Raw genomic sequence first — 264,611 nt, 5'->3', positions numbered from 1 at the left:
CTAGGCCTATATTTTTAAAAAGTGACACGCCCCTCCCCCCGGAACCACTGGATGGGTATTAGGTCCTCACCCTTGCACTCACCCCCCCCCCCCAATCCTTTATAGACACATATAATTAAATTATGCATTTATACTACATTTTACATGAAAGAGAACATTCAAAAGTACAGTCTGCTGCAGCAAAAACATCACAACATGCATATTATATTTACATGCACTCCTGTGGTGCCAACCAGAAAACTGCAAGAAACACTTGGAACTCCTATGAAATTAGACTTGCTGTAATGTGTATTGGACGTGCACTTGGCCCTCAGAAATCCAGGAAGAAACAGAATTACCATTACAATATAGAAAACCTCCCATACTAAAACAACCCTAACAACCTTATCTATGATAAGGCAACACTGCACACTTTACAACAGGCCATACAAAGAACAATAAAACTCTTATTAGGAAGCCAGGCTGCTACAGAAATTACAGGCTAGCACAATACCTCACTTTGGTTACATATGCAGGACACAGACAGACCCTCACCAAATATTTAAGTGTTTTATATATTATCATTCCAAAAGAAAATCACAACAGTTTATAGTATTAGCATTCATAGTCATGCTCAGTGATCATAAGTTGTGTGTTAATGTTCACCCTTCTAATTCAACACCACAATGAATACATATTTTAGTTCATAGTTATTCATCTTCACAGATATCATAGTAGTTCTTATCTAATTTAGTTCATATTAATTCTTTCAAGGTCTACATAACAGTGAAAACAAATTCTAATCCTGCTAGTAATACCTTTATATCATTCATTTTATATTGTTTGTTTGACTAGCATTAGCTCAGGTACTGTCAATGCATTTGGCAGTATTATAGTAGTTTTCATTAAACTGTATGCCTTTCTAAAGAGCCATGTTTTCAGTTCACGCTTGAAGTTCGTTCTTTCTGTTAGCTGACGTAATGGCTCTGGAAGTGAATGCCACAGCGTGGGGTCTGCTATTGCAAACATTCGGTCTCTTACTTGCGTTAGGTATGGGATTCCGAGTGGAGGATACCATCAGGAGACCTTTGTTTTGTGATCTTAGATCACTCTGTGGTGTATAGTGATGCAGTGTCCCTCCTAATAGGCATGGATTGATATTGTTCATGATGTTGAAAATTTGGAATAACACTTTATAATGAATTCTGGATTGTACAGGAAGCCAGTGCATGGTTAGCAGTGAGGGTGTGATGACATTACCAATATTACGCCATCAAACAGCGTACGAGAGCATGGAATTCAGATCAACGAGAACTTCACTATGAAAAAGCATATAAGCAAATTAATCAAATCAGGATACTCCAAGCTGAGAATTCTACATCGACTATAACCTGTTAATAATTCAAGACTTCTGCACTGTCTTACAAACACTTATATTTTCAAACAGACTACTGCAACTCCCTTTCCCTAGGCCTCCCCGCCAGTCTACTAAAATCACTACAGTTATTTCAAAATGCATCAGCAAGATTCCTTCTAGGGACAAGGAAATTCAACACATCACACCCTCGCAGGCTTTTGCATTAGTTCACAAAGTACCTGGCAACAGAGAGAATTTGTGTCACAGTTATGAAAGCGACAACATAATCTGAATTTTTTTTCCTATGGTGCATGATAAGAGGAAACATTCCATTTCAGCTTGGCCACCCCTTTCAGAGAGTATCTCCAACTAATGTAGTATGCTATGGTGATAGATAGATATACACACACAAAAAGAAGTTTAATTTTTAAAGTATGAGGTCTAGTTATTTGATTGTTCTGGTAAGAACTGTGGTGGGGACAGATGGTGGCATTTAATCTTACCTGTTAATTTCCTTTGCTTCAGTACTGCCAGCCCAATCCATGAAAGTGGTCTATGGCCTCCTATCAGCAGATGAAGACAGGGGGGAAAAAAAGATCAAAGCTGACTTTACTCCCCCTATAAACATAGAAATGACAACAGAAGAAGACCAAATGGCTCATCCAGTCTGCCCAGCAAGCTTTCACACTTTTTTTTTCTCATACTTATGTGATACGCTTGGCCCTTATTAGTAACTTTTTGGTTCTAGTTACCTTCCACCCCCGCCATTAATGTAGAGAGCAGTGCTGAAGCAGCATCTAAATGAAGTATCTAGCTTAATTGCTTAGGGGTAGTAACTGCTGCAATGAGCAAGCTACTCCCCACGTTTATTTGTTTACCCAGCCTGTGCCATTCAGTCCTTGTTGGTTGTTGTCTGAATATAATTCCTCTTTTCTTTATTCCCCCCTGCCGTTGAAGCAGTGAGTTGCGCTGGATATGTATTCCAAGTGAAGTATCAAGCTTAATTGATTTGGGTAGTAACCACCTTAACAAACAAGCTACACCCATAATTATTTGTTTACCCAGACTATGTAATTCAGTCCTTGTTGGTTGTTGCCTAAATATAAATCCTTTTTTCCTCTTTCCCCCTGCCGTTGAAGCAGAGAGCTGTGCTGGATATGCATTGAAAGTGAAGTATCAGTCTTTCCCCCCTGCTGTTACAGCAGAGAGCTATGCTGGATATGCATTGAAAGTATCAGACTTATTTGGTATCCGCCGCAACAAGCAAGCTACTCCCCGGTTTTTGTGAATGCAAATCCTTTTTATCACATTTCCTCTTGCCGTTGAAGCATAGAGTAATGCTGGAGTCGCATTGACAGTGAGTATGTTTATTGAATAAGGGTATTAATCTCCAGGTAGTAGCTGTCATTCCCACAAGCTATCCCCATGCCTCTTCTCTTCATTCACATCCTCTAGACTTTATGGATCCACAGTATTTATCCCACGCCCCTTTGAAGTCCTTCACAGTCTTGGTCTTCACCACTTCCTCCGGAAGGGCATTCCAGGCATCCACCACCCTCTCCATGAAGAAATACTTCCTGACATTGGTTCTGAGTCTTCCTCCCTGGAGTTTTAAATCGTGACACCTGGTTCTGCTGATTTTTTTTCCAATAGAAAAGGTTTGTCATTAGCTTTAGATCATTAAAACCTTTCATGTATCTGCAAGTCTGTATCATATTACCTCTGCTCCTGCTTTCCTTCAGGGTGTTCATATTTAGATTCTTCAATCTCTCCTCATAAGTCATTCAATGAAGACCATCGACCTTTTTGGTTGCCCTTCTCTGGACTGCCTCCATCCTGTCTCTGTCCCTTCGGAGGTACGGTCTCCAGAACTAAGCACAGTACTCCAGGTGAGGCCTCACCAAGGACCTGTACAAGGGGATAATCACTTCCCTTTCCTTACTCTATATTCCTCTCTCTATGCAGCCCAGCATTCTTCTGGCTTTAGCTATTGCCATGTCACATTGTTTCGCTGACTTCAGATTGTTAGACACTATCATCCCAAGGTCTCTCTCCTGCTCCGTGCACACCAGCCCTTCACCCCCCATCGAATACAGTTCTTTTGGATTTCCACACCCCATATGCTTGACTCTGCACTTCTTGGCATTGAATCTCAGCTGCCATATCTTTGATATGGCAATTCCTATTAAGCTTAAGCCATCAGCACCCAGAGATTTGAAGATGATGGAGGAGTATGGCACGGTATTGGAACACAACGTTTGTAGGGAGTATCCCAATTCTTGCTAATAGGACAAGCAGTTAAAAACGGACTATCTGATGTCAATAAAAATGGACATTGCCTGTTTATCTACAGGCAGTCTAATGCAGCAGTGGAGAAATTACTTACCTGATAATTTTGTTTTCCTTAGTGTAGACAGATGGACTCAGGACCAATGGGCACAGTGCACTCCTGACAGCAAGTGGGAGACGGAGCCAGACCACAATCCAACGCCAGCCCACACACACCCGCGCAGGAAACTCCGCTTTTCAGCATTCCCCTCAAAAAGCAATTGTGGATATATGTGTGTTTTAATAACTTGATTAATTTGGCTAACTTGATTAACTTGGACTAGATGAACTGATTTCCAACTGGAGACCGCCAGTGCACTCAACCGAAAAACGCCGACACCTGGCAACTATGGGTGTCTTAAACTAGGGGTAAAGCCTGGCTTACCCATGTTTGTCTTGCTCTCGGGGATTGTCACCCAAAGTTTCCTGATTTTGGAGCAGCTGTGGGCGGGATGCTGAGTCCATCTGTTTACACTAAGGAAAACGAAATTATCAGGTAAGTAATTTCTAGTCAGGACCAATGGGATGTACAAAAGCTACTCCTGAACCAGGTGGGAGGCTGCCTGTGGTACCCTTACAAATTCTGTGTCCTCCCGGGCCTGACCAGCCAGGCAGTAGAACCTCGAGAAGGTGTGGATGGAGAACCACATCACCACCTGACAGATCTCGGCGGGTGACAGTATCTTGGTTTCTGCCCAGGACACTGCCTGGGTCCTTGTTGAATGGGCCTTGACTTGTAGAGGTGGAGACTTGCCTGCCTGTACGTAGGCCGCCTTGATTACTTCATTGATTGAGCGGGCTATGGTTGCCCACGAGACCGCTTCCCCTTGTTTCTTCCCACTGTGAAGAATGAATAGGTGGTCTGTCTTTTGTATGGATTCCGATCTTTCCAGGTATCGGACTAGGAGTCTGCCGACGTTAAGATGGCGAAGAAGGCGTGAGTCTTCAGAGTCCTTATGCTCGTCTGGAGATGGCAGCGAGATGGTTTGGTTTAGATGGAAATGAGAAACCACCTTTGCAAGGAAGGAGGGGACCGTGTGAAGCTGTATGGATCCCGGTGTGAATCTAAGGAACGGTTCCGGACAAGATAGTGCTTGAAGCTCGGAGATTTGACGGGCTGAACATATTGCCACTAAGAATGCAGTCTTCAAGGTCAGGAGCCGTAGTGACAGACTGCGAGTAGGTCTGAAGGAAACTCCCGCTAAGAAGTCTAGTACTAGATTGAGATTCCATAAAGGTTTAGTGCTGCCTTCAGCTCTTCAGTATCCTATATCAAAGTAAAGACAATTGTTTGTTTTGGTTTCCAGATCGATACCACAAGCAACAGTTGATATAACCAAAATACTTCTCGCTATGATTATTTATTTATTTATTTATTCATTATTTAAAAGGCATTTTTTGCGCACGCCCTCCAAAGTTCAGGGCAGGTTATAAAGGAAACATACATAATAAAATAAATCAAATCATTAAAAACAGACTAGACAGATAGCTAAGTACTGCTCAACCAAGCTCATAATTAGGCAACAGTGTACTCACTGTTAGATGACTATTGTAATTCGATGTACCTTGGGGCTTGCCTCACTATCAGGCCGATACAGTAAAATCCGCGGCAGAGCCAACGCTCCGAGGCAAGCGCCCACTCTCCCAACACGCACCCAGGCCACTCTCCTGGGTGCACAATTTAGTGTTCAAATGAGTGCGTCCCTAGCGCCTCCTTATTGGCAGAAGCAGTGGCTGTCAGCGTGTTTGACAGCAGACACTTATTTTTACCGGCGTCGGTTGTCAAACCCGCTGACAGCCACAGGTTCGGAAAACGGACACTGGCAAAATTGAGCGTCTGTCTTCCAACCCGCAGGCTGATTTATGTTTTTTAACAATTTTTTATTTTTATTAAGTCGGAGGGTGCTTTTCTGCACACTTTCCCAGTGCCGGCAAGTGTTAATTTCTGAGAGTAAAATGTGCGGCTTGGCTGCACATTTTACTTTCTGGATCACGCGGGACTAACTAATAGGCTCATTAACATGCATTTGCATGTTGCGGGCGCTATTAGTTTCGGGGGGGGGGGGGGGTGTTGGCCGCATGTTTTCCACGCGCTATTACCCCTTACTGTATAAGGGGTAAAGAATAGCGCATCAAAAACGCACGGCCCAGTGGGGGGCTAACAGTGCGCTCAGTCAAGCGTATCATACTGCATCGGCCCGTATGTGCTGAAATCCTTGCAGATGATACAAAACTCTGCTGCCAGAATACTAATAGGCACCAGCAGGTTTGAACATAGCCCCGTAGTGTATGGTTTATACACTAGCTTCCCAGTTGAGCAACGTATCAAATTCAAAATTAATTGTATGCTACATAATGCCATGAATAACTGCTCCATATTGCATCAGCACATTACTAAAAAGTACGCCGATCATTCCGGAGCCTTAGCTCTGAGAATCCGTGTTTTTATTAGATGTACTAAGCTATATGATTATTAGACTCTCAGATGTGTGACAAAATTGTTGCTGTAGAAGACCCAACACTATGGAATCTGATCCCTTTGACTTTAAGGAACCAAACATGTGAGTCAGTCTTCAGGAAACAAGTAAAAGCTCATTTGTTTAGACAAGCGTTTTTTTTTAAAGGCAAGATCCTTGCATAATAGTATAGTTCAAATGATATCGGGCACCTGAATTGTCTTCTGTTCTTATGTATTTTGTAGTACATTTTTCTGAGCCTGTGATTTTATCTGTTTTAATTCTTTGTGTGTTATATTATGATTTATATGCAAGTTGCCTAGAACATAGAATTGTGCGGCTTATAAATCTTTTAATAAATAAAATAATTTCTCAACCTGTCAGACAGAGCCCTTGATTGCTGTAGGTTCTGAACTGGTCTAGCAGGACCTAAGGGAAAGGAAATTAACAGGTAAGTTTAAATTTCAGCCTCCTTATCATTCATGCCAGCCAGAGCAGTCCAGAGAGGCAGGACATACAAAAGCTCCACCTAGACCAGGTGAGAAGCAGCTCTCAGGAAATCTGCATCCAAGTCATAGCTTCTCCCAACCTGCCCACCCACACGGAGGTGCTTAGAGAAGGGTTGAAATGATAGCAAGGAGCTGCCCTGCTATTATATCCTATTCTGACTCTACTTACGAGGACTCTTGCGCCTTTGTCGAACAGGATCACTAGCCCTCTTGAGATCTGCAGACTTTTGCTAGAGCAGGACAAAGTACTCCTTTCTTTATTTGCCCTTGAAATTGATGCCTTTAAACCTACTGTGCATTATCAGGACACATTAATACACCAGTGACTTATCTGAGAAGTATTTGATCACCTACAAATGTTTCACAGGTGACCTACAGTGGGCTTGAAGTGAGCATCCCTGTCCCAGCTGACATCTGACTTACCATCATAAGTGAGAAAAGTCCGATTTTAACAGAATTGAAACACACTACTCTCCACAAAAGGAGAATATTGGGGGCAGAGATACCCTTTCCTTTAAAATTACCAAGAAGTCACATGCTGCATTGAAAGGAGCAGGATGTAGGTCTTGTTCACTACCAGGGTTCCCCAGATCCATCTTTCAGCTTTGTGTGTAATCTCTGTGAATATCTAGCTCTGAAACATTCCTCTTGTTCCTGAAAAAGCAAGTTTGCTTACTGTAATGGTGTTTTTCATAGATAGCAGGATGATTTAGCTATGCTGTCTGGGTGACATCATCCGGTATCTCGGGGTGGAACGGTCTCTCTAAGCTCAAAAAGTTCTTTCCTTGTGCGGCTGTGTGGCTCTTCGCACGTGATTTGAGCGGTTCTCCTCAGTTAATTATTAAGCAGATAGATGACTATCCGATGGCTGTCCAGGGAGGTGGGAGGGGACGAAAAACACCAGTTACGGTAAGTAAACTTGCTTTTTTCCCCCATCGGTAAGTAGGCTTATTTAGCCATACGATGTGGGAGTCCCAAGCTGAAAGTTGCTTGTGCTTGTCTATCATGTCTTGTCACCACTAGTAACCTGCCATTTGTGGACAGCCTTTATTGCTGCTGGATGTTATGTAACACTGCTGACCCCAATGCACTGTCCGCTGCTGATTGTTGATCAAGATCATAATGGGATGTGAACTGATGACCTCGTCGGTGCTTTACAAATTTCCTGAATTGGATCATTATGCAAGTGTGCCCTAACTTGATGTACTTTAATTGGATTGTGGAGCACTAGTGAATGCGATGAGTAGCAGAATTAAATATATTGAGTTATCCAATTTGACAGTGTCTGTTTCATCACTGCTTTTCCCCGAGGCATTTGGGTTAAAGAAGACAAAAAGTTGGGAGGTACTTGTGACTGAGTTCCTTTTTTGTAATATGCAAGGGCTGTCTTGCAGTCCTATCTGTGAAATTCCCTCTCCCTTTTATTCGGATGAGGTTTAGGGAAGAAAGTAGGTAATGAAATTATCTGGTTTAAGTGGAAGGCTGAAACCACCTTTTGTAAAAAGAATGGATGTGTACGCAGTAAAACCTTGTTGTGGTGGAACTACAGGTATGGATAATTAATCACTAGGGTTTGGAGTTCACTTACAATCCCGGCCAATGTGACCACTACAACGAAAAGTACCTTCCAAGTGACGTAGTTCAAAGGGGGGGCCCTATTAAGCTTTCTAGGAAAATGTTTAAGTCCCATGGAACCAAAGGTCTATGCACTGGCAGGTGAAGGTTTAGCAAATCCTTCATAAATCTTGATATCAATGGATGAGGAGAGATTGAGGAACTGCCATGTGTGATGTGATAAGCCGCTATAGTGCTAAGGGTGAACCTGTATGGATATCACTGCTAAGCCTGAGGTAGATAGTGACTGTAGGTACATTAGCAAAGTCTTTGGGGAGCAAGTGAAAGGGTTAATGCTCAGTTGGCCGCACCAATAGGATTATCTCTTCCCTTTGAAGGAGTAATTCCTCCTGGTCGATGGTTTTCTTGCTGCTATTAACACATCCATGATATGGGGCAGGAGTTGGAAATGCCCTAGGACTTCCACTCAATCTCAATGCTGTGAGTTGGAGAGATGAGTACATCGGTGAAAGAGTCCCATTCTCTTGTGTTAGCATCTCTGTGCTGTTCCAAGAAACAGTGGCAGATAAATGGAAAGATGTACTAGATAAGCAAACCACAGCTGTTTCAGCCACACCAGAACAATAAATATCATCTCCATTCTGTCCAATATACATTTTTGTATTGTGCAAGATAGTTGCAGAATTGGGGGATAGGCGTATAATAGGCCCTTTGTACAAGGAAGCAAGAACGCATCCTGGGATATTCTGTGTCTGCTGGGAAGAATTGAACAAAAGGTTTCCAGTTTCATGTTGTGTTCTGTTGCAAAAAGATCGATGCATGGATTTCCCCAGCGATTGAATAGATTGTTCACAACCTCCTGAGCTAGAGTCCACTCGTGCAGGTGGAAGAGTCTGCTGAGCCTGTCTGCTTTGGTATTCACCAGTCCCGGCTGATAAGATGCCTGGAGGATTGCATCGTTCTTTTCTGCCCAATCGTAGATCTGTACATCCTCCTTGCAGAGAGTCTTGGAACCTGACCCTCCTTCCTTGTTTATGTAGAACATGACTACCGAATTGTCTTTGTGGATCAACACAGTCTGCTCCTGAAGCAATAGTTGGAACATATGCATTGCATGTTTTATGGCTCTTAGTTCAAAGAGATTTATTTGTAAGCATCTTTCTGCTGGGGACCATAAACCCTGTATCTTCAAATAAAGGAGATGGGTTTCGAACCTGTTATTGATGCATCTGTCATGACTATTACTTGATGGGTAGGATTCCCGAATGGTGCTCCCATTGTTAACACCCAAGGTTCCAGCCACCATTTGATGTCTCTTCTCATTGAGGTCATAATTTGAATCCTTTTTGACATTGGTTGATTTCTTGATTTCATTGAGACTTTAGTCCCCACTGTAAATGTCTCATGTGCAGCCAGCTATGCAGAATGACATGTATTGCTGCTGACTTAACAGAACTAGCACTCTGTGTAGTGTGGTATTTGTCCATTGTTGAAAAAAAATCAGCACTTGGAACATAGGGTCTGAGCCCGGTCTTGGGACAGAAATTCCCTGCATAGTGGGGTGTGGATCCTTGCCCTAATGAACTAAAGAATTTGTGAAGGATGCAGTTGGGATTTTTCATAATTTATGATCCATCCCAGTTCCTCTAAGTATTGAATTGTTTCCTTCAGTTGGTTCTGCAACGCATGTGGACTTGGAGACATATTGAGCCAGTCGTCAAGATATGGGAATATTTTGATTCCCTGCTTCCGTTAAGTGAGCCACAGCTACCACAAGACATTTTGTAAAGACTCTCGGGGCAGATGAGAGTCCAAAAGGGAGAACTTTGTATTGATAATGCTGGCTCCCAATTTGGAAACAAAGGTACCGCCCATAGGCCTGTAGATGGGAATATGTGTGTATGCATTTTTCAGGTCCAGAGACACATCCAATCATTAGGTTGTAGAAAGGGAAGGACTGATTCCAAAGAGGTCATTTTGAATTTTTGTTGCTTGATAAACTTGTTGAGAGAACTTAAGTCCAGGATGGGCTGGAGATCTCCGGACTTTTTGGATAAGAGGAAATATTGGGAATAGTAGCCCTCGCCGACCCAAAAAGGGGAAGAGGATGTGTTGCTTGTTTTAGCAAAGTTTTCACTTTCTAATGAAGTACTAGAATGTGAGATTTTTGTACTCCTGGGGGCTACGAGGTGTGGTAACGGGGGTAGATGAGCGAAATCTAGTGTGTAGCCCTGGGATATTATATCAAGAACCCATTGATCGGTCGTTATCTTGGACCAGGCATGGAAGAAAGATGAAATTCTGCCCCCAACATGCTGTGGGTGTTGTGGCTGGTTCCTTCTCAAAAACGCTGTTGTTTTTGGGATTGCGACTGTTATATCTTCTGGGGTCTTTGACTTCTAGGATGGTTCCTGTGCTGAGCTTGTTGACCCTGCAGTCTTGGTTGTTGATAGGTGGGTGAACTGTACAGTAAAATACATTTTTTTGTGGAAGGTTGAGTGCTGGTGATGCTAAGGATTGTACCACCACACCACATTTTGTTCTTTTATCTGAGAGACTGTTTCTCTCTGTTTTTCACCAAAAAGATTGTCGCCCATACATGGCAAGTTTGCCAACTTCTCGTGGACATCTCGAATCCCACTAAAGCAAAGCCAAGCTTGTCATCTGGCCGGAATAGAAGCTGCTGAGAACTGTGTTGACATATCAAACGCTTTATAGATAGTTCTCAGGAATTGCCGAAAGCCTTCTTGCAAGTCTGCCAATGGATGAGGTATCCATGCATCTCCCTGCTCCATCGAGACAAAGGGTCTCAGATTTTGGATACATTCATACAGATACCAAGTTATATAAAACTGATGTTGGTGAATTCAAGTATTCAACATGGAATTCTGAACTATTTTCCAACCAAATTCATCTAGTAACTTGTCCCTTTCTGGAGGTGTGTTGGAATGTAGCCTCGTCTTCTTTGCCTTTTTCATGGCTGACTCCACCACTACAAAGGCAGGTGGGATTTGAGCCATGCTGTAGTGGGTAGATTTTCGCATTTTGTATTTGAGGTCTAATTTCCTGGATGTTGTCACTATGGTTTGGGGGGATTCCCACATCTTATCCATTACTGAATCCAACAGTGCATGTGAAGGGAGAGCAGTTAGTTCCAACAGTACCTCTAGGATTTTTAACATACTCATAGTCTCAGCTCTAGGGTCAGGAATCTTCCAGCTTTCTATCTTTAAGAGAGTTCCCACTTTTTCTAAGAATTTCAAATAAGGTAGATCCTCAGGAGGTGATGACAGCTGAGCCGGTTCCTTTGGAGGGTCTGAGGAGATACCTGTTGAGCTTCCTGGCGAGGACTGTGGTGAGTTATCAGGGTTGTCAGTATCGGAGAAATCGAAGGACTGGCTGAATCTTGTAAGCAGTGAGGAAAGCGATCTATAAAAGTCATGAGGATTAAACAAAACGAAATAGATGCATGATACATTGAGTGGAGACTTGTCATCCAGCGATGGCTTGAAAGACACGCCCTCATAGTGGATGACGCAATCAATCGTATTTTCCCTCTATGTTATTTAAGTGAATACTTGTGATTCAGTATTGTGTCAAAAGGTGTCTTTAATAAGCACAACTGCAATTTGATACCTCAATTTTTAATGTATACAGCCCCCGAGGCAGCCACTCATAAGGTGGCGAAACTCAGCCAGAGTCAGGCAATTTTAATACGTCTCCATTAAAATATAGCATTTCTAAGGACATTTTATTTATTTAGTTGTTGATTTTTATATACCGACATTCGTCGGAACATCATGCCGGTTTACATTGTAACAAAATAACAAGAGAGAGGAATACAACAAACAGGGAAGGGAAGGGGGGAGCAGTAATGAAAGAGGAGAGAGGACAGCAGTAGGAAGGATAGGGAAAGAGAGAAATTTGATAGGAACATTTGAAGAAAATAAAATTAACAATAGACTATGTACAGGTGGGCTGGTAGGTACCAGACCAGTGATGGCAGTGCAGGGAGAGGTGGGGGGGGGGGGGGGGGGGGGAAGGAATGGTAGGGTAGGCTTAAAGGAGGGTGAGGGGAAACTAATAACAGAATGTAGGCATCATTGCTTAGGGGGGCATCTGGCATCCATGATGTTCTGTTGAATACTGGTATATAAAAACGTTAAATAAATAAATTTGTTTAATCCTAAAGTCTATCTTGGCAGGTTATGAAGGGTGATTGGAGTGAAGGGAAAGATTTCCCTCAGATCAAAGTGAAGAGAGAGTCAACAATTACCTGCTGAAAAGGCAGGTTGGCAAAAAAAGATTGCAAGATAGAGGTTATCTGTGCCATCATTTCTTCTGCTAATGTTCCTGGTGCTTGCGTACAAGTTCTGACAGATGACTTAACTTGCGATCTTTCCCATGAAGATTGCGAGGCAAAGCCGGAGCCTGGAGATAGCTGAGATCTGGATCTCTTCCCTCCTCGGTGAGGGAAGTGCTGCTTTCATGATATTGTCTCCTGGCACTTTAGGTCTGGGCACTGGAGGCTCCGTCAGTGGGAGATTTGGTCTGTCCTGTAGAGAGTCCTGTCAAAAAGAGGAACAGCTATATTGGTTTAGCGAAAGCTCCCCATCAGATTGCCCTGAATCTGGGGAGGAGACCACTTCCACCGGAGAGCCCCTTCCATATCCTGATCAGACAGTTGTAGCAAAGATGTGTGAGAGGGTGGTCTAGCTGCACTTCCAGATTGTGACTGTTCTGGTCAAATAATGAATTTTGAGAGAACTTCCAAGTTCAGCAAGGCATTGTGTTCTCGATGTTTGGTCAAAGGGGAATCACTGGTCTGTTTTGTTGAGATACGAGTTGAATCTCCTAACGCTCTAGTGTGCTTCCACTCGGTTGACTTTGAAAACTGTGTCTGCATTGACTTCGCTGTCGATTTATCAGACATTTGCATCGCTTTCTCTGATGTGTTAATATGCGTCGTCTTTAGAGATGTTTTGGCTTTCATCGATTTCTGTGACGGCTTGCCTCCCTTCAATTTATCCGATGCTTTCTGTGTTGTCTTCTATGTCTTCATATCTGATGCTTTGATATATGTTGCATTCTCTTTTCCAATGCCTTGATGTGCATCATGTCTGCTTGCGTCAATGCAATCAAAGCTTTCTGCTGCGTCGAATTGTGGGCCACACTCCCATGTGTTGATGCAATCTGCATCTACAACGACGCTTTTGGAATTTTGCCAGCCTGTTTTTGCTCCCTTGGGTTTCCCACCGATGAGGCTTGCCTTACTGGATCTGGGTGGTGAGCCTTTGGTCCTAGAAGGATTGCGTGGAAAAAATATGAGACCATGCCACACTGTGTTAAAAACCTTGTAACTTACCCCACCCTGGTTTCCTCCCCAGAGATAGCCAGTGATGAAACAGACTTTCAGTTTCAAAACATAACATTTAAGTAGCTTAGAGATCTTATAAGAGCTAGCAGGATTTGTTTATTTCATGCATACATACAAGGTTAAGACAGCAGAAACGATAAGGAATCAAGAGATTGTGTTTCCTTATGGGAGTCGATGGAGCCAGGTATCACAGAATTGAACTGTTCACCCAGCCATGCCAATCTACTCATCGTTTTAAATTTGCCTTTGTCTTTTAAGCACTGGTAACAAGGCTTGCTCGTCCCTCCCCTTTCTCATCTCTACATTTGCTGGTAATTTTTTTTCATGTGCCCCTCGGATGTTACATATCAGGCTCATTCAGTAGTTCTTTGTTCTTGTAGTTTCTCAGGTACTTTCTTATCTCACATTCATTCTGCAGACTCATTCTTTTCCACACTATTGCACAGCTTCTGCTCTTCTGACTCTGGGCTGGCCATGACCTTGTATTTCAGTTACTAGTCAACATGGGGCAGTTTTCTTAAAGCAGTAATTAACCTAAATCCTCATGGGCCCTGGGAGACATTCTCCCACAATGTCTGCAGGCAGCTTAGTCATGTTCTGGACTGAGGCATAGATGATAATTGTGCCCATTGGTCACAGACATGATTTTTCCATACGGACAATATTTAAAACCAGGGACTTTCAGCATGATAGCACTGAAAAGTGCTTTTTTTTTTTTTTTTTGAGGAGAAAAAAATGAGACCACGCCGCACATCCGAGCAGAGCACGGAAAAAATGAAACTGAATAATGTCAGACAACACAACATCTGTGGCTTACATCAATTGGCAGGGAGGTACCAAGAGCCAAAAAGCATCACCAGAAATAGTTGAACTTATAGAATGGGCAGAAGTGCATCTCCAGATTGTCTCTTCCTGCCTTGTGTAAGGCTGAGATCATGCAAGAGCAGACTTTCTCAGCAGGGAGAGTCTGAACCCAAGTGGGTGTTGTCAAATGAGGGGTTTCAGCTGATTCGAGATCACTGGGGTCTCCCATTCCTGGACCTTTTGGCGACTTTGCGCACTGAGCAAGTTTCACAACTCTTCAGCCACAGAAGAGATCTGAGGTCATTGGGGAACAATGCCCTAGTGCAGGAGTGGCTAGAAAACAAATTGCTGTATGCCTTTCCTCTCTGGCCCATGTTGGGCAGATTGACTTGAAGGATCAAACACCACAGAGGGATGGTGATCTTGTTTGCTCCAGATTAGCCCAGGAGACCTTGGCATGCAGATTTGCAGAGGCTCCTTGGCCTATGTGCGGGTTTGGAGAATGTTTGAGGCCTGGTGTGAGGATCGAGGTACTCTTCCTTCCTTGGTCAAGATTCCGCTCATTTTGGAATTTTTGCAGGATGCCTTGAATAAAGGCTTGGCTCTCAGTTTCACGAAGGCGCAAGTAGTGGCTTGTTGCCTGTTTCAGGAGTCAGGTAAATGGTGGATCTTTGTCGGCTCATCCTGATGTGGCCCTTTCTGAAAAGAGTCAATTTGGTATTGGATTTCTTGGCAGGCCTTTCGTTTAGACCACTGCATACTCTGGCCTTGAGGTTACTGACCTTGAAAACAAGTGTTCCTTGGGGCAATTTGCTCTGTGTGTAGTTTCTGAACACCAAGCCTTGTCTTGTCATGAGTCTTTCCTTCAGGTAACTCCAGGAGAAGTACAGCTGTGTACTGTTCCTTCCTTTTTACCAAAGGTGGTCACTGAAGGCGATTGCTGTGCCATCGCTGCAGAGAGAGAGATTCAGAGGAGTATCGTCTGTTGCGACTCTTGGATGTCAAGAGACATTGTCAGGTTTCTAAGCCTTTCCGGAAGTCAGATCACCTGTTTGTTCTTCACAGCAGTACTAGACAGGGAGAGCCGGTCTCACGGGCTTTGATAGCTCGCAGGATTAAGGAGGTAGTCACGGCTGCATACGTGGATGCAGGGAAGCAGTTACCCAGTCAGATTAGGGCTCAAGCAGTGAAATGGTCAGAAGTTAGTTGTCCCTCCCGATGCAATTTATTGTATGAAAATCTGTCAGGGGACCGTGAAACCCTTTATGAATTTGGAATATCTATTGCTACATCTGGACTATTAAAAATAAAATCTCCTTTGAATCTAAAATTGAAGGACATTTGAGATTTACTATTTGATTATTTTGTGGTGTGTGCAGTCACCTTTGTTTGCTTTATTGTCCTTATAGACGAGTCATAGCTAAGCTAGTGAGGTCAGGATGTTGACAACCGCAGAAGTTACAATGATTTTGACTAGTAAAGAACTGTTGGAACACCATTAACCCATTAGGATTTTTTTCCCCTCTTTCATAAATAATTACTCAATCGACTGAAATTGTAGTTGGCATATGGGGCTCATATCTGTGTGAAAGTCTTGAATGCAATGGGTAGGGCATCATGCACTTTATCCTCTTTCCAGCAGGAAACATTTCTCACCTTTTCAGCTGGCCATGTCATTTCTATGAATCTCATAAGCAACAAGTTTTTACAGCTTATACTATTTGATTTTGCACACAGCTGGAGTTTCATAGTACAGCACTCCAACATAAAAGGAATTTTAACCTTTTTATAAGCTATAACCTTTTCAAACACTGATCCTAGGGCACAAGGGAGTTGACCGATTCTTTACTGGTCAACCCAAGGAGTTTGGGGGAGGGGGTGGGGGGCGGACCCATGTTTCCCAGGTATCTGATAACCCAGCAGACTTCTTGGAAATTGACATGGTGGGAAGGGTGTACCTGTGGTGCATGCCCCTATGTTTGCTGCAGCAGGAGCAGCCCTAGATTTCAGCATCACCTCCTGGACTTCACTGGCAGCAAGAGGAGCTTGTAGAAGTGCTTCCTACTGCTGATTTCAACTTTTGCTTTGTCTTTTCCCCAATGTACAGCAGCTTCAGCTGCATTACAAACCAACTTTTCACTTCTGGGGTCAGCTGCTGAAACTACTGCCCACACTCTACCTTCCCCCAAGCTCTAACAATGACAGGAATCAGTTATTTCTGCTGTCCTTACGCTAACACACATGTGGGAAGGGAAAGCCCTCCTTCACAGGCTGCAGCAGTAAAGAAAAGCAAGGTAAGCTGTAGGTTGGGCAAATCCATTAGTGGCCTGGTGATCAAAATGAATGTGAAATGGGTAGTAACTGGGTCACAGCTTTGCCAAAGTATCAACTGTTTTTCTGCATGAAAAAAAACACCTCAAAATGAATCCTGCTTAGTTTTTCATAGAAACATAGAAATGACGGCAGAAGAAGACCAAACGGCCCATCCAGTCTGCCCAGCAAGCTTCACATTTTTTTCTCATACTTATCTGTTTCTCTTAGCTCTTTGGTTCTATTTCCCTTCCACCCCCACCATTAATGTAGAGAGCAGTGATGGAGCTGCAACCAAGTGAAATATCAAGCTTGATTAGTTATGGGTAGTAGGGGAAGTAACCGCCGCAATAAGCAAGCTACACCCATGCTTATTTGTTTTACCCAGACTGTGTTGTTCAGCCCTTATTGGTTGTTTTTCTTCTCCCCTGCTGTTGAAGCAGGGAGCTATGCTGGATATGCTTGTAGTATCAGTTTTTCTTCTCCCCTGCCGTTGAAGCAGAGAGCTATGCTGGATATGCGTGAAGTATCAGTTTTTCTTCTCCCCTGCCGTTGAAGCAGGATATGCATTGAAAGTGAAGTATCAGGCTTATTTGGTTTGGGGTAGTAACCGCCGTAACAAGCCAGCTACTCCCCGCTTTGTGAGTGCGAATCCTTTTTTCTTCTCCCCTGCCGTTGAAGCAGAGAGCTATGCTGGATATGCGTGAAGTATCAGTTTTTCTTCTCCCCTGCCGTTGAAGCAGAGAGCTATGCTGGATATGCGTGAAGTATCAGTTTTTCTTCTCCCCTGCCGTTGAAGCAGAGAGCTATGCTGGATATGCGTGAAGTATCAGGTTTTCTTCTCCCCTGCCGTTGAAGCAGGGAGCTATGCTGGATATGCGTGAAGTATCAGTTTTTCTTCTCCCCTGCCGTTGAAGCAGAGAGCTATGCTGGATATGCATTGAAAGTGAAGTATCAGGCTTATTTGGTTTGGGGTAGTAACCGCCGTAACAAGCCAGCTACTCCCCACTTTGTGAGTGCAAATCCTTTTTTCCACATTTCCTCTTGCTGTTGTAGCTTAGAGCGATGTTGGAGTCACAGTAACCATGTGTATGTTTATTGAATAAGGGTATTGTCTCCAGGCAGTAGCCGTCATTCTGGCTAGCCACCCACTCTTTATTGACGGCCTCTTGATTTTATGGATCCACAGTGTTTATCCCACGCCCCTTTGAAGTCCTTCACAGTTCTGGTCTTCACCACTTCCTCCGGAAGGGCATTCCAGGCATCCACCACCCTCTCCGTGAAGAAATACTTCCTGACATTGGTTCTGAATCTTCCTCCCTGGAGCTTCAAATTGTGACCCCTGGTTCTGCTGATTTTTTTCCTATGGAAAAGGTTTGTCGTTGTCTTTGGATCATTAAAACCTTTCAAGTATCTGAAAGTCTGTATCATATCACCTCTGCTCCTCCTTTCCTCCAGGGTGTACATATTTAGATTCTTCAATCTCTCCTCATAAGTCATTTGATGAAGACCTTCCACCTTTTTGGTCACCCTTCTCTGGACCGCCTCCATCTTGTCTCTGTCTCTTCGGAGATACGGTCTCCAGAACTGAACACAATACTCCAGGTGAGGTCTCACCAAGGACCTGTACAAGGGGATAATCACTTCCCTTTTCTTACAATTCCTTGGAATTGTTTGAGCGTGCTGGTTTTGTATATGTTACAACTGAAATAGATGAGCTTTTTGCCTTCACAAACTGAAGCTCTAGTTTTCTAAAGAGTTGATAAATTTGAATATTTTGCACATGGTGCTGGGATTGTAGCATTAAAATATGCTAGTTTCAGTTCTTGCTTCCCTTTGTGGTAAAATAGTGTTGTGTTGTGTTTCTGGCCCCTGCATGGCCTCCTTTCCACCAGAAGATGCCAGTGAGCCTGGCTCTGAATTGTACTCTTCTATGCATCCCTGGATTCTTAGCCAGTCCTACAGTCTCCATGCTACCTGGGAACCTTCATGAGGTCACTCCCCTAGCTGGTCAAGTCCCTCTAGCCTGCCTGCACCACACCCAGACCTGTCCTATTTAATCCTGTCCAGCCTCAGCCTCAATGCTTTGGCAGAGTTCTACTCTGCTCCAGCTACCGGTGCCTTGTTGCCTTCAAGCCTTTCACTGTTAGCTTCATGGACTCTGGGCCTTCTGTCTACAGTCTTGCCTTGTGGCTTCTGGACTCTGTTTCCAGACTGCTTTGGGGCCTTGGGCCTTCTGCTTTGGTCTCTGCCCTGTGGCCTCCCAGCCTTCAGCTCTATCCAGGCCTAGCGCTGAGGCTTTACTAAGCCTCTCTGCTTCCTGTATTCTGGCCTAGCCCCCCTCTGTAGCCTTTGGACTTTCCTGTTTCAGTGCTGGCCTTGTGTATCTGTCCGTGCCCTATTCTCCGTCCCAGTGTTCCTTTGTTCCCAGCTTACCTCCATGCATCTTAGGTCTGTTCCTGTGCACCCTTACCTCCACAGAGTTCCAGCCCAGGCTGCATCCCCTTGCTCCAGCCTGTCCTGCACCACCCTGGAGATAGTGTACCCCACCCCACCCTTCCCTATCTCCAAACTCACAGCAGACAGATTCAGCCTACTTTAAAGCAGCAAGAATAGGATGGTGATACAGCCAGTCGCAGAACTAGAATTCCTTTCACTCTGTACTCATTCTCACAGAAGACATGAAAGTGTACGACACAATATACTAAGCTTCTACAACAGCATTAAGAAATGTAGCTTTATTTTCTTATATAAATATTTTAGCATTCCATTTATTGCACTATAGCACATTTGCAATACATTACTACAAGACAAAATAGTCAGGGGACTTTTTGTATTATCCAGAATGGCACTTCTTGTGCAGGGAACAAGAGGTATAAGAGAAAAAAAATGCCAATTTCTTAACTTAAAAAAAAAGGCAAGAAGAGATTGATCCCACTCCCCAAAAAGAGAGACATTAACACTTGGCTTAAAGCATATCCACTGGGCCCACAAAGCTTATTTCATGAGGACAGGCTCCGAGGGATGACCATGGAGCAGTAAAGGTAAATTGGTTCTTACCTGCTAATTTTCATTTCTAGAATACCACAGCTCAGTTCTAGATGCAAGGATTTTGCTCCCCTACCAGCAGACAGAGAAGAAAAGCTTTACAGACACTGCACTACTTATGTTAGCATATCACCTGCAGTCCCTCAGTATTTCTGTGTCGAGCAAATGGTAGAGGTATAAAAGCTGCAGTCTGGAGTTATAAAAAGAAAAAAAAAACTTTTAAAATTGGAATTGACTCCCTGGGGTGTTACATTCAATGAAGGGCCATCCCCCAGCTTGAATGGGTGAGCAGCCCCATTGATGGTTGGGAGAGGTCTGGTTCCCTTCTCTTCCCCACAAAGCTCGCAGTCTGCTCTCCTGTGGTTCTGGACTTCAGCAATTGGAAGTAATTCTCTTTTTTTGGTTATAGTTAGAAGATCAGTTGGAGAGGTGACTAGACGCTACCGTAATGCCAACAGCATGTGCAGGAGCAAGCCCAGGCATGAGGGCAGTTGCTGGGAGCGGGAAACAGAATTGTGCTTGTGACAGGAAGTCCCAGCTAACAGCATCGGGGCTGTACAGCAGATGTAGGGCCAGCAGAGAAGTAAGTTTGAGGGTTCTGCTAGTGATCACTGAAGGGAGGATGTCCTGTTCCACTGGGTCTGTGAAGAGGGCTCTCCCCTGCATGTGAGAACGGCATCCATTTTGGAATCGCTCCACATCACAGGAGGCATCAAGGGAGGACCTGCTTCTATGGCTGCTTTGTAACTGGTTGTGCCCAGTCAAGCTATTTTAAATATAGCTGAAGCAGGAAGCCTGTGAGGGAATTGGTTAGACTGTTAGATGATTGAGGGGTTAAAGGGGCACTTGAATGTAAGGCCAAATCAGAAATACTAAATTAATTCTTTACTTTGGTGTTTACTGAGCAGGATGCTGGGGAGATACCCATTCTAGAGACTGTTTTCAAGGATGACTATTCAGGTGAACTGACCCAAATCACAGTGAACCTGGAAGATGTAATAGGCCTGATTGACAAACTGAAGAGTAACAAATCACCTGGACCCGGATGGTATACATCCCAGGGTTCTGAAAGAATTCAAAAGTGAAATTTCAGACCTATTACAAATAATTTATAACCTATCATTAAAATTATCTGTTGTACCCAGAGATTAGAAGGTGGCCAAAATAACCCCGATATACAAAAAGGGCTCCAGAGGTGATCCAGGAAACTACAAACCTGTGAGCCTGACTTCAGTGCTGGGAAAAATTGTGGAAACTAATATAAAGAATAAAATCACAGAACATATAGCCAGACATAATTTAATGGGACAGAGCCAGCATGAATTTACCCATGGAAAGTCTTGCCTCACAAATCTGCTACATTTTTTTGAAGGGGTGAATAAGCATGTGAATAAAGGTGAACCAGTAGATGTGTCGTAATTTGAATTTTCAGAAGCCGTTGACAAAGTCCATCATGAGAGGCTTCTAAAAACTAAAAAGTTATGGGATAGGAGGCAATGTCCTTTTGTGGCTTGCAAACTGGTTAAAAGGCAGGAAACAGAGTAGGATTAAATGTGTGTTTTCAGTGGAAAAATAAACAGTGGCATGCGTCGGATCTGTGCTTGGACCTGTGAGATTTAATATATTTATAATCTGGAAAGAGGTACAATGAGGTGATCAAAGCTGCAGATGACAATTATTGAGAATAGTTAAATCTCAAGCGGATTGTGATAAATTGCAGGACCACCTTGTAAGACTGGAAGATTGGGTGTTCATAAGGAAGATGAAATATGTAATGTGGACAAGTGCAAGGTGATGCATATAGGGAAAAATAACCTATGGTGTAGCTACACAATGTTAGGTTCCATTTTAGGAATTACCACCAAGGAAAAAGATCTGGGCATCCTAGTTGATATTACATAGAAATTGTTGGCGCAGTGTGCTGTGGCAGTACAAAAAGCAAACGACGTTAGAAATTATTAGGAAGGGAATGGCAAATAAAATGAGTTGCATTATGACACTGTTATACCTCACCTTGTGCAATTCTGGTTGCCGCATCTCAAAAAAGATAGAGTTGCACTGGAGAAAGTACAGAGAAGGGCAACTAAAATGATAAAGGACATGGAACAGCTCTTCTATGAGGAAAGGCTAAAGAGGTTAAGGCTATTCAGTTTGGAGAACAGACAGCTGAGGGAGGATATGATAGAGGTCTACAAAATCATAAAGGACTTGAATGGGAAAATGTGAAATGGTTATTTACTCTTTCGAATAATACAAGGGAGCACTCCATGAAGTTAGTAAAAATGGCACACTTAAAACAAATCAGAGAAAATTCTTTCACTCAATGCACAATTAAGCTCTACAATTCATTGCCAGAGGATGTGGCTAAGGCAGTTAGTGTAGTTGGTTTGAAAAAGGTTTGGATAAGTTCCTGGAGAAGTCTATAAACTATTAATCAATAGGGAATAGCCACTGCTTGTTGCCAGCATTAGTAGCATGGGATCTATTTAATGTTTGGGAATTTGCCAGGTACTTGTGACTTGCATTGACCACTGTTAGGGACAGGATACTGGGCTTGATGAACCCTTGGTTTGACCCATAACGACATACGTTATATGTTGGCTCAGAGGGCTGAGGACTCCCCGGGAGGGGGCTCTGGCCATGAGGAGGCCTTTTTAACAGAGTTTATGCTATTTATGCACAAGGCCTTTCTGGCATGGAACGAGTTGCTGGGAAGTGGCCCCGCTCGCCAAACCCCTTACAGCACATCAAATCGAAAAAGGTGGTTTCCCAGGGGAGGACAAAAGGGGGTCTGTACTACAGTGCAGAAACAGCGGGCCCAGGAAATTGGAAGACTCTAAGGGGGGAAGGGAGTCCATCCTTGGAGCCTCCAGGGGATGATGGCAAGGACAAGGATCCCTCGGGACCAAGGGGGGTCACAGCAGTGGAAGGAGATGACTCCAGAATGGATAGGCTCTTCATGAAGAAGGAATAGTTTCCCCTAATTCTCCAAGTATTGAAAGAGCTGGGGATTAAGGAAACGCAGAACGAGAACAATAAGGAAGGGTTGGACTAAGTCATGGATGGGCTTCGAGGTCCAACAAAGGCTTTTCCCTTCCAACTGTTGATCATGAAGCTTGTTGTCAGGTAGTGGGACACACTGGAGGCTGGTTTGAAGGTCAGCAGAGCTATGGCAAAGCTATACCTGCTGCTGGAGAATGCATTGGAGCTCTGGAAGCTTCCTAAGGTAGATGCTTCTGTTTCAGCAGTGACCAAAAAGACTACCCTTCCGTTGGCAGGGTCAGCTGTCCCAAGGATGCTTAAGACTGAAAATTAGAAATGTATCTCAAAATATTTGATGTCTCAGTGCTGGGCATACGAATGGCTGTGAGCATGGTACTCATATGTTTGGCTGGGTGCAGCAACTTCAGGTGCCAGGTGTGGGACCTTCATTCACCAATAAGCAATCAGAGTGATTGGAGGCTGGAGTGGCCTATATTGCATATGCCCTGTCTTCCTGTTCATGTCTGCCAGGAATACGGTGTCGGCAGGTTCGTGCAGGCAACTCCTCTGGCTGCATAATTGGTTGGCGGATGTCTGGTCCAAGTTACAGCTGGACAATCTTCAAGAAAAAGCTTCTCTTTGGTGAAGATGTGGAGCAACTGGTGGCACACTTGGATGAGTCCAAGGGACATAAGTTGCCCAAGGACAAACCAAAATGGAAAAAATAACTTTTACAAGCAGGCAAAGGTACTGAGAGGAGAAAGGGGGGGGGGGGGGGGGCTGACAGGATGAAGTCCTTTTGGGGGATCATGTAGGCCCACCTGGGAAAACTCTGGTCAAGATTTTAGACAGCGAATTCAATTTAAAGAAAACCATCAAAGCCATAGGGAAAGATGGATTCTACAAATTAAAAAAAATAAATAAATAAAACCCCTACTACATCTCAACGATTTTAGAACAGTCCTTCAGGCCCTTTTACTTTCCAAATTAGATTATTGTAATGCCCTGCTATTAGGCCTCCCCGCATCATTAATTCGCCCTTTACAACTTCTACAAAACTCTGCCGCTCGGCTTTTAACCAGCTGCAACACATGATCATATTACCCCTGTTTTGAAAGACCTCCATTGGCTCCCTATCCATCAAAGAATTCATTTTAAATGTCTGATGTTAATACATAAAACCATATACGGTGAAAAAAATTGAATGGCTAAATGCTGCCCTACATATTCACACCCCACAGTGAAATTTAAGATCCTCTGGTAAGGCATTATCCATTCCATCACCAAAATCTGTTCATTTAAACACTGTCCGAGACAGAGCTCTATCCTTAGCAAGTTCGAAGATATGGAATACATTGCCTTTAGACTTAAGGCTTGAGTCACACCGACACTCATTTAAAAAAAAACAAAAAAAAAAACTCAAGACATGGCTATTTGAACAAGCATTCACACATAGTCAGACTCAGTCCCTGGATTTTATTTTGATTGTATTTTATTTACGTTATCTATTCAATTTTCTTATTTTAATTTAGTTTACTGTACTCATTTATCTTTACTAGATTTATTAACATTTTATGTGCAGTTTGTGTTATAATTAGATTTATTCCTAATATTTTAAATGTCTTAAATGCTTTTATGATTGTATACTAGTTTGACGATGTTATCTTTTATTGTTCATCTTTGATGTACACAGATATGAAGCCTTCACGAATATCGGTATACAAAAAGTGAATAAATAAATAAATGAGGAAAGTCCACACAAAATGAGGCTGGTCCACTGTTCCCCAGGAGTTGTAGGGGGGTCAGCTGGCTCTCCTTTACAAGGAGTGGACCAAGATAACAGACCAGTGGGTCCTAATGGTAATAAGCGAGGGCTACACTTTAGAATTTGCTCGCCCAGTCTAGGAAGTGTACATTGTTTCCCCCTGCGCCTCCAGGGACAAGCAAGTACCAGTTAGGCCAAGCTACAGCGCCTAAAGCAACTGAAGGCAATAGTTCCTGTGCCTCAAGGAGAACGGGAACATGGAAGATATTCCATTTACTTCATGGCTCTGAAGGAGGAGGGTACCTATCAGTCCATACTGGATCACCAGAACATGAATATAACTCTTAAGGGTCCCACTTTTCAGAATGGAGACCTTATGCTCAATGTTTGCAGATGTTTACAAGGAAGTTTCTGGCATCCCTCAATCTCACAGAGGTATACCTGCACATTCCCAGAGACCGGGAACATTAGAAGTTCCTGCGGTTTTCCATGGTAGGGGAGCATTTTCAGTTTTGTGCATGCCCATTTGGGCTTATGACCGTGCCATAGACTTTCAGCAGGGTAATTGTAGAGATGATGACTGCAGCATTTCAGAGGGAAGGCCTTTTCGTGCATCCTTATGTAGACAACTGGCTCATTTGGCTGAAGTTGAGGGACCTCTGTCAACACATCACAAAAAAGCTGCAGTCTCTGGGCTAGGTGGTCAATTTGATAAAGAACCATTTGTATCAGACTCAGGCATTGGAATATCTGGATGCCCATTTTGATACCTCCCTAGCCAAGGGGTTTCTCATGGAGGAGAGAGTGTTGAAGCTGTAGGTTGTTACATCTGATGGTAGCCAGAGCCTGGGTTTATTTATAGGTCCTAGGTTCTGTGGTTTCTATGCTCAATCTAGTTCGCTGAGCACACATCTTTGACCTCTTCAGAGAGCGCTTCTGTCCTGCTGGAACCGTCAATTGGAGGAGTTACAAAAATGGCTATCCCTATGGAAGAAATCCAGATTCAGTCTCATGGTGGCTTTCCAGAGCCAATTTGGAGATGGGAGTGGAACTGGAGATCCCGGATGGGACTGATGCCAGTCTGCAAAGCTGGGAGGGGGGGGGGGGGCGGGGCACATAGGTCAGGGGCAAACAGCTCAAGGTCGTGGTTGGTGGAGGAAGTGTCATGGCCTATCAATTATTTGGAAATGAGAAAGGTTTGAAATGTGTTGCTTTCCTTTCTTCCACGCTTGCGTGGGTGAGCGGTGAGAGTGCTGTCTGACAATGCAACAGCGGTGGCTTATATCAACTGCCAAGGAGAAACCAAGAGTATACAGGTGGTTCAGGAAGTCCAAGAACTATTTGGGTGGCATATCACCTGGCAGCATCTCATATAGCTTGTATGGAGAACATTCAGGCAGACTGTTGCAATGTACTAGATCCCAGAGAACAGAAGCTGATGGATAAGGCTGTGAACCTCATTTGTGTCCTCAGCTGGACTTGATGGCTTCCAAGCAGAATGCCAAAGCACAATGTTTTTTTAGTTGCAGAAGGGAGATCAATGGGAAGGTATTGATGCACTGGTTCTCCTATGGCCAGCCAGCAAGCTATTGTACGTGTTTCCTTCACGGCCCTTGGTAGGAAGGGTGCTACAAAATATCAAAACTCACCAAGTAAAGGAGGTTCTGGGGGCTCTGTAGTGGTTTCACTGACCCTGGTTGGCGGATATGGTAAATCTAGCCATGGACAGACCTCTAAGACTGACATCTTCCTTGAGTACTTCATCAAGGGCCAATTTGTTTGTTTGGATCAGGCTGTTTGCTTGTGTCTCATGGCTTGACTTTTGAAAGGCACCATCTGCAACTGGATAGAGTATTCTGAGGAAGTCATTATGACATTGTGGAGCATTGGCTTCAGATGGCTCAGCTGAAAATGATTTGAAATTTTTGGTTTTACATCAGGAGTATAATAGGCGGGGGGTAATGTCACAAAATAACTTATTTTAAAAGAGCAGAGGTTCATTTTTGAGTGGCAAACTTTTATGCCTAATGGATTAAATAGGGAAACTGTATGGCGGGCATTACTGTAAGTATATTGTTGTGGTTATGGAAGAGGGTGTTTAGGGGGGATAATGTGTTTAGAGTCCTGAGGTTTGTCCTATTTAATAGTTTTGAAATAAAGCCAGTAAAGTAGTTGAATGTGGAGGTAGTTTGTTAAAGGAGAATTTCAGTGGGGACAATGCATTATGGGTATCGAGTCATAATTAGGTTATGGAATTTAAAAATGGGAGTAAAAAGGTGGAGTATGTAGGCGTGGCGTTTGTGAGAGAGGCAGCATTGAAGACAGCGAGGAGGGAAGGTAACAAATATGAAGATTTGTTATTTTCGGTTGGCTTTTTGAATTGAAGGGAAGATGCAATATCTGTAAGATAGTGATGTATATATGTATAATGTCTTTCTGATATGATAGAATGATGTGGAAGGAGTTCCATGCACGTACAAATTTATAGAAGAGTGGGGTACAGAGGTGAATTGAGTAAGGGGACTATGGCGGACTGGGCAATCAGGGGCTAGGGGAGTGAAGCCTACTGCAGTATCAGGCTAGGATGGGGCGGCTGGGCTTAGCACCGGTAGTGTCAATTGGAGGAGGCGGGCTTGGAGATCAGCGTAGGGATGACGTAACAGATCAGACTCATATGGGGGAGGGGCGACGGGTGACGTAGACGGGGGAGGTGCCGTCTTAGAGGCTAAGTTGTCTGGGGCCGGAGGTGTCGTAAGCAGCGAGAAAGGAAGGGAGTCAGGAAGCGGCTTGGGCTCACGAGCGGCACCATCTTCCTTCAGTGGAGGGGCGAAAATGGCAGTAGCGGCATTAGCAATGAACGACTTTGCCAATAGGTAATTGTTACACTTTACGGTAGTTTAGTTGTAAGTTGAAATGTAATGTATATTTTAAAGATGGTAAAGAGAATAACTTGAAAAAAAAATTTAAATATAGAGGAAAGACCGAAGAAGTGTTGAGTATCACTCGATGCACGGTTGGACTCTGGAGTATGTTGCCAGGGGATGTGGTTAGTGCAGTTAGTGTAGCTGGGTTTAAAAAAAGGTTTGGATAAGATCTGAGGAGAAGTCCATTACCTGCTATTAATCAAGTTGACTTAGAAAATAGCCACTGTTATTACTAGCATCAGTAGCATAGGATAGACTTAGTTTTGGGGTTCTTGCCAGGTACTTGTAGCCTGGATTGTCCACTGTTGGAAACAGGATGCTGGGCTTGATGGACCCTTTGTCTGACCCAGTATGGCAATTTCTTATGTTCTTATGTTGTAGGTGAGAAAGCCTTTCCCTTCGTTGGCTTATAGCAGATGATGGAGGGTATTTGAAGAATGGTGTTGTGGGGAGGACATCCCTCCTTTTTAGGCATCAGTTTCTGATATTTTGGCCTATTTGCAAAGCGGGTTAGTGAAGGGGCTCACATTTAATCCTGAGTCCAGGTGGCTGCTTTGAGCCATTTCAGAGGTAAGATGCAGGGATAGACCCTGGCTTTGTTTCCGGATATGGTCTGTTTTCTGAAGGGATTGACGCTTTTGCAGCTGCTGGCAAGGAAGGTATTACCCTTGTGGAACCATAATTTGGTGTTGCAGGTTCTCTGTGATCCTCCACTTGAGCCACTAAAGAAAGCAACAATCTTATGCTGAAGGTGGTCTTTCTGATGGTGATTTGTTTGGACAGAAGAATTTGAGTTTCAGACGTTGTTGTGTAGAGATCCCTTTCTCCAGAGTTTGAAGGATGGTGTGTTCTTAATCATGGTGCCTTTTTTTTGGCCAAAGATGGTAGCTTTCTTCCACCTGAGTCAGAATGTGGTGTGTCCAGTTTTTCAGAATATGGATTCTTCTGCCCCACACACGAGGAAGCTTCACTTGTTAGATTTGAGTCGGGTACTGTTGTGCTATTTGAAAGTTACCAACAATGTTCAAAAATCCAATGTTCATTCTGTTTGGGGTATGTACAAGGAACAAAGTCTCTAAGGCATCTATTATGCAACGGGTAAAGGAGGCCAAGTCAGCCTATATTTGCAAGAGCCACTCCATCCCAGGAGGCTATGAGCACATTCCACTTGGGTGCAGGCAGTGTCCTGGGCTGACTGTTGGCTAGTTTCCCTGCAGGAGATCTGCAAAGCAGTATCCTGGTCTTCCCTACACACTTTTGTAAAGCAAAACCGGCTACGTCAGGGTGTGGAAGAGGCTGACCTTGTAGTGTGTATACTGCGAGCGTGTTTTTCGTGTTTCCGCCCAGTTTAGGGAAGCTTAGGTACGTCCCATGTGTCTGAACTAATCTGGGGTATGAACAGGAAAGGAAAATAGTTTCTTACCTAATAATTCTCATTCCTAGAATATCACAGATCAGACCAGAGCCCCACCTTTGCAAAAGACTGTTCTATGCTTTGTGTATGTAAGTAGTAGTTATATGGTTGGGAGTTTTTCACTTTCCCTTATCGGTTGGAGGGTCTCAAGTTGGATGTCCACCTTTTTCCCCTGCTCAAGTTGGGTGGGGGAGTTGGTTTATTGGTTAATCTTATCTTGGCTTGGGTATAGGTCATACTTAGGGACTGCAGCTGGTAAGCTAACAAATAGTGTAGTGTCAGTAAATCTCTTTGTCTCCATCTGCTGATAGGGGAGCAGAACCCACACATCTGGATTTATCTGGGGTATGAACAGGAAATGGGATTATAAGAGGGGAAGCAGTTAGGGTAGACTACAGCCATCACGTGATCACATCTAATGCATTAGAACAGGGGTGGCCAATTCTAGTCCTCAAGAGCCAAAAACAGGCTGAACATCTCTGCGTTAGAAGGATCAGAGATGTCTCTTGGGCCCCTGAAATATAATTAGAACTAAACCTCTGGCCTGCTCCAGACTGCTGCAAGGCAACAAGTGCCAATCATCTGCTTAATGCATGTGTTTATAAACTGATTTTATCTCTGTATTTAATACCCTTTAGGCAGACAGCTGGACAGCCAAATTGACTCTTATGTGGAAGTGAAAATGTCCACATCCCTTAACTCTGACTAGCTCTCATCTTAAGAGAGACTATATATGAAAACGTCAAACTTTTACACCACCTCACAAACAGTTCCAACTGCCACAATGATCAAGGGAGGTACAACTCCCTTGATCATCTCCTTTGAAAATATCTCAGGAAAGCCTCTAGCTTTGAAAATTACCTTCTTTTTAGTCAGTTCAATCTCAGCAAAATAATTCATCTAAAACTGTGAAAAGTCCCACCAAAATGAAATAGTCTGTGCTGTCCCTATGAGGAATCTAGGTATAGACACATACTCTACCAAGTAGCAAGGACATTTCCTGGAAACGTTTATATTCCCCATTTTAGTGAGCCATAAGTACTTAACCCCATCTAATGGAAAATACTGAACCATTTTTAGAACTGCTTCTCTTAATTTGATAATATAGGGAAATGCTTATATTCCTTAAGCATCAAAAATATTTCTGTGATACAGGAGTGAAATTTAACATTTTTGCCAAATAAACCATGTTCGGGCTAACTGCACATAGAATAAAAGTTAGACAGATGCATACACCTATGAGCAAGTGATAAGAGAGACCCATTCCCCAAGCAAATCAGCTAAATATGAGCAAAACAGAAATTAGTAAAAATAGCCCCAGAACTGAAAGCCCTAATGCTTATTCTAGGCAAAGCTCTAGGGTTATTTCTACCTATTTGTCAAATTTTAATACTACTATTTAAGGATTTGGCCACATTGTTTTCAATAAATTACTTAATTTTCAGCAAAAGAAAAACATTTCAGAGTGATACAATAGCATCAGGCTTCTAAAAAAGCTAGGGTAATCCGCATGGAGGGACCATGGTTACAACCCAAAATTAAGTGAGCATTGGGGGGGGGGGGGGGGCGGGGAGAGGGGCTGGGCTGGGCTCCCCCCCCCACATAACCAGTCTCACTATCCTTGGTGACTGTGGAAGTGACTACAAAACTTGGTAATAAAACTAAGAAGGAGCCTGGTGCTGACAAAGTCTGGTCTTGCAAGAAACAAAGCTGAAGATGGCAAGGCCTAAATGGCTCATTAGCGTAAGTGGTGGTGGCCATTACTGTAAGAGTGTGGATATGCTTGGAACAAATCAGAACGGAGTGGTGAGAAAAGGGTTGAGAGGTTGGGTAGAAGACATGGGGGAAGGGGAGATAGTACTGAGTTGTATATTGGAATTTATAGGTGCATTTTTCCCCAAAGTGGATGAATCTCAATTGAGAAAACTAGGCAACTTTGGTATTTAGCTGCTGTCATTTACCATGGTCCTCATGAGGGTAACATGACCCTTTTACAAAACACTGAACCACACTTAAAATTCATTACTTGTCTGTGACATTCAGATAATTCCAGTATGAGTTAGGTGTCTTCCCTTAACTCAAGGTTCTGTAAAACCCCATCTTTTTAGAGACTCATTCTTTACAACTAGCCACAAAAAGATTTCTAGGAATTGAGTGCAGTATAACTACTGAAATATACTATGAAGTCACCATTTTTAGGAGTCTAGTGCAGGCAAGAATATAAATATTTACCAGCCTGATGCAGGCAGGGTTGATGTATTAAGTCTGTTTCCTCAACAAGTTTATTTTTTTATGGAGAAAATATGGAACATACAAAGTGGGGGGATGCAGGTATGAGACAACTTAATTTGCCGAGTTCCCTTAACACTAGCCCTGTATAAAGTGCAATCTGGAAAGAAGCAGCAGGAAATAATGTAGAACAGTGGATAGAGAAACAATTTGTTATAGGAATTACTTGTTTACAGATATGCCCATAACGATATTTTGTAAAGACTTATATAGGCTTGATGACAAACATTTGTATACAGTAACTGTAGATTTTTACAAGCCAAATGTGATTATGTTGTAAATGATGGCTGATAAAGACCAAAATGGCCCATCCAGTCTGCCCAGCAAGGTGTTTAGGTTTGGACTGCCACTCTGCACTGGTCATCCCCATACAAAATAATTGTTACAGTTTATCCACAGGATAGGCAATGTACAGCTTTCTCTAGCTGCACTAAATCAGTGGCATGCTTGTTTTGTATCCAAGATCCATAAACGAGGGTTAGATATCAAATAGATGTTGAGTTCATTAAGTGCATTGAACCCTGGCAACTATTGGACTTTCTCCAGCAGTTCTGCCATCTGAGCAGCTATCACCGACCACAACCACCCCATTTCCTAAAGAGGTATTGCATAACCAAAGAGGTTTTGTTAACTTAAAATAAATATACTACTAGGCTGCATCCTCTTCAAGAGCAGTAGTAGTGGAAGAAGTTTATAGAGATGGGAATCCATGTAAGTTTTATAAATAAGCTTAGTTCTCTGCCAGTTCATATCTCTAGTTACCCATGATGCTGCATAATAATTTAAAAAGTTTGATTATTCACATTTCACTTAAGCTTTTTGTTGCAGTAACTTATGGTATATGAATACGGTCCAGCAGCACTCCACATAATGCTTCAGAATTGTGTCCTGCTCAGCAAGTCATGGCCAGATCCACTCTGCTTCATAGTTCTCTCAATCATTTGAAGGAAGGTATACTTACTAACCTAATATACATAAGACACTAAATACTGGACTTGGAATGCCCAATCAAGCAAATGCTTAGTAAGGTGTGCACACAATACTACGGGCCCACAGAGAAGAAATTTGTCCAGCACAAAAGGCAATTATAAACTTCAAAACCAGATCCATAGTCAGACCCTCCACCAATTTGCTAAAAACTCCAGTAGTTTTCTCAGTTTTTTCCTGGAATCTCCCTCACTTACAACACCAGAGGAACCATCTAATGTATCTGCGACTGCAGTAGTATTCTAGCATTCCCAACATATCTCCAGCAGTGCTGGAAGTTATCTGAGGCTACCACCTACCCAAGGAAGACAGGACATGAAGCTTTCATATTCTGACCTGCATCTTATTAAAAGGTCCAATTTTAGCTTGTGGAAAAATATTCGTTTTGGATGCATATGTCTGCGTAATTATAAATCTATACACAGCATAAATTTAAATACATACAGTATCTGAACTTTAAATTGGGCAATTCTGAAGATTATTGCTTTGTTAACTAGGCTCTTTATCATGGGTCAAATTGTTTTGCTGTTGCATTTGTCCTTTGGGAAAAACTGGCTACAGTGGAGCTTTGTAATATCTTTCTACTGGACCAAAAAAGGACCTTCTAGAATTGGGGACTGAGTAGCACAAGTGGTCTATCAAGGCACTGAAGCAAACATTTTCTATTCAACAGCCAGATTGCAGTTTTTATCCTTCCCCCTCCCTTCTACACAAAAAAAAAAAAAATCAGAACTCTTGAAAGAAAAATCAAAGTGGACATTCAGTGTAAATGGAAGAATTGTTAACATATATTGGCTCATTAGGTCTCTTTTAGTGAAAGCTAAGATGCAGCAAATCAGCCCTTCCCTCTTATAGTCCACCTTGATGTTATCTGTATTTTCCCACTGCAATTCACTTGAAGTAAGACACCGAAGTAGCAAATAACCTAATGGAGTGAAGTAGCAACCTAGTTATTGAAGCAGCAGCTGAGATCCAGGAAGCCAGTGTTCAAATCCTGTTTCCCCCAAAGATACTCCCCTTCAGTGCCTCAGGTATAACAGACTGTAAGACCTAATGGGCAGAGAAATAACTATAGTATCATCTGTAGCTTTCCTTAAGCTTGGATTCGGAAAAAAACAAGTAATTAAAGCTAAATTGAAGTAGGCATAGGTGTTGGATTAAATGGTGAAATTACTTACCACCTGATAATTTTCTCTCTTTAATTTAGTCAGACCAATCCAGATGAATGGGTTATGCATGCCAACCAAGCAGATGGAAACAGATCAACAGGCTCGTTGATGTTATCCCTTATATATATATATATATCTATCTATCTATCAGTGCTGACACCAACCTGTCATTACTCCTGTAACAAGCTCAATACAATCAATCAACAAACCATATCACTGGTTTTTAGTTTGAGATTTTTTTTTTTAACCAGTGGACTTCCAGAAGAACAAGAAATCAGAAATAAAGGAAGAGTTTCCAAACAGTGAAATAAGAAATCACCCGCCTGCAGTGGAGAAGACAACTACTATCTTTCCCAACTCCACTTACCTGCCAGCAAAGATAATCCTATGCAGGGTGTACACACACACACACCCTCTACTGGTCTGACTATTTAAGGAAAGGAAATTAGCAGGTAAATAGTAAATTCACCTTCCGCTTCATCCAGGCAGACCAGTCCAGATGAACAGAATGTACCCAAGCTATTCCCTAACAAGGTGGGACACTACCCAAGCACCTTGCAAAACTGCCAAAATGCCCAGACCTCAAACCAGTAATCTTAGAAAAGGTATGCAATGGTGACCAAGTCACCTTTTACAGAGGAGGCACCAACTGCAACTCTGCCCATGAGGCTGAGTCCTCATGGAATGAGCCTGAACTTGTTTTGGCAAGGGAGTGCCAGAACCCACAAACTGCTGTAATTACCTCTTTAATCCAGCATGCCATGGTAGCTCTAGAGCAGGGGTGGGCAGTTCCAGTCCTCGAGGGCCACAAACCAGTCTGGTTTTCAGGATATCCCTAATGAATATGCATGAGAGAGATTTGCATGCACTCTGCCTCAGTTGTATGCAAATCTATGTCATGCATATTCATTAGGATATCCTAAAACCTCGACAGGTTTGTGGCCCTCGAGGACTGGAATTGCCCACCCCTGCTCTAGAGGCTGCTTCACCTTCCTGTGTTCCACCATCCAGAACAAAGAGATGATCAGAACACCTGAAAACACTAGTGATCTCGAGATACCTTAAAAAATGTCTTTTCACGTCTAAAGACTGAACAAGCACATAGTCCACAGGATCCATCTGTTAAAAGAAGGCAAGGAAATGGACTGATTTAAATGAAAGAAAAACTATTTTTGGCAGGAAGGATAGAGCTGAACCTTTTGTAATGAATAAGAAAGGTTCCCTACAAGAAAGTACTTGCAACTTTATCATCAGAGCCAAACAAATAGTGGCTAGATGTATGGAAAATCGCCTTAAGTGGAGCAAACTGCACTCCCACCAGGAAAGCTAACACAAAGTTCATATCCCAAGGCGGATCTGGAACCCGAAGTGGAGGTCTAATATACTTCACACCTCTCAAAGACCGAGAAACACCTGGATAAAAAAACCCAAACAAACCACATCTTGAATATGACCTATATAGCAAGCCCTTAGAACCTTCCTGCAAAAAATCCAGAATCGATGAAACCAGCACGTTCTCAGGAACATACTGATGACCACTGCCCCAATTCTCAAACTCTCCAAACCTACACATGAGCCAAGGAAGTGGAAATTTTTCTAGCCTTCATGAATATAGTGAACAGTAGGGGTGTGAATCCGTGTGATCGATCGTCTTAACGATCGATTTTGGCTGGGAGGGGGGGGGGGGGGGGGGGGGGAGGGAAATCTTATCGTTTTTTTTTTGTTTTTTTTTTTTTTTTAAATCGTTAAAAATCGTAAATCGGGGGAGGGCGGGAAAACCGGCACACCAAAAAACCCTAAAACCCACCCCGACCATCGCCCGTATGACAGTGAGGGCAAAGGTAGCACCGGCGCCATTTTGAAGATTGGCAATATGGCCCGCGTGCAGGAGGTCGCTCCCGGCCCCCTGCTGGACTTTTGGCAAGTGTTGTGGGGGTCAGGAGGCCCCCCCAAGCTGGCCAAAGGTCCCTGGGGGTCCAGCTGGGGTCCGGGACGATCTCCTGGACGCGTGACGTCGGGAACCAAAATGGCGCCGGCGCTACCTTTGCCCTGTCACATAAGGGCAAAGGGCCACCGGCACCATTTCTCTCAACGCAGCCGTGGCCAGAGAGAGGGAGATCGCGTCGGGATCCCCCTCCACTGGACCCCAGGTAATTTAAAACATTTTTGGGGGGTTCGGGAGGGTGGGGGATTTTTTTTAAAGGTTCGGGTTGGGTTTTAGGGGTTTTTTGGTGTGCCGGTTTTCCCGTGCCCTATTTAACGATACAATACAAATGCCCCTGACGATAAATCGGGGGCATTTGTATTGTATCGTGCACGCTAACGATTTTGGACGATTTTAAAATTATCTGACGATTAAAATTATCGTCAGATAATTTTAAAATCGTCCAAAATCGTTAGCGTGCACGATACAATACAAATGCCCCCGATTTATCGTCAGGGGCATTTGTATTGTATCGTGCACGCTAACGATTTTGGACGATTTTAAAATTATCTGACGATAATTTTAATCGTTCAAAAATGATTCACATCCCTAGTGAACAGTGCCTGTGAATAATATTTCTTCATTAATTGTGTTCTCTCAAGGGCTAAACTGTAAGACAAAATTGATCCAAATCCTTGTAAAACATCAGATCCTGACAAGTAACTCCTTGTGAGGTGGAAGCCTTAGACAGATACCATACAGCAGACGCTGAAGATCTGCATACCATTGCCGACGAGGTCAGTCTGGAGCCACCAGGATCACCAGCCCTGGATGCCCAGCAATCCTTTAAAGCAGCCTGCCTAACATTGGCCCAGAAGGAAACATATAAAACCCCCTCTTTTGTCCATTCCTGCATCAGGGCATTGACAGCAGACTAAGAAGGGTCTTTCTTTTGGCTGAAAAATCTGTGCACCTTCATATTCTGGCAAATCGCCATCAGATCCAACTCTGGTAGACCCCCATTGGCTACAATCAGATCAAAGGCCCTTTGAATCATTCCCTTAGGTCTATGACATTGCGGTCTATGACATTGCGATTGAGGTAATCTGCCTGAACATGGGCATCAGGAGGAGGGGGCTGTAGGAGTCATGGCCCCCCTCAAAATTCAGGCCAGCGACAACTTACTCACTGCAGGCAAGACGAAAACCTGCGGCAGCACAGGATAATGTGCCCACGGGGTTCCCACCACCCAGACTGGAAAAGGACCCACGGCAGCATGGAATAATGTAAAGAATCTGCTGTAGTGTGAAGTACTGAGGTGATTGCAGGGTTCCCACACCAGGAAGAGGACATGTGGTGACACAGAATAGTGAGGCACCCATGAGCAGGAAGAGGGTCCTGTGATGCCGCAGGTAACCTGCTGCATGGGGTGGGAGGGAAGAGAAGTGAAGGAGTGTGTGTGAGTGTGTGTGGAGAGGGGATAGGATTGGAGGCATTCAACTACTCCTTTGCCTGAGTATTGTCCATCTCAGCTATACGAGATGCTGACAAGGCCTGCAAATTCCTTTCTACCCAAGCAAGAAGCAAGTCTATCTCAATTGACATTTGAGGACTCAAAGAGTTCCCCCTTGATGATTTATGTTCTTTATCACCATGGCATTGTCTATCACCATCCTGACTGCCTGCCACACTAACAAAGGCATGAACTGCAGTCGAGCCAACCAAATCGCTCTGGCTTCCAGGGGGTTGATGGACCAGCTCACTACTGCAGGGGTCCATTGTCCTTGAGCAAACAGCACCTGACAGTGCACCTCACTCCAGCCTGACATCCATCCGATGTCACTATGATCAAGGTCGAGGCCACCAAAACCACTGCATATTTCAAGTGCCTGATGTCCAGCCTCCAGTGCAAGCTCTGTTTGCCTCTGCCAGAGTAGATTAAGTCTCATGGAATAGTCTTGGGAATAGGAATTCTACCTGGAAAGCAAGGCTCTTTGAAGAGGACACATATGCACCTTCACCCATGGTACTAAATCCAAGGATACTGCATGGAGCCTAGAGTCTGGAGGCAGGACCTCACCATCAGAAATTCTGGTCGTCCCCAGTGCTAGAATCTGGCCCTTCAACTTCTAAACTCTTTGTTCTGTTAGCTAAACCCAACTTATCCTTGTATTGAACTGAGCTCCTAGATAAATCCAGAGACTGACATGGCTGAAGATTGCTCATGGAAAATTTGACAATCCATCCCAAATCCTGTAACAATTGGACTTCTCCCTGAGAAGCCGAAATGCTCCACTGTAAGGAACTTTCTCTTTTCAGCCAATTGCCAAGAAAAGTGTGCACCAAAATGCCTTGCTTGTGTAGCATCACTGCCACCACCACCATCATCTTTAATGATGGTGCTGTGGCAGAACCTGAAACTGAATATGACGACCCAGCATCATAAACTGCAGGAAATACTGATGATTCTTTTGGATTGGAATGTGAAGATATGCTTCCCTTAGATCAAGGATGTCAGAGATTCTACTTTCTGAACAGACAATTACCAATCTTATGGTGTCCATCCTGAAGTGGGACACCTTAAAAAAAAGACACTGACCCTCTTCAAATCTAGAATGAGGCAAAAGAATGTTTCCTTCTTTAGGACCACAAAGTAAATGGAGTAGCAATGCTGACCTTCCAGGGGTTTCGGTAGTAGGATTAAAGCCTTTAAATCAAGAAACCTCTGCAGACTACTACCTCTTTTTTCCACAGAGTAACAAGGAGAAACCATAAAAGTGTTAGAAACAGGACATGCAAATTCCAGAGCATAACCATTCTATATGATTTCCAGGGACCCACTTGTCCATTGTATTTTAGGCCCATTTCTAATAAAACATAGACAGATGGCACCTCTTTCTGGTTCCAGAGATAGGACCCCCCCCCCCCCCCCCCCCCATCAAGCATACACTGTGATGCCCTAGAGGAGGTAGAACCTCCATAACCATTCTTTCTTAGAATGAAAAGACTGGAACATGGCCTAGAACTTTGTCCCAAAAAATTTCAAACCTGACTTTAATATTCTCATCTTGATATCGACTGAGGGATGAGTAACTTCTGGATGGGGCTTTCGTTCTATCTTCCGGGATCTTTGGGTCTTTTGAGGCATCTCACGCTTTTGTCATCTTTTCCAGCTCTTCTCCAAATAAGAGCTATTCCTTAAACTGCAGCTTAGTGAAATTAATCTTGGAGATCGAACCTGCTAACCAGTTGCGCACCCAGAGAAACTCTGGCCAATGCACACACCAAATCGTAACCAGTATCTTCCAAATAAATCACTTCTGGTTCTAATGGCAGAAAATCCTCTCTCAGTTCTTCCTGGGCATCCTGCGCCAAACACAGTTCAGATCTCACAACAATACTGTAAAACACAGATCTGAAGAGCCAGGGATCTGAACCCAAGGGTGCATGAAGGGCAGGTGTAGAGGTTGCTAGGATAGCAAAGATAGTCCTTGGAACTGTGCCCTGCTCCTGCAGGCGGCTTGAAAACCTTTCAAGATTTTCTGAGCGATAACTACTCAGGGTACAGAGACCTCCGGAGTCTGAGAAGCAGAAGCCACTGCACCACAAGCAGCAATTCCCCTTGGGTCCACAGCAACTTCAAACCTGTGTTCAGGGCTGAGAGAAAGGGGACCAACCTCCATTTCAGAGCTCTGCAGTTATGACATGGACACCAGACCATGAAGTGAAGAATGTACTGCAGTCTCAACAAGGGCCTTCTCTCCCAAATTGGGCCCTCCCGCCGCCAAATAATCGCAGTTCTGCAGGTCCCCATCGGCCGAAGAGCCCCCCCCCTGCATACCTTTTAAGGTGCGCTAGCCTGCACTTTCCTACCTAAAATGGCAGGCTGTGCAGAATGTGGTCATTCTCCCACACTGCACAGCCAACGCCATCTTAAGTCTGCATGATGCTAAACTTAAGTGAGGCCCTGGCCCAAAGCTTTCCAAGAAACTCGTTACACTTGCCCTAAATCTGATAACTGTTTATTCAAAACACAATGCAGTGCTCCTGAGTTGCCGCAGAACACCCCCTGCTCAGTAGCTGCTCCAATTCCCTCAGCTTTTTTTTTTTAAACCAGCAGAGAGCCCATAAATACCCTTTATTTTTGTTTTTTTTAAATTAGGAAGGCAAAACAAGAGGAAGCCATCAAGAGAAGAAGAGGATTGAGGAAAGGGGAACCCAACACCCAATGCTTTGGAAGCCCCCTGGGTCCTGCACAGATCAACCTAGGTAGTCAGCAAGAGCTGTCACCTGAAGAGCTTCTCATCATTTGGGGGTTTTTTTTTGCTAAGAGTTAGGGGCTGCTCACCTCAGGGGCTCCTAGTAGTTGCCTTTTCAGCTTACCAGGCCTGAGTCCACAGCAGGGGATGCTTGCCTACCATCTGTTGGAGAAAGAGAATACTAGCAGGTTGGTGTTAGCATTGATGTATATGAGGTGAAATTAGCGAGCCTGTTGATCTCTGTCTCCATCTGCTGGCTGGTGTGCATAAAGCCATTTGTCTGGACTTGTCTAATTGGATGGATGAAGAAGAAATAGATCTTATAAAAACCCGAAGAGGAAGACAAGGCAGGGTGGTGGAAACCAGCACTCTGCCATAATTTAAACATGCTTGGGACAGATATGGAAGGTAGTAATAGGAAGTTGGTTGAGAGATCAGGTGGAAGACATGAACATTTTCATCTACACAAAATGGTAGCGAACCAAAGAGGAAGACAGGGCAGTCTGTTCTTTGTTAGTACTAGTCTCCTTAAGGCCTTGAAAGCTTGATGTGGCATTTTCAGTGAAAAACCTTTTCAGGCATTAAGCTTGAGAAAAATTTAGGTTTATGACCGCCAAATAAAATAGCAATTTGTTTTCAATCACATACTTTGTAAGAGGGCAGATATGGTGTTGTGTTAGTTGTGTGCTACATTACTACATACAATTGGTTAAAGGGTACCTTAAATAAACTCATTAGGGAACAGCAGGACAACTGAAGTTTTGAATAAATGTGCGCATTTCAAAAGAAATGTGTATACAAGCTAAAGCAACTGAAGTTGCAAGGTAGACTACTTTCCAAATACAAAAGGATGTTGGGTGCAGGTCCACACAGTGGACTAACCACTGCCTACCAAGGTACATAAGCCTCATTTAGTAAGGATTTTCTCACATTTTGGAGAAAAATATAAAATATTGGCAAATAACCAAATGGAGAACAGTTTTATATATTCTCCCTCACCCCATACTGGTATTCTCTCTATTCTATCAAAGTCACATAGAAAATGACCAAGTTGTTAGGAGATGGGAAACCCATTCTTGAGAAAGCTGTGAAGAAAGCAGGATTTTTTGGTACGTATATCATTTTCAGGCCTTCATGAGTGCAGCGACCACAGCCTTAGCATTAAGGCTGCGCAGGTCACAGTAGGTTTGTCCAGTGCCAACAAACACAATGGGCTGGCCAGTGATGTAAGTCATGGAGATGGCAGCACCAACCTAGCAGGGAGGAAGAGAGAAGGGTAAATAATGACAAAGAGAACAAAATAATAAAAAAAAAAAGTGTAACTTTTTAAAATATACATTTTTCTCTTCAGCCATGCTTGCAAAGCATCATCCAAGATTAACTAATCACTGCTACCTTCTGAATGCAAACACTTGCCCTCTCTCTCTGGCCATGTCCAACAGGAGACCTGCTGCTGCCCAGCCATAGAACTGGCTCAGTATCAAACACCTCTACGGCACCTTTTACCTAAGCAGGATTTACAATGATTTGCCTTAGAACAGAGTTAGCAGATGGTTCCAAGTCACCAGAGATAGACTGAGACAGTCTATGTTTTACACGCACTGTCTCCTTTTACTACTTAGAAATTGAAAACCACCTATCAATACATAGTCTCTATAAATACAGTCTACAGAAAGCCACACCAGATCGCCATTAAAAACCTGTCTGTTTTGGCAGGTGGAGATTGAGTGGGCTTGAAGCACAGGTATGGAGGAAGGTAAGCCAGAAATCAATAACATGCTAAACAAACTGTCCCAAGCCTGCTTGCTGCTGTTTATGATTGAATGGGAACAGGGGTTAGAGAATGAATTTGCCTGTATTTATGACATCCAGGGTCTCCCCTTCATTTTTAGACGCCACCCTCTTCCATTTACTTCAGCCATTTTAATCACAGACCATACTTCCCTTCAGAATCCAATATGAGCATTTGGATGAGGCTCATTGTTTTTAACTTGCTGGGGGGTTTTTTTTTCCTTTTTTTCAATTATAGGTTGATTTATTAATGTTTTCATATATATTTTATTTGTATATGGGTTTTTAAAATCATTTTATGATTGTGATCTTGTAATCCGTGCCGAACTTTGTATGGAGGCAGCAGAATAGAAGAATTAAAAAAAAAAAAAAAAAAAAGAAGTATAACCTGAATCAGGCCAGTAGATATTGTGTGATAGCCAACTCTAGCTGATCTGATGACCAAGAGCTGGATCCAGGATTTTAACCTGGCTCTTTATACCTATTTTACTATCCCATCTACCTAGAATATGTCTGCCTCTTAACCTCCACTCACATGCTTGACTTATCCATTACCTTATCATCGATTGTATCAAACTTGGTGAGCACAATCCCGTCAATGAGGGGCGGTTTCTCTGTCATGGAGTGATCAGCCAGAGCCTTGTTAAACTTGACCTAGTTAGGAACAAAGTAAACAAAATAAGTTATAAATTCAATCCTAAATCAGTAAACCAGGAAATTAATTTGTCATTTTCTTCGTTTCATTTATTTTTCCAAAGCTGAAAGCATTAAATGTAAGTTCCAGTCAGCTTTGACTGCTTGGATTTTCTTAATGGTCTAGACCTGTGAGTTCTTCCATATCCCCTAACTAGTCTAGTTTTTAGGTTATCCTCAATGAGTACGCATGAGAGATAGTTGTGTGCAGTGGAGCAATGCATGTAAATCTCTCTCTCATGCGTATTCATTGTGGATATTCTGAAAACCAGACTAACTAGGAGGCACTCCAGGACTGGCCCAAGAAACACTGATCTAGATTACTATAAAATGATTATATAAACAATAAGTCAACTTTATTTTCACACCTGTTTTGGCCACTACCGATTGCATTTCTTTTGTATGGAGTGGAGGAGTAGCCCAGTGATTAGAGCAGCAGGCTGCAAACCAGGGAAGTCAGGATTTAAATCCTGCTGCCACTCTTTCGGGCCAATACAGTACAGAGCTCTCCGGTGGAGCACCCTGTTAGCCCGGGTTTAGTTGCACGTTTTCGATGCACTAGCTTTACCCCTTAATACAGTAAGGGTTAATAGTACGTCGAAAACGTGCAGCCAACCCGCCAAAACTAATAGCGCCCGCAACATGCAAATGCATGTTGATGTCCCTATTAGTTATTCCAGCGCGATCCAGAAAGTAAAATGTGCAGCGAAGCCGCACATTTTACTTTCAAAAATTAACACCTGCCCAAAGGCTGACATTAATTTCTGCCGGCGCCGGGGAAGTGTACAGAAAAGCAGAAAAAACTGCTAGTGTCCTTAGCACCTCTTTTTACCGTGGGCCCTCAAAATACAGGATTGCGCGCCCAGAAGAGTGGCCTGGGCTTGCGTTGGGAGAGCGGGCGCTTGCCTCGGAGTGCCGGCTCTCCCGCCAATTTTACTGTATCGGCCTGTTTCTGACCTTGGGCAAGTCACTTCAGCCTCTATTGCCTCAGGTACACACTTACGGGCCGATACAGTACAGTGCGCACTGTTAGCCCAGGTTTGGCCGCACGTTTGACGCGCTAGCTTTACCCCTTATACAGTAAGGGGTAATAGCGCGTTGAAAACGTGCGGCCAACCCCCCGAAACCAATAGCGCCCGCAACATGCAAATGCATGTTGATGTCCCTATTAGTTATTCCTGCGCGATCCAGAAAGCAAAATGTGCAGCAAAGCCGCACATTTTACTTTAAGAAATTAGCGCCTACCCAAAGGCTGGCGTTAATTTCTGCCGGCACCGGGGAAGTGCACAGAAAAGCAGAAAAAACTGCTTTTCTGTACACCCTCCAGCTTAATATCATAGCTCAATTATGCCGGTGTCCGTTTTCCGAAACCATAGCTGTTGGGTTCCAGAACCGACATTGGAAAAATTGAGCGCCGGCTGTCAAACTCACTGACAGCCGCCGCTCCTGTCAAAAAGGAGGCACTTGGGACCTAATTTGCATAGGCCACCCTCCTGAATCGCATGCCCAGGAGAGTGGCCTGTGCACATGCCGGGAGAGCAGGAGCTCTCCTGCACGTTTTTCTGTATCGGCCTGTTAGATTGTGAGCCCTTTGGGGACAGAAAATACAGTACCTGAATGTAATTCTGCTTTGAAGTATCTGAAAGGTGGAATATAAATCAAAATAAAAGATTCAAGCAGACACTAACCAATTGGTCGACTGCCTCATTTCCCACCAGTGCTTCTCCAACAAAGAGTACTAAGTCTGGCATGTTTACTGTTATGAGTTTGGCAAGAGCTGTCATCAGGGGAGCATTGTCCTGCATGCGCCCAGCAGTGTCCACCAAAACCACATCAAAGCCCTGGTTTCGTGCTGCCAAGGAGAGAAAAAAGCTCATTATTCTTTATGTACATGTGCATTATATGATGCTTAGTAGCTGTGTGTTCTGAATGGTGGGTTGTCTATTTGACTTGCTACCATCTTGTATTTTGTAATACATTTTATACTTATGAAAGGTACAGAACAGACCCACTGAAATCTTTACAGGGACAGCATGGGTACTCAGTAACATAGTAAATGACAGCAGATAAAGACCAAAAAATTATTTACTTTTATTTCTGGTTTATTAGTTTGTAATTTGTTTTTGTTTGTTTCTTTTTATATTTTTATTGCACATCACTGATTTTTTTTTAAGAAAATGTGATTTATCAAATAAATTAAACTAATCATGCATCTAGTCTTCCCAGCAAGGTTATGCCATACAGAAAAATGACCACAGGTTATTTCAATCTTTTTGCCACTAGGAATCCTGTTTATCCCCTGTTCTTTTGAATTCCATCATTATATTTTGTCTTCACCATCTCTTGTGGAAGTGCATTCCAGGCATCAATCCCCTCTATGAAAAATTATCTCCTGACTCTGTTACTTAATCCCCTGGAGCTTGGTGTTATGACCTGCTTCTTCAGCTTCCTTTTCATTGAAAGGGTGTGCCTTGTCTAATTTTAATACTTGTCTGATTTTTAAATGTCTGTACCATATCCTCCCTGTCCGATAGCACCCTCCAATCTTTTGTGGGCTGTGTGCACAAAAAAAAAAAAAAAAAAGTTATTTACATGCAATGTAGTGTACAAACATGTGCATACATATTTAGATCTTCAAGTCATATCATGTGTCTTTCAGCACACGATCCCACACCATTTTGGTTGCCTCTCTCTGGAGTGCATCCCTCACCCTGCCATGCTATATGCTTTAACCTGGAGAGACCACTTCTAGATAATTCAGTTTCCATGCCAATGCAATCTTGAACTTATCAGTCTTAAGCTAGGAAGGTGACTCAGTGATGTGGATACTTGTTCACTGGTAATCAAATAGACCACCAACTCATCACATTTCATATGGATGACAAAGTTTTCAGTCTGCAATGGTTTCAGGCACTACTGATCTGATCCAGATATTAAAGTAGTGGTCTAGATATGAAATGCTCAGACATCAAATCAACTTCAAGCAGTGCTGAAGGCTTACCGTAAGAAATAGCCTCCATAGCAATACCAGCTGCATCCTTCCCGTATCCCTTTTCATAGAGCTGCACCATGGTGCGGCCACTGTGGTCCTCAGGGGGGTGCAGATAGTTTAGCCGATGAGTGTGAGTGCGCAGCTGTTCCACGGCTCCGGCACGAAATGTATCACAGGCGGCAATCAGGACACTGAAGCCATTCTCTATCAGCCAGAAGGAGATCTGCAAAGAGCCAGCACGCCATGCTCCAGTCACTTCCTTTTGTTTAGTGCTGCCCTATCAGAGTCTCTCCACCCTTTACTTACAGCCTGGTGCAAAATTCTACACCAGTGGGATTCTCTGTGCATTGTAAATCCTTTCAATGGCAACAAAATGATTATCTAAAGATGATATATATGAGCCTTCCAGACACATAGATCCTTTTTTTAAAAAGTTTCTCTTCAAGATATAAGAAGGAATTTATGTGATCTGAAAACTCATTTACATCATCATCTTCGCAGAATGCTTATGTTAGTCCAGTGAAAACTATCACAAACTGCAGAGAATCTAGGCCACATGAATTTGAGCAGTCATGGGCAGAAGTGAGATGTCACCAACCACAGCCTCCAATGCCCTCTTTTGAAACAAGTCTACAATAACCAAAGGAAGGTGCAGCCTAAGGTACAATAATATTTATCATTTCAAAAACTCCCTCATTGCATACAAGTGACTGTAAAATAATTCAATATTAAAATGTCCCCTTCCACAAAGAGCTTAAAATTGTCAGCCTACTCTACAAAGGTCCATAAATTTGAAGATATTCAGCCCAGTGCAGAAAAGATAACTCAGGAGTGGGATGGGGAGAAAGAAAAAAAAGATACAATGGAGAAATTACTTACCTGATAATTTCATTTTCCTTAGTGTAGACACATGGACTCAGGACCAGTGGGTATAGTGTACTCCTGATAGCAGTTGGAGACGGATCAGATTTCAATCTGACGTCAGCCCTAGTACATATACCCCTGCAGGAAAGTGCAGCTCTTCAGTATTCTCCTCGAAAAGCATTGTGGATATATGTAGACTGACTAATCTGAATAACTTAATTAACTTTATAACTTGATTAATTTGAACTGGTTGAATTGGCTATAGCTGGAGACCGCCAGTGCCCTCAACCGAGAAACGTCGACACCCGGTAGGATGGGTGTCCTAGATGAAGGAAAGCATGGCTTACCCTTGAATCACTCACTCCCGGGGATGTCCCCCGAGAATTCCATGAGTAACGGCAGCCGTGGGTGGGATGCTGAGTCCATCTGTCTACACTAAGGAAAACGAAATCATCATGTACGTAATTTCTCCATTTCCTAGCGTGTAGCAGATGGACTCAGGACCAATGGGATGTATAAAAGCTACTCCCGAACCGGGTGGGAGGCTGCCCGTGACCCACTTAGTATTGCCCTTGCAAATGCTGTGTCCTCCCTAGCCTGAACATCCAGGCGATAAAACTTGGAGAAGGTGTGGATGGAGGACCATGTTGCCGCCCTGCAGATCTCGGCGGGTGACAGCATCTTGGTTTCCGCCCAGGACACTGCCTGGGCTCTTGTAGAATGGGCCTTGACTTGTAAAGGCAGTGGCTTGCCTGCTTCACGTAGGCCGCCTTGATGACTTCTTTAATCCAGCGGGCTATGGTTGCTCGCGAGGCCGCTTCCCCCTGCTTCTTCCTGCTGTGAAGGACGAATAGATGGTCCGTCTTTCGTATGGATTCCGACCTTTCCAGGTATCTGACTAGGTGTCTGCCGATGTTGAGATGGCGTAGACTTTGAGCCTCTTCCGAATTCTTATGCTCATCTGGCGATGGTAGCGAGATGGTTTGGTTGAGATGGGAGTGGGACACCACTTTGGGGAGGAACGACAGAACTGTGCGTAACTGGATGGTTCCTGAGGTGAGTCTGAAGAACGGCTCTCGGCAGGACAGTGCTTGTAGCTCGGATATACAACGGGCTGAACAGACTGCCAGCAGGAAGGCTGTCTTCAATGTTAATAGTCGGAGAAACAGGCCGCGGAGAGGTCTGAAGGAGGTTCCTGCTAAGAAATCTAGGACCAGGTTAAGGTTCCAAAGAGGCACCGGCCACTTTAGGGGTGGTCGGATGTGCTTGACTCCTTTCAGGAAGCAGGAGACATCCGGTTGAGAGGCTATGCTACTGCTCTCGCTCTTGGTTCCGTAGCTTGACAAGGCCACCACCTGTACCTTGGTGGAGTTGAGGGACAATCCCTTCTGTAGTCCGTTCTGTAGAAATTCCAAAATCGCAGGAATTTTGACTGAGTATGGTATGATGTCGTGGTCCTTGCACCAGGATTCAAATACTTTCCAAATCCTTATATATGTTAGGGATGTGGAGAACATGCGTGCTCGGAATAGGGTGTCAATTACTGCCCCCGAGTATCCTCTCCTCCTTAGGAGAGTCCTCTCAATGGCCAGACCGTAAGAGAATCGAGCTGGATCCTCGTGGAGAATCGGTCCCTGTTGGAGCAGGTCTCTGTGTGGAGGTAGCGGCAGGGAGTTGCCTGCCAGCAGTCTTCACATGTCTGCGTACCACGGTTTTCTTGGCAAGTCTGGGGCCACTAGAAGTACTGGCCCCCTGTGGTGTTCTATCTTGTGGATGATCGCGCCCAATAGAGGCCATGGCGGGAAGGCGTATAACAGAGTCTCCTGTGGCCAGGCCTGTGGCTGAAGAAACTGGGTACCTGGGCGTTGGACTGGTTTGCCAGGAGGTCCATGGTTTGTTTTCCCCAACGGTTTACTATCAATTGGAATGCTGTGGTTGACAGTTTCCATTTTCCTGGATTTAGACTTCCTCTGCTGAGTTAGTCCACTGCAACATTGTCTTTCCCAGCAATGTGGATGGCCGAGATCTCTTGAAGATTCACTTCTGCCCATGACATTAGGGGGGTCTATCTCCAGAGACACCTGTTGGCTTCTGGTTCCTGACAAAACAGCAAGGAAGGCTGCTTAATAAAGCCGTGAGAGCAGAAATACACAATAAGCAGCCAGATGCATGCTATCATTTTATATGTTCATTTTAAATGTTTGTTTATTAATCATTTGTATTAGTTTTTAATTTACTTTTATATTATTTAATGTCATTTATTGTATGTTTTTAGCCCCTGATGCAGCCCTACTGAAAGAGGGCGAAACTCGGCTGGAGTCGGGCTCATTTGCACATATTTGGCTTCTGGTTCCTCCCTGACGGTTGATGTAGGCCACTGTTGTGGCATTGTCCGACATTACTCTGACTGCTTTGCCTCGGAGTCTGTGACTGAACCTTAGTCAGGCTAGTCCGACTGCCCGGGCTTCTAGGTGATTGATATTCCATCCAAACTCTTCTTTGTTCCATTGCCCTTGGGCGGTTAGCTCCTGGCAGAGTGCTCCCCATCCTTGTAGCCTGGCATCCGTGGTGAGTAGGATCCAGGTTGGGGAGGATAGTCTCATTCCCTGGCTCAGATGGGCTTCTTGTAGCCACCATCGTAGATGGGACCGAACACTGTCTGGGAGCGGAAGCCGTACGGTGTAGTTCTGGAACAGTGGATTCCATCGTGATAGTAGAGAGCGTTGTAGGGGTCTCATGTGAGCCCGTGCCCATGGGACTACTTCCAGAGTAGATGCCATGAGGCCGAGAACTTGTAGGTAATCCTATGCTGTGGGGAGAAGTTCGCTCAACAGGGTTCGTAACTGGGTCATCAATTTTGATCTCCTTGTCAGTGTCAGAATGACCTTGTCTTGTTTGGTGTCGAACCGGACTCCCAAGTATTCTAGAGACTGGGAGGGCTGCAGGCAGCTCTTGTTTGTGTTGACCACCCACCCAGGCTCTCCAGTAGAGTTTTGACTCAGTTGGTAGCCTGGTGGCTTTCCTTCGGGGATTTCACTCTGATCAGCCAATCGTCTAGATAAGGGTGCATGTGGATTCCTTCCTTCCTCAGTGTTGCTGCCTCCACCACCACTATGATCTTGGTGAACGTCCGGGGTGCAGTGGCTAACCCGAAAGGTAGTGCCCGGAACTAGTAGTGACGGTCCGGGATCGAGAAGCGTAGAAAACACTGATGCTCTTGATGGATCGGAATGTGTAGGCAGGCTTCCAACAGATCCAGGGAGGTAAGGAACTCTCCCGGTTGTATCGCCCTTATTACCGAGCATAGGGTTTCCATCCGGAAGTGAGGAATCTTCAGGTGACGGTTGACCGCCTTGAGGTCCAGGATAGGTCTGAACGTTCCTTCCTTCTTGGGAACGATAAAATAGATGGAATAATGGCCAGTATTTATTTGTTGTGGAGGCACCGGTGTTATAGCCTCTAAGGCTAGTAATCTGGTCAGTGTAGCTTCCACTGCCATTCTCTTGGAAGGGTTGTGGCAAGGAGATTCCACAAACTTGCCCGGAGGGAGGTGGTGGAAATCCAGGTAATGTCCCTCTCAAATGATGGATAGGACCCACTTATCTGAGATTATCTCGACCCATCTTTGGTAGAATAGGGCCAGTCTGCCCCCTATGGCTTCTTCCTTTGGATGGGGGTCTGCTGATCTTCATTGTGGGGTGCGGCTGGGGCCTGGGCCCAAGCTGGCTCCCTTTTATTGTGCTTGTTCCGAAAGGACTGGCTCCGGCCTGTGGGGCAGGCTGCTTGATATGAGCTTCTATATGGGTTGAAGCGCTGTGATCCTCTGCCCCTGGAGGTAGGGGTAGAATCGCTGGTTTCTCTTATTCCTGTCCTCCGGGTAGCCGTGGCAGTGGGGACTCGCCCCACTTGTTGGCTAGTTTCTCTAATTCGCTTCCGAACAGGAGTGTTCCCTTGAAAGGCATCCTTGTGAGTCTCGTTTTGGAGGATGTGTCTGCTGACCAGTTTCGGAGCCAGATTTGTCTTCTGGCTGCCACGGCGGATGAGACTCCTCTAGCTGCTGTGCGTACCAGATCCAACGCGGCGTCCGCAAGGAATGATACAGCTGGTTCCAGGGCTTCTCCAGGAGTGTTGTTCCTGGTATGTGCTAAGCAGGTGCGTGTCACCACGACACAGCAGGCCGCGATCTGTAAAGACATAGCGGAGACGTCAAAGGACTGTTTGAAGATAGATTCCAGACGTCTATCTTGAGCATCCTTGAGTGCTGTTCCTCCCTCCACTGGGATAGTAGTGTGCTTCGAGACCGTGCAGAACATGGCATCCACTTTCGGACATGCCAGGAGATCTTTGGCAGCAGGGTCCAGAGGGTACATGGCTGCCAGAGCCCGGCCCCCTTTGAATGTGGTTTCTGGGGCATGCCATTCCAGGTCAATTAGTTGCTGGACGGCTTGTAATAGTGGGAAATGGTGGGAGGTCTGATGAAGTCCCTCCAAAAGTGGGTTCAGCTTAGGTTCCCCCAAGGCACTTGCCCGGGATGGCAAGCTCTTTTAGGCTGTGTGTGACCAGATCTGGAAGTTCGTCCTTGGAGAAGAAGCATCTCATGGTTCGATGGGGTTCTGTCCCTGGAGGGAGTTCCCCTTCCTCCAGGGGTTCTGACTCCTCATCTGAGAAGTCTGTGTCCCCGAAGGTGGGCTTCTGGGCGGTGGGATCACTTCCCGGGCATAGAGGGTCCTGGCATGTTGAGGTCCTCTGGTGGGGCCTATGACCGCATTGTAGGAGGCCCCGGTTGCATGTGGACGAAGGTATGCAGACCTTTGAAGAATTCTACACAGGAGATAGAAGATGGGTCTAGACTAGGGAGCACCGCATCCCTGGGGAGCCCCGTTTGAGGGGGGGGGTCCCGCTGTGTGATGCTAGGTCCGGCATACTGCTCGAGAGGCTGGGGAGGGCCATGAGTTGGGTCCCCTAGGGCCTCTTCGCACTGTATACACAGGGCCGTGGCCTCCTCATGCTGTGCAGTTCTAATGTGGCATGCTGGGCAAAGGCCCTGTGCTTTGAGCTTTTTTTCAGGTGGTGCCATGGTTTGTGCACGTACAATACAGTTGTGCACGCCGGTGTGCGTCTAAGATGCGCGTGCAGAGCGATGTGCACGCAGTTGTGCGCATGGGTCGAAATTATGCGCCCAGCATAGTGAGCGCGTGGCTATATGCTTCGCTTGGGCGCACAAGGGATTTGTGCGCACGGCTCGCCTCTGTGCGCACGGATAGAGACGGCGCTGTGCTAGCGTGTATAGAGTCCCTAACTGCTATGGAGACATATCCCTGCACTTCCTGCAGGGATATATGTACTAGGCTGATGTCAGATTGAAATCTGATCCGTCTCCATCAGGAGTACACTATACCCACTGGCTCTGAGTCCATCTGCTACATGCTAGGAAATATATGATTATATCCTTTGTACTCTCGTGCATGAACTTTTGCACATCTCTGAATTCTGCAGCCTTTGAACACAGGAAGGTTTAAGTGACTTGATACAAACTTACGGGCCGATACAGTACAGTGCGCTCCGACGCGCACTGTACTGGACGCGCGTTTTCCCTTAACCATTATTCAGTAAGGGGCCGAAAACACGCATCCAACCCGCCGAACCTAATAGGGCCCTCAACATGCAAATGCATGTTGAGGGCCCTATTAGGTATTGCCGTGCGATTCAGAAAACAAAATGTGCAGCCAAGCCGCACATTTTGCTTTCAGAAATTTCTTCGGGTACCGGGAACGTGCACAGAAAAGCAGTAAAAACTGCTTTTCTGTGCACCCTCCGACTTAATATCATGGCGATATTAAGTCGGAGGTCCCAAAGGGTAAAAAATTTGAAGTCGGCCCGCGGCTGTCGGGTCGAAAACCGGACGCTCAATTTTGCCAGCGTCCGGTTTCCGAGCCCGTGGCTGTCAGCGGGCTCGAGAACCGACGCCGGCAAAATTGAGCGTCGGCTGTCAAACCCACTGACAGCCACCGCTCCGGGCCAAAAGGAGGCGCTAGGGACGCGCTAGTGTCCCTAGCGCCTCCTTTTGCCTGTTTCTACTGCCGGGCCTCATTTAAATACAGAATCGCGCACACAGGCGAATGGCCTGTGCGTGCGCCGGGAGAGCGGGCATTTGCCCGCTCTCCCGCGGACTTTACTGAATTGGCCCGTTAGATTGTAAACTCTCTGGGGATAGGAAAATACCTACAGTACCTGAAGGTAATCTGCTTTGAAGTGCTGAAAAAAGTACAAAAAGTGGAATATATAAATTGAAATAAAATAATGTAGTAAGTGGTGGGTAGAATACATTAACCAGGCTCTAAGCACTCACCATACGACATTTATCACCTTAGAAAAAGAAAAAAAAAAAAAGGAGTCTCTCAGTGTATGAGTCTGTTGTACCTGCCAAACCTGAATATAACTCACCTTGAGCTACCAATGAAAAAGCCAAGTGAGAAATAAAATATCTCTGGTCGCACTGCTATTTTATATAAAAGAATTTAAGTTAAAAAAAAATAAAATCAGCAAGATCGCTGCCATTTTTTGTGCCTCCAGTCTCAGCCCCCATCTTTATAGAAGAGATGGAAGAAAGATTAAAGGTGTGTATACCAAAAAGCTATCTGTTGCATGAAATTCTAGAGAAGGAATAGGTTAGGACTTCAGAATTATTGAAAAATAAGAAATAACTGAGCTGCATCCTAATTTATAGAGGATACAGGATATTAAACAGAACCTACCTTGGCAAGGTTGGTTGATTTCCCAACACCATTAACCCCGCAAAAAGTGACAACATAAGGCCGGCGGCTCCGTTGTGCCTCCATGATATCACGGAGGATGTCAATGCGACGTTTTGGCTGCAGAATCTGCACTAGGGACTCCTGCAGAGCTTGCTTCACAGCAGAGGTCACAGCTGGCATGAAAGAGAGAAGAGACTGAATACTGGGACTGGACCTGAGGGATGGTCTTGGCCTGCTAAAGGCATTACAGGTCATAATAACTAACTGTCAAGTGATTAGTTATTAAAGGGCACCAGTTTAAAAGGCTCTTACTCTCATAAATCAGAGCATGGTGCTGTATCATCAAAAATATATAATAGATGCTTATGAACCCTGTAGGAAACAGCTTTTTATAAAAAAAAAAAAAAAAGAAAAAACCCAGCATGTTACTTTAAGCAGCAATACTAATCATGTTATTCTAATTAGGGGCTGAGTAATGGGGCAAATAGGGCTGAATCTGGCTTCAAAAGGGTATAATTCTGGCTTTAAACAAAACAGAATTCTAATGGCATATTAAACGATATTCACACTGAGGATACATTTACATGCATATATTGCACTAAGATCTACTACAGTATTTTATAACTTGTGTGTTTCACATGCACATAGATTTAAAATATTTATTTATTTAAAATATTTTCTATACAGTCGTTAAGTTATATACCATCACAACGGTTTACAGAAAGGCACATATAGAATTATGGGGATTGTATATATTAATACTATCTATAAAAGTGCCATTAAAGTCCGGTAATAAAGCTTCAAAGTAAAATATGCACATGTCCATGCCCCAATATATACACGTTAAGTTACATGCAAATAATTGCATTTAAAACACACACTTCTTATCCCATTTTATAATGGTGTGTATATTTTACATGCAAAAAAAAAAAAAACCACCAACAATTTGATTTATTTACATGGAAGTCAGTACATTTTAAAATAGGGGTAAGCAAACTAAAGCCCACAGGCCAAAAACAGCCCATTAACACCTTCCTTCCAATCTCTTAAAAACAGCATAATGTGCAGCCCACTGACATGCTAACCAGCCTGCCAGACATCAACAAATGCCAAAAATGTTGCCTTTGATGATGTACGTAAACGTGTGACAGATTGGGTCAGGCCTTTGATAATTATGTCTGGCACATAGTTGGGTGGGTAGGTCAGCATTGGCATGTGGTCTGGGCTGAAGACATGACTGGCCCCTTTTCCTTCAGCAAGCTAATTAAAGCAGTAGCTACCTCCTCAGGCTGCTTAGCTGCAGCTTCCTTATGCTACCGCAGAAGGTGTGGCCATGGTTTCAGCCTGTCCTACTGCTGAATTCTTCCCTACCACCTCTGAAGGTAAGGAAATCTGTCCATTTCTCACAATGGTGACAAAGCCCTCTAATTGGCTGATGATGTATCATTATGACATGAAGATGGGAGCAGCACTAGAAGTTATGCTTTTATAGGACAGGATGCGCTGCGACTGACAATAAATGTGAGTATAACTAACGTGAAACAGTGTGGACTCTTGGGCCAATGTGAGGAGGGAGTACTATGTGGTTGCTGCAGGCTGTTGGCAGAGCCAGAGTGGTCAGGGTCTGGGCAGGCAAAGACGTGGTCAGTGACCAGCCAAGGGCTGTGGCAGGCAAGGCGTAATCAAAATTCAGGCAAGGGTCATGGCAGGTCTCAGGCAAGGCGCTCTTCAGCAACAGAGAAGCAAAGCCAAGGAGACAAACGCCGGAGTGACAAGGATGAGGCAAGAAGACAGGTAATGGATGGGAAGACTGGCACACAACAAGGCAAGAGGACAGGACCAAGACAGGAACATGAAGCAACTAGCACTGCAGGCAGGAGCATAGCAGGAAATCTGTTGCTAAGGGGCTGATTGCTGAGCTTGCTTTTATACTAGAGCCGAGATGACATCATCAGTCAGAGCCCACAGGAAGTTCTGGCTGCCTGGCCTACAAAAGGGCTTCTGGAAGTCCAGGCGGTTCTAACCCAACCCTAGGATGCAGCATGCTGTGGAAGGCTATACTTGAAGTGACTGGAGATAAGGGGTGTTACAGTACCCCTCCTCCTAAGCATCCCCCAGGATCCTGGGTTTGGGCTTATGGGGAAAGAGGCGATAATCTTCTGGTCAGCTGAGGGGCTTTCACATTACAGGCTGGCTCCCCATGAGTTTTCTTCAGGTCCAAAGCCTTTCCATCAAATAAGATAATGCAGTTTACACCTGATGAGTTTAGTGTCCACTATGTCTCTTGCTTCATAAGGATCCATTGTGGTGGCAGCTGAGGATCAAGGCCTTGAGCAAGGATACTGGGAAGGCACTGTGAATACGCATGGAGGGTGGCAATTGCACGCAATAGGTACAGTGTCTAATTGTTGTAGTACGGAAGATGGACTGAGGAATCTTGGAGCAAATTTCAGGAATGGCATCTTCAAATGGAGGTTCTGGGTACTTAGCCATACTTTATCTCCAGGAACAAATCATGGAGCCGGGCAAAGTTTTAGGTCTGCTTTTCTTTTATAAGCCTTGGAGGCCTTGGTTAAACGGACTTGAGTTCTTTCCCAGATCTCTTGCGGAGTGGTTGAGGTTTGGACTCCTGGGAGGAAAGCTGTACTGGCATCAGAACTTGAGAATGCTATCTGTATACAAAGAAGAATGGGGAGAAACCAGCAGCCTTCCTGGAGTGGTGGTTATAGGCAAATTTGGCATAGAAAAAGGGAGGCCAGATGTGGCGCTCATTTACATATGCTCGGAGAAAAACTTTGACAAGATTTGGTTAAGCCTATCTGTCCATTGGACTAAGGGTGGTTAAGAAGAGGAAAATTCTAGGTTTACTTTCAGATTTTTACACAAGGACCTTCAGAATCAGTAAGTAAACTGGAATTCTCGGTCAGAGACAATATGATCTGGAAGACCATGTAAACAAAGGATGTGTTTAAAGAAGCCATGAGCCAAGGTAGTAGCAGATGGAAGGGATTTCATGGGGACAAAACGTGCCATTTTTGAGAAATGATCAACATTGAACCATATCACTGCATGGCAATTGGAGGGAGGAAGATCTGTGATAAAGTCCATAGATAAGCTGGACAGAGGGAGACAGCTGGACCATTAGATGATCAAGGGGGTAAAAGGGGCACTTCTGGCAGGGTATCAGCCTGCTACTCTAATACCCAGCTCTGCCAGTACTTAAGTAATTAAAACTGGAAGTTCCTCTCACTTGAACAACCTAACCAACTCCGGGATCATCCCCCCTCCTCCAAAGAGGAACCCTCCTGATCAACCTCCATGTCTTCTGCGGACGACAGCCCCCATATTGAAGCATCTGCAAAGTCCACCGATTTAGCATCCCAGTCCGGCTGGGATGGCACAGCTGGAGAAGGAGCAGAGGGAGTTCCTATGGACCCAATCTTGTTCCTGGGGTAGTTTGCCTCAATACGTATGCTTGATACATTAATAAAACTAATTCTGGGGAAAACAGCTCCTCTAGAGAAGAATCCACCTCAGCCCAAGCTGCCATTTCCCCCCCCCCCCCCCCCCCCACAAGAAGATCCAAATAAGAAAGGGCCTGTTCCACCAGGGAAAGAACCAGAGAGCCCTCAAATGCCTCCCCGATCTCTGGAAACATGTCTTGAAAGGCCTGTACAGAGGAACAGTCAAAAGGGCTGCAATGGCTCGTCCCCTGATATCAGAGCCACTGAGCTCATCTTAAAGCACCTCTTTCCAGCACTAGAGTGATTCACCAGAATGACTTTTGCTGCCCCTCCCCCAATACAGTTCCTGCAGAGCCCCGACTGAGAAATGCTGCCCTGATGGACCCCAATACAGTTTTTATGCTCCGAAACAGCCACCATCTGGAGCCAGCCATGTGGCAATGTCCTAAGGCCTCCTAAAATGAATTAAGCTACTCCTGCTTTACTGTGGTACTAAAAGCACCAGCCTGATTTACCTCCCCGCACCAAAGGGCTCCCAGGCCTCCGAAATCCTCCTCCCAATCACCCAGAAGTACCCGATGCACAGAACCAGCACCATTAGTTTCCTGATCCCCTCCAGTTCCAGGGTTCAGCCAGAAGAGAGAGTCACTGACCACCCCCTGCCAGCTGTTTACCTCACTCAGAGGGTGTAGGAACCAAAAAAAATCAACCCAAACACCATCCCTCTGTCTACCAATTTCTCATACTGTAGGTTTGGCACCTCTTCTGTCTGCTGGAGACAGAAACACTGGGAAACTGCAGGTGGCACAGCTCCTTATACGTTTTTCCAGTTCAAATTTCATTCTCTATCTCCATCTGCTGGCAGGGGAGAGAAACCCCATGTATCTAGACTGGTCCGTTAAGGATTATCAGGAAAATAGCAACTTACGCGCACAACTCTTGGATCCTAGACCACATTTTATTTAGTTAAACGTTTTTATATACCGCAAGTTGGGTAGGAACCTGACCGTCTAGGCGGTTTACAATAAAACATACATAATTAAAGTGACAAATACAAGCAAAATCATAAAATACATTACATTTACAGTGCTGACTAAGCAGCAGAGATATTTTCTATTTAAGATTTAACTAACTTTATAAGCAGTATAAAGAGATGGGTTTTTAATGAATTTCTTCGGGAATAGAGTTTCATAGACTTGGACATGCAACAGAGAATGCTCATTTGCGTGTTAGTGCTAAACTTGCTATTTTTTTTTTTATAGATAGTACTTCCAAAATGCATTTGTCCATTGAGCGAAGTTGTCTGGTTAGTTTATATATTCTTAATAGTGAACAGAGCCATACAGAGTTAGTGTTATATAATAAGTTGTGAATTATTGTTAAGATCTTGTATGTGATGCGATATAATATTTGTAACCAGTGGAGATGTTGTAAAATTGGTGTAACATGGGCTCTGAGATAAATTAAACAGTATCCGAGCTGTAGCGTTTTGGATAAGTTGAAGCGGATGAATGGTGGATGTAGGTAAACCTAAGTATAAAGAATTACAATAGTGTAAATTTGTCAATATTAATGCCTGGGTAACTGATCGAAAACCAGACGGAAACAGAGGTTTTAGTTTCTTTAACATTTGCAGTTTAAAGAAGGAAGGATTTCTTTACTAGAGCTGAGATGTTATTAGACTGACAGCCTGGAATCAATGTATGCGCCTAGGTTTTTAGCATAGGATTTTATTGGTATTGCTTGTCCTTCGAACATGAAGATCTTGGGGCCTTGGTGAATTGAGTCCAGTACTGTAGATAAAAAAAATCAATTCTGTCTTTGAGGTATTCAGTTTTAATCTATTGTGAGACAGCCAAGTTTTTATTGTTGATTAGTAAAGTTGAAGAAGTGAAAATGTTTTTTTCCAGGAATCTGAGAATGGAATAATGAATTGGATATCATCCGCGTAGATTTTAAAGCATAGATCAAGACCAGATAAGAGATGACATAAGGGTAAATAAGTAGATATTGAAAAGAAGTGCAGAGAGTGAGGAACCTTGTGGAACTCCAGACTTGGTGGTATACCATTCAGATTTTGAGTTTCCGATGGTAAGTCGTTGAGGCCGTTCTGATATGAAAGAAGTAAACCATTGTAAGGCTGTTCCATTAATACCAATTTGTATGAGATCAAGCAGTAGGATGCCGTGGTTTATAGTATCAAAGGCTGTTGAAATGTCAAGTAGCACCATGATGTAGTCTGTGTTTGAGTCAAAACCTCTGATTATTGTATCGAAGGATGAAATGAGTAGTGATTCTGTACTATGGCCTTTTCTGAATCCATGTTGATTGTTGTGTAGTATGCTGTTATCTTCTATATAATCAGATAGTTGACGAAGTGTGACTGATTATTGATTTTGGCTATTGAAGGGGGAGTAGCGATGGGTCGGTAATTTGATACACCTAAAAGGGTCTTGATTTTTGTTCTTGGGAATTGGCAAAATGGAAGTTTTTTTGAGCGGCGCTGGAAAAATACCTTGTGATAAAGATGCATTTGCTATATTGGCAATTGGTTGGGCAATGTGGTCTGATGTTTCCAAGTAAATAGCCGGGACAAGGGTTGAATGGGCTGTTAGGCTTTGATTTTGTTAATATATTAACTATAGTACATTTGTTAATGGAAGCAAATTCAGAAAAGAAGCAAGCTGCTTGAGGCAATGTGGATTTGGGAATAGGTAATGATGAAAATTCAGTTGATATATTATCTGTTTTCTTTTTGAAATGTTTTGCTATGTTGTTACAGAAGTCTGTTATTGTGAAGGATGAGTTTTCTTGTATTGTTGTCAAACGTCTTAAAATGGTAAATAAAACTCTTGGGTTTCCATTGGCACGTTGAATTTTAAGAGCGTAGAATTTTTTCTTGGTATTTATAATTTCTTTTTTATATCGCTGCAAGCAGGTAAAATAGGCTTGTTTGCTGGCAATGGATTTTCTCGCCATCTACATTCCAAATTACGTAATTTACGTTTAAGTGATTTGAGTGAATCAGAGTACCATGCCAAGGTAACTTTTGGAGATTTCTTGTAAGGTTTTAAAGGTGCCAATGTATCCAAGTTTTTTATTATACTTTTGTCCCAATAGGATAACATTTCTGTTACATCGGTATGTGGGTTCTGGTTTATCATGGGAGTTATAGCTTTGATAAAGGTGTCAGTATTAATTTTTTTGCGTCTTAATATTGTTTTTTCATTGTGTTTTGAATTAGTACTGTTATTTTCTACGATTTATTTTTACCTACAATTTTGATCATGAAGTGGTCAGAGCACGGGACAGGAGTAATTTCAGCAGACAGATCAAAAATTGATTGATTAAAACAGATTTGGTCTAGTGGATTTCCCAATTTATGAGTGGGCTCATTTATTAGGGTTGTCAAATTAAGGCCTGATAATGCATCTGTTAAGTATGCTACTGAAGACTGAGGCAATGAATTATTGAAATGCAAGTTAAAAATTTCTGGCAATTATGGTGTTTGTTAAGTCACAAGGTAGAGTTATGAGTATTTCAAGGAAAGTGGATAACTGGATTGAAAGTATACCAGGGGGACTATATATTAGACAAATATTTAAGATATTAGTGGAAATTAAGAGAAGTTCAATCGAGGTTTCATTATTTGGGATTGTTTTTTTTTTACTGGGGGATAATGATGATTTAATGATGTGTAAATACTTGCATAAAACTGAAAATATGCACATACTTTTGATGTTTCTAAAATAGCATGTCTGCAAGTACAAGTAACTTATGCACATATATTAATTTTACGCATGTAACTCCTTTGAAAATTCACCTCATTGCACTTATGGAGCTTGCAAAGGGGGCGAGACCAACATAAAAACTCCCCTGCCCCCTGTTGTCAGCTTTGTGAGAAGAGTCAGAATTTCATGACTCTCTGTGTTCTAGCTGCTATCCAACTGTATGTAAAACCAATTTTATAAAGATTAAGTGCTTCTCAAACTCTATCTAGTATACAGCACAGATTTCTCACAAATTCACATCAATAAAGGAAACTTGATTACTGAGTTTTCCAAATTGGATCTAGCAAGCTACTGCTCAAATCTCATGCCAGGACTACCATCCATTACTGTTCCCTAGGGGATTAAATATCATTCAATATGTCAATGGCCAATTTAGAATCCTTTTTGTGAACAGCATAAGGAAGAGGGATTTCTGTTGGCTCTGAACATGGATCACTTACTGCTGAAGGTTCCCATCACTTTCCCTTCCAGTCTGTTAGCCACAGAGTCGCACAGCTGAACAGCAATTTCAGCTGCAACATTCTTAGCTGTGAGAAAGGGAAAAATTAACAATAAGTTATAGAAAAGTGCAACCTCCTGATCAGGTACATAAAATGATGTAATGAGACTTCTCTATTGTGCACTGGTCGTCCATTCCAAATTTTTTTCATGGGTTCCTGACAGTCTATCAGATGTTGAAGTGGATCTTCGGGTAACAGCAGGATTTACTCAACTGTATTTCATTTGTGCTATTAGGACAGGAAGGAAACCCCCTTATTCGCGTCCATCTATAATAATAATGGAGGCTGACACTTTGTATCAAATTCCAAACCCCACAGCAATTTAATACTTTCTGGACTAGCCAGCCAACCAAACTACGTACATGGATGAGGTGGTGCTATAACATTACTACTGAACAAGGCAGAAAATCACAGAAGTATCACCAATACTTCTGACCAGAGTCTTGTCCTTCGACAACTAAGTGATTTCATTGAAGATTATAATATACTCGATCCTCATCAACACAGTTTTCAAAAAGGCTACAGCACTGAAACACTACTTCTTTCATCTTATGACACTATTCTCCGTGGCTTTGATCAAACACACAGATTATACTATATCACGGCATTACTTGACATATCTGCAGTAGATTACAATCCATAGGCACCTCTGATGCAGTACTATTATGGCTTACTTCCTATTTAGGAAATTAGGATTGAATCAGTAACTTCAGATTGGTTTAACATTAACTCTGGTGTTCCCCATGAGTCAGCTTTATCTGCCATGCTATTTAATCTGTACATAGCTCCCCTTAGGTCAAATCTTTGCCTGTCCAGATGTCAACTAATATTTATACATGTAACATTCAATTTTTCATACTGTATACTTTTTCTTGGTCTCATACTCAAATTTAATACCCCTGTGTTTAAATTCCATTAAAAGATGGCTAGATCATCAGACTGCAAACAAAAAGGTGGGGGATTATTATTATTTTTTATTTTTTTTACAGAACTTAAGATAGTACCTTAAAAAGTTGAGATTAACTCACCCTATGAAGTGGCAATTTTAAAATCTCATCAATTAAATATAGGACTGTTCTACTGTCCACCAGGTTTACTCCAAAAAGACTGCTCACCATTTATTGAACTATTCACTAAAATCATCTTCCATCTCGAGAAACTACAACTTCAGAGACATCTTGCAATGAACATGCCACTGCAATTATAGACAAAATCAACAAGTCTGGTAGAAATGATGACTGGGACAACTATCATTTCTAGCAAAAGGTTCTTGAGAAAGCAGTGTTATCACAGCTTGTAAATCATCTGGATGATCAAAATATTCTCTACCCAACTAATTTGGATTTAGGAAACACCACTCAACTGAGACATTACTACTCTCATTAACAGACTCCGTATTAAAAGGGCTTGAAACAAATGAATCCTATTACCTTGTGCTAATTGACTTAGCCACATTTGAGACACTGTAGACCATAACCTGCTATGCCATCAGATGAGGCACCGACAGCATGGTTCACTTCATTCCTATCCAACAGAACATTCCAAGTCAAACTGGGCAACCACACATCTGACACCTTCCAGTGTGATACAGGTGTCCCCCTCAAGGCTCAGCCCTTTCAGCAACACTATTCAACATCTACATGCTCCCACTGTGTAAATTACTAATGAATCTAGGAATTACTTTCTTCTTATATGTTGGTGACATACCATTCTCTAGATCTTTTGAATACCCAGCCTCGATACTCTCTACATATATGAAAGCAATGCAACAAGAACCAGTGCAACTTAAACTGACATTAAGCCCTAAAAAGACAAATCTGGCTGAGCAGAAACTCACCGGATAAACCACCTGCCCTAGACCTGGGTAATTTTCAAATTAATCCCTCAAATCACGTATAGGATTTAGGTATTAGGGATGTGCATTCGTTTCATCAGTTTCTTATACAAGCATGTAATATGAAACGTATGAAACATATGAAACGAATGCACATCTAATTGACATGTAATGGGAAATGTATGAAACAAATTAAATGAATGAAACAAATACACATCCCTATTAGGTATACAGTTAGATGAGAACCTCACAATGAAAATGCTTATCAGTAAATTAATCACGACAGATTACGCCAAGTTGTGTATTCTACATCGGTTGAAACCACTATTAACTCTTGCAGACTTCCGTACTGTACTGCAAGCTCTAATCTTCTCAAATCTTGACTACTGCAACTCCCTACTACTAGGTCTTCCAGCAAGCCACTTAAAACCACTACAACTATTGCAAAATGCTGCAGCAAGACTAGTAATAAGAACTAGGAAATATGATCACATTACACATTATACCAGCGCCGATATCACTGCATTGGCTACCAGTATAATCAACATCATTCATGACAATAACTCCGGATTATTAGTAGTGACACTACAACCTTTCAATCCTCAATGAACACTAAGATCTCAAAATAAAGGACTATTGTCTATTCCCACAATATGGTGCACACATCTGACGCAAATAAAAGATAGTGTTTTCCATAGCAGGTTAAAAGCTCTATATTCTCTGCCTGAGGCATTATGTATTTTACCAAACAGAAAGAAATTAAAAACTGAATTAAAAACATGGCTGTTCAGGAACGCATATAAATTTAACCTAGAGCTATTAGAATATACAGAACCACAAAACAAGAAAAACAAAAGATATTACTTGAACCTTGATGTATAAACAAAATGCAAGCTCCTCAAAACAACTCACTAAGATGTGAAAACCATAACTTCATATTTTCATTATCCAAACTCTATGCCTTTTGTACTAGATCAATGAGAATATGTACTAGAAAATTGGATTTGATAGATTTGATAAATGCCTACCTTTATATACCACCTCTGTAACCAATCCATATTTGTCTGTTGATTGTGCTACAATTATGAATGTCACTTTGTAAACTGTTGTGATCTATAAATGGGACGATATATAAAATGTCTAAATAATAAATAAATAAATCTCAAAAACTGAAATACTGTTACTATCAGCAGTTAAGTCTCCATCCAACATAATTCCAACAACATTTACCTTTCTAAATCAGCAAGTGAACATCAGAAAAGTTACAAGACACCTTGGTGAAACACTCAACACTAATCTGTCAATGAAAAAATCACATTTTGTCAGTGGTTAAATCTTCCTTTTATAAATTACATATGTTGAAACATATTAAACCTTTACTGGAACCTCAGGACTTCAGATCCATTTTACAAACTCTTGTATTAAGTCCCATAGATTACTGTAATTCTTTATACCTTGGCCTCCCCACCAGTGTAACTCACCCACTTCAGACTGTTCAGAATTCAGCCACCTGACTCTTTACTGGAACAAAACCATGTGACCACATTTCACCAGTACTTTCAGAACTACATTGGTTACCAGTGGCTTGGATAGTTCAATATAAAATTCTGACAATCATCTCCAACAAAGAAACAACAGCTTGGTTAAGATCTACCCTCTGAATATATAGACCCTCCAGGTAATTGCATTTGGCCACTAAAAATCTACTTGAAATGCCAACGATTAAATAGCCAACTAGACATAACCAGAAACAGAATAATATCTGTCGCAGGCCCTCACCAATAGAACTGTCTACCAGAGCAATTACGGCTAGCGCCCACTTTAAGTTTTTGTTTTTTTTTTTAAGAAAACATTTGTTCACTTCAACTTTCAAAGTTCAGTGAAATAGGCCTATTTAAATTTACTTGTTTTTATGATTATTTCTGTAAATTGTTTTGTATTTTATTGCCTGTTATTTCCTTGACTATGGATGTATATTGTACTCCACCATGAACTATCAAAGTAATGTGCGGAATATTAAAATTTTAATAAATAAAATGAAAACCTGTTATCCTTTTTACTGTCTTTTCTCTTTCAGCCATAAGAGAAGGGTTTTTTTGTTTATTTGTTTCATTTTTTTTAAAGACTTACGCATATCAAAACTCTTATCCAATGGGCATCAAATACATAATCACATTTCTCATGTCATTACTCACACGTCCTGTGGTCTTGGACCTTTTTACCACTATCCAAATCACCTTCCTCTTAGTGCAGCTCTCCCCAGACACTTGAGCTCACTCCTACTCTGCACCTCTTGGGAAGTTCAACACAGCACTCCACACTCAGGCCCCGGGCTTTTCTGTTTCACCAGAGGGAGGAGGAAATCTCTCCTCTCTCTGTGCTGGCTCCCCATTCCTCCACACATCAAAGCAGTCCCTGGGGCATTATACAATTTAATGAACTCACCATATTCCTGCCCTTCTTCTTGCTGTATAGTAGTTCCCCTGGATGGGGGGGGGGGGGGGGAGAGAAAAACCCATTTCGTAGCCACCATCTTGTACTACTCTCCAATCCAAACCTGATGGAGGAGGCAGACTCCTCTCTACTTCTTCTTGGCCTAAGTCCCTCCCCTTGGAGGGTCCTGGGCCTCCCAACCCGCAGTGCTGCTGTGGGGCTCCGATCACATAGCTGGAGGTCCCTAATCCCTACCCTATATGAGCAAGGGCAGGAGAGAAAAGAGCAAACCCCTGCCAAAACATTTCCCCTTTATACTGCCTGCTTTTCTTTCAACAACCAATCAGAGAAACACATTTTTAAAGGAACAAACGATTTTCTATTAACACAAGTTACTGAATGCTCACAAACCTAAAATGCTATCCTGTGATCTTTTAGTAGTATTACAGCAAATGAAACATTTAACATTTTTCCCTAAACTTGCCAACAATGATAGCTTTCCCCGGGTCTCCCCTACCCAGTCTTCTGTATTCCTCCAGGCTCACAAAAGGCCAGAAACAACTGGAGGTCTCCCTACAGAAGGAAGCCCCTTCTCAATATCATACGTTACTTTTCTCCTCCTCGTCTTTCTACCAGCTTGTACCCTCAGTTTCAATCACTCAGGTTCAGGAAAGGTGAGGGAAGGCTAAGCAGAGGCACTATAAGCTTTTGCTTGGCAGCACCTGGGGTTTTAGGCCCTTTAATTTATAACATTTCTCTGGAAATGAGATTTAGTATTGTAACTAGAGACCCACAGACTAGAGTGTCAAATATTTCTCTACATTGGGGTTTGGCTCCCTTCCCTCTGAATAGTGCAAGCACTACTTCTGCAGTCATACACGTGCACTTACCAATCAGGTGATCCTTCATTTTTTCCAACACAGGGTCCATGTCCTCTCGTGACAGGCTCTTAGAACCTACCAAACCTTTCAGCATTCCAAACATACCCCCAAAACTGTTCTTCTTAGTGCTGCAAACATATGACAAGCATTATCAACACAAAGAGCTCCTGGCTGCTTACCCAGCTGCTAGAAATTATTAAATCAAACCTGAATAATGCTTTAAAAAAAAAAGACTGCACAGGAACCCAAAGCAAGTGGCATTATGTTTCCTAGCTAACAGTCCCAAGTAGGTTAATGTATAGCCAAAGTCTCAGCTTGCCACACCGAATAAATAGCAAGGCTGGAGTGGTGGTGAGGAGTCACTTTCTATAAAAAGGATGGGGAGGGACTGGGAAGGAGATATGCTTGGCCATGTGTGTAAACAATGGCCCAAGTATGCATCTCTGTGCTCAGGTACCTATGAGACAGTTGAACTTATAAACTGTTAAGTCCACTACTCTACATACCTGTGGGGAAACATGTCTTATTTTTCATACTTTTTTGACCTGGCAGTTTCCTCCTGTTCCACTGAGCCTCTAGCTCAATTGAAACTATGAACCTTCATTTGCAACTACACAGGGATTTTTCCCTATTTTATAATCCCTCAATGTACCTAATCTGATCATTGTGACAATATTCAATGGAAATTATAGCATTAGGACTTTTTCTGAAACCTTACAATCATGGGCCATGAATTTGGCTACTAAATGGCATCCTTGACAAAATGATTACAAATCCTTCCCCTCCTCCCCCCAGGGCCTGTGAACGCTGTCTTCATAGAACCCCTAGCCCTGCTGATCCAGGAAGCAGAAGATTTGACACAGGGATTGAACTATTTCATACATTTTGATGGAAGCAGACTCATTTGTCACTTTGAACATATTCAGAAATGATCTGGAAAAGGGAACCATGAGTGAGGAGATTAAAATTTGTAGACACAAAATTAGGGAAAGTTGTTGAAACAGCAGTGGATTGCAAGGGATTACAGAAGGACCATGTGAGACTAGGACAATGGGCATCTGAATGGCAGATGAAATGTGGAAAAGTGCAAAGTGATGTGCATAAGGAAAAATAATCCTAACTACAGGTACACAATGCTGGCTTCTATATTGGGAGTCACCAACCAGGAAAAGGACCTTGGAGCCCTTGTGGACAATACAATGATATCCTCAGCTCACTGTGTGGCAGCGGTTAGAAAAGCAACAGAATGTAAGGAATAATTCAAAAAGAAATGCAGAATGAAATGGAAAATATTCTATTGCCTCTGTATCATGTCATAGTGTGACTGCACCTTGTGTATTGTGTAGAGTTGTGGTTGTCCCCATCTTAAAAAAACAAAAAAGTGCAGAAGAGGGAGACAAAATTGATGAATGAATTGAATGGCTCTATAATGAAGGGCTCTTCAGTTTGGCAGAAATGGCCAAGAGTGAAGATAATAGAAATTTACAAACTCATGAGTGGGCTGGAACAGGTAAACCGTAAAACTTTCACATAATACTAAAACGAGGGGACAGGCCACCAGACAGCCAGCAAATTTAAAACAAGTATTTTTGAAAGTACTTTGTCACTCAGTGCACAGTCAAGCTGTGCAATCTTTTGCCAGAGGATGTGATCAAGGTAACAGTGGGGTTTAAAAGAAGTTTGGACAAGTTCCTGCAGAAAAATTCCATAAAACATTATTAGTCAGGTAGACTAAGGACAGCTATTACTATCCCTGGGAGTGAGTATGGGATCTACTGTGTACTTGTGTACAGAGACAGGATGCTGGGCATGATGGCATGTCTTTGTTCTTATATATAAAGGTAACCTGGAAAACCCAGTCTAATTGGACCTGGGCTAGAGTGACAGAGAACTGTGGAGCTAAATCTGCTTGAGATGACTAGATTTGTTACGGAGAACTGTGAATCAGCTGATATAGTATGTTTAAGTTAAAGAATGTGAAAAGAACCTGTTAACATTATATAATGAATAAACTCTACATCGAACCAGAAGATACTGGTGCTTAATATCCTGTGGCTAGCAACCTGAAAGTTATGGTACACGAAGACATTTAGCTGCACTGAGGGAGGACAATTTTCAGAAAGCCTCGTAATATACATAAATCGCTTTGAAATCTGTCCTTCCCATCACCTACAAAAAGAGAGCCGAAAATGAGATTTTGTTTTCACCTAGGAGAGCTCCTATAGTTCCACAGATCAAAGCATTTTAGATAAGCATATAGGAGGCTGAATCCCTCCATCCCTAGTACTAACATCACCATAATTATGCACCCTCAACCCAGGAAATGTACCACCCATCCCCAGCACTGCCATCCCAGTAACCTTAGGGTCATAATTCTTTATCTTGCCCTCAGCACCACCACTACCCTGGCAAACATGGAGGTGAGACACCTCCCTCCTCCTTAGCACTACCACCACAGGAATATCCTCTCTTACCAGCAGCAGGACCATTTAATTGTCAGAGTGCTGTCCTGCACTCACACAGCTAGGCCCTCCCATTGCAACCACCATCTCTCAGTTCCTAAGCCAAGGAAGCTTGAACCGACTATTAACTGGGAATGTGCTGCATCCTACACAGGCCAAGCTAACTAACCAGTAGCGCCTTCTGCTGGTGGGAAATAAAAGTACAGGAACATGTGCGAAAAGTTTAAACTAAAGCCTGGTAGCTCAGGGCAGTGCTTAGGTTCAATTCCTGGATCAGGTCTTCCACATCCCAGATCGTCTAGGACTAGGGCTGCTACAGGAGGCAGCATTCACAGCCCCTGAGGGGGAGGGGGACTCCAGTCACTGTTCAATGAGAACATCCTGTGGCCCATGATTGCAGAGTTCTGGAAAAACATCGGTGAAATAACTGGGAGAAGGCATATAAAATAGGGAAAAATACCTAAATAGTTGTGAATGAAAGTTCATAGTGAAGATCCCAGAGCTGGTTCTGACTGAACTGGAAGACAGAGGAGTTAGGAGAAAACTGCAGTCCCAAAAAACAAAATACTTCTTAAGATGCTCCCCCTTGTCCTCTTCTGAGAAGACATCCACTTAGATAGAGCTGGAAAAATACCCTGAAAACGTAGGCACCAGTGAAAAATTTCCAGGAGCCAGGTCTTCAGCTTCTCTGTGAGGGCTAGTGGTAAGAGCCTACCCTTAGGAAGATGGAGACTTGGGACAAAAAAATAAATAAAAATAATCAGACTGCGGGCACACCCTCGTCCCACCATGGTACAATCATACCTTCTCTCTTTCTCTCCTCCCCCCACAAAGTACAATAAACCTCCAGCTCTCCCCGCCCCCCCCCACACCAAGAGCATCCGCTCTTCTCCCATATCCCCCACAAATCATACATCGCACCATGGCACAATTATCCTCTCCCACTCAGCACAACCACCCCCTCTTAAGACACAACCCAGTTATTTCTCTCCTCCCTCACAGCATCCTCTTCAGCCTTTTCCCAGCACAATCATGGTGGATGCATGGAATGCCCTTCCAGAGGAGGTGGTGAAGACAAAAACGGTCAAAGAATTCAAAGGGGCATGGGATAAACACTGTGGATCTCTAAAGGCTAGAGGACGGAATTTAGATAAGCGTGCAGGGAGGCGTGAGGGAGTATATAAGAAACTCCCTCAGTCTACCTTAAAGGACAGACACAGCTATCCCGCCTGGTCATCTTTAAGGGTGAAACCTGCAGGGAATCCTGGGTGAAGGGAGAGGGATAGTGATGACGCCGCCACCAGAGGTGAGGGAGAGGGGTAGAAGGAAAGGGAAGGTAGTGATGATGTCATCAGGGGTGAGGAGGTGGAGAGAGAAGGTGATGTCAGAGGGTGCAAGAGAGTGGTGGAAAGAAAGGGAAACTGTTGATGATGCAAGGGCGGGAGAAGAGGTGGTGGGAGAGGGAAAGTCATGATGATGCTAGAGGGGTGGAGGATAGGGAAGGGAAGATGATGATGATGATGCCAGGGGAGAGGCATAAGTATGTTGCTGGGGGAAGAGGGAAGGGAGAAGATGATGCCAAGGGATGGGAAGAGAAAACAAAAAAGAGAGAAAGTGATGGGGAAGTGGGTGGTGTGCCACAAAGAAGTGACCACTGAGCTTGTAAATAAAAAAAAACAAACTGATGGAATCTGAGCTGCTAGAGATTGTGCCTCTCAAGCCTGAAGCAGACCTAGGCACCGTATTTTATACACTAGAGTACCTAAGCAACTGGTATTATTCCAGCCTAGTGTTTCGGAATAATTGTCTCTGAGGTTTTGCACTATAGGCCCTCTTCAAGACCATTAGCAAAGTCAATTTGAAATTCATTAGATGTTTACTATCTTCCCATTCCCTTTACAATTCACCCAGCATCTCACTCAGGCTAAACCCTATCAAAAGAAAACTCCAGTAATACCTGGACTTAGAAGAAGTCTGAGTAACTTGAGAAGGGGCTTCTTTCTCCTCCTCCTCTTCTTCACTGCTTTCATGCTCCACAGCTGGCAGATTGCCAATCATCTCCCTACCACGGGATTTCTAAAGAGAGAGCAAAGAATTGTGGTTTCTGTGTTAGTCTATACATGTGGAATTAAAAGTCAAACACGTGGTGATAACTTTTTATTGAATTAAATAAATGTGTGACATGCTTTTGACAGTTATCCTCTCTTCATCAGGTCGGTGAAGGAACAGAACAGTCATGCTGGGGTTCAGTAGCAGACAGTTATCTAGGTCTTAGTTTGCCTGTATATGTCACTACAGCTCAGTAAAGGGAAGGAGAGCTGACAGACGTGATGAGACACTAAAGTCTCTGTATGTGAAAGGGCCTATATTGGATAATGGGCGAAAAAACCCCAATGACAGTTCTTATGTGTTTGCTTCAAAATTATTTTGAATTGTGTCACAGGACCCTACAGCTATCTACATGGGAAAGCCATTCAAAATGAAATTCAAATTGAAAAATCTTTGTAAATTATTGCAAAGAAACTTTACAGTTGAATCCATAGAACAAGGACAAGAGAGAATGAATAGACCAAAAGATAAACTCCAGTCCCTAAGGATCCCCCCCCCAATCCAGTTTCTGATCTGCCCAGCCCATTTGGCAAATCCCTCCCCATAAAGGGGCCAACCTGCAGACCAAAATGAATGCCCAACTGTCCCTCCTCCCAAAATATAGCAAAACAGTAACTAATATTGACCAACACTACTATTCAAAATTAAAATGCATTCATTTTGGTCTGCAGGTTGGCCAAATGGGCTGGGCGGATCAGAAACTGGATTTGGGGGGGGGGGGGGCCCTTAGGGACCGGAGTTTATCTTTTGGTCTATTCATTCTCTCTTGTCCTTGTTCTATGGATTCAACTGTAAAGTTTCTTTGCAATAATTTAAAAACATTTTTCAATTTGAATATTTCATTTTGAATGGCTTTCCCATGTAGAGAGCTGTAGGGTCCTGTGACACAACTCAACTTGTTCTATGGATTCAACTTTGTATTTTATGGATTCAACTTTGTATTTTTGAATGTCGGCTTGCTCAGTTTCCTGCTTTTATTTTTGCCGCAGCGATTCTATTTATGCAACAGTGATGGCTGGCATACTATCACTTAATATTAAGGGTCTTAATTCCCATAAGAAACGTCAGCTACTTTCCTGAGAATTAGTCTCCCAGAAAGTAGCCATTGCCTTTTTACAGGAGAGACACCTCCGAAATGCCCTGTTGACATTTAAAGAGTACCCACATAAATTTTTAGCACCACTCAGGATAGCACAACATTATGCAATAGGAAAGATACTAAATGCAGAGATCTTAGCAGTGAAACAGAGCCTCAGCCCTGATCGCGACTCTTCAGAATGGTGCCGCAAACGTCTTCCTCCTCGTCTTGCTCGTTGCCATCTTGGAAACGTGTCGGTCATCGTCATACTCAGAGCTGTATTTGGAATTGTGAAAGCAACAGACTAGCCTGCTTGTTGAAAGCCTGACTCAGTTTCAGAAAGGGATTGTATCTGATAAGAAATTCCCTTATACAGGAACTGAACAGCAAAAGGAAAAAGCCCATCTGTAACAAATTCCCTCCTGGCACAGCACACCAATTACTTCCCGTAGCTCGTAACGCTTTCAGAGTGTGGTCATTATAGATAGTGATTTCATGGCCTTTCCAGCACCAATCAGCTTTTTTCCGGGCTGTTTCAATGATGTTTTTCTTTTGGAGGAAGCTGTGTAGGCAAAGAATAATATTCCTGGGTCGATTATTGCATTTAGGGCCCAGAGCTCTATGCGCCCGCTCTTTTTTGATATTCTGCTCAGGTTGGGGAGAGTCATCCATGAGGCCTTCCTTACCAGCGAGAATAAAGGCACAGATTGCACCTGCCATAGCTATGCAGTTAGTATACTCCTCTGTCTCAGGTAAATCTCTAAATTTGTATATTGCAATGTCTCAAGCAGTTCTCTAGATCTTCCATTTCATCTGCTAGGAGGGAGAGCTTGTTGACCATAAGTTTTATGCTGAGCACCGAGATTGCTAAGTGCCATGCCGTGGACTCTGAACCCAGGAGTCTAGTTCATCCACTCGGTGCCCCATCCCTGCTAAGTCCTCCCTCACCACCGTTATAGAGGTAAGATCATCAGTTTTATGCTGGCGCATATCTGCCCAGAGCTTATGGAACCACTCCCACAGCTATGATCGGGATGGAAAATCCATAAGTTCTGCTTCATGCTGTGATGTGGATAAAACCTCCAGGTCTTTTCCCATAGAGATCCCCCACCACTTTCATGGCCTGTTCACTGCCTTACTATTTACCTCCAAAGTATGCTTGCTGAAGGAGAAATGCTTTAAATCTGTCATTCTTTTCCTGGTAGCCATCCTGAGGGGTAAATACTAGAAGTGTGGCAAAGGTACAGATTATATCAAATTATAAATATTCTGAAGTGTTGGTTTCAAAAGTGAGAGGAAGGCAGCTCCCAAATTAAGCATCCATCTTGGTTCCTGCTGGTAGAATGCCCAAGGGTCAGGTTTTTAACTGGTTTTCTTCCTATTTGGACTCAAGATATTAGCAAGTATCTTTTGTTGATAGTCTCTCATACTGATAAACGCAGCCTGCAGGAATCCCTCAAGGGTCGATCCTTTTTGCTACCTTGTTTAATCAATATCTAAGACCGCTTTGTTCTTTATTGGATTATCAGGCTGTTAAGTTTTAGCATGTTCAGACAATAATCAAGCTTTTTTTTTTCCTGTTAAAAAAGATCTGCAGGCAGCGTTTCATCAGATTAGTAACATTTTAACTATTATATATGTCTGGATGTGTCAGACTCATCTGATGCTGAATTTTTCTAACATAGAAGCTATATGTTTCTCTCAGATAATTTTTTGGCTAAACAAAATATAGTTTCCCTGCCTGCCCTAGGTGATTTTATTCCTTTTAAGGATGTGGTAAAAAACTTAGGGGTGTTTTTTGATACCAAGTTGTCTTTCACCTGTTGCAACAGGTCCTGCGTACAGGATAAACTGTGCCTCCTACGCCATTTAAATTTTATTCTTGACTCTGGGAATTTCTGCACTGTTTTACAGGCATATATTTTAAACATCAATCGATTATTGCAACTCACTTTATGTTGGGTTGCCAGCCTCAAGTATGAAAGCTATGCAGATCCTTCAAAATTTGGCAGCATGGTAAATTACTAGGGACTGCTGTTATGAACACATCACCCCGTCTTTGTGGAAATTACATTAGCTGCCTATTAAACAGAATGCAAAATTTAAATTCTTGATGTTGGCCTTTAAAGCTTTAAAAGGGCATGGCCCAGAGTATCAAGCATTTATTACAGTGTTATGCCCCTAGTAGATAACTGTGTACCTCTGGGCATATGTTGTTAGCAAGTCCATCTGTTAAGGCAGCTCACTTGTCTGCTACCAGGTGTCGAGCCCTTTCACTGGCAGGCCCTGCAGCTTGAAATATTTTTCCATACGCTTTGAGGAAATTGGATGATATTGTAATATTTAATATTAGGTGTAGCTTGCAGTTTTAGTCATTGGTATTTTAAGTTGAATAAATACAAAATTAAAACACAAATTCAATCTATTGTACTGTTACCTGTATTTAACTTTTATGCATTGTAATTCTCCTGCACTGCATGTCTACTATAGATGGGCAACAGATGAAAAAAAAACTCCTAATGGAGATGGACCCTCACCAGCCAATCATCCGGTATGGGAACACGCAGATCCCCTGCGGAGGAAGCTGTGCCACAACTACTGCAAGGCATTATATGAAAACCCTCAGGTCGCAGAGAGGCCAAAAGGGAGAATCTTGTATTGGTAGCATATGTCCTTCACCATATACCTGCGGAACTTACAATGGGCAGGGGGAATAAGAATGTGCAGTCCTTGAGATGCAGGGTATACATTCAACCTTATGGCTAAATGAAAGGGAGAATTGTCTGGAGAGAGAGTTCATCTTGATCCTCTTCCATACCAATGTGTTCAGTCTCCCCAAGTCCAGTAAAGGTCTTGGGGCTCCCTCCCAATCCCCACCCTCCGGACTTCTTGGGAGATCAGGAAATACCTGGAACAGAATCCCTGGACTGCCCTCGGTTGAAAGAAAGATTCCGCTTCCAGTTGCAAATGGGCTGAATGAGAAATGTTAGAGCCAAAGACCATGTGTCTCTGTGACAGCCACTACATTCAAGTCTGCCTCTTCCATGACCGTCTCTAGATCTGGGACTTTATTTCCCATACTATTAGCTTTAATATACATAGCTTTCAAGATGCTGCCCTTTCCTTCCCTGCAACCCAATTCTGTGTATGTGTTTAATGTTTCACTTACCTGAGGGCTTTTGTTACCCATTACCAAGAGAAAAAAAAAAAAAAAGTCGTCCTCGGGTAATATAAGCCATCTAATTTTGGGATAAAAAAAACAAACCCCAAAACTATCCCAGTTAAGAGGAGACATCTAAAACGGTCATGATCTACGGCAGGCAGCTGGGACAGGAACAGCTAGGCAGCATTGATAACAGATCATAGTAACGCAGTTTTTTAGAAAGCACTACCAAACTCACCAGAATGGCCAAATCATCTTCTGTGGCAGCAGGCATGTTCTCCACGCTCCCATTTGCAAGAGGATCGCTGTAATCCAACGGTTTGTCAAGGGGGACTCCATGCCCCCACATCTGGGGCTGCTTTCCCTTCTTTTTTGGTGGCTCAGGCTTTGGGGATTTGCTGCAAGGTAGAAAAAAAAAAAAAAGAAAAACTTTCACAAATCACTGTCCTACCAATAGAGGAAAGTCCAACAATTAGGATCTTTTGCGATTCAGAATTTAAAACTAGGACTTTTTCTCTGTTTTTTTTTATCCTACCTCTTTCCCCACTTCCCACCCACACCAAGCATATTCTTTGATTTATAGACTTGTTATACCAATTAATAGGGCAAGAGAGAAATTTTTCACAAGAATCAATTAAGGATTTACATAAAACATGAGAATAATCCAACCCTTAGAATTAGAATTAACTGCTGTCCTCTTGCAGTCATTGACAAACTGACAAAATATACCAAGTTCATTTAAGGGACTTTAGATTAAGCATCCTTACATCCTTTGCAACTTGAAATAAACTAGCAATCCAGCAGTAGAAAAGGGAGGTGTTTTGTACTGAGTACTGCATAATATGCGGCGCATATTATATGATTATCTACCAGTTGATGAGGGAGGTTCTTTGAAAGCCAGGAGCTACAAGTCCAATCTCTGGAGGCCAGAATGGCAGACCTGGAAGAGCTAAGGCAAGAGATATATAGAGGAGACCTTCAAGGACATAGCAGAGTAGTCCTACTTTCAGTCTGGCACACCTTGTGCGGCCTTAGAGCAGCAAAGTCTTCTGGATGGAGTGCTTTACTCTGGTGTGGAAGGAAATGTTCCTATAGGCAGGACCTGACCTCCAGGTGATTTAGTATCCTCTCACACAAATGGGTTTCCTGGGGCATATTCCCAGGAAGGAAGGGTTATGACAACCATTGGCATTGGTAGTTCAATCATTAGAAATGTAGATAGTTGTGCGGCTGGTGTGCAGGAGGATTGATAGGTAACTTGCTTGCCGGGTACAAAGGTGGCAGACCTCAAGTGTTACCTAGATATGATTTTAGACAGTACTGGGGAGTAGCCAGCTGTCATGGTAAATGTAGGCACCAATGACATAGGGAGGTGTGGGAAAGGGGTTCTGGAAAACAAAATGTAAAATTTCAGATAGAAACTTGAAATCTAGAACCTCCACAGAAGCATTTTAAGAAGTGTTCCCCATTTACATGCAAGGCCCCAGAGGCAGGCAGAGCTCCAGAGTTTCAATAAATGGAGGATGTGAATGGTGCAAGGAAGAGGGTTTTACATGTGTTAGGAATTGAGCAACATTCTGGGGAAGGGTGAGCCTATTCCAAAATGGATGGGCTTCATCTTAACCAGAGTGGAACCCAGCAGCTAACCCTAATATTTAAAAAGATGTAGAAATGTAGTCTTATCTGATAATTTCTTTTCCTTAAATCCTGCTTCACCAGTCCAGACTGGAGGGTTATCACCCCCTACTAGTAGATGGATACAGAGGACACACTGGTAGTTACCATTGTGCAGCTTCAGCAAAAAGCCAATATTATGTCAAAACCATGAAAGAAAAAACTAACAGGTTCAAAACTCTTAAATTAAATGTACATAATCTGAAACACTTAAAGGAATCTCCAAAGAAAATGATCCTTCCTCTTCATTTATCCAAGGAAAGTTTGGAAGAAAAAAGAAAAGAAAAAGATAAACCTCCAGTTACATCTTAATCTCTGTAAACGGAAGTATATCATTTCAAAGCTAGCACAGGCCCAACTTCCCGGGAGAGTCCTGGACTGGTGGAACAGAATTCAAGGAAAACAAATCATCAAGAAAGACTACATTTCTCCTTCCTCATCTTGTTATATCAGGCCAGACATGTGAAGTATCCAAGCCCAATTAGTCTGAGAAGTAGGAAGATAGGACTGCCTTGAGAACACAGGCTCCAAAGCCACGTCCTCTTTTGCATGAACATCCAGAGAGAAATATTTAGTGAAACAATATAAGGAAGATAAAGTGATCATCTTACAAATATCCTGCATGAAAAGAGTGGAAGTTCCACCCAAGAAGAAATTTGAGCTTTCACTGAGTTTCCATGAGGTTGCGAACCTTTCAATAAATAAGCTTGCGAACCTTTCAATAAATAAGCTTAATCAAATTTTGGGTTTTTTTTTAAACAATCTAGCCAAAGAAGCTGTAGAAGTCGTTGCCCTTACAAAGCCCTGCAATTAAAACAATCTGTCGTATTTTCAAAAAAAGGTCTATGACTGTTAAATATCTAAAAACCTGATGGACATCCAATAACTGAAGTGACCTCTTTTTGTCATGACACTCCCCCCTCTCATGAACACCAGTTAAAGCTAGTGTTTAATTTAAGTGGAACACAAACGTTTAGGTAAAAAAAAAAGACTGGTCTGCAAAACACTGAAAACAATGAAGAACCCAAAAATAATTTATACAAGTCGAGGCTTGTAATTCAGAAATGCCTCTAGCTGAACAAACGGCCACCAGAAAAATCTTCAGTGACAAAACCTACAGAAAAGCTCTGTTAAGAGCTCTATGAACCAAATTAAGGTCCCAATGAGGATTTAAAAGGGAGGTCGAAGACATTATACCTCTCAAAGGAAAATAAGAACTCTGGGCAAAAAACAAAACCCCCTGAACTGTACTCTATAACAGGAAATAGCAGTCATTTCAGGTTTGATCCCAAATTTCTCTGAAAACTTAATGTGATCCTCTCTGAAAGAAAATGCTAGATTCAAACATAAGCAACTGAAATGGTAACATTTATCCAGTTGAAGGCCCATAAGAATTAAGAGAAGAAATATTTTTTACTATGCAAACAACCTTTTAAGAACCAGGCCAAAAGATCAATGGAGCTGGACCCTCCATGAGAATCCATGATTTTGGAGACTTCCATGAGAATCTCCACAATTTAGAACTTATTCCCCTAGGAATCATATTGGAGACTCAACCTGTCTTGCAAGATTTACATTGCAGCAATAAAATAGGTGAAAGCCCAACTCACAATAACCATAGAAAAACAGAGAGGAAGGGCAAAAAAGCTTCTTAGTAGTCCGTAATCTGATTATCATTATTTATCTTTTCAGATGTATCATTAAATATTCCAAATGATAGCAATGATTACACGGTCCCCTGACACAGACCGTATTTCGTAGGAAACTGCATCACAAGAGACCAGTGTCTAAATGAAAACAAAAAATTACATTATATTTTTATAAGGGGGACAACCAAAGCATCACAACCTGCACAAGGATATAAGTAAACAGCAATTTACCAAGAAGATTATGAAGGAGTAAAAGTTAGAGTATTTGAATAAACTTCTAAAATTTGAAAAAATAAAGAATTTAATGTCACAAATCAATTTGAGCAGCATTTAAAGAAATTTGTGTAATGTCGTAGAGATAATCATTGGACCTACCGACAGAGATGACAGTTCTTAGTGTAACAAGATACATCAAATAAAACAGATTAAAGACTAGAATTAAATAAATTCTCAAACGGCACCAAAACAGTCATGTGATTGCCCGCTGTCTATCAAGCTAAAACCGCCCAAAAAAATAAATCTGTGCTAACAGGAAGCTTTAAGTATTGTCAAAGGAAAATGTCCAGCAAAACGTGTTAGAAAGATAACATTAAGATAAGATATGAACCACAAAATAAAAGAAAAGGTTAAAAAAAAACCCCAAAACAAAACTCAGACTGTACTTAGAAATTACACTTAGAACAGTTTGCACTTAAAAAAAATACAGACCAATCGATATTGAGCTTTAAGGAGTAGGGTGACAGTGTCCAAAGTGTGGATCCATTTTTGTTCATGCTGAGTTAAAGAAAAATGGCCACCTCCGGGAGGGGGTGGTTGGGGGGAGAAGGACAGTAACCTGCCTTAGCGATGTCACACAAATTTCTTTAAATGCTGTTCGAATTGATTTGTGACATTTTTTCTAATTTTAGAATTTAAAGAAATTTATTTAGATACTCTATAACTTTGTAGTCTTTCATAATCTTCTTAGTAAGTTGCTGTTTATTCATATCCTTATGTAGATGATACGTGTACCTGCACACGCAATATAAAATTAAGCATATTTTTGCTTGCGTGCCCAATATGCGTGTTTATGGGTGCATGCACTTTCCTTTTAAAATTTACTAGTATGTGATCGCTTAAGTTGTCAAACTGCCTTGTCAGTTTATTTCCTAACAGATTTTTTATTTCCTGGTAAACCGAGTGTTACGGAACCTTGTCTAAATTTTCCTCCCAGGCCAAGCATTAAAGTTTATGACAAATTCTAAACCTTACACCAGATTTGAGGCAATTTATCTACTGTCTCTTCTTTTCTTTTTAATTTATCATTTTCAGAATTTACAATAAAACTTGTTGTGGTAAACAGATATATCCATATATATTTCATCTGCAATACAATTTTTAATAGTTATCTTTTATCTGTGTATTTGAGAAGTTAAGGGGGGGGGGGGGGGTTGAAATTTAGCGGTTTATAGGTAAAGAAAACATTTTATTTTATAAAACCCACAATGTTGAGACCCAAACAAATTTATCCTACCACCAAAACCTGGTCAGTAACCTCTTGGGTATGAGCGTCCAAGAATTTACACAATTGTAATGGTTCAAAGAAAACAATTATTCAAATAATTCACCAAACATTTACAAGGGAATTTTAAGGTAAACTTGCCCCCTGTGGTTACTACCTCAGGTCTCATAATAAGACATTTTTCTTCTTTGTTGCGTGATCCTTGAACAGTCTGGATATATCCAAATTTTTACACCATGAAATTCCTTTAATCTATTTCGCATAAACATTCGAAACACTAAGTCTCAATCCAATGGAAGAGTAAGACACAAATGTCCTTTTTGAAATTTCTGAATCCAACGACATTTCCAGAGCTTGAGTTAAGTTCAAGGTGACTTCTGATAGTTTATCTCCATTCAATTTTTCTTCTCTTGTAGGAAGATAATATATTCTATTAAGCACTGGTAACATTTCAGAAGATAATTTTAAAACATGCACAAGATACTTCTTCAACATATCATAAGGGGGTAGAGATAGGGAACCTGGCAGCAACGGGAGACGAGATGACTAAGAATCAGTTGGAATTTTTACCCCTAATGGTGAAACCAACGGTAATTACCTTAGATTCTTTGTGGAGCACTTTGAAAAGTTTGGAGACAGCAATTTTAAATTTAACTAAGATTACCTTGGAATCTAATTTGCAATTTCAGAACATTGAGAGTACAATTACTTTACAAGATACAAAAATGGAACAATTAGAGGCCAGAATTCATAAAGTCAAGTTGGCGCAGTATGAAATATTAAGGGTAGAGGCTGTGAATATTAAGAAAATTGAGAATATTGAAAACTTTGGAAAATATTCCAGTGGAAACACTGAGAGGAGAGGATCACCTTGCTGGTGGCTGAAAGGAATCAGTAAGTTTTTGCTTGGGACATTGACATTGACTTTTTTAAAAGTATTGGAGCAAAGTTAACTATTTGGGAATATTATTTAGTGTGTTTGTGCCTTTAATAGTCAGTCAGTAAATAAAACAAGTTAGACTGTTTGCATTTTTAAATAGTCAGTCAATAAGGTAGCAGTAGGTAGTGTGTTTATTTTTTAAAAAAAAGTCTGCCTGACTATTAAAGTGTCCTCCAGACTTTTAAAGAGCTAAGTGTCTTATTTAATAAATAACTGAGTGCATTGTATTGAAAAACAAAAAAAACCACAAAAAAAAAAAAAAAAAAAAACCCAACAAAAAAGTAGCCAGAAGCTAGAAATAAGCTAGGAGCAGTATATACCAAAGTAAAAAAGTTGAATATTTCAGCTCAGTTACTCACCTTGGAAAGGTGTTGAGGTAGTGTGATTAGGTTTGAATAGGGAACAACATTTGTTAATCAAGGGAGCTGTGAGTCACTCAGGCTGACTAACTAAAGTTAGACTGTTTGTAATTCCCAACCCTCCCACCCCTCGCCCACCCACCCCAAGCTCATCCCTTAATTTATAGGCAGGTGCCACTTGCACAAAAAAAAACCCAAAAAAAAAACAAAAAAAAAAAACCCCATCAACAAAAACTTTATTGAGAATTCGATCAGACCCCAGTAGGCCACTACCAGACATATAGTGAATTCACTAATACATTTAAAGGAACTTAGACACATTCCTACTCCCATAGCAACCTAAAACTTAACTAGGAACTGATCAAAATTGAGATGAAGGCAGCAGTCCAGCAGCAAGAGGGGGGCTTCCCAGTCTTTTGCATCGAGTGTCACATGTATGATTTTTTACCCACCGGTGAGAAGTTGTACATGTGCACGCGATGCAAAGAGCTCCTGGCTCTCAGAGAACGAGTCCGATCTCTGGAGGCTAGAGTGGCAGACCTGGAGGAGCTGAGGGAGACAGAGAGGTATATAGATGAGACCTTCAGGGACATAGTAGTCCAGTCCCAACTTCAGACTGGCAGCCCTGGTGCTGCCTTGGAGGAAGAAGGTCTCATAATGGGAGAGCACCAACCAGATGTAGCAGGAAAGGATCCTGTAGCAAGGACCTGCTCTCTAGGTGATGCATTGTCCTTTCGCACTGAGGATATCTCCCCAGGCCTACTGCCCAGGAGGGAAGGGTTAGGTCGGCCGTCATAGTTGGTGATTCGATTATTAGGAATGTAGATAGCTGGGTGGCTGGTGGGCGTGAGGATCGCCTGGTAACATGCCTACCTGGTGCGAAGGTGGCGGACCTCACGCGTCACCTAGATAGGATTTTAGACAGTGCTGGGGAGGAGCCGGCTGTCGTGGTACACGTGGGCACCAACGACATAGGAAAATGTGGGAGGGAGGTTCTGGAAGCCAAATTTAGGCTCTTAGGTAGAAAGATTAAATCCAGAACCTCCAGGGTAGCATTCTCTGAAATGCTCCCTGTTCCACGCGCAGGTCACCAGAGGCAGGCAGAGCTCCGGAGTCTCAATGCGTGGATGAGACGATGGTGCAAGGAAGAGGGATTCAGTTTTGTTAGGAACTGGGGAACCTTTTGGGGAAGGGGGAGTCTCTTCCGAAGGGATGGGCTCCACCTTAACCAGGATGGAACCAGACTGCTGGCGCTAACCCTTAAAAAGGAGATAGAGCAGCTTTTAAACTAGAACAAAGGGGAAAGCCGACAGTCGCTCAGCAGCGCATGGTTCGGAGAGATGTATCTTTAAAGGATACTAATGATGCACTAGAATTAGGGCATCCCGACAGTGAGGTTCCAATAATTAGAAAAGTAGTCCAAATGCCTGTAACTAAAAACTCACCTGAGCTAAAAAATTCTAACTTATCCCTATCAATTAAAAAGCAGAATAAAAATACAATCAAAAAACAAACTTTGAAATGTTTGTATGCTAATGCCAGAAGTCTAAGAAGTAAGATGGGAGAATTAGAATGTATAGCAGTAAATGATGACATAGACTTAATTGGCATCTCAGAGACATGGTGGAAAGAGGATAACCAATGGGACAGTGCTATACCGGGGTACAAATTATATCGCAATGACAGAGAGGAGCAGTCGGGAGGAGGTGTGGCGCTTTATGTCCGGGATGGCATAGAGTCCAACAGGATAAACATCCTGCATGAGACTAAATACAAAATTGAATCTTTATGGTTAGAAATCCCTTGTGTATCAGGGAAGACTACAGTGATAGGGGTATACTACCGTCCACCTGGTCAAGATGGTGAGATGGACAGTGTAATGCTAAGAGAAATTAGGGAAGCCAACCAAATTGGTAGTGCAGTAATAATGGGAGACTTCAATTACCCCAATATAGACTGGGTAAATGTATCATCGGGTCACGCTAGAGAGATAACGTTCCTGGATGGAATAAATGATAGCTTTATGGAGCAAATGGTTCAGGAACCGACGAGAGAGGGAGCAATTTTAGATCTAATTCTCAGTGGAGCACAGGACTTGGTGAGAGAGGTAACGGTGGTGGGGCCGCTTGGCAATAGTGATCATAATATGATCAGATTTGATTTAATGACTGGAAAAGGAACAGTGTGCAAATCCAAGGCTCTCGTGCTAAACTTTCAAAAGGGAAACTTTGATAAAATGAGAAAAATTGTTAGAAAAAAACTGAAAGGAGCAGCTACAAAAGTAAAAAATGTCCAAGAGGCGTGGTCATTGTTAAAAAATACCATTCTAGAAGCACAGTCCAGATGTATTCCACACATTAAGAAAGGTGGAAAGAAGGCAAAACGATTACCGGCATGGTTAAAAGGGGAGGTGAAAGAAGCTATTTTAGCCAAAAGATCTTCATTCAAAAATTGGAAGAAGGATCCAACAGAAGAAAATAGGATAAAGCATAAACATTGGCAAGTTAAATGTAAGACATTGATAAGACAGGCTAAGAGAGAATTTGAAAAGAAGTTGGCTGTAGAGGCAAAAACTCACAGTAAAAACTTTTTTAAATATATCCGAAGCAGAAAGCCTGTGAGGGAGTCAGTTGGACCGTTAGATGATCGAGGGGTTAAAGGGGCACTTAGAGAAGATAAGGCCATCGCGGAAAGATTAAATGATTTCTTTGCTTCGGTGTTTACTGAAGAGGATGTTGGGGAGGTACCCGTAATGGAGAAGGTTTTCATGGGTAATGATTCAGATGGACTGAATCAAATCACGGTGAACCTAGAAGATGTGGTAGGCCTGATTGACAAACTGAAGAGTAGTAAATCACCTGGACCGGATGGTATACACCCCAGAGTTCTGAAGGAACTAAAAAATGAAATTTCAGACCTATTAGTAAAAATTTGTAACTTATCATTAAAATCATCCATTGTACCTGAAGACTGGAGGATAGCAAATGTAACCCCAATATTTAAAAAGGGCTCCAGGGGCGATCCGGGAAACTACAGACCGGTTAGCCTGACTTCAGTGCCAGGAAAAATAGTGGAAAGTGTTCTAAACATCAAAATCACAGAACATATAGAAAAACATGGTTTAATGGAACAAAGTCAGCATGGCTTTACCCAGGGCAAGTCTTGCCTCACAAATCTGCTTCACTTTTTGAAGGAGTTAATAAACATGTGGATAAAGGTGAACCGGTAGATATAGTATACTTGGATTTTCAGAAGGCGTTTGACAAAGTTCCTCATGAGAGGCTTCTAGGAAAAGTAAAAAGTCATGGGATAGGTGGCAATGTCCTTTCGTGGATTGCAAACTGGCTAAAAGACAGGAAACAGAGAGTAGGATTAAATGGGCAATTTTCTCAGTGGAAGGGAGTGGACAGTGGAGTGCCTCAGGGATCTGTATTGGGACCCTTACTGTTCAATATATTTATAAATGATCTGGAAAGAAATACGACGAGTGAGATAATCAAATTTGCAGATGACACAAAATTGTGCAGAGTAGTTAAATCACAAGCAGATTGTGATAAATTGCAGGAAGACCTTGTGAGACTGGAAAATTGGGCATCCAAATGGCAGATGAAATTTAATGTGGAAAAGTGCAAGGTGATGCATATAGGGAAAAATAACCCATGCTATAATTACACGATGTTGGGTTCCATATTAGGTGCTACAACCCAAGAAAGAGATCTAGGTGTCATAGTGGATAACACATTGAAATCGTCGGTTCAGTGTGCTGCAGCAGTCAAAAAAGCAAACAGAATGTTGGGAATTATTAGAAAAGGAATGATGAATAAAACGGAAAATGTCATAATGCCTCTGTATCGCTCCATGGTGAGACCGCACCTTGAATACTGTGTACAATTCTGGTCGCCGCATCTCAAAAAAGATATAATTGCGATGGAGAAGGTACAGAGAAGGGCTACCAAAATGATAAGGGGAATGGAACAACTCCCCTATGAGGAAAGACTAAAGAGATTAGGACTTTTCAGCTTGGAGAAGAGACGACTGAGGGGGGATATGATAGAGGTGTTTAAAATCATGAGAGGTCTAGAACGGGTAGATGTGAATCGGTTATTTACTCTTTCAGATAGTAGAAGGACTAGGGGACACTCCATGAAGTTAGCATGGGGCACATTTAAAACTAATCGGAGAAAGTTCTTTTTTACTCAACGCACAATTAAACTCTGGAATTTGTTGCCAGAGAATGTGGTTCGTGCAGGTAGTATAGCTGTGTTTAAAAAAGGATTGGATAAGTTCTTGGAGGAGAAGTCCATTACCTGCTATTAGGTTCACTTAGAGAATAGCCACTGCCATTAGCAATGGTTACATGGAATAGACTTAGTTTTTGGGTACTTGCCAGGTTCTTATGGCCTGGATTGGCCACTGTTGGAAACAGGATGCTGGGCTTGATGGACCCTTGGTCTGACCCAGTATGGCATTTTCTTATGTTCTTATGTCTTATGTTCTTATTCAAATCTTCAAGTTCTTCTGTCTCTTTTCTAAGCTTTCTTTTATGGATAGCTGACCAAACTTCTAATCCCTAGTAATTTCAGCATGTTTATGAATTTGACCCTTTATGACTATGCATTCCTTCTTTTGGGCATTTTCATTAAATTTTTGGGCTTATTAGAACTGGTCTTTTTGTCCTGTGGAGTCCACTTGTCCATCTAGTTCCCTCCATTAGTTCTCTGGTAAGTGTTTTGGTTTTTCTTTCTTGCTTGGCAGCAAGTCTGTTTTATTGCCTCACTGACATGCAGAGTTTTATATATCCCACGTTTATATATCCCACGTTTATATATCCCACGTTCTCCTTACGTTCTCTTACCCCTTTATTCCCTTGTTAACATGTTTTATCTGTTCCATGTAAAGCGCCATGCATGGCGTATATTTGCGTTACACTGTGAACCGATGTGATATCCTGGATGAATGTCGGTATATAAAAATTTTAAATAAATAAATAAATAAATAAATAAATAAATAAATATATTATTGTGATTCAGTTGCGTATAGATACCTGGTATACCCACCTATCTATGTATAGTGATGGGAAAGAAAGAGACCCAGTTCTGGCATGCCTGGGTGCTTTTTGTATTATGAATTAAGGTGCACCTGTTATTTGTACAGCTGTGTGGGTCTGGTGGCAGCCAGACAATTTTGTGTTCATGTAGGATTGGGTTGCATGCCAACAGAGCTGCCGGAGAGGAAGCTCATTTTTCAGCCGCTGCGATGAATGTAATTGATTATTAAAAGTCTGGTCTTGTCCAGACTATGCTGCTGGTTAGCAAACTTGGTTTCTGTTCTTAGAGTAATAATTTTTGTTAGTGTTTGTATTAGGGTAGAGAGGGGGGAGCCACAGGGAGGGTGGATTCTCAGGCAGATTGCCAGTCTGCACTGTTGGAGTATATTGTATGAGCGGACTTTTGGTTTGGAAGTGACACACAAAAGAGTGCAATTGCTGTAATAAATTTTATTTTTACTGTGGGCATGGAAGTTCAATACCCTCCCGAGGATCAGTGCTAACTTTTTTGCTGCCCTGTGAGAACATTTACTGTGCTGCCTCTGTCAGGAGAAGAGTGACAAACTCCTAGCACGGCAGGATATTCTACAGGTCCCCGTTCAGCAGTGGTCCAAAGATACCAAGGGGAAACAGCAGGGGGCGTGGAGACACCCTGTGTGGACTACAGTTCCCAGAATCCCAGAGCGGCAGGGGAAGGCTCCTACCCAGAAGGAGGCTGAGGTGAAGGCCGAGGGTAATCTGGAGGAATTAGAGGCAGCTGAGAGCATGCTGTGGGAAGCAGAGGGTGTGTCCAGGAGTGAGGAAGAAAGCTCAGAGAGCAGTAGCATGGAGAGTGAGGAGGAGATGGACTGGGAGCTGCCTTCCGAGGATTCCTCTGCGTCTGACATGGAGACGGAGTGAGTGTGTCCTGCAGCATTGGTGTTACCTGGTTTCACTACACACTTACAAGGAGGACAAGGTTGATTACCGCAAGAGATAGAGGTGAGACAGGACGGGGAGCACAACTATAGGGGAGAAGGGGTGAGTTGATGCTGGATCCCCACGCTGGGTAGTCAGTGCAAGGTTAGAAGCCTGACTACAGACATTTCGGTTTCAGTGCGGAGGCAATAGTGAATTGCAATTTCTGCACAATCTTAGGAACGAAACAAAAAGACCTGGATTTTTGATAAACTATTATATGTTTGTTTGTGAATCCTTCCTCAGTGGAGGAGGGGGAAGAACTGAGAATTGCATCTCGGTGAGAGCACAGGAAAAATACCTGACTGGAGGAGGGCCAGTCAGAGACAGAATGGGAAACCTCATTCAACAGGTTGACTCCTAAACTGTTTTAAAGAATTGCCAGAACGTCTGAATTTGCAGCAGAGCCCAGCCGTTTCAGCCTTGCAGCGATGCCTAGAGGGATGACAGCCCTGTGAGTGAAGGAACCACATCTCGCTGGTGAGAACTCCAGAGGTGCCCGCGACACCTCCCCCACCCCAAAGAATTCATTCTCTGTCCCAGGCCCATCAAATAAAGCCCAGCTCCTTCCAGCAATCTGTATTTATAAAAACTGGACTGGATTTATCCCTTATTCCTGAAACACCACAGGCCTTCCAGACTACTCACTTCCTTTTTTCTCTGTATTGTCACAAGCAGGATGGCACTGCATCTGGGGTTCTTACTCAGAACCATGGGGGGGGGGGGGGGGGGGGGGGGTGGACGATGATGACCGGTGGCCCATTTTTCTCATCGTCTTGATCCTGTAGTATGAGCCTTGCCTGCTTGTCTGCTGTCGCAGCTGCAGCTAACCTTGTCAAACCCTCACAATCTTTTGTTTTGGGTCATTTTGTCAGACTTTTGTTTCCACTCTCCTGACCCATTTGAAAAGAAAAAGCTCTCTCAAGCTCGCCTCACACATTATACATTCCTCTGACTGTCCAAGACAATTTGACTGTTCATCATTCACCCCTTTGAATCCGGCCTCCCTTTTGCCAGGAGGAGAGCTCCATGACTATGAGGCTGTTATTCATTTTGATGCATGATTTCATTATGACTTGTGGGATATTCAACCCTGATTTTTTTTCATTGATAGCTCATGCTTCCAAGGCCCTACGGGAGTTTTGCAGGCTAGGTATATATGGTGTGCTCCCCCTCTGACATCAAGGAAGCCAGCTCACATCACAGTGGGCCTCAGCCCAGGTGGCAGAGCTGTTGGTCTTAACTTGGGCTTGTCTGCTTGCTGCCTCCCAATCAGTCCCCATTTACACAGATTCACAGTTTGCTTTTGGGCATATTCCACTATTTGGAACTATTCAAAAAAAATTGCTGAAGTCATACAAGCACTGTTAGATTCCTCATTTTCCCTTTTTCAGATTGCAGTAGTGAAGCATGCAACCTATTCCTCTGCAGCTCATGAAAAAACACTTTCACGGATGCTGCTGCTCACTAAGCAGCCCTCCAGGAGATGTTCATACTAGTAAGCTCGAACCCTGTTACACAGTTTCCTTTGCAGATTTTACCACTGACCCAATTTTTCCTTAACAATTTTCCTGTTTTGCAGTGAAGAAACCAGGGATGAAATCCCTCACTGGTGACATCAGCGATGTTACATCTCCCTGCAGGGTTTGTGGTGTGCTCCCAATGGAAAACAAATGACCCCTGCATCTCTCTTGCCTTGCTCATGTGGTGCACCAGGGCTCACACTCAAGCAAGGGGATGGGGGGGTGATGTCAGATCGTATCACATTGGTGGGCACCAGGCTTGGGGCCCATGCACTGGAAGTTACGCAAAGATGTAGTAACTGGTAAAGGCCTTTAGACTGCCAACAGATTACTAAGTTGCAAATGGATTTTATAGTAATGCCACCTGTATTAAAATGGAGATAATTTTGTCTAATGGGTGAACCAATTAATTTCCTGTTGCTAAGAAACTGTTAACTGAAGTCCTATCTCGTTTTGGGATTCCAAAGAGATTGGAAAGTGACAGGGTACACAGTTTATAGGAAAGGTGATGCAAAACCCTAAAACCTGGGAAAGGTTTTAGGGGTAAAATATTTTCTCCAATCTTATTGAATGCTTAAATCAAGTCCTGAAGAATAAGTTGACCAAATTCATCCATCTCACTCTTAAGACTTCCTTGAATTGGCCCTCTGCTCTCCCTTTTGTTCTCATTCGTATAAGAAAACATGCCAAACCAAAAACATGGCTTTATGCCCTACAAGATATTCATGGGCCAACCTATGCCTTCTATGCCCAGTCTCCCAGTGGACATAAATCGGGTTGCTTGTGCTAAGCTCAACATTCCGTTCTAGTGTTACATGAACAGGTCAAGAAGATTCATTAAAAAGCTGTTCAGTGCTCCAGAGTCCTTGTACCCATGTTCTTCCTGACATCTAGCCTGGTGACTTCATTTATTATAAAGGGTTTCAAAGAATTGCTTGCAGCCTAGGGTAAAGGCCCATCCAGGTACTGTTGGTCAATTTCTCAGCATTGAAATTGCAGGGACTTGATCACTGGGTGCATGCCATTGTAAAGAGAGCTACGAATCAAAGCCACAAATCCTAGTAGACCAACCACAGACTGTTTCTAGTCAGCCCACTGAAGTGTCCCCTTTACAGCCCGTGGAGCAACTTAGAACAGTTGTCGGCAGTGAGGCATTCCCGGCCCTGCAGAGATCCAATCAAGAAGATGCATCATCTAGTCCTCACTTGTGCCCTGAAACAGCCAGGAATTCCCTGGAGTCAGGAGCTACCTCAGAGCCTCAGGGAACTGAGGTATCTTCGGAATCAGACTCACTATCCAGAAAGCACTTTGAAATATCTTCCAATTTGTCACCTGACCATGTGGACCTACCAGGTGGTGACCAGATCCTCCGATCTTGTCTGTAGGTGGATCCTTGGGACTGCCCTGCTGTTCCACCTCGCTGTAAGATCCGTAGTCTATGGTCAAGATGAATGTTTCTTGCGATTGCTGAATTTTCTGGACTGCATTCTTACTGTCATAATCAAGCCATCAAATTACTTCACTCCATCAGTGCTGGCTTTGTACCTACATGACTGTTGCAGTAACAGACTTTACCAATATATCCACAGCTCACCCAGTTAATCTCACTCTTGATAACTGGGGAGATTTCTATCAACCACCTGTTATTTGCTAATTGAAGAAGCCAGTCTACCATCCTTCACTTGCTCTCTGATGTCCACGAACCGGCTGACTGGTGTGGCCCAACACCAGCTTCAACTTCCAATACTTCTGATGACTACCTTCTATGTCATAAAACTCATTTTTTGCATAAATCTTTATTGTAAACCTTTTCAACTTCAATGCAGTGGATTGATTGGATTTTCAACCAATCAATCCACTGCATTTTTCATATCATAACGTTCTTTATGCCCATCCTGATGGAAGGGTCACTTTTTCACCTGGATGAAACTTACTATCTGCATGATATGGTATCCTCAGAGTCTTGTCTTTGACCCCTTTGTGAACCTGTCCTCATTAACCACCATGAACATTTATGTAAAGACAGAGCAAAATCCCTCCAATTCAGACCTTCAGAAAATCTTGTTTTTGCAAAATTCCACCACCTTAACCACTAACTGTACTTTGTCAGCGAATGTCTCTTTACAACTCCTCTCCATGCTCCTCAGCCTGTGGATGCAAATGGACAACTCCTATATTCAAATGATCAATGATACTATTGTGAAGAAACAAATAGGGAAGTCTCTACCCCTGGGATTGTAGGACTTATAGAACCTTATGGCAATAACAAGGGCTATATTTTGTCACTGGGAGCAAGGTATTTAAAAGACATTATGCTAACATGACTGCTCACTATGTGGTTCCTCATTTCTCCGTTCATCACCATAATGATGGCCTGGATTCTCTGTACCACCATGACATTCATCCTCATTGTTGAATCAGGAGAGGAATGTACACGCCTCTAAATCAAGATGATTGGAGTAAATTTATTCTCTCTCTCATACGCACTGGTGTCTACGAACTTGGTAAATTTGTCTTTAACCTTTTCAACACCGTTGAAAACATTGCCAACCAAATTGGAACTACCAGTAGTGCCTTGCAATAAGAAGTCTCATTCTTATCTGGGTACTTCTAATCAATCGTATGGCCTTCGACATGTTGCTAGCCACAGAGGGAGGGGTTTTCCAAATTATTAATACTTCCTGCTGTGCCTACATTGATAAGCAATGGGATATTCAAAAAACAATTATCACCTTATATGAATTGGCCAACTGGGCCTATGAATTAAATACAGGAAAAATGAAGGCCAATGAGGATTGGGATATTTTGGGATTTGGTTCTCTATTTGGAGGTGGTTTAGGAAAGAAAAAATTGCTAATTTCTTACTCATTAATGTTGTAGGTTTGATTTAATCTGTTTTCTTATGCAGTTTATTATGTCTTTCTGCAGGAAGAACCTATCCTTGATGTCTACCATCACCCTTATGGTGATATGTAAAACTATTTAATGTCTTCAATACCTTTAGTGTGTCAGGAATTTCAGGAGCTTTCCTCTCTCATGGTTAATCATGGGATTGGGGGATTACCTGAACCAAGGTTACAGTCAATGCAGGGATTAGTAAAGCTGGTGGCAGCTGTGAACATAAAGAGGAATGGATTGTGGGGATTTTGCTTTAATTTCTAGTTACATTCTGTTGGTTATGATACTAATAGCTGCCACCTACAGAGACTGCGCAGTTGAGCTTAAGAACTAGTACACTGCACTGGTTTCCTGTACATCTGTGAATCCAATATAAAAGTTGTCAGATATAAACTTCTACACAAAACATCCAGTGTTTTGCTATGCTCAACCCTACGAATATACCAACACGTCATCTTCGTTCCATAAATAAAAAAAAGTCCCTGCAATTAAAACAGCAAGGCTGGATGTCACCCAAAGGCGTGCTTTTTCAGTTGCTGACCCAGTATTCTGGAACCAGATTCCAGATTCCCTTCGGCTTTTATCTAATCTTAAGGAATTCAGGAAAAAATTACACACACACGTTTGGGTGCATTTGGCAAGTTGTAAGTAGCTTGTCGCCATTCCTTTGTTGTCGTCGTCGTCGTCCCCTCCTTTAATGAGGCTTTTAGTCTATTGATCTTTCATCTATGTTTGAACCTGAATTTTTATTGCTTGTTTGACTTGTTTGTTTTATGTTTAACTATTAATGTTTTATTTTTGTAAACCATTTAGACCCACTACCATTGTTAGGGCAGTCTATAAAAGAAATTAAATAAAGTGACGTGGCTAAGCATTGCTATAGGTGCAAGGAAAAAAACAATGTATTTTAAGAACTGATAACACAAATTGTTTACTGCTCTTAGATTAACCACTATAACATGCAAGTATCATGTTTTGATTTGTTAGAAATATTTTGTATCAATTCTATTGGAAAAGGTGAATAAGATACGAAATGTACTCAAATATACAAGATGTAATTTCTGCTGCGACACAGAACTTTTGCTTCTTATTTTTGGGCTGCCAGCTAGGTCTATTTAGCATGCTATATGATCAAATAAAGGATGCATAAGTTGTCAAACTGCCTTGTCAGCTTCTTTCCTAACAGACATTTTATTATTTCCTGGCAGTATGATTCAAAGCTGAGTATTAAAGGACCTTGTCTAAACTTTCCTCATGGGCCAAGCAGGAAGTTTAAAACACTTTCAAGCTAAGACATTAAGGCATCAACGTTTAGAGAATATGTGCAAAGACAACTAAGTTACCATCTTACAAATCTCCATAGGAGAGATGAATTGCAACTGCAGTCTCGTGGAATGAATCCACACTAGCTTTTGTAAGGGATTCAATAAGTTGCTGAAATCACTCTTTTAGCCCAATGTGGCACCTTAGCACGAGAAGTCTCTTCACCTTCTCATGTTCCTCCATACAGAACAAAGAAATGATGAGAATACCTAACAGTACTAGTGACCTGTGAACTTCAGCTACCTCACTCTCCTTGCAATTAATGGGTGAAGGAATACATAACCTTTACAATCAGCTTACTTGTTACAGGAGGGTAAGGAATGAATTGGTTAGAGTAAAACTCAAATGATCTTCGGAAGGAAGGAGGTAACTGCATGAATCTGAACACTTTCCACTGTAATCATTAAGAAAGGTTCCTACAAGAAGGCTCCTGCAAATATAGTTCCCTCTAAGCTGAGCGCATGAGCGATCACTCATACATTTCAGAGCATGGCTCACAGATTTTACATGGTCGTTCACAAGCATTTCTCTTTATATATTCAGAAATGCAACGCTAATATTGACGCTCAAAAATTGGTTTACAAAAATTGTTGCATATGAAAAACAGAGAACATTGCCTCCAACTTGGACACTCTCCAAGCTGAATAATGATGACAGGAAAGGCAATCTATGTTTCGGTCCCATAGCGAAATCAGCATCCAGAACAGTGGCCTATATGCTTAACCTTTTCAAGAACCAAGAGATATCTGGATGGGAAGAGATCGGACTCCCATTAATCCAACCCCTGTAGCAAGAGAGTGCTGCTACCTATATTTTCAAGATATTAAGAGCAAACTCTAGTGGCCTTCCTGCAAGAACTTTGAATCAATGGTATAGGAGCAGCCCCAGAGGTACCTCTGCACTCAGAGCACCAGTCCTCTACCATTCTTCAGATTTGCAGATAAGTTAGTGGAGAATTTTGTAGATTTCAGCAAAGTAGACATCATAGACAAATTTTATCACTAATCGTGCCCTCGCAAGGGCCAAACTGTAAGACAAAACTGATCCAGATCCTCGTGATACAGCTCACCCTGATAAAGTAGATCCTTGTAAATCAGAAGATACAAAAGACTGCTGCAAAGCAGCCACCGCCAAAGATCAGCATACCATGGCCGGTGAGGTCAGTCCAGAGCAACCAGCAGGACTAAACCTGGTCACAACTCAATTGTGGCACATTGCCCGAGTCATTCAGACCTGCACTCTCTGCATGCAAAGCACAACATGGTCTTTTTCCGGTGCTCACTGACCAACGCCATCTTTAATCCCTTGAGCCACTCCTGCAATTGCAGCACCAGTAACCAAAAAATAAACTCCCTTCCTCACCTGCAAGGAGTTACAATATCCCCCGCAGCTAGTTTCCTAGTCTCTTGCTGTCGTGATACATCGCCGTTGGGCAGAAGAGAGTCTTGCCGTACTTTCTTTATTTAAAACTGAAAACCAAATTTTACAGGAATAGAACCTCATGCCAAAAGAAGAGGGGGAAAGGGAGAGGAAGAAGGCAACCAAATCCCTCTGGAAGCCCCTGGACATACAGTGACTCAGAGGAAGAAAGCTATGGCTATCACCTCTGAAGCTCCCCAAACACCTGTCTGCTGACCATCTTCTGGGAAAGTATATTAGTGTGAGCTGACAGAGGATGTGAAGAGTAAATGTAAGCGATAGGGATCAGATAGGCCTCATGTATGTGTGAAAGTATGATCAGAAGTTAATAAAAGTATGTTCTTAAAATGATGAATGAGGATATGAGAAACAGACATTGTTCTATACAAGGCACATAGCTTGTTAAGGAGTACTGAATATTTTTGCTAGAAAAAATACACAGACATACAGTACTACTTAAAGAAATTACAAGCTTTTGGGATGTAGATAGCCTCCTCCACCCTCCCTTCCCAGTAGTCCACAACTCTTGGCCCTCTTCGCAGCTTCCCCCTCCCTTCCAAAATCTGTAAGCTTCAAGATCACAAGCAGAACAAAATGGACTTAAAAGTATAAGATTATCTCTTACTGTAAGCCAGCTAGCAGATTAAGAGTTAAGCACAGCACAAGTTTTGCAAAGGCTGAAAGCTGAAATTTCTGGCAGCTGCCCAGGATTAGTATAAACTGGACATACATTTTATGGATACACTTAGCTTTTGGGACACTCATTCTTTTGACAGTAGTGATACATATGGTGAATTTTGGGGGCATTTTACAGAATGTGTCAGGTTTATAGAAAGTGCAGAACTGGTGGTCACAATATGGTGATTAGAAGCATTAGACAAAGACAAGAAGTCCATTTTCATATGCAGTAAGATTTTATCATCAGTAGCTTGGCAATATTTCAGGAAAGTTAGACAGAGATCCCTTCTGAGAATGTATAGTCCAAAAGGTATATAACCCCAGCACATGATAGAACCTACAGATTATTGCTAAGAGCTACAGACTAGCATGACAAACTTGGCAGAGACCCAGAATTCCCTGTGTAGTCCAACCTTCCCAAAGAGATCCACTTGGTTACCAATGACTGATACGTTTTGGAGGGCACTTTTTCAGGAAAGTGTTAATTCCTAACTAATAGCAAATAATTATATACAAAAGCTTAGTGGAAGTTAAGATATGTACTCTTGCTTATTGTGCTGATATACTGTATATATTCTATTTTAGCTTATTTGTTCCCAAACATTCTCATAAGTATTTGGTTTTGTGTATATATTATACAGAAAATATAGCTTTCGTTTCATATAAGATATAGTCAGTATTGTTATTTTCTTAGTTTGTCTTGTGTTATCCAGACTATAAGGCAAAAATCCACTATTCCCAGAACCCACTACAGAAGGCAGGGATTCCTGCTCAACTGAGAGAGAGAACACCCATCTTTCACCTCAGGAACACAACACAGAACTTTTTGTACAGCCACAAGGGCCGAGTCCACAGCACGGAATGCTTGTCAACCATCCGCTAAAGACAGAGAATACTGGCAGCATACTGGTGTCGGCATAGAGCTATATAAAGATAACATCAGCAAGCCTATTGATCTCTGCTCCATCTGCTGGCTGGTGTCAGAACCCACTGGGTCTGACCTGGTTTTGACTCGGCAAAGAGGAATTTACATGTATTTGCAAATTAATATTGGTTTGTATTTTATTTTACTTTCTAAAACAGGCTTTTACTGACATCTCTGATTCTAGTTAAATTAAGTGGTACTTTTTTTTTGTTTTTTTTAGAAAAGGGATCAGTTATTGGTGCTGGAGGGGGAAGTGATCTAGAAGTGAGGAGAGGGGATCTCAAAAGAGGGAAATGAAGAAAGGGTCTCAGGCAGGAAGGTTAAAGGGGCAAGGGATGAAGGAGGATAGATACAAAGGGAGTGAGGAGAAAAGGAAAGAGGGATCAAGGAGAAAGAATGGATCTGGGGAGGGATGATTCCCTTCACTCGCTTTACCCCATTTCTCCTCCACCACAGAAAAAAAAAAAGTCACCTAGGGGTTTTTTTTTTCTTTTACAGGTTGAGCTTTCAAGTTGTTCTTTGCAGATCATAAATAAAAGTTATTTAAAAAAGGAAGCCGACTCCATTGGAAGCTCTTGCTTTAAAGGCAGTGATTCTCATCTGGCTAACCCGGGGATAAGGGAAAGGGAGTGTCTACCAAGTACCACAAGGATACCCCCACGCCCCTTTGCAGATTGAGCGTATGGAGGAAAAAAAGCAGCGGCAGCAGTTTGGCCACGCCATCTTCCTCTGCCGCCTGGGCTCGACTGTGGCTTTTAATCACGAGACTGTTTCCTTACAGTTAACAGTACCAGTTGGGCTCAGCTGGCAAAGGAAGAAGACTCAGCCAAACTACTGCCGCTTCTCTCTTCCTCCATGCTGTCTGTCCTGCAGAAGGAAGTGCAGTTCAGGGGCGAGAAGTCTGCTGGTGGAGGGGGAGAGGGGTTAATGACATCACCACTGCTTGTTTTTTTGCTCAATCCCTCTATCTCCCACAGAAATTCCACTGTAACTGGCCAGTTTTACAGGAAGGGGTGGATTTTGCAGCCCTTGCCGCACATGCATGGTAGACTAGGGACCCTGAAAATAGGAAATAGTAGAACGAAATAGTCCTAATAGTGAAGCTCCCTGGGGATCTGTACTGGGACTGGTGCTTTTTAATATATTTATAAATGATCTAAAAAAGGCAATGAGGTGATCAAATTCGCAGATGACAAAATTATTCAAAGTTGTTAGAGCAGATTGTGAGGAATTGCAAAAGGACCTTGTGAGACTGGGAGTACTGGATCCCTAAATGGTAGATGACATTTAATGTGGACAAGTGCAAAGTAATGCATGTAAGGAAGAATAATCCAAACTATAGGTACATGATGCTGTGTTCTGTGTTTACTTGCTGTTATGGGATAATTTTGCTTGAATATAATTATTGATGAACTCTGAGCCACACACAGACAGAACATACATATAGAAAAACTGATTTGGGTCTGGCCAATTCAGAACCTATTAATTTAACTTACATGTGCAGGCACACAGAACTGTTCCAGAGATATCTGATCCTCCACCTAATTACTGCTTGAATATACCCCACTACTTGCATAATTACTTTGTTTGCAAATCCCCCAAATTATTGTTGCAGAGTTTAACAGGCCTATTTGCTAACATCTAGAGCAGAAAGGATACATCTCTTACATATACAGATGCTGATTAGGACTGTGCCTATGAAGAAAGGCACCAGGAAGACCCTGCCTCCTGCTTCAAGCAATTTTCTAAATTTCATTTTATGCATCTGCTAGTAGAGATGTGAATCGGAACTGAAATCCGACCCGATTCTGGTTCCGATTCACATCTCTATCTGCTAGTGTTAGGATTTACCATTTACTATTATTTATAAAATTATTCCTATAAGCTAATAATAAATCCATTATTACTTTTACATGGCATCAAGGTGTTTTAGTATTGTTCAGGTTAGCCAGTCAGATACTGTTACAAAAAGTGAGTGATCAGTCTGGGCATGAAACACTTGTGTTTCAGGTAGGCAATTTTATAACAAGCCATTTTCCTGGTTAAACCCTGTAGGTTTCATCATTGCACTATGGCTATGACTTCTTTCCTTCTGGGGCTGTGAATGCTCTCTCCTCAGTATCCCTAACCATGACCAACCTGGGAGCAGAAAGTCTGAGCCATGAGGAAGGAGATGGAGACAGACAAAAATATCAGACAAAGAAATGAAAAGTTAAAAACAAAATCACAGACGGGTAATGCTCACATGCTATAAAACTCTGTTTACATTCCCTTCCCCCTCTTACTTGGCTTTCTTTCCTCCTTTGTTATGTCTGTTGAATAGCGCCTCCCGATTTCGCTGTATAAGTTCCTCATTGCACATTTCTTCCGGGTCCCCAAGTACTGTGGGAGGGGTCTGCTTCATCACTGCGGCAGCTTTACTAGGGACAACAGCAGCTTTAGGGGCTGAAGATGAACAACAAAACCAATTACAAAAGATCATTCATATTTCATATTAAAAGGGACTAGCTCGCCTGTTTGCATTTAACAACTGTGCAAAACCCAGCATGGCCGATTTATCCAGAGCTGAAATTCAGACTCCTCTCCGAGGAGAGGAGGATGTCACTCCTCACAGCTGGGCGACATCATCCAATGAAGTCCGGCACGGAAAACATATGCCAAAGTTTCTAGAAGTTTGCATGTCAGAGCATTCTGAAAGAGGACCAGTCAATTTACCACTTGTCCACATGTGGTCCCCTCTGTCTAATAACATAGAATTCAAAATAAAATAAAAAGAATAAAACCCACGAGGTGGAAACCCAACTCTGCAGGGAGGCAGGCGAGTTTCATGAGGACTGACTTCATGCTGTACTCTGAGAACACCTGTTACAGGTAAGCAACTCTGCTTTCTCAGAGGACAAGCAGGATGGCAGTCCTCACACATGGGTGAATCCCTAGCTAGAGGCAGCCCCCCCCAAACAAAAAAGGAGACCAACAAGATAGGTGTCAATGGGCACAAGTTTTGTTTGTAACAGGATGGGGCAGCCTGAACAGAAAGAATGGGCCCTGGACAGCAACAGAGTTCAGATCTACACCTCAAAAAGGCTCCAAAGGACAGATTGGTCAAGCCTGCCGTTGTGTCGGCCATCTCTATCCAGACACTAATGAAGTGTGAATGAATGGATGGAACTCCATATCGCAGATCTCCTCCATAGGGACTGTTTGCAAGTGGGCCACAGACGCTGCTATGGCTCGAACAGAGTGAGTCTTGACATGGCCCTCAAGATACAATCCTGCCTGGGCATAACAGAAGGAAACTGGAAAGCATCTGCTTGGCAACAGCAATCAACTTGTTGTGGTCAAAAGTTAAAAAGAAAAACACAAAAAAGCTTGGTAGAATGTATGGGCTTCTGTCCACTCCAGACAGAAAGCCAAGGCTCTCTTGCAGTCCAAACCGTGCAGAGTTTGTTCACTTTGGTGCGAATGGGGCCTGGGAAAGGACGTTGGCAGGACAATGAACTGGTTAGGACAGAAGTCAGACACCACCTTAGGCAGCAGCTTAGGGTAGGTACGTAAGGGCCACCTTATCACGAAAAAACAGTGTTAGGTGGATAACTCACTAAGGTCTGGAGCTCACAGACTATGTGCTGAAGTGACTGCCACAAAAAATATGACCTTCTAGGTCAGGTACTTCAGGTCACAGGTGTAGTGGCTCAAAAGGAGCTTTCATCAGGTCACAAAACACATTGTGGTTGCTTCAACTGAAGCAGATCTCACAAAATGTACAGCCATAGGCTCTACATGAGCTTATATTCTATGACATGGCTATATGCATCAATCACACTCAGATGAACATTAACAGAGTTGGTCTTCAGACCAGTTTCTGACAAGTGTAGAAGGTAGTCAAACAGTTTTTGTGATGGACAGGCGAAAGGATCTAGGGCCTTTTGCTCACACTACATGGAAAACCTCCTCTGCTTCAGTCCATAGGACTTTCTAGTAGAAGGATTTCTGGAAGCTATAAGGACAGGAGACACAACCTTCGAGAGATAGAGTGGTTGCAGGATCAACCTCTCAATATCTAGTCTGCGAGCGACAGGGCCTGAAGGTTGGGATGGCACAACCTCCCCTGATCCTAAGTGATGAGATCTGGAGAAGTCCCCAATCTGATCAGTTTCCAGATGGACAACTCCCAGAGGAGTGGAAACCAAACCTGTCTCAGTCAATTACATAGAAACATAGAAATGACGGCAGAAGACGACCAAATGGCCCAACCAGTCTGCCCAGCAAGCTTTCACACTTATTTTTTTCTCCTACATATCTGATACTCTTGGCCCTTAGTAACTTTTTGGCTCTATTTCATTTCCACCCCCGTCATTGCTGTAGAGTAGTGCTGGAGCTGCATCTAAGTGAAGTATCTAGCTTAATTGGTTAGAGATAGTAACTGCCGCAATAAGCAAGCTACTCCCATGCTTATTTGTTTACCCAGCCTGTGCAATTCAGTCCTTGTTGGTTGTCTGAATATAAATCATCTTTTCTTCATTCCCCCCTGCCATTGAAGCAGTGAGCTATGCTGGATATGCAATCAAAGTGAAGTATCAGGCATTATTTGGTTTGGAGTAGGCACCACTGTAACAAGCAAGCTACTCCCCGCTTTTATGTGAATGCAAATCCTATTTTCCACATTTCCTCTTGCCGTTGAAGCATAGAGCAATGTTGGAGTCGCATGAACCGTGTGTATGTTTATTGAATAAAGGTATTATCTCCAGGTAGTAGCAGTCATTCCCGCAAGCCACCCCCATGCCTCTTCTCTTCATTCACATCCTCTAGACTTTATGGATCCACAGTGTTTATCCCATGCCGCTTTGAAATCCTTCACAATTTTAGTCTTCACCACTTCCTCCGGAAAGGCATTCCAGGCAACCACTACCCTCTCTGTGAAGAAATTCTTCCTGACATTGGTTCCTCCCTGGAGTTTTAAATCGTGACCCCTGGGTCTGCTGATTTTTTTCCAACAGTAGTTGATCCAAAGTCGTTGACTTTGGATCATTAAAACCTTTCAAGTATCTGAAGGTCTGTATCATATCCCCCCTGCTCCTCCTTTCCTCCAGGGTATACATATTTAGATTCTTCACTCTCTCCTCATAAGTCATTCGATGGAGACCATCCAAGGTATCTCTCCTGCTCCATGCACATCAGCCCTTCACCACCCATCAAATACATTTCTTTTGGATTTCCACACCCCATATGCATGACTCTGCATTTCTTGGCATTGAACCTCAGCTGCCATATCTTTGACCAGTCTTCCAGCTTCCTTGAATCCAGACTCATTCTCTCCACCTCTTCCGATGTGTCCACTCTGTTGCAGATCTTAGTATCATCGGTAAATAGACAAACCTTACCTTCTATCCCATCCGCTAGGTCCCTCACGAAGATATTAAACAGGACCGGTCCCAACACAGACCCTTGCGGCACTCCGCTCATCACTGCCCTTTTGCCCTTGCGAAGCTTTAATAAAGTCTTTGCCACCAGTGAAGCTGGAGGATTCGCGTACATTAGAGAGTGATAGCATCTGAGGCTGGTTTGCCTGGTGTCCTGTATCAGGAACAAAAATGAGGATCATTCCTGTTCCAAGGTTCTGAGAATAGATCAACGTCTGGGCTTCCCCAAATACAGAAAATCTGATTTGCAACCCCTTGATCTAGAGACCAGTCATGGGGTTGAAGGAGTGACTCAGTCTGTCCACATTCGCATTCTCTGTCCCAGCCAGATAAAGCGCCCTGAGCACCATCCCACAGGAGAGGGCCCATGACCCTATCTGGATCGCTTCCTGACACAGAAGGTACAATCCTGCTTGTTGACATACCTATATTGCCATTTGGTTGCCAGTCTATATCAGCATAATTTGTTGGACAGCCTCTCTCTGAAAGCCCACAGTGTGCACCTGACCACCTGGAGCTCCAGGAAATTGATATGACAGTCATTTCTGGGTGGACCACAGACCTTGGGTGCTGAAACCATCAGCACGAGCTCCCCAGCCCAGGGTGGACGCATCCATGGTTAGCACAATTTGAACCTGAGGACTTTGAAAGGACACCTCTGTTCCAAATTGGACATTTCCTACTACCAGGACAAAGATTCCTGGAGAAGCAAAGCGAGTCTGATGCAGTCCTATAGATACTGAGTGGCCTCGTGCCACCAGGACCTTAGGCTTCATTGGGATTTTCGCATGTGCAGACATGCTATGCCCATGTGGCCCAGCAGCCTCATCATGTGGCATACTAATACCTGCAGGCTCTCCTGAATCTCTTCTACAATGGTCATCAAATTGATGGTCCATTGCCGGGGCAGGAAGGCCTTGGTCTGAGCCGTGTCTAGCAAATCCAAATGAGATAATGGCCTGAGATGGGTCTTGAGTAGTTGATAACAAATCCTAATCACTCCAGCACCTGGATGATCAAGTGCATGGATTCTTCTGCCTCTGCCCGACAGGTGCTCTTGACCAGCAAATTGTCTAGATTGGGGGGGGGGGGGGGGGGGGGGGGGGGGGAGAAACATGGATTCCCAGCCTGCGAAGGTGATGCTAGCCCAAACAGCTGAACCCTGTAGTGGAAGTGCTGTTTTTCCCTCCAAGAATCGGAGATAATTCTGGTGGCTTGGGAAGATCTTGATGCGAGTGTATGCATCCTTCAGATCGAGGAAGCATAGCCAGGCCCCTTTTTGCAGGAAGGGGATTAAAGTGTCCAGGGAAACCATCTTGAACTTCTCTTGAGAAACTTGTTCAAGGCTCTTAGGTCTAGGATGGGACAGAGTATTCCTGTTTTCTTTGGAATCAGGAAGTACTGGGAGATATCCCTGCCCTCTTTGCCCTGATGGAAAGGGCTCAACCGTCCTGCTGTTAAGAGGGAGGAGAGCTCTGCTAATAGCACTTTGTGATATGCTACGGGTCCCCAAAAATGACTCGGGGGAAATTTGGTAGGGCATTCAATAGATTTAATTTGTACCCCCTGTGGATGATGCAGAGGTTACTCTGGGCCACTGGTTTGCACAGAATCACAGCCTGCCCCTGACCAGTAGGTCCATCACCACATGTACGGCTGATTTGGCTATGCTTCCTGTGATCCAGCATAACACCATCCTAGGATTTGACTGTGCGGCTGGGGCTTTGGGGCGCTCTGTTGCCTCAGATGGCTATGAAGGGTCTGTAGTTGTTGACGAGACATTGGAGGAAGAGGATAGAATCTTCTCGGGCAGAAGAAAGATTTCCTGTGCCCAGACCTCGAAGGCCTCCTGGAGAAGGAAGATAGGTACGAAGTGCCAGTGAAGAGCTGCTGGAATATTGTATAGTGGCCTTGAATTTGAATCACTGTGTCCTTCACCTTATCTCCAAATAGATTTCCTCCTTTGCATAGCAAGACAGCAAGTTGTTCCTCCATTTCCTGATGGAGATCTGATGTTTATAGGTGCTGATCCTTGCTGCAGAGACCTTGAAAACATTGTAGGTCAACCTGACCCCATGTTTCCCGCACTCTAGACCCTTGTGCACCAGAGGCTGGAGTGTCCTGCTGCTGTTGAGGCAGCTGCTTGGCCACTTCCTGCACCTCCTTCAGTACGTCCCACATATACTGGACAATGTACCGCTGGTAGGCTGCTATGCAAGCAATAAGCATAGCACCCTGAAACACCTTTCTCCCAAGAGCATACATGGCCCTCTGATTCTTCCCTGGGTGTGCCGAGGAATGGGTCTGAGTGAATTTGACCTTCTTGAAAGCAGATTCGACCACAGCAGACTAATGTGGCAGCTAACGCTCATCGAATCAATAACTCCAAAATTATTTTGTGTACTGGGACTGCCGTAATCTCCTTAGGAGGTTCCACATACTGGAGAATATCCAGCATCTTGTACTGGGTATCCTCCTCCATCTGTAATTGAAATGAGATGGCTTCCGCCATTAACTTGGTGAAGCCTGCGACAGATAGGTCTTCCGGGGGAGACTTCCTTTTTTTTTTTTTATTTATTCTTTATTGCTTTTTTCAATAATTTTTACAAAGACACAAAACTTTACAAATGAAAAAACATAGAATTAGACATGTTAATATCTACTATCCATAAGAATTATAATAAAAAACATCATTATTACTTATACATGTCTAAGACTACACATCAAAGAGGTAATATGCAGGAGATGTTTAGTTTGCAAATAAGGATCAATTTAAAATGAAAACTATAATGCTTACTACAAAGATTATTTATGAAAGGTCCCTATCATTAATCTCATCAGCTCTAATCTCATTTTCATTAATGGAGACCTGTCTTCTTGCACTCAAAAACTCTTGTAATTGATTAGCTTTAAAGAAAATAAATGTTGTTCCATGCAGTTTCATAACATATTTACATAGATATTTTATGACCATAACAGCACCTAATGCCAATACATCAGGTTTCAACAAAAGAAATGCCCTATGTTAAATATGGGTATTCCTGGCGAGGTCAGGATAAATTCTTACCTTCCCTCCCAGGAATAACATATCCATATTTCGAAAATAAGCCCACATCACATAACTCAAATCTTAAGTTTGAAAAATTACCAAAAGTGTAATATGCTCCAGGATCTCTGTATGAGATTCCTCTAAATAAAGGGTTAAATTTTGGAAATCGATGGACTTACTTGAGACATTGTTCCTGGTAAAGCCTTGTTTGAATGGCAAATTAATTAATTTCAGGAATATTTTCTGGCGAGATTTTTAAATTTTCCCCCAGATATTTCTTAAAGGCAATTAGTAGCTTCTCCTCTTATTTTTGGAAAATTTAATACACAAATATTAAGATGTTTAATTGTATTCTCAAGGTATTCCATTTTCCTTGTTGCAACTAATCTCTCTCTAGTTATAACAGTAGTTAATTCTTTTAATCCCTTTACTTCCCCCTCTAAAGATTGAGTTTGTGTGCACTGCTGTGAAAGAATTCGCTGATGATCTAAAGTTACTGAATCTAATTTCATGGAAACATTCTGCAATATCTTAGATTGTTCCTGAATGCTATGCACATGTTTCTTCATTAAGTCCACAAGGGACTCCAATGATACAGTTGCTGTCTGTTCTTCAATTCCAGCCAGATTAATATTCCCAACCCCATAATCAGGGGTGGAAGTTCTGGCTCTCTCCAATAATTCATCGCAGTTTCCAGCTAGCTGAGGTAGTATGGCAGGATTATCTCCATCTCCACCAGCAACTGAGGGAATATTTGGAGGGAAAGCTATAACCAACTGGAGAGGTTCAGGAGGGCTTAAAGATATTTCTCCGAGTGACAGCGGTGTTCCTCCCACAGCTCCACCAATGGACGTTACCAAACTCTGTGTTGTTGTAGGAAAGGCAAACTCGGGGATAAGGCATTGTTGGAGAGAAAGGCAGGGTTCAGCTGGGAAAACCCTCACCTTGGCTTTCCTTTTACGAGGCATTATTAATGAAATAGAAATAAAATAAACAAATGTCTCATACCCCGAGACTGCCCACTTTCACTGATATAATATTCAAAAATTTCAACTCCTCCTGCTGGGGCAGCTAGAGAGCTAAAAAATAAAAAAATTCTCTCAATATAAAAAGCAAATACCTAAAATCCAGGCAACCAGTCAAGTCTTCCAGGCAAATCTGGGCTAAGCTGGGCAAAGCCACACGCTCCTTAGGCTTGCACGGCTTTGGCAAAATGCTGGCGGCTATGCCGCGCCGCAGTAATGCCGATTTTATTGGCACCTCCCACTGACGTCAGGCTTACAGTGTTTCTCAGTCTGAGTTTCACAACTCACCAAACCAGGTAATAATCCTTCCAGCTGCCCAGAGAATTTCTTTAAAGTAATCAAGCTCTCCTGCTGCTCCTGGGAGACTTCCTTCTGTTGTCGGGAGGAGATGTTTCTGAGGGCAGGCCATCCAATGCATCAGCATCCAAAACATTGAAAGAATCATGCCCCCAGGGGTCATAAGGGCCCTAATTCTGTCATATACAGGGGAGAGATCCCAAGGCGCTTGCTCCCCTGCCAGTGGTACAGGAACTGACTCAACTGGCTATGGTGACCAGATACTAAACTTGCCCTCATCGCCAGGGAAGCTTCCTCCCACAAGGAATACCACTGGTTTGGTCAGTGGCTGTCCCAATGCCCCGTTGGAAGTTGACACTGCTCCAGGTACCAATACCAATGATGGAGTTTGTAGTACTCCGATGAGCACATGTAGAGATTCAAACAATGGCTCGGCGAAAGATGGTGCCAGCCCCGGTGCTGTCTGTGTCCTGATGCTGAGGCCTCCTACAGCCCTCTCAGTGGCCAGCTGCATGCTCCTTTCCAGCTACTCCTCAAAGATCGCCAATGCCAAGACTGGCGGGGATCCAGGAGTTGTGACCAAGTCCTCTACAGAACAGAGAGGAGGCTCAGTGGTGGGCATCAGGTCCAATATAGAGGCCGTGGCAAACCACTGGGATCAATGGAGGACTGGTACTCCTCAAAACAAGGTTGCTTTGGGGGCAACACAGCTAAAGTTGGTGTATCCTCATGCCCAGCACCATGCATCGATGGAGAACGATGCTTATTTGGCTTCCCTCAATGCCTGGATTGGTCCTTCCCAATGCCAAGACAGAAGATGACTAACCTGATGTCTTCACACTGGAAGAGGCAGGCAATAGCCTGTCTCCAGCATTCCTGGAAGCCATCAATGCCGACAGAACAGATGGCCCATCCAATGTTGATTGCTTGATGGTCATTAGTTTGGTTCCAAGGACCTTCAGTGTCGATGCTGATGAATCGGTCTTGGCTGGTCCAAAGAGTCAATCTATCTTGTCGAGCTGGATCTTGTGCTCTTTTGGGGTCTTCTGGGCACACTTGCTGCAACTCCAGATGTCATGCGCCACACCCAGGTAGGATGACACATCTTTCATGGGGATCTGTAATAGATATGGTCCTTGTGCACCAAGGGCATCGCTTAAAACCGGACAAGAACATGTCGTTGCGAAAGAAAAGGGACGCATTGTTAAAATCGATGGAGGTGGCCTTTGATGGCCAGCAGGCATAGAGTGCATCGCCACTCCAGGAGATTGATTCTACAATGAAGCTTACCAAAACCATCCAAATCCCTGGCTAAGACAATAAGGGGAGACCCGGGTGCCCCGCATCAATTGTGCAATCCTGTACGATCAAAAAACAGTGAAAACACAGCAAAGCTTCTTTAAGAAGCTGAAAAAGAGAGAGGGAGACACTCCGTTTTCCTCAAGACATTAGGCTCCGTGAAAAAGCGGAGACTGAGTGGCGCAGTATATAGTATCCAACAAAACTAATATACTGGTATATGTTATAACACACCTTAATGCCGAATCAACTTTTGTTAGACCCTTTTTCCTTTGTGTGTTTCCGTAAGAGGAGTGGCCTCGAGTGAGTTTCCGGAAGACAAGTATAAAAGGTTCCGGGTTGTCGCCATTTGTTTAAAATTTGCGAGCTGAAATTTGGCTCGCGCTTGGTGTGAGTGGGTTGTTTTGTGTGATTGATGCAGTATATGGTATACCAAAGCATATTCAGAGAGGCTCAAAGTTATAGAAACTTTGATATAAGTCTGCCATGCAGGTCTCCATTGGATGATGTCACAGTTGCAAGGACTGCTATCCTGCTTGTCCTTAGAGAAAGGCAACAATGAAACTTATCTTCCATTCTTAGAAGTTTCTGCAACAATATTATGCAATCCAATTGATATACAGAGATACATTACAACGTAATTCAAGTCCCATGTGTTTAACTTCAATAAGAACCCAAGGAAATAGCATTTTACTCTAATACTGTGATCTAAACATATCTTTCAATTAAATAAAGCAACTCGAGTTAGGGTGGAATGTAAAATTTTAACAGGACTTCTACTGATCTGAGATATGTATGTCATTACATAGAATTAAAAATGCAATCTATGTGCATAATTTTCCTGCTTGACCAAAATATGCCCCTGAGAATATTTCCTTCTTAATGGGGCTAAAAACAGAAGCACAGTGTAATATGTTTAGCCACAATGAGGAAGAGCAATTTTCAGACTGGCCTTTTTATGTAGGTATATTGCTATTTACCTTTGAAAATGGCTTTGAAAATTACCCTTTAAAATTGTCATCAGTTTCACTACTGTGGAATGGGTTTCAAGATTGTGACAAGGACAGAGTTCAACAGCAGAAAAGTAGTAAAGAAGGTGCAGGGTTGGCTGGCACAATGCTGCCTATGACCTGAAAGGTTTTAATGATGCACAAACCTTTTCCGTTAGAAAGGAAACAGTAGAACTAGGGGTAGCAAAATGAAAATGCCAAGGGGGAAAACTCAGAACCAACATAAGGAAATATTTTTTTCACGGAGAGGGTGGTGGATGTCTTGAAGGCCCTTCTGGAAGAGGAGGCGAGGACAAAACAGTAAAATTAATTCAAAAGGGTATGGGATAAACACTCTGGATCCCTAAAGGCTTGTAATGAAGAAAGGGTGAATGGGGGAAGCCTGCACAGTGGCAGTTAGTACCTTAACAAAAGGCATGGGGAATTACTAACCTTAACCAACTACCTTTGATGTTTTTGACATGACGGCAATATTGCTCTCTGCTTTGACAGCGGGGTGAAAAAGGGTGTATTGGATTCTGATGACAGCCAATGCTGGGCCTCGACTCTTAAGATCTGGGGCACTGATACATTGACATTAGGGAAAAGCACAGGACTGCTTTTATGGCCAAGTCCAAAAGCAAAGCACATTCAAGCAGTGTCGTCTGAATTATCAGGAAGGCTGCTCACCACATAAAAACGTTGCTAGCAATAATTTGTTATGGAGTAGACAGCTGCTAGGTTTTGACTGTAAAATATTATTATCCTTGACAGACACATGGGGGTAAACCTGCACGGAGTGACAGTTAGTACCATAAGAAAAAAAAAAGCTTTCTAGGCAGACTGGATGGACCATTTGGTTTTTTTCTGCCATCAATACTATGTTACTATGTAGTATGAACTTGGAAGATAAATAAAATAAATAAATGCTCTGTTCAATGTATTTATTAGATCTTATATTCCGCAATATCCATAAGGTTCAGTGCGTTATCACATAACATGGGGCAGGGGAACATCAGTTTAATTTTTAAATTCTCATAAATTAGGTAAAATAAAACAAAAAACTAGGACCAGGGAATACAGAGGGGCATGAGTTTTTCTCTCACCATTTTAGAATGAAATAATTAAACTATCAGACACGGAGTGAAAGTTGTTAGCAATGTATACCCTTCTCTTCCTTCAAAGTGGAGGCAAAAGGCATAGCCAAGTGCCAGATTCTTTATTAGTTTATTTAGATCATCCTTTGATGAAAAAGAGAAAAATGTGAGAACTCCCTCCCACTCCCAGTCCACAGTGTGCCTCAATGCCTCACAGTTACTACCTGGTTCTGGGCAGAATGAGAAAAGATGCCCTGCCTACTTACCTTCCTTCTTAGTAGATTTGTTTTTCTTACTGTTCTCCTTCAGCTTTTCTCCTGGTTTTTCAATCATTGATTTCACAGTTTTCTGGGCTTTCTGCGACTGATCGAACCTTTTCATGGCAGCGGGAGCTCGACTTTTACTGCTCTCCTCCGCTGCCCTAAAACACATAGCAAAAAACAAAAAAAAGGGGGGGGGGGGGAAGGGGGTGGCATTTAGAATTAACTCTGTGGTATAGACTCTCATAAATCTCTTTCTCTGTCTAAAATGGCTTGCGCCAGTCGGTCAGTCAGTCTCATTGTCATGCCGGAGTATTATTCAAATAACCAAATAACCAGGCTTTCAGCATGATTATCACAACTACCTGGGAATAACCTGCCTTGCAGCTGTATCCTTTCAAGGGCCATACTAAGACATAATGGAGATGGGTCTGCCATTGGTATTGGACTCTGGAACCTTAATCCATTTTCTGAGGAGTTGCAGGGGAGTTTCTGCTAGAAACATTATTATATATGCACGCCACATTCTCCTCAGCCAATCTGGCACTACCAGTACCACCGTTGAGGCGTGATCATCTTTTTTTTTTTTTTTTTTTATCACCTTGTCTATCAGGGGCTAGTGTAGAAATATATACAGGAGCCTGCCCTTTGGCCAAGGTCAGATTAAGGATTCTTTTCCACTGGATCCCGTCTACTTCCGCCGGCTGAAGAACTTAGCTTTGGTATTCATTCAGGTTGCCATTACGTCCACAGCTAGAGGTCCTCATTGTCTATCATCTGGAAGGTCTCATGGCTGAGCACCCATTCTCCTATTTCTGCTGAGAAAGTCTACTTTAACATCTTCCTTTCCTACAAGGTGAGATGCTGATAACTGGAACAGATTCCTCTCTACCCAACCGAGTATTCCACTTGCTTCTTCTTCAAGCCTGGGGGGTTGCCCTCTTGTTTGTTCACATATGCTACTTTCATGTCACTGTCTAAAAGGACTCTGCCTTCTCTTTTATCCTCGGTAGGAATGCCTGACGTGCTAATCTGATGACCCTTATTTGTAATCTATTTGGTAAGAAGTTCTGACAGGTAAAAGGAGATCAGTTTCAGCCAGATGCAATGATGACAAACTACTTTTCTTATTGCCACATTGACAGAGCGGAGGGTCTCCATTCTGAAGTGGGGTATCCTCAAACACTTGTTGACCCCTTTTAGATCTAGGAAGGGATGAAAGGTACCATCCTTCTTTGGGACTAAAAAATAAATTGAGAATGTTCCCTGCCCTCTTTCCTGGGGAGGGACTGACTATGGCCTCCAGGGCCTGTAACTTTCGAAGGGTATTTCTTACCAGCTTTTTTAATTTGATACATGCATGGGGAAATCATAAAGGACATTTGATTCTGCAGAGATACACTCTGGCATATACCCCCTTAAAATTACATCCAGAGCCCATTAGTCCACTCTGCGACAGGTGTCTCTCTATGGATATAATCACCTGAGGGACCCACTAGATATCACTGTGGAGGGCGATTGCTTCCTGCCACTGCAGGTAGGTTTTCCCTAAGTTTCGTGGCTCCTCAAAAGGAATGGGGATTTTATCCTGCCTCATGTGGAGACACCAGACGATTTGCCCTTGCATTAATACTTGAGATGTTGTCATCTAAGCCCTCATGCGCCTGACCAAGCTCTAACCTCTAGGAATCTTTGGAGCTTAAATTCACCCAAACCCTTTTTACTAGCTTTTCTAGATCTTCTCTGAATAGTGGCCCCTCTCTAAAGGGACGCTTGCAGAGATGTAATGGATGCAGAGTCTGCTGCCAAATTCTGGAGCCAGAGGAGTCTTCTGGCTGCAACCCTGAAGGCGACAAAATATGTAGGATAAACTGATCATGTCACAGATAGCATCTGCCAACTCCAGGTGTGCGGTTTCTTGACTCTCAGGCAATTGCTGTATCCACAGCAGGACTGCCCAGGCTATGTAGCCTCAATATAGAGGCCTGAATCACCATGGTCCCTGTCATGAAAGACTGTTTTAAGATTTCCTCAATTTTCCTGTTCTGAGGGTTTTTCAACACTGTTCCTCCCTCCACAGAGATGGTAGTCTTACAGATTATCACTGACACTTGTGCATCTACTTTTGGGGTACATATAGAGCAGGGGTAGCCAACCCCAGTCCTCAAACAGACCAGGTTTTCAAGATATCCCTAATGTATATGCATGATATAAATTTGCATGCACTGCCTCCACTATATGCAAATCCATTGTGGATATCCTGAAAACTTGGTCTTTTTGTGGTTCTCGAAGACTGGAATTGGCCACCCCAGTAATAGAGTATTATTCTCCTCTGCAGGGAGAAGGTACAGCTCCCCCATCTCCCTGTCTCCTCTAAGTCCTCCTTATGGGTGTCCCACTCTCTCAGCACCATCAGTTTTAAGGCTTCATGTAAGGGAAAAGCCCTTAGTGGTTTCCTTATTCCCTGTAGGATAGGACTTCCTTCCAAAGGGTCTTGTTCTTTGGTATCCAGTACCTTTAGGGCTGTCTGAACATTAGTAATGAAGACAAAGTTCCTCTCTTTTTGAAACAGCCTTACAATTGTTGAATTCTACTTAGAGCACTGTCCCCTTCCTGGGAGCTTGAGGTACACTAGGCTCTGAATCATCTGCTAAGAGCTCTTCCCTCGAGTCCAGGGTGGCTGTTCGAGTAGTGCTGTGGTCATGAGACCAAAGGACAGAGCTTGGAACTGAAAGTGCTTGCCTAAGAAGCAGAAGCGAAGAAAATCTTGATAGGACGCCCATATTGGGATGTGAAAATGCTTCTGCCAGGTGGAAGAATGTTAGGAATTCTCTTTTCCCTGCAGCCATGGTGACAGAGCAGTGTTTCCATCCAAAAGTGTGGGACTATGAAAACAATTGTTGACCCCTCTGAAGTCCAATACCAAACGGAAAGAACTGTCATTCTTTAGGACTATGAAAAATTGAATAGACCCTTTTGTCTTCTTCCCTTGTGAAAACCAACACAATGGTTTGTAGATCCTGCAGTCTTACCAGGATGGCCTTTTAATCACCTCCCTCTTTTCTGGTGACATACATGGGGAAGCCAGAAAGATCTGCAATACCGGGATCAAAACATCTCGGGCAAACTCTCTTCAGGTGACGTCCAACACCCATTGGTCTGTCATTCCGCAAAGAATTGCCTCAGGCAACTGCCAACAGGAAGCACCTTGGAATTGATTATTTGATGTGACTATTTCTTGTATAATATAATTTTCAACTGAATCGAATTTAATGTGCACTTTATACATAAGTTGCGATATTCATATTGTATCTTTGTTATAAGCAATTTATGTACTGTCTGTTTACGGACTGTGTATGATGAAGATGTGGGGGGTTTTTTTTTAACTCTTTATAATTTTCTAATATGCAGTTAACAAGTATATACTTGACAAGTAATGATGTACAGAGGTTTACAATATAATATGTATCTAGAAGTAACAATAAATAAATAATTATCAAATTCTAAATTATTTGCCTCTGATCCATTCTGTCAGACCACAATTTTGGAGGAAATCCAATGGTAATTATGTAAGGAAAAAAGAAAAAAAACAAAAACAAAAACCCAACAACTTATATTTCAGCAGATTAATGGCCATAAAACATACGCTAGTATACATTCTTTGTACTAGTCTGACCAGCTTACTCGGAGCTAGTTCTAGCATTGGAAGGATCTGCTTTTACTTTATTATTCAAGAATGACCCTTTACAATTAAATTCTAAGAGTACGTATTTTATTCCAGTGTGCTTAACAATGCATTTGCAGGGAAATAGAGTCAGAAAGAAGCACCCAATCCAATCATAGATGGGCGCATCAAAAGAAAACATTTTCGTTTTGCCTGCATTATTTTTTTGCAACGTCAGGAAATATGTGAATTCTTTTTCCTAGAAATAATACGTCTTTTCTTCTAAAAAAAAAACATTTTAAGGATAAATTCCCTGAGTCCAGGGTTAATGACACAATCAGAATAGAAGTTTTCACGTCTTCTTCTTCCAATGATGTTTCTAGAAATGAAGATAAATGTGATATATCTACTATAGGAGATACTTCTGGTCTAATATTCACTTGTGGTGATGTTTTAGCCAATGCATAATACGCTTTAGAGATTGGTGGTATCATCTCTTCCTTAATTTGTAGTATTTTTTTTTAGAAGTACTTTCTTAGCATTTCAATTGGTGTCACAATTTAAGTTGCAATGATGAATACTATTTTCTAGATTTTCCAGTAACAGAGTTCACTGATTTTTGAATTTTCAAAACACTAGTGTCCTGAATCTCCTTTTGATTTTTTATTTCCAAAACTTGCATTTTCACTTAACTTGAACAGTTAAATCCTGCTGCTGGGAAACAAATCATGAAAGCTGTGTTGTAAGATTAGTTATTGCTTCCCATATATTTTCAAGCGTTATTAAAGAGGGGTTTTTTTAAGAATAGCAATCAATACCTCCATCTCCGGTTGTTGTTGAGAAGTCCTGGTTTGCTCCATTACTGATTGCAGATCAACAGCACTTTCTTTGCTATCTGGTCAAACGCTCCAGCTGATTACCCCTCTCTCTCCTGGTTCCACCCGACGCAGACGGTTGAGTAAGATCTTCCTCGTGAGACAAGAAAACGCAGTTTTCCTCCGCGCTCTCCGTGGGGGGGCCAGGTTGGGGCGGAGCCCAACATGGCTCCGGCGAAAGAGATGATTCTAGGACCGGAGCAAGTTGCGGTAGATCATCACCCGCCTCTTTGTCCAAGGACCCCGCTTCGGAGGATTTTTCGGGAATCCGGAGGTCATGCTGATCCATGGGACCAGTCTGCGGTAAGCCTTCAGAAACTTCGGGGTAAGTTTTCACTTTACCCTTCCATTTACCCATTTAAATGTACGAAAGAAATTAATTTCCAGGCAAAAAGTTCAGAAATAGTTGAAGAACTCCGGAGCCCGATGACTAGCATGCGGCCATCTTGGATTTCCTCAAGATGTGGGTTTAACTTTTTTCGGTGTGTGGTATTTATTGCAATAACTAATTTTTATTACAAAATATAAAAACAGTTTGATAAACATTTGAAAATATATGGGTATTCTCCCATTTTTATTTCCCATATGTATATATATTCTCCCATTTTAATTTTCAAAATGGAAAATAAAAATGGGAGAATACAGATCTCTCTCTCTATAATCTATCTATATAGATCTATCTCACACACACACCTCCTCCTCCCCCCCCGGATATCTAGATTAGTCTATTTTCGTATTCTATATGTATGCATATGTACACACACATACCGTATTTTTTGCTCCATAAGACGCACCTAGGATTCAGAGGGGGAAAATAAAAAAAAATAAAAATTTGTGCTAAACCAGCTCTGCGTCTGGGCGTCTTATGGAGGAAATGAGGGGAGTGCATAGCTTTTTTTTTCCTCCCCATTTTGTTTTCGGGTCTGGGGAGGGCCATTTCGGTCCACTCCCCAGATCAGAAAACTTTTCTTTCTCTGGGAAACCCTCCCCCCCCCAAAAAAACCCCCCATCCCAACCCTTTAAATTAATTAACAACCCCCACCCTCCTGACCCCCCAAGACCTGCCAAACGTCCCTGGTGGTCCAGCGGGAATCCAGGAGCGGTCCGGGAACGATCTCCTCTGCTTCGGCCGTTGGCTGCTAGTAAACAAAATGGCGTCGACGGCCCTTTGCCCTCTCCATGTCACTGAGACCAACCAATAGCAGCGGTCGGTCCCAGTGACATAGTGAGGGCAAAGGGCCGTCGGCGCCATTTTGATTACTGGCAGCTGACAGCCCAAGCCCAGGAGATCGCTCCCAGACCGCTCCTGGACCCCCGCTGGACCATCAGGGACGTTTGGCAGGTCTTGGGGGAGTCAGGAAGGAGGGGGGGTTTTGTTAGATTTTTAGTTTTTTTTTTTTTTATATTCGCTCCATAAGACGCACATACATTTTCCCCCCACTTTTGGGGGAAAAAAAGTGCGTCTTATGGAGCGAAAAATACGGTATATACACAGAGAGAGAAAATGTACAACAATACACTATCCAGACATACTAGCTGGCAGGGAATACAAAAAGATATTTACCTGAGGAGATCTTTAAAATCATCATGAAAATCAAAAGTGCCAAGGAGAAGTCCCAAAGCACCGTTCTGCTGAAACTGATTGCGATATTTATCCCGGAATTCCTTATGCACATCATCTATTAACTTATCCACATATGTCAGCATCAATATCTTTTGGAATCCCACCTGTAAATATCAACATGTCAAGAAATGAATGAGAGCTGGGCAGTAATATTCATGCAATATCTACACATGCCAACTAGAAGCGAGCCTCTGGGCATCTCCGTGTTGCAGTGAACAGACCAATAAGAATCCCTGGTTGGCAGTGCTTCACCAGGGATCCATCTGTAAATGGTAGTTAAAGAAATGCCTAGCTTAAAGAAAGAAAGAGGAGTGAACAGCTAACAGTATTTTATCTGTGAATGTCCATGTCGCTTAGAATAATATACAATGTGAAAAAAAAATCATTTAAATAAAATAACTTTATACTACAACAAACAAATCTATGGCACAGATTCTCATATCTGTTCCATACTCTATGCCAGACTAGTATTAATATTTTCTTTGAGTAACCTGAAATTCTGGCACTCAGGGACTGGGACTGTGTGCCTTGGTGTATGTATTCTGTATCTAGACATAACATATTCTAGCAAAATCTAAAGTTTTAGGCTGCAATTGCAGAGGTGGAAAAATATTTAGAATACCTGGTGCCAGCCAAAAATATTCTCCCTCGACTAGTTTGCTTTTTATTTTTTTTCTGCTTTGTCTTTTTTTTTGTGTTTACTTTTGTTGTTTTGTCTTTATTTTTTTTACTTTTTGCTTTCCTTTGCTCGACCCTTCTCTCCAGCAACTCTTTTCTCCTTCTCCTCCTTCCAGGGACCCTTACTCCTTCCAGGCCAGCTTCTTCCCCTCAGCCTGTCAACACCAACCACAGGAGTTCCCTTGGGTGGGTCTTGATGGCAGTAACTGCTGCAGCTGGACTCCACAGCGCCAGCTACCTCAGTGTTCCACCACCTGGGCCTTGCCTGCTGCAAGCTCAGGCTCCGTCAGTGGCAGCCACTGTAGCAGCACCACCACCCAGGCGCTACCACCACGTCTCCTGTCGGGTTAAAAGGCCTAAGTTGTAGTCACCTGGGATTTTTTCCAGCCCTATTCAGCTGATCTGGAAAAATAAGTAGCCCTCTTACTCTTCCAGCATTGCTCCTTCTCCAATTAAGCAAGCTAGAAGAGAAAAGATAACATGCAATTCCCAATTAGAATTAAACTTACCACAAACACAAGCTCAAACTGGTTGTCCAGTTTGTACTTGAGAGTAAGAGCTTCATGGTTAAAGGAGTTTGTGCCACCTCGCTCCTAAAAAGGGATGAAAAGACCACAGGCAGAGCTCAGTAAGCCAGCAAACATTACTATTAAGGCCATACAATTTAAAATCATTCTCTGCTAATGAGGGCTAAAATCAACATAACTCAGCAACTCTTTCTACTTTTTGGGGCTTTAGGTGAGGTCACACAAGAACTTATCAATAGGGCCTGGCAGCATAATGAGAAATTGTGTCTTACCTGTTAATTTCCTTTCCTCTACTTCTGCTACACCAGTCCAGAACCTATGGGTTTAGTCCTCCTCATCCGGTATCTATCTATTTATCTATCTATAGAATTAGGCTTTGGACAAAAATAATACATTGGTACCTGAACTTTAATATCAAACAATGAACCCTAAGAAAAGATAACATCACCACAATCTTAGTTAATATGAAAAATACTTGTTATTGCAAGCTTTATTACAAACTATCAAAAAATATCAAAAGATAAAATGACAAGAACACAAACATATATTGATTTCATCCCTAATTAATCATTCCTCAATTACACCACTTCTAAAAACTCTTCAGTGTTATGCATTCAGAACATGTGTATTGTCAAAGTGTATACAAACTGCAACAATGAAACTATTTCAATAAGGCTAGTCTTCAAAATATTACTTTGTAAAAAGAGAAAAACCACACCACCAGCATTTAAAAAGGATACAATTGACCCACAGTCTACAAGAAAAGGGTTACTTTGTAAGTATCACACAGATGTGCTGTATAGAGTCCCGTGCATTTCTCTGTCACTTCATATAGACTCCACAGATGTTACTGTGGCCTTTATTGACTCTGTCCCAATGTTTTTCCGATATCCTGTGTAATCTCTGTCCCAATTTTTTTTTTTAATCCTGTATTCACTCAGGGGCGGATTTTAAAAGACCTGCATGCGTAAATCCTTCTGGATTTATGCGCGCAGTGCCCTCGCGTGCTGGCGCGCCTATTTTGCATAGGCCGCCGGCGCGCGCAGAGCCCTGGGATGCACGTAAGTCCCGGGGCTTTGTCAAAGGGGCGGGGAGGGGGCGTGTCGGGGGCGTTCCCGAAACAACACGGCGTTTTGGGGGCGGGCCCGGGGGCGTGGCGCCAGCCCGGGGGCATGGTCGAGGCCTCCGGACCAGCCCCCGGGCCGGGTGACAGCACGCCAGCAGCCCGCTGGTGCGCGCAGATTTACATCTGCTTTTAGCAGGCGTAAATCTGCCAACAAAGGTAAGGGGGGGTGGGTTAGGTAGGGGAAGGGAGGGGAAGGGCAAAGGAAAGTTCCCTCCGAGGCCGCTCTGAAATCGGAGCGGCCTCGGAGGGAACAGGCAGCGCGCGCTGGGCTCGGCGCGCACAGGTTGCACAAATGTGCACCCCCTTGCGCGCGCCGACCCCGGATTTTATAAGATACGCGCGTATCTTATAAAATCCAGCGTACTTTTGTTCGCGCCTGGTGCGCGAACAAAAGTACGCGATCGCGCTATTTTTTAAAATCTACCCCTCAGTCCCTACAAAGGCCTCTGTTTCGCAGTACAGGCTTCTTCAAGGGAATAAATGGTTCCCTGGACTATATTTTATGAAGAGAAATATTCCTTATTTTGCTGATTCTACTTTGTGCATAGATTTTTCAATTCAGTGTCTCAAACTTCACCTGTTAATTAGCAGCTTGCATGAATTCAGCATAAATCATATGAAAACTTCTAATGTCTTCTCAGCGCGTTGAAGTACTTTCTTTGTCTTGTCACCAGAGCTACACAATAGCAGACTTGAATGCATTTTTCAATTCAAATGTAGTAAATGTTAGTGTCCCACTGGGGCTCTACGTTTGAGCTGAAAAATGCATTAAAGTCTGCTGTGGGTGACTTGAGTCCAGCTGTAGTCGCACTGCCAAAATAGGCGTCCAAAATTTAGAGGTGCAACCATATGCCTCGATGAGCGTCCAAACAGTAAGCGCCCTCCAGAGCGCTCAAATTGTGTGTATAGGTAAGCGCATGCCTCAGATGCCCCTATCAACTGGACGACCAACCAGGTGCCCAAAAACTGGACACACAGCCAAGCGCACTCGCACAAACCGATGGGCCTGAAGAGGGCAGCCTAATGTGCAGGAAAACACCACCGCAGCAAACAATAAGCCTAAGAGCGGGACCTAGTCAAAAAGGCTGCCACATCCCTTTAAGCTCCCTTGAAGGCAGGATTGACCGCCAGATTGGTGGAGACAATACAGATATCCTAGAGCGGGAAGACCCAGATGACTGCTGATCTCCGGGGGGGGGGGGAGTGGAGGAGAGCAAGAGAGCGAGCTCTGTAACTATCAGCTCATCAGAGCCTCCCAGAATAGACGCCCCCGACACTGTAGTCGAAGGTTCTGATTTTTTGGAACCGAAGAGATTTTTCCATCTTGTACAAATGGGTGTGACAGCCTTTGGGGGTCATCTGATCACAAAAACGACACCCCCGGATGTCATGTGGTGCCCCCAGGCAGAGGATAATTCACCTCACGTGGGTCCGTGATGGACATGGTCCGCAGACACTGGGGCACTGGTGAAAAATCGATGCCATTGCAAAAAAACACATCAAGTGGTCGGTGTCCAGTGGACACAGAGAGAAACACACCGGGAATCAACCGCAAAGAAGGGAAATAAAGTTTATTGCGCCGCCCACTAACTACCAGGCAGAGAAGGAGAACCCCAGCACAGGCAAGTCAGAACCGACAGAGATATTGAAGAAAAACACTGTGAAGAAAGTCTCCACAACCGCGAGACAATGGCTCCGCGGAAAAGAAAAGACTGAAGGGGGACCCCGCGTGGTCATGTGGATAGTGGCATGCTGGGCATGTTCAGTGTGCCAGTCAAAGTTGTAAAAACTTTGATAGAAGTTTTCCATGCCAGGCTCCATCTGATGATGTCACCCATGCGTGAACACTACCACCCTGCTTGTCCTAGGAGAAAATATTTTTTATCCATGAAAATTGCTTTGAGGGCAATTTTCAAAAACTATTTAACCTGGTAAATAGGTTGTCTGAAAATAACCCAGACTATATAAGGGTAAAAGTATGTGGGATCACTGGCAGGATTAGGTCATGGGAAATAATGCTCATACTTTCCCTTTGAGAGCTGGTGCAGTCTGCAGGGAAAAGTACCCATAGACTTTGTACCTACCTGCATAGTTTTGAAAATTGTCTCCTTCGAAAGCTGCCTTTTTGGTGTCTGGACATCCAAGATCCAAAATCCCAGTTGGGTAGCCTAACAGCTGATCTAAGTGGCCATATAGGTACCAGGAAGCTTGCTCCAGATTCCCAAATGCCAGACAAAGCTAGAATACCCAGAAAAGGAATCTAGACATCACTGCAGGTCATAGTCCAATATTCTAGTCTTCGCTAACACACAGCTGTCTGGGAGTGCTGCTTTGGCAACATGCACAGTGTCTTAAAGGGAGAAGAGACACCTACTGCTTTTACAGTGATAGTCTGAAAATTAGATATGAAATAACACAAACTAGTAGCTATGAATTAGTTGTACCCTGCTCTAAGCCATAAGAGCTCCCTGCAGTGTTTATTCTATGTAGGTGAAAATAAGGAAAAATTGATTCTTACCTGCTAAGTTTATTTCTTTGAGTGTCACAGATCAGCCTAGATGATTGAGTTTCTCTCTCCTATCCACTGATGGACTCAGAAGAAAAGCTTTATTGTAATGTTGATACATAAGACAGTGTGCCACCTGCAATCACTCGGTATCATCTGTAACCAAGCTAAAAACCAACAAATTATCCTCATGTTCGAGCAAGAGAAAAGTAAAACTAACCACAAATCCAACAGCAGAACCCCCTCCAACAAGTGGAATTAGAATGCTGAAACCAATCATCTGTCATCTATACACACAGAGACAAGAGCGATCTTTAGAAATTCAGGGTGGGATTCTGTACTCATCTGTGGGATTCAAATAACGAAAACTACAAGTAAGAATCAATTTTCCTTCCTTATCGTTCCCAGATAAGTCTGGATGATTGGGATGTAGCAAAGCTTCCCTTAATTGGATGGGAACTCGAAAGGCCCACTCACAAAACAAATACTGCCTAATCTGGAGCCTGAACATTCGGTCTATAATGCTTAGCAAAATATGTACCAGGACCAAGGCATCACACCTTGCAGATCTCCTGCGGTGACACCAACCAACATTCAGCCCAAGATGTAATTTGTACCTAGCAGAAAGAACTCGATCTACTGGGAACTATATCCCCTTGGAAATGCAGTCAGACTATGGCCTCCTCAATCCATCTGGCAACATATACCTTCGATGCCTTCTCCCCTTTGTTGTGACCACTAAGCAACACAAACAGATGATCTTCAAAAATCTCAGGAGAGCCTTGTGCACATCTAAAACGAAGTTCTCTGGCATGGGGAGGAAAAGAAGAGTCCAGCTTTCTAAAAGATGGCAATTCCATGAACTGACTCAAAGAAGAAATAACCTTCAGTAAAAAGGATGGTACCACTTGAATGAAGACCACAATCTTCATAAACTGAAAGAAGTTATCCTTACACGATAAGGCCTGCAGTTCTGAACGCCATCTCGCAAATACTTACTAAAAAGCCCTTCTTCAGAGTAAAGTCCTTCAAAGACATCCTTCTCAATGGTTCAAAAGAGGGACTTTGAGGACTCTAACTCAAATTCCAAAGTGAGACAACCCACCAAAATGAGGATGCAAATGCTGTACCCCCTTAAGAAATCTTACTATATCACCATGCAATGCCCTGTGCACCTTCCCTCTAAAAACAAGCCAAGGTTGCAATGTTAAAAGAATTCAGGGCTAGACCCTTTCGCAATTTCCTCTGCAAAAGATTAATGAAGTGGGACAATTGTTGCCTCCTGACATCAGGACTCAAACACACTACAAATACACACACACATTCACTGAAGGAGATTGAGTGCTTCCTAACCTGAAGCCAACGTTGTGATGACTTCTTCTGAATAGCCCATAAGCCTCTCCTTTCAAAAGCCAGGCTGCAAAGCAAAAGCAATCCACCTGGTCCAAGCAAATCATACCTAAACAAAGCAATCTGGGAATATGACAGAGTTAAGAGACAATCCAACTGGAAATTCACCAAGTACCATGTTGCCTGGGTGTCTCTGGAGCCACCAAAATCACTCTGCCCCAATGCTTCTCTATGCATCTGACTACCCTGCCTATTAGGGACCACAGCAGAAACATGTAAAACGGGATGTCTTGAGGCCTTGGCAGAGAACATGTGTTGAGACTGGAGCATGCCTTTTGCTTTCAACTGAAACACTGTGGTGTTTTGGCCTTCCATCCTGTTGCAATCAAATCCAACTGGGGAAACCCCCGAGTGGCCTGAATGAGTGATACAACCTTCTGCTGCATCTCCCACTCTCTGGGATCCAGGATGTGCCTGCTCAGGAAATACCCCTGCATAGTCTCCACCCCAGCCACATGAGATGCCAACAAGGTGATCAGATAATGCTCCACCCAGTGGAACATCATCCCAACCTGCAAGGAAACCACCAGACTTTTGGTGTCCCTGTAGGGGCAAGGCCCTGTAAAATCTTCTAATTCTGTATGTGGCATACAAAATTGAGTCTCTGGAAACAAGATGGATCCTTGGCCTGTTTTTCTCTGCATGTATGCAGACAAGCGGACCTTTCTGACAACAGAGGCAAATGCCTGGTGTGAGGCCACAAACTTATATGAAGAGATGTCCTGGAAACAAAGGAAGAACTACATACCTGCAAACACAGATACGGCCTCTCTGTCTGGGGGTTCACAGCTTTACTGTCCAAGTCTCCCAATCAGCGTTTGTGAGCTTAACATAAAGATGTCTGCACCACAAAGCCTGTTCAGTGGCAAGGTGACCAAGGATGATCTGCTGCATTTGAAAAACACACAGATGTACTGGACCAATTGAATGGCCACACTAAAGAAGAAATTGCTGCCTCTGCTAAAAAGCTATGAAGGGGAGAGCAATACCCATAGAACAGGAGAGACAAAAACAGTTTCATTTTTGGCTACGTGAAACCTCAGCAAGGACACAGACACTTCATCACCCACTTCTAGCATGGGACAGAACTGTTGTAGCTCTCCTCCAAAAACTATAAGGATCTCCCAGATGTGCTAGTTTGACACCAGATGGAGTGGGCACCTCTCCCATCATGAGACAACCACACAGATGATGCTCCAGCTGCCAGGAGAAGAGCTAAAGTCACATTGGTATTTTAAGATGCAAGAAGCAGTTGGTTTTAGTATACTAGCATTTCACAGGTTTCATAACCATAAGATGTTTTTCTATTTGTATTTATTTATTTAACATTTTTATATACCGAAATTCATGTAGCAAAGTTATCCTTTCTGAATCCCTGACCTCTAACTTATGACAAGTAATCAGTTATAACAGTAAGATTGTTGCAATAACTCGAAAGAAATCCCTAATAAAATGTCCATTATCTAAACAGTATGGTTTATTTTCTGATAAAGTCAAATTATATATGACTGTACCCTTACAATGGCAAAATACCATACAACCCCCGTCTGCCAAATCATGCTACTGCATTGTCTGACGAGACATTCACTGCCCTGCCCAAGACTGATGGAAGGAAGGATACCTATGCCTTCCTGATTGCTTGTTTCCTACTGATTGATGGACCATGAGGTATCTGACACTGAGCGACAGGCAGTGTACCATCTGTGCCAGACAAATGGCTCCGTAGCCTTTCAGACTGGCATCAATGTCACCACAACCCAATCCAGAATCACTAACTCCACACCTTTGAACAAATTGTCCTGTCAGAGAGCCATGAGAAAAGTCTTGCTCTAGCCTCCCTATAAAAGGGCAACCATGACCTCAAAATCCTCTGATAGCTGATTGCAAAGGGTCTCATATAGGCAAATACCCAGGGAACCCAATCTACTAAAGGCACCCTAAACCCAAGGACCTGCAGATAATTCCAGACCTTGGGATTTTGCAAGCACAATAAGAGACTGTTCGAACCTTGTAGTTTCAGTATTATTTATCTGATTTATATTCTGCTTTTTGGCACTTCAAAGTGGATTACATTCAAGTACTGTAGGTATTAAATTATAAGCCCTCTGGGGATATTTAAGTCTGCACCTGAGGCAACAGTATTCTAATTGTCTTTGAACCTCTGACTTACCGTATTTTTCACCCCATAAGACGCACCTGACCATAGGACACACCTAGGATTCAGAGCGGGAAAATTAAAAAAAAAATAAAAATGGTGTGCTAAACCGGCTCTGTTCCCGGGCATCTGTGCGTCTTATGGAGCAAATTAGGGAAGGGCATAAAATGGTTTTTTGTCCCCATCCCAACCCTTTAAATTTAATTAACTACAACTCCCCACCCTCCTAACCCCCTCCCAACACTTGCCAAAAGTCCTAGGTGGTCCAGCGGGGGTCTGGGAGTGATCTCCTGCACTCGGCTGCCAGTATTCAAAATGGCACCGATAGCCTTTGCCCTTACTATGTCACAGGGGCTACCGGTGCCATTGGTTGGCCCCTGTCACATGGTAGATGCACAAGATGGCGCCGGCCATCCATTGCTCCTACCATGTGACAGGGGCCAACCAATGGCACCGGTAGCCCCTGTGACATAGTAAGGGCAAAGGCTATCGGTGCGTGGTATTTTTGGGTCCTTGGTGCTGTGGTATGATTGGTGCAGCCTAGCAGGTGAACCTACTGGGCCCACGCCAACATATGGCAAATACACCCTGTGGTGGGACAGAGTGGAGCTTGCCTATACCGGCCGCATTCCCTACAGGCTGAACCTTGGGTTCTGGCAGTCAGCAGGGTCCCAAGGGCGGTCAGGCAAGAGAGAGTCCAGGAACAGACCAGGGTCAGGGCTGGCAGCAGACTTGGATAAACCAGATACAGACTAAAGCATGGTCAAAGTCCAAAGCAAGTGTCAGATCCAGGTGGCATAAGAACATAAGATATGCCATACTGGGTCAGACAGAGTCAATCAAGCCCACTATCCTGTCCCCAACAGTGGCTAATCTAAGTCACAAGTACCTGGCAAGTACCCAAACAATAAATAAATCCCATGCTACTAATGTCGGCAACAAGCAGTTTAGGGACTTCTCCAAACCATTTTTACACCTATCTACACTAGCTGCCATAACCATATCCTCTGGTAACTAATTCTAGAGCTTAATCATGCATTGAGCGAAAAAGAAAGAATTTTCTCTAATTTGTTTTAAATGTGCTACTTGCTAACTTCATGGTGTGTCCCCAAGTCTTTGTATTATCCAAAAGTGTAAATAATAGTTTCACATTTACCTGTTCAAGTCCTTTCATGATTTTGCAGATCTCTTATTCTCCCCCCCCCCCCCCCCCCTTGCCATATCTTCTCCAACCTGAACAGCCCTAACCTCTTTAGCTTTTTCTCATTAAGGAGCCATTCCATGCCCTTTATAATTCTGGTTGCTCTCTCTCTACTTTCACCAGTACAACTATATCTTTTTTTGAGTTGTGGCGACCAGAACTGCACACAGTATTCAAGGTGCGGCCTAACCATTGAGAGATACAGAGGTATTATGACATCCTTTGTTTTATTTGCCAATCCCTTCCTAATAATTCCTAACATTTTGTTAGTTTTAGGACCACCACAGCATACTGAGCCAAGGATTTCAATGTAATATCAACTATGACACCCAGAACCTTTTCCTGGTTGGTAACTGCTAAAATAGACTAACATCGTACAGTTACAGCAAGGGTTATTTTTCTGTATATGCATCACCTTGAACTGGTCCACATGAAATTTCATCTGCCATATGGATGCCCAATCTTCCAGTCTCACTAGGTCCTCCTGTAATTTATCACAATCTCCCTTGCGCCCCCCCCCCCCGGTCTCAGCCCCAACTTCTACCTCATTCTTGTTCACGCCCGCTGACTGTTGTTTTCTAGGTCATGAGCAGGTTGGGCACTGCTTGCGGCCCGCCAAATCTCCACTCCTCTTTGCCACCGCTTGTGGCCCCATATGGCTCGCACCCAGTGGCGCACCAAGGGTCTCCAGCGCCCGGCACAGAAAATCAGTGGCATCTCTAGTCAGAAGAATTTTTTTTGGGGGGGGGGGGGGGGGGGGGGCGGGGAGGGGGAGCCAAAATGACATTTCTTCATCACACCCACCTCTATAGCATGGATCCTGCTTTAAAATTGATTAAAAAAAAAGAAAAAGTGTTAATAAAAAAGTCCAAAGGGTCTTCTGCATAATTTTAAAAAGCTGGCCAGTTTCACTCTATAAAATTATTTGATAGCCTGATTCAACTAATTCTATATGGATTATGAGAGTGAAGTCTGGAATTTATAGGAAGGGACAGAATGTCAATACAAATCCTGCACCTCCAGTTCTGTAACTCTGTGCATCCACTGAAATTCCCCCAAACAATGGAGCTTGGATGTTTCCCTTACAGCTCATCATACTAAAAGATATTTTCAAATTCTGGTGTCACCTCACAGTAACAGCAGCACAAACACCTTCCACTGCCAGACATTGTGAACTAACACAAAACCCCGCAAAAAAAAAAAAAAAAAAAAAAACGACAATGAAAATCTATACTGCAATCCCATCATAACATAACAGTAATAACACCAAAGACTCAAACAACAATAACCCTACTTGTGAATAAGCAAGGGTAAATATTACACTGGATCCTAAAATACCAATACTGAGGAAACAAAACAAATCAGATTGCTATAGATCCCTATACAGAGGCTACATTCTAGCAGAATCTCTCATCATGGTCACACACACAGAGCAGAGACAGACCCTCACCAAATACAGAATACAAAATAAAAGAGCACAAATTAGAAAAAAATGAAATGGAAACCCCAAGAAGCAAGACTCTGCATTAACAATGGAAAAACAGAACCATCATTCCTCATAAAACAATAAAAATCAAGAAACAAAGCATCAGTTATAATAGTAAAACCATACTAATCTACCATATAAATGGGTTCTGACCGATGGCCCGCAAATGCGCAGTAGAGAGCAGCTCTACCGCGCGTGCGCGAGAACACGTCTGTCAGAGGGGAGCAACATGGTGCTGGGAGGAAGTGGAGCAGCAGAGGGCTGGCTTGGAAGTGGCGGGGAGGAGCAGCGGCACAGACACAGAAGGTCTCCAGGGGTCTCTGTCTTGCGTGCGCCTCACCAGCGAGCGTCGAGCGGGCCAGCAACGAGCCCGATGGTGAGGCGCGCGCAAGAGAGAGACCCCGGAGACCTCCCATCTGTGTCTGTGCCATCCAGCGGCCGCGCTTTCCCTCAGGAGAGGGAAGGGGTTCTGGATGAGGTGAGAGAGGAAGGAAAGGGAAGATGAGAGGGGATGAAAGGAAAACGGAAGAGGATATGAGTGATGTTCTGGAGAACATCAAAAGAGGGAGTGGAGGAGGGCTAAGGGAGATGGAAGGAGTTGTGGATGTGGTGAGAGGGGAAGGAAAGGGAAGAGGATAGTATGGGGGGAGGAGAAGTTGGGACGGAAGGAACGTAGAGAGCTCTGACCAACGTAGGAATGAGTCACATAGCGAGTGAGTCACATAGTGTAGTGACCGAGGCGTGGAGGGAATGGGAGTGAGTGAGGGAAGGGGGTTTCTGTGAGAGAGGGTGAATAAGACTGAGTGGAGGGAGGGAGGTGAGTGACCAAGGGGGAGGAGGATGAGTGACCGAGGTGAATGGGAGAGAGGAAGGGGGAGTAAGGGAGAAGAAATGTAGAAGAGTGCCGTTTCCGAAAACTGAACCGGAAAAAAGTTTTAATGTAGCCTGTTGTTACGGGCTTAACGGCTTGTAAAAGAATATTTTAAAACTACTGATAAATAGAATTTCTATTAATTAAAATCATATACATTTTTTACAATTTCCCAAATACCAATAAAATATTTCAAAACAGCACATATATCAAATAACACCCAATAATTAAAACTAATAAGGATTTTAAAAAGCCCCTGCTGTCCATACATGGGAGTTCTTGATTTCCAGTCACCCTGATATTGTCGAGGATTAGGAGGTTATCCTCTCTTACACAATTTCACATGTCCATTCTCTCTCACATACACATTCATGCTCTTATACCCACCATAACCTCTCGCTCTCACAGACACTGACACACTCTCAGGCTGTAAGACACTCTCTCCCCACTCCACACACACTTACTCCCCTGGATTTACTCACACACACTCATGTTCTTATTCAGACCCCTGGTCTACAATCGGGAAATGAACAGCAGTGCACATATTTACCTAATTTTCTAGGGTCACAACCTGGTTGTGGCCCTTATGTGAATAGAAGGAAAGGAAGAGAGTTCTCTGCTTGTTCTTTCAAATCTACTTTTTCTCTTCATTTATTCTCTTGCTTAAGCAGCTAATCAATACAGAAAAGTTAAAAAAAAAAAATTGTCCCTGACTTCTTCTTGGGTGGGTTCTGGACTACTCTATAAGAACTGAAAGCAAGACAATTAGCAGGTAAGGACTATTTAAACCTTTCGTATTGTCCTGCAGACCAATCCATCAGGTGAATGATATCCCATATCTGTTTCTAGGATCTCTGTGGAGAAATCCATATAATTCCCTCTCATGGAGGTTCAGCCTATAATGTTTTAAAAAAGGATGCAGTAACGCCTAAATGGCTGCCTTACAGATTTCGACTGGGTCTACCAGCCTATGCTCTGCCCAGGAGGCCACCTGTGCCCTCGTGGAACGAGCCTTTAGACCATCTGGAATTTGCTTTCCCTTTATTATATATGCTGATGCAATTGCTTCCTTAATCCAACTTGCACTCATTGCCTTTGAGGTTGCTTTCCCTCTGTGCGCACCTGCAAATAATATAAGAAGTCTGACTTTCTAAACCCATTCATAGCTACCATATATCTGATTAGGCATCTCCTTACATCCAGCAATCTCAGATTGTTCCTCTGTCCCTGGCATTGTTCCTTTCTAAATCTTGGTAAAATAACTGGTGTCTGTGACATTCCAGTGCTACTTTTGGGAGGAATATAAGAAGAACATAAGAAAATGCCATACTGGGTCAGACCAAGGGTCCATCAAGCCCAGCATCCTGTTTCCAACAGTGGCCAATCCAGGACTAGGGGGCATTCCATGAAGTTAGCAAGTAGCACATTTAAGACTAATCAGAGAAAATTCTTTTTCACTCAATGCACAATAAAGCTCTGGAATTTGTTGTCAGAGGATGTGGTTATTGCAGTTAGTGTAGCTGAGTTCAAAAAAGGTTTGGATAAGTTCTTGGAGAGAGAAGTCCATAAACTGTTATTAATCAAGTTTACTTAGGGAAATAGCCACTGCTATTAATTGCATCAGCATGGGATCTTCTTAGTGTTTGGGTAATTGTCAGGTTCTTGTGGCCTGGTTTGGCCTCTGTTGGAAACAGGATGCTGGGCTTGATGGACCCTTGGTCTGACCCCGCGTGGCAAGTTCTTATGTTCTTATATACTTTTAAAATAAACATTTCCATACTGAATAGTTCCGAAATAGTAAGGAAAGGGGAGTTTGATTTCCCTTGGCCTGGAAGAAGCATGTTTTCCACATCCCCCTATGGGATGCTTACCAAAAACTCTTACACTTATGCATGCTAGGCAAGCACTTCCAGTTTCAAGCCCTTTCCTTTGGCATTGCCACCACCCCAAGAACCTTCATCAAGTTAATGGTGGTGATAGTAGTGGTAGTGGCCTTGCGCAAAAGAGGGGTTTTGCTATACTCCTATCTAGACAACTGGCTTATTGGGGCCAAATCTTAATAGAATAAGAACAAAAGACTTGCCATACTGGGTCAAGACCAAGGGTTCATCAAGCCCAGCATGCTTTTTCCAACAGTGGCCAATCCAGGTCATAAGTACCTGGCAAGATTCTTAAATTAAATAGATTCCATGTTGCATATCCCAGGGACAAGCAGTGGATTTCCCCAAATTCATATTAATGATGGTTTATGGACTTTTATTCCAGGATCTTGTCCAAACCTTTTTAAAACCCAGCTACACTAATAGCTTTCACCATGTCCTCTGGCATCAAATTTCAGAGTTTAATTATGCACTGAATAGAAAAGTATTTTCTATTTGTCTTAAACATATCACCTAAAAACTTCATTGCATGTCCCCTAGTTTTTGTACTTTTTGAAAGTTCACCCATTCCAGTCCACTCATTTTACACACCTCTTATCATATCTCCCCTCAGTAGTCTTTTTCCCAAGCTGAAGAGCCCTAACCTCTTTAGCCTTTCCTCATGGTCAATATCACTTGGAAGACGACCCTATAGTGAATTGCCAGCTGCCCGATTTTGGACTAGACCAGGGGTGGGCAATTCCAGTCCTCGAGGGCCACAAACCTGTCGAGGTTTTAGGATATCCTAATGAATATGCATGACATAGATTTGCATACAACTGAGGCAGAGTGCATGCAAATCTCTCTCATACATATTCATTAGGGATATCCTGAAAACCAGACTGGTTCGTGGCCCTCGAGGACCGGAACTGCCCACCCCTGGACTAGACAGGCAGGTTTTCAGGCATGATGTGCAGCATCCGGTCAGATGTACCGACTGAAGGTTAAAAGTCTGGTTTTGTAGGTGGCTCCTCTTCTCCCCCACAGACTCCTACTTAAAAGGAGAGAAAGGTAGGGTCGGAATCTCTCAGAGGAGAGCTGTGTTGTGTTACTGCCCAAACCTCTTTTCTTATGCTGTGATCAGACAGCATAGGGAAAGGAGGTGGGGCACAGCAACCAGCAACTCTAGATTTCTGTAACAATGACCCTCTTGGTTCCCCCCTCCCCTCCCCAGCATGCTGGGCCAGGACCTGAGAGAGGGGCTGCACTGAGCCAGATAAAGGCACAGAGGAAAAGGGGGCATAAGACAGACAGATGCAGGTACAGGGTGAGGAAAGAGGAGAAAGACATACGGGGAGCATGATAGGATTGAGAAATAGTGGGGGCAAGAAGAGAGAGAATGGGTCAGAGTCTCTTGCTCAGGCCAGCCAACAGCTACAGATATCTCAGAAATTGCTCTATAGGCTGTACCTTCCTCCCTCAGGTCTCACTCTGGACTCATACCTTGTACTTTAGCAACCTGGAACTTACCTGATGTTAAAAATATATAGTGCACTGCAGTGATCTCCCTCCCCTCTGTGCCCATGCCTGTATCCCTTTCTTGGCCCTTTCCCTGCATCCAGACTTCCCTCTGCTGCCTATTATCTCACTGCTCCTCTATTATTGGCCTTCCCAATGCCCTAAGCAATGTAGGTAATATAGCTGGCAGGGGGGGGGGGGGGGGGGGTGGAAGGCAGTGCCTGACTGGCCAGCTAAGTCAACAGCCACTTAGGGGCTAAGGAACACTTGTTCCACTACAATGGTGGCATGCAGCACTGGTAGTCAGCCGCCAATGAGGTGCATTAGTGCCCTCTGGACCTAGCACCCTGGGCACTTGCTTGCCTCTCATGACAGCCTTAATTCTCTCCCAGCATGCTTCTGACCTTCTGAGCTCATGTATGAAAGAGAGCAGGAGCATGTATGAGTTTGTGGGTGCCAGAATGAAGGTGTGTATGAAAGAGGGACACAGGAAAAAGTTTATGCCACCTACCACCACCTCCTAATGATCCACAAGATAAGAAATGGGGAGCAGTTGAGTGGCAGGGGGACCACTGAGAGACTGGAAGAGAAATTGTTGCCTGTGTGCAGCCTGTCAATTCAGTATCCTTTTATGCATATACAGTGTTTAGGCAGAACTAAAATGTATGCAAATGAGGGATACCATCTCTCTTCTCCTCTCCCCTCCCAGCCTAGTCTTCAGGTGGCCAGTCCTGGTCTCTGGAAATATTGGCAACTATAATAGCGATCCATTCCTTGTTGTTCACTCTCAGCTCTTGGCACTAAAAGGTAGTGTCGCCCTAGCCTAACTGGCATTAGTAAGTTGTTTTTTTTCCCATGAAAAAGGTGGGGGAAGCCAGGGTTTCCTTTACAGAGAAGGTGAAGACAAGAACGGTAAAGGAATTCAAAAGGACATAGGATAAACACAAAAGATCCCTAGTAGCTAACGGACTGAAATGAAGAAATGGGATAAACTGTGGTAACTTTTGGTGTTACGTTTCTGCATTGCAACAACTTAGATGGAAAGATAATTACAACTCTAAACATCTTGCTGGGCAAACTGGATAAACAATTTTGGTTTTTAAATCTGCCGTCATTTACTATGTTAACTATTAGCTGATCTATCCTCCAGAAAATAGTCCAAATTTTATTTTCAAACCCAACATTACTACTGATTTTGACCACATCCGCTAGCAACAAATTCCCACATCATACTCCCCGAATGTGCCCCAAAGCCCTCTCCCAACTGGATGCTTTCTCACCTGTAGGATGACAGAGCGAATGAGCGCATTGACAGGGCCGGTGAAAGAGCCAGACACCCCCTGGAAGCACCACAGCACAATGCCGCCCTTACTGAAGATAGTGAAGAAGTCAAGCATGATTGAGCCGAGAGTTCTGGAGAAAAATAAAGCGGAGAGAGAACCAAGAACGTTTTCACATCTACACTCGGCCTGCGCCACAGACACGTCGTAAGAACAGAGCACTTTATACGTCACTTCCTATGACTTCCGGTCTCTCCCTTTAAAGGATACAAGTGTTGGAAGGCTTACTTTGACGTCTGAACACAGGAAGTGAAATGGGAGCAGAGAATAGTTCGGAAAGGGTGAATCAATATGGTTGTGTAAGCAAGTAACCCTTTCCATAACGCTAGTAATGAGGACAATTCAAAACGAGGGCTTGAAACACTAATTCTCACACTTCTCTGCGGATTGGCCGCAAGAGTGGGAGGTACCTCGCCGTCTCTGACTGATGATGTTTGAAACCACGCTCTCTCTTTCTGGCAGCGAGCAGAAGTGAAAGGCTAACAGATTATTTGATAGCTCGTGAGCTATGTTGTCCAGGTGGGGTCTCTATAGTCGTTACCACTACTTGAGGATTTTGTGCCTTCCATGCAGGGCCAGATTCGGTCAAAACTGCCGGTTTCTTAGCTCTAGTTCCCACAGCTGCAAGCAGAATGATTTCTTCAGAGGTGAGTGTTCTGGGTCTACTCCCGCTGGCAGATTTCGGAAATAAAACGATTAAGTATGCTTTACGCTACTTGGAGAAATGCTTAATTATTTTATCTGTGTTCTGTTGGGAAAAAAAAAAACATTGAAAGTCATCCATTTGAAATCCTTACAACTGATACTGTATTTTAGTGTAGAAGAAAAGAAGAGATGAATTGATCTATTGTGAATGAGAAGTAATGTCAATTTTAATGATTCACAGAGCAAACAAGACCTCTTCATACTAATTATCCAAAAATATATGAGACCTTTATTCAGATAAGTTGCATGACTAGGCAGAAGTCTTAGGTATCATAGTCCATCTGTGATGAGTATAGTAAATTGTTAACGTTCATGTGGGACATTTAACCTTTTTTTTTTTTTTTTAACTGTTTATCAGTTTCAAATATATAAAGCATAAAGTTGTTAAAGTAATACAAGCAAGGAGCAAAGAAGAGAAGAAGAAAAAAGAAATAACATATTAACAAATTGAAAGACCTCAAAACAAAGAGCTCCAATTATAATCTGAGCATTACATATGGGGGAAAAAAGGCATGAGAAAATGACAGCGAACTATATGATAAATTATATAATTAACCAGATAGTAAGAGCGTGCCAAAATATCAAATTATGTCCTAGATCAGAGGTTCCCAAACCTGTCCTGGAGGACCACCAGCCATTCAGATTTTCAGGATATCCATAATGAATTTGCATGAGATAAATTTGTACATGCAAACTTTCAAAATGTATACAAGTCTTTAATTATTGGATATTCTATTCATTAGCTGTTTTGAAATTATTATATTAGTATGACTTTACTATTATGATTAATTTATATATCTTGATTTTATTGTTTCAAGAGGAATGGTGTATTTCTCTTTTTCCATTGTTGCACTGTATATAGAGTCTGGCATGTTGCATTTTACAGCTCAGTTTTTGTCTGCACATTTGTTTATACTTTATGGTGGTTTTATTCTGTATTTTGTGAGGTCTGAGTTCTCCATGTGTGACTGAGATGAAACATAGAAATGACGGCAGAAAAAGACCAATCGGTTAATCCAGTCTGTCCAGCAAGCTCCCACACTTATTTTCCCATACTTAACTGTTTCACCAACCATCAAATTCAGGGCCCTTTTCGGTAACTGTTTGATTTAAATTTCCTGCCACCCCTGCCACTGATGCAGAGAGTAATGTTGGAGTTGCATCAAAGGTGAGCATAAGGCTTAATTGTTACGGGTAGTAACCGCTGCATCAAGCAAGTTACGCTGATGCTTGTTTACCCAGACTGCACAGATCCATGTCTTGTTGAATGTTGTCTGAATGTAAATCCTCTTTTCCACATTTCTCCCTGCCTTTGAAGCAGAGAGCAACACTGTATATGCATTCAAAGTGAAATATCAGGTTTAATTGGTTTAGGGTAGTAACCGTCGCAATAAGCAAGCTACCCCCATGCTTATCTGTTTACCTAGATTGTGTAGTTCAGTCCTTGTTGGTTGTCTGAATGCAAATCCTCTTTTCCACATTTCCCCTTGCCGTTGAAGCTGAGAGCAATGTTGGAGTTGCATTAACCGTGTGAAGGCTTATTGAGTAAGGGTAGTAATCACCAGGTAGTAGCCTCCATTCCAGCAAGCCACCCCTATGGCTCTTCTCTTCATTCCTATCTTCTAGCCTTTATGGCTCCACAGTGTTTATCCTATGCCCCTTTGAAATCTTTCACAGTTTTAGTCTTCACCACTTCTTCTGGAAGGGCATTCCAGGCATCCACCACCCTGTCCATGAAGAAATAGTTCCTGACATTGGTTCTGAGTCTTCCTCCCTGGAGTTTCAAATCATGACCCTTAGTTCTACTGATTTTTTTCCAACAGAAAAGGTTTGTTGTTGACCATGAATCATTAAAACTTTTCAAGTATTTATTATTTATTTATTTATTTGCTTTTTTATACCGATGTTCATTGTACATATCACACTGGTTTATAGTGCAACAGGGGAGACTATCGGTATAGACTTCCTGTTTTACAATGGAATGCTGTGAGATTTGAATTTGAACGTTGTTAGCATTTTACATTGATCTTTGCAACATGCTGCGTTTAACTTTATAGCTTCTTTTGGTGATGTTTCACATATTTGTACTGGGTCTCTGAGGGGTAGTGGGGGGACGGTGGGAGTAATGATTAGAACACTTATATTGGTCCTTGTTGCTTGTTGCGTTGATCTTAATGGAATCATATGTTATGATTTTGTAAACATATGTATTGGGTAGTTGTGATAAGCTTTTTGGAAGAGCCATGTTTTAAGGTCTTTTTTGAAAGATTGGGTTGTAGGGTTGAGTCTGAGTTGTGGTGGTAGGCTGTTCCATAGTGTTGGACCTGCGACTGTCAGGGCTCGTTCCCTTGTGGATGTCATGTGGGCCAATTATGGTGAAGGCGTAGGGATTAGTCCATTGTTGGTGGATCGTAGTGTTCTTTGGGAGGTTTGAAAGTGAAGGGCAGGGCTTAGCCAGTCAAATTTTTCGGTGTATAGTGCTTTGTGTATGAGTGATAATGTTTTGTATTGAATTCTTTGTGGGATGGGTAGCCAGTGTAGGTTTTTGAGGATTGGAGAGATGTGTTCGGATTTCTTGGAGTGTGTTAGTGATCTTGCCACAGCGTTTTGGAGTAGTTGAAGTGGTCTGAGGGTGTTAGTTGGGAGGCCCAGTAGTAGGGCTTGCAGTAGTCGAGTTTGGAGAATATTAGTGCTTGGAGTACAGTTCTGTAGTCTTGGGCGTAGAGAAAAGGTTTGATTTTTTCTTGAGGATTTGCAGTTGGAAGAATCCGGCCTTTATTATTGAGCTTATATGATTTTTCATGTTGAGTTCGTTGTCAATGATTATAGTGAGGTCTCTGGTTGAGGAGGATAATCTATTGACTATTGTAGCGGTTGAGTTGTTGTCTTTAAGGGGTGATATTGTCTTGTTGTTGAGGTGAAGTATTTCAGTTTTGTTGAGGTTGAGGGACAATTGAGAAAGTAGGTGTGTTATCTTCAGCAGGTGATTGTCCCAGATTTTGAGTGAGTTTGTGACGGAGTCTTTTATGGGGAGTAGAATCTGAACGTCATCGGCGTATAGGAAGAAGGTTAGGTTGAGAGAGGTGAGGAAAGAGCATAGGTATCTGAAGTGTCTGTATCATATCACCCCTGCTCCTCCTCTCCGCCAGGGTATACATATTTAGGTTCTTCAATCTCTCCTCATAAGTCATTTTATGAAGACCTTCTACCTTTTTGGTCGCCCTTCTATGGACCGCCTCCATCCTGTCTCTGTCCCTTTGGAGATACGATCTCCAGAACTGAACATAGTACTGTAGGTGAGATCTCACCAAGGCCCTGTACAAGGGAATCATCACTTCCTTTCTCTTACTAGATATTCCTCTCTCTATGTAGCCCAGCATTCTTCTGGCTTTAGCTATCGCCTTGTCACATTGTTTCGCCGACTTCATATCATTAGACACTATCACCCCAAGGTTTCTCTCCTGCTCCATGCACATCAGCCCTTCATCCACCATCAAATACAGTTCTTTCGGATTTCCATACCCCATATGCATGACTCTGCATTTCTTGACATTGAATCTCAGCTGCCATATCGTCGACTACACTTCCAGCTTCCTTAAATCCCGTCTCATTCTCTCCACTCCTTCCGGCGTATCCACTCTGTTGCAGATCTTAGTATCATCCGCAAAAAGACAAACCTTACCTTTTATCCCATCCGCAATGTCGCTCACAAAGATAGTGAACAGGACCAGTCCCAACTCCGATCCTTGCGGCACTCTGCTTAACACCGCTCTCTCTTCAGAGTAAATTCCATTTACCATCACACATTGTCTTCTGTCCGTCAACCAGTTTGCAATCCAGGCCACCACCTCGGCACTCACTCCTAAGCTTCTCATTTTACTCGCAAGCCTCCTGTGCGGGACCGTATCAAAAGCTTTGCTGAAATCCATGTAGATGACATCGAGCGCTGTTCTTCGATCCAATTCCCTAGTCACCCAATCAAAAAAAGTTAATCAGATTTGTCTGACAGGACCTTGCCCTGGTGAATGCATGCTGCTTCTGGTCCAGCAATTCTTCTGACTGTAGATAGTTCACTATTCTTTCTTTCGGCAGCGACTCCATTACCTGTTGTTTCCAGCCTCCTCTCTGCTCCCACTCTTGTGAAGCAGGTCCACCACCGCTCTTCTCCAATCACTCGGCACCACTCCCGTTTCTAGGGATCTATTGAACAGGACATGCAGCAGACCCTCCAGCACATCTCTGAGCTCCCTCAGTATCCTGGGATGAACTTCATCAGGCCCCATGGCTTTGTCCACTTTCAGTTTTCCTAACTCTTCCATACATTCTCTACTGTAAACAGAGTTTCATCTACTCCACTCCCCTCCAGTCTCTTGTTAACTAGCAACTGTCCTTCTCCAGGGTCCTCTTTAGTGAACACCGAACTGAAGTATCCATTTAATATTTCTGCCATTTCTTCGTCTCTCTCCACACATTGATCCTTTTCACCTTTCAATTTCACTATACCACTTTGGACTTTTCTCCTTTCTCTGATGTATCTGAAAAATGTTTTGTCACCTCGCTTTACCTCTTTGGCAATCCTTTCTTCCGCTTGACTTTTTGCTGTCTTGATTACTTTCTTAGTCTCCCTCAGTTCCAACAGATATTCTTTCTTGTGATCCTCCGTTTGGGATCCTTTATATTTTTTAAACGTTATTCTTTTAGCTTTTATTTTATCAGCCACCTCCTTTGAGAACCATATAGGTTTAATTTTTCTCTTGCTTTTCTTTACTTTTCTATCATATAGATTAGTTGCCTTGGAAATTGCTCCTTTTAGTTTGTCCCACTGTGGTTCCGCATCTCTCTTGTTCTTCCTCCAGGTACTTCCCCATTTCAACAAAGTCCGTGTTTTTGAACTGAAAAACTCAGGTCTTTGTGAGACTTCTCCGTATCCTATTTGTGATATGAAACCATACTGTTTGATGATCACTGGTGCTGAGGTAGGCACCCACCTGGACATTAGAGACATTATCTCCATTAGTGAGCACTAAATCGAGTATAGCTCCCTCCCTCGTGGGTTCCATTACCATTTATTTGAACAGAGCCCCTTGCAGCGCATCCACTATCTCTCGATTACTGTTAGGTTCTGCAGAAGGGATTCTCCCGTCTACATCCGGTAGATTAAAATCTCCAACAATTACCACTTCTCCTTATTTCCTATCTTTTTTTTTTTCTTTTTTTCTTTCCTTTTATATGCTTTTACATATTTAAATCATAATTATACAGATGCATATATAGAAAAAACTCTCTTTAACAATACTATATAGGACATTACTAAACATCACTGTATATATCTGTGTTATCAGGAAATACAAAAGAAACATCAAGAAATTTGAGATAATTGGTTATTAAGTACTTAATGAAGCAGTAATCAGGAATAATCATTTTCTATTACAAATTTGTCTAACTCCTACATCAAACAATAGTTTCCCAGCTCTGAGCAAACTCTGAGTGTGAATCAAGATATGTATGCAGCTGATCTGGTTGATTGAAAACATATCTCGAGTCTTGATGATTTAATAAAGCACCTACATGGGTATCTTAAAAAGAATTATGCCCCTCTTTCTAGTACCTCAGCTCTCATAGCTATAAATTTCCTTCGTCTTAATTGGGTAGCTCATACTATATCAGGAAAAATCCTTATGCGCTGACCATAAAAATCTTGATTTTGATATCTAAAATGTAACCTCAATACAGAATCTCTTTCTAACAACGAAGAAAATTGAACTATCAAGGTAGCCCTTGAATCAATATTCATCTTGCATGATTTTTCTAGAAAATCAGTAAGATTGTCAGTCTGGTGTGTGCAACTAGCTGTGCATCCAGGTTGTGTGCCCAGTTTTTGGACACACAGTCGGGCCTTGTAGTGTGCGTGCCAATGTTAAGCGATGCCATTCTGGCCACATGCTTACCACTGTGCACTTAAGTTTTTTGTGTACTTATTTTTTGGATGCCTAGGTAAGTGCCTAGGTGTGTGCTCCTAAGTGTTGGACGCATAATTTTTGGGCGCCTAGTTGAGTGCGTATAAAAAAAAAGGTAAAACAGCTAGACACATGCCTCCAGTTGCCATTTACCATACTGTTGGCCAAAATGGTGCCTGTACCTAAGAAGATTAAGTGTCTTTCTCTTTGCACTGATTGTCATATTAGGGCGTCTCAGCCAGGAGTGCCCACTGATTTGTGCCAGTGCTGTTTGAGGGCTCAGGGAGAGTTGTCTTCCTCTGATTTCACTAAGCCTGGTTCTTCCCAGCCAGATATGGGTCTGGGTAAAGACAAATTAGGTGGGGCTCAGTGAGTATACTTCAGGTACCTCCTGGTCTGGATACTTCTACATTTTCACAGGTAGAAGTTTTCCAGGGATTGCAGTCCTTTCTTCAGGCACAGTCCTTGGCCCTGTTCAATGCTCCAAGAGCAGAGGCACAGGTGGGAACCTTGTCTGGACCTTATGTTAAGCACTGGAGTACTCCTAGAGCGGCAGCAGGATCTCTGCCTAGAGATTCAGTTGACCTGGATGATGACGCTGATCCTGCCTCTTTTGAGGATGGTGAAATTATTCCCCTGCCCCTATGTCACGGTTCTTTCATAGAGAAGAACTGCCAGCTCTGATTTCCCAGACCTTGAAAATGCTTGGAATTCCTGGGGCAGATTCAGTTTCTGAGCCAAAGAGAAATCCCATTTTGGTTTCCTTACGTAGAGCCTCTTGTTTTTTCCCCCTTGATGGAGGCCATTCAAGAATTGATCTTGAGTGGGGCACCCCAGATGCTAATTTCAAAGGGGGTTGGATTTTGGAAGGTCTGTATCCTTTGGATCCAGTGGGAAGAGAGCACTTACATTTTCCGAAGGTAGATGCACTTATCTATGCAGTCTCCGAGCAGACCACTATTCCCATGGAAGGAGGAGCAGCCTTGAAGGATGCTCATGATGAAAAGATTGAGATTATCCTTAAGCAAGCATTTGAAGCAGTGGCAATGACCCTGTAGATCGCTTCTTGTTGTTCCTTGGTGGCTCACCCATGTTTGCCAGGAAACTAAATAAGGGGTAAAGCTAGCGCGTCCAAACACGGGTTTAACAGTGCACTCCAGAGTGCACTGTACTGTATCGGCCTGTTAGAGATCTGTCTTCTAATGTAAAGTATAGTTTATATTTGCATAATAAAATTGGACTTTTAGATAATTCTATGAGGTCAAACAATTTGAGAATACTGAATTTTCCTAGAATTAGACTGCTATCACAATGGAATTATTTAATAAGTATGTATGTGATGTTTTGCAGATATAAATCTTGATTTCTTTATCCTGAACTAAGTTACCTTCCTGAACTTAGGAGGGAGACTAGACCTGAGGGAAGTATGGCTCTTTTTTTTGTTCCTATTGATAGTTCCAATCTTTCTGAATTTCTTCAGGATTCTCAGGATATTATAACTAGGTCAACCTTGTTAGTATCCTTTTGTATCAGATATGGAAAAGAAATGGTATTTAAACAATATTTTAAATACAAAGGAGTTAATTTTTGTGGACAAAAAGTACAGATCTTTCCAGCTGTCACATGAAACACAATTTGCAGGAAGTTATTTTTAGTTCTTAAACAGAATACTATTCAACTTGGGGCCACTTGTTTCCTAAAGATTCCCTGTAAGTGTATAGTGACTTACCAAGGAATACCTTTTTGTATTTCTAGATCCATCCCACTTGGAGACATAGAAAATCACCACTGGTAAAGAGGGCTATATAATGTAACTGGAGTAAAAAATAGAATTATAGGGCAACAGGCTGTAATTCAACTGTTCTATTTTTATATTTCTTCTTTATTAGTTTCTTTTTAGTTTCTCTTGAATTGGACATGTACTTATACAGATTATGATGTATATTATTTTCCATGTATTAATGTACAATGTGCACAGTGAAGGGCCTGAGCATTTTCAAAGCATAAGTGGCTGATAACCAACTCTTCTGGGACCCACTGCCGAGGAAGTGCTAGGAGCGCGCAGTTTCCCCTAGCGCCTCCTTTTTATCACGGCAGCCCATTTGCATGTAGCATGGGTGCCCAGGAGAGTTGGATCGGTGCGTATTAAGGGATTGGCCTGATTGTGATTATCAGCAGTAAAACGCATTTATGCCCAAAGCTAGATTGTCCATCACATCTGCATCTTGTCACCCTTTGCAGACTTGGACAGAGAATTTGTGAAATTCCATAACAAACTGAAGGAGAGCCTGCCCGGCAGTACCTGGACTCCCTTACAAAGCACCGCCCACCTGGCCCCAGAGCGGGCTGACATTGTGATCATCGGGGGAGGGGTGATTGGTTGGTCAATTGCATACTGGTTAAAGCAAAAGGAGCGGATACGAGATGGAGTCAAAGTGCTGGTGGTTGAGAGAGACCCCACGGTAAGTGGCTTGCTTCAGGATCAAACCTGTTTCAATTTTGCTGTAAAAATAATATATGGCACAAAATAAAATAACTTCAGACAGACACAAAGGTTGAAGAAGTGCATTAAAGCTTCATGGCATGCTAGAAATAATCAGATTTAAAGTCCCATTTTAGCTCTCCAAGAGGCAGATCTTGGTCATGGGAATATACCTCCTAATGACCCTTTTGTTATGTAAAACAAGTTTGCTTCTCATAAACTGTTTTCCATAGATGAGATGAATTAGCCATTACATGTGATGATATCATCCAGTGGCACCGAACAAACTGGTCTCTTCTAGAGTAGAGTTTTGAGCTGTGCTCAGCATGTACAGGAATTCCTATGCGGGCATTGCCTCAAGAGCCTCCTCAGTCTATATCAGAGCTAATTCTATGTAGGTAGTTGACTGTCCGTGAAGGCCTACATAATGGACTGCCCTTTAATGCAGGCCCCGATGATCTTCAGCAATGATGTCACTGCAATGGAATGCGGGCTTCAGAGCTTCAAGCGGCTGATTGGGAACAGTAGCAGTTGCAGCTAATCTAAAATGCTGAGCGCCAAAAGTGTGTCGTGTGGGAGCAGCAGTAAAGACAGCAAAGTAGAGCCTCAGTGTTGAATGCATTCAGCTATCCAATTAGAATAAGTGTGTTTGGCAACTGCCATGCCTACTTAGCCTGTTGGGGTCGTATGACTCACATATGTGAGAAAAACAGAGGGATAATTAGTCTGGTGTAGCACAAATGACAGAAGTTAGTGTTTGGGTAATTGCCAGGTTCTTGTGGCCTGGTTTTGGCCTCTGTTGGAAACAGGATGCTGGGCTTGATGGACCCTTGGTCTGACCCAGCATGGCAATTTCTTATGTTCTTATGTAAGTTGTGACACCTTTTAGACTAACCAATTTATTAAAGCACGTGCTGTCAAGGACACTTAGATGCATAAAGAGATGTGCAAGAGATGGATAAAATATGTACAGAACAGAGAGATGGCAATGGATTAGGCAGAACATGGTGTGGAGAGAGTTTTAATAGCATTAAAATATAGCCTACTGACAACTGAGGTAAGTGTGAAAAGACAGAATGATCTGCTAAGTTCATAGATAGTTGAGAAGTTTTGCAATGTGGCTATGTTTTTCTTGTAATAGACCAAGACCCTTTTGCAGTCCAAGGTATGAAGTTTGCTTGTTTTCATGCGCTTGAGGTCTCTGAAAGAAGGTAGATAATACAATGGATTGATATGTACAACCTTCAGTAGAAACTTTGTGCAAGTATGGAGGACTATCTGGTTGTGAAAGACTTGCATTGTGAATATTGTAAAAGAGGCTTCTAGCGAAGGTGACTGCGATGAGAAATCTCTATATTAAGAACTTAAACAAAGCTAACTCCAGAAATTCAAAGAGACTTCATCAGTTGAGAGAGGACATCATTCAAGATCCATGGAAACGGCGGTTTTTATACTAGAGGCTTGACATGCCATAGACCTTTCATAAATCTAGATATCAGCAGATGAGGAGTAGAAATGAATCCACCAGAACATGGTGTACTACTATGGTGCTGAGATGCATTCTCACCAAAGACGTGGCAAGGCCAGAATCGGATAGGAGGAGCAGGCAAGTTAGTAAATGCTTGGGTTTGCATGAAAATGGTTCCAAAGCATTCTGTTGGCAGCATTTGGAATATCTGTTATATTTGAAAGCATAATTTCTTCTAATTGATGGATTTCTAGATGAAAATAATATGCCTTCAATTTCTCTGGGCACATCAAGATCAGCGACTACTGAGCTCTCAACATCCAAGTCATTAGATTGAGGGTTAGGGGCTGGGATAATAACGCAAAACAAAGGGATGGTTTTAACAAGTCTGGGTCTGACCCCAGATGTACTGCTGGAAAATTGTATGAGAGATGCAAACCATATCTGCCTGGACCATGCTGGAGCTATGAAGATCAAGTGAACTCAATCCTTGAGAAGCTTCTTAACTATTCTGTTGGTGGGCAGTATTGGCAGAAAAGCGTACATGAGCAGCAGCAGATTCCCGATGAAGACCGGCCCAGGGATTCGCCACCCAGGCCGGCCCAGGAGATACCACGTGGTCTGCCAAGCACAGCTCTGTCATGGCCGCGCTCAGCAGACCGACCCACCGGGGGATGCCGATTCCTCAATAGGCAATTCGCCCCTGTACATGAGGCTTGTTCCCCAATTGAACAGGAAAACATCCTGAGCTAGTCAGAGATCTCTGAGTAGAATGGAGCAAAATTGATTTAGTTTTCTGTTTTGCTCTTAGGCGAATAGAGATCTACTGATGGTAGACCTGTAAGTTAAATAGTTTGTCTGCCACAAATTACTTCAGAAACTACACATGTGAATGAAATACTCTGCTGAGGTAATCCCCCAGCATGTTGGAGATTTCGAGAAGATAGATGGCCTGGAGGAGAGCTCGATTTTCGGTTGCCCAATTCCAAATCTTCAGCACTTCTTGGCAGAGGCCATGATCCAGCTTCCCTGTTTTGTTGACATAAAATGACAGACATAAGAACATAAGATATATTATACTGGGTTAGAGCAAGGGTCCATCAAGTCCAGAATCCTGTTTCCAACAGTGCCCACTCCAAATCACAACTACCTGGCAAGTACCCAAACATTAAATAGATCCCATTTGGATGTGACAAGATTCTAATTGAGAGTTGCTGGTCAAGGATTTTATGCCCATTGCCTCTTCGGGATTAGAAAGCAGTTGGTTTGCCCAGTGATCATAATTGACTGCCATTGCACAGTTTGCATTGTGAGGTATTTTGTTTGTTTTGGAACAGCAAAATATAGGGTGGCCCATGCACATATATGTATATATCACCTGTGTCAGATTGAGGTTCTAATATAGGAGTCCCCATAATTGCTCCTCTAGAGCCTTAACCCAGTTGGGTTTTTAGGATTTACACAATGCATATGTATGAGATCTATTTGCATGCACTTATCTCCATTGTAAGAAAATAAATCTCATGTGTACTCATTATGGAAGTCCGGAAAACCCAACTGGGTTATGGCCCTCATGGACCCAGTTTGGGTGCCCCTATTCTACTGCTTCTGATGCTCTTTTTGCATTCATTTCCTCCTGTTTTCTCCACAGTATTCACAGGCCTCCACGGTGCTGTCAATAGGAGGAATCCGCCAGCAGTTCTCTATGCCCGAAAACATTCAGATGTCACTCTTCTCTGCCTATTTCCTGCGCACTATAAATGTATGCCTTCCCAGATTAGTTCCTGAAACCAGGTTCTGTTATCTGATTTTTCTTTTTCAGCGTGTTGGGATTTTCTGGTTGAGCGATTAGGGAGAATTTAAAGCTGTTCTCAGAACACTTGTAATGTTGCACTCTTGGGTGATTAGGATATAGTTACAGTGGGTGTCCTGTGAGCGCACACCTGGTTTTGTGTGTAATTTTACGTATGCTGAGGAGAGGCATTCCGGATAGTGTGTGTGTGCAGATTGGGAGAGGTAGAGTTCAGACTCTTAAATTACCCTGTACAACTAATGCCCTGCTTGGAGCAGGTGTACTTTTGTACAAAGTAATTTATTTACAAACCAGGCCAATTACACAAGGATTTTCAAAGCAGACTTATGTGGGTAAGTGCGCTTTGAAAATATTCAGGCTGTAATAAAATTGCCTTCTTTATGGAAAACTCCTTATAGGTGCTATCATGTGTCAGCAGTTATTCATGATATCAGGTGAGGTAGTAAGGGGAAGGTTGCAGTTCATCTGTATACTTCTCCTAGCTTCCTCACTATTCAACTTCAGTCAAGGAAACTGCTGAGGTGTGTACAGTGCCTTGTAAAAGTCTTCACATCCTTTTGATAGCATAGCATGGTCTTTGGCTTTAGCGAGATGAATTGGAGTTTAGAAAACCAGCTGGACTCCGGCTTGCAAGGGAAAAACTGTTTATCTGAAGAATAAAAATGACAACAGAAATGTTGTTTACCTTAGCAATGTTACCTCAAAAGTCAAGCTTAGTTTTCCCTTTCGGGCCCCTTTGCTTCTTCCCAAGTCTGGGGTTTAATTCCCCTTCCTTGGGAAACACCTCGTGGCCTGAATTCCCACTCTGGTCCCTGTCCTTCAAGGTGTTCTGAGGTTCTAGTCTATACACCCCTTCACACCCTTGTACTGATGTCTAAAATATACAAATCAAAATGTATTAAAGTAGGCGTGTGTTTCACTGATCTACCAACATGCTCTATACTTTTATTGTAAAAAAAAAAAAAAGCATAAATATTTCCATTCTTTGTTTAACGCAAACCCAAATTAGCTCTAGCCTTAACAAGATGTAGATTCCCCCACCCCTGTAGATGAGCAGATTCAACTACTCCTGGATGAAGAATCAAGCTGTTTCTTTTGTATGAAGTCTAAAACCTCCTAGTGCATTTATTTACTGTCTTTTCCTAGTGAAAATCACCCAAAATACATCAGGAAACTCTCAAATTTTCTGACCCAAAACCAAATCATCCTTCTGACAAACAAATCTAAATCCAGTTATGATCCAGCTCCAGCATAAAAGACACTTACTGTGGCTCTAGTAGTCTCTCATTCCAGAGACTGCTTCAAATAGTGGATAAGGTTACTGTTCATAGTTGGCTCACCTTCTGTCGCTAGTTTCCCTTGACCACTTCACTTCTTCCCAGGTAAAAATTAAACCTTTATGGGTGGGGTTAGTTTGGCTTGTGTCTTCAAGATTTCCAAGAAATGTTTTCAACATCTCAGTGGGGAGATATAGTTAGCTTAGGAAAAAGTTAAAATCTTAAAATTTAACTGCCTTGTTTGGTTTTCCAGCAGCTCCAGTTTGGCTTGTGCCACCAGTCTTTAACTCCATTAAATCTGTTAGAATAGATTTAATACTGCTGTATTATCTCAGCAGATTTGTGTATATGGAAGTCCAGTGCCACTCTGATTGAATTGAGTTCCTAAGAATGGATGCATGAACATCCTCAGTATCAGATATCTGTATGCTCTTCATCACCTCTTAAATCTTTCCTCTCACCTGCCATGGGTCTGGAAGACTGAAAAGGTGATACAGGAAGACAGATCTGATATTGGAGATGCTCAAGCATCCACTGAGCCTAGGAGGGACATTGGTGGGTTTTTTTGGGAAGACTTTTTTTTTTTCTACAAAACTATTTTCACCATTTGAATATTAGGAAATTGAGAAGAAGGGGAGCTGCTCTTTACATCCCTCATGAGAACCCCAAGCAGGCATCACATTGAGAGGACTATAGCATAGACAACTGGAGAGTGGATGAAGAGGGGATGTTATTGTAATGTACAGTGGGGTTTGTTTTGTTTTTTTATTTATTCTGAAAAAAGTGACTGAATAAACATAAGACCAAAACAAGGCAGAGTTAAGAGAGGGGCTATTTTGAATGTCCTGTAGGCTGAGTCCTAAGTGGTGGCATTCCCAGCATATACACTAATTATACTTTTTTATTTTTCAGGAGCACCTAGGAATTGTGAATGAGGATCCAATTGACATTCAGTTTAATCCTTCAGGCTATCTCTTCCTGGCTGATGAGAACAGAGCTACAATATTGGAGGAGAATGTGCAAATTCAAAGGTATCTTCCTCATCACCTGAGTTCAAGCTGACTCAGCTATGCAGATTTTTCCAGCATGCACCAAGTCCTGGCATTGCACTGTGTCTGCATGAATTGTGGTTCATGATTTTCTCCAAAGACAAGAAAGATGTCTGTTCTTAAATATGGGTAATGTCATCCGACGGAGCCCAGCATGGAACTTTGATTTTAAAGAGCCTTGAGCTTGCAGCATGCTCTATTGAGCACATGCAGCGGTAGTCATCTTCCTGCCTCCCAGGCAAAGCTCATTCTGTTTTATTTTTTTTTCCCCACAGAGCCTGTAAGACACTGTTCTTTGCTCTCTCCCTCACAACTACTGCAGTGAAAGCTTTGATGCTGCGGAAGCTGTTTTTTCTACCAGGTTCCTGCAAGTTTTTTTTTTTCTTTCTATAGTTTGTGTTTATTTTGATGCTTATTTTTTTTCCTTTTTTGAAGGTTTCTCTCTGCTAGCTGCATGTCAGATCCTAGTGCACGGTGCAACTTGGTGGAGGTTTCTCTTCTACCTAATAAATAATGCTGCACATGCAGCTTGTTCATGTTGTCCCGTCCTTCACTTTGTCTGTTTTTTGTGCCTTTGTTGGTGCCTTGTGGGACTTGCAGTCCACAGTCCGTGTTTGGTCTGAGTAGGCCTCTAGCCTGAAGACTTGCCTGAGCTTCCATCCAGGCAGGAGTTCCATGAAATTTTGTCTGACTGCTGGGCAAAGCAGTAGCTCAGATAGCAAAGTAATCCAGGACTGGAACATTTCTGGGGGGGAAGAGAGCTCATCCTTTCCATGCTCCTAAGAACTAATCTCCATGGGCCCAAGTTAATCTTCCCCTCTGATATACTGGATGACATTGCCTCTCTTCTTGCTTGTCAGCTTTCCTATTTATTTATTTCCACTTTTTTTTTTTTGCACTTTTCATCGCTTCAAAGTGGATTACATTCAGGTACTGTAGGTATTTTTTTTGCTTGCTCTGGCAGTTCAGTCTTCTTGGAAGGAAAGTTGAGCATGAGCCTGGGCAATCTGTTCTGCTGCTGCACCATTATCAAATCAATCGCCCTTGCATGTCTGTGCCAGAGTACAATCAGAAACTGGGCATGTAGCACAGGAATGCTAGGGCCACTCACCACAGAAAACTGCAGTTTTTGTTCAAGAGCTCTTTTCTCTTGATTGGTGATTTGTGCCCTTTCCTGTAGCCAGGAGGACCTAGGCCTAGTGGGATTTGTCAGATCTCGTTGTGCGGAAGCTCTGATTGCAATGGTTTTTGTGCGGCGAAGTGGGCTTCTTGCTATGAGTTTGTATCGCACCCCTGCCTTCGGCAGGGACTATTGCCAATCAACGGGGGGTTTTGTCACTCCATTTGTCCTAGAGGTCTCTTTGAGATCTAGATAAACTCCTGTCCCTCCTAGAGCCTGTTATGGGTCCGGTGCCTCAAAAAAAAAAAAAAAATGCTGGGGGAGGAGAGGTTTTTTTGTTTTTTTTTCCTACCAATAACTCATGTGGTGCCTCTAGCACTATGTTTTCCCCTTTTTTTTCTTGTTTTTGGGCAGTCTGCAGCTTGGGATATCGCCCATATGTGAGGACTGCCATTCTGCTTGTCCTCAAAGAAAATGAGGTTACTTGTAACAGGCATTCTCCGATGGGACAGCAGGATGTTATCCTCAGGATTCTCTTCCTCCTCCCCTAAGAGTTGGTTTCTCCATGTCTTAGCTATATCATGGTCTGAAGAGCTCTATCTGGAAGACAGGGAGATGACTGCAACTAAACATGCTCAGTAGAGCATGCTGAAAGCTTTAGAATCTATGAAACAAAAGTTCTGCACTGGGCTCAGTCTGATGACATCACCCATATGTGAGGACTGGCATTCTGCTGATCATCGGAGAACACCTGTTACTTACTTGCATATCCCCATGCATTCCTCCTCGTGGCGATACCTGTGCTTTCAGGTCAACAGTCACCACTACCAATGCAAAGTTCTCCCCTTTGACCTCTCGTCTGCCCTGAGAGTCTTTACCAAATGTCTAGCAGTAACAGTGGCCCACCTCAGGAAACAGGGGATACAGTTGTTTCCATACCTCAACAACTGGTTGCTGGTGGCATCCAAACCCAGCACCTTTGAGGACAACCTACTCACAATGATTCAATGTCTGGAAGGACTAGGGTTAATAATTGACTACGAGAAATCCAGCCTTCAACTAACACAGAACCTCCAGTTCATTGGTGCCTGTATAAGCACTGCTCAGGTTCGGGCATTCTTGCCAGCAGACAGGGCCCGTGCACTGCACACCCTAGCTCTGCAGATGAGGGACTCTGTTCACACATCGACCTGGCAGCTCTTGACCTTGCCCGATCACATGGCGGTGGCCATCTATATTGTGCCCCACACCCATTTGCACATTCATCGGCTTCAGTGGGGCCTCAAGTCTCAGTAGACACAGTTCTCCCAACAGTTGTTATGGCAAGTTCGACTTACCCCCAGCATGAAATCCAACTTGAACGGTGGTTACGCCCCACAACCCTCTCTAGTGGGAGTATCGCTATGCCCCCGGTTAATCAGCTTATTCTCACCAAGGATGCCTTGAACATGGGTTGGGGGGCCAACTTGGATCACATCCACACACAGGGGCTCTGGTCCCGCTGGAAGAGGACCCAGCAGATAAACCTCCTGGAGCTCCGAACAATTGGCAGTGCAATACTCATATTCGAGGGATGCCTGCAAGGGAGAGTCATGATGGTCCACACGGACAATCAGGTTGCAATGTTCTACGTAAACGAAGGAGGGTCAGGTTCCTGGAGGTTGTGCAGGGAAGCGGTGCGCATCCTAGAGTGGGCAGAGGAAGCGGTGCGTATCCTAGAGTGAGCAGAGGAATGCTCAATCATCCTACAAGCGACCTACCTTCTTGAAGTGGAGAACTCCACTGCGGCAAGTTAAGCAGGATCTTCCACCTGGACGAGTGGGAACTTCACCAAGATATGGAGGAATCCCTCTTCCAGATCTGGGGCCTCCCAAGCATAGATCTCTTTGTGACAGAGGGCAACAGGAAGGTGAAAGTGTTCTGCTCAGTGTACCCAAGCCGGATTCGCCTGGCACCAGGCGTGTTCCTTATATCATGGGCGGGAGGGCTTCTTATGCATCCCCCGATAACACCCATTTCCAGGACTGTACAGAAATGTATAGTAGACTTGGTGGATCTCATCCTGATCGCTCCAGTATGGACCAGGCAACCGTGGTATGCCTATATTGTACATCTCTCTTCAGAGCCTCCCATTCCACTGGGCCACAGTGCAGCTCTGCTGTCACAGGACAGGGGCACACTGCTTTACCTGTTGCACTCCTCCCTTCACCTCACAGTGTGGAAATTGAAAGGACAGTACTAAGTCACCTATGGCTGCCCTCAGAAGTCCAGGACCTTCTGATAGTTGTGCATGGTGGAGCACTTTCAAGATATCAGGGAAAATGGCTGAGATACGCAACTTGGTGTATCGCCAAGGGAATAGAGACCACTCCTTGTGCTCCCCGGAGCAGCTCTTGGAGTACCTCCACTCCCTATTTCAGTCAGGACTGGCGAAAGCTTTGGTGAGGATTCATGTCAGCGTGGTTGTGGCTCATCTCCACTCCCACTGGGGACTGCCAGTTTACAACCATACCATGGTCTCTCGCTTCATGAAGGGCATTCTACGTTTCTGACCACCGGTCCCGTGGTATCTAAATCTTGTTCTGGAGCAGCTGATGCTGCCGCCCTTTGAACTCCTGGAATCAGCTTATCCAAGATACCTCTTCTGGAAGGTACTATTCTTAGTCGCCCTAACCTCCACAAGACGAGTCAGTGAGCTACAGGCGTTTGTCCACTATTCTCTGTAGCTGGAATAATATCATAAAAAAGTGATCTTACGGACTCACCTTTCCTTTCTGCCCAAGGTGGTCCCATCACCCTGCCAACCTTCTTCCTGAAGCCACATAAGAATGAGGGGGAGAGGTGGCTACATACACTGGACCGCAAGTGAGTCGTGGCAACCTATAAGAGGAGAACACAGTCTGAAACTAGAACCTCACAACTGTGTACTTTACTTTAACCCGAATGCTCCGGATCAGCCAGTTTCCAAGAGAATCCTCTTCACTTAGATTTCGCAATGCATTCAATACTGTTATGCCAAAAGATCAGAGAGACTAGCCAGTGCACCGAGAGCACATCAAGTTAGAGTGATGGCAGCATCAGTAGCCCATCTAAGTGATGTTCCGATCCAGGACATTTGCAAGGCGTCCACGTGGTCCTCCCTGCATACGTTCATGGCTCACTACTGCCTAGACTAGCAAGCCGCAGCTGATGCAGTGATGGGAAGGTCCATACTCCATTTAGTAACCACATAGAGAGACTGTCTGCTGCCATTGACTAGGTAGAGCGCAGCCCGTCACTCAGCCTTCTTAAAACTGTCCAGCTCTCTGCAAGAACTTCTCTCAATTTCAGCTGGGGACTCCCAGACAACATGGCTAATTCAGCCTAATATCTGCAGGGAAAAAAGCAAGTTTGCTTACCACACCTGGCTAATTCATCCTGCTATCCTGCTTACCACACCTGGCTAATTCATCCTGCTATCTATGGAAAACATAGTTTACCGTAAGTAAGCTTGCTTTTTTTTTTTTTTTATGCTGCAGTAGAAAATTGGAATCAGTTACTAGATGATTTACATCTGAACCAATGCCCCAAATGTTTTAAAAAGCAACTAAAAACCTTCCTCTTTGTTCATGCTTGTTTATAAAAAGAGTCCTTATAAATATTTTTTATTCTACTCCACTTCCCAATCTTTTTTGTATTCCCCAATATTTTACAGTAGCTTCAATGATATGTTATTTTAACTGTTTTTAGTTTGTTTGTTTTTTTAATTGCTGTATTTGTTTTTGTTTTAATTGTATATATCTTCCATTTGTTAGCAGCTTAGGGTTATTAACTTAAGTGGCATATAAATAAAATAACATAACATCGGCTTTTGGCTGAGATTGACCATCTGTAGTACATGAAGGATCAAATCTCTATCACCCAGTCCCTAATGCTGGATTTATACCCCTGGCTGCCCTTAAGCATGGAGACAGCCAGCTGTACCCTTCCTCTCTGCCTCCTCCCCAACCCTGCCAACAAGATTTTGTGACTCCCCAATTGATGTAAAAAGAGACCCAAAAGGGCGTTCTCCCCATCAGGCAGCTTCCCATAAGCATTTGCTTTCTTTGTCTATTGGTGATTCTGCCCTGATAATTCCCACTAGGGATCTGACCAACCCAGCAAGATTTCAACCTTCATATAAAAATAAATTAGGATCGGGACACTATTTCTACAGAAAATACTCTGTCAGTATTGCATGAATAACGTGTGTCACACACATAATAGCAGCACATTTGGGTTAGTCATGCCATTTGCTCTCTGCACCTAGTACAAATACCAATCATAACAGTGTAGTCTCTCTAGTGGATATATGAGCATAGTCCCCAGAAAAAAAACAAAACAAAAACAGCACTTTTGGTCTGCTTGTCCCTGTTTTTCAGATCCCATGGAGCAAAAGTGGCTTTGCTGGGGCCCCAGAAGCTGAAGAAGAAATTTCCCTGGATAAACACAGACGGAGTGGCCTTGGCTTCTTATGGTATCTACTGAGTAGAAAATCTCCCATTTTGATAACATGAATTATTTCTATCAGTATATCTAGCACCATGAAAGATAATTCAGGTTGTAACGATGTTCTGCTGTCTTAAAGTGGCAGTGCCAAGTACAGCATTTCTAAGTGAACTAACAAAGGAACAAGATAAAAAAGAAGCAGTTTATTTTCCAGTTTTAAGGGGCCAATTTTCATTATCTTATCCAGCTGCCAGCAATGAGCATATTTTCTACCTGTGTACTTTGTAGCTAATTTTCAAAGGGAAACTACTTGAGTAGTTTATCTTTGAAAATGAGTCACAAGGTACATAAGTACAAATTACCTGCATTTTCAGCAGGCCGAGAAGTGGGGGTAAAACTATGTGCATAGATTTTTTTTTTTTTTTTAAGCTTTTTATTTCATCCAGGCACAGTGGGGGGGAAGCATGAGAGAGAGAGAGAGGAAAAAAAAACACAGTTCTGACAGATACTACATCGGCACCACCTACCCTGTCTAGCCATTGCCCCCGACCCACCCTTTTTCTCAAAAGAATTCAGGCAGACACTGAATCAAGAAGAGGATTACTTTATATGTCGTTGTTAATGGCTGCAGCATACAGCAACTTGTACGTAAGAATTATCCAGTCAAAGATTATACACTTTTAACATCAATGGAATTTGTCCAACTTCTTTGTGGTGGGGTGGCCACTCTCATCTGGTGCCACCCATCTTCTATAAATCACACACATGAGATACCATTCTCAGTATGAAAGTTGACTGTAAAAAATCAACTCCCTTCTACACACAAGCATCACGACCTGTGACCAAAATTTGTTTAGCAATCCAAACTCTGAATGCTGGTAAAGTGTCTCTTCCATGAGTAGCCAACTCTTATCTGTAATACAGAAGGATACACCAGCTCAGGCATGTGCTGTCAATGTGGGGTGAAGAATAGGCCCATCTCTACTGTAAAAGCTGAATCTTGACCAGCATATTGCTTCAGTTTTTTTAGATTCTTATTTGCAACAAAAGGGGCAGGAAAATTATCTTGCACACATTGCCCTCCATGATTTAGCATAATGCTTGCTGTGTGGCCATTTCTTCCACAGCCCTTGGTAGCAACATCTTACTTGTTGAAGGCTCCCCCTAACTACTACTGCGGCTAAACCTAACCAATAAACTTTCAAGTACATCCTGTATATTACTATTAAAGATATCCAAGCCCACATGTGGTAAATGCATCCCATCTGTTCTATACCTTCCTGGCCAATCTTCCACTTATGAGCTCGTGTAATGGACCATGTTCATGGACCATGGTGCACATGAACCTGTGCATCAATTTGTTTAACTTTTTCCTAGTTTTTTCCTTCACTCAGTGATCTCTTTTCCCCCTTCCATTCTCTCTAAGGCATGATGGACCAGGCAATGTAGTACACTGGAAACAAGCCAGTGACCGACAAGCAATCTCTTTGAATCTTTCAGATTAACTCTATCTATGGTGTGTGTAGTTGCAAGGTTATTGCCTCCCAAGTGGAGGATTACTGCCCAGGGAGGAGCTTGTGATTTTTTTGTATTTCTTCTGAAGAAACAGAGGCATTACCTGGTCCCACCTCATCCTTCAATGTCTCATCCAAAGCAGGAATGTTGCACTGCTAGTCCAGGTCTAGGTGCTCCCCCAACAGTCTGGACAGTGCTTTCTTGTGGGCCCAGTGGACAAATAAGTGTAGACATACCCAAATGCAGCATAGTCCTCTTGATGTATCTGGAGAATATACCAAAACTCACAATGAGCACCAAATTGCTTAGAGGAATTCCTAAACATCAATTGAAAAACCACAATTCGAATCCTCCGTAATGAATTATCTATTCGGGTCTATAATCCTTCTGATCCCAAAACCGGGTAAAACAATTTAAACAACGTTTAAATAAATGTATGTTTTAAGAAAAATATTTTTTGAGGAAGAGAGGAACGTTTCATATATCGTTATCATAGATCCCCACCAGGGGTAATATGATTATAATTATAATCATAAACGAACCTCCTCCGTCCAATATTTTTCTTGAGATAAATGTGATGACACCAAGTGCAAACCTTTCTAGTGTGTTTTTATAAAATTCTTCCTTGTTAACAACGGTGAAAAAATTTTCCTCCGAACAACTGTGAAACAACAAATATGAATGTCCCGGCAAAGTTATAATAATCCCGTGAGGGTATTGATGACTGATTTAAATGCTTATGATCAACCCCATAGGCATAGAAGACTGTAAATCAAGGCTTAAAAAATAAGCTCCTTCAACATCCCGACTCATCTGATGTTATTGATGGGTAACCGACGCAGCCGCGTTTCAGGTCCGTCCAGGGACCTTTCATCAGGGGTTTCGTCCTCCTTCAACGCTTAGTCGGTGGGTGTAGAGCTGTTGCCTGCTAGGTCTCACGCTTGAGTCCGGTTGACTCTATCCGGGTCACCGGATAGAGTCAACCGGACTCATGCGTGAGACCTAGCAGGCAACAGCTCTACACCCACCGACTAAGCGTTGAAGGAGGACGAAACCCCTGGTTTTGTTCCACTCCAGCCAATGGTGAATCTTTCTTATAAGTAAAGTATGCCTTTGAAACAACCGGCATTATCTCCTTAGGGATCTTTAGGCACTCTTGCATATATTCTCTTATCATTTCTACCGGAGTTAATTGCTTCACAAGTGGAAAATTCACCACTCGCAGATTAGAAAACCTTAAAGAGTTCTCAATCATCTCAAATCGTTTTTCTGCGTTCAGTTCTGATTTAATTATAGTTCCTTGAACTTTCAATAGCGGTTTTAACTTCCTTAGGACCATTAGTTTAGTATACCCTTCTTTTACTTTCAGTGATATGTGTTTCAGATTGAGTTCTGGGTCGATTATTACGCCCAGGTTACGCACCTTCTCAGCTAGTTCTACTGTTTGATAATCTCAACCTGCAGTTGTTGCAAAATTGACTTTGCTCCATACCTCTCCTGGTCTGTCTTTGGCCTGCAAATTAGGGTCATAATTTTGTTATGTCAGAGGTAAATGTCACTCAACATGAGCCCAGTAATGTTTAGGAAAGCGGGCAAACTGGGGAACCAGCTCACTCACACGTAATGCTGTGAAATATGCTAATGAGAATGCATACCTGAAAAGGCACATTTCAAAAGCAATGAAACATACCAATTGCAGAGCTTTTAGTAACTTTTTCAGACAATCATATGTGATTGATCTTATTGTCATTCCTTGAACTCACTGAATTCTCCCACCCCAGAATCCATTATCTTAACAATGAAATTGTTTACGAGGTTGTCTTACCCTAATACACATGCAAAGAAGCCTGTCCTGGCTAGTTTGGCTGCCGTTGATGATCTGGATATGCACTCCAGCTTGCGCTGTAGTATAGGATATACAATAAGATGACTCTGGGATTCCAAGATGGCCACACATTGAGACGTGAGCCCTTGAAGGATCTTCCTAACTTTTAAAGATACTATCTTTTGTAGTGTTTTTTTCTCTATGGGTAAGAGGGTAAAGCCAGTGTGTTTCCAGATGCCTTGGCACATCAATGCCAGCAGGTCCAATGGATAAATGTTTCCTTCGGCACCTGGACCCTCTTGTAAACTCTGTTGAGCAGTTGTTGAACAGCGCACCAGACAAAGGTTTACCGGCAACCGTTCCAGACTCTGAAACATCTTTAACACTGGAGCTGCTCCACGTGCCTCAACCCGGGATTCAAGTGGCTAACAAAGTGGACAGCATTTCTTCCTGGTCACAGCTGGATGAAGTTATGCCATTGACTGTTCCAGTGATGAGAGATGCCTGGTTTGAGGGGCTGACCACTGGGACGACCTTTGACTGCACCTCTGTGTGGAGGTGGAATCTTCAACTGAAGGCATTGTAGCAGTTTTGCCAACATTGGAAGTAGTCCAAAAACCTACGGTATTGCCCTTCTGCTTTACCAAGCACCCTAATATTACCTTGGATGTTATTTGGGAAGTCATCATGAAGTAATCTTCACAATTGGCCCACTTAGTGACTTAACATCAAGGTCTTTCTACTACTTTACACACACACAAAAGCAGGTATCTTTAATATCTAATAAGTAGAGCTATTAGAACCTAGAAAGACTGCTGTGCAAGACTCAGTTGGTGTTTTCTTCAAGGGCATTCTTTTTTTTTTTTTGCAAAATAAAATGGAAAAATTAGAGAATGTTATTTGTTGGTGCAATATTTGAATCATCAGTCTTCCAAAGAAGAGACTGAAATCTCCAATGAAAATGCTTCCAAAATATTTTCTTGACACATGAAAGTTTATGAAAATGTACTTCCCCTTATCTCAAAGCCCTTACAAGATAAGGGGGAATCTCAAGTGTTTGTTAATGTTGTCTTGGAAAAATGATAAGATGATGGCGTTGTCATCTATTCTTATTATAAAGATATAGCTTATAAATTGGATATGGTTAAACAAACATATTATGAATCTGAAAACAGAATCAACAAACTTGTACCCCATAAACTTAAAGCAAAGTATACCCAGTCACAGTAAAAATTAAAGATAGGGGATCTTCCACAAAGATGGCCCCTGGACATAAAGGTGTTCTCTGAACTCTTCCAAATACACATGCTTAAAGGAAGGGATCTTTAGATATAACTGTGATCCTGACCAGAGAGTTTTAGGAATTGTTTTCTCTCAGGTAATAGAACTAGGGGGCACTCCATAAAGTTAGTAAGTAGCACATATAAAACAAAATGGAGAAAATTCTTTTTCACTCAGTGCACAAGTAAGCACTGGAATTCATTGCCAGAGGATGTGATAGAAGCAGTTAGATTAGCTGGGTTTAAAAATGGTTTGGACAAGTTCCTGGAAAAGTTCATAAATTGCTATTAGTCAAGTTGACTTAGGGAATAGCCACTGCTTATAACTGGCATTAGAATCGTGGGATCTATTTAATGTTTGGGTACTTGCCAGGCACTTGTATCCTGGATTGGCCACTGTTGGAAACAGGATGCTGGGCTTGATGGCTCCTCTGTGTGACCAAATATGGCAACTTCTTATGTGCTTATAATTTACAAACTTGGACCTAACACAAGAACAGAGATACGGTAAACAGGTGCTAGTAAGAGGACCTCCCCCTCTTTTTTTTCTTCTGCGTATCCTCTCCCCCCCCCCCCCCCATCCCCCAATCTTTCAGCTAGCATCAGGAATTGAGCCCTACTTGACCCTCTATGAAAGAATTACAAAGGCAAATATACTAATAATTGAGCCTCAGTTATATTCAGATGTTCCAGCATGTACTCAGTCTATCACAGACATCCATAAAAGATCTGTGCTTCCAAAACTCTGAAACACTAGCCATATTTTCCATCTGGCATGTCCTATGTAACAGATTTTGCCAATGCCAAACGAACGGTCGGGTGGCGGACATCCAGGTCATTAAAATATTTTATTTATTTAATGTATGAATCGCTTTCCAGATTTAAATAGCTCAAAATGTTGCATAAAATCATGAAATACAACTTAAAAATAATAAAACAAATTAAATAGTTGGCGTTTCCAGCGTGTATGCCTTCTGGATGAACAAATTCTCCCCCTTGCCTCTGATTTTCAAAGCAGAGACATCATCAAACAAAAAAGCTTCCAAGTTAAGGACATTTTAAAGTCATTTATTTGTATTTCTCTTTTATTTTATATGTACCCACAACCTGCTTATTATCAGATGATACAGGCATTTTGGAGTCCTTTTTATCTGCCTGCTCTGATTTAAATACCCCTGAGCTTTTTCAGCCACCTCTCCATCAGGACTTTCTAACATTTTTGCCATTATCTTTTGAAGATACCCCCACCCACCCAACTATGCGCTGCTGACTGACTGTTGACTTTCCCTCATGTTTAAGCTTAAAAATGTCTTTCTTTCCTGTGCCCCCTCCCCCCCCCCCCTTGGTCCAGACTATGAATTACCCCTATGCTTGGGGTGGGAAGTACCACATGAGAAGTTATTTTTACTAATATGATTTATCTTTGGGTTTATAGCCTGAGTGGCAGATGAGACAGGCTCCCGGTCACCTCAGTATCATAGTCTTATACCTTTCTCACTTGTGGCACCACAGACCAGATAAAATCATCACACCTGAATAAAACAGTAATGTACTAGTATTGTGTAAGCAGACAGTAAATCCAACCAGAACATTAAATGGGAAAGTACAGTAGTGAAGCATAATATAAACTTGTAGCTTTTTATTTTATTTTAAATCAAGCAATGCAATGCAGAAATAACACTGGGTATGGCCTCTCAGCCAGGACAACCTGGCTAAGAGGCCAGGATATGGATCGGAAAAAAAAAAAGGAATTCTAATAGATTGGGAGGGGGGAAGCAGTGAAGTACACAACTTTCAGAAATTCTTTACCCCTGAGTACTCAAAAAGGGGAGGGGAGAACAGATCCACCCTAATGTCACTAGTTTGTAAAGTGTGCACCCTGTCCCAAACTTAAAATTGTGTGGGAGAAAAAAAACCAAGAAAATGAAGTCCCTTTTGGTGGTTTCGCTGATTAGATGACAAACCAAATAGATGAGCACTGCATTTTGTGGAATGTCTCTCTCTCTTGGGGAACTTCCCCAAATGGTTTACTTGGTGCTAAACAGGAAGTGGGCCTGGTTTCAGTCTCTTACAGAAAGACCACAGTCCACCAGTTTTTCTTTCCTAGTACCTGCCAGCAAGGGTTTGCGCTTGACTTCAGCTGAAAGACTGAAACGATTAAGATGACATACTGAATTTATGACAAAAGGCAAGGAAATAAACCTTCTCCCTCCTCTGCTGAGCTACTCTCTGTGCAAAGTTTAGATTACTTAACTTAGTCTCTTATGATGATGATCAGACATGTGCTGCTGAGCCTGGATAGAAAGTTTCTCAGCTCTTGGCTTCTCTGTCCCTCATTGGGATTTTACATGTAACTCTGCTATGAAGTAAGAACAGCTGTCTGTCTCTCTCTTTCCTCAGAGTGTAGACTTTTGTCTCTACCTCTTGATAATAAGCTCTTTGGGAGAAGAACTGATTGCAGGGCTGCCAAATACACTCCTCTCTTCCTGGCTCCAATTCCTGGCTGTTCCACTCCTCACACACAGACATAACCAGCCAAATTTGCACCTTTTCTTCCTTAAAAGGTCTCCCAGCCTCTGTTGGCGATGTAGTGCTGTTCTCTGGGCAGGCCAAACAGTACAGCCCGCTCACAACCTTCCAAGACTGCATGTGCCAGACACTGGCTCCTGCAGAACATTTGTCATTTACAGGAGAGCATACAGGAGTTTTGAATTATCTTTATATTCCTTCACCTTGGCTGTAGCAGCTTGCAGTCTCTGCCAGTCCAAAACACATCACTCAAATCCAGATGCAGCTTGGTCCACACTGTAAGGCTCCAACACATAAGCTTGTGGGAGTTGGAACCTGGTTTATAGTAGCTTACTACATTCCTTTTTTAAACTTAGCTCCTGCAGCCAGGTTCACCATTTCCTAACAAATCTAAAACCTTCATCTGTGCACCATCATCTCATCCACACATTGACTCTGGAGCTCAGTCTGCCTCTGGGGTCATGCATGTGGAACAGGGAGCATTTCTGAGAATGTAATCCTAAAGGTTCTGGATTTCATTTTCCTACCAAGAGCCTAAATTTACTCTCCAGTACCTCCCTCCTGCACCTTCCTATGTCATTGGTACCTACATGGACCCCAACAGCTGGCTCTTCCCCATCACTCTCTAAAGTTTTATGTAGGTGGCGCATGAGATCTGCTACCTTTGCACCAGGCAGGCAAGTTATGAAGTGATCCTCATACCCACAAGCCACCTACCTATCTACTTTATAAATGATGGAATTGCCCACCACAAAGGCCGTCCTTCCTTCCTGGTAATGGACTTCTGGAGATGCATCCTCTGTGCAAAAGGATAAAGCATCAACTGGAGGGCAGGTCCTCGCTACAGGATCACGTCTGCCACACCAAGGTAACAGTCTCTTGCCAGGTGATCTTGCTCCTCCAAAGCAGCACAAAGGCTACTAGACTGGAGTTGGGACCATTCTTTTATGTCCCTGAAGGCCTCCTTAAACCTCTGTCTGCCTCAACTTCTCTAGGTTCTCACTCTGGTCTCCAGAGATTTGACTTGTTCTCTGAGAGCCAGGAGCTCCGCATCGGATGCACACATACAACTTCCCACCAGCAGGTAGATAATTACATAAGAACATAAGAAATTACCATGCTGGGTCAGACCAAGGGTCCATCAAGCCCAGCATCCTGTTTCCAACAGAGGCCAAAACCAGGCCACAAGAACCTGGCAAGTACCCAAACACTAAGAAGAACCCATGCTACTGATGCAATTAATAGCAGTGGCTATTCCCTAAGTATAATTGATTAATAGCCATTAATGGACTTCTCCTCCAAGAACTTATCCAAACCTTTTTTGAACCCAGCTACACTAACTGCACTAACCACCTCCTCTGGCAACAAATTCCAGAGCTTTATTGTGCGTTGAGTGAAAAAGAATTTTCTCCAATTAGTCTTAAATGTGCTACTTGCTAACTTCATGGAATGCCCCCTAGTCCTTCTATTATTCGAAAGTGAAAATAACTGAGTCACATCTACTCGTTCAAGACCTCGCATGATCTTAAAGACCTCTATCATATCCCCCCTCAGCCGTCTCTTCTCCAAGCTGAACAGCCCTAACCTCTTCAGCCTTTCCTCATAGGGAAGCTGTTCCATCCCCTTTATCATTTTGGTTGCCCTTCTCTGTACCTTCTCCATCACAACTATATCTTTTTTGAGATGCGACGACCAGAATTGTACACAGTATTCAAAGTGTGGTCTCACCATGGAGCGATATAGAGGCATTATGACATTTTCCGTTCTATTAACCATTCCCTTCCTAATAATTCTTAACATTCTATTTGCTTTTTTGACTGCTGCAGCACACTGAGCTGACGATTTTAAAGTATTATCCACTATGATGCCTATATCTTTTTCCTGGGTGGTAGCTCCTAATATGGAACCTAACATCGTGTAACTACAGCAACGGTTATTTTTCCCTATATGCAACACCTTGCACTTGTCCACATTAAATTTCATCTGCCATTTGGATGCCCAATCTTCAAGTCTCTGCAAAATACTGGATAGCCCCCATTTTGCTGCTAGGTTTCAATCTGCATCTTAATTTGCTTAAGTCTTAAAAGCAGATTAAGGAGTGGGTATCTTTCAATTTAAGGGTTATTAAATGTAATTAGGTTTTTTAAATATATTTACTAGGTGTCTTTTTTTTTTTTTTATCATTTTTAAATTAGATAACTAAGCTATTGTTAGTGAATGACCAACAACAGAACAAAAAGTATGGTAACTGAACCAGATTTCAAAGTTGTCAGACCACATTAAATTTATCTGGCAAATATTAGAATGACTTGAAGCACATGGTGGTGCAGATCTCTGTTAACCATAAGCGACCTTCAGAGCTGCCCCACTTCTTTATTCTTTAAAACTATACAAATTGTATAGTAACATATATTTTCTAGAAAATGTTGATATAATGCAGGTACTGATAAGGCTTTTTTTGGTACCGGTCAGGTCTGGAGAACGAGGGCTGGTTTGACCCTTGGATGTTGCTGAATGCCTTCCGACGGAAAGCCCTGTCCATGGGAGTGTATCAGACTCATGGTGATGTAGCAGGTGAGCTATTCTTATTCCCAAAGCAGGAACTAAGGATGTGCCTCTTAACCCATTGTGAACCTGCAGGTCCTAAATATTTTAAAAGCAATAGCAAGGCAGGAAGTTCTGATACTGTTAGCCAAATGGTTTAATGAGAATGAGGTTTCAGCTGCCAAGGCTTCTGTTCCTACAACCGTGTCATGTTATTATAAAGTACAACTAGGTCCACTTGTGTGAACATTTTAAAACAAATATTTGCAGTCTCCCACTGGTGTGTTGTACAACTAATTTCTGAATTCCTTATATTACTTATTAAACCATCATACAGATAATCCATGATATCATGCTGGAGAAGAAAAATGTTGTAAAAGGAATCTTGTCTGACCTCAAATTTTATACATTTAATCATTATCCATGGATTGCTCTTTTGTTGATTCTATAAAAGGTCACAATCTATAAGAATCCAGTTTATTTCCAGGACCAATAATGGACCTCTGTACTGCCTTATTTGAGTGGAATTCACTAGTTTGTTTGCATTCACAAAGACTCCGTCCAGAGGGTGGCTGCAGTTAGTGGGGGCAGGGACAATTCCTTCCTTCCCCTGCTGAAATGATCCCCTTTTATGGCATCGCCCTCATCTGTCATAGTGCGGGCCCCACACCAAAAGAAGCAGCAAGAAGAGCAGGAAATTCAACCCTGAACCCTGCAGCCCTCGCACAGTCACCAACCTTAAGAACATACTGGATTAGACCAAGGGCCCATCAAGCCCAGCATCCTGTTACCAATAGTGGCCAATCCAGGTTACAAGTACCTGCCAAGTACCCAAACATTAAATAAATCCCATTCTACTACTGCCAGTAATAGCAGTGGTTTATTCCCTAAGTCAAATTGATTTGTAGCAGTTAATGGACTTTTCCTCCAGGAACTTATCTAAACCTTTTTTCAACCCAGCTACTCTAACTTCCCTAACCATATCCTCTGACAATTAATTCCAGAGCTTAATTGTGCGTTGAATATGAAAGAATTTTCTCTGATTTGTTTTAAATGTACTACTTGCTAACTTCATGGAGTGCCCCCTAGTCCTATTATCTGAAAGAGAAAATAACCGATACACATTTGCCCGTTCTAGACCTCTCTCATATCCCCCATGAGCCTTGCTCCTTCTCCCACATGCTGAATTTCTTGGCTGTTTGCTGCTGCTTCTATTGTAGAGCTGGCGCCACAACATGGAGATAAAGGGGGATGCTGTAAGAGGCAGCAGGCCTGAATTTAGGCATGCATTGTCAGCACCTATAAAAATTTGGCGCCGGAGGCCATTGCCTATATTGCCTGTTCCTAAATCCGGCCCTACCAGACTATAGCTACTAAAATGGTCAGCAGTCATTATTCAAAAACAGATGGGGGATACACTTTTTTTTAATTTAATTTTTTTTTAAAGATCTAAACATGTATATTCTAGAAGAAAGCCAAGATAGGTAAAATATGATGAAGCATTTAAATATCTCCAATGTTTACATGCATAGGAGGCAATTTTCTTTCAGCGAAAACCAGGCTTTAGAACAAGCGATAAGAGTGAAAGGGGGTAGATTCAGGAGTAATCTTAAGAAATATTTCTTTACACAGAGGGTGGTGGATCCATGGAACAGTATCTGAATTTAAGAAAGCATGGGATCTCTAAGGGAGTGATGGGAATTTATAGAGCTAAATTAATTCACAATATATTGTAAATATTTATTCCTTAAATGATCAGTTTTCCTGCTCTATTTCTTTCCCACAGTTAGACTTTACCTTGTTTTAATGTAACTTTACGACCTTCGCACATGTTATTGTTCTGTTATTTGACTCACTCCCCCTGTTATCTGTAAACCAGCATGATGTGATTTTTAATCACGAATGCCGGTATAGAAAAAACTTTAAATAAATAATTGAGCGGATGGGCAGACTGTTTCGTTTCTATGTAGCTTTGGCATTCTGTTAATACTGGTGTATTTTGATTTCCTCTGGATCATCACACAGGGACCCCATTAAACAGTTTGAAAGAAACATGAACTCCATGAACCTCTAGTATAACTCTGTAAATAATTTTTTGCAGATTAATTCCCCTCCCCTGCCAAATCTCCTCCTGGCTTCCTTAAATAAAACTGGTGAAAGTACATTTTAAAAAAACCATGAAAGCCAAGCTCCCTTCCAATCCCTCGTCCAGGTTCCTTAAATAAAATAATGGTGCTCCGAATTCCCCCATTCCTCTCATAGTTCTCGTCCCAGGATTTCAGATATAATGGCCCTATGCCTCTCGAAGTCACAAAAGGTTATTTTCCCCAAGCCAGGTGGGAAGAAGACGGTCTTGCTTCCTCCTGCATTGGCTGAATAGTAAGTGCCAATTGCTAGGACAGCCTGCATTGAGTTCTGAATGGGGAGTGGTCAGTTAGTATTTATTCAGTGCGGAGAATAAATACTAAATGACAGTAGGCTCTCAGTGCTGCCATCACGTAGGGGCCGATGCAAAAAAAAAAAAAAAAAATGCGCCGAAAGCAGGTGCTGAGTGTTCAGTGCCTGCTTTCCTAGTGTGCGCCCAAGTACCTCTCCTGGGGGCATCATGCAATATTTAAATTAGGGGGCGCGCAGCCAAGAAGGCGCTAGGGACGATTGCGCGTCCCTAGCGCCTTCTTGGCAGCAGGTGCCCGGGAGAGGTTGGCTGTCCGCGGGTTGAGAAAATGGGCACTGACTTTATCGATGTCCGCTTTCCTAATCTGCGCACAGCCACTGGTTAGGGAGATAGACACTGGTTAATAGAGCATCCGTTTCTCTAATCTGACCGCCGGTACTCTTTTTTTTTTTTTTTTTTTTTTAATCTTTTAAACTTTTGATTCCTCCGACTTAATAGCACCATGATATTAAGTTGGAGGATGTACAGAAAAGCAGTACTTTTTGGGATGTTCAGAAATTAACGCCTGCTCTGGGCAGGCGTTAATTTCTGAGTGTAAAAATGTGCAGATTAGACGTACATTTATTTATTTATTTATTTTGCATGTGGGCTGACTAACTAATAGCCTCATTGACTTGCAAGTGATGAGCACTATTATTTTCCTGGCAAGTTGGACACACGTTGTGGACTTGCTAATCCCCTTATAGCATGAGGGGCTGTGGACGCACATCCAACCGCGGGTTAAACAGTGCGCTCGGCCCCTCAGTATTTAACTGAAGCAGGGGAAGGTAAGATGGTTACCTCCTCCCCTCAACTTGTGGGAAGCCTTTTCGGAAATCTTAAGGAAGTGGAATGGGTGGCACTACCCTGGGATGCTATCGCTTTATTTTGTTTTTTTAAATGCAGGAACTGATTTCCTAGGAGAGAGATGGGGGGTTTGGAGCACCACTATTTTATTTAAGGCACCAGGGGTAGGTTTGCTGGAGGGCTCAGTTTCATGGTTTTTTTTTAGTCTTTTTAACTTAATCAGTTTGGCACAGATTTTCAGTGCTAACTAGTTAGCTGGAGTAACCCAGCCATCCTAAATGTAGCTGGTCAAATTTTGACCAGCTAAGTTTTCAGCTGACTATTTTCCTAAATCTAACAGGTTATGATCAATGTGTCTAAAGATAATCAGCTAAAATTAACTGGTTATTTTACCCACTCAGTAGGTGTTTTGAATACTGTATGTACCTCTAGATTTCAAGTCCTAACCCATCCCTTGGTGGCATCACTGCACCAATGCCCCATGCCATCTAGAAATATAGCAGAGCTGCTCTTTAAATCAGCCAGCATGGAGCTTCTGTCACATCCTTTCTACTGAACTTTCTCCTTTTTTTTCTTTTTTTTTTTTTAGGTTTTCAGTTCTTCACACGTGACATGGTGACAAGTACGGGGGAGCCGGTGACATTCAAACGCATCAAAGTAATTAATGTGAGTCCGGCTTCCAGGATCAAGATTTTCAAGGAAGTTTAAACCATAAACATATAACTTCAACATCATATACAATACCTTTTCTCCTCCTGATACTAATCCTCTCTAATCTTATTCCCTGCTGCAAACCACTACTACTATCAAGTTCACCCTCCCCTATCTCTACATTTTCTATCTCGCCTATCATTCTGTGATCTGCACTGCCCACTGCTCTTGAACTTCAGTTTTCTTCCCCTCATCCTGCCATTTCCACTGTCCCTGACTCCATCTCACCCTTGTCGCTATTGGCACACCTCTGCTTGTCTTCTCCGTATTCTCCTGCTCCTCCTACTTTCAGCCGGGGATATCAATCCCAGTCCTGGACCTTCAAGGCAATTTTTACTCCACCGTCCTATATCAAGCCGTAACCCCTCCAATCTTATCACTATTCCCCTTCTCATGCTTCCTTTGAATTCTGTCTCCAAGAAGCTTGCCTGTATTCATGACCTTCTTACCTCTCGTTCTCATCATCTCCTTGCCTTAACGGAGTCTGGGCTTTCCCTGAGGACACTGCTTTAGTTGCTGCTCTCTTCTCCCACACTCCTCATTCAGTAGGCCGTGGTGGTGGTGTTATACTGCTACTCTTCCCCTCCTCCTATAGATTTCATCCCCTTCTCCTACCTGAATCCCACTCTTTGTTTTTTTCTTTTTCTTCTTTTGAGGTCCATTTTATCTGCTTGCTCACTTCACTAGCTCTCTGGGTAGCTGTCATCTATCAACCCCATGATAAATTTCCCTCTCCTTTCTCATAGATTTTGATTCCTGGCTTGCTTTCTTCATTGACCATCTTCCCCTTCCCTTATTCTTGGTAACTTTAACCTCAATGTTGATGACTCCTCTAACTCTTATGCCCCAAACCCCATTTTTTAATCTCTTCCTTTGATCTCTGACTCGACTCTACCACCCCTACTCTCCAGCATGGCCACTGCCTTGACCTAGTCTTTGCTTCTAACTGCTGTCTCTCAGACTTCACCAGCTCAGTTCTTCCAACCTGACCATCAATTGACTTTCACATTAAACCACCCTCCCCCACATCTCATCCTGTCACCACCTACACCTTTGGGAATCTGCAAATTATTGATCCTTATATCTCCTTCACTGCTGTTTCATTTCTCCTTCCCTCCACAACATTGTCTGAATTTGTGGATGAAGCAGTTTCTTCTTACAACACTGAACTCTCTTCAGCCTTAGACACACTTGCCCCTTGTTTTACCTGTCCTGTAGGGCGCACTAAACCCCAGCCTTGGCTCACCTCTAGACTTCACTACCTAAGTTTCTGCGCCCGTTCTACACAATGTCTCTGGCTAAAAACCTGTGCACTTGCAGATTTCATACATTTCAAATTCATGCTGACTACTTTCCAGTCTGCTATTACATTTGCCAAACAAGACTACTATGTCCATCTGACAAACTCTTACATCAAACCCTCACCTTCTCTTTGCCCCACTCCATTCCCTCCTCAATCTTCCCTTGCCTCCCCCCCTCCCCTTCACTCTCTGCTCAGACTATGGATGACTACTTCCATGACAAGATTCACAAAATTAGTCTTGAGTTCTCAACCAGGTCCCCTTTACCTGCCTCCCCCCCCTCCCCCCACTTCTTTCCTCCTTTCCTGAAATCGCAGTGGAGGAAATTCCTAGTCTTCTCTCTTCCTCCAAACTCATTACTTGTGTCTCTGACTCTGTCTCCACCCACTTCCTCAGCTCCATCTCCACCTCCACTGCATTCATCCTTTCATCGTATTTATTTATTTATTTTTATATACCTACATTTAATCAGATATCACATCGGTTTACAGTAAATATATCAAATAAGACTCGGGCTTCTTATTTCTTACATGATGACTTAGTAACAATATTAACACTGTAGTGAAGGTAAGTAACAATTTTAGCTTAGAGAAGTTTAGTAACAATATTAATGCTTTATTGAAGCTAAGTTATTACAGAATAACTTGGAGATTTACAGAATATGTTGGAGATTAGAATTAACAACTTGGTGGTGACATTGTCACATCCTCAATCTATCACACTCCATTGCTACTGTTTCTGCTGCCTTCAAATGTGCTGTAATCATACTACTCCTTTAAAAAACCTTCACTGGATTCTACATGTCTTGCCAATTATTGTCCCATCTCCCTTCTCCCTTTTGCCTGCAAACTACTGCTGTCATGACTTGCATCTCAAGCTATTCTTCATCCATTCTGGTCTAGTTTTCGCCCTCTACATTCAACTGAAACAATCCTTGCCAAAGTTTCCAATGACCTGTTTATGGCTGAAGCCAGTCTTACTCTGTCCTTATTCTCTTTGACCTGTCTGGCTGCTTTTGACAATGTTGATCACCACCTACTCCTTGATATCTCTCCTCTCTTGGATTTTGGGACTCTATCCTTTCTTGATTCTCTTCTTACCTCCCCATCATACTTTTATCATTTCCCCTGGTGGTTCCTTCCCTACTGTCATTTCACTATCAATTGGTGTGCTGCAGGGTTCTGTCCTGGCCCTCTTCTCTTCTCGCTATATACTAATACCCTTGGTACTCTGATTTCCTCTCATGGCTTTCAATACGATTTTTATGCTGATGACTCCCAGATCCTCCTTGAGATTTCCCCAGGAATCCAGCCCCAGATCTCAGCCTCCTTGTGTGATGTTACTGCCTGGATGTCCTGCTGCCACCTTAAACTCAATATGGCCAAGTCAGAGCTCATTATCTTTGCTCCCAAGCCTACCTCCCTTCTTTCTCCTTTCTCTATTTCTATGGATAACACGGTCATCCCCCCAGTCCCCTCAGCCTATAACCTAGGAGTCCTCTTCAACTCCTCTCTCTCCTGCTCTATGTATATCCAAAACTCTGCTAAAACGTGCTGTTTCTTTCTCTAGAACATTGCCAAAATCTGCACAGGAAGTGAGCGAGGTGATGAAAAGAGATTTTAGAAATATTGCTTCCTTTATTCCATGGATAAACAATTCAGATTTTTCCTGATTTTGCTCACTCTACACGAGAGAAGAAGAGAATTTCTTGCTCTTAGGTCTTAGGCCACTTCTTTAGTGGGTTCTTTTGTTCTCAGATATCCCTGCAAATTTGTTATCAGATATCGTAATGATTGTTTTGTGTTCTTTCTACCTGATCAACTTAAATCCTTCATCAATTCCAGAAGTATTCTCTCTTTCTTGGGAATAATTAGGTCTAGATGGTGATCCATTTGAATTTATCTCTGCTTGAGTCATGTTATGTCAGTTTCTTTAATTGTTTCCTTGTCTCTCCTGTTTTTTCTCTCTCCTCCTTCTAATATTACTTCAGATGATGAATGGTTTATAATAACTATTTCATTTATATTTGTTCTTCTTTGTATTGATTTCTTTTGTGGATTGTATAACAAATCATCTTTTACTATAAGCAAGGTGTATTCCTTCTTATAATTTTGAAATTAATAAATATAAAGTTAGAAAAAAAGAAAAGGGATCCATGCTTCCTAAAAGGTCGAGAACCTCTTTCTTAGTGCAATTGGAATATATCACCAGCATGTAGAAGGTGGCCCCATCTCCGTACAGCCTTTGGTTGTCCAGTTTATACAAGGCCTGCTTCATTTGAAGCCTCCCATCAGGCCTCCAGCTCTGTCTTGGGACCTCAACATGGTTTTGTCCCAGCTGATAAGTTTCCTTTGAGCCACTTGTTCTGAAATACCTGGAAGATTGTATTTTTGATGGCTATCACTTCGTTGTGCAGGATCAGTGAGCTCCAGGCTCTAGTAACTTATCCACTTTATACCAAGCTTCATCATGATAGGGTGGTTCTGCTTATCCCTCCTAAGTTCCTGTCTAAGCAGATGGGAATTCCATCTTAACCATTCGATCATCTTTCCAAACATGGCCACCAAAGGTGAACAAGTACTGCCCACTTTGGACTGTAAGAGAGCCTTGGCCTTCTACCTGGAGCAAACTAAAGTCCAAAGAGTCCACCCAGCTTTTTGTTTCTTTTGACACCAACACACTTGAGGATTGCCATTGCCAGGAAGACTTTATCCAGTTGGCTAGCAGATTGCACTTCCTTCAGGCAAGCCTGAATTTGATGAGCCACCCTCTGTCTGAGCCATGGCAGCATCCAGTGCCTTGCCTACAATTGGTCCCCATGGAGATCTGCAAGGCCGTGATGCAGAGCTCTCTTCACACATTGGCATCTCACTATTGTTTTGGACAGGGATGGCTAACGTGGTAGTGGGTTTGGCCAGCCTGTCCTGTGCAACCTGTTTCACATGTAGAACCCAATTCTACACCCTCCTATGCTCATTGTTTTTATTCTAGGCTGTCCCTCCTAGATAAGATAAAATGGAAAAAAAAGGCTTGTTGCCATAAAAAATATTTTGTTGTGCTCATTGGTACTTTGCAGTGATTTCTCCTATTTTCATTTGGGGTAGTCTGCCATCCAGCTTGTCCTTGGCAAAAACAGAGTTGCTTACTTGTAATAGGTGTTCTCTGCGGACAGCAGGATGTCAGTCCTCGTGAAACCCACCCACCTCCTCTGGTAGTTGGCTGACACTTACTGTATATATAAAGGTACAAGACTGACGGGGTCCCCACATGGGGCATGTTCAATGAGGCACAATCAAAGTTCAGAAAGTTTGCATCAGATGATGAAACCCACTTGTCGGGACTGATATCCTCAGAGAACACCTGTTACAGGTAAGCGAATCTGCTAAGTCTTTCCTCTGGTTATATTTCAGGTCCAGACACCCAATAGTTTGGAATACCAGCCTGTGGAGTGTTCTCTAGTGGTGAATGCAGCTGGTGCCTGGTCAGGAAAGGTGGCCGAGATGGCCACAATTGGCAACGGGCCTCCAGACACCTTGGCTGGGATCAAAGTACCAGTGGAACCCAAAAAAAGGTACATTCTTAGTATAAATTTTTTTTTTTAAAGTTCTTCCAATTTATTATAGTTTTTATGCATACTAACATATAACAACATTTTACAGAATTATTGGAAAATACAATATTATCCCAATGCAGTAATTACACCATAATTATTACTAGGGATGTGCGATCAAAAAGTTTTTTGGTTTTTTTTGTTTCGGGGTGGAGTGGGAGTAAATTAATTTCTCAGTTTCTTTTGATCCTTTGCTTCATTTTGTTTGCTAAACCAGAATAAACAATAAACTGCCCTCTCCCTCTGCCTGGTCCCCACTCCCCACCAATACACCATAGCTGGCACTTACCTGGTTGGGCTGAGTCAAGCCCATCCAGGGACCTTCCCAACCTCCATTTACCCCTTCCAAAGTGATCTGCAGCAGAGGGAAAGGGTCAGGAGCAATCTCCAGTTGCTCCATCCTGCCGTCGTCCCTGGAAAAATGTTTCAGATTGGCTCCAAGTTGACAACAACAAAATGGTGATGGGGCAGGCCAGCACCGTTTTTGGAAAGCTGTACAAGAAAAATGTGTTGTGGTATGAATGTTATGGACACATTCTGCTAAGTAAGGGTGGTGAATGTCTGTGTTAAAGTTTTGTGATTCTTTATAACACTTTCCACGATTTTTCCCGGCTCTGAAGTCAGGCTTACCTGTCCATTGTTTCCCGAATCACCCCTGGAGCCCTTTTTAAATTTTGGGGTTACATTGGCCACCTTCCAATCTTCAGGTACAACAGATGATTTTAATGATAGATTACAAATTAATTGAAATAGGTCTGAAATTTCATTTTTTAGTTCTTTCAGAACCCTGGGATGTATACCATCTTGTCCAGATGATTTACTACTCTTTAGTTTGGCCTACCACATCTTCCAGGTTCACCATGATTTGGTTCAGTTCATCTATATTGTCACCTTTTGAAAACCATCTCCGGAACAGATATCTCCCCATCATCCTCTTTAGTAAACACTGAAGCAAATAATGTGTTTAATTTTATCTTCCCTAAGTGCCCCTTTAATCCCTTGATCATCTAACAATGATCCAAAGGCAACAACAAACCTTTACCATAAGAAAAAAATCAGCAGAACCAGGGGTCACGATTTGAAGCTCCAGGGAGGAAGATTCAGAACCAATGTCAGGAAGTATTTCTTCACGGAGAGGGTGGTGGATGCCTGGAATGCCCTTCCGGAGGAAGTGGTGAAGACCAGAACTGTGAAGGACTTCAAAGGGGCGTGGGATAAACACTGTGGATCCATAAAGTCAAGAGGCCGCCAATGAAGAGTGGGTGACTCGCCAGAATGATGGCTACTGCCTGGAGACAATACCCTTATTCAATAAACATACACATGGTTACTGTGACTTCAACATCACTCTAAGCTTCAACAGCAAGAGGAAATGTGGAAAAAAGGATTTGCACTCACAAAGACGGGAGTAGCTGGCTTGTTACGGCGGTTACTACCCCAAACCAAATATCCAAATTACTACCTCCACCTTCCTCTATTCCTGATGCCTTTCAACTAGCTTGATCACTCCATTCTTATACTTCACTTTCAATGCATATCCAGCATAGTTCTCTGCTTCAACAGCAGGGGAAAAGAAAAACTGTTACTTCACACATCCAGCAGAGCTCTCTGCTTAAACGGCAGGGGAGAAGAAAAAAGGGTTCGCACTCACAAAGCGGGGAGTAGCTGGCTTGTTACAGCGGTTACTACCCCAAACCAAATGTACCTGATACTTCACTCTCGACGCATATCCAGCATGGCTCTCTGCTTCAACGGCATGGGAGAAAGACTGATACATCACAAATTTCCAGCATAGCTCTCTGCTTCAACGGCAGGGGAAAAGAAAAACTGATACTTCACGCATATCCAGCATAACTTCAACGGCAGGGGAGAAGAAAAAAGGATTCACACTCACAAAGCGGGGAGTAGCTGGCTTGTTACGGCGGTTACTACCCCAAACCAAATGTGCCTGATACTTCACTTTCGATGCATATCCAGCATAGCTCTCTGCTTCAACGGCAGGGGAGAAGAAAAAAACTGATACCTCACGCATATCCAGCATAGCTCCCTGCTTCAACGGCAGGGGAGAAGATAAACAACCAATAAGGGCTGTATAACATAATCTGGGTAAAAACAAATAAGCATGGGTGTAGCTTGCTTATTGCGGCGGTTACTACCCCTACTACCTCTAACTAATCAAGCTAGATATTTCACTTGGATGCAGCTCCATCACCGCTCTCTACATTAATGGCGGGGGTGGAAGGGAATTAGAACCAAGAGCTAAGAGAAACAGATAAGTATGGGAGAAGAAATGAGGGAAGCTTGCTGGGCAGACTGGATGGGCCATTTGGTCTTCTTCTGCCGTCATTTCTATGTTTCTATGTTTCTATGTTTCAGTCCAATCAACTCCCTCGCAGGCTTTCTGCTTCGGATATATTTTTTAAAGTTTTTATTATGAGTTTTTGCCTCTATGGCCAACTTCTTTTCAAATTCTTTCTTAGCCTGACTTATCAATGTCTTACATTTAATTTACCAGTGCTTATGCTTTATCTTATTTTCTTCTGATGGATCCTTCTTTCAATTTTTGAATGACGATCTTTTGGCTAAAATAGCCTCTTTCATCTCACTTTTTAGCCATGCTGGCAATCGTTTGACCTTCATTCCACCTTTCTTAATGCGTGGTCCACATCTGTACTGCACTTCAATTATGGTATTTTTTTAACAATGTCCACACCTATTGCACATTCTTAACCTTTGAGGCTGTACCTTTAGGGGAGGGGGGGTTTGTGTTTTTGTTTAACTATTTTTCTCATTTTATCAAAGTTTCCCTTTTGAAAGTTTAGTTCTAGAGCTGGGGATTTACTTACTGATTCCTTCCAGCCATTAATTCAAATTTGATCACACTATGATCACTATTGCCAAGCGGCCCCACCACCGATACCTCTCTCACCAAATCCTGCACTCCATTGAGAATTAGTTCCAAAATTGCTCCCTCACTCGTCATTTCCTGAACCAATTGCTCCATAAAACTGTCATTTATTCCATCCAGGAACTTTATCTCTCTAGCATGTCCTGATGTTTCATTTACCCAGTCAATATCGGGGTAATTGATATCTCCCATTATTACCACACTACCAATTTGGTTAGCTTCTCTAATTTCTCTTAGCAGTTCGCTGTCTGTCTCTCCATCTTGGTCAGGTGGACGGCAGTATATTCCTATCACTATACTCTTTCACAGCACACAAGGGATTTCTACCCATAAAGATTTGATTGTGCATCTAGTCTCATGCAGGATCTTTATCCTGTTGGACTCTATGCCGTCCCGGACATAAAGCGCCACCCTGCCACCAAGATGCTCCTCTTTCATTGTGATATAATTTGTACCCTGGTATAGCACTATTCTATTGATTATTCTCTTTCCACTGTGTCTCTGAGATGCCAATTAAGTCTGTCATCATTCACTGCTGTATACTCTAATTCTCCCATCTTACTACTTAGACTTCTGGATTAGCACACAAACATTTCAAAGTGTGTTTTTTTGTTTGTATTTGCATTCTGTTTTTCAGTTGACAGGGATAAATTGGAATCTTTTAGCTTAGGTGAGCCTTTAATTATAGGCACTTAGACTACTTTTCTTATTATTGGAACCTCTCTGTTGGGATGCCCTAACTCTAATGCTTCAATAGTATCCTTCGAAGATGCCTCCCTCTGAACCATGCACTGTAGAGTGACTGTTAGCTTTCCCCTTTGATTTAAAAGCTGCTGTATCTCCTTTTTAAAGGTTAGCGCCAGCAGCCTGGTTACACCCTGGTTAAGGTGGAGTCCATGCCTTCGGAAAAGACTCCCCCCCCCCCCCCCCCTTCCCCAAAAGGTTCCCCAGTTCCTTACAAAACTGAATCCCTCTTCCTTGCATCATCGTCTTAACCATGCATTGAGACTCTGGAGCTCTGCCTGCCTCTGGGGATCTGTGCATGGAGCAGGGAGCATTTCAGAGAATGCTAGCCTGGAGGTTCTGGATTTCAGCTTTGTACCTAAGAGCCTAAATTTGGTTTCCAGAACCTCCCTCCCTCATTTTCCTCTGTCGTTGGTGCCCACATGTACCACAACATCTGGCTCCTCCCCAGCACTATCTAAAATCCTATGTAGGTGACATGTGAGGTCCGCCACCTTCGCACCAGATAGACATGTTACCAGGCAATCCTCACGCCCATCAGCCACCCAGCTGTCTACATTCCTAATAATCGAATCACATACTATGACAGCCAACCAAACCCTTCCCTCCTGAACAATAGCCCTGGGAGACACATCCTCAGTGCGAGAGGACAATGCACCATCTGGAGAGCAGGTCCTTGTTATAGGATCATTTCCTGTTGCATGAGGTGGTTGCTCTTATCATGAGACCTTTCTCATCCAGGGCTGCCAGACTAGAGTTGGGACTTGGCTACTATGTCCCTGAAGTTCTCACCTATATCTCTCTCTCTGCCTCAGCTCCTCCAGGTCTGCCACTCTAGCCTCCAGAGATCGGACCTTTTTCATCCTTCATCACTAGAATGTATGTCCTCCCCTACCACGTTTTTACCAGATTTGCTAATAGCTTCCCTGCTTTATTCCCATATTGAAAAAGTCTGTGTTTGTAATAAAGTAGATTTTGGGGGGTTTTTTGCTTTATAAGATCATGTAAAACATTTTGTGTTGTGTAAATTATGTTCTAGTGGCCGCTGATGGGCTCTGATTGTATTTCTTTTTGGCTAGTTACAGTTGTTGCTCTAGACGTAGAATATCATTTGCTATGTGTCTTGCCATATATGTAATCACTTCCCCCCCCTCATCACCACCTTGGCTGTTTCTCAGTATAGGACTGGTTCAGTTTGATAATCTTGTTTAAAGTAAGCGAATTCTTTCCATTTTTCCCGTAAATGCTCCTGGAATTTGGTGTTGAGAAAAGATATGCTGGAAATTTCCAGCGCTGACTTCCCCGTCGCAGGGTTAGTGAGGGGTCCTATTTCTGAGCTGGTCACATTAGCAAAACTCTCCCTACTAATCAATATATAGTCTTAAGTGAGAAGCCATCCCATGGGCTCTAGAAATGTGAGTGAAATCTGCCTCACCGGGGTGTAGGGCTCTCCACATGTCCACCAGGCCTAAATTCTGACATAGATAAGGTTAAGCCCTTTGAAAGATCTGATCCTGTAGCTGGCTTGGAAGGCCTCTTATCCATAGTAGGGTAATGTGTTAATTTAACGTCACCCCCATAATATAGCCGGTAGATGGGAATGTGCTAGCAGTATGTTGAACACAGAGTCAAAAAAAATCTGCGAGTATACATTAGGAGCATATATATTTTCCAAGAATATTTTTTTGCCGAATAATTCAGTTTCTAAAAATATATATCTCCCATCGGGATCTACCAGCGATTTATGTATCATGTATGACAGCGCTTTGTGGAACAAAATGGCAACCCCTGCTCTGCATGAATTAGAAGATGCCGAAAACACCTTTCCACTCATTGTTTTTGTAATTTATTGTGTTCCATGTCTGAGAGTTTGGTCTCCTGCAGCATTGCAATGTCGACTTTGTGTCTATGCATGGCCTGCAAAATCTTGTATCTTTTAGTGACTGTTCCTATGCCACATACATTCCACGTGCAGCATTCGAATTTGGGGGAGAGTGGATTATACCATAAACGCTTGCCACATTTTTGTTTAGGTTGAGGGTCCCGCAGCCTAGATCCCTCTCCTCGGTCCATCTGGAAAAAGTCCCACCCATTGTTTTGTACATATCCCCGCAGTGTGCTCATGATAACTGCGAAATATATTACATACAAACAGAAAATCCTATTAAAAGAAGCCATGATATGCAGTGATATTTCCCCTGCCTTCTCAGCATATTCCCCTACAAAATAACCCATTGTGGGTGTAGGTTGGTCCAGAGAAAATATGTTTCCTTTCCAGCCTTAACGTCCACCAAGCGCTGTGCTCTCCCAAGTACGGGCACTTGTACTGCGAGGGTCCCCTCACCTACCATCTCTTATGTAAAGAAATAGAGAGGTATGTCCAATTTTGAAAAAGTTATATCTGCAATAGTTAATTTTGTTCATAATGTTCAACTTCTATTTGCATGTTTTAGCCCCTAGAGTCGAATGCCCAAGTGTTACCATGACCAGATTTAGCCAGAGTTCAATCCTCAAATGAAAGTTGTAGCTGCCTCAACATCCGTTAAGAAAGCTATCTGTCCATTGTGGAAGATTTTTTATTTTTCCAGAAATAGCAGTGTCGAACGAATTTTCAGTCTTGCGAGTTGCTTACAAGCCGGGGAGAAGGCCTTCCTTCACATGGCAATGGAGACTGAGTAGTCTTGAAATAGGATTTTCTCCCTCTCCAGCTGTAGTTCAGGTAGGCATCTGTAAGCTCGTAGAATATCAAATTTGTGTGCAACGTTTAGCACTCAGAAGATGACTGCCCGAGGCCTATTGGAATCAGCTTCACCAGCTTGCGTAGGCTCCAGTCGATGGGCCCTTCTCCTTGTCCATGTTAAGGATTTGGGTCAACCAAGTTTCAAGACGAGTTCCCAGTACTTGCTCTGCAATGGATTCTGGTATGCCGATTGCTCTCAGATTGTTGCAACGGGATCTATTTTCTAAATCCTCTACTTTTTGCTTGTAAGGATTCATAGGTATCTTTCAACATTTTGAGCTCATGTGCCATGGTAGCGGAAGTGTCTTCCACATCTGAAATTCTTTGTTCTGTGGCTTGCAGTTGGTGTTGTAAGTTGCGAGCTTATGCTAGTTATTTGGGAAGATAGATGCGTGAATCTGCCATCCAATGCTGCAATTACTGTCGCCGCTATTTCTGAGCCGTTTATTTCCATCATTTCTGCTTCAGTTGTGAGCTCTTGGGTGACTGTCATCTTTGCCTCTGTCCCTCTCGCTTTCTCCTTCCTTGTTGCTTTTGTCACCATTTGAATCACATTTTTTATTTATTTTGATTTATGTTCCACTTTTCACAGCGCTTCAAAGTGGATTACATTCAGGTACTGTAGGTATTTCCCTATCCCCAGAGGGCTTACAATCTAAGTTTGTACCAGAGGCAATGGAGGGTAAAGTGACTTGCCCAAAGTCACAAGGAGCAACAGTGGGACTCTAACCCTGGTCTCCTCGTTTATAGCCCACTGCTCTAACCACTAGGCTACTCCTCCACTTTTGAATTGTTCAGGAAGTTTCTTGGAGCCAAGTGAATAAGGATGTTGTGATCCAGAGGCGATTGTAGAAGTTGTAGCCTTAATAATATCACTTGATAGGGAGGGGACCCTTGGAGAGATCAGAAACATGTCTTCTCTCTCTCACAGCATCACGTGACCTCCCTAGCGGTTACGTTTTTAAATTTCACCATGGTTAATTAGTTGTCTGTAAAATGGAAGTGACTTCTCCTAATTCCACATCTTAGTGGATTGGCTTTGTAATTTGAGCTAAAATGGTAAGGATTCATTTTTCTTGAGAGAATGACTATGTTGCCTTCTTTTTATACCTATTGTTTCTACATATTTTTCACCAAGTGTCTAGAAATACATTCTGATAAGATGAGCTTGGAGCTCTATATTTGCTGTCTGCCTTTTTTCCTTTTCCTCTGCAGTACCCCAGATCCTACCTTGCCTCTGATTTTCCCATACTTCTATGCAGCCAAGGATCCTCTGTGTTTACCCCATACCTTCTTGACAAGTGTAATTGTAATGCACACAAATGAGCTGCCTTTGCTTCCTGCTTTCTACCATAACAAGTAGTGTTTTTGTGCAGTTGTCATTATCTATTCCCTTTTCTCAGGTATGTGTATGTGTTTCATTGCCCTGGTGGGCCTGGCCTGGATTGCCCACTACTGATAGACAACACTGGAGCCTACTTCAGACGGGAAGGGATAGGAGGCAACTACATAGGAGGCCTCTCCCCTACTGAGGTGAGCACAGCAGGAAGTGTGGATGCATGCAGTATTGTGTTAATTTAGCAGAAAAGCCACCCCACTGCTGCTATGCTGTCCAGGTAACTTGGTATGTAATTGAGGGAAGGGGTATACAATCACATTTCAAAATTGGAGGGTATGCTCTTCCATCAGTGTGGCTGCATGCTGAAAAATTCTTCAAACTGTTTCCTAAAGGCAACTGCAACATCGCTCTCTGCTTCAAAGGAGGGGATGGGGGTAAAAGGCAAGAGGAATTTGGATTCAGAGACAACCAACATGAGCCATGACCTTTTGGTGGTCAGATATTGGGGAGGGGGGCATGGTTCTGCTTCTGCGGCCAGGTCCATAAGCGGGGAACATCAAGCAGCACTGACTGATACATGGGGATAATCTGCACGGCGCAGCAGATAACTCCCATGGAAAGCTTGTTGGGCAGAATGGATGGACAATGGATTGGTCCTTTTCTACCATCATTTCTATGTTTCTATATAAATATTACCTCATGCCTACTGATCATATCGATTCATGTTGGCTGTGATGCCAGAAAAGATATCACATGCTGCTTGCACCATTTGGTTCACAGTTCACATATAGTGGTTTCTAATGCTTCTGTGATGCCCTTGGAGCAGTCTATGAATGGGGTAGGCCACAGAACAGACCAGACTGGAGAATGGTCTGCTTTTCATCGGTTTATTTACAAAATTATATACCTCGGCAGACTGACAAGCAAAGAAAATGTCCAGAACACACACAGCATTGGATTTACAGCTTCCTTCTTCTTCCTGGGGTCTCTCTAACTCTCTCAGGGCCTCACTTTTATATCCCTTACCTCAGGGAAACGCCCCCACCCAAGGATTCCTTTCCTGGGTGTCTTAAGGTGGACCAGGCCAGATAGCTGGAGCCGGTCCATTAAGGCAGTCTGAGGCTTTCTGTTATATACTCTATCACAGCTTCTTTGAGCATGGTTGTTCTTTGAGGGACTGCAGAGGAGAAATGATAAGACTCCTAAACATACTGGCTTTGATTACTTTTGTAAGAAAGGCATGTTACACAGAGAGCACAATGTTTTTTTTATGTCATATAATTATTTCCTCATGAGAAATGTTTTATTGAAAAATTGTATGGTATTTTGTAAACTGAGGTTCTTATACCTGATATTGTTTTGTTTGGTTTACTTTTGGGTGCCATCACTGTGTCTCTATGGTGACCTTTCCAGGAGGAAGAGCCTGACATTAGTGACCTAGAAGTGGATTATGATTTCTTTCAGCAGAAACTATGGCCCAAGCTGGCCCAGCGAGTCACTGCATTCGAGTCACTGAAGGTAATGGAAGTAGGGGCACTGAAGGGTTTCCTTCAAATGTCTTCATTTTATTAAACAGAGACTATGATAAAATCAGAAAATTAATTAGAAAGAAACCAAAAGGAGCAGTTGCAAGAGTTAAGTTTGTAGAAGGCATGGAAAATATTTAAACAATCTTGGCAGCCCAGATAAAATGTATTCCATACATTTTTTTTTTTAATTGAAGGAAGACCAAAGGACTGCCAGAATATTTGAATGGTAATGTGAAAGAGGCTAATAAAGCTAAAAAAGCATTCTTAAAAAAAAAAAAAAACAGCAGAAGAGGAGAGAGCATAAGCATTTGCAAGTTAGATGTAAAACATTAATAAGGCAAGACAAGAAAATTTGAGGAGAAACTTGACAGAGGCAAAAACAATACTTTTCAAATACATTAAAAGCAAAAAAGCCTGTAAGGAAGTCATTTGGACTATTAGATGACTGGAGGTAAATAAAGGATAAGGCTATAGCAGAAAAGCTAAATGAATTCTTTGTTTTGGTCTTTAATGAAGAGTATAGTGGAGATACCAGTACCAGAGGAATTAAAGCATATCACTGAATCTGGAAGATTCACTAGGAATCACTAGTGATTCACTAGGAGCAGATGGTATTCACCCCCAGAGTTCTGAAAGAACTCAAGTATGAAATTTTAGACCTGCTACAGGTAGGATACACACTATCATTGCCACTGTACCTAAGGACTACAGGCTAGTCAATACAATGCCAGCTTTTAAAAATAGCTCCTGGGGTGATTCAGGAAACTATAAACTAGTGAGACTGTTGGGCAAAATGTTGGAAGTGATTGTTAATAACAGTATTGCTAAGCATATGGAAAGACTTGGCTTAATGGAGAATAACAATCTTGAATATGATTAAGAAGATGTATTACCAACCAAAAGTAAATTCATACTTCTAAATTTAACCAACAAAACAGAGTACATTAAAAAAACAGACTACATTACAAAAATCCCTTATCTTTTGAGACAGTTGCTTCCAGGAAATCAGCGCACTCCTCTTTAAGCTTAACCTAGTCATCAACAAAGACAAGACCGAATTCCTAATCATCTCTCAAGATGAAAATCTCCTTACTAGGGAGACAGCCTATCACCCAGATGATCAGCCTCAGGTCGATAGCCACTCTCTACCTAACCTCCCCTCAACAATGCCAGATAACATTTTATTTTATTTATTTATTTCTTTTGTATACCGACATTCGATCGAGATATCACATCGGTTTCCAGATAACAGGTTGAATAGAGCCGGAACTGCCCTATTTTACATTGTAACAAGATAACAGTTGATTAAACAATTAATATAAGGAACATTGTAACATATGAATAAAATTAAAATTAAATATTAAATGTGGGTATATAGAAATGGAATATAGCCTATATACAATATGTACAATATGACTTGGTACAATATGTACAATATGATACAATATGTACAATATACAATATGTATATACAATATACAATATGTATATTGTATATACAATATACAATATGTATATACAATATGTACATACAATATACAATATGTACAATATGACATCAAAAACACCTCTTACGTAAGAGATCTAGGCACCTTCCTGGACAACCAGCTGAACCTCAAAAGGTTTGTCAACAATACGACGAAAGAGTGCTTTTTCAAATTACAAGTTCTTAAAAAGCTTAAACCTCTCCTGCTCTTCTATGATTTCCGCTTGGTTCTGCAATCAATCATACTCACCAAAATTGATTACTGTAACTCGCTGTTGCTTGAGCTCCCGGCTGTCACCATTAAGCCACTACAGATGTTACAGAACTCAGCCGCTAGGATTTTAACGAACTCAAAAAGAGGGATCACATCACACCCATCCTTTACAACCTCCACTGGCTCCCTATCAAATATAGAATCCTCTACAAAGTGCTGACCATCATGCGCAAAACCCTACACAACCTTGCCCCAATCGATCTCACCTTCCCGGTTCGCCCTAATAACTCTACTAGACTGATGAGAAGAGCATACCAAGGTACTCTCTTCATCCCTCAAGCTAAAACGTCTCTAAGGAACAGGGCCTTTTCTACCGCAGGTCCCACTCAATGGAACACTCTCCCACCAGACCTCCGACAGGACCCCTGCCCAATCTCCTTCACGAAAAAAACTATAAAAACATGGTTATTCAACCTTGCGTTTCCGGAACCCGCATTTTAGCTAACGCATTCTCTCCATTTTTCGCAATACATCCCTGCTCATTTCTCTTCACAAGTATGGTTTGGTTTGTTATAAGTTCTCTCTCATATTTCACTTTTATTTTCTCTAACTCATGTTCCCTTGAAGAGACCCTCAGATACCCTTTGGTCTTATTCTGCTTGTCTTTCCTCTATTCCTAGCCCTCTGCACATCATCTTATTTCTTCCACCCTAATGGATCCATGCCCAACTATTGGGATCGATCGCTTATTGTGACCTTTATTACTACGTAATTCAAATTGTTTTCTTGGTTAGTTAACTTTCTGACTATGTTACTCAGAGGTTTTTTTTCTTAGATGTTCATGGTTCCATGTATCGCCTACAGGCAAGTTTTTGTTCATTGTAAAACTAAAAATAAATAAATAAATAAATAAAAACTATTAGGGGATAGTGTAAGAAATTTAAAGAAAATTCACATTAGAAGCCCATATCCCAAAGATTTTAAGCACAGTTATTTTTGTTTGAAATAATTGCCATAGAAGCTCAGATTTATAGAAAAACATAAACCTCAGGCCAGAGGGAGTGCTGACTGCAGAACTGCTGGTGGTAAATTGGGCTTGCTGGGAAAGAGTGCTTAAATCATGAGAAAAAAAAATTCCTAGCAGCTTAAACACATTTCTTAAACTATTAAAGGATTGTGTGCTAGTTTTTAAGGTTAGTATTTGATTGCAAGTGTTAGAATTGTGTGTGTTCTAGGAAAATAGACTTTGGATTAAATCTGTGAGCTAGTGAAGGTTAGTGTTTGATTGCAAGTGTTAGAATTGTGAGTTTGTAGAGGTCATTTACTTAATCTGAGAAGGTAAGAGTGCTGGTTCTTAGGCAATCATCCATCCACCCCAGTCACATTTTTTTTGTGTTATAAATTCTTGCTCCCATTAGGAGGAACTGTTATGGTCCCGGGCCGTGCCCCGGTCCCTCCACCTACCTCGGGACACGGCCTGGGCCGCAGGAATTTCTCTTCGGCCATCTAGGCCCGACCTGGCTCCTGCCGCGGTTCTCCCTTCATGAGGGAGACACCGCCAACCCGATGCGCTTGGCCCCACCCCCTAGGCACGGGGGCTCGAACTTTTAAAGGGGCCAGTGCGGGAAGAGTGAGGACAGCCCTTGGATGGCGTCAGACGCTGCAGGGTATTTAAACCCTGCAGCTTGGCCTAAACATAGTCTTGCAACGAGGTTCACTCTCTTGAGTCACTAGTTGCTGCTCTTCGGACTTCTCCTGCTTCTGTTCCCTGGCTTCCGACCTTGGCTCGTCCACTGACTCCGGCTTCAGCCTCCGCCCCTGCCTAGACTCTGGCTCCAGACCTCTCATCTTCCTCAGGTATCCACACAAATGGGCATTTTCTGTTGCGGGACCCATCCTCTGGAACTCTATTCCCGAAGAACTTCGATTGACAGCCAATAAGAAAGAGTTCAAAAAATCCCTAAAAACGTATCTCCTTACCCTGGCTTACAAAATCAGTTGAATTTTAAAGTAACACTACTGCTCTCTCAACAATCCCTCATTAGTCAATGTTGGAAACGTAGTATATGTTATGTTTTTATTTGTATTGTTATTTTAATTATGTATGTTAATTGTGAACTGTCTAGACGGTCAGAATTCTGACCAATTCACAGTATACAAAAATTTTTAAATAAATAAAATCCTGTTCTTCACCCGCCTGGAGGTCTCGCCTAAGTCCCAGCGGCTCTGGTCCTCACTGGCTCCTCTCAGGGGGACTGCGGTCTTCCAAGGGTGAAGTCTCTTCAGACCTCCTGGGCTCAGCCGCTTCGTTGGACTACCTCTTCAGGACTTCTCTTCTGGTCCTCGGTCACAGAGGATCTCACCTAAGTCCCAGAGGTCCAGATCCCTAAGGGTTCCTCCTGGGGGGACCTCGGGCTTTCAGTGGTGAAGCCTTCCCAGGACATCCTCTTGAGTGCCGCCTCCCGGCTGCGACGTCCACTGTGGGCTCCCCACACTGCATCACCACCCATCTCAGCTGGCCCAAGGGTCCACGAATCTAACAGATTGCAAGGCCATGTACCCGGCTGATGCCACGGGCTTGAAAGCCATTCCAGGTATTGCACAGAGGTTGCAACAACAGCAAATCTGCATTGACTCCCTGATGACGACCGTGCAGAGATTAGCTGACCGGATTGATGGAGCTGCTGCACTCAGCCCCCCAGTACCCGTAGCTGTGGCCAATGTCGGACCGACCACGCCCACACAATTGCCAGCACCCTCACGGTACTCTGGGGACACGAAGCTATGCCGAGGATTTCTTAATGAATGTTTCATTCGGTTCAACCTACTGCCAGCCCAGTTTCCCACGGATTGAATAAAGACTAGCTACATTATTTAATTGTTGGATGGGAAACCCCTGGCATGGGCCTTTTTACTATGGGAGCGTCAGGACGCCCGCCTAGCTAACTGGTGCAATTTGTCGCCACCTTCCAACAGATCTTTGAGCCGTCCCGTGGGCCTATGGCCACCTCAGAATTACTTCAGCTACACCAGGGTAATCGGCCTCTTTCCGAGTATGCAGTAGAATTCCAGACACTTGCAGCCGAGTTGAACTGGGGGAATGACAGCCTTCACAGCATATTCCTGGAGGGTCTCTCCTCAAGATTTATTTATTTATTTATTTATTTTTATATACCGACATTCGATCGAGATATCACATTGGTTTACAATGAACAATAACAAGGCATAGTCTGCTTATTTTTTTACATTGAAACATGTTAACTTGGAGAATTAAGGTGATAAATTTAAAGTATAGGCTTATAACAAAGGATATTTAGAACATAGGGTATTTATACATATATAACATAGGATTATAACAAAGGATTATAATATAGGATTAAAACATTCTGACATTAAGAAATAGGAATAAAACGAGGAACGAGCTGCAAGTAGCACTATGGAACAATGAGATATTTTAGGAGGAGAGGGAAAGTGTAACAAAAAGAATCTACCAAGGGGGCATAAAGATGAGCTGGCGGCAAGGGATCTCCCAGATGACTTGAAATAGTCTCATCGATTTGGCGGGTCACGTGGACTGCCGGATCCAACTCCGGTTCCGGGAGGGGAAGTCCGCTTGGAGACCCGGGACCTCTGGAACCTCACCTTCCCGACCAGTGCCCTCCTCTTCTGCTCCTCCGGGAAATCAAGATGCAGAATCTATGCAGTTGGGCCAGGGATCAATTTCTCAAGAGGAAAGAAGACGACATCGTGTTCAGGGTCTGTGCCTATATTGTGGTCAAACGTAAGGAAGTAGATGCCAAAGAAAGTCTTTTTCCAAATTCTTTAATGGCTGGAGATGTATAAAATCAACAAAAACCACCCGACTCAGGCCGAGTTTCGCCATTTCCTAGTGGCTGCCTCAGGGGCTCAAAAGTGACTTCTCAAATTTGAAACTATTCACATATGAAGTGAGTAATCAAATGCCATCCGCAGCATGGACGTATCTTATTTATTTATTTATTTATTTATTTATTTAACATTTCTTTTATACCGATATCCGTTCGCACATCGTATCGGTTCACAGTGAACAAAAAACCATTGGGCAGTGCCCGTACATTTAACATATAACAGATAACATAATATAATATGATGAACTAAGCAACATATAAATAAATTTTTGGGAGGAGCCCTTACATATAACAGGCATCATTGGGTAGATGCTATGGAATATAACTATAACTATATACATGAAAGTGCAAAGTACAAAATCATCAGACGTAAAGGCGTTCATACCAAGATATCAGTATAACATTCATAGGGGGGTTTTATGTAATAGGGGGTGAGATGGAGTAGGCTTGCTGAAAGAGCCATGTTTTAAGTTTCTTTTTGAAAGTGGGGGTATAGGTCTCTATGCGGATATCATGGGGCAGTGAGTTCCATATGGTGGTATCTTAACATGAAACAAGTAACTCATAAACACTTGATGGCTCCATACGCTTGATGGTGCCTCATACGTATGAGCTGCAGGTCGGCATCTATCGTCTCCACTCGCAGTAATGTGACACAAGCGTTTGAGTTACTGGTTTCATGCTAAGATATGGCTCCCCAACCCCCCTTAGTGCTCAATGTCATCTGAGTGAGCCAGTCTGCTTTAAAAGTAGGCGTGCCTAAGGAGCGTGTCCCTAGGGCATTTTTTTGGACTCCAGGGTGTTTTACTGTTGCCCTAATTCTCACTTTCTAGAATTTTCTTAGTTATGGTTAAAAGGTGCAGAAGGCTGCTGCTTCCCTCCCTTCCCTACAACAAACTATTCCTCAGATGTTGCCGGGATTAACTTAGGGCAAATTTACTCAGGAGTGACCCTTGTTGCTGGCTCCATTAGTGGAACAGTCGATAGCCAGAGGTAGAGGCATTGTTGAGCCCTGAGATTTTCATACCTCTTCGTGCATCTGCAAACAGTGTCTGCCCTTCCTACATCTGGAGCATAAGTTATGAGTCTGGTTCTGGGTATGGGGGTTCAACTGCAAGGGCGAGATGGATCAACTTTGGGAGAGTTCTTGCTGCAGAGACCTGCAAACATGTCTCAAGGATGCATGGAAGGCCATAGTTCTTTTGGAGAAAACAATTGGTAAGAAGTTCACTGATTTTTCCTTATCTTTGGATTCAGTTAAAGATCAAGTTGCTGTTCAACAGGATAGTTTGACTCCAGATCTGGAGTCAAAAGACCTTGTTTCATAGGATTTTAGAGCAGTCTGTGTGTCTGATTGCTCTGCTACGAAGCAACGTCTTGAACTCTTAAGAGAATCAATTTCCAATTCTTAATTTGCATATGTTAAATTTTCCTTGTACCTCATTGATTGCCCCTCAACTGCTTGTTAAATATATTAAAGAAATTTTGGTTATTGATGATGAACATCTGCCTTCTTTTTCTAAAATGTATTATTTAACTAATGTGCCCAAATTTCAAAGTTTCCATGAGCCCTGCTGTTCCTTCAGTTGACTTTAATTTGACTATTTTTTTGGAGCAGTCTAATGAAGTTGTCAATGATTGTGCCACATTGTTGGTTTCATGTATCGATGAAGCTGATAAAAACTTGATTACGTAATTGGGTTTTTGTTTTTTTTTACTACTAAGGATACTATGTTCTTAGGTCAAAAAATGTTTCTTCCCAGATATGTCTAGACAGACCCATTCTAGGAGAAGATTTTCTTCAGCATAAAGAAACAGTTATAGGTCTGGGGGTTGAGTTTTTGCTAAGATACCTGACCAAATGTTTAATAAAATTAGATGGCAATAGGTTTGTTTTCTATGAGCCATGTCAATTAAAGCATCTTCTAGACAGAATTGCAAACCATCCAGTATCTACTCCAGAGATATAAGATTGTAATATGCTGATGACATTGAGTATATATAAATCAGGTATTTTCCTTTTTCTTATTTCTTGAAGTTTGTTACATAAGTCCATTTCGTCCCTCTTGTGGATTTTAGTTAGGGCTTGTACAACCTGTGATTTTCTTTCTTAATCTTTTTCTTGTTTATAAAATGTAGTTTCGCCCTTGATTTATCATGCAAGATGTAATGCTCGTCAAAATTGTAAAATTATAATTAGAGTTAAAAAAAAAAAAAAAAGTTGTAATGTTTTAATTCTGGGCATGAGCAATATGGAATTGATTGCCCCATTTGCATCTACTGGGTACTTCCAAGTGACCTGGATTGGCCATTGTTAGACAGGATGCTGGGCTCGCTGAACCATTAACCTAGTGCAGCATGGCACTACTAAAGTTTTATTATCCCAAGTGAGTATGAAGGTTTTAAGTAGATTTTCCAATGCAGAGCTAATTCACATGTAGTGTAACACTACAGTTATTGTACCATGTGTGAGGGCATCATAATCATAATGTATAAATAAAAATCATTTAAACTTCACATAACATTGAGTAAACCTCCAAGAAGTTATAGTATGCATTGGTGGTTTTGGTTTAGATCTCTGACCGTATACCTTGGTTTCTCTTTTTGGGTTAGATACAGATATGTTTTTCTCTGCTTTTACTTACAGGTGAAGGGTGGCTGGGCAGGCTACTATGACTATAACACCTTTGATCAGAATGCCATTTTGGGGCTCCATCCACTGGTCCATAACATGTTCTTGGCCACAGGATTCAGCGGGCATGGTCTACAGCAATCCCCAGCAGTGGGAAGAGCCATTGCTGAGCTCATCCTGGATGGGAGCTACCAGACTCTTGACCTCAGCACCTTCTCCTTCCACAGGATTTGCACTGGAGAGCAAGCTCTGGAGAGAAATGTCATTTGACAGCTGAATGTAAGGAAGTTCCACATTACTGTTTCTCAGATTTCCACTATTTTCTTTCCTTATGCTGAGCTCCCAATCCCTCCCTCTCCCCCATTTCTTCTTTATCCTGAATTCCCTCTCTGGTTGGCACTTATGCCTTTATTTGCCTCCTACTGCAAGCCAGATTGAGGTTCATTTTGTACTCAACGGGAACTGAGCTGCATCAGCAAAGCTTTGGGTTGAAAGGATTCTCAGTACTGAAACAAAACGGAGTACTACAAATCAGCAATGAGATGCATCAAACTCTGGGGGGAGTCTGAATGCTAGAATAGCAGAGGATGCTGCAGGGCAGGAGTGAGGTGCACACTGGAAGAGCTGTGTATGGGTCTCAGTACTGAAATAGAGTATATGTAGTATATATATAGCAGTGTGTGTATATGTGTGTGATTTATATATATATATATATATATATATACACTAAATATGAACACTCATGTATCCATAGCCAATCACCAAAAAACTAATGTATATGTAAAAATTGTTAATAAATATTGTTATACAAAAAATCTTAATGATTTATATAAATGTCTTACTTATACACACATAAATGTAAACAAAGAAATGTGAGGAAATGATTTAAAATCCAAAAGTAATATTTTTGATGATCCGATGCAATCACTAGGGACTTTAAGGCTTAAGAATTCTATAACCCAAGGATGGCGAACTCCAGTCCTCGAGTGCCGCAAACTGTCAAAAGCTGCATTGGTTATCATGAAGAATACTATTGGTATCCAAAAAAAATCCTTCAACTGCTTAAACACATTTTCCAGAATCTTCCCAATTGAGATTAAATTTGAAATAGGCCTATAGTCATCACATTGATTAGATCCACTAATGCCGGGAGGATCTGAGATCTTTTAAGTCTACTGGGGACCATACTCTCTGATAGAGACACATTTACCATGTCAACCAAAAAACCAGTAAACTCTTCCTTCAACAATGAAAAATCCCATGATGGACCTAGGTCCATATTGCTATGTGAGTTCTTAAATTCACACACTATAATCTCAATTTATTTTCCAGTCACAGGCTCAATAGTATCCCACATAATCTCACAAGCATCTTCTGTATGGATCTTCACCTTATGTTGACTCCATACCCCAGTCAACAGACTATCTGATTTACCTATACAGTAGTCCGCAAAGGTTTGTGCAGAAAACCCAAGCTGTTTCCGTCGCCTGTCTAAAGGTTTAACAAATTTATTAATTATACTAAATAATTCCTTTGGCCGATTTAATGACAAAAGCAACTTATCTGAAAAAAAAATAGTTTTATGGGCAGAGTTCACCTGGGCTCTGTTATAAGCTATAATGCTCTCCAGATGGTTCTCAAGCCATCTATGCTCTATTTTCTAACCATCCTTTTCTTATCATGTAAATCCCTAGTATACCATGGCACCCTTCTATTTCAATTTTATAGCTTTTTATTTCTGTCAGAGCCACCTTACCTTCTCCCAAAATATCTAGAAAAGAAGTTGCAAAGGATTCAGCAGAGCTCTGAACTATCTTCCCCTTCCCCCATTCCATAGCAAATTTCTTCTCATCTAGTGAAGTCCTAAATTATTTTAGTACTGTTCATTCCTGAACATCTTCTAATAGCTTTTCAAAACAACAACTCATAGTTAACAGACTTTGATCAGACCATGGCACACCCTCTACCTCAATATTCCCACTAACAAAGGGATTACAATATAGAGATGACACACGAGCTTGATCCAAAATGTACCCCGCTCTATGAATTGGCTCAGTAATCAAAGGACTTAAAGGAAGACAAAAATAATTAGCCACTGCTGGAAACATGATACTGGGCTTGTTGGACCCTTGGTCTGACACACTATGGTATATCTTATGTTCTTATGTACCTGTGAACCTGCACTGCCCCTCAGGCCAGAAGCATGCCACATGCTTGAAAAGAAACACTGCCCCTTCTAGCTCCTTGGCTATTGCCATGTCCCAATGTTCCTGCCATGCGCTGACGAAGCCAGTCTGTGCCGTGTGTCTGCGCTTGTGGGAGAAGCTCTGACATGAGATCTTGGCATGCACCAGCCTTCTTAGAATCCCTGTCAAGGTATTAGGATGTGCAGGGGCTTGCAGTTTGCTGGCCTCTTATCTCTATGAGGAGCTGAAGTGGGCCAGTGGTTAGCCCTCCGTGCCTTCCCCAAACCTGTTGGCCCCTTGTTTGGAGTCGAACCTTGTGTTTGACTTCCTCACATGCGGGATTTCAATCCCTTGGGAGCGACGGACTCATTAAGCCTCTTTGGAGCCTCCACTTTTTTTTGCCACAGTACCTAAATGTAATACAAAATGCTGGAAGGAAAAACAAGCACAAGAGCTTAATGTTGCAGTCGCTGGTCCTCAGGCTCCCCCCGTGCCCCCGTGCCCCTCAGGCTCCCCCCGTGCCCCCGTGCCCAAAGCCACTGTCTCCAAGCCCGATGCCATCAAGGAGTTCCTAGGCCACCATATTCAAATGTGACGAGAAGCAGGATACCACAAACTCTCTTCCCAGAGCCCGCCCTAGCCATTTGGGTCCTGACATCACCAGAATTAAAGGGCCCCTGATGGGAAATCCACTGTGGCACCCATAAATGACCTCATAAGTCATGTCCTATAAAAGGCTCTTTCTCCCTGCAGTCCTAGCCTCGGCAACAGGTCTCCCTATGTTCTATAGTGTGAGTTGCCTCAGCGTTCCCTGTCTTTGTTCTCATGTTCCTGCGTTCTTGTTCCATTGGTCCTCATCTTCATTCTTCAGTTCCAGAGGTCCTTGTCTTCAGGGTCTGTGGTCCTTCTTTGGTTTTTCAGTTTCGGCCTGCCTCTTGCCTTCCGGCCGTGCCTATCTATCCCCTCTTCTCAGCTAAGGCTACCCAGTATTGACCCTGGCCTGCCTCCTGCTTGCCACCTGCCACTGACCACTGCCTGACTCTTGGACCTTCCTGCTTCAACCCAGTGACCTTGATGGCTCTCTCCACTCGCAGAGGCCCCCCACCTAACACCTGCCAGCCCCAGCACCCAAAGACTCAACCCAAGGAGAACAGGGGCTGATATAAGCAAAGCTCCAGCTGGGCATCTGCCTCGTCCAGGTCCATTTGCCAACAGTGGGAACCTGCAGGACTCCTCCCTGTAAGTTGCGTCAATCCTACCTCAGGCTAAGGATCCATGCCCACAACACTTAAGTATGCAGGCAGGTGACTTATTACTTATTGGTTTACCAGGAATTAGGGAGCTTTCCAGCATCTGGATTCCATTGGTTTGAGAAGTCACCTCTGTAAGAAAACCACCCCGAACCCTGTGCTGCAGCAATACCACATTCTTCAAACAATGCTAGTCCCAAATAGGTAAACTCCCAGCCAAATAAGTGTCTCCATATATTTCATTTGTAACTCTCATGGCACATGGCTGCATCCCCACAATCCTGCACTAGGCCCAGCCTTGTGCTCTTTTACCTGCATTGCTCGCCTCTATTTGCATTGGGCTTCTTTGAACTGTGCTTTCAAACACGATGGCTCTCACCAGTCTCCCCCAGAACAAAATGGCTGCTGACATTCAATAAGACCCCTCTGAACCGGTCAGGACCATTTGCAGTATTCCCCAATAAACTGGCCACCATCATTTAGATGTGCCCCATTCACAGACTGCCGCCGCCAGTTCAATGTGCTGTGCCCCATTATAAAATGGCTGCCACCATTCAAAAGCACCCAACACCAAGATGGCTACCACCAGGCCGATGTTCCCCACTCTATAATGTCCACAACCCCTACACAGCAATCCGTTATGCCTCAAACCAAAATGGCTGCTGCTATTCAGAAAGCACCCCAACCGCAATATGATCACTACCCCCCCCACCCCCCCCAATGTGGTTGAGCTGAACATGGACGCCAACCTGCCCCACTTAGTCACTTTTTCTGCACCAATGGGGCCTGTTGCTGACCTAATACACCTGACTGCCTTGTCGTCTTCCTTGCCCTGAATACCCATTTTGAGTTCCTCAATACTTGCCTGAAGTACTGGGCCTGCAGTGTGAGAATTCCCCACCCTCTCCCCACTCTTATCATTGGCGCTGACCGCTGCTAGGATTGCGCGGTTTCATCTTTTTTTTTCATTATTATTTAAAGAGCTGCCTACCTCAAACTCCTGACACACCTGAAAATGACACCGCCGCCTCAATTGCCACTGCCTCTTCCTTTTTTGCTATGCCAGTGCCCAAGCTGCCTCGTTTCGTTCTCTAAGGGACACTTGCTGCACCAACGCAACTCCACAGCTGTCAGCTCTGGATACAGATGCCGGCTCGCAGGATAACACTGCTGGCAATGTGACTCTAACACAGCCAATTCTTTCTAGCGCTTTGACTCTACTCATGCCACCGGTTCCAGTGAAGAATCACGCAGCTGGGTGAGTAGAATTGAGCAGGAATGAACGGGCTGCACAGAAGGGAAAAGAGGATCCTTCTAACTGGTTAGCCTCTTTGTACCTCCTCTTCAGCCAATCTGTGAGCCATCTTGACCCTTGACTCCATTTTTCCTCATCCCCACCCCTCCCTTCCTTAACCCTTTCCTTCCCATTTACATAATTCCTCCAGTCTCTCCTGCTCACGGAGGGCTCTAGCCACCGGTTCTTTGTAAACAATGGAAAAATGTCTTAACACTGCACAATTTTAATCATACACCACTTAAAAAATATGCACTTTACTTTGTGTTTTGTTTTTCTTCCTTGCATTTAAAATCAACAATGGAGTGTCCATAATGCAGTAACAAGACACTAAGTTGTGTTGCTTAATTTATGATGTTATAAAATCCAGCTGTTGATACACTGCTCAAAAAAATGCTCAACGAATGGTATTAACAAGGTGGTTCTTGCATATCTGCCTGACAGTGTCAGTGTTTTAGTATTGTTACTGCCTGCGGCAGGAGCTAGTCCTGCCATCAAATTATAACTGAAAGCATACAACAAGTAAAATGAATCAAACAGTTACCAACAAGGGCCCTGAACTTGGTGGTTGATGAAACAAATAAGTGTAGGAGCTTGCTGGGCAGACTAGATGGGGGCCAATTGGTCTTTTTCTGCCATCATGTCTATGTTTCTATGAAAGAATTCTCCCATCACATCTTTGGCTCCCGTGAGCCCTTGACAGAGAAGCATATAAGAAAATAAAAGCACAAAAGTCCATAAATGACCAATGAAAATTACTCGCCACAAAGTGGCAATAGTTTACAAAGCAAAAAAGGCTTCATCACATCAAACGTATTTAGGCTTTCATCAAATATTCAAGATAGGGATTCTCAATCTGCACATATTTAGCATGTTCATTTTTGAGATTGGGTCGTAGCAGCTCAATATCAGCACAGTTTTTAACTCGTGCCCCCGGTGACAAGACTTCCAGTAAGTAGCCACGGAACACCGAGCCGCCAGAAGCAATTGACCCACTCATACTCAGTTTTACTGATATCCCAGAATTGTGCCAGCGGCCCAGTAATCCCAAAGCTGGAGTGGCATGTATTGGCATCTCTATGGTATCTGCTTCCAAAAGGATTGGAGAAATGGGCACCATCACCACATCTAAATGTAAGATCCTGATTGACCACACCCCTGCTAACAGAGATCCCCCACATTAGGAAAACATTTAGAATAAAAATGAGGGGTACGATAGGTTCTATTCAAAAGTGTAACCATTAATTCAGTTCTTTTAGCACAAATAGTGTTGTGTGCTGCAGTCCATATTTGTTTCCAGTCTTTATGGTCCAGGGTAAGGTTCAAGTCAGCGTTCCACACATCCATAAGAAGCAGAGGTTTTCGTGCCATATTTATTAAAGGAGTATTCCCAAGTATAAAAGACTTTTGTAACATGCTCCCGATGAGTGATTAGGGCTGGAGAAAAAAAACAGGCTGTCATCAAGGTAAAGAAGAGCTGTGAGAGGAGGTCCCAAAATATGTCATTAATAATAAAGTGTTTTTCCACTTATCCTCTTTTCTAATCCAGATGAAGCTGTAAACTCCCTTTCAATCCAATTCAGACAAAATCTTAGCTGTTTGAAATCTTTCAAACCTCATAAATTAATAGTAAGGGGTAATGATCCTTAACAATCTTAAGACCCACTCCCCTAATACACAGGTGGCCAACTTCTTTACTTAAGAGTCTCACACAGGTCGGGTTTTAGGATATCCATGATGAATATGCATGAGATATATTTGCATGTACTGCCTCCACTGTATGCAAATATATCATGCATATTCATTTTGGATATCCTGAAAACCAGGCCTGTTTGTGACTCTTAAGGACTGGAGTTGACTTCCCCCAGCCCTAAGAGATTGTAATGAACCTGACTGCTAGGTAGCCCCCCCATCCCATTCAGTCTCACACAGGCTGGCTTTCACTCTCACATGCTCAGTCCCACAAAGCCACACACAGTGTCATTCACGCACATGCTCGGTCTCACATAGGCACACACCCACAGGGTGTCTCTCACTCTCACATGCTCAATCTCACATAGGTACACATACACACTGTTTCTTTCCTCCCGGAAGCACAAGTGGCAGCAGCAGATTCAGCCTGTACTTCAGGCCCTGTGGCCAACGGGATTCATTTTGTTTCTTGGGGCTGCAGGGCCTGACAGTGTGCCTCTTCAAATTTTGTTTATAGTACTCCTGCTCCTTGATCAATTTGCTTTCTTATGACAGTTGCAGAGTCTCTTGTTCCCAGGTGGGTACATCTCACGCCCTCTTCTGGGATAGGCCGATAAGGAGAAGTCATACTGTGTGGGCGGCCCTCCTCCCCTCCGTGTTCTGTCTAGGCAGCTGCTTAGTGCTGCAATGTCTCTGCTGCTAGCGTTCCACCTGGGCTTGAAAATGCTTGAAAGCCCAGGTGGAGGAGATCTCTGCATTCCGCTGGAGCAGAGGCAGGGGAGAGAAGTGCAGCCCCACCAGCAGGAGAGGGGGTGCACAGTATTCTTGCTGCAGAGGTGGCGAGCCATCAGCTGGTGCTTTGCGACAGTGGTGTGGTGTGATACACTGATTAAGAATCACTGCCCTATTAAAAAAAAAAAAAAGTGCTGAAACATAATTGGATCTGCTCCTTCCTTATCCCAGTCCCAACCAACTCTTCTCTATCTAGCTTGAAGTAAAAAAAAAAAAAAAAAAAAGTGTATTGCTTGCTTCCCTCATAGACCTTAATGGAATGAAACCAAATTAGCTGAATTCAGATTTTTTGGAGGACTGCAGACATTCGATTTCGAAAAGCCGAAACAAAAATTGCCTTTTTGATCAATTTCACATTCATACCCTGATAATAAAGCAAGTGTTTGAGGTACATCAAAATAATATCCACAATACCGGATCTTCTGAAAACCTCATCAGGTTATTTTAAACCGATTATTAGGACCACTCATCCTGCAACTAAATCTGGTAATACATCAGTACAGCAGCAACTGGATTTCCTTGGATGCAGTTACAAAGGTGGTTAATCAGGATGAACTTCAAAGACTTATGTCCTTATTTCTCCTGGCAAGGGAAAAATATATAAGAAAGCTAGAGAGACTGTGATTGAAAGTTTGTTCTGTTTGATGGTGGGTCTAGTTCTGTAAGATATTTGGCAGCAGACAGTGCTAGGAGAGTGGCTGACCACCGGAAGTTCCCTTTCGGGAAAGTTGTTTAAAAATAGTTTGTGCATCTGACTGCAGAACTTTCTTTGTCTTTTCTGACTTAATATTTCCTGACACCCTCTCCCTTTAGGGTTCAGCCGGCAGCTTCCGCAAAGACGAAGGGAGTGGATAGAGAAAGGCAGGAAGGAGAAAAGGGAAGTGGTGAGAAGAAAGCAGGAAAGGAAGTGAGAAGGCGGGGGAGGAGGTGAGAAGAAGAGTGGAGACAGAAAAGGGGAAAGATGAGAAGTACAGGGAAGGGTAAAAGCAAAGACGGGAGAGAGAAGGGGACGCTAAAAACGAAGACGGAAGAGAGGCGGGACTAAAGCGAAGAAGGAGGGGCGGCAATGACAGGAAGACGACGGCCGAGTGTGCGCAGACAGCTCCTTCACCTGCTTCGGTAAGCTAGAGAACAACTTTTTCGTGCACTTTCGAACGGGCGAGGGGTCTCAGCCCCGCTCCCGCTGCAGCCCTTCATGGCTTTTATTGTTTTCTCCATGGGCTCTCCCTCTCTTGACCTGGGACAACCCGAATCCGCCATCAGCAAGTCGCAGATACTTGCCCTCCCCCACCACCTATTCCCATCCTGTCCTAAAAGTGAAAGGTTGCACATATCTGTAAAAGAATGGAGAGGATGGGGACTTGCAGCTTATTCTTACATCTGGCGTACATAGCATATCTTTTCCCGTAAGCTATTTGTCGTGAGGTTTTGATTTTATTTTCATTTTTAGGTATATAGCGCAAACTGCAACTTTGCCAACACAGACCCTATTTATGGAACATGTGCCCTTTGATGTCCAGCTTTATTACATAGATAAAACACCAGTAGATTATTAGGCTTCTAAATGAAATATTCTTCGAGTTTACAAAGTGGCAGCCTTAGTCCATTTGCAACAGAAATCCTGATAACAGTAAATTTCCTGATTGGGAAATTTTCTGAACCCTTTTGATGAGTTTAATTTTGAAGAGTCCTAACAGGGCAGATTAGATGGGACAATTTAGTCTTTTTTGTCTTAATATCCCACAAACAAAAAGTTTCATAGTGAGGGAGCCTCCATGACATAAGGGTCTATATCATTCGTTTAATATCCATTTTGTATTAATTTAGGTCTTTTTTGGCAGAAGTTGTTTACTTTGGGACACAACTTAGGGGTAGTGGGATTTAAGTCAGGCATGGATTTAGGCATAGGCACACTAGGCCTATACCTAAGGCAGCAAATTTTCTGCTGCTACCCTGCCTATCCACTCTCACCCTCTCCCCTAACTTTGCACTGTGTGGGATGCCACTCCTGATTTCTGGACACACACTCGCATAGTCATCTTCCCTTGCCTAGAAGACCCCCTGACACAATCTTCGCTTCTTCTCCCTCTGCCCCCCCACCCCAGCAAAATCACCTTCCATTCCCTTCTCTCTGCTCATCCTCTGGCAAAATCACCTTTTCTCCCCCCCGCTCCTACTACAATTATTTTTCCTCCCTCATCCACATCCCTCTCCTTCAGCAAGTCATAAGTCATGTTTCTATCCCTTCCAGGTTCTGGCAGAAGAAGCAGCAGGTAAGATGTGCTGCTCTCTGACTCCCCCTACTGGCGGGAGGATCTTTCGCAAGGGTAGGGGTGAGGATATGATAGAAACAGGGTTGAGCAAAGTTTTTGAGCCGTGGCCCCCTTCATAAGAAACATAAGAAAATGCCATACTGGGTCAGACCAAGGGTCCATCAAGCCCAGCATCCTGTTTCCAACAGTGGCCAATCCAGGCCATAAGAACCTGACAAGTACCCAAAAACTAAGTCTATTCCATGTTACTGTTGCTAGTAATAGCAGTGGCTATTCTAGTCTAGGTGAACTTAATAGCAGGTAATGGACTTCTCCTCCAAGAACTTATCCAATCCTTTTTTAAACACAGCTACACTAACTGCACTAACCACATCCTCTGGCAACAAATTCCAGAGTTTAATTGTGCATTGAGTAAAAAAGAACTTTCTCCGATTAGTTTTAAATGTGCCCCATGCTAACTTCATGGAGTGCCCCCTAGTCTTTCTACTATCTGAAAGTGTAAATAACCGATTCACATCTACTCATTCAAGACTTCTCGTGATTTTAAAGACCTCTATCATATCCCCCCTCAGCTGTCTCTTCTCCAAGCTGAAGAGCCCTAACCTCTTCAGCCTTTCCTCATAGGGGAGCTGTTCCATCCCCTTTATCATTTTGGTTGCCCTTCTCTGTACCGTCTCCATCGCAACTATATCTTTTTTGAGATGCGGCGACCAGAACTGTACACAGTATTCAAGGTGCGGCCTCACCATGGAGCAATACAGAGGCATTATGACATTTTCCGTTTTATTCACCAGTCCCTTCCATTCATAAAATTGGTTTGCCCCCCCACCCCCACCCAAGTTGGATTATTATAAGGACTTTCGTTTCAAGTTTTTATTTTATTTTTCATGGGAATTTCCATGCTATAACAAAAAAAATAATCAGTGGAAAAATGAAATGAAAGTTTTTGTTGTTGTAACATTGAAATTCCTAAGGAAAATTTAAAAATTGAAGGTCCCTAGTTATTATATTATATATATGAATGTGTGTATGTATGTATATATATAAAGCACTAATGTCACTGCTAAAATGCTAAAAACTATTTTTATTATGAAATTTAAATATTTAAACAAATCAATAGAAAAGCCAATATTACACAGATTAAAAATACACGTGAATACTTGTTATTCAATAAAGATCAAAAGGAGCTAGAAAAAAGTCCACAAAGGGATCAGACCTTGTAATTCTCTTGGAGGTGTCAAAATCACAGAGCTTGTTAATTGTTAGTGCAATTATTTTTCCTTCAATTAGATCAGTCAGTTGCTGGCTTTCCAGGGGTTAAAAAAACGCATGGCTCACAAAGAAGCCTTGTGTACAAATCTTTATTAAAAAAAAAAAAAAAAAATCAAAAACATGTATATGGAAAAACAATCCTTTTATGTTCAATATTTACTAATAGACATGTACAAAGCCTCATTACCACCACTTTATGTGAATTGATGCCTTTGTTAAACGGAGATAAAAATGCTCCGTTGGGTATTTTGTTCTTCTTACATATGAATTCATAGATAAACTATAAGAAAAATTAATAATTTTTTAAAATGAGATTAAGATTGGAACCCTGGTAATTAGCTCACAAAAAACATTTGAGATAAGATCTAACCACAACGTTATAACCACATGACCTATTTCAATATTCCTCCTCCATGATACAATTGAAACAAAGCAAAAATGATGCTTATATGACGAAAGCACAGAGGAGGGGCTTTAAGTCTCTACCTGCTGCTAACCAATGACAACAGATGGATGATGTCTTCTGATGTGCACTTGCGTGAAAAGAATGTTTCACAGGACACACGTCCAATAATCATAAAAAGGCTTCCCATTCGATAGTAGTGTGAGTCCTGCCGGGGCTATAGATTGCCAAGTGTAAATGTAGTGCAGTTCTCCTCTTTGCAGACATAATGAGATGTTACATCCTCTAGGGAAGGATAACTGTTGACTAACAAAAAATCAAACTGGAGAAATAAAGCCAGTAATCCACTGAATCAGAGTAATCAAACATAGAAATGACTGCAGAAAAAGACCAATCGGCCCATCCAGTCTGCCCAGCGAGCTCCCATACTTATCAGTTTCACAGAATGCTAAAGTCAGGGACCTTGTTGGTTACAGTTTGAGTCCAATTTCCTGCTACCCCCTGCCGTTGAAGCAAAGTGATTAGCCCGAAGTTATGCGATGAGTAGTGGGATTTGCAGCCCATTGCTCGAACCACAAGACCTACTCCTTCTGCATATTGCAAGGAAAATAGGACCGTGATCTGCATATACGTTATGGCTGTCCCCTTAACTTTGAAGCTGCATGGTGAGATGTTAATAATGCTCAATTTGCTGTCCTTTATTTACAGAAGAGGTTCAGAGATCTGCTTTATGAATGGGGTCCATAGTCTACCATGTCTGGTGAGTCTGTAACAACAATTATAATGTAGTAAGATACTTTCTATATAGTGCTTTTACTCAATCTGTCCATAAAGAGTAATTCATATGCAGGTGGCAGAGGCCAAAACAGTGAGAGAATTCATGAAAGCCTAAACGCAAAGGACCCCTTATTGCAAAAATGCAAAAGTGAAACTTGAAATCATGTGGGCTCTGTGCCACTTGCAAAACAGATGAAAAATGGGGAGACTAGATGGTCTTTATCTGCCCCCATTTTCTCTTTCACCCATTTGAAGTTGATGCTTATTTTATTTAATTTTGAAAGCTTACAGGGCAAAACTGAAATAGAACCATAGATGATGATGATGATGGTAGATAAAGGCCACCAGACCCTAATTACCGTGGTGATCTCCAGCTTTACCTCTCTGTGCTCGTCCCAGGCCTTCTGGAATTCTATTACTGGTTTCCCCCACTTCTTAAATTGGGAGGCTGCGCCAGGCATCCATGTCCTATCCTCCTTTTATTTGAAGACCTGCTCCTTTATGTTACTCTTCAGTCTGCTCCCTTAGGCCTCCTATTGACCCTTTACTCTAAAACGTCCTTTCCATCTTGGCCCCTTTTTCTATTGCATGCATCTCTTCTTATGTATTGTGACTAGAATGCTGAGCCAGTTTCTGAACTTTGTGGCCATACTGTAGTATTGTAAAATGGCCAGAGCAATTCCTGCACCCTGACTGACCATCAGAGGCTTTCTGTGATAAGGCGTAAGAAGCTAAGGATAACCCCAAACAACAAATACCCACACAAAAAAAAAAAATGGAGCAGATTCTATACAGTCCGCAAGGCCGCAAAGATCTAGGTGACCCCATTTTCACCCAGCAACCTTACTAGTTTTGGTAGCTGTTTAGATTTATTACAAAGCTTAGTGGTAAAATATAGGGAGAGGGCACAGGGTGTTGGACATTTGTGTGCTCATCTGTCCAGGATTGTAGAGAACCAAAGATGACAAAAAAACCCTGTTATGAATAAGAAGCAATATCCTACAAGCATGCAAGCTTCAATGGCTAGCAATTGGGATATATCCTTAGCAGCATAGATCAGGAAAACTGGGTAGACTGGATGAGCCAATTGGCCTTTATCTGCTATCATCTACTATGTTGTTGTATTGCCATCTGCACACTTTAGTTGGCTGAAATACTAACAGTAATAATGATAGCGGTTTTCCATGATTTTTCAATGTGCCTCAGGTTGGTTTCGACAGCTGAAAGAGACGCTCAAGAAAAAACCCACTCCTATGGCAAGTCACCCAGTCCAGAGCCGTAGTGTCTGTTCAGCATCAGCTACCTCAAAAGACAGCATGCCACATTCTCTCGCCACTCAGCCAGCCATGATGAAGAGAAATGGTTGTTCTGGCCATGCTAGGTGGACTAAGCAGTATGATGTGTGCATCTGCCACAGCCAGCAAGACACTGAATATGTGATGCATCTGGTTTCCTACCTAGAACAACAGCCGGAGAAGTTCCGTTGCTTCCTGCAGTTGCGTGATGCAGCACTGGGGGGCGCCATTTCTACAGAGCTGTGTTATGCAGTGAGGAACAGCCACTGCTGGGTGATGCTGATTACCCAGAACTTCCTCCAGGACCCCTGGTGCAAATACCAGATGCACCAGGCATTGGCGGAGGCACCACTCACCAATGGGCGAACCATCCCCGTGGTGAAAGACCTGGATCGGGCATGCTATCCAGACGAGCTGCGGTTCATGTATTATATCAGAGTGACACTGGAAAAAGAAAGTGACTTCCAGCAGATCAAGAGGGCTGTCCTTCTCTGTAAGTTGGTCAGTGAAATCATGGGTTGAGACTGGACAGAAGGCAGAAAAATAAAACTGAGGATTTACGCACGTAAAAGTGGGCTTTTGAAAACTGCTTCTACGTGCATAACTCCTTTTTTGAAAATTCACTGCACAGGGCTGAATTGTGAAAAGGTTTTATGCACATAAATGGGCTTTTGAAAATTGCTATGATTATATGCTACTTGTACACGCATAAGTCCTTTGAAAATTACCTCCTAAGTTTGCAGGTTTCATAGTCAGTGCTGCAGTTACTCTCTGTGCACGGCTCTCGTAGCTGTGCAGCAATAAGGCATTCTAGGATATTCCTTGAGACAGATTACTGGCACTTCTCAATCTCTAGCATTATATTGCATAAGGCTCCTGAGGCAGGCAGATATGTGTTTACGTGTCTTGTTGTTTATGTAATATTGGCTTGCAGCATACAGCAGGAAAACATTGTTCTGTTTATTCAAGCTATTGTATATGAGATTTTGTACATTAGCTGCACATGGAATCCTGCCAGTATTTGATCTATTCCCTTTATTTTTCTAAATCTCCAACAAGAGTTAGAAAATGAAGCTATCAATTATAACTAGGGCCCAATTCCATTTCTACTGTTGACTGTCAGATCCTGGTTGGGTCACTTTACTTCCCTGGGCCTCATTTCTAATGCAGGCTATGCCGCTGACTCTGTGTGTGACTTTAGACAGATCACATTCTCTGCTTTTTCATTACTTTTCAAACTGCAACTGGGAGAAACCATGGTTCTCAAAATGGAATGTGCAGGAAGCAAACAAAAAGCAGGACTGTTCCACCATTGAGGTGGCCGTAGTTATGTTTCAGTATTGCTCTACAAACCCTGCAGTGAGCCAACTCATTAACGTTAGTTTGCCCTTATATTTTCAAATTCAGAAAAAAAGCTGCTAATATCAAACGTCTCTTTATTTTATTTTCAAAAACATAAATGCACTTTACCCATGTAAGTGGGCTTTTGAAAATTGCTACAATGTATGCCATTGAATTGTCGATAGTTTTTAGTCATTAGATGCCCTTTCAAGTAAATGGGCTTCTGAAAATACAGTATCTTACATTTATGCACGTAACTCCTTTGAAAATTACCTCCAAAGTCTTCAAAGCGGATTACAATGTCAACATACATAATAGCAAGTGAAGACAGCCAAACCAAAAACAAGCATAAAATTTCATATAAATACATAAGGTACAAATAAAAAAAAAAACAAAGTCACTCTGGGAATAAATATGCTCTATGGAAATACATTTTCATCAGGAGCCTAACTCACCCAAGGCGTGAGAAAATAAATAGGCCTTTTTAAATGATGTCAATGAAGTCGGTGACCGAAGTTGCTCAGAAGGAGAGTTCCATAAACTTGGTCCTGCTATAGAGAATGATCTTTCTCTTGTTGGTTCAAGTTGTGCTGTCTTAGGAATTGGAATTTCCAAGCACTGCATTGAGCCATGGTATGGACTTGTAATTATTTATGTAGCAAAGTACTTTAAATTGGACTTTCCATTGAATTGGTAACCAGTGCAAGGATGCAGGACTGGAATAATACGATCTCGCATCCTTGTACTGGTTAACAAACCAACAGTGACAGTTTGAATCGAATGAAGAGAATTAGCAGGCCGCCCAACAAACAATGCGTTATTAAAATTTCTTAATCGCTTAACACTGCAGTAGGTCTAAGCGATATACAATAGGGAACATTCACAAAGATAAAATAAAAACAAAAACATAACTGCATTAAAATTAAAACAAAATAAAGTAGACATTAAATACAATCAGCAATATGATGACTTTAAAAAGAAAAGCTTTTGAAAGGTCTCTGAAGGTTTAAGGACTCACATAATCGTAGCTGAATGGACAGGGAATTCCACAGAGCTGGGCCAGCAACCGAAAAAGCACATTCCCTGGTGATGTGTACGTTACAGTAATCGAGGCCTGCCAGAAAATCTTGCAGATCAAGAAGAAATTTCAACCGCCTAAGTAAATGCAGCTTACCAAAGGATCTCCTGACAATAGAACTGATGTGATTCTTCTAAATTCAGTGTTTTCCGACTGGGTACTACTCCCACCAAATGTAACGTTTCATCGGCTGAGTGTTGTACTATACATGTGTGAGGTGGGCAGGGGTCTCCTGCTCCAAGCCCACTCAACTTCTGCAGTTTCTTTGTTGGCCTACTTTTCAAAGGAAGAAAAAAGGCTTATAAGAGCAGCAATGTGTGTCTAAGCATGTGGATCCCTGTATGTCCAAATGTGCCCCCCATTGCTGTCTTCATCACACCAGATTTTTCAGGACATGTCAGGGAGTCCAAGAGGATCCTGAATGGGGTATTTTTTTAGGATTCAGTGTGCAAGTGCTTTTCAACATAAACATTTTTGTTTGATCACTTATTGATTCTGTTTAATTTTATTTATTTATATTCTCTTTTCCAGATCTGCAGGACTTGTGTAGTAGCGAAATATACATAACTAGCAGTGCCCTGAGCAGCAAGGAGAGTGACAATTACCCAAGCACCAAGAGGCCCTGCAATAGTGACAGTCGCCCAAGTACTGAAAGCACTCACAGCAGTGACATACACACAGACATCAGTGACAGTCACCCAAGTACTGAAAGCACTCACAGCACTGACATACACACAGACATCAGTGACAGTCACCCAAGTACTGAAAGCACTCACAGCACTGACATGCTCACACATCAGTGACAGTCACCTGAGAACCAACAGTAGTGACATATACACATCTGGGACAATCACCCGAGCAGTGAGAGAAGGAATGACAATCACCTGCCCTGAGAATACCTGCACTAGTACCATACACCCAAGCAGCAGTGACTGTCTCCTAAGCAGCAAGAGTGAAAGTGACTGTCACCCGTGCAGTGAAAATTCCTGCAGCAGTGACCCTTGCTCAATCAGCAATAATGAGTGCGACAATCATCTGAGCACGAGATCCCTTGCAGGAGTGACACGCAGAGGCATGGTGACACTCGCTCAAGTAGTGGGCGCAGACTTAGATAAATTAATCCTAATAAGCACTAAGCATTTTCAGGCCTAATGAACTGGCTTTTATTAAATTAATCCAGTTGGCTCGTCCTCTTCTTCCACCTGCCTCTCGGCCCACTATGTAGTTTCATTGGCAGTGGCTTCACCACTCACTGGATCTTGTTGGTCCATGAAGGGTATAACATCATGTCTATTGCGTGAACCAATCCAATTCCATTTTATGTGAGGGAGTTGCCACTTCACCCAAGAAAAATTCAAAGATTCTGATTGTCCTGGTTTTGCCCTGGAGCATGTATGAAGCTGTAGTTTTGGTTTCCTTAAGAAAAGTAGGACTACATTTCTGTACATGCATTGAGGCAAAACTAGAACTGTATTGCTGTCTTTGGTTTGATTTGTTTGAGGCGGCAAGTCTAATTATCTGTAACTGTTATAAACATGGTTGCTTTTGTAAGGGTGCAGTTTAAGGAAAATCAAACAATGGCAGTGAATTTCTGTACTGATAGATACTGTAATTAGTATTGAAATGTTACATTATACATAGAGGGTACAGCTTACTTTTAAATAGTAATCTCCTTGGATAGAATATTTAATACTGGTAAATCTGTCGCCAATAGATTGAATAGTTAAATTAACAAAACAGAAGAATGTTTTTAAGATTGTTTGAAGGAAGGGTCTGATGGTTAGAACATTGGGCTGAACTTCAAGCACAGTATTGGGACATGTATTCAAGACTCTGCTTTGCCACTGCCCCTCTGAAACCCTGAGTGAGTCACTTGATTGCTTTGTGCGTTAGTTTTCATTTGGCTCTACCAGTGCCTTTCTCTGTGACTTGAGCAAGTTACTGAAAACATATTTGTCTAAATCTTAGACAAAGTTTTCTCACTTAATAATAAATTGAGTGGCTATAGGTGTCTATAGTATGGGATGAAAGTTTCATGGTATAACATGTAAGGGATAGCATTTTCTGCCAGTTGAATCCTTAGTGGGAGGAGTTGAGCATCCTTGGCTTTACTACTGGCCCTCAACCTCTAGGAGGCAATAACAAAGCAGATGACTGATAATAGTTTTATTGGTATAATAGACCTCATTGTGGAAAGTTTAATTAAAATAAAGTTAAAAAAAAATCATTGTTTAAGCAATAAAGTCAGACAGACAAGGCAACTACCGGTATGAAAGCATTAATGTGCTTTCCAGAGGGGTTTAGTACTAATGTAACCCTGGGCTAGTTTCCCATCGCAGGACCCTTCAAATACATTTTACTTCTGTACTGGTGTGAATCCCCTATGAGTGTCCTAAGTTCCCTGATGGGGAAAAGATAACTCTTTTAGGCCATGTGTGGTGTGTGAGTTGTTATCAAGCATTAAAGTCAATTGCACATAGCATTAATAATCACGTTTGAAACTGATGGGCTTTCCAATTTAACTTTTACTAAGTAAGGATTCAAAAGCTGGCTTACAGCTCTTGATATTTACAGAATCCTTGTTACAGTTTTAGATCTCCAATAAATTTGTGACCTTAGTCTTCCAATCAGTTTATCTTGTAGTTAAGGCATATTTCAGTTATGTAATTTTTCTTATCCTTTCCAACACTGGGGTAGCTTTTAAGCTTCCTCCCGATAGATGGGACCATAGGATGTTAGTCTAATTTAGTTGTATTAATTTCAAGTCCCATTTGTTGTACCTTTCCTGCAGTGACTGCATGTTCTCCTTCCTTTTGATTCCTACCTGGATGGTACCTTTTACTCTCTCCTCCCTCCATGATCTCATTGAGATGGTTGTGGACACAGCTGAAGGATACTACTGGTTGTCTTCTCACTTCCCTTTCCCTTCTCCCTGGGAGTGAATGTAGATTCATTCCTCCATGTGTGGAAAAAAGTTTGTTTTGGGGTTTACCACTAGCAGAATAAAAAGTTTTTACCAGGGGATCCTGCTTAGATGAAAAACCCTTTCTTATCCTTTTTTCTACCCTTCTTGCCTTACAGACAGCAGTTTATTATTTGATTTTAGAGATGTGGTTTCTTTTCACTTCAGAATTTTATTAACCAATGATTAATGTAGTACAGCATGCGCTAGAATAAAACCAGATAATATGTAGTAAAAATATTTTCTTTATTCCAGATAAAGAAACATATTAATCTTAAAATCTCTAAATGATTCTATGAAACATTTCTATGTTCAAACCTTATTTTAATCAAACTGTACACTACAATTAATGTGAAAACCATTAATGTGGTAACAGATAATATAGAGATTAAATAGATATCGACGAAGGACATTATTTTATTTAACTAATGCATTTCTAATACATATGCCAATTTATAAACAATAGCAATTTAAAAATTGAGTTCTCATATGCTGGAAATAAAAATAATTTTTTACCAGATCTCTGAAGCGTTCCTGCTCTTTGTCTCTCTCAGCTTTTCACGTGTCAGGAAAAAGCCAAAGTCGTAGTTCCTTCCTTTGTCTGCTTCCCATTTTTATAACCCCAAAATCCCATAATCTTGGGCAACTGTATTATTTTTGTCAATACTTCAATAATTAGCCTTTGAAGAAAATGGTTTGAAACATTGAAAAGGTTCAAACAATTTAATTAATATCAGCATATGAAAAATAAAAATATAGAAGTTTCCTGCCTGATTAAAATGCTGCCTGTTTTCTTTTCATGGAGGCAGTGCCAGGCAAAAAACACTTACTGTTTTTTTCTTTCTTCTAATAGTTCAGAGATAAGAGATTACGTATTCCTTCCTATCCAGGAAACTCCAGGTACTTTCAACTAGACAGATAAAGATTCAGTTTTTTCAAAGCTCTTCCTGAGAACCAAATGTTTAATCAAATGATTGACTAAGTTGTGAAAACCTTCCCTTTTTCCATTTCTCTCTCTCTCTCTCTCTCAAAGTGAGCCTCTTTTACAACCAGACAGAGAGATATAAGGATTTAGCTTCAAAGCTGTTCCTTTCATGGTCTGAGAAGGGGGGGCTGGAATGTATCCAGCAGAGGCTTTTTACTAGTGCTGTGGTTTAAAAGAGAAAAGGCATATGGGAATTAATGCTTACATTTCTCTTATGGCCTATTGATTACTGACTACACTGAACATGGGTAATTATCAATAAAACACAAATTAATAACATTTTCTGACACATGAGGGACACAGAGGGTCCCTGTGGTTTTTCTCTCTGGGGGAGACGCAACTTTCTCTGATGTTAAAGAACTGAGTCCCTGGGGCTTAGGATATTCAGGTAAAGGACTAGTCAAACAAGAGGTAAGAAGAATGGGAAAAAACTTCCTTCTCACAAAAGAGAGGTGTCCAACAACCATGGCAAAAATAAGGAAATGCACCTTGGTTATTTTTCCTTCCCTAAAAAAATAAACCAAATGGAAGCAGCAAAAGGTCATGCTGCCCTTTGGAGACTCAACTTAAGATGATGGAAAAGGTTTTATGTAGGTGGGAAACTAAAAGCCACACTAGTACTACTCTATGGGGTGGATTTTAAATGCCCTGCGCGCCAGCACGCCTATTTTGCATAGGCTGCTGGCGTGCGCAGAGCCCCGGGACGCGCGTAAGTCCCGGGGCTTCGTAAAAGGGGCGGGGAGGGGGCATGTCGGGGGTGTTCCCGAAATGATGCGGCATTTCGGGGGCGTGCTGCGGTGTTTTGGGGGCGGGCCCGGGGGCGTGGTCGAGGCCTCCGGATCAGCCCCCGGGTCGGGTGATGGCGCGCAGATTTATGTCTGCTTTTAGCTGGCGTAAATCTGCCAACAAAGGTAAGGGGGGGGTTTAGATAGGGCTGGGGGGGTGGGGAGAGGGCGAAGGAAAGTTCCCTCCGAGGCCGCTCCGAAATCGGAGCGGCCTCGGAGGGAACAGGCAGCGCGCGCTGCGCTCGGCGCGCGCAGGTTGCACAAATGTGCACCCCCTTGCGCGCACCGACCCCGGATTTTATAAGATACACGCGGCTACGTGCGTATCTTATAAAATCCAGCGTACTTTTGTTCGCGCCTGGTGCGCGAACAAAAGTACGCGATCGCGCAAATTTTTAAAATCTACCCCTATCTGTTTCCCCTTTAGCAATGAAACAGTCCACTTAGTCGGAATCCACATGATTCTCTACACTAATATAAGCTAAAATATGTGCATTTTAAAGAAATTTAGGGTCCTTTTAAGAGTTCTGTTTCAAAAAAAGATAGTTAACCTAAATAGCTTTGGTTCAGTGAAACAGGAGGAGCACTGACCACCAGTCAAATTTGACTGACCACCAGTTCAATTCCTCAGAATTGAACAACCTGTTCTATTTATATTTTTCAGTGGGTTGGCTAGAGCAAACATTCTCTTTACCATCAAGGTCCTAATGAGGAAATAATGGGCTCCTGAAATTAATGCAGTCTTGGGTGTCAGCCAATAAAAGCATATGATTTCTGTTCTAGGCCACACCCATTACGTTTGTGTTTTTTCTGGGCTCCTGGTTTTCAGAGATACTGCTTTTGTAGTGTTTATTTGTGTATTATTTTATTCTGGTTTACCTTGTGTTATACTTGTATTTAAAAATAAACTATAATGAAACACTGTGCACTCTTCCTAATTAAACAGTGTGGGAGTGTCCTGATCAATCAAGAAGCATATACAGTAGGCATCTGTCTGGCTGTGGCTAACCAAATCGCTTCCATATCACCTAGGATAGGCATCTCCAGTCCTGGTTTTGCTTCAAATCATGCTTGGAGATATAGTTCTGATTTCCCTAAGAAAAGCAGGACTACATTTCCATGTGTGCAAGGGGACAAAATCAGGACTGGGTCAGTTTATTCCATATGAAATGCAGTCCTTTGTTGACTTTAGAAATCATCATATTATCCCCACCATGCAAATAGCACAGATTGGGGAAGCATACAGATGATATTTAACCAGAAATATTATTATATTATATTTGTATTTATATACCACTTTCATGGTTATGAAATCTGTTATGAGATGGAGGGTCAGAAGGAGAGCCAGTTATTAATCTGGACAGAACACATTGTTTGAGTGGCTCCCAAAGATCTATCAGGCTAGAGTTATCATCCCTGGTGACGCCTCATCTGGGGTACTGCGTTCACTACTGGTGCCCATATCTCAAATGGGATAAAGTCAGGATAGAGATGGTCCAGAGAAGAGCGACCAAAATTTTTTCTATCTGGCTTATCCTTTCATTTTTCCTTACAATGAACAGATAACAGTTCAGAAAAGGCAATATTCTTTGCCATATGTCAAATCTCCTTCCCTAGATACTGGAAATCTTTCTGTACTGCTTGGATACTGTTTCTAGCAAGGTTATCGGTCCCCGTCCGGATGATAACATTGATATTAGAGTCCTTACTTTCTTCTTTAATTGTATTGACTACTTGGTTTGTGTTTCTACCAGCTGAGGATCTTGGGAGGCATTTAACTATTGTGACCTCCTCAAAATTAGTTCCTCTAATGACTGAGTCTCCCAGGAAAAAAGTTTTCTTTTATGAGGTTTGAAAATGTTAAAGGACTTTTGGTTGCATTGGGTGTCGTCTTCCTTTTCAGACACTACTTCATTTTCTGTTGCAAGAGCAGCTTCATTTTTCAATGCAGAAAATGCATTATGAAAGGTTATCATCAGGGAGAATGAATGTCTCTTTGTCACAGGTCCCTGTTCTACCAGAGCCCACCGTACTCTAGAAGAAAGGCAAGATAGGGAAGATATGATAGAGACATTCAAATATCCCTGTTATGGGTTTGGGCTGCAGCAAGGGTGTGGTGAATACAACCTTCAGGAGTGGCGCAGGAGGGCAAGGCTAGAGCTAAGCGTGGGTGGTCCGGTGAGGCTGGAACAGGAACAAGCGCAGACTGTTCTGGAGCTCAGGGATGGAGTGAAGCTGGAATGGTGCTCTGGAATGAGGTGCAGGCTGGAATGGAGCTCAAACATTGGAACTGCATGCAGGTAAGGGTGAAACTGGAACACAGGAACAGAATGTGGATAGGAGTGGACTGGAACAACTGGAACAGACCGTAGCTGGGTGCAGGTTAGAGTGGACTGGAATTTAGGAACAGAATGAAGGTAAGCATGGAGTTGGATTCAGGTAAGCGTGGAACTTGAACCCAGGCTCAGAGCGAAGGTAAGCATGGAACTGAGACTGGGGCAAGACCGACTAGGACAAGACAGGACAAGGACTACACACAGAACATGGAACATAGAATGCCTGAAGGCAGCTTAGGCAAAGAAAGCCCCAAAGGGCAATGCAGAGAGAGTCCTAGAAACAGGGAGAGATCTAGGAGTCTCAGAGCTAGGCCGGAAGCTAGGAAAGAGGGAGGCTTGAAAACAGAACATACGCGGGAGTCTCAGGTAGACCTGACAGGACAGAAGGCCGGGGACCACAGGACAGACAAGGGAACCAGGAAACAGAAGGCTCAAGGCCAAGGAACAAGGTTCAAGGAAACATGAGTCAGAAGGCCCGGAGGCCACAAGGAAATACAGAGAATGGCCTAGAAAGGCCACAAGACACAGGTGCCTAGACCAAGGAGCCCAAGGAAACTCGATGCTGAAACATTTAGCCATGGGAAAGGCAGATTAGGGCAGGAGTCTGGGTGTGGTGCAGGCAGGAGAAGAGGGGCTTGGCCAGCTAAGGGCGAGAGCTTATGGAGGTCCTCTGGTTCGCAGAGGTTGTCAGACTGGCAGAGACCAGGGACGTGCTGGTAGTTCGGAGCCGGGCTCACCTGGGTCCTCTGGTGGAGGGGAGGCTGTGCAACAGCCAGAACCATAATAATCTCAAAAGTTTCCATGCGCAAGAGGTAAGCCTTTTTCAATGGATAGAAGGCTCTAGAATGAGGAATAATGTGATGAAGTTGAAAGGGAGTAGACTCTCGAGAAATCTTAGGACATATTTCTTTACTGAGAGGATAGTGGATGTGTGGAAGTGGTGGAGACAAAACAGTATCTGAATTCAAGAATGCATAGAATAAATAATACATGGGAATTCTAAGTAAGTGATAAGAATTATATTGCTAAATTAATTAGATGGGAAGACTGGATGGGTCATATAGTCTTTTTTTTTTTTTTTTCTGCTGGCAGGTTTCTATGTTTCTATGGATTTTTGTCTCCTCTATGGGAATAAGGGTGGATATCCTGCATACTGTTCAGTTGAGGAGAGTGGGTTTCTTTGGGTTGTTGGTCATATTCTACCGGAGCCCACTGTAATCCATTTTTTCCTGGGTTTCTGAATCCTCTGTGGGAGTTGGGGGTGGTATTTTGGATGCTAAGAAGTAGGGGAGGATTTTCAAAGCCTACATCATTCCTCTTTCAGATGTGTCAGTTTCTTTTTCATTTCAAAGAGCTGGAGGCAAATTGAACAACCCTTAAGTCTCCAACTGGTATGATTTGGAATGTTAGCACCACCACTGTTACACTGAATAAGAGACATTCTGATAATGAGTGTAGTGTGGAGATTTGTGTAGTATTATCTTGACTAATGTACAAGTTAATGGAGTGTTACTTAGGTATAATATTATTCAATTAACTCATTGCAAGAAGTATTTCCCATCCTAGGGATGGGTGGGAGAGAGGAGGGTTTTTATTTATATTTTTGCTTTTATACCACATACTCCATAGATCGTAACAGTCTACAGTTAAAACAATGAAAACAAATTTAAAATGTGAATAAATAACTCTATATGTGAAAGCCCCTTAATTTCTTCCTTTAAAATACAGAGAATTTTAAATAAAGACTAGCAAACATTTTTTGTTATTAACAGCTATTAAAAAAAATGAAAAATTTCAGTATTCAGGCAAGACAGAGAGACAGAATCTAACACCATAAATATCAATATATATGTTTTGAGTCATAATAGACATTATTAAGGTGACCTAGGATTAGGGAGAGGGCAAGGAAGACAGTATTTTGCCGGTAGTGCTATTACGAGTAGCCACAAATTGGTTTAAATAAGGGTTTTCATAATTATGTTGACTGTATATGTTTTCCCCATGTTCTGACACTTTTACTGCTGGAATAATGCTAATAGTGCCAATGCATCAAACATACCGTATATTATAGCAGCTCCCTGCCTCAGGCACTAACCTGTAGTGGAGACTCCAGCCGGTAGGTGGTGCTGCTCTAGCGGCTCTCGTCTGGTTAGCGCACTGTCTCGGCGGCGCATGTGCAGTTGTAGTAGCCTGTAACCATGGCGGAATCCAAGAAACGGAAGCGGGAAAAGGAGGCACAGGATGGGGATTTTGTAGAGCCCAAGCCGCCGCCGCCACAGACCCAGGGCAAGGGAGACGTCCCCGGAGCGGTGTCCGAGGTCCTCCCTACCTTTCCTTTCTCCGCGTTCCGCGTGCAGAAAGTGCTGAGAGAGTCGGCGCGGGAGAAAATCCTTTTCTTGCACGGGAAGGTACCTCTGACCAGGCGAGGACAGAAAGGGGGCGAAGGGAGAGGGAAAGTGCGAAGTACCATTGATTGGAGCAGGAAGGAGAGGGTTAGGGTTACAAAAAACAATTAGTAGTCCCAGTCCCGGGAAGCGTACCATATATGGGGTGGAGGGCAGGCAAGGGGCAAGCAGGACTAGAAGAGGGGATGTAGGTTTCGCTGACTGGGAAAGCAGGCAGGCAGGAAAATATCTCTGCTGCTGAAGACGAGGGGAAGGCTTCTGTGTGGTTGGTAAGGTGCTGATCCCGAAAGATGCATTCAGCTGAATACACCTTTCTGCCTGCACTTCAACACACGTTCAGGCCGATACAATAAGAAGCGCAGGAGAACGGGCACTCCATGTTGAGCACCCACTCTCCCAATGCGTAGCCAGCCCCTTCTCCTGGGTGCGCAATCCTGTATTTAAATGAGAGGCTGCGCTAAAACAGAGGTGCTAGAGACAGTAGCGCATCCCTAGCGCCTCTTTCAGGCCGATACAGTACAGTGCGCTCCAGTGGAGCGCACTATTAACCCGCCATTGGACGTGCGTTTTCGACTCGCTAGCTTTACCCTTTATTCAGTAAGGGGTAATAGCGCGTCCAACACCCCTCCCCCCCTCCCGAACCTAATGGCACCCGCAGCATGCAAATGCATGTTGATGGCCCTATTAGGTATTCCTGCGCGATTCAGAAAGCAAAATGTGCAGCCAAGCCGCACATTTTACTTTCAGAAATTAGCGCCTACCCAAAGGTAGGTGTTTAATTTCTGCCGGCACTGGGAAAGTGCACAGAAAAACAGTAAAAACTGCTTTTCTGTGCAGGTTCAGGAAACGGACGCTCAATTTTATGAGCCCGCTGACAGCCATAGGTTATGAAAATGGAAACCTGTAAAATTGAGCGTACATTTTCCTAACCTGACCAGCCTGCACATTTTTATTTTTATTTTTTTAACATATTACAGTGTAAGGGGTAATGGACACACGTTGCAAACCCTGACAGGCTGATGAATTCCGTTAGCTGATGCCGCCACTCAGCCAAATAAATCCATACTTACCCAGATACGTGGAGGCAGTAAGCCAGATTTTTTTTTTTTTCTTTTTTGGGGGATTTTAAGTGCCAGCACCGGAGTTAAATTTCCAGTGCTAAGCCTGGGTTGGGCTCTGCATGGGAGAGTTCTGCTTAATGCCCTCATTTGCAAGAGATTTCCATGTGAAGGTGCTAAGCAATAATCCCATTTTGCAATGCATATTTTGGGGCCAATACAATAAGGTGCACCCAGCCTAGCATGCGTTTTGGACATGCTAGACTAGCACCTGATACAGTAAGGAGATTAGCACACCCAAAATGCACGCCCTAACCAATGTGTAACTGATAGCACCCATTAGATGTAAATTCCATATAGATGAAGACATGAGTTATTACCTCCTGATTCCGGAAAGCGCTGGGCATCCAATTCCAGCCCCAGCGGTGGACTAATGTCAACTCGCAGTCAAGGGCTCATGAGAAATAAAAAGACATGGTCCTCTATGTTTTGATAAGTGTGTCCTGCTCGTTGATATCATTGTGACACTTTTAATTTACTGCTTGCAGTGGAGAAAAATAAATGTATATTTTGACGTGATCAGAAGAAACTCGCTTTTCTTTGTGGCCACACAATTTAGACATTCATAGAAAGGGGCACATAACATATACACTTCAGCAACCTTAGCAAAATAACAATAAACCAAGCCCGATGTGATAAGTAGTGGCTATTTTCTAAGTCTTCATGATTAATAACAGTTTATTGACTTCTCCAGGAACTTATCCAAACCTTTTTTAAACTCGGCTACACTAACTGTCTTAACCACATCCTCTGGCAATGAATTAAAAAAACGTAATTGTCCGTTGAGTGAAAAAGAACTTTCTCCGATTTTTTTGAATGTGCTACATATTAACTTCATTAAGTGTCCCCTGGTCTTTGTACTTTTTGAAGGAGTAAATAACTGATTTATATGTACCTGTTCTATTCCACTCTTTATTTATTAGACCTCTATCATAATCCCCACCCTAAGCCGTCTCTTCTCCAAGCTGAACAGCCCTAACTTCTCTATCCTTTCTTCATAGGAGAGCCATTCCATCATCCCATTTATCATTTTGGTTGCACTTCTTACTTTTCCAATGCAACTATTTCTTTTTTGAGATACGGTGATCAGAATGGCACACGGTATTCTAAGTCCGGTCTCACCATGGAGCAATACAGGGGCATTATAATATTTGCTGTTTTAATTCTTTCCTTTCCTAATAATTTCTAGCATTCTGTTTGCTTTTTTGACCACTGCTACACATTAAACTGAGGATTTCAAAGTATTATCCACTATGATACTCAATTCCTTATTGTGAGAGGTAACTCCTAATATGGAACCTAACATTATGTTACTACAGTGTGGGTTACTTTTCCCATGTCTTATCACTTTGCATGTGCCCACATTAAATTTAATTTGCCATTTAAATGCCCAGTCTTCCAATCTCACAAGGTCCTCCTGCAATTTTTCACAATCTGCTAGTGATTTAAGAACTTGGAATAATTTTGTGTTGTCTTGCAAATTTGATCTCCTAATTTATTGTCCCCCTTTCCAGATCATTTATAAATATATTTAAAAGCACCGGTCCCAGTACAGATCCCTGAGGCACTCCATTGAGAAAACTGACCATTTAGTCCTATTATTTGTTTTCTATCTTTCACCCAGTTTGCAGTCCACAATAGGACATTGCCTCCCATCCCATGACTTTTTAATTTTCTCAGGAGTCTTTTATGGGCCACTTTATCAAACACCTTCTGAAAATCCAAATGCACTACATCCATAGGCTCACCACTATCCACATGTTAACTAACCCTTAAAAAAATGTAGCAGATTGGTGAGGCAAGATTTCCCTTGTGTAAATCCATGTTGTCTGTGTCCCATTGTCTTTCTATATGTGCTGTGATTTTGTTGTTTAGAATATTTCCATGATTTTTCCCAGCACTGAAGTCACACTTACCAGTCTATAATTTCCCAGATCACCACTGGAGCCCTTTTTAAAGATTGGCCACCCTACAGTTAGGCACAACAGACGATTGCAATGATCGCTTACAAATTACTGGTAATAGATCTACAATTTCATTTTTGAGTCCTTTCAGAATTGTGGGATATATACACCATCTGGTTTGGGCAATTTGCTGTTCTTTAGTTTGTCAATCTGCCTTATTACATCTTCCAGCTTCATAGTGATTTGTATCAGTTCTTCTTAATCATCACCACTGTGACTACAGTTTCTGGAACAGGTATCTCCCCAATATCCTCTTCAGTAAACACTGAAGCAAAGAATTCATTCACTCTTTCCACGATGGCTTTATCATCTCTAAGTGCCCCTTTAACCCCTGGATGATCTAACAGTCCCATCGACTCCTTCACAGGCTTCCAGCTTTGCATATATTTTAAAAAGTTTTTATTATTAGTTTTTGCCTCTACAACCAGCTTCTTTTCAAATTCTTTCTTAGCCTCAGATGGATCCTTTTTCCAATTTTTGAATTTCTAGCTCTGTGATTGTAGCAGCCAGGGCATCTGGTAATATCGGAAGCTCCATCTCTTCCAGAAATTGAGATATTTCCCCCTCCATGGTTCCAAGATATCCGGTTAAGTGGAAAGTTGTCTGGCCACACAAGGTTGGATAACTGTAGAATTGCTGTAAGTTAGCCAGTTAACTTGGGCACAACCCCAGAACACTTTTTTTTTTTTTTTTTTTTTTAAATCCAGCTAAATTATAGACAGATAATGACTTATCTGGCTATAATTTTGTAAAATAAGTGGCTCAATATTCAAAAAGTTGCCATTTAGCTGGATAATATACAAGTTATCCAGCTAAATGGTATTGAATGTGGACCTTCCAGTGTTCTGTCACGTAATTAACATAGTAACATCATGAATAATGGCAGCTAAAGACCAAAATGGTCCATCTAGTCTACCCAGCAAGTTATGTTGTTTTTTTACATTTTTAACATTTTATTTTTTAAGGTTTATAGCAACTGCTGCTCCATGCAGGCTACCCCAAGCCTTCTATTAAGGGTAGTAGCTTGAGCTATATCCATTAAGTGACCTATTATTCAACCACCAACTTTCTGATTGGCCTAGTTAACTGTTTCAGTAAATGATGTCCCAAGGTTGGCTAAGTCTTGCTAATTGACCAGTGTTGGCTGCCTTGTTTTTACCTCTGTTTCCCCCATCCTCCGTGCCTCTCTTGATTACATCCCCTTGCCTGCATGCCAGCTTTGCACCAAACATCTCGGGTCTACTGCTGCATTGGACCTGATGTTGCCTCTTCTGCCACTGACTCAAGTTTATCCTTCACTCTACCTTGTGGTTTGTTTTTTTTTTACTTCCTTCTGACTCCAGTAGTTGTCATTTATTTATTATGTATTATTATAAATCCATATATCCTGATTTTTCCCATTATCCAGCTTATCCCCAAGGGTGGGCGGAAAGTATGTCGGTTACTGTAGTTCTGTGGAGAATTGCTCTAAAATGTTCAGAATGCAGCATTATTCCAGCTGTTGATTTGCTAGCTTTAAATGCCACACATTTCATATCTGAATGGCATTCATATCTTAGTGGCATCTTGAATAATGTGTGCAGTACTGGTCGCCGCATCTCAAAAAAGATATAGTTGCACTGGAGAAAGTGCAGAGAAGGGCAACCAAAATGATAAAGGGGATGGAACAGCTTCCCCTATGAGGAAAGGCTAAAGAGGTTAGGGCTGTTTAGCTTGGAGAAGAGATGGCTAAGGAGGGATATGATAGAAGTCTAGAAAATCATGAAAGGACTTTGAATAGGTTAATGTAAATTGGTTATTTACTCTTTCAGATTTCAGAAGAACTTGGGGGTACTTCATTTAAAACAAATTGGAGAAAATTCTTTTTCACTCAACGCACAGTTAAGTTCTGGACTTCATTGCCAGAGGATGTGGTTAAGGCAGTTAGTGTAACTGGCTTTAAAAAAAGGTTTTGATAAGTTCCTGTAGGAGAAATCCATAAACTCCTATTAATCAATAAGGAATAGTAGCTGAGATCTATTTAATGTTTGGGTACTTGCCAGGTACTTGTGACTTGGATTGGCCACTGTTGGAAACAGGATACTGGGCTTGATGGACGCCAAGGTCTGACCCAGTATGGCATATCTTATGTTCTTATGACAGTGAGTTAAAGGTGTAAAATGAGAGGTCAGTTAGAACTTGCTCTGTGTCCTTTCCTGTTTAATCTGGCTCTTCATCTTACCTGTCTGACCAGTATTTTGGTTGATGGAATTTTCTTTTCAAGGTGAATGAAGACTCGGGCGATGAGAAAGATGCCATAGTGATCCTGGAAAAAACTCCCTTGCAGGCAGACCGGGTCTCGGACCTCTTGAGCAAGAAGTCAGAGCTGAAACTTCAGATACGTAATGACATTTATAGCACATACACTCTCTACCCACCTCCAGAGCTGAGTGGTAGGTTGACATGACAGGGCTCAGCTATGTATTATTAATCAGCGTGCATTAATTGACCAATTTAGATGCAGGGCAACTATGTCATAATCAAAATTGAAAAATAAAGTTAGCTCTTTTGTGTTGAAGCTTCATATTGGTCCTGTTTTTGTCTTTGGGATTTCTTCCTATGTTGCATCAAGAGGATGTATTTAATTAGTACCTAAATCAAAATCAATGATGCTTGATTGAAATACTAGAATGGGATTTCATGTTTGGATTGGCTGAGCATTTTAGGAAGCTTGGCTCATAGAAAATTGCAGTATTGTAGTTTTAGAAAATATTTTAAAAATCAACCAATATTGCTTTTGTTGAAATATACATCATGGGTGTGTGTGTGTGTGTATGTATATATATATATATATATATATATATATATATAAATATGTATATGTATATTTGTGTGTGTATATATATATATATATATATATCCCTGTTTGCCCTCTGAATACAAGTACATTCAAAGTGAAATGTGAAAAATAGGTACAGTTTGTTCCCTCTTTGATAAAGCTCTATACACACTCATAAAAGCGATTTGCTTTGTGATGTGGGACATGGCAAGTGCCAAGAGAACATTTGCTCTTCAGCAGTGGTGTGTAACACCTAACACAAGCCTCAAAAACTAAAGAGAAAATAGCTTTCCTCCGACAGTGTATAGTACCTATATTTTACCAGTATATATCCCATGAGGAACATTTGAACTTTCCAAGCTTCTTGAAAGTCACCTCCCCACATGATTAATTCCCTGCATCCCCCACTGCTGTGGTCTATAGTGAGTCACTTTTAATCCAACTTCTTAGTGTTGCTGAACTGGACATTATTATGACTGCAGTCTGAATCATGAATGAGGCTGCATAGGGAGCAAGGGAGGGTTTGGCACTGCTGTGTAGGTAAAAACAACAAAAGAAGAAATTATTGATGGATATATGTGATGAAAACAGTGGCGTGGCCTGGGTGGGCAGCTGCCCACCCAATTTAGGCTCAGGCCCACCCAGCTGGCACTGGAACTGCAACGCTGTCGCGGGATCCCATCTCCGCAACAGCAAAGAGAAGGACCCAGGCCTGGTGCACCATTCTGTGCATTTGCACGGCACACATGGGGAAGCAGTCCTGCGGCCGTGTGGCCAACTGATCTTCCTGTTTGGGGGGGGGGAGGAGAGCGGAAGCACCGCGCATAGCTTCCTCTTCCTTCCCCCAGAGCAGGAAGATCAGCTGGCCTCTCCTGCTGCCACCCACTTCCTGCTATCTTCGGGCCCTATGGCCGACTGATCTTCCTGCTTAGGGGGGAGGAAGCGGAAGCTGTGCGCGGTGCTTCCGCTCTCCTCCCCCCCCCCCAAACAGGAAGATCAGTCGGCCATACGGAAGCGGGTGGCAGCAGGAGAGGCCAGCTGATCTTCCTGCTTTGGGGGAAGGAAACGGAAGCTGTGCATAGGCTTGAATGTGTATGTGTGGATGAGAATGAGAGCCTTGGTGTGTGTGTGGGTGAAAATCGGAGCCTGGGTGTGTATGGGAGTGAGAATGGAATCTTGAATGTGTGTGGGTGAGAATGGAAGCTTGAATGTGTGTATATATGGGTGAGAATGGGAGCCTGGGTTTGTGTGTGGGTGAGAATGGAAGCTTGAATGTGTGTATATATGGGTGAGAATGGGAGCCTGGGTTTGTGTGTATATGTGGGTGAGAATGGGAGCCTGCGTTTGTGTGTGGGTGAGAATGGGAGCCTGGGTTTATGTGTGGGTGAGAATGGAAGCTTGAATGTGTATATATATGGGTGAGAATGGGAGCCTGGGTTTATGTGTGGGTGAGAATGGAAGCTTGAATGTGTATATATATGGGTGAGAATGGGAGTCTGGGTTTATGTATGGGTGAGAATGGGAGCTTGAATGTATGTATGTGGGTAAGAATGGGAGCTTGAATTTGTGTATGTGTGGGTGAGAATGGGAGCTTAAATGTGTGTATGTGTGGGTGAGAATGGGACCTTAAGTGTGTGTGTGTGTGTGTTTGTATGGGGAGAATGGGAGCCTGGGATTGTGTGTGGGTGAGAATGGTAGTCTGGGTTTGTGTGTGTGTGGGTGAGAATGGAAGCTTGAATATGTGGGTAAGAATGGGTGCTTGAATGTGTGTATGTGTTGGGTGAGAATGGGACCTTAAATGTGTGTATGTGTGGGTGAGAATGGGAGCTTGAATGTGTGAATGTATGGGTGAGAATGGGAGCTTGAATATGTGTATGTGTGGGTGAGAATGGGTGCCTGGATGTGCGTCTGTGTGTGGATAAGAATATAAGCCTGGGGAGGGGTGAGAAAGTGAGAGCTTGTATGTGTGACTGCAGAGAATGTGAGCTTGGGGGTGAGGGGAGAGCATATGAGAATGAGAGCTTGAGTGTGTGAGGGAGTCTGTGAGAGAAAGTGTGTGTGTGTGTGTGGAAGGGAACAAGACAGTAGTAGAAGAAAGACACTGAAAAGGAATTAGGAAATGAGCGACAAGGGAAAAAATGGGAAAAAGAGACCAGGACCAACTGATTAAAAAAATACAAAGATCAGACAACAAAGGTAAAAAAAAAAAATATATATATCTATATATCTATCTATCTATATATATATATATATATATATATAGATGTTAGCAATTTAAACATGTCATCTTTAGGAATGTGCATTTCTTATATTTTTGTATTTTGCTCTTAAATATTCCACTGTTCAGACATTTTAGTTTCTCAGGCTTTCTATTTTGGCTTTATCTGCATGTTTCTGTTTCTAATTTATAGTCTCTTATTTCTATATTAGGGTAAGGGTCGGTCTCAGTTTTGCCTGTGTGTGACAGAAATGCAGTATTTCTAGCATATAGTTTCTCTGTAGTAGTAGTCCAGCTTGTTCTGTTATTCCCGTAGGTGATGTATTAATGTTCTAGGGCCTGGTGTAGTATTTGCATTGCTGCTTTTTCATAAGGTTTTTTCATGTTATATGAATTGCCCTAGCTCTGTGCTGCACCTGTTCTGATGATTAATTATATTGTATTGTATTTATGAAGATTTCTGGTTTTCTGCAAAGATGGTTCATGAAAGAATACATTCATTTTTGTTTTATTACATGATTGGATCTGATTGTTTTCTATACTTGGGCATTTATAAACTCTGATTAATAAGAAATTTTTAATGCTGGTAAGTGCTTAAATTATTGAAGTAAATTATTTTAAAGTTTCATCCATGATGCATAATGGCTGTTGCAAATTACTTAAAAAGCCATTCTAGGGTGCAGTATATGGCATTATTTAACATTAAGAAAACAACTAGTAGGTCTCAGACCTGCATGCCTTCAGCCCACTCATGTTAACCTTGGGCCCACCCAAAAAAATCAATTCTGGCTACACCACTGGATGAAAACAGAGTACATATATAGAAATATCAATCAAGAAAACTCACATAACCACCATCAGGCCATCAATATTTCAGTTTATTAAAAAGCCTTTATTGGGTGCACAGAAATAAACCAAACACCACTTATAATTAGATCCATGAGACCTCTACCTATGTAGAGATGCTATATCATCATGGTTGCATAATGAAAACATGAAAACAACCCTATAGTTTTCCTGGTGACCATGGTGTAGTAGGACTATAGGATCCTCAAATTAATGGACAGCAAAGTGACATACTGATTATTCTATTGTGAACAATTTATATCAAGTTTCTGACCCCATAAATCAGCAGGACAATGGCGAGGCAATGTTAAAGGTCCCCGAAGTTGCAACCGATCTGTATCAGAACAGTGCACTAAATTCATCAGTATTTATGGGGATTGGAGGCTGACTGTAACATTGTCATTAGAGGAAACTACAGGATCACTTTGATGTGACAGTCACTCAGTATGGTTCGGAGGAATGTATCCTTGAAGGATGCTAATGAAACAGGAGAGTTAGGGCATCCCAACAGAGAGGTTCCAATAAAAGAAAACGTAGTCCATCTGCCATGGGGTGTGGTCCAGAGAAAGAAACTAGGACAAATGTCAGAAGAATTAACTTAAAAAGAGCAACATGAGACAGGTTGTTTAGAATCAGAGAACCAACAGCTCAGAGGAAAAGCTTTTGGGACATTACCAGTGTTAATGAAGTGACCCCTGGAGTAGGGAAAAGCTGTCTGGACATTATCAGTGGTTAGTGAAGTGACCGATGAGTTGCTGCTGATTCCCCAGTGCGTTGTGTTTCCAGGTTTTCCAAAATATCTCACATCGGAAACTGTGAGGGAAGTATTTTGTTTAGATATCCTTTAATGCAACTTTAATCTTGTATGCTTTTCATTGTTTATTCTCAGACTTATGAGTCAAGCTTCTATACTTGTAATTAAGTGTGTTGTGTATTCTGTGACCGCTCAGCCACCCCCCCCCCCCGCGCCTTTCCCCACCTCTTACAGTAGTTTCAGCTTTTCATTTTAGTCAAGCCATTGTTTTGCGCACATTCTTTCCAAGACCTCATGAACATAAAGGAAAGAAGGCCCGACATTCATTGGGCTGTTAAAGGGCCTTGGTCTATTACCACATTGTCAGGCGTCTCAACTTTCCATTTCCTACGATCCTAACAGACTGGGAATAGCTGTTGCCACGTGCACATTGTCCAGCTGGCTAGCAGACTGTATTGCATATTGTTATGCTCTGTTTGGCCTCTGGATGACAGACTCGATCAAGGCTCATCAAGTATAAACCATGTCCACCTTAGTGGCTTATCTAACAGCTGCATCCATTGATGACCTTCACATCCCATTATTGTCTAGACAATAGCTTTGGGCAAGAGGTATATTGCAGTCTGTTCACCCAATAGGCCATAGGGGAGCTGGGTTGCTCTGTTTAATAAATGATTTGTCATACAACCCTCAGCTTGGGACTAACCACATGTCATGGCTAATTCAGCCCTACTTGTCGAAGGAGAGAGCAAATTTGCTTACCATAAACAAGGTTCTCCATAGACGACAGGATGAATTAGCCATACTTGATAACCGCTTGCCTTCCTGGTCGGTCAACTCCTTCAGTCAACTGAGGGGCTCATGAGACAACGTAAAAATGTACTGAGCTAGAGAGATTGGTCCATTAGGTGCTGTCCGATGATGTCGCCCCATGTCATGGTTAGTTCATTCTGCTGTCTACAGAGAGCCTTGTTATAGTAAGCAAATGCGCTTTTTTTTTCCTCATCCCCCATTTCCTCATGCTAACAGTCTCAAATGGTTCCACTTGGTAGAAGTATCTGGGCATTTTCCTTTTTGTTCATAGCCAGCCCTATTCTTTCTCTTTATCTCCCTGTTTCTGACGGCCCTCCTTTCTAGGCCCTGGGGTATGGCTTTGGGGATAGAGCTCACTCTGAATCTCCGCCCAGGACTTTTCTTTTTGCATGTATGTCATTAATTCTTCCTCTAGCCTTTTCTTTGTTGGCTTGCTTTGACCCTGTGCTGTTTTGCTGACTTTCCTCCAACTGCACATGGGTTCCTTTATTACATGTGTATAGAACTATTCATTTTTTTCATGGCTTTTGTTTGTAAAGTGTGTCGTTTTTATATAATGCAAATGGTTTTTCTTTGGAATGTTATGGAAGAACTTTATCACATCAGTCAGGCTATAAAACCATAAATCTCTTTTTATTTCAGAGATAAAAACCACCATTGTGTATCCTGCAACCGAAAAACACATTAAAAAATATCAGAGCCAAGATGTTTACCTCATCCAGGAGACAGGAGAGGATTATAGGAGCATTACCCTGCCATTCCTTCAGTCACAGAGCTTCAGCATACAGGTAATGCCCTGTCAACAAAATATAAATACCAGGAGATAGGGAGAGGATTATAGAACAGAGTGACGTCTATATCTCCAGGCCAGAGCTTTAATAAACAGTTAACGGCCTTGCCAGTTACTTCCTTAATGAGCTGCTAGCAAATGAAATTTGCTAAGGATCCAGCCAGGAGGGGTTATGGAGCTACTGGGACTTTGTTTTTAATGTTATAGGAAGAAGGGCGGGAAGGGGCATTATTGATTGGGTGGTGATATTTTGTTTTAGAGGATTTCACCTAGAGCCACTAAGTTGCGATGTTTTTTCGTGTGAGGGATCCCATTATCATGGGGGGGGGGTGGTGCTGCGATAGTGGGGGCCCCTCCCCTGAAAAAACATTGTGGTTCTGTGGCGCGTTCTTTTGTCTTGTGACCAAACACCACGGGACAAAACACGGCTAGCGTGCCTTCAGGTGCGATGGTGGTCCCAGCCGCAAGGGACTGCCATCACTTTAAAGGACCGCCGCCAAAAAAGAAAATTGCTGTGTCAAAAAGAAGGCGAGTTGTGGCCCCGACGTCCAAAAAGTGAAAAAATAGATGTTGTGTCATGCGTGGCGATGGCCCTCCCAACCCAGTCTTCAAAATCCAGCTTGTCCCCCCACCCACCTTCCCATAGAAAATAGTGCAGTGAAGATTCCCCACCCCAATAGACCCCAAAAATTGTTGGTGTATTGCCCCCTTCCCCTCACAGAGGTTTAAAAATAAAATGATTGGGGTTCAGTGGGATCCCTCATACTGCCAGGAATCCCACCCAAACCTTTAAAATGTGAATAAGCTCCCACGATAGGGTCCGGCGCGCCTCCTTGCACCCGGCCTAGTCGGCGCCGTTTTTTTCAAAAGGGGTGCTGACTTCGTCTTGCCCCTGTCATGTAATTGGGGCAAGGTCCGGGGATCTGATGTAGACAGTGTGGCCTTGGACACATTTCATGTGATAGGAGCAAGGTCAGATTGGTGCCATTTTGAAAAATGACCACGACTGGTCCGGGTACAAGGGCGGTGCCTTGGGCCCCATCATGGGAGCTTATTCACATTTTAAAGGTTGGGCGAGGGGGGGGGGGGGTACAGGAAAGAGGGGGGTCGGGGGTGGAGTGGTTTTCCTTGGGGCACAGGGGGTCTCACTGAACACCAATGATTTTATTTATTATCTTTGGGGGAGGAGAAGGAGGGGGCAGTATACCCCAAACGATTTTGGGAGGGTCTGTTGGGGTTGGGAGGAGGAACCTTCACTGCACTATTTTCTATGGGAAGGAGGGTTGCGGGGAGGGGGGAAATGCTGGATTTTGAAGACTGGGTTGGGGGGGGGGCTGTCACTGCACATGACACACAATCTGTTTTTTCACTTTTTGGGGGTTGGGGCCACCAAGTGGTGGCCATGGATTGAGCAGAGAGTCAGTCCTGACTCCCGCTTACTTTCTTTTTGCCGTGGCAGGTTTTTTTTAGGGTTTGCATGGCCCTTTAAATGTAACAGGGGAGCTTTGGGACCCACATTAAGATCCCGGGGCTCCTGCATTACATTTACTGATTCCCCAGGAGATGTTGTTTTATCGTGGCTGACCACTTTCTCGATCAGCCACGATAAAATATCTAGTTTTGTTAAAATAATGGTAATGAATCTATAGTATTTCTTATTTAACGATAGTTTATACATCCTTAGGATTTTTTATATTGATCAGATATTGAATTGTATTTTTTAATTTCCAACTGTACTTTATTTATTTTTATTAATTTTTATCAACATTTAAATTTTTATTTTATTGCCATAAGTTAATTTTACTTTAATCTATTTGATTGTAAACCACTTTGATCAATTTTGAATTGATAAAACGGTATATAAATATTTTAAATAAATAAATACATCAAATTGCTTATTATTGACCTTTGCATGCAAATAGCATGCAAAGCATGCCATCGTAATAGGAGAGGGAACCAGGGCAGAGCAATACATGCTCTTTAACCCGTAATAGACTACTACTGCCAATTGATGCATCACCCAGTTAGCCAGCTAGTGCTGATTTCATCAGTAGCTAAGAGCTAGATTTACTAAGCTGCAATAAGGCGATATTGCGAGTTAAACAGCATGTAATACGCATTAAATGCTATTTATCACGCTATCGCAATATCATGGTACTTTCATGCAATATAACACAAGATTTCTTTCCCTATGGAAATAAACTGCTTTGCATGCATAAAATTGGCTAACGCATGCAAAGCCGACTATGCATAGGCAATCTTATGTTAATAAAATAACACGGCTGAGTGAGGTACAGTGGTCCGCGCCGTTATTTTAGCACGTTTGAGAGAGCTGTAGATATTTTCCTGAGAGAGCATCAGAACGCTAACAAGGGTCCCTAATGATCCTCCAGTAAAATTAAAGGACTCAAGCCCAAAAATACACTCCCAAAGGCCACACATGACCCCGGGGGTTAATGGTTATCCCCATTGCCTTCTGAGATGGCACTGGATCTCTGGAAAAAAAAATTGATGCAAACTGTGCAGTGACAGCTCGTTCTGTACCGTGAATATGAAAAAATGTCCCCTTACCCATATAACCCACCACCGCCCCCTCCCTCACTCCTCATCCAAACAAAGTAAAATCCCTGAGGTCTGGGGAGCAGAGTGGTTCTCTAACCCCCATTCTCATCCCTGTTCCCTCTCCAAAATAAAATAAATTTGGTGGACTTGTGGGGACAGCTGGACCCCCACTCCCCAAGCCCCTCCCCCCCCCCCATACCTCAAAAAGAAGTCATTGGGGTTCAGTGGGGAATCTGAGCACCCCAGGGCCCATGGACATAAAATGTCAACCTGACTTTGCCCCTGATGAGGCAAGGTCCGGGGATTAAATCTCAGCCGGCTCTTTAAACATGAGGCGGGAACCTTGGGGTCCCACATTAGGGTCCTGGGCCTCCCTTCTCACGTTTACCACTTTTCAAAAAGGTGCAGTTATTTTATCGCTGCTGACCACCATAATAAAATATTTGCATCATATTGCCTAGTAATGACGTTCTTTGCATGCATTTGCATTATTCGTGCAAATTGGATGCAAAGAAGATCATTGTAATAGGTGAGGGTCCTAGGGCAGGGAGATCAATGTATTGTAAACCATCAAGAAATAGTCATTGGCAGTCTAGAAACTTTTTAAAATAAATAAATACGTGATAGCGCCGTGACAGTGCTCTATCACGTGATATATGCTGTTTAACGTATGTTAGAGCACTACCGTGGCTTGATGCATCTCCCAGAAAGTTAGGCACTTGGCTCTTTTTTGAAAATTGACCTTTAGATGTGCAGAGTATAAACAGAGTTGAATTTAGGAAAATAGTGATTCGTCATATGAGCAAAACAAGAATGCCAAGAATTTCAACAGATATGGACACTGGTTAATACTTGCTAAGTGTAGTTAAAATGACTTGGGTTATTTCTCTTACAGTGGTTATATTTATTTTATTTATTTATTTAGTGCTTTTCTATACCGGCATTCGAGATAAGGATCACATCATGCTGGTTTTACATTTAACAGGGGGTGAAAATGCAAATAAACTCAACCAGTAACAAGTGAAAGGAAACTCTGAAGTTACAATAAAACAGGGGTGTTCAAAACTGGGAGGAGAAGGAAAGGCAATAGGAATTTAAAGGAACGAGCAATTGTTTGCAATGTTCAGAGAGTGTCTGACTGTAGTTGGTGAATTAATGGTCAGGTGGGGTGTGGAAAGGCTTGCTTAAACAACCACGTCTTAAGCCTCTTTCTGAATGTTAGAAGACACGGTTCCTGTCGAAGATCTGGGGGAATGGAGTTATATAATATCCTCATTCCATCTCTTCCTTTGCCTTCTCTTTCAGTGAGTGTATAACATCCTGGCTCCGTCCCTTTTCCCTTTGTGCTAGATGTGCTAAAGGATTTCTCTTATTTTGTTATGGTCAAAATGCTTAGCAGCTATGACCTTAGATTTCCTCTTGCAGTTGGTGTATAATATCTTGGCTCAGTCCCTCCCTTTGTCTCCGTTATGCAGTGGGTGTATAAGATCTGGCTCCATTTCTCCTTCTGTTGTCTCTTTCAGTGGGTGTATAATATCCTGGAGAAGAAAGCAGAAGCCGATCGAATAGTTTATGAAAACACTGACCCTATCAGTGGCTTTGTCCTTATTCCAGATTTCAAGTGGGATCAGAAACAGGTATGTCATTGGAGCAGTAAGTGATTTGATAGGGTGTATATAAATCTTTATTTTCCTTTGCTTTTTCTGTCTCTCCTGAAATTCTTTTCTTCGTAGTCTGTTTTTATTTTGTATATGGAAACTAATAGCAAGAAATAGCTTGTGACTTGAATTAATTGTGTATGCATAAAGTTTTCAAAGGTAAATTGCTTTGCTGTGAGAAAGTGTGAGAGTTGTTTGATCAGTGATGATTAGTGTAGTTTGATTTTCCCACCCCAGTCACACATTTTCATCCATAGACTCTTAGCCTAGTTAGAAAGTTAGGAGGGAATTTTTTTATAATAAGAGTCAATTAGGGATTTACATCAACAAGTGAGTAATTAACTGTGACCTTAATCAGTTGATTAATTGTAGTCTATTGCAAGTCATTGACAAAAAGATTAACATAAATTAAGGGGATTTAAATTTGGATTAAGCATCCCAATTCCTTAAACAACTTTAAATAACTTAACAACTCAACAATAATAAGATGGTGACATCAGTGGGATGGGGGTTATCTAGTCTTTTGCACCGAGTGTCATAAATAAGTTATCTGCCTGGTGGGGAAAGGTTGTATGTGTGCACTCAGAACAAAGAGCTCCTAACTCTCAGAGATCTCTGGAGCCTAGAATGGCAGACCTGGAGGAGCTATAGACCTTCAGGAATATAGTAGAGAAGTCCCACCTCCACTCTAGCAGCCACAGTGCAACTTTGGAGGAATAATGTCTCCCATGAAGGATGTATTCTTTTAGCTGGGATCTGTCTTCCAGATGATGTGTTTTGGATAAGTTGGGTGATGTAATTTGAACTGCTTTGGATGATTTTCAGGTCACTAAGGTATTATTGAAGAATTTTTAAATAAATGTGTTATCCTCTCACACTGAACATGTGTCTCCAGGGGAGTTAGCCCAGAAGAGGAGGGACAGAACTTCTATTGTTGTTGGCAATTCGATTATTAGAATTGAGGATAGTTGGAACACTGTTGCATGTGAGGATTGCTTGGTAACGTGTCTGCCTGGTGCAAAGGTAGTGGGCTTTACATGTCACTTAGAAGTTTAGAGAGTGTGGGGGGGGGGGGGAGGAGCTGGCTGTTTGACTAAGAAACGGGATTGCTGGAGCTGGACTTGGGCAGAATGAGACCTCTGCAGATGCCGGACTTGTGTGCAGCAGAGTCTCTGAAGCCATTGGAGTAGGCAGATGCTGGAAAATAACTCTCCAGTGTGCATGTCCAGGCACAATTCTCCCATCTGGCTTCCCGAACATGAAGGCCATGGCAGCCACAAAGCCTTCCAGGCTCTCCAGAAGTGGGCTTGTTATGTTCTAGCAGAGGGTTTGCCTATTGTAAGGCAGCTCTAGTGAGGCGGCTGCATAGGAGGCCCACTTTTACCAACTCAGTGGGATATTCCTAAGGGTGCTTTAGGAATAGCAGAGGATAATACTTGATGAAGCCCTTGAGTCTCCCCTGGATGTCATCAAATTTCTCAGCAACAATCAAGAGAACAAATGGGAAACACCACCTCTAAGGGGGAGAGGGAGAGGAAGGGGTCGGGGAAGAGGTCATCCCTACCAATATTGAAAAATGTGGTCACCAAAGATGAGAATAGAATAGTCAACATATCCAGTAGAGATTTAAGCTCTGAAGAATTAGCTGTTCTGAACAAAGGAATGTCCTTTGTTCCCACTACTAGATATAATGCTTTTAAGACAAGAGTTGAACTTTTTAAGTTCACGTGGAAACTTAAAATTATAGATCTTTTTTCCACTATACCAACGACTAGCGATAACTCAGTAGTGAAACCAATTAGCAAATGGGTGCCAGGTGGACCTCCAAATCCTATAATTCATACATTTGAAACACTAATATTGAAAGACATTTCAGAAAAAGAGAAGAAGTTCAGATATAGACATAATTTATCCTTACCAGAAAAAGATGCCATCACTGAATTGAAGAAGGATCAATCAATAATAATTAAACCAGCAGACAAAGGAGGGGCAATTGTCGTTATGGATAAATCTAAGTATTTTCAAGAAGTAGAAAGACAATTACATGATACTAATTTCTACAAGAAATTAAAGAATGATCCCACAGGTATGATCAAAAAAGAAGTAGACAATATCATATCGATTGGAGAATCTGGCAATTATCTTACCAAAAAAGAAATAGAGTTCCTCACAGTACAGTTCCCTGTGATGCCAGTTATGTATGTGTTGCCGAAGATACATAAATCAATAAGAGATCCACCTGGAAGACCTATTATTTCTGCTAATAGTTCATTAATGGAACCACTGGCTATTTTCATTGATACATTTTTGCGACCACATGTTCACAAGATACCATCCTACATAAGAGACTCAGCCCATATGATTACTATACTCATGGAGTTGAAAATTGACAATATAGACGTTATTTTGGTGACTTTAGACGTTGATTCGCTATACACCAATATACCACAAAATGAGACGGTTTTAATTGTAGAAGAAACTGTCCATCTATACAATAGTAACTCTCGGATACCAAATCAGTTCATTATAGAGCTTGCTAGTATAGTATTGAAAAAAAAAATTCTTTTCATTCAATCGTGAATACTACATGCAAGTTAAGGGAGTAGCGATGGGGTCTCCTATGGCCCCCTCGATTGCAAACCTCTATATGGCTAATTTTGAGAAAATATTTCTGGCAGATCATAGATTTAAAAGCAATGTTTTACTATGGAAGCGATACATTGACGATGTGTTTTTAATATGGCGAGGAAGTGAATCCCTTTTATTACAATTTTTAGAATGGCTCAACAGATTAGATTTTAATTTACATTTTAAAATGCAGTTTGATTTAGATGAAATCCCATTTTTAGATATATTGATAAGAAGGGATCACATAGGTTTTAAAACAGATATTTATCGCAAACCTACAGATAAAAATAAGTTTTTATCCTATGACAGCTGCCACAATAAATCGCTGATACGAAATCTGCCGTATAGCCAATTTTTACGCTTAAAAAGATTATGTACTGATACCGAAATATTCAAAATGAGATCTGAAGAAATGAAAACACGGTTTTTAGAAAAAGGTTACCCAGAGCATTGTATAGATGAATGTTTCAGGAAGGCTGATAAACAACAACGTGACACTTTATTACAAAAAAAGGAAAAGAAGGACCAAAAGAATAGAGTGATTTGCCCACTTACATTTACTGGTCTTTCGCATAACATTACACAAATTATTAAAAAAAACTGGCACATATTGCAAGCTCTTCCGGCATTCAGTGACAAACAAGTAATGGTTGCCAACAAACGTGAAAAGAATCTCAAAGAACTGTTAGCACCATCAGCATTACCCGTTGCTTCATCTAAGATTAAGGGAACAGTAGGGCATCGTCCTTGTGGTAATTGCTGTGTTTGTTACGTGAATCTTAGAACGCAGACCTTAGAGATTGGTAACACAAATAGAGTCTTCAAACTTTATGATTCAACAAATTGTAAAAGCTCGGGAGTGATTTATGTGGCTGTTTGCCCTTGTAAAAAAATGGTACATAGGTAAAACAGTCAGACAATTTAATAAAAGGGTGATTGAGCATAAAAGCGCAATAAACAGATTAAATGAAGGAAAACCCTTAGTTTCACATTGCATCGAGACTGGTCATAAGTTTTCAGATTTCAGGTTCTGCGTAATTCAAAAGCCAAATGCAAACCGTTTACTTCTTAGAAATGAAATGAACAGAGGTTTATTTTTGAGCTTAACACTCTATCACCTAATGGTCTCAATAGTGAGTCTGATTTAGGAGTTTATCTATGAAGAATTAAAGGTATATCACTAGCTGGAGTCTAATGTTTTGATAACTTGGATACAGATTTCATTATTTTCAATAGTTACTTCTATTTATTTTTTATTTTTTATTTTATGGTGTCACAATATTAATAATTATTATTAATATTGTATTTTTCGAATAGTACAATCAATTTGAGATTCCTATTTTTATTTTATTTTATGGTGTCACAATATTAATTATAATTTTTATTGATTTTTTCTAATCATACAATTATTTTGAGAACTTTAATGTTAGTCATAACACATATCACATGCAAACAACAAACATTGAGTGCACCTATGAATTCACATTATTCCATAATATTAGATTGCATTATGATTGGTTCCAATTTTTGATAGTGAAGTTTTACTTTTATTTCAAACATAATGATTCTGTAGTAAAGGTTCATTAATCATTAGTATTTTTATATAGGTGGAACAACCACACTAATCTCCTAGTGTGTTGTAAAGATTACTAAGAACGGAGGATCTAAGGTTGTGCTACATTTATTTATTTATTTAATTATTTTTCTGCTCTTTTATAGTATATCTTAGAGAGTATTTTTTAGAAATTATGACTCAGTACGATTAGTTTCGATAACAATAATTATCTAAGTACTGTCAGTACACACTAAATTGACAGCTGAAATGAAGTGTTTTTTGGCGCGAAATTCATGAACATCTCGCGAGAATTGCTATATAAACTAGATTTGACGGCGTTCTTGCCCTACAGTAGCAGAATGAATGTCAGAGCATCCCGCAGGTATGAGTTCTTTAAGAAGCGCGATCAGTCGAGTAGTAGTCAGTTACTTATGTACTTAATAGAGATAAGGTACTGAAATTGAGAAACGGGTAAAGTAGCATTTTAATATCTCTGAGCCATAATCCTAATCGATATATTTTTCAAAACGTTTGCATGAAATTTTCTTCTGGTCGTATCTATATACACCAAATATATAGTATGATGGAGTTTTACATTGATTATGATCCTCGGATCTTTTATATTAATTTACAATGCTAGTAATAGTTTTATGTGTGATATGTTTTAGCATTAATTGAAATATTTATTTTAAAATGTCAGAATGAAACTGTTCTCTGGTTTGATTATTACCCTCGGATTTTTTTTTTTTATATTTATTTATAGTGCTAGTAATACTGGTGTGAGTGATTTGTGTGCTTATTAAATATGTTGAAGCATTTAATTGAGATATGCTATTTATTTTGAGAAACGGACAAAGTATCAACTAAATGTATCTGAGCTTTAATGTTAAAGGATACACTTATGAAACATCGGTATGAAACTCCTTTCTGATTGCAATCATATACATCAGATAAATATTTATGATTATGAGTCACGAACCCTCCCCCTTTTTTATCTATAGTGTTAGTTATAGCTCATTGAATATGTTTTTGTATTCAATTAGCATTATGGTATCTAATAAATACTTTAGATACAATAGAAATTAATGTTGAGATTAATCCCTTGATGTTTTTTGTTATGATATTCATTGTTGATTTCCATTTAGGAACTAGTGCATGTTCGCATGTGATATTGTGACATTGTGACACTTTGAAAACAGCCCAGCAGGCAAATTTTAAGTCTTGCAAGTTGAAGTAAGCATTAATTCTAATTACATTGACTCCACTATATGATATGTTCATAAATTAGTACCATGTTAAGACTGCCTCTCCAGTTTCATTTAACTCTTCATTGTTTCTGTCTACACTATTTTGGTGTTCAATATTTTTTGAGTTTATTGTGTTTGGATTCCATGAGTTTGTATAGATATACATGTATTGTATTTTATGTTTACACATTTTACATGTATTTATATATTTTTATGTTTTTAATTATTTAATTCATTTTTTCACATTTAGGCACACCTATATATGTATTTTATTTTATGATTTAAGTATGTACACCTATACATGTATTTTGGGGGTAATTTTCAAAAGGAGTTATGCGCATAAATGTAACTACTATTGTAGCAATTTTCAAATGCTATTTACTCACGTAAAGTGCATTTATGTGAGTAAATCCTATGGACAATTCAATGGCATATATTGTAGCAATTTTCAAAAACCCACTTACTCGAGTAAAGTGCATTTACTCGAATAAAGCCCAGTTTTACTCAAGTAAATGCTTTTAAAAATCAGGCCCTTTATGTTATTGTTTTGATTTATTTAATTGGGTTGTTTTAAGTTGTTGTATTTATATATTTATTCATTTTTTAGTTGCCCCTGAGGCAGCTCTATGAGCGAAACTCGGCCAGAGTCGGGCATTGAAATAAAGGGCTTCTTATCATCATCCGATTCCCATTGTTTTTAATCAAATTTCTCAGGAAAGGACAAGGAGGGGCTCTCAGTACCAGACTGAAAAATGCTGAGGATCTAAGCTGTGTGAAGTTTGAGGCCCCATAGCATTAACAAAATGATGTAAAACTTTATATTTAATAATTTTTTTTATTTTGAGTAAATATTGCTCTGTGCAATCTTGCAATATTGCACAGAGCAATATTTACTCAATATTGCTCTGTGCAATATTGAGTAAATATTGCTCTGTGCAATCTCTCCCCCTTTTTCCAGTTCCAAGTTGATTTCCCTGATTTATTGTAACTTTCTCAATTCCTTTATCTGATTCACGATATTTAAAGTTCAAGGTTCTTTTTGAGAACATTGTTTTACGTTATGTTATGTTTTACACACTTTGTTAATTGTAAACCGGGTTGATGTGATGCCAGTCATGAAACTCGGTATAACAAAAAAAAACAATAAATAAATAAATAAATTTTTAGAGGCCTCTTATAATCTGAGGCCTTAAGTTATAGTTTAGGTAACTTGTGTCTTAATCTGGTGCTGGGGACTCCCCAAGGGTCAACAGAGAGCTTGCATAGCAGCCCCACCTTGCAGCCTCTGCGTGATTCTGAGTTCTCCGCAGGGTTTCCCTCACGTTGGGTAAGGCATCTGTGGCTACAGCTTAATCAAGCAGCTTTAGCCAGGGCAAGACTTTGGAACATGAAGAGACTTTCAGACGCTGGAGATCCAAGATGGCAGTCTAATGAGAAGGTGTGTTTAGAGCTGTCTGTACCTGCTGGTTGCCTTTTGTTCTTATTAATTCTTTTGCCTCATTATCTATGGTCAAGAGGAAAGGGAAGATCTGGGGGCTGGGCTCCCCTGCAGGAAGTCTTCCCCAGCAAGTTAAGGTTGATAGTCTCTTCATACAAGCAGCAGCGGGAGTGCCCGGTGAGTCCTTTGCTATGGGAGAGGGAGCAACCCCCACAGTTGAAACTGGAGACTTCATTGAATCTGGGCGCATCGGCGATGCCCGCTCCTCCCATCCAGCGGGGGTTGCAGGCAAGATAGCTTTTGTCACTTCTAACGACGATGAAAGGAAGTGATGCAGTGGTTGGAAGAAAGCTCTCAGCCTCTCTTTCGTGAGCTTGAGGTGAGGAGTTGATGAGTTATCACCCTAGATTTCCCTGTGCAATATTTTAGTGTCATTAGAGTGAGCAATGATTTCTTTAGTGACACTAACTGGATATTCCTCAAAAATTGCAATCCAGTGAGGCAGCCCTTAATATACAGATGGAAAAAGCGGTACCCTTAGAGTGGCATATGGAACAAGCTCTGACGTTTAGAGTGAGATGCTGAAAAGCAATTTGGTGTTGGCTTGTAAAATTGAGAACATTGAGAACTCTGCTAGCACTCGAACATACTCTCCATTCATTTTCTTAGAATAACTACCAATAGTCCCCGTTGGTATTTTTAGGGAATATCTGTTGGACATATTTCATGTTCCATCTGCTATTTCTTTTTTTTTTTTAACCATCAGGTGGAATGACTAGAGGACAGGCTCAAGATTTTCTCAGGAAGATCTACATATTTCTGCTGATAATTTAAACATCATGGATATTTTGGAGAAGTCTGTCAATAAAATAGAGATCCACAGGGGAACATTACTTGTTACCTTTGTCTTCCCCCAAGTCAGGGATTCTATTATGAAGGGGGTTTTTTTTTGTAATAGATTACCTTTTTTTTTTTTTTACACAGCCAAAAAGTATTTCCTGACATTTCTAAAACTACACAAGATCGTAATAAGAAATTTTGGGCAATTTGCTAGGAAGCTGTAGCGCTGGGAATAATGTTTGTAGTTTATTTTCCATTCTTTCCATTAATAATGTGAAGTACATATTTGCTGAGCCATTGCAGCTATGGTTTTTTAGGGATTCTAAGAAACTACAGGAACCCTGAAGCCCTAATTATCTATTTTGGTTCTGCCTGTTAATGTGATATTGCTGCTTTTCTCTTGGGTTTTTCTTCTACAGTAAATTGGGTTTTCTTTGCTTGTTTGTGCTCCACACTTAATTGGATCTTCTCCATGTTGTGGTCTCTAAAAGACATAATTAAGGATTTTCTTTTTTTCTTTTTTTCCTTCTGTTATACTTTATTTGTGTATTTGTCTGATTGTATGTACTTATGTTTAAAGTTTGAAAATCGGTAAAATAAAGTTTTTTTTATTTTTTTTTTAAAGAAAACTTTCAGTAGCAGAAATAACTAGGTATAGAATGCCTCTAGGACCATAAACACAACCAAAACAAAAAAAAATCTGAGGAAATCTATGGATGCAAGCAGACACGGTGCAAGGAAAAACCCTCTGAAAGCAGAAGCATTGCTCTTTTGTCTGGCATTCCTCTCACCTCACACTTGTGGCAGTTTTATGGAGGAAAGCTGACCGTAGCTCAGAAGCACATGGTTCGGAGGGAAGTATCTTCCATGGATACTTGCAAAACAGGTGAAATACATGTTAAAACAGAGGAAGGCCTAATAGAGTTAATGACTTATGAGATTCCGTATTTATATTATCCCCAAATTCGCACCTGTTTTCCATACCTCCGATAGAGATTTCAGTTTCCCACACTGCTTGACTCTCTGGTTACTGAGGTCAGTGCATCAAAAGCTAGTCCCCGCCATTCACCTTGCAGACAGTCCTGGGCTCTGATGTCATCAATCAGCGCACTGAACTCAGAAATAGGGTGGAAGCGAAGCTGACAGCTCCCATCATGATCTGTTGCTCTTGGGGAGTGGGGGGCCCACTGAGAAGAGACCACTATGGGAGCTAGTTGAGTGCCTCCAGTGGCAGCGAATACAGGCAAGAGCCCTCAGGGAAAAAAGATAGAAAAATCAATTTTCCTCACCAGAGAGTACAGATTTATTTTGGAGATACCATGCAGTTAGTTGGGAATAAATCCTTTTTTGAAGAGTGTGATATTGCAGGCTTCTCTTAGCAAGCCTCTTTAGATCCCAACTCAGTGAAGTAGAGAACAAATGTTAACTTCTGTGGAGTTTATTATGAACCACCTCAGCAAAGGTATTCATTGCCTAGGCTTTAATCGTGATATTAAAAATTTTAATTTTTTGTAACTTGTCTGCTAGGACCACAGAACTACAAAGATTTAAGCTCCAGGACATCATCTGAATTATCATAATGATAGAATTGACATCAGCATCAAAGCCTTCGAAGCAGTCAGCCTCAAAGCCATCGACAAAGTCGATGCCACCTTCTACCAAAACTTTGACATGAAAGGTGGCCTCCTCCTCTTCAGAGTCAAGTTGAGAATAGGCAAATCAGCATTTAAACACAGCCACTGTCCTCTTACTCCCTTGAATATGGAAATGGGGACAAGTGTGAGGATGAAAGCTCTCAATGTACCATCTTATGTACCAAGCCAGCCTAAGGGCTGAGACTGTCAGTTGCATCGAAAAGGTCTGTCCTCCTAATAGTCAGTTATGAGATAATCTGTTCATTGCCCATTGTTATCCTTATCGAGGCTGTTTGCATTGATGTCCATTCCAAGTGTATCAATGCAGGTGCCATCGGCATTGATGTTTTCTATTATTCCTCCTAATCTGCCTGTTCTTTATCCTGTTTCCTTGAGGTCAGTGTCTTCCTTGGTTATTAATAAGGAGAGTCTATTTCTGTAACTAGTGCTGATCAGCTGCCTTGAGTGATATATGAAATAGATTTAGACAAAATGGTTAAGGACCTTCTTACCGGGTATCTAGCCTGACTCCACTGGGGTTCAGTGCCTCCGGGTCCTCTACCTCAGTGTAGACTGAACTTGACAGGGAATCCCTTTATAAGGAAACTCAGATTTTATCATTACAGATCAATCTCAAAGAAAATCAATTTCAGAGGGAGAGTTTCTCCTATGGTACCCCATAAGGTCCCTTCAAGGACTATGTTCTGTGTTTCTATTTTAGTACCCTGGAGATCCTTACATCTTTCACTGAGTCAGAATTGGAGCTGGATTCTGACCATCCTAGAAACACCTCTCCAGAAACCTTTCTGTAACCTATCATTCAATTTTGCCTTTATACCTGAGGAGTGAAAGGTAGCAAATGTAATGCCAGTTTTTAAAAAGGGATCCAGAGGCGACCCAAGCAACTTCAGACCAGCGAGCCTGGTAAAACTGTAAAATTATAATTAAGAACAAAATCACTAGTCTTGTGGACAAACATGGTGTAATGGAAAAGAGCCAGCGTGGATTTAAGTAAGGTAAATTGTACCTTACTAACCTATTAGAATTCTTTGAAGGCATGTGGATAAAGAAAAGCCAATTGATATAGTGTATTTGGATTTGCAGAAGGTGGTTTGACAAAGTCCCTCGTAAAAGACTACTCAGGAAACTAAAATTCCTAGGATAGGTGTGTTTTGTCTCAATGTGGATTGATAACTGGCTAAAAGACAGGAAACAAAGAATATGACTTAAGGGTGCGTTTTCTCAGTGGAGAAAGGTGGCTAGTGGAGTAACAGTGGTGCTGTTAAGCTTATTCATTAATGATCTAGAAAGGGGAGCAATAGGTGAAGTGATCATATTTGCAGATAACAGAAAAGTATTCAGTATAGTTAAAACAGGCAGATTGTGAGGAACTTCAGAAGACCTTGTGATATTGGAGAATTAGGCAACTATATGGTAGAAGAAATTTAATGTGGATAAGTGCAAAGAGATGCACATAATGAAAAATAACCATAATTTTAGATACACAGTGATGGGGTTCTCTGGGGGTCATTTATCAAAATGCGCTAAGGCATTTTCGCATGCGTTAAGGGCTTATCGCTTGCGAAAAGCCCCATTAACGCATGTGATAGGCCCTTACCGCATGCGAAAACGTCTTTAGCGCATGCGATAGCACCATATCGTATGGTGCGATGCAAATTTGGAAAAGAGGAGGAGTTAGGGGCGGGGAGTGGGCTGGGTATGCCAGTGTGCGAAATGCTATCGCACAGACTTAACTCCGATTTTAACTACTCCTTTTTGAATAGCGTTAAGCCATGCGATAGCTTGCATTACCGGGCAGTAAGGTTGTATCGCATTTTGCGATGTCTCCTGAAAGGGGGAGGGGGGGGGAGAGAGAGAGACTAGCCATAATGCCCTAACACTAGATAGGTATTTGTATCCCTATGGTAGGCCCACCTAGTAACTCGAGGTGAGGGCTAGGTATTGGTGTAGGGGATTAGGGGCCACTTTGACATTCAATGTGAGACGTACAAACAGAACAATGGTCTCTTGTGAAGATCTGAGGACCGACGGAGAGAGGAAACTCACTTCAAGATGAGATTTGGGCAATGTTCTCTCCACCTAGCTTGATGGACTCTACCTGGGTAACATCAAGCTAGGTGGAGAGAACATTGCCCAAATCTCATCTGAATCAATACCCTTGAAAACCGTTTAAGGAATGGGTATCTCCCCAGCATTCTTATTAGTAAACACTGAAGCAAAGAATTTTAGTCTTTCCACAATAGCCTTATCTGCCTTAAGTTCCCCTTTAATCCTTGATCATCTAACGGTCCAACTGACTCCCTTGCAGGCTTCTTGGTTTGAGTATATTTTTAAAAGTTTTTAGTATTTATTTATTTATTTATTTATTAAAGGCTTTTATATACTGACTTTCTTGATACAAATCAAATCAACTCGGTTTACATCGAACTAAGCAGTAACTATAACCAACCATTCAACAAGAGACGATTTAAAAGGAGCATAAAGTTACATTATAACAAGGATGCCTTAACTGGGAGTAGGAAAAAAATAAAGGGAGAACGAAGATAAAGTACTATATACAATAGAGTATGGGAGGGAGGCAAGGAGCCGACCTCATGATAATTTGTGAGCATAATTTAGCGTTTGTTTATTTACATAAGTGATGGGACAATTCTGTATGAGTTTTTGCCTCTTTGGCTAGCTTTTCAAATTCTCTCTTAGGCTATCTTATCAATGTGTTACATATAACTTACAAATGCTTATGCTTTTTTCTATTTTCTTCAGATGGTTTATTCTTCCAGTGTTTGAAGGATGTTCTTTTGGGTAAAGTAGCCTTTCTCACCTTGCCTTTTAACTATGCTGGCAGTCGTTTGGACATCCACCTTTTTTAATGTGAGGAATACATCTAGACTGCGCTTCTAAAACTGTATTTTTAAACAATGTCCACATCTGTTGTACACTCTTAACCTTTGTAGCTGTACCTTTCAGTTTTTTTCTAACTATTTTCCTCATTTTATCAAAGTCTTCCTTTTAAAGGCTAGTGCTAGAACTGTAGATTTACTTATTGTCCCCTATTAATTCAGTTTTGATCATGTTATGATCACTATTGCTAAGTAGCCTCACCACTGACCTCTCTCACCAAATCCTGCATCCCACTAAGAATTAGATTTAAATGGCTCCTTTCTTGTCAGTTCCTGAACAAATTGTTCCATGAAGCAGTCATTTATTCCATCCAGGAATTTTACCCCTCTAGCATGTTCTGATGTTACATTTACCCTGTCAATATTGGGGTAATTGAAAATTCCCATTATTACTGTTCTGCCAAATTTGTTAGCTTCCCTAATTTTTCTTAGCATTTCATTGTCTGTCTGATCATTTTGGCCAGTGGATGGTAGATTACCCCTGTCGCTATACTCTTCCCTAACACACATGGGATTTCAACCTATAAAGATTCTGGTGTGCATTTAGTCTCCTGCAAGATCTTTTTCCTGTTGGACTCTATGTCTTCCCAAACATAGTGACCCCCTCCCTCCTCCCTCAACCAAGTTGATCCACCCTGTCACTGCGATATAATTTGTATCCAGATATAGCATTGTCCCATTTGTTTATCCTTCTTCCTCCAGGTGTCTGAGATGCCAATTATATCTACCTCTTCATTCAGTGCTATACACTTTAACTCTCCCATCTTACTTCTTAGGCTTCTGGAATTGGACTACAGACATTTCAAGGTTAACAACCTACTTAATATTTGACAGGGATAAATTTGAATTTTTAACTCAGGTGGTTCTTTACTTATAGGCACATGGACTACCTTTGCTTTAATAGAAACTCTCTGTTGGAATGCTCTAACTCTCATTAGTATTTTTTGAAGATACCTCCCTCCGAACCATGCGCTGCTGAGTGACTGATGGCTTTCTCTCTTGTTGTAGTTTAAAAGCTGATCCCTCTCCTTTTTAAAGGAAAAGAAAATATGAAAAGGAAAATAAAATGGGAGAAGTCTCTTCTAATCACACCCAATATTGAGTTCACTGTTAAAATTCACAATTTGCAGAAAATTACATCCAGCAAACTTGCATCCTAAGAAATGAGAGACTAGATGTCATGCAAGCAGATGATCAAACATCAGGAAATTGATGACACTATAAGAGAAATGAACAGCTACAGATTGCTAGCCTAGAATTCAAAACCATGGTTAGATGAGAAGGTTCAATGAAAATATACTTGCTAGATTGATATTTGATTATACATTTGTAAGGGTGGAATTAACGGTCAATAAACAAGTTGTAGGTGATAACCTTTTTATTGGATTAAAAATACATCTGTGGCAAGCTTTCGAGAGTTATTCTAGCTTCATGAGACCAGTGAAGCTTGGATATGATTTTGAGATGATTCTTTGGGTCAGAACAAATACAGTGGTATTGTGTTTCTTGGCTGTGTATAATGGACTGTTTTGTTTGTAAAAGATGGAAACTGGTGCTGTGAAGGTGGCTGCATTTATCTGTTGACGTTCTGTATATGGATGCTTGCAAGCGTCCATTGTTCATTGAGACTGTAGTGCCGAGATTGTTAACTCATGGGGTAGTCAATCTTGCGTCTGATTGTGGGTTAGGATGGATTGGAGAAGTTGTAAAACTGCTTAAAGTTTTCTTCTCCTTCAGTCCAAATCAAGAAAATGTCATCAGTCTACCAATAATATATGAAAGGTTTGTTGTGATAACGAGTCAGGAATGTTTCTGCCCATTCTGATGTGAAAAGGTTGGCTTACTGTGGTGACCTGCTACTGCCCAAAACTGTTCCCATAATCTGTAAATGGATGTTTGTTTATTGTTTCTTGATGAATCACAGCTTATTACTTTAATAAAACAGAGCAAATTAATATGAATAACTAACAGATATAAACAGTTATAAACAAAATTAAACAAAACTATAAATAAAACTAAAAATATAAAAGGACAATAAAACAAAGGGTGAAAAACATATACAAATATAAAACATAATAGAGAGCCAGAAGTTTAAGTTGTAACAGAATTAGTGTGGATAAACTTGAAGAAAGAAATTAGTCTTAAGGGCTTTCTAAATTTCCAGTAGTCGTTTTTAAGATGAATACTAAATGGTAATGAATTCTATAGGCAAGGAGATAGGAAAGGGAAACAGAATTCCCTAGTTCTTTCAAAACGTATTTCTCTGACAGAAGGGACCACTAAAATTTCATGCTGTGAGAGAACGTAGTGAATGTGATGGCAAGTAAAGGGAGATTTAGAGAAGAAAGTTATAAGGGGGTGCCCCAGCGCAAGGCTTTGAAGGTTAGGCATCCAATCTTAAATTGTCATTATTGCAAATGAAGTAATTATGGGTCTGGGTGAATTCAATTAGTTTTGCAATAGTTTCTGTTGTATATTGGTGGTCTGTGGTAATTGTTCGTAAGAGTTTGTAACTTGCAGCTGTGACATTTGAATGGTGAATGTTGCTGTACAGTGTTTTCATATCCATCATCAAAAGAGGGTGGTAGGCGGTAGCTGCTTGAGGTTGTTTAACCTAGATAAATCATGCTGATGCCTGTAGAGCAAAGCCATTTCCTTGTTCGTATAATTGGTTTAAATAAACCATTCAGTCTATGAGGAGGAGAGAACTGTGAAAGATGCATGTGAAGCAAGTATCTTAAATCTAAAGGAGAAGCCAACCTCGCCTCCATCTCCCTGGCAGTATAGTAGAATGTTTGCCAGAGCCAGTCTCCAAGATGGTGCACACCTTATTATATAATTTCGCATTTGTCAGAGTGAATTCTCTCATAGTTAATGTCTTAACTAAAGTGTTTTAATGTTGTAATTCTTGACAACAAGAGTTTTCTAATAATACCCTCAAATATATTTAATTCACTGTATAGCATGTGTTTGCAGCCATTTAGAGAATATCATGTGAAACTAGTGTATCCTCTCAGTAAATGATAGAGGAAATTTAGACCAATTAAACAGCAGTTTTCCAGTAAAAGCAAGTAATTAAGAAATGTTTCTTTTCTGTAAAGTTATTAAATCTGCAGGCATAATAATTCCCAGATATTTAAGTGAATGCCCTGTTTACTTCAAGGGAAATTCCTGTTCCCACAATTTAACTAAATTAAATATTGGTAAAGCTTCATATTTATCTGTTTTCAGTTTTAATCCTGTTTCCAAGTCATATATAACAAATTCCCATAGCACTTTCTGAAGAGAAAAAACAGGATTGGTAATATGAACTAAAATGTCATCTATAAATGCTGCCAACTTAAATTTCCTGCAACCTCCAGAAAAACAGGAAACCTCTGGATTCTGTGGTTTTTGTGCGGTTACCACCTGTGGTCCAGCCCTTAGTTTTGGCTGGCCATTTGGATGGCTCCCGTGTTTTATTCTTGAATTTTTATTAATTAACAATTTTTTAAATTTTTCTCCTATTTTTGTTGACTAGTTGTTTGTGCATTAATTCCCCGATGTGCGGTGCGGTCCCTCATTAGTTTCACATTAACCAATTGACTTATCTTTGGGTTGTTTAATTGCTGCCGCTGTTTCATGGGACCACCTCCGCTTGCCCGACACTGGCCATGTTTCAGCAGTTGTCTGCCTGCTTCAGGGGCCTCGGGAAGGGACTTCTAGTCGCGGAACTTCCGTCACAATGCACTAGTAGCTTCCTTTTAAACATAAAAACAGTCCGTTGACTCTCTCGCTAATTTGAAACAGCTTATTAGCTTCTGTTACTTGCCTTTAAAATTATACCACTATCGAGCTTAAAGTACTTACTATTTTTTCTTTGCGTCTCTTTTCCGTGAGCGGCGCCTTCATTCTTGTATCCGGCGTCTCTCTCTACCCTGCCATTTTTGTAGTGTCTCCAGACCACTTGAGGGCCAATCACCTTGTCTCCCTTGGGTCCTAGGTGCTAGCACCCTAGGGTGCTCACCATGCACTCAATCTAGTGACATCACCTATGCTATTATTAATTTACCTATAGTTAATATACGTCCTAAATGTGCATCCTACTCACTGTGCTAAGGGTCATGATCTATCTCTCAATTTACAATATTTGATATATGGTTTTAATTCGCGGGGTCTTTTCTTTCTTCGCGGGATTTTTTCTTTTGGCGGACCTGATGGAGACCTATTTAGCGCTTGTTATTCTGTAATAGCATCTATGTGCTATGTACTGCGGACATGAAGGTGAACTCTTTGTTTTATGATATCCAGTGTCATATTTAATTTCTCGGATCCTTTTGAATGTAGCTCCTTCTCTTTTACAAGTTTGGAGTTAAGTAGATTCATCTTTTACCAAGCGTACTTCTGATTTTAATTAATCTGTGCCGCCGTTTGTTGATGGCTAACCCCGTGTCGCTCCTATATGATGGGCACCAATTTTGGCGGCTCTCTTGAGATCTCAATGCTGCCCCTACAGGCTTCTTATTCTCATTTTCCTTTTGTGCCCATTCTCCTCTGTTTACCAATATTTACGTGGTGCCAATCTGGTGAATGCCCTTGCAATTATTTAATCTTATTTTCTAATTGATTCCAATCATTGTATTTTCTTGAAGACCCAATGGTTGATTTGAATAGATGTGGTTTTGATATTTTTATATTTTTACATGTCCACTCTAAGGGTGGGGCGGCTGTATAAACAACGTTTCCAGGTGATCAGGATCAAACTTCTCTTAGCTGAGGATGGACCAATTTATCTCACGATTCAATCCCTTCGGGATGACCGTGTCCCATGTATAAATGAACCGTTGTTCCATCTGCATCAATTTCAGGTTTAAGTCACCCCCCCTGGGATGTTTTTTCATCTGGAAGATTGATGCTACTTTAAAGTCCTGGATTTGGTGTCCCACCTCCTGCCAGTGATCCACCAATGGAGCTCCTTCTGTGTGATTATGTAACCGACTTAGATGCTCCTGCACTCTTGTTTTTATTTTTCATGTGGTTTTCCCAACTCTCCCCAGTCTCCCAAGTGCAATGAAAGTAAAAACATTTTAGGATCTTTCCGCACTGAGATCCCCATTATTTCCGTTATTAAAGTGCATACCTCATCTCAATACTGCGCCACTTTAGGACAGTTCCATCATATATGAATAAAATCACCCCCTTCACCACAGCCACACCAACATAAATCCAACACATTGGGGTAAAACCCATGTAATTTAAAAGGAGTAAGATACCATCTATAAAGAAATTTATATCCATTCTCCATTATGTTAGCAGCAGTAGAGCTCTTTGCCGTCAAATGAAAACACATGCCCCATGTATCCTCATCCAGCGTTTCACCTAGGTCTTTTTCCCAAGCAGTTAAATGACTCGGTTTTAACCCCAGCACTCCCAATAACAGGGCATACATTTTTTATATTGCTTTAGTAATTCGATCCGCTCTGTCGCAATATGTCTGAAACAGTTTTAGGGAGTCGTAATTTCCTGGAGACAGCCCTAGACTGAATAAAATATACTATTTGCAAATTATGAAATCTGTCATAAACAAGTAAAGCAAATTGCTCACATAGCGAATCAAAGGATCATATAGTATTTCCATCCCAGGTTTGACCAAGTCTAGAAAGCCTCATATACAATCATGTCACATTATATTTTATCACTTTATTAACACACACAGAATAACAAAACACCAGTTTAAAAACCCACCCAAAATATTAAAACATGAAATACATACAAAACCCCAACTAGGACCCTAGTTTCAACAGTACCAGACAGTCTTCATCAGGGGGTAATTACAATACAAAAGTACAGAAATCAAAATATTTAACATATGTTCCAAACATACATGGATTGAAACCGCGTGCCTGTGTCCAAAACTGCCACGAAAGGCTAACTGTACACGATTGAATTTTTGTTAACCATGATATGCCTCACCCTATTTCACTTAGGATAATGGGGACATTTAGCTTTTGTAACTGAGCTTCCGAGACCTGTGGTAACAATGCTTCTTTCAAATAAGATCTTATATCCTCTAATTTGTCTGATTCCACAATATAAAGAATGGAGTAATACTTATGAAAATTAGCATAAAGATTTGTTCTAGAATTTATCACCCATCTACATGCATTTCTCATTGACTCAATATGTTTGGGCCCTGACCAATTTTTAGTCTAATTAGCAAGCATCTTATCCGCTTTCTTACCAAAATGGATAAACTTTCATTTATGACATAAAAGGCCCTTCTTTGTACATTGGTATTTAAAGAATTCAGGGCATCCCGCGTTGTCAGAACTGCAGCTTTATGCACTCCAGTAGGACAGTTATCAAGCCTTTCTTTATCCAGCTTCAATTGTGTTTCTAAAGACTAAAGGGCTGTGGTCTAGGCTGGGGGACCATATTGGCCCTAGTAAGTTACACATACTTGGAAATTCAATTTATTTTTTATAATATAGATTATGGCTAAAATACGATGTATTACATGGAATGTATTGGGGATTGGTTCTTTAATTAAAACATATAAGATCCTTCAGGCCTTCCAGAGCATCATCTTGAAGAATTTTACAAATCTGAGGGCCAACAAAGACAGCTTCCTTTATTTTAATTTCACTTAACCTTGGAAATTTACCACCAAGTTACTTGAAAGCTGCTTTAGTTTTGTCAATGGCCTTGACAAAGTTCATCAGACCCAGCTTGATGTGTAAGGGTGGTGATAAAATCTTCCTTGATTCAACAAGTGCTGGAGGCTGAACCCTTTTCCTCCCCGGTTCCTCCTTTTGCCAGCAACCTTTCCTGTCAGTCTGCTTAGAGAATTCACCAAACTGTCTGTATAATGCTTTATTTCTAGGTTACACAGGGCTAAGCTTAATACTTCATAAGGAAACGCACAAGCAATTAGGGAAACAGAAAATTAGAAAAACAATAGTCAGGAAAGCATGCTTGACATCTGGTGCCTATCAGATTACAATTAATGCTAGCGTCGCCCCCCCCTTCCAGCAGAGACTTTCATGTGAAGTGTTAAAAACCTTAACTTCCTAATCCACTGAATAGGTAATAGAACACACAGTTTCTCACCATACAGGACTTGTAGCGACATACGTTCTCAGGGTCCGGTCTGGTGGTCTCTTCCTTCTCAGGTCCTCGGTGCAGAGGAAGAGAGGACAGCCTCTGCCATGGAAGCAGCAGGCTGTTCAGTTCTCCAATCTCTGATACCTTGCTCTGCTGTGCCCTTTGATTCTGCAAATTGCTTCTGCCCAGGATGCTCTGAGGCAAGCTGGGGGGGAGGCAGCAGCACTCCTCCGTGGGATGGGCAACAATCGAATGACAATGACCCTGAGTGCTTGCACCCTGCTGCTTTTAAGGGCTTACCTATGCATAATTCAGTAGCTTCATGCATAGTCAGGTGAATTTATAATTAAGGCTTTTAATTAGCTGATTTTCCCACCTGCTCTCAGATTGGCCCTAGAATCATAAAAAGATGCCCTTCGTGATCTGGCTTTGTAGATTCACACTGTACCAATTGTCCTTGTGTTTCTCTTTGGCCTTTTTTGGCTCCAGTTTGGCTAAAAAGGCCCTTAAATTTGTCTGGTTTGGTCAGGTACACAGCAGCTGCAAAGTCTCTGCATTTGACTGCCCTTAGTCAAACAGGTAATGTCCATTTTTATTGACGTCAAAGAGTCCATCTTAGCTGCTTGTCCTATTAGTAAGAATTGAGATATTCCCTACACAATGACTGTCAAAGTGGCCAGTCTTTCTTGATGTAGTGGGAAGCACTCACATGACTATACCAGTCACATTGTTGTGCCCAAAAAGCAAGCACTATCCAAACCCAGTCATAGATTATTCACAGTCAAAGATGTATATTAGTCATTTATGGTTGTATGAATAGTAGTCCCTTGTGCTGTGGCATGATTGAAGCAGCTTGGTAGATGAACATACTAGGCAAACGCTGACAACTGGCGAACACACCCTGGGCTGGGACAAGACTGGAGCTTCACCTAAACCAGCTCTGTTCCCTGTGGTTTGAGCTTTTGGGTTCCAAGGGCTAGCAGAACTTGGACAAGGGTGCTCACAGGGTGTATAGGATAAGAGAGTCCAGGGTTGGGCCAAGGTCAGGACAAGCAACTGTAGAGAGTTACCAATAGTGAAGCAGAAGTCGAGATGGGCGGTCAGCAAGACGTAGGCAAAGTCCATAGCTAAGGTCAGTGGCAGGTGGCAGGCAGAAGAATAGTCTGGGTCCATAGCAGAGGTGTGTAAAGAAGATAGGCTGAAGACCAGATAGGCTGGAAGGATTGGAACAGGAAGGCTGGACTAGGCAAGGCAGGATCAGGAACACAGAAGCATCACGCACTGCAAATAAGCAGGAACACATGTTGCTGAGGCAAGGAAGGGAGAGCAGTTGGGGCCTTTATACCCAGCTGAATGATATCATCAGAGCAGCTGTTTCCTGCCGCAGAGACTATAAAAGGTGCTGCGTGTGCCTAGGGAAAGCCCAAGGGACGGAGGAGCTTCTGGCGTCATGGCAGCGTTCTGGGGTGAGCGTTGTCAGGGATGCCTGGGGAGCAGGAATGCCGGTGGCATCAGAAAGCAGTCTGCATCCTGGGTGAATGCTGCCAGTCATGGGACAGTCCTGTGACCAGCAAACTTTATACAGGTTTAATTTGCAAGCCTTTCCCTTTTTAATTCACGTATCCTCCGCATCTCCCAATTTAAAGATTGTATATACTGACTCAGCATATCTTGAAAACTAAAGCCAAACAACAATTTTAAGCATCTTTTTTTTCTCATGATTCAGATTTAGTAAAGTTTGACTACATTCATCTCAGAAGCATTTTGGCTGTAGACCAGCGTTATCAATAGAAGACCCAACTATGTATTGTGGATACTTTTTCCTCTATTTTAGACGCCTCTTTGTTATGATAGCGAAAAAGAAAGAACAGTGCAAAAGACCCATAGAGAAGCAGCAGCTTTATCCCTCATCCAAGAAAATATAAACTTCAAGTATGATCCCCACTGGCACAAAAAAACAGAAGGGCAGAAAGCAAGATAACAAAACATATAGTAGACAATTGTTCCAAAAAGCCTTAGTACCAATGTTCATGTAAGGTGAAGATCCTCCCAAAAAATACTCTACATAAATAAATAAAAACAATCAAAGAAAAAGAACCAATGATCCAAAAAACGCCTATATATATTGATCATAACTTTAGTTCAAAGTAGAATCAGTTCAGGCATCCATCTACAGAACTCTCTAGTTGTGTGCCAGCAAACATTGCATGCCTATCATCCGGCCTTTCTAAAAACAAAACCAAAAAATAACCCTAACTTATTGTAATTGAGACACTGACCTCATTTATAATAAGTAGCTCGCATCTCCACAGCCCTGCTCATGTGGAATTTGTAATCCATCATTTTTTATTTTATTTATTTATTTAAAGATTTAAAAATCGTTATTTTAATACACGTTACACATGAATGGCAAATTTGAAATATGCATGTTTTCAATTATGAATGAAGTTTTAATAGGCTGTGATCCCTTTTGGGCCTAACGGGTTACAGAGAATTAGTATTTTTCATGAATCATGCACAAAACATAGCTTTTGTCCAGTCCATGCAATTTATGAAGAATCAACATAGCCTCTTTAAGTTGAAGACTGTTCATGCATGATGAAGAACATCTTCTTCCAAGAGTTAGGCCTGGTACTGTGAAATATGTTGGATCTAAAGGAGTAAACCTGAAAATTAATACTGTTAAGCCTCAAAATCTTAACAGAAGCTTACTGTTTGTCAGTAGTAGATGACAGGTTGCAAAGTAGATAGGGCCGGTGCAAGGATATTAGGCGCCTTAGGCGTAACATACAGTTTGCCACCCTTGTCACACCCTCCCCAACTCTGCAAAAAAGTAAAAAAAAAGACCCTTGGAATTGGTATTAGGCCTATTGTAATGTGTGTTGGGAGTGGGCTTGGCCCTCAAAAAGGCATGAGTAAACTGAATTACAATTTCAATATAGTAAATCTCCCACACCAGGCTCTAAAACACCAATACACCTACTATTAGGAAAACAGAAAAAGCCAAACTATAATAGATCCCTATACAGAATGTACATGCTAGCAGAGTATGTCAACTTGGCCACACTTGCGAAATACAAATAGACCCTCGCCAAATGCAGAATAAAGTGATCATAAAGAAATACAAGCTTACAGACAAAAGCTGAACTGTAATCCGCAACAAGCCAGACTTATAGTGGAACAATGGAAAAAACAGAAACATTACAATTCCTCATAAAACATCAAACAGTAAATATAGATCATCAATATAAGTAAAACCATACTAATAGAATAAATATTTCAAAACAGCTGAAAAATAGAATAACATTCAATAATTTAAAACGCATACAAATTTTCCAAAGACCAATAAAATATTTTAAAACAGTAGGCACAACCACTACCCAATAAAAGCTAATAAGGATAAAGAATGTTGTGCTGTCCATACCTGGGATCCTGAGATTGTCATGAATTAGCAGGGGAGAAGAGAGGGGTTATTGCTTACATACGTTCTCCTCTGTCTCATATATATACACACACATTCAATCACAGGAACATTCTCTCACACACACACGTGTACTTATCTGGCTATAATTTAGCTGGATAATAAAGGGGCATTCTGGGGAGGGTCAGAGACTTCAGATGGCTTCATATCTGCTTCAAAACAGGTCTAAAGTTATCCAGCCTTGTGTGACCGGATAACTTTATGCATAGCCAGCTATGTTCAAAAGAATATAGCCAGTTACATAGTGGTGCAAAGGGAAATAAAAAAGAAAGAGGTCATGGGCCCTCGGGCCCTAACCCAATCCCTTCTTCCCTTCCTTGCGATTTCCAAAGGCTTGGCACTGCTGGGTGGAGCCTGCAATCCCCTCTTCAGTTTGGCTGCATGTTAATTAAAAAATAATAATAATAGTAATTGGGCCGTTTAAAAAAAAAAAATTAATTTGCTCCACAGCCCCCTCCTAAACCCCCCCCCTTAAATTGATGATTTGATGAGGCTCGGATCATGGCAGCGTCCTACAGTGATCTGGGCCCAGCACTTCTGCCTTTGGTTCTTTCAGCAGGTTTTTAAATAGATACAGAATTTTTATACTTTCATTTATTCTTAGCTACTGCTTAGGTTTATGGATTTTAAAGGTAAATATTTGTCCTTTATGTATTTTATGTTGTGTAATGTAATAATGTCTGACACACTGTCTCGCATCTTATATATTACCATATTATGAATGTATAATGTATTTTACTGTACAGTGCTTTGATTGTATTTATAGAAAGGCAATTCAATAAGATAAACTAAACTGAAAATGTGTAGCTTTCCAGCTGCTCTGAATCTCACTCAGTAGAGAACAGCCCTCTCCCCTTCCAGGCAATATGCAGACAACCGGAAGGAAGGAGGGTGAGGCTGGAGCAAATAGTACAGCAAAGAAAAGTGGGTCAGCTCTCTAATCCAGCCCCTCTACTCCTGACAAGTGCAGGTAGGTGGGGGGAGGGATGCTCACCGTGCCACCAAAAACCTAAATATATCATTACCTGGGATCTATTTTCTCTACCATTTTATTTTTCTCAGAATGATTTTGTGCTTGTGCATACTGTTTCAGATCTGTGTAAACAGTTTTACCAAAGCCATTACTGTACAAAGTTAACAGCAAAGTTAAGGTTAGGCTCCGAAAGATCTTTATTCCCAACTCTGTGCTTCAACCAGTAGGGCCACATAACCATATAGGGGTAGATTTTTAAAGATATGCGCGGGCGTAGATTTGTTCGCGCAACCCGGCGCGAACAAATCTACGCCCGATTTTATAACATGCGCGCGCTGCCACGCGCATGTTATAAAATCCAGGGTCAGGGCGCGCAGGGGGGGGTGCACAATTGTGCAACCTGCACACGCTGAGCCGAGCAGCCTGCCTCCGTTCCTTCCGAGGCCACTCCGAAATCGGAGCGGCCTTGGAGGGAACTTTTTTCCCAGCCCTCCCCACCTTCCCTTCCCCTACCTAACGCACCCCAGCCCTAACTAAATCCCCTCCCACCTGTGTTCAGAAAGTTACGCCTGCCCAAGGCAGGCGTAACTTGCGCGCACCGGCTGGCTGCCGGTTCGAAGGCCTCGGCCACACCCCGGAACGCCCCCGGGGCCGGCACCACGCCCACGGCCCCGTCCTCTGAATACCCCCGACGCCCCCCAAGCAAAGCCCCGGGACTTAGGCACGTCCCAGGGCTTTGCACGCGCCGGCGGCCTATGCAACATAGGCGCGCCGGCGCGTGCATAGGTGCACAAGTCCCCTGCGCGCATAAATCCAGCTGGATTTACGCGTGCAGGGCTTTTAAAATCTGCCCCATAATGTTTTCATTTTTTTTCTTTTGAGTCTGGCTACTTTGGGCTTTTAGCTCAGTTGAAACTGGGATTAGGATCCGATGTAATGAGCCTTCATTTGCAGCTACCCGGAGATTTTATTTCCCCTGTTTTATGTCCTCTGTCATCTCACCAAGCCCAAATCATCACAGTGACAGTCTATGGCCTGAATCCATGCACCAAGGCTCCTTCCAAAATCTTGTAATCATAGTTCCTAAATCCTGCTGCTAGGAGTCACCATTACATGATGTCTGTGACTTCCTCTGCATTAAGGGCTGTGAATGCTGCCTCTGCAGTGTCTCCAGCCAACCCAGGAAGTGGAAGATCTGAGCCGGAAATTGAACTCATGTCTTCCACAGGGCAGTGCGCATCATCACTGGTCCTCACCCACTAGGCTGGCCTTTGCCTAATGTTTTCCTTTTAAATGTATCAGTTAATTTTCTTGATCATTGCCATGCTCCATAATAAGCAGGGAAGCAAGCATGGCATGGGGTCCTCTATAAGAGACATTCAGCTATATGTTTGTAGTGTGATTGAAAGCTAACTGTGCATCTTTTGTTCTTGCAGGTGGATGACCTATATTTGATTGCTATTTGTCACCATCGTGGACTGAAGTCTCTGAGGGATCTAACAGATAAGCAGCTCCCCTTGTTGAGAAATATCTTCCAGGAAGGACAGGTGAGGTCACAGCTTACCCAGCAAACTCTGCAAAGGACAGTAATGGGTCTCTAGAGAGAGAATACATTCCAAGCCCTTATTACTTGACAAATTACTTTTCATTTACAAGTTGTTTTTTTTTTTCCTTTTAAAGCTGTGGTTTACAATATTTTAACCCGTGCATCTTCAAGGTACTTTCCAGCTATATACAACTTCTAGTTCTGTGTGCTTGAAGTACCTATTTTGCATCAGTTTTAACCTTCTCCCCATGTGATTCATTTGCAAGAAAGTCACAGATGGCCTCACACAGACTAGCTCTGATTAGTCCACTTTGCTCTAATGTCACCAATTGCATCACACACAATGTAAGAACAAGATGTATTCCACTGTGTGACATAGTTTGTAACACTTTAAAATATGACTGTTCTTAAAGGTAGAGGGGAATTCCATGTGGACAGCTTAAAGCAGTGGTTCTCAATCTTTTTTCCATCATGACACACCTGACTGACAACGTTCACATGTGTGACACTACCATCCATGGCGAAAATAAAAAAACAAAAAAAAAAAACAAAGCTCAGTATTATTTTTATTGTTAAGAATGACACAAGGGAAAGATAAGTACTCTGTCTGAACAGAAATTACATAAATAGTAAACCTCCCATACAAAAACAGCACCAACGTCCAGCACTGAAACAGTAACCATGTTTACCTAAGAAAAGGCAACACTGAAAATATTACACCAGGCCTTAAAATACCAATACACCTTCTATTAGGAAAACGGAACAAGCCAGGCTTGTTAGATAGCGGCATCGAAAGGCCTTGCATTCTGTCAGACGGGGGTGTTTTAGTGTGCCCTTGGGCCTCGACTCGACCCCAGACGTATCCAGGACCGAATCGAGGGTTGACGGTGTGTTCCAGCATGGCTGACGGGCTTACCCTCTGCCACGCCTGCAAGCTCCCAAGGCCAACAACATGTTGATGTTGGAATGTGAATGGTCCTCCGACCATTCCGAGCCTGCTTGGATCGGCATGGAGTAGCAGACCTGGCCTGAGGTCGAGGGCAGACAGGCCTTGACATGAAGACATGACATCAAGATCAATGCTACGGCATCGCAGACGAAGACATGACACCAAGGCTGATGCGGACGGCATCAGAAATGAGGGCTGACACAAGACATGACACCAAGGTAGCTGAAGACATGACACCAAGGCTGATGCAAAGACATCATGGACCAATGGTCTATGCGACGGCATCCTGGACCAGGGTCGATGCGCTACATCAGGAACAAGACGTTGACATGATACCAAGACTGATGCAACGGCATCCAGGACGAGACGAGGAACTTGACGAAGTCCAGACGAGACGAGAAGCTAGGCGGAAGGCCATTGGCACTGTCTCTCAGGGCGCCCTACACAGTCCACCCACAGGACTGGTCGCGGACCACCCTGTCCCACTGCGCACCCTACACAGCCCGAGGAGGCTAGTCACGGACCAAGCTGAGAACGGGACAAGCGCAGGGAAGAATCCAGTCGAAGTGGGACTCCGACGATGAAGCCAGATGTCGCCCAAAGCACCACAAAGGCTGGCAGGAAATGACGGCTCATGAGCACAGGAACGAATTCCACCTGTAGGCAACTCCACGCTCGGGAAAGACGTCATCCGAGAGAGCGCGGCCTGACAGGACCAGAAGGCTTGGGAGCACTGAAGACCCAGGAGCAGGACACCAAGGAACTTGGAACATCAGGAAGCAGAAGATCAAGATGAGACACCAGGACACTTGGACGGGGACCTCAGGCACGAACATGGCTTGACGAGACGAGATGAAACGAAATGAAGAGGAGCTCCACGAAGAAGACCTGACAGAGCTCTGGCAGGCAGGAGCCTCCAGAGTGAAGTAACTCCGATGCAAGGCGAAGACTGAATGAAGGAGCAGCCCTTTATAGGGGTGGAGCAGGAAGTCCAATCTTAGGTGGGGCCAGCACATTTCCTGTGTCTGGCCCTTTAAATTCAACAAAGAGGCACGCGCTGGCGCCTAAGGGAAGCAGGAAGAAGCTGTGCAGGACCACGGACAGTGGCGCTCTCCTGCATGCTGCGACGGCAGAGCAGAGGAGGCAGGCCGGTTGCAGGCAGGCCTCAGGGCAGCCTCCAGGCTGCCAAATGAGGACCCCATCGATGGCGTTGCGGCTCCCGGCCGCAGGGGCAGGCTTCAGGGTGGCCTCCGGGCCGCAGAAGGAAAACACAGTCCGCGGCGCCAGCCGCATGGGAGACCCGACTTTAGCAGCGTCTGTGCTGCGTCAGGCAGGCACGAGGGGCGGCCGCAGGAGCAGGAAAGTCTGCGGCTCCGGCCGCAAGGAAGGCTTGAGTCCGGTGGCACCAGCCGCGTCGGGCAAGACAGCAAAAACGTGGGGGAAGGTAAGCAGTGCCTACTCGTGGGGGGACCCGTGGACAGGTCCATGACAAGGCTGCTATAGAGCCCTACACAGAAACTACATGCCAGCAGAATACTTCACCTCAGTTACATGTGCCAGACCTCACCTAACAAAGAATAAAGAGACCATAAACTATAAGTAGAAACATGCAGACAAAAACTGAACTGGAAACTGCAACAAGCCAGAGAGACTGTATGCAGTGTAACAAAGGAAAAAGAGAATGGGGGCACTAAAATTCTCATAGCCTCCTTTTAACCAAGACAGATCTGGTTCCTGGTTCAGCAAGAGAACCTGTCATCAGGGAACCAATCAGGCTTGGGAATTCCCCAGATTTCATCTGTCAAGATCAAGGTAAGTTGCACCATACCAACATCAAGTCCCTGTTGAGAAGCTGACTTTGCAACCCTTGAGTTGACTGATGATGTGTCTCGCATTTTTTTAGCTTCAAGAAAGGATTCTACTAGAAAGTCCTATGGATTTGCCTTATGGTGTGATAAAAAGGCCCTAGGTCCTTTGTCCTACTCCACACAAAAACTGCTTGATTACTTCTACATCTGTCTGAGTCTGATCTCAAAACCAACTTTGTAAGCTTTCATCTTATTGCAGTTGGCACCTGTCATCATCCTTTAGAAGGTAAACTATCTCTGTGCAGCCTAAGGTCCCAGTGGCGAAGAAGCCATGCAGGAGCTACAGGACTGCACCCATGTCACCTCATCCCTCCAGGACTTCTTGTCCTGGTGGTGGGTAAATTCCAATCTGAAACAGGGACTAACCTTCCAAAGTACACGGGTCCAAATTGTACTAACAATGGATGCATCCAACCTGGGTTGGGGAGCCCATGTTGATGGACTCCACACCCAGGGTCTATGCTTAGGAATAACTGTCAAATCAATTTCCTGGAGCTTCAGGCGATCAGGTACACTCTATGGGCTTTCAGATTTTGGCTGTCCAACAAAATTATACTGTTACAGACAGACAACCAAATGGCAATGTGATATGTCAACAAGAAGGGGTGTATTGGATAGTACCTCCTTTGTCAGGGAGCAGACCAGATATTTATTTATTTTTATATACCGACATTTGATCGAGATATCACATCGGTTTACATGAAACTGAAAGGTCAAATAAGACATGGGCTGCTTATTTTTACAGAATAACTTAGAACTTTACATGTAACTATAAGGTTAAGTAAGGTAGGGCTAGCGGAATACCCTTAGAAGCTTGGTGTCTTGAGTACTTAAACATGATAACTTAATTATATGATCAGGGGGTGGTGCTCAGGGCCATGTATCTGGCCAGAAAGGAGAATGTGATTGCAGACAGACTGAGTTGCTTCTTCCGATCCCACGAATGGTCTCTGGACCAAGGGGTGGCGAATCGGAACTTCTGCCTGTGGGGAAACCCGGAGATGGATCTGTCCACTGCACCTTGGAATAGAAGGTTCCTCAAGTTTTGCTCCCTGTACAAGACACATGACAAACTAGTCTCAGACACCTTCATCCATTATTGGGGTGTGGGTCTCCAGTATAAGTACACTCCAACTCCACTTGTGGCAAAGACTTTGTTGAAGCTTTGTGAGGACAAAGGGACTATGATTGTCATAGCCCCTTATTGGCTGCAACAGGTTTGGTTTCCATTCCTTCTGGAGATGTCCATCAAGAAACTGATCAGACTGGGGTATTCCCCAGACCTCATCACCTAGGAATGAGGTAGGTTGTGGCATTCCCAACTTTCAGGTCTTATTGCTCAAATCTTGGATGTTGAGAAGTTGATTCTACAACCACTCAATCTCTCGGAAGGGTGAGTCTCGGGTCCTTATAGCTTCCAGAAAGCCTTCCACTAGAAAGTATTATGCACTGAAGTGGAGGAGGTTTTCTGTGGGTTGTGAGCAAAAGGACTTAGATCCTTTCTTCTGCTCGCCACAAAAACTGATTGACTACCTTCTGTACCATTCAGAAGCTAGTCTGAAGACCAACTCTTATTAGGGTTCACCTGAGCGCGATTGGCAAATATCACCATGGTATAGAGGTTAAGCCCATCTCTGTATAGTTGTATAGTTCATGAGAGGTCTGCTTCAGTTGAAGCCTCCCCTAAGGCCTCCCGCTGTATCTTGGGATCCCACTGTGGTTTTAGGTCAGCTGATGAAAGCGCCCTTTGAGCCACCGTGCTCCTGTGACCTCAGGTATCTGATCTGGAAGGTCAGATTTTTGGTGATGGTCACTTCAGCATGCAGAATCAGTAACTCCAGGCCTTAGTGACTTATCCACCTTACACTAAGTTTTTCCATGATAGGGTGGTCTTGTGCATGCACTCTACGTTCCTGCCTTAAATGGTGTCAGACTTTCATCTTAACCAGTCCATTGTCCTGCCAACATTCTTTCCCAGACCCCATTTGTACCAAGGTGAATGAGTCTTGCACAGTTTGGACTGCAAAAGAGCCTTAGCCTTCTATCTGGAGCAGACAGAAGTCCTCCCAACTTTTTGCTTCATTTGATCAGAACAGGTTGGGGATCGTCATTGCCAAGCAGATGCTTTCTAATTGGCTAGCAGACTGCATCTCCTTCTGTTATGCCCAGGAAGGATTGCATCTTGGGGTGCCGGCCAGCCTTATGCTTTGGTTGTTGGGCCACATGGCTGCCTCTGTCCATGTCATCCCCTTGGCCTGCTTGCACATGCGGAGAGCCCGATGGACTCTGCATCACACTAGTGCCAAACCTCCCAGGACCTCAGTGTGTGGGTGTGCATCATGCCTCCCCTCCAGGTCTCCCTGTCCTGGTGGCAAATTCTCCCCAACCTGGAGTGGGAGATTGCCTTTCAGACCCCTCCATGCCAGGTTGTGCTCACTATGTTGCTTCCACCCTAGGTTGGGGGGCACATGTGGATGGCCTCCACACACAAGGTCGCTGGTCAACCCAGGAGGCTTCGTGTCAGATCAACGTCCTGGAACTTCAGGCAATAAGGTATGCGTTCTGGGATCGCATGTCTAATTGAGCGGTCCTAGTCCAGACTGACAACCAGGTAGCGATGTGGTACATCAACAAGCAAGGAGGTACCAGATCACTCCTCCTCTGCCAGGAAGCTGTCCACATTTGGTCCTGGACCCAGTCCCTGTGGTCTCCTGTGGAGTCCTGGGATCTTAACGTGGTGGTTCTGGCTCATCTCATGCAAGATCTCTTCGAGCCGCTGCATTCCTTTGAATTGAAGCACCTCTCATGGATGGTTATCTTCCTGATTGCAGTTACTTCGGCACACAGAGTTAGTGAGCTTCAGGTGTTGGTAATATATCCACCCACCCTAAGTTCCTGCCCTAGGTGGTGACTGATGGATGAGACTAAATAGTTCAGAAAGCAGAAGGATTCTTTCTTCTTTTTAAAGACAAACAACTCTTAGTTAAGAGACAATTACCAGCTCCTCAGACATCCATTTCCAGATGGGTTTGCTCTTGTATCACTCCAGGTTTCTTCAGGGCAACTGTTCCATTTGCTAAGTCATATGCAGAGAGGTTAATATACTTTGTGGAAGAAATAGACAAGGCAGTTGGGTTCTAGTCATTGCTATTTCAATGTGCTTATCTTTGCTGCTGCAGCAGGGCTGTACAAAAAGATCAACCATTTCCATTTTAACAGCCCTGTCACTGTCCTTTCATATTTAAAAGGAAATTTGTCTGCCTTTTCCCCCCCTAAATCTATTTTGATTACTTCTGATATCTTTGTAAAGAGTTATGTAGGAAAAACTAGAGAGGTGATGCTTGATGGTACCATATCGAGAATTAGAAAGGTAGAACTAAGGAGAGAGGCCATACATGATAGCACCCTAATGAAAACTAATAAGGATGGAAAGAGGTAGTGTATAGATAGAAGTCTAAGAGTCAGATGAAAATAAGAGGAGAGGCTATACAAGATGGCTTCTTAACGAGTGCTGAGTGGGAAAGATTAAAGAGACATCCCATTGCACGAATGCTCCCTGATGAGAGCAGTATAGTAATGAGTAAGAAGAGATGGTTAACAAAGACTCTCAGATGAGAACCTGATAGGAACATATGAGGAAAGAGAGAATGTGCATGTCTCTTCTACGTAGAATACAGATGTCATTGCTCCTGTATTTTCTTGAGTGTTCCTTAGATCTGTAAGGAGGGGGACAGTTTAAGTTACCAACTGTATCCTAATTTTTAATATATAATCAACAAGTCTAAAAAATCTGTAACTTTTTCTTTCATAGGAAGCCATATTGAAACGCTATAGTCTGCGTGGAAACCAGCTGAGAATTTATTTTCATTATCAACCATCTTACTACCACTTGCACGTGCACTTCACTGCCCTTGGGTTCGATGCCTCCGGCACAGCTGTGGAACGTGCCCATCTCCTATCTGATGTCATCGCCAATCTAGAACTCGACCCCATGTACTACCAGAAACGAACTCTAACCTATGCACTCAGGGCTGATGAGCCCTTACTTAAGAAGTTTCTAGATGCAGGAAAGTGTTGAGTTTCAGTTTCAGTGGTGTTTTTCTACATTTTGTATTCATGTTTTTGTTAGTAAATTTGTTTTCTGATCATTTTCAGAAGTTTTATAAAAATGCAACAGACAATTGTGATTCTGTTAATGGTGTTCTAGCATCACAAGAATAAAATTAAATTGCCATAATGGTAAAAATATATTGCATATATTTATTGTTAATGAAAATGTTAAAAAAATCAGAGACTTCTGGAACAGGGTGATTCAGAAGTGTCACAGGAATATAGACCCTGTAACCTCTGAGACTGGATGGCTTGCAGGACAGGCATAGGAAAGAGAGACCGTCACTTCTATGTTGCCAGTTTAATTCCAACTTCGGCTCAGTGATTGAAAATTATTACCATCTGAAAGCTAATTTTTGGTCTCTGTGAAATGATTTGGTAGGATCAGTCTTGTTTCTGTTTATTTCATTTGGTATTCCACTTTTTTTTTTTTTTTTTTTTTACCATAAATGGTCTTACAGCGAATTACAATTAATGTTAAAGCAGACAGATCTCCGCACTGCTATAAAGTCATCTTCAGAATTGCCATTAATTAAAATCCTTTTTTGTAGATATGGCTAAGGATAAAATAGGCTTTGAGCGTGAACTGTCATTTCACTTTACAGTGGTCTCTCCAAAGTAGATTTGAGGCCAAGTTTGCACCTTGTTCTGTGGATACATGGAATACTTCCAGTTACAATGTCACTGACACTAGTTGATCTTTACAATCCTCTTTGCTTATTCCAGGCATTCTTGAATTATGTTGCTGTTTAAGCCTCTGCTACTGCCACTCAGAGGCTAGATCATGCATCCAACACTTTTCCCCTAGTTTCTAATGTTTTTCCTGAGTCTATCCCTTTGGAACTTCATATTGTGACCTTTTTTTTTTTTTTTTTAAACTTTCTTTGCTCTGAAAAATATTTGCTTCTTGTGCATTATTTATACCTTTGAAGTAATTGAATGTCTCTGATATCCCACATCGCTCTCCTAGTCTCAGGAGGGGATCAGCAATGTTTTTTGGCCCAAGTGCCATAAAATCCAACATTCCTGTTCTGATCTTGCTCCCCTGTAATGGTATATCACCCAAATGCTTACTCTGTCCACATAATGCTGGCACCACAATCACTTTCAAAACTCCCAATGCTGCATTATCTGGGTGGGCAGAGCGGTGTGCTGCACCTTAAATCTGATGTCATAGGGATTTTGGTGGAGACTCTGCACCATTTTGGAAACATTTCTCTGGGATACCTCATTGCAGCCAAAAGCTTTGGGTGGGGGGGGGGGGGGGTGGGAGGATGTAGAATGCTTTGTTCAGGTGGTCATGTCTGAATAAGGACTTTGCTGCTGTTGTCTGGTGCTCTTCCAGTGCTGCCGGCTCCATATGTCCCATCTGCAATGCGACCACAGCTCCAAGGAATGTGGCTCAACAGACAGCAACTTCATCCATGCATGGGAAATCTCTGATGGGGTAGCAAGCTCCTCACATGACAGCGGAGGAATGCTCTGTGGCAGGAATGGCTACCATTTTAGAGTCTCTACATAGCTTGACTCTGGAGTTATTTCTAGATGGGGTTTCTCAGGCAGGGGACTTGGGCTTTCTTGTTTTGACCCCAGAGAGAGAGAAGTTACTTAAGGCTCATGTAACTCTCCAGTGTCAGACCCAGGAGTTTTTTCATGGGTAATACTGTGGGCTATACACCAGGTTTTCTGCTCCATACAAAAATCTGGTAGTGGTCGGATGGGGTCGCTACAGATATCGCTTTGTTGATTTCATCACCCAGCTTGCTTCCATATGGAGGGATTGCTTGCAATCATCTTGGGTTGGCCAGGAGGTACTGGATCAGGCTGTAGAGTCTCCCTCTCCAGATTTTTTCCTGGGCTCAGTGGGGGACCTGGAGGAGGGAGGCTGATAATCCCTGATTAATCTGTAATTAGGCTTTTTCAGAAAGAGAAATTTGCTTCACTCATTTCCCAAGTTCTCCTTTCTGAATGTGTCAGATTTCAATGTTGATGTGGTAGTTCAAGGTGACCTTATTTATCCTTGAGAGACTCAGAAAGTCTTCTAGATTTTTGCCCCTTCACAGAGCGCCGACATGCATGGTGCTAGCGGATTGAGAATTCCTGAAGGGTAGTGTATCAGAGGGAGCAAGGCTATGAGTTTGTATCCTCTGCAGAGGAAGAAACTCCTAGTTTTGGGTCCCTTGAGTGGATGCTGTTGTGTCAGCTGTGACCTACAAAACAACTATTCCCATGGAAGGTTTCACCGTGCTTAAGGGTGCGCAGCATAGGAAGATTGAATCACTGTTGAAACAGCCTTTTCTGCTTTGGTTTTGGTAGTCCAATCCTCCATATGAGCCTTGGTATGCTGGCTGCAGTAGTTTCAGGAAAGTCCAAAGGTGTTCCACTTGGAATCTGGGGCTGCTTTTGTGGCAAATATGGTATATGATCTGGTGAGGTTGACTTTGTGGTTTCTGTGGCTGCACCAGTGAACAGAAGATATGGCATCTGAGTCTGGCTTAGCAAGCTCCCCTTCAAAGAGAAATTGTTGTTTGGAGAGGATCTGGAGAAATTGGTAATGGATGTGGAAGAGGTCAAACCCCAGAAATTACCAGAGAATAGAAACTATTTGGCTTCTTGGTTTTTCAGAGGTCGCAGTCACCTGAGGGACACCAGGAGATATTGGCAGGGGAAGCAGTTTTCCTCCCAATCAAAAAGGTTCTGAGAGAAGTTAGCCCTTTCAGGGTTCTAGGAGGCCCAGGAATAATAACATCAGGATCACTGGGTTTTCCAGAAAGGTTCAGTGAGTCTGCAGGTCCCCTCCAAGGGTGGTCCAGGAGGAGGTTGTCTTCTGGGGAGTGGACATCTTAATTTTGTTGAGTTCCTAGTTAAGTTTAGGATAATAAGGGAGTTGGAATTAGAGTACTTTAAATTTACAGGTGAATTTAATAATTAATCAGCTAGTGTCCTACAAGGGGATGATTAAGCTTTCAATAAGGGCTGGTACAATAGTATGATTTAGATAAGAGCCTGTGGTGATTAATGAGAAAGTGTTTCTTGCCTAAAACCTTTCTCCAAACTTTTATAAGTCCAAAGATTTCTCAAAGATCACTTTTCCAGCAAAAACTGACTCGCCAACTTGCAAAATGTTTTTGGTATCATAACTTTTTTCTCCCCTTTATTTAACTGCACAAACTTTTATTATCTTTTATGTTTTATTGCATCACTGCTTGGTTAATGCAATTTACAGGCGGCATATAAAATTTTAATAAATTAAAAAATTGCATAAATCAGATACAATATTGTGCAGAAAAAATAGTTACTGAGAGAATCTTATCAAAAGGGCACATGCCCCAAGAAAAAGAGAAAGACAACTCCTCTTTGGTGGAAAAAATTAAATCACTGAGTGCAGAGGTAACACGGATAAGCGCATACATCAAAGGATCAAAAACACTAAAAATAATGAGAAAAATCCAAAACATAAAGCCAAGATATGAGGCACTAACGGAAGAAGTCTTTAAATTCATATTCTCCAATAATACATTGAAAATAACAGCAGAAGCACAATAGCTACCGCGATGTGAAGAAAACAGAGGCACCAAACTAAAACATTTCAGAGAGAACCTAAAGCATTTTCCAGTGAACTGGACAAAAGCATGACTGCTGATAAAGCACCACCAATGAAAGAAGAGAGAACAGTTTTGGAGAAATGTATATGAAAATCCTGTATAGCACAACAGAGAAGCATCCAGGAGAATATAGAAAAAACAAACATCAAAACTATGGAATTGATCTCAAGTCATGACAATTGAGCTGGAAACCAGGTTAAAAAGGGCTCCAAATTGGAAGTGCCCTGGCCCCGATGGAATACCCAGCTCTTGGCTCAAA

At 42.4% G+C, this 264,611-nt stretch overlaps 4 protein-coding genes and 1 long non-coding RNA gene across 10 annotated transcripts; 3 read left to right on the top strand and 2 right to left on the bottom strand.

Moving 5' to 3' along the window:
• Window positions 1–35,739: 35,739 nt before the first annotated feature.
• Window positions 35,740–131,635, bottom strand: SRPRA (SRP receptor subunit alpha). The gene is made up of 14 exons (XM_029573218.1): window positions 131,376–131,635; window positions 115,946–116,029; window positions 114,699–114,862; window positions 108,602–108,756; window positions 97,445–97,604; window positions 74,505–74,664; window positions 69,874–69,992; window positions 65,464–65,582; window positions 60,247–60,333; window positions 52,552–52,724; window positions 44,942–45,155; window positions 43,629–43,792; window positions 41,803–41,901; window positions 35,740–40,709 (listed from the first exon to the last, which is right to left on the bottom strand). Exons 1-14 carry the CDS (start codon window positions 131,490–131,492, stop codon window positions 40,581–40,583), a joined length of 1,944 nt encoding a protein of 647 aa, XP_029429078.1. The 5' UTR covers window positions 131,493–131,635; the 3' UTR covers window positions 35,740–40,580.
• A 46-nt stretch (window positions 131,636–131,681) lies between these two features.
• Window positions 131,682–188,617, top strand: FOXRED1 (FAD dependent oxidoreductase domain containing 1). Of its 2 annotated transcripts, XM_029573219.1 has the most exons (11): window positions 131,682–132,082; window positions 140,339–140,559; window positions 143,699–143,809; window positions 146,050–146,168; window positions 151,707–151,801; window positions 161,395–161,496; window positions 165,297–165,373; window positions 170,130–170,290; window positions 178,125–178,254; window positions 179,474–179,578; window positions 187,823–188,617. In XM_029573219.1, exons 1-11 carry the CDS (start codon window positions 131,944–131,946, stop codon window positions 188,075–188,077), a joined length of 1,515 nt encoding a protein of 504 aa, XP_029429079.1. In that variant the 5' UTR covers window positions 131,682–131,943; the 3' UTR covers window positions 188,078–188,617. The 2 variants fall into 2 exon arrangements, with proteins under 2 accessions (XP_029429079.1, XP_029429080.1); XM_029573220.1 differs by lacking the exon at window positions 143,699–143,809.
• LOC115074090 lies at window positions 152,394–212,735 on the bottom strand. Its single transcript, XR_003852183.1, has 3 exons — window positions 212,624–212,735; window positions 153,392–153,553; window positions 152,394–152,686 (listed from the first exon to the last, which is right to left on the bottom strand). It is a non-coding gene; the product is annotated as an uncharacterized LOC115074090 (long non-coding RNA).
• Window positions 195,281–205,344, top strand: TIRAP (TIR domain containing adaptor protein). Of its 4 annotated transcripts, none has more exons than XM_029573225.1 (5): window positions 195,281–196,140; window positions 197,273–197,294; window positions 199,678–199,729; window positions 200,953–201,534; window positions 203,992–205,344. In XM_029573225.1, exons 3-5 carry the CDS (start codon window positions 199,723–199,725, stop codon window positions 204,261–204,263), a joined length of 861 nt encoding a protein of 286 aa, XP_029429085.1. In that variant the 5' UTR covers window positions 195,281–196,140; window positions 197,273–197,294; window positions 199,678–199,722; the 3' UTR covers window positions 204,264–205,344. The 4 variants fall into 4 exon arrangements, with proteins under 4 accessions (XP_029429085.1, XP_029429084.1, XP_029429088.1 ...); XM_029573228.1 differs by lacking the exon at window positions 197,273–197,294 and having other exon boundaries at window positions 195,286–196,140; window positions 203,992–204,131; window positions 204,246–205,344; XM_029573224.1 differs by lacking the exon at window positions 197,273–197,294 and having other exon boundaries at window positions 195,285–196,140.
• Window positions 211,167–261,163, top strand: DCPS (decapping enzyme, scavenger). 2 transcript variants are annotated; one of them, XM_029573223.1, is made up of 6 exons: window positions 211,167–211,340; window positions 218,279–218,447; window positions 224,107–224,252; window positions 228,340–228,453; window positions 253,711–253,821; window positions 260,449–261,163. In XM_029573223.1, the coding sequence occupies exons 1-6, from the start codon at window positions 211,188–211,190 to the stop codon at window positions 260,713–260,715; spliced, it is 960 nt and encodes a 319-aa protein (XP_029429083.1). In that variant the 5' UTR covers window positions 211,167–211,187; the 3' UTR covers window positions 260,716–261,163. The 2 variants fall into 2 exon arrangements, with proteins under 2 accessions (XP_029429083.1, XP_029429082.1); XM_029573222.1 differs by lacking the exon at window positions 211,167–211,340 and adding an exon at window positions 212,704–212,936 and having other exon boundaries at window positions 260,449–261,154.
• The last annotated feature ends 3,448 nt before the right edge of the window (window positions 261,164–264,611 follow it).

Source organism: Rhinatrema bivittatum, chromosome 12 (assembly GCF_901001135.1).
Source record: "Rhinatrema bivittatum chromosome 12, aRhiBiv1.1, whole genome shotgun sequence".
NCBI lineage: Eukaryota > Metazoa > Chordata > Amphibia > Gymnophiona > Rhinatrematidae > Rhinatrema > Rhinatrema bivittatum.
Note: the sequence above shows the minus strand (reverse complement) of the source record. Positions and strands in the feature narration are given on the sequence as shown.

What these genes read in the sequence shown, in the direction of transcription:
- FOXRED1 (XM_029573219.1), top strand. Translation starts at nt 131,944, where the DNA reads ATGTTGTCCAGGTGGGGTCTCTATAGTCGTTACCACTACTTGAGGATT. An exon ending in GAGAATGTGCAAATTCAAAG is followed by an intron (nt 146,169 to 151,706) that starts GTATCTTCCTCA and finishes CCTGTTTTTCAG; the next exon opens with ATCCCATGGAGCAAAAGTGG. An exon ending in GAGGCCTCTCCCCTACTGAG is followed by an intron (nt 178,255 to 179,473) that starts GTGAGCACAGCA and finishes TGACCTTTCCAG; the next exon opens with GAGGAAGAGCCTGACATTAG.
- SRPRA (XM_029573218.1), bottom strand. Translation starts at nt 131,492, where the DNA reads ATGCTTGACTTCTTCACTATCTTCAGTAAGGGCGGCATTGTGCTGTGG. An exon ending in TTCGCTCTGTCATCCTACAG is followed by an intron (nt 116,030 to 131,375) that starts GTGAGAAAGCAT and finishes ATCCCTTTTTAG; the next exon opens with GAGCGAGGTGGCACAAACTC. An exon ending in AGTGATGGGAACCTTCAGCA is followed by an intron (nt 52,725 to 60,246) that starts GTAAGTGATCCA and finishes CTTTCATGCCAG; the next exon opens with CTGTGACCTCTGCTGTGAAG.
- DCPS (XM_029573222.1), top strand. Translation starts at nt 212,727, where the DNA reads ATGGCGGAATCCAAGAAACGGAAGCGGGAAAAGGAGGCACAGGATGGG. An exon ending in TCCTTTTCTTGCACGGGAAG is followed by an intron (nt 212,937 to 218,278) that starts GTACCTCTGACC and finishes TTTCTTTTCAAG; the next exon opens with GTGAATGAAGACTCGGGCGA. An exon ending in ATATCTTCCAGGAAGGACAG is followed by an intron (nt 253,822 to 260,448) that starts GTGAGGTCACAG and finishes TTTCTTTCATAG; the next exon opens with GAAGCCATATTGAAACGCTA.
- TIRAP (XM_029573225.1), top strand. An exon ending in CAAGAGGGCTGTCCTTCTCT is followed by an intron (nt 201,535 to 203,991) that starts GTAAGTTGGTCA and finishes TCTCTTTTCCAG; the next exon opens with ATCTGCAGGACTTGTGTAGT.